This window comes from Lontra canadensis, unplaced genomic scaffold (assembly GCF_010015895.1).
Source record: "Lontra canadensis isolate GAN:19392208 unplaced genomic scaffold, GSC_riverotter_1.0 scaffold42, whole genome shotgun sequence".
In the NCBI taxonomy this organism is placed as follows: Eukaryota; Metazoa; Chordata; class Mammalia; order Carnivora; family Mustelidae; genus Lontra; species Lontra canadensis.
The window spans coordinates 1,745,667-1,991,641 of record NW_022631036.1 but is presented as its reverse complement, the minus strand read 5'-3'; the positions used below and the strand labels follow the sequence as shown (position 1 = coordinate 1,991,641).

The following is a 245,975-nucleotide window of genomic DNA, read 5'->3' as shown; positions in this document are numbered from 1 at the left end:
AACTGGGCCTCAGAGTAGCTAGGGAGTTTGTTCAAGGTCACACAGCTAGTACTTAGCTGAGATTCAAAAGCATGTGTGACAAAACTGCACCAAACTAAATACACAATGAGTACATACAAAAGAGGTGACATTGAATAAGGCCCTAGGACTGTATGAATGTCAGTTTCCTGGTTGTGATATTGTACTACATTATTCAAAATATTACCATCAGATAAAAGGTTTATAAGGGGTCTCTCTATACTATTTCTTAAAACTTAATGTGAATCTACAGTTGTCCCCAAATTAAAAGTTTGTTTTTTAAAGCGTATCAGTCTTATTTTAGAGCCAAGTTCTCTTTCAGCACATACTCACTCCTCCCCCCACCCCCCGCTTTTAATACTCTTATCACACACACACTTATATACTTTATGCGTATATAAACCGTATTTGGCGGTTCCATCCAGTAGTAATTAGACAACACACAGACACACTGTTAAGTGGATAGTTAACTTGTGACCAGAATACTTACGTAGGTGTCATCTTATAAATAGAGAAGATTGTTCACTGGGGAGGGAAACAGCCAATAGTCTTAGAAGGTAAGAATGAAGAGATGTTTCCTTTTTTCACCTAATCTCGGCCATGGGAGCCTCATCCTATGTTCTCTGAGCATCCCTTTTTACCTGCAAGATCCTTAAGGTTGGGATTGCTCATTAATTCAAAATGGTGATTCTTGGGAGTCGGGATTCTGGAGGTGGTATTCACTCCCTATGAAAAAAGGTCAGAATTGGTGGGGGTTGTGTGTTTTGAGAAACAAAAGATACTCTTTCTTGAGGGGGGAGAGTGGGGTGGATTTAATGCTGAGGCTAGAAACCTGGGATGACATCCAACCTCCAGCCTTGAGGCAGAGGAGGGGAGAGCCCGGAGCATGGCTACTTTGCGGTGTAGTTTTGCAAGGACAGTCTTACCAAGACAGATAATTTAATACCATGTGCCTGCAATTTAGGTTGCACTGGGGGGAAAGGTTAATCTTAGTGCACTCTAGAGTCACTGGAAAAAAGCAGGGACTTACCTTAGAACCTATTACTTGTGCTTTTCTGTTAAACAAAAATGAAGATAGCAGAAATAGTAGCCAGGTTCCAAATCTGCATGATACTCAATAGAAGGAAAAAAGAAAAGAGCCAGAAACATTTACCCAGCCTTTACGGACCACATTTCACTTTTATCCATTGCAGTTCATCTGTCTCTGATATTAACTCTTACCTTACAAAGAGCCTTGTTCAGGGACTCAGGATTCTTAAAGTATTAAGATAGGTGACGTTTTTGAGTGGCTTTTGGCAACACTCTTCAGTATTGGATTGGCTTTCTCAGGTGGCTAAAAGCTCTAAAAAGTTAACCAAAGAATAATCGAGGGAATAATCTTTCTTCTTGAAGTAACTTTGTAATGATTAGTTTAAAATCAGGACAACAAAAGTGGATTTTTTTTTTAAGAGAGAGAAAATTCAGGCTTTGTAAATTTCCTGGGATCTACAAAGTTATCTTCAGACTCAGTCTACCCTCCCCCAGAGTCACACTCAAGTATAAGTTATTTCTTTCACAGTACAGTTAAAAACAAAGCAAAACAGGTGGCGCCTGGGTAGCTTGTTGGAGCATCTGTCTTCAGCTCAGGTCATGGTCCCAGGGTTCTGAGATCGAGCCCCACATCAGTCTCCCTGCTCTGCAAGGAGCCTGCTTCTCCCTCTCCCTCTGCAGCTCCCCCTCTGTGTCCAGTCTCTCTCTCTCTCTCTCTCTCTCTCTCTCTGACAAATAAGTAACATCTTTAAAAAACAGAAACAAAAAACAAAACAAAAATGCTTCTGTCCCTCCATGGTAACTCCCAGCCCTTCTACACTTCTTCAATAAATGCCTTTGTTATTTCTCTGACCATGTGAACTGATCAGAAACAATCTTCAGGGTGCCTGGGTGACTCAGTGGGTTAAGCCTCTGCCTTCGGCTCAGGTCATAATCTCGAGGTCCTCAGATGGAGCCCTGCCATAGGGCTCTCAGCTCAGCGGGAAGACTGCTTCCCCCCCTCTCTCTCTGCCTGCCTCTCTGCCTACTTGTGATCTCTGTGTGTGTGTGTGTGTGTGTGTCAAATAAATAAATAAAATCTTAAAAAATAAAGAAACAAACAAACAACCTTCAGGTAAGTTACAGAGCTGCATCAGGGAGGGCTAAATGGTTAAAGCAGATCATAATTTCTAGTCCAAGCCAGGGACTGTCTGGGGGGAAGGGGCACCATACTCTCCCCCCAAGAACCTAAGGAAATGAGTGGTGAAAGGAGGAAGGGGGAAATTTGGGTTCTACCCAGATGCACAAGTCAAAGCCCAGGAGAAAATTTCAGTGACAAAATAATGGTGGTAAGAACCCAGGAAGATGCCGGGAAGAAAGGAGATATATACCGGAAAGGGACAGGAAATAGAAGGCAAATTGATTTACACTTTTGTCCCTGAAGAAACCTCATTAAGAATTAGGATTCCCTATTTTCCCTCATGAAATATATGAAAGAAGAGGACACAGGGATTTAGCACAATTTAATTCATTATTATTATTTTTAAAGTAAGCATTGAATTACCTAGTTTGTGCCTACAACTGTCCTGGAAATCATGAGATACTCAAAAGAAATATCAACCTTGGCTCTTGCCCTTGACTGTGTCATTCTCCCTCAGGGAAGCAAAAAACATACAGAGGAGAGAGTAAGGGAATAACATTAGGTAGCACTGGATGATGATTCTTCTTCTTCTTCTTCTTCTTCTTCTTCTTCTTCTTCTTTAAATTTTATTTATTTGAGAGAGAGAGAGAAAGAAAGCACAAGCAGGGAGAGGGGCAGATGGAGAGGTAGACTCTCTACTGAGCAGGTAGCCTGACCAAGACCTCAATCCCAGGACCTCGGGATCATGACCTGAGCTAGACAATGACCTGAGCCAAAGGCAGATGTTTAACCAACTGAGCCACTGAGGCGCCCCTAGGTAGCACTGGATTCTAATTAGGTCCTCCAGTCGGGGGACACACACATATAGCATGACAGGGAAGAGAGGGATGAGTCCCCTAAAACATGACTTCCATTAGATGATTCAGCCCAGCATCTGTCATGTCACGTCCTAGATCTCCTTCCTGATAGGCAAGGCCCTACTTGATCCCTGCAGATGGATGTTTGCTCAGTGTCCCCCGACAACACACCCTCTTTCCTCTCTGCTCTCATGTGCCTCTGAATCTTCCTTGTGCTGCTCTTTCTGCCCCGATCATCAGTCCAAAGTCATATTGTAATACCCTGTCTCTGTTTCTCTATCTACTGTTCTTTATTTGACCCAGCAGTTAACACACAGCAGGAAGTGGTTATTGAACATGTGCCTTCTGGAGCTCATGAGCTGAGCATTTAGGTGCTTTCCAAATATTTGGCACTCACGTGGGGAAGAGATGTTGCATGAGTGTGCGCGGCAGGGGAGGAGGGTTGCTCTTTACATTGGGTAGTATCTATTTTCATGTCTCTGCAATCTGGAAATGTTCTACTGTTCTAGAAATTAAAGACTGACACTCGAACTTCACTTGAGTGTCATTTCTTCCCCTCACACTCTCTTCAACACTTAGCCAGCATGACATGAAATTTTTACCTCTTGTTCTAAAAAGACCTTTGCATGGAAAAATGATATAACATTATTTCCTAAGCAAGACTACTGCAAGTTTTCTAGAATTTGAGGTGCATCCAGATGAAATGGGAATCCAGAAACATATATTTTTATTTATTTTTTTTTGGTTTTTTTTGTGTTTTTGGTTTTTTTAATAATTTTATTTTATATTTATATATATATATATATATATATATATATATTCCCCCAGGGGCAGAAACATATATTTTTAAATAGTTCAATAAATAAATAAATTTATAAAACTATTCTGTCCCATAGAAATGTAATATAAAACACATGTATAATTCTATAATTTCTAGTAGCCACAATTTAAATAGTAAATTAGTAAAATTTTTATATTCTATTTAACCCAGGATACTTCAAATTGTTATCACTTCCACTTTAAATATAAAAAATTTTAATGATATACCTGACGTTTGCATTTGTACTGAGTCTTAGCAATCTGGTGATTTGGGGCGCCGGCCGCACATCTCAGTTTAGACCAGCCATATGTGGCCAGTGGTTACTGTAGCTCACAGTGCAATGTTAGGACAAGAAGAGGATTCTAATTTCATCTCACCTCATTCCTTCTTGTTACTAGGAACTTGGGTTCTGGATGGTTGGGTGCCTTGCTCCACATAATCTCACAGTGACCACATCAGATGCCCAGGCAAGCTCAGCCCCTCTCACACCCCCTTCTGTGGTTAGTTTGCCTGGGTGATGTGAACAGTTGCCTCAAAAGAAAGCCTGGTGTTTAGAGACTTTTTTTTTTTTTTAAATCACTACCCTCTAAAAGCTTTGGACCCCCCCCAAAGTATCTTAAAAATAAAATTTCAGAAGAAAATAGCCCAATATATATTATTTTAATACTTAGAAATGACAGCCCTGTAGGCCATCTGCTACACCACAACCTACCTGATTTCTGCTCAGCCATATCTGAGTCTGCGAGGCACCCAGCAGAGAGAGAGAGAGCTAGAGGCTCAGAAGGCACTGCTGAGCATGGCCTGTCCCCCAGGGATATGGGAAGTGGTGCTTCTCCATCATCTACCCTTCATCTCCCCCACATTGGCTCCTGCCAGCCTCCCGAGGATCAGGATGTTGTTTTCTATGATTAATCTCAAAGACCTTCAAATAACTGAGTGACCCTTTGTCTTCATTCTGCACATTTCATGGAGCTTTATATTCTGAACCAAGCCAGAGCTGCTTTTGGGGAAAATGACCATTTCAAACACAGAAAATGAGACCCATGGAAAGAGAGCATTGCTTCCAATAATGAGGACATCTGGGAGTAAGCCAAATAATGAGGGCATCTTTGCACCTGGGTTGGTGAGAAAGCAATTAGACACATCATTACAAAAAACAACATAAATCTTTGATTTGTATTTTGTTTTCAATTGGGAGAAAATGGGTACAGTTCTCTAGGGATAGAAATTGGAGCTCTTTACACCAAAATGGTGAGGTCAAAGAGATGATAAATTTTATGGTAGCAAGCTATGTGAGTCACATTTCAGTCTACCAAAATTGCCATCTTAGAGGCTGGGGTTTGGGATCCACTGTTGAAATGATACTATACTCAGACTTTAATAAAAAATGTATTTTGTCTGATTCTTGATTATTGATAGTCTATATGATGAGTAACATCATTCAGCCTTATCTCTGGGTCCTCTGAAGTATAAATAAGATAGAAAGAAACAAGATCAGCAGACAGAAAAATCAGGGTCTATTTATGTGTGTCTAGTCACAAGTCAAAATCAAGAACAGGAAGAACTGTGTGTGTGTATGTGTGTGTGTACGACAGATGAGAGAGAGAGAGAGAGAGAGAAAATAGGTAGGTACACTGGATAGCTTCTGTTTGTCCTTCTGGATGCCCTCTCTGCCCTTCTTCATCTGCCCTATGTCCTTAGAGGCCAGCTTAGATGTGCTGTGTGATGGGGCTGTTTTGCACCTGGCTTCCCATTAGGTTCAGCTGATGGGATCACTGGTAAAAGACAGAAGGAATGAAGAAGCATGAGATCGGGGTATTTGGCCAGCTTGCTCCGTGTAGGGTCCCTTAGGCTGGCGGCATCCCTTAAAATCACAACTTCTGTCCCACAGCCCTCTCCATGCAACTCCATCACCAGTTCTCCACTTTCCAGTGGAGCCTAGGGTTGGTAATGGCACCCCCTGTTATAAGTTTCCAGGCAGGCACTCTCCTTGTTTCTCTCCCACTCCACCCCTTCATAACCTGTCCTTTGATTAACTACTCTCCAAATAACTAATTTGAGTGTATCTACTATTTCCTTCTAAATTTTGATTGATAAAGTAGGTATGCATACATTTCTTGCCCCAGAAACATGGCCCTTCTCTATGTCAGCATGAAATGCCTTGAATTTTCCCATTGCACAGAATTTTAAGCCATTTCCCCAGAAGCAGACCCTGAGATGAGGATTTGGGTGCAAGAATGTTGTTAAAGAAATGTTCATTAGTTCTGTAAGGGAGTTCAGGGGAGGAGAAGGATGGGGAGGGAGGAGCAAGACAGGGAAAGTAGAAGAGAAGGAACCAGCCCAGGGCACACACTTTGAGGCAAAGTCCCAATCTCAGCTAAATCTTGAATGGAGCTCTGGAATCAGGGGAGCTGGGCTTTCAGTCTCCTGGAAGGAAAAAGGGAGTCAGGGACCCAAGAGTGTCCAGGCAGAGCACCATCAACTTATACTTCATGTATATTCCCTGTAATCTGAAATTAGGGAGAGAAAGAAAGAAAGTTAATTAGGGAGGGAAGACATGCTTATTATTAATTGGCTTAATAATGAAGTTATTGGTAGAGAGGAATAAGAACTACCTCCAGATACTAAAAAAAAACTTACAGCAGATGCTAATGAAAGCAGATGCTTTGAAAAACACTACATGTAATCAACTAGGATTTACTTTCAATGGGCTCAGTAAATACACTTTGATATTCGTAAAAATTAAGTCAGGGCTCAGTCTTCTTAAAAAGCAGAGGCATCTTTGTGGGAATCTTAATTACCAGCTGCAGGTAGTAAGTCTGTGGTGTATGCATGTGCTTGAGGGGGGGGGGGGCGGTGTATCAACACTTGCCATCTCCCTCTGAAGCTTCTAACGCTTGGAAATTTGTCATAGAAGCTTTTCTCATCTGCAGTTCAAACACTTTTTTCAGCAGGAATTTAGCTGAAGTTGAAATCACCATCTGGCATCTCATATTGAACCAGGTCTTTTGTGTGCCAAGAACTTCTTCTTTTGGCAATGATGTTGACTGTGATCTTTCGAAAATGTTTCTTGGGTTGGCAGTCTTGACTGAGCAGAGCAAGCAGCCTGTCTTGGAATTTAGGAAGAGATATGCTGAGCAAATTGTTGCCCTGGAGGAAAGTACAAGGTGAAAAGTTGAACCTTAGGTTTTGAAACCCCAGAAGCCCTATCTTTTATTAGTGAGCTAAAACCAGCAAGGGGGGGAAAAATCTCAGCAATATGATTAGTAGCAGCAAAATGTTGTAAAAGACCTACAAAATGAGTATTTAGTTCAGACCAATAAATGCTATTTAAGCACTTTCTGGGTGTGAAGTAATATCTTCCCTGCCGTAGGGACATAAGGACGACTAAGAAGGGGGTCTTCCCTCCCAAGTAACTCACTGTCCCGGGCTGGAGGTGTAGAGGTGGAAACAAGGCAGACTATGCAGAGGAGCATAGCTGACACTATCTGACTCCTCCCAAATGCCTGGGGATCCCTTTTTACCATTCCCATTTTCCTCCATTCAGCTCTGACATACTTTTGCTTCCAATGGCTTGCACCTTTGATGCCTTGAGTGGCTGTCCTTGAGTACTGCGAACATATTCAGGGAGCAGGAAGTGCTTGAGAGTTGAGTTCCTTGCTAGTGACTGCTTGGTTTGGGGGCAGGAAGGCCCAGCCCCCTTGCCATAGAGCAGGACATAAATTAATATCCGGGCTTTCTCTACTGAATGAGGCTGAGCCACTCCCTCTGCGACATTTATCTAAAGTCACCCTTGCTCAATCCCTTTCTCTTGCCTGTCTCCTTTTCTCCTGCACTCGCCAATCTCTTCTGAGAGTATTTCCTTAAGGAAACGTTTTCCTGGGTGGGGCACCTGGGTGGCTCAGTTGGTTAAGCACCTGCCTTGGGCTCAAGTCACGATCCCAGGGTCCTGGGTTGGAGCCCTGAATCAGGTTCCCTGTTCACTGGGGAGCCACATCTCCCTCTGCCTGCTGCTCCCCCTGCTTGTGCTCTCTGTCAAATAAATAAAATCGTAGAAAAGAAGGAAGGAAGGAAGAAAGAAAAGAAAAGAAAAGACTTTCTTACAAATCCTCTCCTCAGGGTCTGCATCCAGGAACCTGACCTAAGATAGGGGCAGAATAAGATTAGAAACAAAAGGATATGAGAGCAGAGAATGACTGACTAACTCTGCCTGGATACCAAGGAGGGTATTTGAACTAGGCCTGGAAGGGTAATTTGGATTTTGCCAGGTAGATAGAACTGAGGAGTATCACATAAATCTGAGGAGTACACATATATGTGCAGGTAATGATGGGAAACGGGACTGCTAAGGCAGGCTGGGAGTAATTGAAGATGAGTCTTGAAATTTTTTTTTTAAGATTTTTTTTTCAAGATTTTATTTATTTATTTGACAGAAGAGAGAGATAGCACAAGCAAGGGAAGTGGAAGGCAGAGGGAGAAGCAGGTTCCCAGCGCAGGGAGCCCAGCGCAGGGCTCAATCCCAGGACTCTGGGATCACAACCTGAGCCAAAGGCAGATGCTTAACTGACGGAGCCACCCAGATGCCCCAAGTCTTGAATGTTATTAAAGAGTTTGTACTTTTTAAAAATTGGCAATAGTGAACCATTGTAGGTTTCTGAGCAGGAAAGAAACATGATGTATCTCTTTGTTAGAAAATAACTGAATGGAAATATAAAAGATGGGTTGGGGGAATAAGAGATACACAGTGGAAGCTAGTTGTTGGGGGTGGGGGGTTGCTGCAATATTCTGGGTGAGGCTGATGAGGAACTGACTTAGGGTGTGGAGTGAAAAGGAAAGTATGGGTCTAGATAGAGGTTGAATGAAAGGACTTATCAACTAACTGGATGTAAGTGGGAAAACAAGAGCCATCAAAAGTGGCTAAATGTTGCTTTGGATCACAGAGTGAATGATGGTGCCATCAACCAAGGGACAGAACCTAGGAGAGAAAGACAGATGGCAGAGGGAAATCAGTGAGTTCATTGATATATTGAAATTGGATGAGACATCTGAAAAAAATCCCTAATAGCTCAAAGAAATTTGAATGAAATCTGAAAATCATCTGAGAATAAAGAACAAAGGGAAAAAAATGGAATATTGGGGGAAGTTGGGATATTCGGGGACTCATGAAGCTCTAGTTCAAGGTTAGATCATAGACACACTTTTTAAAATTAGCTCTCTGGATAAGAATCAGAACAACAGAGTCAACAGTAGAAACTTGGATACCCTTTATGAATAAGAACAGTTAAAATTCACTTGTGACAACAGTGCAATGATTCAGTTTCATCAGGATTTTACTTTGTTGATTGAAACTAGAGTGGGGGTCTATGTGGTCTAAAATTAGGTCTAATGTATTAAATCTGTATGACTGGAACATTCTATGGAAGCAGCCCCCAATGATGCTGGTTTTAAAATAAAGAAGAAACGTGGTGTTTTTAGTGGTCCCAACCTATTATTTATCTCCTGAAATGTGCTGCTGCTAAAAGGGACTGCTAGAGTAATATTTCCATCTACTGACAGTGGCCATTTCTTTAATTATTGCTGTTCATTTGTCTATGGCCTTGCATTGATTAAAAAAAAAAATCAATATGTCCATGCATGGTATTGACATTTCAAGCTGCACACAGTTAGAAGAAAAAGCACAAGTCCAAATTCCTAAAAAATGTTTCCATTTGAGAGAAAAAAATCTACTTTAAATAAGACACTTTGTTTCAAAAGCCAAATAAATTATAGACCTGCAGAGAGGCCTCCCTACTCTGTAACAATGTTGCATTTAAACTCTTCTCTTTGAGAACCCTTGATACTTAGAGAAACTAATACTTCCTTCTACCTTAGGTAAGATACAGATTTTAGACACCAAATTATCCATAGAAATAAACAGGAAAATGTAGAAAATCTAAGGAGCAAGAGAAAGACATTAACTGTGTTTATTCATTTGTTCCCTCTTCCTCCCTCCTTCCCTTTTTTCCTTCCCCCACGGTCCCTCCCATCCTCCCTCCCCCACTCCCAGGAACACATGAGGACCCACCGTGTGCCAGGAAGTATACTAGGAGATAGAGACTCCATACTGAGCAAGAGAAACATACATGCTCTCCACCCTCAGAGAATTTAAGTCTATCATACTTAATTTCAAATTCTACATGTAAATAAAAGACAATGTCACTTGTCCTTCACTCCTGTTCTCTGACACCTTCATATTGTGTATTAAAACATATTGGGTTCATCCATTTTGGGGGCAAACGTGCCACACATAACCCAAGTAGGCTACCTTCATTTGAAATTCAACTCTATCAGTTAATAGTTGTATACATTTGGTCAAATGACTTAACCTTTTTACCCTACAACTCTTTATGTATTAAGCATAGATAATAGCATATGACTCATGGGACAGTTGTATTACAAGAATCAATTCATTTAGAATTTAGAATGGGTTCTGGTACACAGTGGGCAATCAAATGATGTACCCTTTATTCTTTTTAGCATGCACAACAATAAACAAATGGAACAGGCCACATCTTTCAAAGAGCTTATCGTCTTGCAGTTGGAGACAGGTACACAGATAAAGGCAATGAAGTGTGTGGGTGAATGATGAAGAAAGAACATTTAAGCTGTAGTCCAGGGTAGCCACAAAGAAGGGAGTGGTGAATTCTTTTGGTCAACTCTTTTGAGATGGATGTAATATCAATCCAAAGTAGTTTCTTATTTCCCTGTCCCTTAGGTAAATGATCCTTCTCTGTTAGATGCCTGTTTTGCTTGCTTTATTTGCCCATAGTTATTTAACTGTGAATAATTATTATGTAAGCACTAATGTTGGCTTTTCATAAAGGAATTGTCCTTCTTTACTTACACCCTGAATAAAGGAGCTTACCATAATTGGTAAAACTGGGTTACGTTTTCCTGATTTCTTATGTTCAGTGGCATATTCCTTATAGAAATCAGAGTTGTTTGTGCAAAGGGAAAATAGGCCTTTTCTTATCCCAAGAAGTGGTCTTTCCTTTTGCTCATGATGGGATGAGTCATGGTCTTGTGATTTAATTCTGACTGACAGGACCCAAGGTAAGCTGGGGTTTCTGGGAAAGATTTTCTCAATGCTATACAACTAGTGGAAGGAAACACTTCCATTCTTCACTGGATTTAACTTTTCTGCATGTGGTGGCTGGCACTGCTGCAGCCATTTTGTGACCCTGAAGAGATATATTGCTGATTTCCTAAGGATGGGAAAGTAGAAAGATGGCAATAAAGTGGGTCCCTAAAAACATCTTTGAGCTACTGGATTTATCAATTTGAGCCTTGACCTACCTCCAAACTTCTTGTTGTGTAAGAAAATAACCCCTTAATTGTTTAAGCTGTAACTTTTAGAGGGGTTTTTCTGTTAACTTTCAGTTAACTCCTTGTGGTAATTTGTCCCCAAGTATTTGGGGAACTTCCTGTAGAAAAATTATACAAGTTCTCCCTTTTAAGCCCAGGCATGGCCATATGACCAGCTTTGGCAAAAGAAATCTGAGCAATATGATGGATCATATCCAGGTGGAAGCTTCAAGAGCCAACGTGTGGTTTGTCATGCTCCTTCTCCCCCTGCCCCTATGATCAAGTAAGCCCATTGAGATGGGGCCTCTGCCAGTCTGGTTCCTCAGTAAGTAAAACCTACTTGTCCCTTCCATGGGGGACTTGTAGCATGAACACGAAGTAAACTTTATCATCCTAAGCTGCTGAAATGCATTGTGACCACAGATAAATCTGGTTTACTTTGACTGCCAACATCCCCATAACTCCAGTGAAACAGGGAAGGGAAGGCAAGAACTTGAGATGCAGAAGCTCAGCTCTGAGTTACTGCAGAAGACAGCCTGCCCCTGTCCACTCCACACACTTCCTGCTCAGTGAGATGAACCTCGGAATGGTAGGTAACTTAATCTGAAGAATGCTTTAAAAATGTCTTCACATCAATGCATTATTCAAAGTAAATTAATCACAACTTCTTAAGTGTCTCTCTAGTATCTCTGAGCTCACCTCATCACTTTGCCCCACCGAGCTTTTCTCTAATGACCCCACTGTTCTCTCCCCTAACCACATCCACCTGCTGCACACCTTCCTAGGAGGCTGGGTAACGACTCCATAATCATAGTGCTGAATTTCTATTGCACAAATAAGAGAGGAGGGTGACGCCTCGGTGGGTGGGACAAGAGAATGATGAGGGTGAGAGCTAACACTTACAAAGCACTTGTTCTTTGCCAAGGGCACATTCTAAGCACTCTGTGAACAGTAGCTCCCTTACTCCCCACCTCCTGAGGCAAGTATTATCGTGTGTTCTTCATGTATGAACAAACAGAGGTACAGAGAGAGAGGTTAAGTGTCTCATCCAAAGTCAGGCCACTAAAATGTGGTGACACTCAGATTCAATTTTAGGCAATCTGGTTCCAGAGCTGTATTTTTTTTTTTTTTAAGATTTCATTCATTCATTCACGCATTCATTCATTCATTCATTCAGTGAGCAAGCAGAGGGTGAATGACAAGCTGACACCCTGCGGAGCACAGAGGCTGACACAGGCCTAGACCCCATGACCCTGAGATCATGACCTAAACCCAAACCAAGAGTCCAATGCTCAGCTGACTGAGCCACTCAGGAGCCCCTAGAGTCATGTTCTATGATGCTTACCTAAGTTTTTGGGGAGGCAGTTCTTGGAGAAGCAAGAGGTTAAGAGCCCAGTGGAGCTTCACCTGACTGAAAACCTAGCTGGGTATTGTTTCTTGATATGCAAACTTGTCTACATCCCAGTTTTCCCAACTGTGAAATGTCACTTCGTAGGTTTCTGTCCTCTGTGAAATGACTGAGGCTTGTGAAGACCCCAGCATTGAGGGGGATCGTGATAATGTTACTGGGGCTGCTGCAGCTTCTAGGACAACCCCCAGAGTGGGGAGAACTCTTGGGGATGTGAGAAGTCATGCACAAATATGAAATGACTGTGTGAGAATTTCTCTAGGAGTCTGTAGGAGGGTATGAATGGTAAGGGGACAGGAGCTAGGAACAGCTGTCTGGAGAGTCATTTCTGGGATATGCAGACAGAAAAGCAGCTGAAATGCACTTGGTACATTCAAAGGAAAGCTGGATAAGCCAGTTGGACCAACTGTGATTTAAGAGGGTTGGGGGCAGGGAGCACCTGAGTGACTCAGTGGGTTAAGCCTCTGCCTTCAGCTCAGGTCATGATCTCAGGGTCCTGGGATAGAGCCCTGCATTGGGCTCTCTGCTCAGCAGGGAGCCTGCTTCCCCCCCCACCCCAACTTTCTGCCTGCTTGTGATCTCTGTCTAATAAATAAATAAAATCTTAAAAAAAAGGGGGGCTTGGGGGGACATTTTCCTGAGGCCCAAAGGCCTACTTATATGCATATATACACATATGAGTAGGGAGGTGAGGCACAAGGAGCTTGGACCTAAAATTGTTTCAGAAAAGCTTTGGAAATGTAGCTCAAGAGAGAGAACTTAGCTTGGGAAAATGCAGTTAACTACCAGCAAGTCCTTTAGGTTGTATCTCTAAAATATGTTTTGAATTTGAACACTTCTCATCATCCCCACTAAGGCCACTGCCAGCAGCCCACTTGGGGTCACCATCGTGGCTCTCCTAGTGTCCCACATCCGTCCAGCTGGTCTCCCTGTTTCCATTCTTGCCCCGTCCCATCCATTTGCCTTGCAGGAGACAGACTTTAAAAGAATGCAGTCAGTTCCTATGGCTTCTTCTCACTCTTAGAATAAACTCCAAATCTTTACTACAAAAGTTGGCTCTAACACCTGGATCTTATCTCTCACTACTCTCCCCGCCAAGCCCAGCCACACCGGCCACACTTCTGTTGCATGAACACACCACACACCGAGCTCCTCCCTGCACTCACTGTTCCCTTTGCCTCCCCCTCCCCCAACCCCAGGGCTCCCAGCTCTTTGCATTGCTGACTCCTTCCCCTCCAGTGATCTAAACAGCACTGCCTCCAATTTCCCAACCACCCTGCTCCCTGCCCCTCACCCCCTCTCAGCACCCTCTATACCATTAGCAGATTTCCTTTCCTTTACAGTACTCATCACTATCTGAAATGGTCTTATTCATTCATTTGCTTATTTATGGGGCTTTGCCCATACATTACCCGCCCCCCCCCCCCGCACCCCTTTAGCCTGACTGGGCCTTGTTCACTTTGCTCATAGCCAGCACCTAGATAAGTTCCCAGTGCACAGAGGTTCCAGAAACTGAGAAATGAGTAATTTACATTTAATTTCCATCAGTAATACCTTTCAAACAATTTACTTATATGTCCCAGTGGAAAAAAGGAGAAAAAAATTAATTTTATTTACATTTAATTGAATATTGATGTATTCTTTGGATGATGGCAAAGGAATAGTGATATTTGAACACAATTTTGTGAGGTTAATCTACTCTTAGAAAATCTGAAATTACATGCAGTTCAGAATAAATTAGTTTTACATAGAAAATTAAAAACCCAGGAGCCATGATTGATAGGTTCCTACATTTAAATATTACAGAAATATAAAATTTGAATGCTATGAAAATGTAAAATATAAGCTACAGCATGTCCATAATAAAGAGTTTATAGTTAGTAAAAGGGCAAACAATACAATGTCAAAATCTACCTCACCATATTCTCTTTACTGGTTTCTTTGAGTAATATAATGGTACTGAGTGTTTATTTGAAGCCCATTGAAATACTAACATTTTAACCGGGTGTTGATTGCATTTGCCCGTTTGCCTTATTTCTGGATTAGATTCAACATTTTTATATTTAAAGATTCTTAATGGAGAGCTCTCTGGGATATAATCATCTTCAATCCACATATGACTAAATTTGGTCATATTTGCTGATTGTGTATAGAACCCTTTCTGAGAAGTAAATATTAATGCTGACTGGTTTTGAAAAAAAGAACCCTTGGGGCACCTCTTCTTTCCATTTTTAGACACCTCTGTTAGCTGCTTTAGCACTTGGGTAGAAGTGTTTTTAAAGGAGCCTGTGAAGATTTGGAAAAGATTTTATTTTTAATATCCCAGATTGCATTCTCTGCATTTGGTTGGTTTTGTTACATGTGCTCCATCTGTCTTGGAGATATGGAAAACTCAGTAGGGGAAAAATGGAAAGGGCAAAATTGTTTCCCTAGCTCCATAAAATCTCTAAAAATTACTTCACATGCAAGATTTGGCACATGGATTCCTTCACTTCTAACGTCTACATTACCCAGGTGCCTGTCGATCTTTCCTCCAGAGCAGGGAGAGGAGAAATTGCCTAGTTACTCCCTGGTTAGAAAATGTGCAGGGTTGAAAGCCTTTTTGCAAAATCTCCACTTTGAAAGACTTCTGTGAGACTTATCATTTCAGGTGAATTTAATGAACATAGAGATTGGTTCTGTTATTATGAATACCCTTAAAGTAAAATCAATTTCCTGGCTGGCTACGGCTGATCTGGGATTTCTGATACCCAGAAACCTCTTTAAGGTTTCAGGCTAAGTACTGAACGAAAAAAGTCTGCAAAACCAAACAAAACATTTCTTTGCCTATCCCCAGCTGCACCTGACATTGAAACAAGTTGAAATCTTACTCCTCACTGGACATTACATCCAATTTCAAGCTTCTATTATCTATGTTAAAAGCTCCTGGTGAATATCTGGTAAAGTTCTTTGTTTCTCTGAAAATCAGCTGGGTGTATTGGTAATTGGAGCACTTCATGGACAGGATGTCTGGAAGATATAAGTGCTTTTATCCATCCTCCCATTGTTTAGCATCATATTTATGCATTGACTGAGGGGCTTGTCACCTTGGAATATGAACTTCTGGAGACCACAAGTCTTTTATGATGTGTGTAACACCAAATAAAATATGGGTTCTTCAGTATCATCTTAAAAGGGATTTAATCTGGAGCTGTGAAGGAACATTTCTTTCTTGTGTGTTTATCTGCAAGTGAACAGAATTAATCCTTCAATAAACAAAACCGCCCCGACTTTATAAGCCTACTGAATTGAGATGATGCTAGGAGCCTGGTTTGTTAATTTGGGGAGGGTCATTATTTTATAATTATTACAGATAAAGTATTGTCAGTCAAAAGTGGATGCCTGGGTGGCTCAGCGGATTAAAGCCTCTGCTTTTGGCTCAGGTCATGATCCTGGGGTCCTGAGATCGAGCCCCACATCGGGCTCTCTGCTCAGCGGGAGCCTGTTTCCTCCAATCTCTCTCTCTGTCTGCCTCTCTGCCTACTTGTGATCTGTGTCAAATAAATAAATAAAATCTTTTTTTTTTTTTTTAAAGTGGAGTGTTGGAGAAGGTGATATTTAAGGCTGGCTTTACAGTTTACAAATCATGGTTCAAGCCGATGAACTTATACATCCGTGCCTAACCCACATCCTATCAAATTTTCTCCTATCCTATGACTCATCTGAGAGCTGTGCTCACCTGTCATCAATATCTCCTATCCTGTTACAAGACCTTGTCATCACCTAGAACTGTTTCACCTCTGACATCTTGAACTTGGAAATTCCACCCTGACCTCAGCCCTATACCTTCCTCCCCTACACCGCCATTCCTCCCATCTTTAGTCTTTTTTAAAAATTATTTATTTTAGAGAAAGTGAGAAGGGAGAGGGGCAAAGTGAGAGAGAGAGAGAGAATCCTGTAGCAGATTCCCCACTGAGAAAGGAGCCTGATATGGGACTCCATTCCAGGATCCTGAGATCATGACCTGAGCCAAAACCAACAGTTAGATGCTTAACAGGCAACCCCCATCTTCAGTCTTACCAAGGCATCTGGCCTTTGGTCTCCCCAGCTAACGGCCTTCAGCCCTCTTGGTTTTCAGGATATTGTCATCATCAGATACAATCTCTTTCCTCCTTTGACTTAATGGCACAGCCAGTCATCAAAGCCTCAATTTTGGATCCATTTATCCATTTTCTTTGGGCCCTGAATATCAATGGAGAAAATCACATAATACATACTCACGCCATCAGGAGTTAGTACAAATTTTGAATTTCAAACCTCAACTGGGCACTCAAGATCATCTGAGTTTCAAGATGATCTGATCACCCCTGTTGGTTCCCTGTATAACCAACCTGATCTGAGAGACATGGGACAGGAGAACATGAATCACAGACACTTAGAACAGAGCCATAGTGAATGTATTATGTATATTCAAAATACATAATAAATTTCATTTTCTCCTGGATTTCATTTCAGACAAAATCCCCCCCACCCCCTCCTTTTATTGATATGCACTTCCTCTAATTTTCACTTTCTTTTGCAGTTTTCCAAAGATATTACTTATTTATATTCTTCCAACTAGAGTACTTCAACTCAAAGAGTTTAGAAAAATGGGGCATCAGGGTGGCTCAGTCTGTTACATGCGCATCTGACTTCAGCTCAGGTCATGATCCTGGGGTCCTGGGAATGAGCCCCACGTCAGGCTGCCAGCTCAGAGGAGAGTCTGCTTCTCCCTCTCCCTCTGTCCTGCCCCTCCCCCACCATGTTCTCTCTGTCTCAAATAAATACATAAAATCTTAAAAAAAGGCTTAGGAGAATACTAAAGAATTTATTATAAAATAAATAAATAAAATATTTATTATATGCCTACTGTGGGCCAAGCATCATTCCAAGTGCAGGGAGACAGCAGTGAGCAAAATAAACAGTTCTGCTTGCAGAGAGTTTATATTTTAGTAGCAAGGGACAGAAAATAGGCAAATAAGTAAAATATATGCTGTCAGAAAGTTATAGATGGGACTGCAGTGTCCTAAGGGGCCATGGAGGTTGTGAGCTATGCTGTGGAGAGGCTGCTTCCTGTCCTAGGTACAAGTATGAGCCAGACTGCCTGGGTTCAAATCCCAGGTCTGGCACTTACTATATGTGTGACTCCAGGCACGTTGCCTAATGTCTCTATGACTCAGTTTCCCTATCTGTAAAATGAAGATTTTTCATAGTACCAACATCACAGCAACATTAAGAGGATTCAATGACTTAATACACAAGTAACATTTCCCCCAGTAAGCTGTCTCATCATGGCTCCCACCCTCCCCTTCACAGCCTGTGCCCCCCAGGCAGAGATCAAATCACCTGGAAGGGAAAGCTCCTTGTTTGGCACAGTCACTCACTTCCAGGCCCTGAGAGAGGTCCTAATGAGGTGTTCCTGTGGCGTTTTTGTCAAGTTTGCAAACGTAAGATACACACACACACACACACACACACGTCAAGTTTGCAAATGTAAGATACACACACACACATATGTCAAGTTTGCAAATGTAAGATATATACATACACACACACACACACACACACACATATATATATATAAATAAAAGTAAGATAATTTAATCCCACTGGTTAAGATGTCTCTACGTTAGGTAGCATTAGGTGGCTGTGGGCATTTGGGGATTCAGCTAATGGAGTTGAGTTGTAGACACATTTAGTTGGAGTTTAGCGAGGGAACATCTACGTGTTTGGGCCACTTTCGTATCAATGTCGGTTACTGCCGGCCACCCCGGGGTAGAGGCAGCTCCCAGGCCTCCTCCCATGGAGGTAGAGGTAGACATGGTAAAGGGAATGTGTCTTACACAGGCCGACAGCAGGTGCATAGTGTTGAGGAGAAAATGATTTGAAATGAGCAGAGCCAGAAATCGGTCTTCTGAAAAGTTGGTAAGTTCGTATAATTCTCTGATGTATAAAATTATAAGTAAAGGATTTGGTTCTCAGGGCATAGTCAAAACAAGAATTCTTCCTTATTGGGAACATGCCAGATAATGCAATGTTAATAATTATTAATGCATTCTGATGTACTGAACGTTTGTGCCCACCCCTCCCCCCATGTAGGCATTGACACTCTAAAACCCAATGGGATGGTATTTGGATACGGGGCCTTCAGGAGGTAATTTGGTTTAGATGAGGTCATGAGGTCATGAGGATGGGGTCCTTATGATGGAGTTAGTGGCCTTATAAGAAGAGAGCAGAGAGCTTGTTTTTCTCCTTGTCCTGTGAGCACAGAGCGAGAAGACAGCCTCTATAAGCCAGGAAGCAGGCTCTCACCAGAACCTGCCCCAGCTGGCACCCGATCTCAGACTTCTTAGCTTCTGGAGCTGGAAGAAGTAAATGTCTGTTATTTAAGCCACATTGTTTAGGGTATTTTATTATAATGGCCTAAGCTAAGACACACATTGTACCTTTTTTAATGGGAATCACGTTTGAGCAAACTATAATTCCTGCATTTGCAGACCAGAAGCCCATGGCAGTTCTACAAACACCAAGTGGTCTGTGTTGGGGTTTCGAGCTTTATGCATCTCACCCATCAATATTAAAAAATCAATTTCTTGGAGTGCCTGGGTGGCTCGTGGGTTAAGCCTCTGCCTTTGGCTCAGGTCATGGTTTTAGGGTCCTGGGATTGAGCCTGCTTCCCCCTCTCTCTCTGCCTGCCTCTCTGCTTACTTGTGATCTCTCTGTTAAATAAAGAAATAAAATCTTTTTAAAAATTTTAAAAATAAAAAGTAAATTTCCACCAAGCACATGAGAAGTATTGCATTCTTATTCTATGATTTCTTTAGAAAATATTATAAAATTTTCTCCATTTTAGAGATGATCAGAATCTATGGCCATAGATGTAGGGGCAAATAAAGTATTGGAGAGGCATGCCAGTCAATGAATAGAAATCATATTATTTTCTGAATTGTATAGTTTGTGGTGTAATTTGTGTGACTCCTTTTCTCATTCTAAATAATATCCATTTTGTCCCTAATTTTGATTTTGTAAATTGTGTGTTTTTTCTTTTTTTTTTTTTTAAGATTTTATCCATTTATTTATTTATTTGACAGAGATCACAAGCAGGCAGAGAGGCAGGCAGAGAGAGAGGAAGGGAAGCAGGCTCCCTACCAAGCAAAGAGCCCGATGCGGGGCTCGATCCCAGGATCCTGGGATAATGACCTGAGCCGAAAGCAGAGGCTTTAACCCACTGAGCCACCCAGGCACTCCAATTGTGTGTTTTTTCTTAAACAGGACTTCCTCCCAAACTGCGTGCGTTTCAGGCCCATGAGCCCTGGACCCACCTCTCCCAGGAGGAAACCAGAATGAGGGGATGCATTTTCTCTCCTTTCTCACTTCGTCCAGACTGAGCTGTGTGTTCTTTTATACTTAACATCTTCCGTCCTGCAAGAGGAACAGATGGCTCCACTTGTTCCCTCCACGTGTGCCCTGCTGGGCTCCGGCCTCTCACCCGACTAACTCAGCTTGTCCAGCAGCTCTTTCTTCCTGCTGATGTCCCCACCTTTGGATGGCTATTCACTGGCTTTTCCCTGTCACACCACAAGCATGCTCATGCTCTGCCCACCCACTCCCTGCCTTCCTCTGTTTTAGAAGCTTCCTGACTCTTGTCCTCTCTCCATTAAATGGTTTGAAAGAGAAGCTCCTATATATGGCCTCTGCTTCCTCTTTCCTTACTTACTTACTGAGATCTGGTTCCTCACAGCTTTTGAGAACCACCCCCTAGGGTCGCCAGGGCCAGCCTCTGGCCTCTGATTGGTCCTCATCTCATGGGGCGTCTGTGCTGTCTCTGCCAATGTCTTCAACACAGTCCCCTGCATCCTTTCTGTACTGGCCCCATCCTCCTTGCCCTCTGACTGCTTGATCTCCGTTTGTCAACCCCCCTCCTTCCCAGGTTCCCTTAAGTACCTACCAGTGTCCCCCAGGCTCCAACCTCTTGTCTTCCCATCTCACAGGCTCTTCCTGGATATGTCTTTCGATTCCATGACAAGTCTCTGCTGTTGACTCTGCAACGAGATTTCCATTTCCATGGTTGCTCCTGAACTTTGGACCCACGTTTCCAGCTTTCCACTAGGAAGCTCCAACTGCTTCTTGTACCTGCCATTTTCACAAATGAAGATCCTGCTCCCCATCCTCCCCAAACCTCTTCCTCCCTCTGTGTACTCCATGGTGGAAGGTGCAGCCGTCAAGCACCCAGGTACTCTCTTAGGCTCCTTGTTTTCCTCCTTCCCCCTCACTCCTCACCACCAGCCATTAACAAGCATAATTTATCTTACCTTTCAGTAAGGTTTTTTTTTTTTTTTAAGATTTTATTGATTTATTTGACAGAAAGAGAGAGAGAGCACAAGCAAGGGGAGGGGCAGGAAGAGGGAGAGGGAGAAGCAGGCTCCCCAGTAAGCAGGGAGCCTGATGTGGGGCTCAATCCCAGGACCCTGGGATCAAGACATGAGCCAAAGGCAGATGCTTAACTAACTGAGCCACCCAGGTGTCCCTCGGTCAGGTGCTTGTAACTTTTTTTTTTTTTTTTTTGGAATCATTAAACCTGTTGGCAGCATGGTGAAGACTTAGGATAGCTTCAAGAATAATGCTTTTTAGGGGTGCCTGGGTGCCCCTAAATTGTAATAATGCACTAATATAGTATTAAATACTCAGATCCAATGTCAAGTCTAATTACCATCATTTTAAAGTAGTGATGAACACAAATGATACTCACAGATACTCCGTGAAATGTAATGTGAAAAATCTGTGATTTCTATGGGTGACAAAGCCATAAATATTGCTAAAGTTGCTATAGTAGTGTTTCTATATTAATCATCACAGAATAGGATACAATTTTAGTAAGAGAAAGGTAAAAATGAAAATAAATATAAACTATTTCTCCCCTACAAGTTTATAAACCCCTTGAATTCTTTCCAGGCTAAGAATGCCTGCTTTAAAATGATCTCTGGCACTTGTCTCCTCTTCTCCGTTCCTCCTGCCACTGACCTAATTAGGGTCCTTCTGTCCGCATGGAATCTCCACAGACCCCTGACTGGCTCCTCCCCCACCTTCCAAGCCTGATCTTATCATTGCTGTGTCCCCAGCATACCTGAGCAGAGACCCCCCCCCCATCCCATCCCCTAAACTGGGTGCTGAGTATCAGGCCTTGTCTCCTCAGTAGAGCTCAGAAATATCCACCTTCTCCACCTGGCTTGACCCTCCTCAGTCGTCCATTAGATGGCTCACAGCCACCTGGCTGCTGCCCTATTCGCCTCACCAATCCTTCCAGAAGCACAGATGTCTCTAAAACCTAGATCTGATAACAATACTCCATTGTTTCCAAGCCTCTCCCCATCTTCAGTATAAAATGTGGGCTCCTTGGCATCCTGTGGCTTCTGCCTACCTTTCCACCCAGTTCCTGCCACTCTGTTCTAGTCACCTCATACTTCTGGAGTTACCCAAACTGAAAGATAATTGGGGGTTAGAGCAAGGACTCTGGAGCCAGACGGCCTCAGTTCAAATTCTGACTGCCCTGCTCATGACGTGTGTGACCCTGAAGAATCACTCCATCCTCCATGCCTCACGGACCTTGGCTCTGACATGGAGCCATTAGAGCACTTGCCCCACTGTGTTGTGAGAACTAAATGTACGACCTACGCAGTGTTTAGAATGGGGGGAACAGGACATGTAGAGAAGCTCAATGACAGAAGGACCCCCTTTTTATTTCATGTTTCCCTCATGGGGAATGGCCTTTCCCATGTTTTCTGCTTGGCCAACTGGTCCTTTCAGACTTGCCTCAGGCATCTTCTCCTCCTGAGAACCTTCTGGGACCTGGGCTGGCAGGGCTGGCCGAGGCTCTGGGCTCTGTGGCCCCCACCCATCCCTGAACTGTATCCCACACAGGTGGGGTTCTCTGGGTGCGGGATGTGTCTCCCTCCCTTTGTAACCCAGGACGGGCAGAGAGCCAGAGAGCCGAGAGCAGGGTGGGTGTTTGGAGGCTAAATTGATTAAGGAGAGAATGCAAATCAGAGGACAAAGTGTTAAAGAGCAGCCACTTTGCTCCCGCTCTCCTGACAATTTGCTTTTCAGAGTATCATATGCAGCATGGACTTACCTGACCATTTTTCTGAGAGGTCCTGTCTGTAGTGAGCCCTTCCCTGGCCAATTCTTGGGCCTGATAGCATCATGCTTCTGAAAACGAGGAAAAACCACAGCCTGCTAGAGGGAGGAGGGTAGTGGGATGCAGGCCAGTGGGCTGGGCCACTAGGAAGCCCTTCAGCCTGCTCCTCAGGAAACAGGCATCCAAGGACAGGTTAGGCACTTAATACTCTTTTAGCAAAGGAGACTACAATAGTGGGAGCAAGGATTGAAGCCTAGTTTTAAGAACAGAAGAGAAAAACCGGCTGTGTGAGCCCTGCTTTCCAGCGTGGCAATGACCCTGACTTTGGTCAGAGCGGCAGACCTGTCCTCATTCTTTCCTTTTCAGACATGATGAAATAACAATTGGGGAAAGGCGAAACAACGCAGAAGGGTAGAAAGTAAAAACAAACAAAACCCCCCAGCTGCCTGTTCCCCATAGGCAATCTCTGCTTCTGAGCCGATTTAAAGACCCACCGAGGGAGGCTTGCAGCTGTGTTCTGCCAGGCTCAAAAAAAATCAGAAATGTAAAATTACGCCTCGATTTTTCCAGAGAGGCAGAATGGATGGAAATCGCCCAGAAAGGAGAGCAGGCCTTGGAGTTGGACGCTCTGCGCCGCCGTATGGCTGCCCACCCCGGGACTCAGCGGTTGAGTTCCAGAAAGGCCCAAGCTGGAGCCCGCGGGGGGCGGGGGCGGGGGTGGGGGTGGGGGGACGGGGGAAGGCCCGCCGCCTCAGGGCTGGGCGGGGCAGAGCGGGGATCTGGGAGCGCAGGCGGGAGGAGGGACCTCGGCCCAGGTGCCACCTGCCCCAGCACCCCCTTGACAGCTGCATCTCTTTTGCCACTTGTCGGGGCAGACGCGGGCGAGGGGAAGCGCGGCACCTTCGGGCCAGGCCTTGGGCCCGCTGAAGCCACAGCTGTGCGAGGGGAAAGCCCGGAGCCAGGAGGGCAGCACCCGGCGAGCTTAAAAATTAAACCGGGCCTGACCGCCTAACAAAGGCCTCTTGTGAGGTGCAGCAACTGGGACTGCCCTGGGTGCTCCTTGAGGGAGCTTCTGAGGCCACGGGGTTGGGGGAGAGCCCAGACCCTCCCGGGCCAGGGTGTCAGTCCCAATACCTACTCCCGCCCTGGGGCGGACCAGCCTGCCCCCAGCCAACATCCCCCTCCTTTGCTTCCAGGAGTCTCTGCACCCTCGCCCGTGGATGAAGGATGGATTGGGTGTGGTACCTTTGTTCACGGAATGCCCGGCCTGCGGTGCCCAGTCCGTTTCCAGAAAGGCAGGGAGGAGACCAATCTTCCTCTTTGGGGAGGAAGAGGATTTAAAGGAAAGGAGCCCTTGGAAGCCAATTTGCTCCTCAGAGGGTTCTGCCCAAAGGCGGCCCTTGTTACCTTGTGCCTTCCCGCCACCTCCGCCGAGAAGCTTGCTGTCTGCGCTGGTGGGCTGGGAGCAAATTGATCCGCACCCCGGCCTTCACCTTGGACTAGACAGAAAGATGTTGGAGCTTTAAAATGCTCCAACTCCTCCAACTCCTAAATGGATTAAAAAAGAAAATTGTCCGGGCGCCTGGCTGGCTCACTCAGTAGGACAGCAGGCCACGTTCCAGCTCAGGTTTGTGAGTTCGAGCCCCACGCTGGGTGTGGAGATTACTTAAAATCTTAAAAAAAGAAAATCGTCAGTAGGAAAAACAAAGACATCTGGGAAGTAGGGAAAGTAAGTACTAACGGGGAGCAGAAAACATATGCTAGAACAGTAAATTCTTCTACTGTTTAATTTTAAAGTCTTTTAAATAAAGTGTTTCTGTTTGGGTTTAAATGATTTTAAACAGCTAGCGGGTTTCTCAGTGTCTGGAGTCAAACTTTTCCGGCTCCAAGCTGTTACCATTGTTTATGCTCCTCGTTGGCTCACTGCTGCCTCCTTGTGTCTGAGCTAAAAATCACCACACAGTTTATGGCTTCAGGAATAAATGGTGGAACTACCCCCTCACCAGTCTACTGTCCCATGACAATAAAAAACGGAGAATTAAAGAAATGTTTAATTAAGCCTGTTATTGAGAGCTGTATAACCCAAGTGAGATTTTAAAATTTCGTTTTAGGAGATGTGATTATATCACCTTTTTTCTTTTTCTTCCTTTCTTTTTCAATTCACCATGGCTTTGCTGGAAGGATACATTTAAATTTAATCCTTAGAGGGAGGGGTTATGATTATATTATCAGTGTAAGTCTTACTAATGATACCCCCTTGCAGAGAAACCACATGACTTATTCATTAATGTGCATTATATTTTATTTATACCATTCAATAAAAATCTTATATTCAGGATGGCTGAAAGTTTGCACAGAGTCTCTGATGTGAGATAATTTTGGGGAGATAGCTCAAACAAATGCACATCAAAATGCAACCTCCCTTGTGCTCACCTGCTACCTTTGACTTTAGTGAGCCAGTTGGATCCCCATCTTGATGTGAAAGAGCCTGCCTCTGTGGGTTTGTATTAAGCACCAATTCTTCCTGTTTTTTGCTCATCCATGCAGTTTATTTCCATTGCTTCTTGCTTCTTACAAACTGGGAGCCACACAGAATATCATGTTTTCCTGGATGGAATTTGGAAAATGCCTTCCATCCTGAATAGATCAAGGGGTCACTTGCTTTAGCATAAACATCACCTGCCTGGAGGCAAGGGCCACCTACTCCTAACCCTCATCCCAGATTCTTTCTATACTGCAGGGGCAGCCCTAGTGTCACTTCCCAAAATCACCTGCCATCTGCAACCTTCTGTGGTTCCTGAGTGCTTGTCTGTGGATCTCATGGATTTTTCGCTGCTCAATCCAAAAATAGCTCTAAGGTAGAAGACATGAGCTTTACCTCCTCCAAAGTAATCAAACAAATCTAGTCAAATTTTGAGCCCACATAGGATGCTGTAGCCCCCCGAAGGTAGATTGTCTTCCACCCAATCCCATGTCTCCTCCCAAAAGGACACTGTAAAGGGCACAGTGTGAACGGACAGGTAGTATTACCGAACACTTGAAGTTTGTGTTCCCACCTGGGCGACATTGAACTTGCTCTTCCCTCTGGCCTGAACTCTGTTCTCAAGTCTTGTTATTGAGATCTCAGATAAAATAGCTTCTCTGTGACCTGATTTCATGTTAATAGCACTTATCTGAATATGTATTATGTGCTGGTTTGTAAGAATTTTTTTTTGTCTTCACCCTGTAGAATGTCAGCATCATAAGAAAAGGGAAGTTCTTTGCTTTGGTTAACACTGAATCCCCAGCACTTTGAACAGTACTTAGCCCGTTATGCTCAATAAACGCTTGTAGAATAAATAAAGAATAATGCAAAGTTTCCCTTACTATAATCTTGGCTCTTGAGATCAGGGGCCATATCTTATCATTTCTGGTCTCCTCCACAGTGCCTGGCATGGCATAACACGTGCCGTTGGATTTTTTAAAAATGCTTGTTGAGTGGAGTTGCGTGAGAGAAGCAAATCCTCAGATGGGTCCAAGGCAGAGAGGAAAGGGACCTCACCCTTACAGAGAGCACGGGGGCCATACCAAGCTTGCAGCGTGGCGCTGGGTGGGGAAGGTGAAAATAAGGCAGTGGACCGGCAATTGGCATCTAGACCTTCCAGCACTTTGCCTGTCTTGGGTTCTATTTCTCCATCATCACGCAGTTCAGAATTTTACAGGCGTGAATCAGAGGATGCTGGAGGGGCCTCTAGAGAATGTACAGTGATGGGGACATTGGGATTTTGTGGCGCTGGACTGACTGCTGAACAGATTCAAGTTTTCCAGTCTCTTCATCTTGCAAAAGACTTACAGAACACCTGCTTTGTGCCAGGCATTATGCTCGGACCTGGGGATACCCAAGCTGTTTCCAACTTGATAGGGAATGTCAAACATGCCAAGGATTCCTGATTCATACATTGCAAGACTATGGGATTATATGCTAAACCCTATAGCCCCTCTGGTCACCTCACAATGCTATTCAATGCTCTCCTCTCCCAGAACTGGTGTTTGCTAAGTAAGTAGTGATTGCTTCATTGGGAGGGCTCCTTTGGGAGCTGCTACCCTTTTTGACACTTAGTAGGCAGGAGAGGGAAGAGCATCCCCTGCCCCCACCCCCAGGCATTCCTTTGTCTCTCACGCTGCAGGGAAGGAAGAGAGTCTCCTGTGATATCAATTTTTCATTCCTTTTGGTTGGTGATGAAATAGAAGAGATCAGCCCCATGGCCTCCTCTGTATATCTATGTGTGTGTTCGTAGGTATTAGTCACTAAACTTCTACGTTAGTCTATAAGCCATATTGCTAATGGTTGCATTTTTAAATGAATGCATGCAAATCGGACTAGGAGCTGGACAAAGACAGTATCAAATACATTCGTTAATAAATAATATCAATGCCGTGCATTTGCCGGCTGAAAATTTTTTTAACTTCAAAGGAGAGCTTTCATATCTATGATCTCATCTCACACTACATATGATTATTTTAAAAGCCCTCTCTAGGGACAGGTTGTTCCATGCTTGCAAAGCCAGGCCGGCTGAGGATAATGAAGCCCCGCCTCGGGCTACCCAACATCCCTCCTCAGGGCAGTCTCGCGCTGCGCAGGCGCCTATGGTCCCGTGAGGTCTCTCCTGGCTGGTTTAAAAACTAAAGGCAAAGATGAAAAAGTACACTAATTTCAAGCTGCGCTGGGAGCGCACAGACGCTCGGGGCATGAACAGGAGGACTAAGGAAATGAGGCTACTTTGAGGACTGACTTTGGAGACTGTACAAACAATGAGAAATAGATGACTTCAAACTCCTGTCAGGCATCCAGAAAGCCCGGAGTTGGAAATCTCTGCTCTCCTGGGATTGCAAAGCCAGTTCCTGTTTACTCTATCTATAGCTGGGACTTTTTTCCTGTCTTCCACAATTTCTCCAGGAGTGTGCCTTCATTTTCAGGAAGATGAATGTATTTTCACCTAATCATTCAGCTTTTCCTGTTAGGTTTCCTTGGGAATGAAAACCCTATGTCATTGTTTTCCTCAGGCTGGGCCTTGGTTATGGAAGTGCCCTTCTCTGAATCTGTTAGAGGCACATTTAAAAAATAACTCCAGTAGAAGTTAAAAAAAAAAAAAAATCCCTGCCAGTGAGAATCTCCCCCAGTGCTGTTTGTTTGTCCTAATACCAACCCATGGTGTTTCCATTTCACAAAAATTCTGGCCATGTCAGCTTCCGTGGAGTGGACACTGTAAAGATTGCTTCAGAATCGCCCACCTGGCTATCTGATGGGATGACTGGCACTGTGGGTGGCGGTGGATTCTTCCGCCCCCATGACTCACCAAGGAGAAATAACTAACCTGTGATTAACTATTTGGATTCCTGTATTTTCAAGGGCAAGTGGAAGGACTCGTCACCCAGTTTCTAACCACCAGTGGGTCCCACCATGTTGCCAACACAGCCCTGCTCCCTGGGGCCCGCTTTGATACAGGGTATCGGGCTGCTGATAGCATGTGTCCTTTGAGAATTACTCTCACTTTGTCTGCTCTTCTGAATGAGTGTGGCCTCTGCATGCAGTAGGAACTCAATAACTACTGAATGAATGCTGCTGAACATCTATCATTTGGTCTCTGTGGGGAGCGTGGGTGTCTCTGTTTCCTCTATGTAAAATGAGAGAGTTGGCAAGTGATTGCTTATATTTCTTCCAGTTTTAACATCTTCCAAGGCCTTTTGGATAGCCATTTTAAATTACCACCCATTATGAAAGCAGTTTCCAAGCAACAGAACAGTACTTCCCCAACTCCTTGCCTGACCTCTTCAGCCCACAAAGCTGCTGTTCCCTGAGACTGCCCCACGATATGATCTGTAATGCATATTTATTTACTTACCTAGTGATAGAGCTCCAGGTCGTTATTCAGCTCTTCCTCGGTGTGGGTCCTGTGCCTGCAATTAAAGTGTAAGCCTCCTAAGCCAGATAATATCTAAAATGAGCTCAGTAAATGTTTGTTAAGTGAATGAATATTACAATAAAGAATAATCTTTTTATCTAGAGGGAATTCCAGGCTTAAGGGAAGCAGAAGAATCCAGGGTGAATCCCAGATTTGTGGCTTGGGAAGCTGGTGTGTGATGAGCTGTTCTTCAAGATAGGACAGGTTTGGGGGAAGGAGGAGCAGAGATGAAGTTAGAGAGAAGTGACATTCTATACCTCCTTCTTGAGATTCTCATAGAACGTTGGCCAAGTAACGATTATGAGACATGAGATTCTGGCCAAAGGAATATATTTTATTGTGTTGAGCCCAAAGCTTTCCAAATAGTTGCATGTGGTTTTGGAAACACTGGTGTAACACAAGAAGAGAAGCAGGGCTAGGAAGGAAGCCTACAGAACAAGTCACTTTTAAGGAATGGTGGGAAGAATTTGGAGTAGAGCATCTAGAGAGGGAGGAGTTTAAACCGTGGGGCTTACTCCTTCCTGGCTCAGGGATTCCACAGACACAGGGAAAACCAGAGTCCCATCTCATGCCACGGAACACGGGAGCCCGTGTGCCACGTCTGGGAATGTGCAGGGGGTTCTTGGGAAGACAGAAGGCACTCAAGCCCTTCACTTCCTGTTTCAGCTCTCCCATTGCTCGCTCTTCTCAAAGAAATCACCCCTTTGGCTGAAAGGAAGCTCATATTAACACCCTCAAGTTCAACTCGAGAACAACCACCCACTCTTGTAACTAAAATAAATCAGTCCTTAAATTAGATCTGATATAGGCAAAGACAATACAAAGCTTCAACAGCATATAAAAAATAAATGTTCTGAGTGAGTCACCTCACTCACTGTCTGTCATCTAGGAGTGTCCCTAAACTTCCCTCCAATGTTTCATTTCAACCTCACAAGCATCACTTTTTTTTAAACTCCCTATTTGCATATGGAAAGCTGAGGAGGGGTGAAGACGAGCAAGGGGGTATGTGAGGTGCTCATGATGGTGGGCTTGAACAACAGGATAGCCATTTTGGAAAAGAGTTTAGAAGTTCCTCAAAAAATTAAACCCAAAATTACCATATGACCCAGAAAAGAGTAGGGGGCTTCCTTTTGGAGTGAGGAAAACATTCTAGAATTAAATCCTGAGGATAGATACGCAACTCCATGAATATCCTAAAACCATAGCATCATATACTTCAAAGGGTGAATTTTAAGGTATGTGAATTATGTCTCAATAAAGCTGTGATTCTAAAAAAGAAGAAAATGCAAGGGGGATGAAATCTTTGCTTTCAAGATAAAATTTTCTCTAAATCATATAAAATTGGTGATTTGTGGTTTGCTACTGTTTTGCTCCTCAAATGCTTTACTACCAGTAGTTCGCTTTCCTGACTGTGTGGCAGCTGAGAGACAGGCAGTGTTACCTCCCTTTCCTTTTTTCCAGAATAATTATTTTTTCTTAAGTTTTTATTTAAGTAATCTCTACTCCCCACATGGTTTGGGGCGCTGAGATCAAGAGTTGTATGCTCTTCTGACTGAGGCAGTTGTATGCTCTTCTGACTGAGATCAAGAGTTGTATGCTCTTCTGCCCCTTCAGAATAATTTCTGGGTGGTAGAACTAATCTATCTCTGAGATTTCTTTTTCTACTGGAAATACAAATAACACCCAACTACTGGTTTCTGAAGTATTTCTACCCACAGCTTTGTCTTGACATTTCTACAAAATCATGTAAGACATGTTTGTTTATATAATTTATTTGTACATTTCTTAGGTCACTTTTCCAAAAGTCAGGTATGTTGAGGTATAATTCATGTTCAAACTCACCCTTGAAAGATTACCAATTCTATGAATTTTGGTGAAAGATTACAGACCTATAACCACCACCACATGAGATACAGACCATTTCCATCACCCTAAAATGTTCCCTACTATCCCCACATCCAGGCCCTGTGACCCCCTGACCTGATTTCTGCCCTTAGGGTATGCTTCAATTCCTAGTCTGTGTTCTCATGATTTCTCATGAGATAAATCTCTCTACCAGGCAGGATGCTGCTTTGTACCCAACCTGATAGTTGGCACTTAAAAGTTGCTCAGTAAATAGATGCTGAGTAAATGAATGAATCATTTGTGTTTTAGATTCTGCCAAATCAAATCAGAGACGCTGTTTTCTCATTTTCAGGATGTGCCATTTGAAAAAGGGCTATTAATATTGGGGAAAGCTTTCTCCTAGAGTTCCTAATTTATAGTCTTTTATGTTTTTATTATTTTTAAAAAAGATTTTACTTATGCGTTTGAGAGAGAGACAGAGAGAGCATAAACAGGGGGAGAAGCAGAAGGAGACGGAGAAGCAGATGCCTCACTGAGCAGGGAACCCCACATGGGGCTCTATGTGGAGTTTGATCCCAGGACCTGGAGATCATGACCTGAGCTAAAGGCAGAGGGTTAACCACCTGAGCAACCCAGGGTCCCCAAATAGAGTCTTTAAAAAGGGGGGGGGGCATCGTGATTTCCAACTTCAGAGAACTTGCTGAGCATTTCAAACATTTCATTAGACTTGGGGCTCACAACATTTTGGCTTAACCAGCATGTGGACCTCCACCCTTTCAACCTGAATAAACAGGTGAAGATAGAATCTGAGGCCAGATGCTGCTGCTGCTTCGTCCTGCTCTGATCACTCCGTCTCCACATGGCATGGCCCAGGGTCTCCTCTGGAGCTTCCCTAAACAAGTTCTGTGGGATTCCAGACCCAATTCATGAACAACTCCAGGGGAGGAATCTTGTACCTGCTTGAGTGGGGCCTTTAACGTTCCTCATCATGCAGAGTGTGGCCGTCAGAAAATCTACCTGTTGAGGGCTCATCAGTCAGGCTTAGGTCCCTTCTGTCCTTCCAGATGTGATTCCTCTTCTATCTTGATCTGAATCAGACAATTGACATCCCCAGAGCGATTACAAGAGGCGGTGAACAAGATTCAGCCTTGTCTGACTAGTTATAGGAAATGGCCTAGTCCTTGAAGAGAACTGCCCTTTCTTGAAAGGCCTGGGTGCTTTTCTCCAGACTGGCCTACCAGCCCCAAGCAGGTGGGTTCCTGGGCACTTTCCATGGCTTGGCAGTCCCCCATCAGCCTGCTGCCCCATGGCATGGGCACCACAAAAACATTTTCCCTCTGGGGGAGGTTGCACCTTGCTTCCAAGATGAAGTCTTGATGCTGGTATCAAATTTTAGCTGACGGAGACCTCATTCCCTTCCTTCCTCTTTTGCCCTCCTACTTGGCTGTGTGACTTCCCTGGGTGACATGTAAGCATGTATCTGGGCGAAACGTTTCAAGGTGTGAACTCCTTGATACAGGGTGGGGTTCTGTTCGATGTTGGTAAATAAACCAATGCCAAAAAGGTGTCAGTTTTGGTGTTAATTGTGTAGCTCATAACCCTGTGGAGGGATAAACCATTACTCAACGGCAGGGATGGGGGAGCAGAGAGAGAGAAAGAGAGAGAGGGTGCTGGAGATGGGTAAGCTTCAGAAAAAAGAAAAAATAAAAAGGACAACGAAAAACAAAAAAAAGAAGACGGGTCAAAGTAGAGGAAACCTTATTTTCCTCATGCAGATCTTCGGCGGCTGTGATAGCTGGCTTCTGTTCTATGACTAGCACAGTAAGAAATCTATTTCAGCTCAGCACGCGGGGCGCGCGCGCACACGCACACACATGTGTAAAATAAAGTAGAAAGGAAATCGTGCACAGCTAGCCACAAGCCTGGCACACTGGCGTCTCCGGCACAGATCGGGGTGAGGGGGTGGAGGGCGCCGCGAGCCACCGAACCCCGGCCGCAGCCCGCCTGCAGCCGGGCAGCAGGGCCCCGCGCGGAGGAGGAGGGCGGGCCGGGCGTCCGCGGGGGCGGCTCGGGCTCCAGGCCGCGGCTCCCCGGCGGTGGCTCGACACACGGCGCGGGATGGAGACGGACGGGCAGGACTGTGTGGCCTCTTGGTGGGACATGGTGGTGCGGAACCTGCGGTGAGTGCTCGTGGCCCGCCGCCTGGCGCCCCGTCCGTCCTCCAACCCCATCCACCCGCCCCGAACCCGGGGCAGGGATAGGCAGGGTGCATCAGGGGGCCAGCGGTGGTCCGGGGGCTGGGGCTTCGAAGACCCCAAAGCTCTGGGAGCCCTTTGGGCCTCCTTATCTAGCAAGCCTCTGCCTCCGGAGTCTGAGCTTTCAGGAACTTGGCGTCCTTTGGGGGCTTCTGAAATAGAGATTTCCAGAAAGATGGCTCAGGTTCCTACCCCAAGCCTTGACCTTTTCTGCCTTGACCATTTTACTGAAATTCAGGAGGGATTTTAAAGACCAAAAATAGTAACCTATCTTGTACTCTTTCTTAGATGGCATCCTCTTAGATCAAATGTGTTTCTGTGTAGGTGGAAAAGGATCCTAAGGCCAGGTCCCCCAGGGTAAAGTCTCTTGGATGTATTTAAAGAACATCCCTCCATAATGCTAAAAGTGGATGGTGCATTGAAACCATACCTGTGCCAAGTTCTTACATCCTTTAACTCCGAAATGTCTCTATCAGAGGGTTTTTAAATTTTCTTCCTACCTTTTTTTTTTTTTTTTTTTAAGTAGATTCCACACCCAACCCTGGCCTTGAAATCATGACCCTGAGATCAAGATCGGAGCTGAAATCTAGAGTCAGACACCTAACTGACTGAGTCACCCAGGTGCCCCTCTGGCTCCCATTTTAAATCCTTGGCTTAAAGGGTAATGTTAAACTACCTGAGTTGACCCGCAATATATTGCTGGTCTCATTTGTGTTGAAGCCTGGTATTGGTTAGAGACCCTGGACTCAGAAGACTCAGGTATCTTGTTTTGTTGGAGCAGGAAGGTGTTGGACTTTTGTTCACCTTTCTTCTTTATATTCCTTAGTTTTGTTTCTTGCTGATTACAAAATATCCAAGAGTCCCGTCCAGACCAGGAGACTTCACATTGGAATGTCTGAGTGATGAAGACAAAAACTCAAATTCTCTCTTCTATTCCTTCTGTAGCTCGGGGCAGAGAGCAGAGAGCAGCTTTTGCCTGGCCCAGCAGTGTAGACCCATACCCCTCTTCTGTGTTGGATCTCAACATGAGTCAGAACATCCTGACTGACGGCACATTCATAGGCCTTACCACCTTGATATGGCTGTTCTGGGAAAGCTGGCATGTTCTGCCTTTGTCTTCTGTGCTCCCTCCAGAGTTGATGGCTGATACTTAACATTTATTTGGCGGAGAATCAAACCTACAGTTCATGCTCCTAGAGAACAACCTGCTTTGTTGATAATGGAGTGGGACATGGGGAGTTGGGGACCCTTGCTTACTTGCCTTACTAAAGTGGGCAAAAAATACTAAATGACTAAAAAACAGGTCTCAAGAGATGTTTCCTGAAAGAATAAAATATAAGCACATTTCTTCATCTGAACAGAGAATTACTGCTCTAATTTAAGATACACTGAGGCAGAAGCGCAGACGGAGATCCAGGATCCTGAATCCTTTTGGTTCTTGGAACCAAGTTTGCTTAGGTCCTCAAACATTCACAGCTGCCTGTGGGTCTGGGGCTGCTAGAAGCCCAGGATCTACGGTGATGTGCTTTGTGATTCAGGAGAACAATTCACCAAAACATGTTTTCAGTGATTATTTTTTAATGCGTTGGGGATCTATTTATTTATTTTGCAAAAATTTCATCAGCTGTCATTGCTACTTAAGATAGATGGGCCCGGGGGAAGTCAGTCTTCATTCACCACTGGTTTTCTTCAAACAAGAAACATAGAAAATGTGCTCAGGAAAGAAGCTGGGGGAAGCCAGTGGGCTAGTTCCTTCTTCGTTGCTCCCCATTCACCCCCAAGTCTTTACATTTCTGGATAGCGTTAAGGAAACCCCCACGAGCAGGCTGATAATCTAATTCATTCTTTTCATAGTCCTGGTCATCGCTTACCTTTTGGGCACAAGTTTAGGCCAGGGGACAAAGCCCTGCTCTTGTGGAGCTCACAATTAATTTTCAATTATAATTCAAAAAAGAATATGAAGCCTTTCCCTTCTTCCCCAAAGCTACCAATAAGCATTGCTTCCTTCTCCCTCATGAAAGAAATACACTTTTCTTTCAGTGCTCAGTCCTGTGCTAGACATGGTGCGCTAGAGCCTGGGTGATTCTTTTCAGTGGGAAGCCATGACTCATAGCGGGAGAACCCCCAGAGAATAGTTAAGGGTCAGACTGAGGCCTGATTATAATGAGTGGGAAGGGTGAAAAGAGAGGAAAGGTCACCTCAGGAAGATCTGTGCAGAGAGGCTTTAAGCGAGAAGGGACACTTGAATGGATGGGAAGGAAGGGGGAGGATTTGGTGGAATGGAAAGAAGGGAGGAGACCATAGATGTAACCTAGGTGCTCGGGGGTCAGTACATGTTGGCCAAATGAATGGGCATCTGGGATGGATGTGTGGTGAGTCTTACCGTTTGGGATAGCTGTCTTGCCAAATGGGGTTAGAATTGGTCTTCCCAAAGCTGGTGCCTCTGAGTATGAACATGAATGATTTGCCCCATAGCCACTCGGGTTCCAAGGTAGGAATGATCCAGTTAGTTCTGTAGCCCCTGTGGGGTGCTGTGCGGCTGGAGCCACAGCAGATCAAAGGGCAGGGGAAAGAACATCAAGGCATCAAGGTGGCGATGGATGTGCCTGGCCGTTGGCAGGGATTGGGCTGAAATTGCATCCTCTACTCAAATAAGGTCTATTAGCCACTGGTGACTTTTGATCCCCTACTGATCTAGGGGAAGTCAAATTGACAACCCCTAGTTAAAAGAAGCTGTTGTGCATTATTGATGCTCCCAGGAATCTGGTCACTCTGTTCTCTTCCTGCAGTGCTTCTCACAGAAGTGCCTGGAGCTATTTGAGAGAAGGGTCCTACATGAATTATTCTTTAAAAACAGAAAAATATTTCCCTCCACTGTCTCTGCTTCCCAAGCATCCTGCTGCCTTCAAAAGATGACTTAGTAGGAGACTAACAGGAGGGGTAGCATGAGTTCAAGTCAGGAGAAAGAAAGCCTGAGCCAGCCAATGGGAAGGAAGAACTCAGATTGTGTTCAGTTTTGCCCATTTGGGCTTGATCTGGGGCTCAAAGTGGCTTCTCTGGGTTTTTATTTCTTCTCTCTAAAATCAGAGCAACGATGTCCTCTCCTTCCTACCACCTTCATGGAGGCTATTTTAAACTATTATGAAAAGATAATTTTCATTTTTTCCTTGCTAATTTTGTGTGTAAGCAGTTGCCTATGTCTGATGTACTTGGAGAGCCACCCACTACCCTTAGCCCACGTCTCTTTTCCATTCCCTGCAGAATTGCTGGAAATTCATCAGAGATTCATTATCTTCTCCCTTCATGCCTCTTCCAAACATATAAGCACTCTGATTTTTTAGTTATTAACACTTGAGGAAGAATTTTTCTTAGAGGTCTCTCTTTGATGACTTTAGAGTCAGAAGGTTCCCGAGAATATAGGAACAGGAAGGAAGAAGAGGAGGGACCCTAAGGGCCAAGGTTGCAGAAGGGAAGAAGCGGAATCCTGAAACCACTTTCTTGAAGAGCTGAATCTTGCCAGAAGCCAGTCTCGTTCCTGGGGTTTCCTTTTGCCTGCATGAATGGCAAGTTACCCTCACCAGGATGGTGACAGCTCATTGGGGTCACTGGGGTCGGACAGACCTGGGCATGCGTGACTCAGCCACTCATTGGCTCTGTGGCATGGGGCAGGTTACCTTAACTTTTCAGTCTCCTCATTTGCAAAGTACAGATGATAACAGCTATCTTCTAAAATGCTCTGGTCTAGCAGAGAAACCAGGACAGGGGAAACCATTCATCCAACATGCTTTCCAGTCCCACAGACTCATCTGATTTACTGAGCAGTCTTCACACTGACAGCTCAAATCAGAGGGAGGGATTTATTCAGTAGATGAGGTGGACAAAAACCGGAAGCAGGAAGTGGTGTCCCTGACTTCCTGTGTCTGTTCTTTCTCCAAGGTAGGAGACCTTCAACTCTGATAAGAGATGTACCTAGGGACAGACATGGCATTAGTGACCCTTCATGGACAAGTGTAACTTATCTGCTGATGGCTCCTGGTTTGGGTGGTTGGCGTGCCTGGTCTGGCGTGTCCTGTTCCCTGACCAGGCCCCAGCCCTGATGTCGCAGCACCCTCCAGGCACTCCCCTCGCTCCCCATCTTGCTCCTCACAGTCCCTCTTACCAGGGATGTCACATCACAAGTGGGGATTTTTTTTCATTGGCTCATTTCTTCCTAAGACCCAGCCAGAAGAGTAGGGATCTGATGGTTTTTCATTCACTGCTTTAGACTAATAATAGTTAATACGTACAGCTAAACTGTGATGTGATTAAAAACTGTGACAACTGTTAAATAGTCTGAATCCTGTTTCCTGATGACTTTGGGGATCCAGCTTTGGTCTTGCGTTGGGATCCATTTGAGGAAACAGGCTTGACTCCAGTGCACTCATGTTCCCCCACTCCTGTTCTGTCCTACCAAGCTAGTCTCAGCCGCTGGCTGGGGGCTGGCTTTACTGCTTTCCTCTCCCGTTCTCCTTTAGGGCCCAGTCCTGATCTGTACTAATGGCATGCAATTCTGTAAAACATTTTGCTTAAATACCAAGTTACTTGTAATTCCAGTGTTAGTTTCTGAAATTTTATTTGGATGCTAAGAGAAAAAAAAAACGACAAAACTCGGACTGATTTTGAATGCTTTGCTTTTGTTACATCTTGCAGATCTTTTCCACATTCCTGTTCAACACTCGGAAGAAAAATTGCCTCTCTGTACAACAGCTTTACTAGTAAACCATTAAAAGAACACATTTTTCCTCCTCTGATGAACATGTTAATATTTTTTAATTTTTGTAAGTATATATCTGTCATGGATTTGCCTATATATATATTTTCCCAAAGAAAGGACTTACTGTATTTAAAGTTACCCATATGACAATGAAAAAGGCACATCGGCTATAAAATTGTGGTTAGACTCCAATGGTCTGAAACCTATTTCACAGAGGTTTTGGGGTCTAGCGTGAATCTTACAGACTGGTGGGGGGATGGATAGAAAAACACAGTCTTGTGGGTGGTTTCAGTTCAGGATCACTTTGAATTAGCTGTTAACAGGGATGCCTTACTGCTTGGTATATTCTCTACTTTTTTATGTTTTCTTTTTACCTATATCCCTTGAAAGAGAAAATGGCGATCTGGGGCTGGGGATTGGTTGTTGAGAGGAATCTCTTCTCCCACGTTATTTCTGAGTGCTGTTAGTCAGTGTAACACAGTCCTAGCACACAGGTAATGCTCTCAGCGGGTGGTCCCCAGGGGTTTGTTGCTTCAGGCCATTTCATGGTTTGTGGCTAATGACTAGGTTTTATTTAGTGGAAAATGTAATGCTTGACATAGGTAGCAGAATACTCATTACTTTCTTCTAGACCCCCTTATCTTTTTAGGGGAATGGTCTCCTTTGTTTTTAGCTGGAGATGAGGATAAGGATGGCCCGTCACACTGGTGCTATTTCAATATCTAGCTTTAGCTGGATGTTATACGCAACTAATGAATCATTGAACACTACATCGAGAACTAATGATGTACCATATGTTGGCTAATTGAATTTAAATAAAAAAATAAAAAATAAAATCCGGCTTTAGAGGTTTTTGTTGTTTTGTTTTGTTTTGTTTTGGCAACTTTCCTGTGGGCTGTTCCTCATTTATAAAATAGAACACTTTGCTAGGAATTTAACGTGGTAGCTTACAACATAGAAACCATGTTAACCATAAGACTATTTTTTTTTTTAAATTGTGATTAAAAGACATGGAATTTGGCTCTGGGTTTTGATAATGAATTCTACTTTCTAGTCAAAGCACCATTTCTTGTGGATTTAAAGAAACCGGAGTTAAAGATTCCTCACACGGTGAACTTGTATATCAGAGTTGAACCTGGGGTGATTCTGGGAATCTGGTGAGTGCACTAATGGACACTGGGTTGCTTGATGGGCATGGTTTTCATGTTACAAGGGCAAGGGTGAGCAGTGCTGGGCTAGCTGCCTGTGGAGAGGTTGGTGTTTCTTGGAGTCACCAGGAAGCTGTTCCATATACCTTCCCTTTGTATTGATATCTGACCTGCTTGAATTTGCTTTTCAGTAGTTTTAGCTTGGAGTGTGAAATCTTTTTGGCCCTGTGCTTTGGGTCTTTCACCAGGCCTCAGGACCTGGCACTGTCCCACTCTTCTGCTGTGTTCCACGCTGGCCTTCCCACACTGTTCCAGAACAGCTAGCCTCCTGGCTCCCCAAGCCATGCTCTTGCAGAATATGCTCTTGGTGTGCCACATTTCTAGGTCTCTGCTCCCTCCGTTTGCCCAACTACCTCATCTTCAGGGTCTCAGTTCAAATGGTAATGTGATAATTTTCAGAGAAGCCCTTCCTCGTCTCCCATTTCAGGCACAGGTGGCAACCTGTGCTTGTCTTTTACGGCATTTCCCCCACTGTAGTTAAATAAACGTTTGTGCGATTATTCAGTTAATGTTTGTCTTCTTTACAAGACTATAGCTCTTGTAGGTGACTTAGTTGGTGGGTTTTCTTTTTTAAATGTTTAAGAAATATATTATTCATTTATTTGAGAGAGAGAGTGAGAGAGAGAGAACACGAGAAGGGGAAGGGGCAGAGGGAAAAGCAGGCTCCCCACTGAGCAGGAAGCCCGATGTAGGACTCAGTCCCAGGCCCTCAAGATCATGACCTGAACCAAAGGCAGCTGCTTAACCAACGGAGCTACCCAGGTGCCCCATCTTTTTTCTTTTCTTGTCTTTTTCTTTCTTTCTTTTGTTCTTTTTCTTTCTTTCTTTCTCTCTCTCTCTCACTGGTGGGTTTTCATTGCTTGGGACAGCACAAAAAAAAAAAACAAAAAAAAACAAACCACCACTCAGTTGTCAAAATCATGAGCATTCTATTATCTTTTTTGCTATTCTACTGTCAACATTTTTTTCTGTTTGGTTCTACTTCTTGTTCTTGGCTGCCGGTTTCCCAGTGTCCTGTTTTATATTTCCTTTCCCTGAATTTAAATATGTCATCATAGAATGTTGAGGAACCAATATGGGTTCACATAACTTCCTCCTAATCTGCACAGTCCAATGCAGCGAAGAGTGTTGGAATTTGAAAATCTTTTTATTTGCTGTTCTTGCCCTGGCTTACCAAGCTGGCTGGGATGCCAGTCCTCTTAGTCCAAAGGCCCTGGGGTTCGATGTCAGCCTTTTTGCCCCTAAAGGGTGAGAAGCCTGAAGATTTATTATTACATGGCCACTTTTCCAGGTCCCCCTGTGACATGTCATACGGCATTGTTTTATCTTCAGGAGTAACTCACTGGTTTAACAGGTGGAGGGACTGGAGCTCAGGCAGGTGTTTAACCCCACAAGGTCACTGTTTCTTGAATAGAAGAGCTTAGTTTCATATTTGTTTTCTCCCACCTGAACTGGTCTCCCTTCAAATTCTTTCAACTTGTTTCTTTAGCCAAACCAATAGCAGGTGGCAAATACCTATTGTCTTTTACTTGTTTCCACCCAACGGACTGGATTTCCATGGACTACACCTAAGAATTGTAGTCTTGGAAGATTAGTGGATGTAGGAATCAGAAGGACTTAAACAGTAAATGGTTAAAAGGGGTTGTTTCTGTGCATGGGGAATGGGAGATAGAGAAGTAGTGATTGTCACTGTAAGATGTTTGTAGTATTATATTTTAATTTTTATCATGTGCATGCATTACTCAGAAATTTCCATTATGTATATATGTATACTTATATATGTATAAGTATACATATATACATATGTATGTATGTCTTTGATTGACATGAGGAGGGTTTCAGACTTTGGCAAGGAGAGCAAATTCTGTCTGTACATTTGTGAAAATGCTTCTTTGTTCTTCAGGCACACAGTTCCCAGCTGCCGGGGGGAAGATGCTAAGGGGAAGGACCGTGGCTGGTATGAAGCAGCCCTTCAGGATGGCAATCCAATTATTGTTTATCTTCACGGCAGCGCAGAACACAGGTCTGTGTCTTTGCTTGTTTTTTTTTTTTTTTTTCCTTTTCTTTTAAGACAGAGGGAGCATTTTAGTCCGGTGGGGGTAGGAAAGGCAGAACTCCCTTTTTGACCCTGTAAATATGCCTCCACATATATATTTTTTTCCCTTTGTTGAAATTTGAGTGTGTTCTGGCAATAGGCTTCTCTTAAAAAAAAATCTATATATTCTGTATGTAGACTAATGTCGACATTTAACTGAAAGGTAGGCCAACTTCCAAAATTCGGATATTGGTTTCCAAGAAGCCAGTGGTTCCTTTAGTCCCAAAGAGTGCCCAAAATAATGAACTGAGCCCACGGACGACGGGAAAGGGAACAGGCATGGTGGGGGGGGAAGAAGAGCAATTTCCTTATCTATGGTCCCTCACCGAAGGGCCTGGGGATTCCTTGATTTGGCAGGAGTCCTGTTAATCAGATGTGTGTACTCCCTATGAGAGATCATCTGGAATTCTGACTGTTGCTACTGGGAACCATCTGACTGGTTCTAGTCTAGAAGACTGATGCCTCAGCCCACCCTCTGTTGTTCCCACCTTGCTTTGTCACGAAGAATGCCTCCCTGGAGTCTTTATCCCCTCTGATGTGCTGCCAGGCCTCCCAGTGGGCCTGTCATTATGGTGGGTGATGATTATCAGCTGTGACTGCATGGCTTCAGGTTGGGGGAGGGGTGATGTGCCTCAGAGACCCACAGACGGAGCTGCCTGCAAACTAAGCAACGAGCTCTGGAATCTGCCCCTTGGCTCCCTTGCCTATGTCCCTTTTTCTCACTTTTTCTGTCTTGATGGCTTTCTCAAGCTTTGTCTTTGCACTAGGGGCTTTCCAAAGTTGTCCATTTTAGAATGACATTTACAGAGATTTCCCATGAAATTCAACCTTTTTCAGCATTGTTGAACATTGTTCTGATTGTGCAAACTTGGGCATGGTGTTACAGTGTGTGTATTTAAAGGATCATTCGGCTCACCCATTCATGTCTGTCCCTCTGTGTGGATCTGCTGTGATCCCCGATTTACTGGCTTTGGGGTTAGCCCCAACTTCCTCCTGTCCCCTGCCAAAAGTCTCAGCTGGCTATCAGCAGTACTGAACCAAAAGGAGGCCAAATGGGAGGTTACAGGAGCCTTGTTGAGAACAGTGGTTCTAGACTTGGGACCCAGAGAAACCCTACAGGGTCCATGAACCTCCTCCCAAAATTGTACTAAAAATTTCAAGTGTGGATACATTTTTCTGGGTAATGGGTCCATAACTTTAATCTTATGTTCAAAGGGCTTCATGATGCACTGAAGCTTAAGACTTCAGTCTTAAACTTTTTGGCTTTAAGACAAAATTCAAAGGTTTTTTAAAAGAATCCTTTGCCTTTCCAATCTTCCTTGTCTCTCCTTTATTAACATGGTTAATAGAGAGTAGATGATATGGTTATTTTGGGAAAAAGTGTTTCTTGTACCTCTAGCCTTGCGAGTCCCCTTCACTTCCTCTTGTACTTAATGGCAGAGTCAACTACGGGCAGATCTTGGCTTAATGAACATGACTCTATCATCCTTTGTTCTGAAAAGCCACTTTCTGGAACTGATTTTCCTTTAGCTTCTAAAAGTATCCCTAGAAATTAGTCTGGCTGTGTAGCAGTGAGAGGAGGTGAATTATCAGTAATTTCTCACATGCCTCTGTTGAGAAGCACTAGCCATCTGGGCGACCAGCGCTCACAGAGGAACATAGCCATCCTGGGGAGTCATCCGTCACTCCCCCTGACACATCCAAGTGGGCTATGACACCAAAACCCATTTCCCTTTCTTCCAGTTATTTATTTCTCTAACCTCAAAAACAAATGCTTGAGATCAGATTCCAGAAGCAGGAGAGTGACTTTTATTGAATTTGTCGTTGTAATTCCTAATTCTTGCTCTCTATTTTAACCTCCTCCACAGGGCAGCTCCTCACAGACTTGAGCTAGTAAAGGTATGTCTGAAGGGGCTTCAAGGTACCCATTTTACATCTCTGTTTTTTTCTCTTATGGGCTACAGCCATAGATCTTCCTCAGTCCTCAGCGGGGGGATCTACTGAGAGCTCCCAAGGGTGGGACTCAAGGTCCTGCCGTGACCACAGGGCATCAGAACAGAAGTGAACATTCCTGATTCCCCACTTTCATAAATACATTGCTTTCATCACCGGATGGAGTTGAAGACCCTCGTTATCGGCTTTTCCTGAGGGCTGGGGGAGGGTTGTGAGAGTATATTAAATGTGAAAGTTATTCTGTGAGAAACAGCCTTTTTTTGTGTGTGACAGAGGATAAATACACAAAATGTCTGCTGTTAGAGTCATTCAGGCTCTGGCTTCAGCCCCATAGAAGGTTTTGCATGTGGGATGGTGGCCACACTCCTCTTCTCGCTAGCCTGCTACACGATGGCAGCTTGTTGGGGCGGCCCCTGCTTTTCGGAGCATGAGGGAGACGCAGCCATGGCTGACTCACAGCTGGTAGTGCAGCTATCTGTTTATCTACTCCCACACCCCAGTTGGGTAATCTCCCTCAGGTGACCAGGCTGCTGGTGCACTTTTTGATCAGTGCTTGTGCTCTGATATTTCCTCCCACACGCCAGGCCAGCTCCCACCTCAGAGCCCTTCCCTGGTATAACAGCCCGATGAAGCCCCGCATCCTGCCCGGCCCAGTGTGGCCAGCACCTCCTTCATCCTCCCTCCCTGGCTCAGACAGGAGGCTCCTCTCCTGTGGACTCCTCACTTTCTTCACGGCCTTCCCAGAGCTGACGCTGGTGGGTGGTGGACTGGGTGCAGTTCTGCTTGGGATGATAATGTGTATTAATTTTTAGGTTTGCTTTCGACCCTGCACCTCACTCTTTGCACTCTCTACATGGGATGGTGGTGAGGCTGATGTCCATGAGAATGTGTGTGTGTTTGTATTTTTCTCCCCCACTCTTTGCAAAGCTGAATTGTATAGCCCCTGCATGCACAGAAAGGAAGAATCATAGATTTAGGTGTGAAAAGGAGCCAGGGCATCCTTGTGGTAGTTGGGATGGGAAGGGAAGGTATGATAAGACTTCTTCCTCCAGGAAGATTCTGGATACCTTGTGCCGTAGTCATCATCTCCCACTCTGACCAGACTTCTATAGCCCTTCGTTCTCCTCTTTGGATGGGGTGACTTCCTTTAAAAATTAAGTCTTTGCTATCATGTTGTCCTTCCTTCCTTTCTTCTTTCTTCCTCCACTCCCTCTCTGTCTCTCATTCATTTCATTCATCACTTCAGTCACCCAGTACAGCTGTTTTCATTAATTTGCAATCCCACCTAGTTGTCTTTATCGCTTTATATAGTTTTATGTTATTATGATTATATCTATATGTAATTCTACGTTGTTGCTCTTTTACTTAATACTATGTTATGTGCATACTATGTTATAAACATTCTTCCATGGTTTTCTGTAGTTACCATAGCTACCAATTTAAAAGGTGATCCTTCTCTATTATATTTGTAGACAATTGTTTATTTAACGATTCCATTGTTGCTAGATACAAGATCTTCCCCCCTAAAATCATTTCAGTGATGCTGCTAGAGAAAACTTGAAGCATTTAGTTTCTTCTTCTTTTTTTTGGACTTTTTTTCTTAGAGATAAATTTTTAGGAGTCAGATTTGTTCTTGAGTTGTTTCACCAAGTGGTCTTTCCATCTACAAACGATGCTACAAATGATGCATGGACATTCCCACTTCCGGGGTGCTTAACTGCTCTGTGTCCTGGATCACTGTTCTGGAGGCAGGGCCATTTAAATTGATATAAAAGAATTTCCTTTAGTTCCTCAGTATTAGCTGAATTTGCATTGAAAGACTCCTGGGGAAACTCAGCTCCCCACATCTGTGCTGTGGCAGGGGAAGCACGGTGTTGGGACAGAAACAGACCCAGGTGTGAGTCTTGGTTCTGTCTCTAGCCATCTGGGTGACCACGAACGAGTTACTTAAACCCTCAGGACTCCGTTTCTTTATCTCTAAAATGGGGATAATACCTACCTTTAGGGACTATTGTGAGGATTAAATAAAGTTATAGAAGTATCTTCACGGTACATTTTTGTCCCCTCTTCTTTGTCTGTCATTGTAATTCACTTCATTTAAAATGACGTCATATTCTTTCCTCGTTTATCCACATGGAGCATGACCATGGTTTCATCTAATCAAGCAATCTCTTTATTTTTGATTGACATTAACTCTTTATCTGTTCACATTTAATATAAATATCTTCCCATTATTTGACTGCCTCTACTACAACTCTGTAGACCTTCTGTTCTCAAGCGAATTCTTAAAATGGACATTTGCTTTGTACCAACTTCAATACTTTCATCTAACGTCATCTGCCAACAGTCCTGAAGGAGCTACTATTCTTTTCCACTTTTCAGAATACTGTTTACCTCTTCAGATGTTAGGTGGCTCAAGGTCACAGGGCCAGGGCAGAGCCAGGGTGTGTCCAGGCTGTCTGACCTGCTCTGCCGCCTGCCTCCCTTCTTTCCCTTTGAGTCTGACCTTCTCACATTTGAGGTCAAACAGCAGATTTCATCTATTCCATGCCTAGGAAACCAGCGCAATGAGGATTATGGAAGTGTTGAGGAGGTTATACCCCCTTTTCAGTTTACACCTTCTAATCACAATGATAACCTCTCCTTTGTCATCTAGATGCTGAGCGATGGTGGCTTTCACGTCCTATCTGTGGACTACAGAGGTGTGTGTGAAGAACAGTATATAAAGACTTTTCAATAAGCTGGGGGGCTTTTGATAGCCCTCCTTTTGGAGGTAGTGATACTTGTGCTCATTTTTCCTTACCACCAGGGTATGGGGATTCCACGGGTGAGCCCACAGAGGAGGGGCTGACCGTGGATGCCGTTTGTGTTTACGAGTGGACCAAGGCGAGAAGTGGTACCACACCTGTGTGTCTCTGGGGCCACTCTCTGGGTACAGGGTAAGTGGGGTCTGAAGATGGCTTTTTGGGGGGGCGGTCCTTGGGGCTTTGGTGTCATCAGAGGCAGCGATGAGCCGAGGAGGGAACACTGAGCTGGGAGGTGGAGCTCTGGTTTCTCTCACATCCCACATGTGGCTAGAGACATTGCCATCTCAGCATGCCTGTTTGTAATGCAGGGGACGGTGTAGCTCTGTGGTTATCTGGGACACCGAAGCCTGTTCCAGAACTCTCCCTGGGAGTATTAAAGGAAAGGTTTCCTAATTGAGGGCCCGTGGAACCCCCCTGAAGTTGTATGTATGTTCCTACCAGAGGGTCCAGAACTTTGATCAGATGCTCATATCAGATGTTACATTTTGTACTGTTTACCTGACTGTTAAGTCATTGCTTCACATCTGTACTAATTTTCATTGCTTTACAGAGTTGCAACAAATGCTGCAAAAGTACTAGAAGAGAAAGGTACTCTAAAATGCTTCCATGTATCACGTCTTGGCTTGGGGTGGGGAAGAAAAGGTAGCCTACGGACTGTTATGCACACTCGGAACACAGAGATACCTAGAGCACCCTGACCTTAGTCTCTGATTGTGTAATAAACCTTCTTTTTTCTATTTAATATAAAACAATAGTTGCCTTTCAAGGCCGTGAACTACTCAGGAAGAGTTAAAATCCCCCTTGAAAAACACTTCTTGTGAAGTAAATGTTCCTGTGGAGTAATTTGGATTATGGGAGAGGAAAACGCCCTTTATGAAGTCACAAGCAGGACTTGCTTTCTGCAGCTTGTCTTCCATGACATGTATGTCAGCCTTTCCCACAGTGTTCTGAGCTCTGCCTGTCTCAGATTCTCTAGAGGTGCTTGTTGTAAACGCAGGTTTCCTGGACCCTAGCTGTTTCCATGAGTTAGAATCTCTGTGAACAGGACAAGGTGATTTCATCAAAATCAAAAGCTTGTCATCTCTTGCTTTGTTTCTTAGGCTTGTCAATACTGGTCAGGTTGAGTTATGTGAACATTTCAAGCAAGTCACCTGCTATCCACAGTCTTAATTAATTATGGAAATAAAGCAGACATTATTTCCTGCTCCTCTAAGCACTCATAGCTCTCTGTGGACACTTCCTGCACAGTGTTGACAATGCTGTATTATCTGACCTAAATTCCCATATAAATACTTCACTTCTTGGAGGATAATGCAATTCCATTTACATCCCTGACTTTGAACTCTTGCTATTTTACTTTTCTCTATAATACGCACTCCATAAAATGTTATTGCTCTTATATTATAAAGTCAATATCTAGATTTACCCTTTTCTTTGCTTTTTATTACTTCTTGCATTTCTGGGCTTCCACTGGGGATTTTTGTTCTGCCTATCTATCTGTGGTGAAGAATTCCCTCAGCTTTGGTCTGAAAATATCTTTGTTTTGTCTTCATTTTTGAAAGATATTTTCATTGGGCGTAGAATTCTTCATTGGCAGTTACTTTATTTCAACACTTTGAAGACGTTGTCCGTTTGGTTCTGGCTTTCAGTGTTCCATTGGGAAGTCAGCTTCCAATCTTCCTGGTGCTCCTTTGAAGATAATTACTTTTTCTTCTGGCTATTTTTGAGATTTTCTTTTTGCTTTGTTTTTCAGCATTTTTACTTTGATTTTCCTACATGTGGGTTTATCCTGCTTGGGGTTCATAGCACCATAATAACTCTGGCTTGATATTCACCCATCTTGGAAAATTGGTCATTTATCTTCAAATATTGTGCCTACCCCATTCTTCATCTTCTCTCCCCGGGGACTATAATTATATGTATCTTTTTAGATCTGTTCCCATGTCCTGTATGTTTCCAATATTCTTTCTTGGGTTTTCCAGACATTTTTCTCCTTGTGCTCTAGTTTAAAATTTTTCTTTTGACATATTACATTGTTCACTATGTAATATCAAATTTTATTAATTATTAAAATTTTAACAAATACTTTACGATTTTACACTTGGTTATTTACAAGCCAAAGCTCGTATAGGATAATAGCAATATCTAGATCCTTTGATCTATTTCCATTATTTGTTTTTTTGTTTTGTTTTGTTTTTGTAATTGTGGCCTCTTTATTTTATTTTTGTATGTCTAGTTTTTTTTTTTTTAAGATTTTATTTATTTATTTATTTTACAGAGAGAGAGAAAGAGAGAGAGAAAGTACACAAATAAGGGAAGTGACAGGCCGAGAGAGAAGCAGGCTCCCCATGGAGCAAGGTGCCTAACATGGGGCTCAATCCCAGGACCCTGGGATCATGACCTGAGTGGAAGGCAGACAATTGACTGAGCCACCCAGGTGCCCCTGTCTGGTTATTTTTTATTAAATGCTAGATATCGTTTACAGAAATTATAGAGATAATTTGAGGGCTTAGGGATAATATTATCTTTTTTCCAGACAAAATTTACTTTTCTCCTGAAAAGCAGTTAAAATAGGGGGAAGATCACCTTAATCCTATCAGAAATTGAGCTGATTTGAAGCTGGGCTTTGGTCTCTAAGAGGGCTGGTCCAGTTTTAGTTCACCATTACTCTCAGGGTGTAGTCCTTTGAAGTCTCCAAAAGCCTGAGAAATTTATTAGAGTCCTCCTTCTTGTCAGTTTCCAAACTCTAATTTTTTCCTTTTGGTCCTGTGGGACTGCTGAAATTCTGTCTAGTTCTAAGCCTCTAAGAGCAGCCACTACTGTTGCTTTCAAAGTTTCAACTGCTTTGCGGGGAAAAACATCTCAAACTCTCATGGATTTTTTTTTCTTTTGGTGTTGGCTCTCAAAATCTCATTGATTTAGTAGCCTTCAGATGCCTTCAAGCATATACATCTACATACAGTAATCTTCCCTTAGTCCTGGGGGATATGTTCCAAGACCTACAGTGGATGCCTGAAACCACAGATAATACCAAGCCCTATATGTACAGTGTTTTTCCTTTATGTGTATACCTATGATAAAGTTTAATTTATCAAGTAGGCACAGTAAGAGATTAATAACAACATACTAAAATATAATGATTATAAAAATATACTACAAAGGAAGTTATGTGACTGGGGTCTCTCCTAATATAACTTACTGTACTGTACTCATTGTTCTTGTGATGACGTGTGATGATAAAATGCCTCCATGATGAGATGAAGTGAGGTGAATGATGTAGGCATTGAGATGTAGTGTTAGGCTACTACTGATCTTCTGACAATAGGATTATCTGCTTCTGGACTGCTCTTGATTGCAGATAACTGAAACCGTGGATAAAGGGGGACACCTGTGTACATATACGGATACATATCCCCATCTGACACACATTTTCTAATTGTTCTTAGAGGAATGTTGAGCAAATCAACCTAGTCAGCCTCTGCTACATTCCTAACCATGGGCTGCAGAATACTCTTCCTTCCTATAGTACTTTGCTTTCTTAAATTATCCAAGTCATGAAAACCTGGCTGTGTCCTAGAAGGTAGTGATTTTCAACTATCGTGTACATAGAAATCTCTTGGAGGTGGGGATGCCCACTTAAAAACACACATTCTTACTCCCCTTCCTGAGATTCTGACTGATTCAAGTCTAGTGTGGAGTCCAGGAATTTGCATTATTAACAAGCTTCACAAATAACTTTGGTTCAGGTAGTTCATGTATAGGACCTTGAGGACTCCTTGTTTAGAAAAGGTAGTATTTAAATATGATAGGAGAGTTATTTCTTTTTTATTATTTTCAAGGATTCCCAGTTGATGCTCTTATTCTGGAGGCTCCATTTACCAACATATGGGTTGCAAGTATTAATTATCCCTTGTTAAAGGTGAGTCTCTGAACCGTCTTCACAAGATGTGAAAGTGTAGGCGATTTCCGCACACTTATGTTTATTAACCATTTTCCTTTTCTTAACTAGTATTATATGTTTCTAAGTTATTTTTTACCTGAGACAGGTTTTTAGCCAGCTGCTATTGAAGGAGGGCACAATGGCTTTTGGATTTTGTAGTTCTTTTATTTCTTCTAATAGGTTGAGATAATGGCTTATTAAGAGCCAAAGCTTTTTTTTCCCCTCCTCTTCGTTTAACTCTACCTTTTATCATGTAGTTTTTAAATAGACTTGACTTAGGTTAGTTCATTATTTTTCCCTTTTAAAGTGAAAATATGCCTCTCATATATCATTTTTAGCTCTATGATTGTCAGCCATATATTTATCATTATTTTATGATTAAAAAAAAGTCTTTCAAGAATTCAAGGAAGCTGCCAAGTGGTTTTACACAGTAGCCCAGGTAGAGAAGACAATCTTTCCAAGAAGATAAAATTTAAAGAACTGGGCAACAAGATCTAGTTTTTTTTAAATCTGTTGTGCAGATTATCCTAATTTCATCCCATGCCTGACGCTCAACTGCTTATAGACATACCGCCATATAAATGTTAGTCAATGAGCCAGAGAAAGAGAAAGAGAGAGGATTCTCAGAGGGAATACATGACCCCAAATTTTTGAACTTTGATAATGTTAGGAGGCATTTTAAGGGTACTTTAATACAGCTGCCTACTTTTGGAATCTTTTTTTGTAATAAATCAGCATAGAACTTTCTGAATTTGCTTAACTATTTCAGGAGAAGGTAGCTCATTACTTCCTGGGACAGCTAATGCACAGACCACATCATTTTGAAAAATGCCTGTATTAAAATCTCCATCTCGATACAGATATCCCCTCAATAATAAAAAATACTGAATGCAGAGTAATTTGAGATAATGAAACACCTTCAATTGGTTTTAGGCAATTAAGTATACATTTTAAGGTAACCACTAATTGAGCACCTATTATATTATTCTAAGTAATTACTTATAAATTCATTAATTTGTACGGATAAATCAGATACAATCCATGTATTTTGTTTCTTTTTTGAAATTCTAATTTTGAAATGAAACATGATAGGAAAATATATGATTTAGCCAATAATTATGAACTGCACATCCATGTAACTAACATTTAAGTCCAGAAGTTAGCATCACTAGCCCCTCCAGAAGTCTCCTGTAAGTCACTTCCTAATCCAATTAACCTCCCCTTAGATGTAATCCTTAGACTGAGTTTTCTAAAGATTTATTTATCTATTTGACAGACAGAGATCACAAGTAGGCAGAGAGAGAGAGAAAGAGGAGGAGGAAGCAGGCTCCCCGCTGAGCAGAGAGCCCGATGTGAGGCTCGATCCCAGGACCCTGGGATCATGACCTGAGCCGAAGGCAGAGGCTTTAACCCACTGAGCCACCCAGGCGCCCTAGACTGAGTTTAATGGTAAACATATTCATGCTTTCCTTTATAGTGTTACATCTGCATGTACATCTCTAAGCAATATAATTTTGCTTTTGAACTTTATGTAATTAGTAGAATTATATAGGATGTATTCTATGTTTTTCAACCAACATATATTTGTGGGATTTTACCCAAGAGGTATAGTTGTAGTTTGATTGTTTTCATTGCTATATAGTATTTTATTATATAAATATACAATTTATTGACTTATTTTTTATGGACATTTGAGTTGCTTTCTGCTTGAGGTAATTAACAACATTGCTGTTATGAATGTTCTTGAACATGTATCCTGCAAACATGGTACATATTTCACTGGAGTAAACCCTAGGAGTGGAATTGCTGGACAGTAAGATATGCATATGTTTAGCTTTAGTAATTAGAGTGCCAGCCAGTTTTCCAAAGTGACTTGGCCACTCTGTTCTCCCTCCTGTTGTATATGAGAGTTCCAATTGCTTCACATCCTTGTCCTAGTATGGATATCTCATTGATTAATGAAGCTGGGTTTTTTTTTTTTCATGTTTATTAGTCATTTAGGTATCTCTTGTGAGATATTTGTTCATGCTCATTTTTAAATTGTCTTTTTTGTTGTAGTTTTCCATAGGATAAGTCATTAGAAAACTATTTGTATTGCCAGTACATTCTTTTAACTTTGCCTTTTCACTCCCTTAATGATATCTTATGATGAAGAGATATTCCTAAATTTAATGTGGACCAGTTTATCAATTATCAAAATGCGGTTAATATTTTTAAGAAAAGTGTCCTGTTCAATAAAACTCTGGGTACCAAAGATTATGGAGATACCCTTCTATGCTCTCTTATAGAAAGTCTGTTTTACTTTTTATATTTAGAACTATAATCTACAAGTATGGGTTTTTGTATGTAGGAGGTAGAAGTCCACATGGATATCCAGTTTAGTACCATTTACTAAACAAACCTTCTCTACCAATTCTGCAGTGCCAATGTTTGAATATATCAGGGCTTAATATATATGGGTCTGTTAGTAGATTCCTAGTTCTTCCCCTTATCTATCTGTCCATTCTCATATGAATGCTGCATCTCCTAATTAGCATAGTTTTTTTTTTTTTAAAGAGAGAGAGTGAATGGAGGGAGGGGCAGAGAGAGAGAAAGAATCCCAAGCAGTTTCCACACCCAGTGTGGAGCCCAAAGCACTGTTTGATCTCATGACCCAGAGATCAAGACCTGAGCTGAAATCAAGAGTTGGACGCTTAACCAACTGAGCCACCCAGGAGTCCCTGATTACTGTAGCTTTATAATATGTTTTTATTATCTGTCTATTAAGTTCTTCAGCTTTGTTCTTCTTATTCAAGGTTTGTCTTGACTATTCTTGGTCCTTTGCATTTTGATGTATATTTTGGTATACACTCACCAATTTCTATAAAAAGCTTCCCAGGATTTTGATTAGAATTACATTAGGTCTATATATAATTTGGGGGAAAATGATGCCTTCTTAATATTGAGTCTTCTAATTTAGGAACATCATATTTTAAGTTTATTTTGATTGGTTGATTGAGGTTTTCTTAATTTTAGTTTTAGGTCAGGTTCTCCTATAAACAGAGCCCACGACAGGGACTTGATGTTCATGATTTATTGAGAGAGTGGTCTAAAGGCAAAACCTGCAAGATCATTTGAATGACGGTTATAGGATAAGGGATGGAGAAAGAGCAGAAGGGTGCATGGATGGCTCAGTCAGTTAAGCATCTGCCTTTGGCTTAGATCATGATCCCCAGGATGCTGGGATCGAGCCTTGAGTCAGTCTGCTTCTCCCTATCCCTCTGCCTGCTGCTCCCCCTGCTTGTGCTCTCTCTCTGTGTCAAATAATTAAATAAAATCTTGAAAAAAAAAAAAAAAGAAAAGGAAAGAAAAAGAGCAGAACAAGATGTGACTTCAGGTAAAGTGTAGTTTTGGCCTGATCCACCTGGGACTCTAAGCTTTGAGTCAACTGTAGGGGGATGCTGGTTGTTTCTGCCATCTGCAGGGTTATAGAATAGTTTGGGGGGGTGACATAACCTTGGGGGCAATGGCTTCTGTTATCCAAGGCTAAGGAGAAGGTGGACAGCCAACATTTACAGCAAGAATTAGTTTTATTATTCTCTTCAAAGAACCAACTCAGACTTTGTTGATTATCTATATTGAATGCTTTCTGTTTTATTAATTTCTGGTCTTACCTTTTTAATTTCCTTTATTTTCTTAGATTCAATTTATTATTTAAAAAATTTCTAGAGATGGTACTTGGATAATTTATTTTCAGCATTTCCTCTTTTCTAATTTATGCTTGAAGGCATATTCTGCAGAAGCCACTCTTGAGATGGATCCCACAAGTTTTCAAGTGCATTTCAATTATCATTTAGTTCAAAATATTTTATAATATTATGACTTCTTTGACCTATGGGTTATTTAAATATGTATTTTATAATTTTTATACATTTGAGGATTTGATGTTTGCTATTGACTTCTATCTAGCTTAATTCTGCCATGATCTGAGATTTCTCTCTGTATGATTTCAGTTTTTGAAATTTGTTCAGACTTGCTTTATGTCCCAACATATGGTCAATTTTGGCATATGTTCCATATGCTTGGAAAGAATATGTTCTGTTTTTGGTGCAGTGTTCTTTATGTATCAGTTAGGTAAAGATTACTAACCATGTCGTTCAATTCTTCTGTATTTGCCCTGATTTTATTTTATTTTTTAAAAGATTTTATTTATTTATTTGACACAGAGAGATCACAGGCAGGCAGAGAGGCAGGCAAGGAGAGAAGGGGAAGCAGGCTTCCTGCTGAGCAGAGAGCCCAATGCAGGCCTCGAACCCAGGACTCTGAGATCATGACCTGAGCCAAAGACAAAGGCTTAATCCACTGAGCCACCCAGGTGCCCACGCCCTGATTTTTTGACTGGTTGTTTTTATCAGTTACTCAGGGCAGATTATTGAAATATCTTGCCATGATTGAGTTTATTTCTACTCTAGTTCTGTCAATTTTTGCTTTAGCTTTTTTGAGCATATGTTATACATATGTAGAGCATACATTGAGTAAGAATGTAATTTTATTTCTTCCATGTGAATTGATCCTTTTTTATTATGAAATATCCTTTTTGATTAGTAATGCTTCTTGATTTAAAGTCAGCATTGTGTCTAATATATTTTTGTTTAGAATAGTGTTTGCATAATATATAATTTCTATCCTCTGACTTTAAATTTTTCTGAATTCTTGTATTTAATGCATATCTCGTCAGCAGTATGTAGTAGGGTTTTGTTTCCTTTTCCAACAAGCTTTGTCTGTTAATTGTAGTAGTCTATTTAACTTAATGAAATTAGGATATATTTAGGTTTAAATCTACTTTCTTACTATGTTCTTTTCTATTTGTGCCATCTTTTTTCTGTTTGTGTTTTTCGGTCTCTACTTTTTGCTTTTTCCTGACTTGCCAGCTGTGTCTCAAGGAGAAGAGTGGTGTTGACTATCCATTTTACCTCTCTGAGATTCCCTCCTCTCTGGGATGACCCACCACTCAAGATGCCTTGGCAGGTCTCTGACACCTTCACAGAAAGGTTTTTAAAATATTTTTTTTAGCTTTTCTTGTGTCTTGGGCAAAAGGTTTGGTTTGTAATGGTTCTTCTATTATTAGAAACGGGGAATCTTCCAATGTTTTTAAGTTTGAAATTTAAAATGTCATGATATCTCAGTTTAATAGATACGCTTATGGTTTGGAGGTAGAGGAGTTCTATAGTATCATGCTGTCTTTAAGAACCATAGCTCTGGCGTCTGACTCCCTGGGTTGGTTTCCAGGGCTGCCGCTTAACAGCTGTATAGCCTTGGATTAATTGCTTTTAATGTTCTAATCTCATCTATAAAATGGGGGTAATAATAATCTATTCTAGATGACTGTGATAATACATTTGTATATGAAAAGCATCTATAATAATGCCTGGGACAGAGTAAGCACTGAATGGCCATTAACTCTTTTTATGATCGGTGGAATGCCGTAACTCTGAATATTCCTGTTAAATAAGAAAGTGTAGGTGGTGTGAGACTTACAAATACAGTAAAAGGTCCTTACTCTCAAGAAGCTTCCTGTCTAGTTGAGGAAATAGGAAATTAATGGTGGATATAAAGTAATGGCAGAGGTTTCCATAAGTCACTTTGGAATCAATTTCATTACTCAAAATAGGAAGGCAGCATGACACAGTGGGGAAAAAAGCATGAGCTATGGAGCCAGATAGATTTGGGTTCAAATGTTGTTTTTGTCACTAACCAATTATGACCTTGGTAAGTTATTTTCCTTCTCTGAGTTTTCCCATCTTTAAATAATGGGGATGATACTGCCTACTGCCTAGGGTTGTTTAGAAGTTTAAATTAAGTGAGATAATCATTGCAAAGTACCCAGCTCCTAGCGGGGACTCAACAAATGTGTTCCCTTTTCCCACTTTTTCCATTGCTAAGTAGACTAAGGTAGGTGCTAGGGTGGGATGCAGAACAATCATTTCAGGGTAGGAAGAGTTCAGGGAAGAGAAGGGTTTTGTGTGCAGGTATGGTCAGTGAAGACTTACAGAAAGATAGGATCTAAGCTCCTTTCTTGAAAGTAAGGGAGAGCAGTTAGGAAACACAGAGAGGAGGGCAGTGTGTGACCCAAGGCACATGGCCGGAGTGCGGCAGCTATGTGCTGTAAAATACCTGAGTCCTATAAGGCTTCCATGAAAGATTTGCACACTTGTCATCCTTTTCAATCCTCGTAACAACTCTCTGAGTTTGGCATCATTGCCTCCACTTAGAGCTGAGGGAAATGCGGCTCAGAGGCTTGCTCAATTGTTACACACCCTGTAAGAGGAGGAAATGGGACTCAATCCTACATCTTCTAACTCGAGGCGGATGGATTGGAGGTGTGCATCCTTTGGAATGAAAGATTGTGGCCAGATATGGATGGGCTTGCTGCCAGGATGGGAGTTTCTTACTTTGTTTTTAAGTAGCTTATGTGATACTACCAAAGCTTTGTGACAGTACATTTCCCATAACTAGTCTTCTAAGAATATTTACTTAGCAGCATTCCAGAAGAGAGAGGAGGCAGGAAGATCAATTAGGAGCCCATCGATGTGGTCTGGGCTAGAGGGGATGGTATGACCTCTGAGTCTCAAGGGGCACCGCTGGCTGATGAGGAATGGAGGAGGTAGATTGACTTGGGCCTGCTTTCTTCTTATTCCTTTGGAATTTGAGATGAACTGCTGAAGGGCTTCTCTTATTGAATTTTCCTCAGAGAAGTCCTGATTCCAGGGGTGTTAGAATCAGGAGACAAAGACAAAAGAAAACAAAATAAGAAATCTTGCCCTTAGTTATGGATAAGAGAAGGAGAAAGGAAAGGGGGCAGGACAGGCAGTGTTAGGATCTCCAGACCGCACCTGAATGCAAATCATTTGCCATGAGACTGTGCAAAAAATGCAAGCCAGACACACTCCCATGAAAATGTGGAAGCTCCTGGAAACAGCAGGCCTAGGCCAAAACTGGGAGACGGATATTCATCTTTACTGGACCCAGCTTCCCTGTTCTGTGCTAATTTCCTTACAAGGACACCAACTACTTTTTAAAAGCAGGAAAACAAATGTTTTAAGCTCATTATATTTAGAAAGATGCTATTCTCTGTATTACTACAGTTCACAGTAGAAGGCTACAACAGATGATGTATTAGAGCAGCTGACTCTATTTCTCCATATGATAAAGGGCAGTGATTCACATAATCTAAAAATTCCTTCCACAATGAGCAGAATTCTTTTCTTTTTAAACTGGCCCCAGCCTACCTGTGCTGTACCCAATTCCTTTTTTCAGCAATGTCCCATCATAGACGTAGCAGTTTCCTCCCCACGCCCCCTTCAGGCACAACGGAGGAATACATGTAATACTTTTCTGGTCTTTTCTGTTGGCATATCTATTCTAAGGAATACAATCTGAATGAAATTCAAGTCACACTACGGTGAACATGACAGATAATAGCTTACTGTGTATGCCAGGGCTATGGGCCCAGTAGATTCAGTCCATCTGCAACAAGTCTTTATTCAAGTGTCTGTTAGGTTCCGGAAATTTCCTAGGTTCTAGGAATACCACAGGGAATAAAACAAGTTGTGGCCTGACTTCCTGTGAAGTGTATGTACTTACTGTAGGGAAGACAGGTAGGAGACAAATACACAACAAGCTGATTTTCAGGATGAGAAGTGCTGTGACAGGGGGTGACTGGTGGGTGGATGGGGGGTTGGTAGGGAAAGTTTCTCTGAAGAAACTATCATCTGAGCTGAGACTTGCCTGACAAGAGGCTATCATGGGAAAATCTGGGTCTTGAGCTGAGGGAAAGGAAAGGCATGGGCCCTGAGGTAGATTCCAGCCTGATGTGTTCCAGGAGAAGGCAGCATGGCCCAAGGGTGGATAGGAGTGGGCTTAGTGAGAGGACAGACAGGTGACAGCCAGATTCTGTGGGCCTCTGAGCCCAAGGTGGTGCAGAAAGTTAGAAAGAAGAAACAAATCATGCATAATCCCTACCATCCACAAACAATCATTGTTAATATTGTGTCGTTTTTGCTTCCTGTATTTCTTTAAAATACAAATAGCACCATTAACTCTATCTTCACATTTGTAAAAGAGCAGTGATAGATGCATAACCTAAAAATTGCTTCTACAGTGAACATAATTAACTAGTCTAGTTACTGAAGAGAATATTCTGATTAGTCAAAAATTCTCAGGCCAAACTATGGAAAGAGCTCAAATGTCCATCAGCTGATGAGTGGATAAAGAAGTGGTGGTTGTGTGTGTGTGTGTGTGTATCTGAGTAATATTCCACTTATGTATATATATGTGTGTTATACATACATACACATATATATATATACCCCTCTCCTTTCTTCCTTTTTGTATTTTCCAATTTCCCTACAATGACATGAGTTACTTTCAAAATCATGAGGTTTGTTTTTTAAAAAGTTGATTATAAGTAGAAAGTTGCTACTCTCTACATTAGTATAGTTCATGTAGGAAAACATAACAAATGACATAGATATAGGTCATGTTTTAATTTTTTTCTTTTTAAAAAACAGATTTACCGGAAACTTCCAGGATTTGTACGCGCGCTTATGGATGCCCTGAGAAAAGACAAAATAGTCTTCCCTAATGATGAAAAGTAAGCTAATGATGATAAGATGTCCATTTTTACTATATTTAGGGGATTCTGGAGGGTAACTATCATGTGACTTACTGAATGGGTAGGTAAGAATTCTTAGACGGGCACTAAACTTTGAGATAATGTGTCCACAAATTTTTAGTTTTTGATATTTTCCTCATGTTTAACTTGATGACTTAGTAAGTCGATACCTTCTCTGAAGTCATAAAGGGGGTTGTAGATTTAGAGTCTACACCCTTTGAATGTGCTCTGAGAGGGTCTAGTCTAACGTCCCTTGGGGGGTCCCTGACTTCTAGGCCTTATTCCCCATGTAACCAAAACCCACTCACCATTCAGCCTTTTGACCCAACAGCAAGTCCAATGACCAGAATTTGGCAAGTTAGCCCCTCACAGCTGATTTTAAGAGTGCCTCCAAATGAGCAGTTATTATCAGTACTTTATGTCGACACACTTGAAGGATCTAAACTTCTCGGGAGTAACAGTGAGTCACTGTGACAGGATGGATGCGTATCAGAATTTGGGAAGTTTTGTTTGAGAAAGTTAAAATGAGGAACAAGTCTTCGTGCCGTAGCCTTTCTGAATTACCAGACTAGGAGGTTGACGAGGAAGCTGATTAATCCTGTTAATCGTGTGTCCATCTGTACATTTATAGGGAAAAGTAAATGCATTGCTACAAAGAGTTCTCTTTAGTCCTAGGGTAGTTCTTTATTTTTGAGTTTTGAGTTGTTTCATTTCTTCGATCTAACCTTTTAGTTAAAATATCCCAAATATTACGAAATAAGGTAGAATAAGGAAAAAGATGAGGTTCTTTTAACTGTACAAATTGAGTGTTTTTAGTATTTTTCTTATTAAAAAAATCATACAGAAATAAATTAATTAAATACCTAACTAAATTATGTGAGTCAACAAGAGAGAGATAATCTTGCCTAGAAGAAAAAAAACAGTTACTATATGAAGTTTATTATGTATGAAGTTGTCATTCCTGGGGGAAGAAGAAAGAGAGATCTTTTATTTTGAGGCAAATTTCATGTTTTACTAAAGCTTCAACTTAGAAGAAGAGAAATCCCAACCTATAATTCTTTAACTCAATGCTTTTCTTCTGCTTGTGCCTAGTGTTAAATTCCTGTCTTCTCCCCTTCTCATCGTACATGGTGAGGATGACAAGACGGTGCCTTTGGAGTTTGGAAAGAAGGTAAACGAAGAGCTCAGTGTTGCCTGAAACATACTGTATGTGTCGCACCATTTTCTCATTTAGCCAGACTTTAATATTAGATCCCACAGGAGGGTCTCTAACATTGTAAGGGATTTTGTACGCGCCTCAATGGCCACGCTCATGGTGTATATAGTCTGCATCAGTGTGCTATGTTGTGGAGCTTGAAGGAGTGTTTGTGGTGGATCCTGGCTCCTCATCTGAACACATATGTGTGGATCTACAAGGGTAGATAAAATCCCAGGCAGCTGCATCAACCTCCGTGTAGTCTCTCCCATTGTGGCTCAAAAGTGGGATTCAGTTTCTTTTCTTTTAGATGAACAGAGTGGGTCTGTCGCAGTTCCTGTCCGCTTGCAGGGAGGGTGTTGGTAGGAGAAGGATGAAGTTTTGTCAGTGTTCCTTAGCTGTGCAGCTTTTAGTTCCTTAGCTGTAGAGGCAGCCAACACCGGCAGTTGGGGAAGGGTGGTAGAGAGTCCATTATCTCCGATTTAATGGGACTAAGTCCCCAAGTTGGCTGTTTCTTTACCCTTTGAGGAAAATTAAACTAGAAAAACACCACCTTTGATGGTCAGCCTTTGAGTCTCTATCTTTTCTGTCCCATGCAGCTCTATGAAATTGCACACAACGAGTATAGGAACAAAGAGAGGGTCAAGATGGTGGTCTTTCCCCCTGGTTTCCAACACAACTTCCTCTGTAGAAGCCCCACACTACTAAACACTGTGAGGTAAGAGCTGATTTGCTAAATGCTAAATGATTTGCTAAATCCTTCTCTTAAAGGCAATTAGGGCTGCTCTGGCTTTACTTAGACCAGGAAGTGGAGAAAGCATGTGAGCTGATCTAGGTCCTTTTTTTGCAGAGAGTTCCTGAGTGAGCAGTGGGCATGAGGTCTGAGAGTACCAGAAATCTGCAGTGAAGACTTGGTCCAGACACCACCCACGATGCACATTTTTGATGTAAAGTTGTACTGGGCTTCTTGGATGAGCTGAAGTCACTGACATTTCTACAAGTCACTTGCCATTTTAGGGAAAGCGTGGATGTTGGGCGTTATTGAAAGTTCTCATTTAGATTGTAGTCTACTTTGAGGAACAAACTGAAATCTCATTGTAGAGTATCAGAATTTGGTAAAATTTGGATCCCTTCTAAAAATGTGTGGTTACCAAACATCCTGGGGCTGTGAACAAGGTGGTCTTTAGCTGGGATTTAACAGGGTAAGAATGGTGCTCTAATGTAGTTAAGTAATTTGTGTTTTAGTTAATTTAAATGGCATTAAAAAGTTACAAGTATCTTCTAGCTTTTTGAATAGCCCTGGAGAAAGTCCTAGCATGCTACTCAATCTGCCATCAAATAACAAGTTTTGGCACTCATGTAGCCCTTGTAAATTGATACTTTATTTTTAGCCCTAATACAGTCATACACTTGCCCTCCCAATTCCCAGAAATTCCTAACCAGATTATTAGCTAACAAAATAAAACAAAAATCAAAGAATGTTGTAAAAGGGTTTAAATCCAGTAAGAAGTTTTTTTTTTTTTTCCTTGAGACATTTTACAACTTACTTTCCATTGTCTTTGTTCACCCCACTGCTAGATTCATTGGATAGGGAAATCTTGAGATCTGAAGGCTCCATGTTCCAGATGTCCCTGGCATATTCCTTAATTGTTCGATCACTAGAGAATTTCCCTGCAGCAGCTATATTTTTGAGTACCATTGTGTTCCAGGCCTTTGGATTCTGTAAAGAACACATACATATGGCCTATGGCCTGAGCGCACGTCCAACTTTATGACGAACGCTAGGCCAAGCATATCCAAGCACATTTCATGGGGAACAATGACAGGATAAAGTTGTAGTGAGTCATAAATACACTTGTTTCACAGCTGAGAGCTAGAGAGGGTAGATCATGCTTTTTCTCCTGCTTAGAGTTTATTTCTCTTAAGAAGGAAAAAGAGTATTTTTCATTTTAAGAGAAACCATGGATGTATATTCCCTAATTGGTAATTGTTGCTATGGTTACAATGCTTTGGCATGCAAGCCATATTTCCCATGCTTTATTTTTTTAAATTTCACCTCCCTTTAAACTAGAGGGGAAGGAAGGGACTAATGTTCATTGTCTGCTAGATGCTGTGTCAAGAGATTTAATCTGTGGCTTATATCATCGTGTGAAAAACACGACTCTAGAATGTTAGTTGTTGTTCAGGGGAACAATGTAATGGGACAGTTTATTGACCTACTTCTCCTTTCTTGTTCTTTCTGAAGATAGACACCCCAGCTGATTTACACTGAATTCCAAATACTATCCTGGGGTTTCAAAACAGATCAATTAAGACCTTATCCTTGAAAAAATATATTCTATCCAAATTTTATAATTTTTATGTAAAGTAATATAAAAAGCTATTTATTTCATACCCTCATGATTTTTAAAAGAACTCTAAAGTTTGTTAAAAATGATCAGAACATGGGTGCCTGGATGGTGCAGTCAGTTAAGCACCCAACTCTTGGTTTTGGCTCAGTCATGATCTCAGGGTTGTAAGATCAAGTCCTGCATCTGGCTCTGTGCTCAGCTCGGAGTCTGCTTCAGCTTCTTTCCCCCTATCCCTCTGCCCCACCCCTCTCGCCCCCACTCTCTCTCACTTAAAAAATTAAATAAATCTTAAAAAAAGAAAAAGACCAGAACATCACTCAAAGCCATTAGCAACGTATTATAAAAATTTGAAAGAAAAACTGAAACTATGATTATGCCATAAGGTACTGTAACACAGAGTCTAAAATTCGTTTATTCAAACTTTGAAAACCTACTAAATAAGAAAATAAACCATTTAAATGGATAATGAATAGACTTCTCAACATGTTTCTAAGCTTAACAATATGATAATTGTTATGAGTAAAAACTGCAATTAGCACTAACAGGAAAGATTGAACCAAATCCTGGGCTTTGAGATGGGCATCTTTGGATTTGGGCCATAGATTTAGCAAAAGAGATCATTGTACAAAACTGGCATTCACACTTGTCCTTGCCCTTGGTCATATTTTCCTTTCCTGCTTCCTTTATATGTCTTTTCCTCTGTAGCCATTCTACACACAAATACAAGTGGAGATCAAGAGGAAAGAGCTAGAGTTGACCATTTTCTTTCCGTCTTTGAGTTCTTGGATGCAGGTAGTGAGCCACTCAGCTTAACTCGAGTACTGCCCCTTCTGGCTGATGGCCACTAACTTTAATTCACTCTGGTCTTGTGCATTTTGGGGGGACTAGATATGATTCTACCAGAACATAAGGTCTGAATATCCTGGACAGTTGTCTCACTTCTCTTTTTGGATTGGTTAATGGGCCTTGTTATTTAGATTTAATAAAAGAAACAAAATTTTTAATTAATCGTAGTAAACTGGTTTCGTTTATGCTCTTGGCAGTGTACTCACCATGTACAGCTGGCTGACTTTTTCTTGACACTTGACATAGGATTCATAGTCTGCAAAGACTTTAAACCTGTATTTTTGTGATTAGAAGGGAAAAACAAAACAACAAAAAGCTTCATTAAAATACGTGTGCTAAGATTCCACCTAGAATTATCTTTTGCTTTTTTGTTTTAAGATTTATCTATTTGAGAGAGAGAGAGAGAGAAAGAGAAAGCATGCAAACATGATCAGGGGAAGGGGATAAGGGGGAGGGAGGAGAAAGGGAGAGAATACCAAGCAGACTCCGGGTTGAGCACAGAGCCTGATGTGAGGCTTGATCTCAGACCCTGAGACTATGACTTGAACCAAAACCAAGAGTTGGATGCTTAACTGACTGAGCCATCCAGGTGCACCCTCCCCTTGACAAATTCTCTTTTGTGTAATGTCTGGCATGGCTGGTTTACCAAACTTACATTTCTATTCATTAGAGTTTTAACCAGGCTTCAACATTTATATGGTTCTTCCCACATGTAAGAATGTCAACATATGGATATACTTGAAAGCTGGGTGTACCAGTGGAAAGAGAAAAAGAATCCCAGATTTGTGGGTCTTATTCTTAAACCTTCCTAGCATAGTTAGTAAAGACTATCTGATTTTTCAAGTGTAGATTAGCTTCTCAGATCACAGACCTATGCTAATTACACAGAGGCATTGTAGTTGGTTTAGACGTTCTTGTCCCCTTTTCATGGCCCAAATAGCACAATCTTCTTGTGGGAACTCACCTGTCATAATAAAATAGCATGTTGATTACATCTTTGAAGAGGTCAGGCTGATGGGGAGAGAAGAAGCCATTGTCAATTTGGTCAATGGCCAGCTTCAGCTCTGGAAGTGCCTCGTAATATTCTTTTGCCTCATACCTGTGGGATGAGAGAGTGGGTGATAAGAAAAATGTTCTATTAGTGGGTGTGATTAACAATATACTAGACAGGTGACTTACAGGGAAAACAGCAGAGTAGGAAGACCCTAACCTCACTTTGTGCCACAGATCCAGCTAGATAACACCCACATCAATGTACATTACTGAGAAAACCATCTGTCCACAGCTAAATCTGGAGAAGTCGTCACATCAAAGAAGGTGGGAAGGAGAGAGATGTAGCTGGGAGTTAAATGAACCCCTGGGACTGTGCATGGGAAGGAAGGATGCTGCAGGCATAGAGAGGGTAGAAAAACACCCTTACACTGGAGCCCACATGGGGCAGGTGACTCCTCCTAACATCTGGCTTTGAAAACCAGAGGGATTGAATTTTGTGAGTTCTTATAATCAGTGAGGCTTACCACCTGGACTTTAAAAATCAGCAGGCTTGGCTCTGAGAGAGCGGGGAGAGCAACAGGAAACCGAGTCCCTGGCCTTAAAGGGACAGGACAGCAAGCAACCCAGGCAGTTACAGTATAGAAGCCATAGTTTGAAATACACCCGGGGTATACTGGAGGGAGATTTGTTTACTCATCTCAGAGCATATGCTGGAGGGGCAGGGAACTTTAGGAGACTTCTTCAGGAACAAGGAGCTGCGGGCCACTATTTCCCTGCCCTGTCCCCCAGCTTAGCCATGTGGACACCTGTGGGAACAAATGCTATGCCAACACTTGCTACTTAACTTGCTAACAGTGTGCCTGGGCCCCTAGGTCATCTGCAGATATGTCCCACCAGTCAGGCCTCTGCTCCAGGTCCCCTCCCACAGCAGACCTGTGCAAACCTGGCTGACACTGCCCACCCTGCCCCTGTGTTCTCGTATGGTCCTGCCCCCTACAATGTGCTCTTGGCGGGAGCCCATCCAAAGTGGGGCCAGGAACCTAGCAGTGTGCAAGCAGCCGCAAAAGGGGCCACCACCACTCCAAAGTGACTCCTGCTCCATGGAGGGAGAGGGGAAGATAACTACATGCAACAATCAGACTGCAGCCCCAGCAATGGGCCAGGGGGCAGACAGCTGGTCTGTCTACAAGCACTGCCCACCAATAAAAGCTTCTCAGGGCTTGACATAGGGAGAGCGCCCTGCACTTTGGTGGGACTGCAGCTCTGGCAAATGCCTGTTCTGATTCCACTCAAGCCCGAGGCAGCCCCAGCCTGGGCTCCTGCACAACACAAGAACCAAACTGTGCCCACAACAGGCAAAGAGAACCACTGCAGACAACTGGATTGAAGGGGAAAAAGGAGATCAGCTACAATAGCAGAGTGCATGTGATATGCATAGAAGACACCCTGAAGCACCAGGTTCTGGTGAACAGGGGACTCTGCACTACAGGGCACTGCTGGACTCTTCTTCATAAGACCACTACTTTTAAGAGCAGCAAATATAGCTGACTTTCCCAACACACAGAAACAGACACAGAAAGTTAGGCAAAACGGGGGACAGAGGAAATGTCCCAAATGAAGGGACAGGACAAAATCAGAGCACGAGACCTAAACAAAATGGAATAAGTAATGTAGTATGTCTGATAGAGTTTTTACAGTAATGGTCTTAAGATACTCACAGGAACTGAGAAGAGTGCAGGACCTCAATGAGATCCTTAACAAAGGGAGAGAAAATATAAAAATGAACCAGAGATGGAGAACTTAATAGCTGAAATTAAAAATATATTAGATAGAATAAATAGTAGACGAGAAGAAGTAGAAGATGGGATTAGCTATCTGGAGGACAGAGTACTGTAAAGTAATTGTGTTGAACATGAGAGGGGAAAAAAAAATAAATGAAAATAGACATGGAATTCAGCGACACCATCAAGTGTAGTAACATTCATATTATAAGGATTCCAGAAGAAGACTAAGAAAAGGGGGCAGAAATTTTATTTGAAGAAATAACAGCTGAAAACTTTCCAAATCTGGTCAAGGAAACAGAAATCCAGATCTAGGATTCACAGAGATCCCCCAACAAAATCAATCCAAGGAGGTCCACCCTAAAACACACAGTAATTAAAATGACAAAAAGTAGTGATAAAGAGAGAATTTTAAAAGCAGCAAGAGAAAAGAAAATAGTTATATACAAGGGAAACCCCATAAGGCTGTGAGCTGATTTTTCAGCAGAAACTCTGCAGTCTGGAAGAGACTGGCATGATATATTCAAAGTGCTGAAAGAAAAAAACATGCAGCCAAGGATACTCTGTTATTCAGAAAAGAAGGAGAGAGAAAGAGTTTTCCAGACAAACAAAAGTTAAAGGAATTCGTGACCACTAAACCAGCCCTATGGGAAATGTTAAAAAGGATTATTTGAGTGGAAAGGAATGATCATAAGTAGGAGTAAGAAAAGTAGGAAGCACAAAAGCAGTAAAAATAAGTATATCTATAAAAATCAGTCAAGGGGCACACCCGGGTGGCTCAGTTGGTTAAGCATCTGCCTTTAGCTCAGATCATGATCCCAGGGTCCTGGGATTGAGCCCTATGTTGGGCTCCCTACTCAGTGGGGAGCCTGTTTCTCCCCCACCACCCGCTCTCTCTGCCCCTTTCCTCTGCTCATGCTCTTTCTCTCTCAAATAAATGAAATATTTTAAAAAAATCAGTCAAGGGATCTACAAAATCAAAGTGACTTATGGAAACCTCTGCCATTACTTTATATCCACCATTAATTTCCTATTTTCTCAACTAGACAGGAAGCTTCTTGAGAGTAAGGACCTATGCCTTTTACTGTATGATAATATGATACCACATACCTAAAATGTTGGTGGGGGGAGTAAAGAATGGGTTCAAACTTAAGCAGCTATCAACTTAATAGACACTGCTATATACATAAGATGTTAAATACAAACCTAATGATAATCACAAATCAAAAACCAGTAATAGATATACAAAAACAAACATAAGAAGAAAACAAGAAAGGAACAGAGAAGAATTACAGAAACAACCACAAAACAAGTAGCAAAATGGCAATATGTACATACCTATCAATAATTATTCTGAATGTAAATGGACTAAGCATTCAAATCAAAAGACACAGGGTGATGGAATGGATTAAAAAAATAAGATATAAATAAATATATATAAATAAACAATAATCTATATGCTCTCTACAAAATGCGTACTTTGGACATAAAGACACACACAGATTGAAAGTGAAGAGATGGAGGGGTGTCTGGGTGGTTAAGTTAATTAAGTGCTTGCCTTGGGCTTAGCTCATGATCTCAGGGTTCTGGCATCAACCCCAGCATCCAGCTCTCTGCTCAGTGGGGAATTGCTCCCTCTCCCTCACCCCTCTCCCCGCTGCCCCCTGCCCATGTTCTCTCTCTTGAAGAAATAAATAAAATCTTAAAAAAAAAAATCAAGAGATGGAAAAAGATTTGTCATGCAAATGGAAGTAAAAAGAAAAGCAGGGTGGCAATACTGATATTGAACAACATGGACTTTAACACAAAGTCTGTAAGAAGAGAAAAAGGAAGACCATATAATCAAGGGAACAAACCAAAGAAGACATAATATTTATGCACTCAACATGGGAGTACCCAAATACATAAAGCAGCTATTAACAAACAAAGGAAGTAATCAATAGCAATCCAATACCGGTAGAGGACTATAACTCCCCACTTACATCAATCAAGAGGTCATCCACACAGAAAATCAACAAGGAAATAGTAGAGGCTTTGAATGACACATTGGACCAGATGAACCTAACAGATACATTCAGAACACTCCCTCCTAAAACAACAGAATACACATTTTGTTCAAGTACACATGGAACATTCTCTAGATCACATGTTAGGCCACAAACTAAGTCTCAATAAATAAAAAAAGATTAAAGTCATAGCATGCATATTTTCCAACCAAAATGTTTTGAAACTAGAAATCAACCACAAGAAAAAAATCTAGAAAGATCTCCAATACATGGAGGTTAAATAACATGCTACTTAACAATGAAAAGGCCAACCAAGAAATCAAAGAGAAAATAAAAAAAAAAATACATAGAGGCAAATGAAAATGAAAACAGAGTGGTCCAAAATCTTTGGGATGTAGCAAAAGCTGTTCTAAGAGGGAATTTTTTTATTTATTATTTATTTGTCAGATAGCAGAAGCACAGAGAGCTGCAGGCAGAACAGGTGGAGCAGGCAGGGGGAGAAGCAGGCTCCATGCTGAGCAAGGACCCTGATGTGGGACTCAATCCCAGGGGATCATGACCTAAGCCGAAGGCAGATGCTTAACCAACTGAGCCACCCAGGGGTCCCCTGAGATGGAAGTTTAAAGCAACACAGGCTTATCTCAAGAAGCAAGAAACATCTCAAATAAACAAACTAATCTTACACCTAAAGAACTAGAAGAAGACGACGACAAACCTAAAAGCAGTAGAAAAGGACATAATCAAGATTAGAGCAGAAATAAACAATATAGAAACTAAAAAGCCCCAGTAGAACAGATCAATGAAACCAGGATTTGGTTCTTTGAAAACAATGGAATCGATAAACCTTGATTTAGACTCATAAAAAAAAAAAGAGAGAGACACTCAAATAAACAAAATCAGAAATGAGTGAAAGAAGCGAAGTAACAACAGACATCACAGAAATACAAAGGGATTATAAGAGAGTATTATGAAAAATTATATGGTAACAAATTGGACAACCTAGAAGAAATGGATAAATTCCTAGTAAGATATAACCTCCCAAAACTGAACCAAAAAGAAATAGAAAGTTTGAAAAGACCAATTACCAGCAAAAATTGAATCAGTAACCAAAAGACTCCCAAAACACAAAAGTCCAGGACAAGATGACTTCACAAGTGAATTCTACCAAACATTTAAAGAAGAGTTAATACCTATTCTCAAACCATTCCAAAAGTAGAAGAGGAAGGAAAGCCTCCAAATTAATTTTAGGATACCAGCATTACCCTGATACCAAAACCAGATGAAGATACTACAAAAAAAGAGAACTATAGGGCAATATCTCTAATGAACATAGATGCAAAAATCCTCAACAAAATATTAGCAAAATGAGTCTAACACTACATTAAAAAAAAAATCATTCACATGATCGAGTGGGATTTATTCCTGGGATGCAAGGGTGGCTGAATATTCATAAATTAATCAACGTGATACCTCACATTAACAAGAGAAAGGATAAGAACCAAATGGTCACTTCAATAGATGTGGAAAATCATGTGACAAAGTACACCATCCATTCATGATAAAAACACTCAACAAAGTAGGTTTAGAGGGAACTTGCCTCTACATAATGGGAGCCATATATGAAAAACTAATAGCTAACATCATACTCAATGCTGAAAACCTAAGAGCTCTTCCCCTAAAGTCAGGAACAAGATAAGAATGCCCACTCTCATCACTTTTATTCAACATAATACTGGAAGTCCTAGTCACAGCAATCAGACAACAACAACAACAAAAGGCATCCAAACTGGTAAGGAAGAAGTAAAACCTTCACTATTTCCAGAAGACATCATATTACATATAGAAAACCCTAGACTCCGCAGAAAAACTACTAGAACTGACAAATCCAGTAAAATCATGGGATGGAAAAATAAGTATACATAAGTCTTGCATTTTTATACTAATAATGAAGTGACAGAAGAAGAAATTAAGAATTCCAGGAGGAGAAGCAACATGGCGGAGGAGTAGCGGATTGAAATGACATCAGGTCGCAGGAGTTCAGCTAGATAGTTATCAAACCATTCTGAACACCTACAAACTCAACAAGAGATGGAAGAGAAGAAGAGCAGCAATTCTAGGAACAGAAAATCAACACTTTCTGAAAGGTAGGACGTGCGGAGAAGTGAATCTGAGGAGATGGGAAGATAGACCACAGGAGGGAGGGGCCAGCTCCCAGCAAACGTGGGAGGAGTGGAGCACAAAATTGGAACTTTTGGAAGTCTGCTCCACTGAGGCACATCACTCTAGAGGCTAAGCAGGGGTAGAGGCCTCATGGGGACAGTGTGGTCTCAAGACCCTCAGGGTCACAGGAAGACTGGGGGTGTCTGAGTGTGGTATCAGAGTGGGGAAGCCGACTACAGAAACAGAGCCAAAGAGTGAGCTCTCAGCTTAGGGTTACCTTAAACCATGATCCATGACACAGTGGACCACTGTTCTTTGAGCAGGGATCCCACAAGTGGCAGATCCAGGGAGACTCACCAGAGGCAAGAATCTGCTGGGTTTGGAGACTCCAAATGGGGCCATGTGCCAGAGACAGAAACACTCGGTCACAGGCCAAGTGAGCCCAGAGTGCAGCCAGAGACCAGAGAGACCAGACTGATTGACCCCTTTTTTTCCGAGGGCACACCGAAGAGTGGGGACCCAAGCTCTCGGCTCCTCTGGGCCAGAGACTGGGAGGCCGCCATTTTCATTTCCGTCCTCCAGAGCTCTACGGAAAGCATTCAGGGAACAAAAGCTCCTGAGAGCGAGCCCAAGCAGATTACTTAGCCTGGCCCCTGGCAAGAGTGGTGCAATTCCGCCTGGAGCAAAGACATTTGAGAATCACTACAACAGGCCCCTCCCCCAGAAGATCAGCAAGAACAAGACCAAGGTCACTGATCAAGGAGAACAGTGGCACTCCAAAGTTAGGGGAAAGCAATGCATGGAATTCATGGCTTCCTCCCCATGATTCTTTAGTCTTGCAAAGTTAAATTAAATTTTTTAAATTTTATTTTTCTTATTCTAATTTTTTAAACTTTTCCTCTTTCCTCTTTTAACGTTTTTTTAACTAGTTTATCTTAAAAAGATTTTTTTGGAAGGTATTGTTAAGTCATCATTATTATAGTCATATTTTATCTTTCATTGTATTTAACCTTATTTTTTGTATACATATAGGGCTTTTTTTTCCTAAAAAACTTTGGGATACAATTTATTCTAATAGATCAAAATATACCCTAAATCTAGCACAGGGCTTTGTTCTAGTCTCCAGCCTGAGCACATTCTCTCCCTTGCCCTTTTTTTCTTCTTTCTTTCTCCAACCAACATATCTTACAATTCCTTTTTTAGAATTTTTAAAAAATTTTCATCTTTACAGTCATATTCTATCCCTTCATTGTGTTTACCCTTATTTTTGTATATATGTAAGTTTTTCTTTCTTTAAAATTTTGGGAGGTAGTTTCTTCTAAGAGACCAAAATATACCCAAAATCAAGTAGGTGGCTCTGTTCTATTCACCAGTCTAATCTTATCTATCTATCTATAGGTATGTGTGTGTGTGTGTGTGTGTGTGTGTGTGTGTATTTTATTTCTTTTTACCCCCTTACTTCTCCCCCCTGGTTTAGGTTCTCTTCTTATTTGATTAGCATACATTTTTCTGGGGTCTTTGCCACCCTTTTAGTACCTTATTCTCTCTTTCATATATTCTTATCTGGATAAAATGACAAGGTGGAAAAACTCACCACAAAAAAAAAAAAAAAAAAGAACAAGAGGCAGTACTGATGGCTAGGAACTTAATACAGACATTGGTAATATGTCAGAACTAGAGTTAAGAATGACAATTCTCAAGGAGCTAGCTGGGCTTGAAAAAAGCATGGAGGATATTAGAGAAACCCTGTCTGGAGAAATAAAATCCCTTTCTGGAGAAATAAAAGAACTAAAATCTAACCAAGCTGAAATTTAAAAAAGGTGTTAATAAAAAAAGGTATTGAAATCAAAAGAGGTGCAATCAAGTGTGGAGGTTCTTACTGCTAGGATAAATGAGGCAGAAGAGAGAATTAGTGATACAGAAGACCAAATGACAGAGAATAAAGAAGCTGAGCAAACAACTACTAGACCACATGGGGAGAATTCGAGAGATAAGTGATACCATAAGACAAAACAATATTAGAATAATTGGGATTCCAGAAGAAGAAGAAGAGAGAGAGGGACAGAAGGTATACTGGAGCGAATTAGTAGAGAATTTAGTAGAGAATTTCCCCAATGTGGCAAAAAGAGCAAGCATCAAAATCCAGGAGGCACAGAGAACCCCCCCTCAAAATCAATTAGAATAGGTCCACACCCCGTCATCTAATAGTAAAACTTACTAGTCTTAGTGACAAAGAAAATCCTGAAAGCAGCCCAGGACAAGAAGTCTGAAACATATAATGTTAAAAATATTAGATTGGCAGCAGACTTATCCATAGAGACCTGGCAGACCAGAAAGAACTGGCATGATATATTCAGAGCACTAAATGAGAAAAACATGCAGCCAAGAATACTATATCCACCTAGGCTATCATTGAAAATAGGAGGAGAGATAAAAAGCTTCCAGGACAAACAAAAATTAAAAGAATTTGCAAACACCAAACCAGCCCTACAGGAAATATTAAAAGGGGTCCTCTAAGCAAAGAGAGAGCCCAAAAGTAGTAAGCCAGAAAGGAACAGAGACAATATACAGTAACAGTCACCTTACAGGCAATACAATGGCACTAAATTCCTACCTTTCTATAGTCACCCTGAATGTAAATAGGCTAAATGCCCAATCAAAAGACACAGGGTATCAGGATGGATTAAAAAAATCGATATGCTCTCTACAAGAAACTCATTTTAGACCCAAAGACACCCCAGATTTAAAGTGAGGGGGTGTCCTTATATCAGATAAATTAGATTTTAAGCCAAAGACTATAATAAGAGATGAGGAAGGACACTATATCATACTCAAAGGGTCTGTCCAACAAGAAGATCTAACAATTTTAAATATCTATACCACTTTCTTACACCATACACAAAAAAGGACTCAAAATAGATTAGAGATCTAAATGTGAGACCCGAAACCATAAAAGTCCTAGAAGAGAGCACAGGCAGTAATTTCTCTGACATGTGCCACAGCAACATTCTTCTGTTTGTGTCTCCTGAGGGAAGGGCAACACAAGCGAAAATAAACTTTTTGTTTTATTTTTGTTTATTTGACTACATCAAAATAAAAAGCTTCTGTAAAGCAAAGGAAACAATCAACAGAACTAAAAGACAACAGACTGGATGGGAGAGGATACATGCAAATGACTTACCTGAGAAAGAGTTAGTATTGAAAATATACAAAGACCTATACAACTCAACACCAAAAAGAAAAATGATCCAGTTAAATATGGGAAGAAGACACAAAGAGATATTTTTCCAAAGACATCCAGGTGGCTGACAGACACATGAAAAGATGCTCAACATCACTCATCATCAGGGAAATGCAAATTAAAACCACAATGAGGTATTGCCTCACACCTATCAAAATGGCTAAAATCAAAAATGTAAGAAACAAGTGTTGGTGAGCATGTAGAGAAAAGGAACCCTGGTGCACTGCTGGTGGGAATGCAAACGGGTGCAGCCACCATGGAAAACAGTAGGGAGGTGTCTCAAAAAATTAAAAATAGAACTACCACATGTTCCAATTCTACCACTGGGTATTTACCCAAGAATACAAAAACCCTAACTCAAAGGGATATATACATCTCTATGTTTATTGCAGCATTATTTACAACAGCCAAATTATGGAAGCAACCCAAGTGTCCACTGAAAGATGAATGGATAAAGAAGTGGTATACATATATAATGGAATATTATTCGGTCACAAAAAGAATGAAATCTTGCCCTTTGCAACAAGGATGGATCTAGAGAATGTAATGCTAAGTGAAATAAGTGAGTCAGAGAAAGACAAATACCATATGATTTCACTTATATATAAAACTTAAAGAAACAAAACAAATGAATGAAGAAAAAAAGAAAAACCAAAAAAACAGACCCTTAGACTCTTAAGTATAGGGGACAAACTAACAGTTACCAGAGGGGAGATGGGCTGGGGGTGGGGCAATGGGTTAAACAGGTGATGCGGATTAAGGCGTGCACTTGCCACGATGAGCACAGGTGACGTAATGGATTGCTGAAATACTATATTGTACACCTGAAACTAATGTAACCAACTACACCCACCAATAACAAATAGCAAGAACCTGATGCACCTGTGCCCAAGCTCCTTTCACGTTCACTTGCAGGGCTTAATAAAACTCAGCTGTGAGGAGGCTGCCCAGGTACGTGGGAGAGGTTCTCTGGCCGTGTTTCCTGTGACTCCATCTCAAAGGGATACCTGGGTAGGCAGGAACCCTCCTAGGGGTGGCGGGCACTTGCCCAATAAGAAGGAGCTGCTCCCTTACCCTTTCTTGTCCAAAGCGGCCACATCATCTACTCTCATGCCAAAGATGAACAGGTTCTCTTCCCCAGCTTCCTCTGCCATTTCCACGTTGGCCCCATCCATGGTCCCGATGGTCAGGGCCCCGTTCAGCATGAATTTCATATTGCCTGTCCCTGAGGCTTCAGTGCCTGCAGTGGAGATCTGCTCCGACAGGTCTGTGGCTGGGATGACTGCAAGGAAGGCATAAGTGATCCTGTTTCTCTAGACCTGCTTGCACTGGATCTGAGTATTTATCCAGCTGGCCTGTTTTGATCATTAAAATAGTCCATGTACATCAAGATAAACGTTCATATGGCATGGAAGGATGGATCTTACTCTTCCCCTTAACTGAGGCGACTGCTTTTGTCCATTTTTGATGTGCTACCTGGGTGGTGATGGCTGCAGTGCGAAATAATTACGTGCTTCTACTATTCTGTCTTGGTCTGTAAACTCTAGAGAGCACCTATTACTCTCCCCTATAAAAGCTGACACTTCGTTTCTCTTCTTCCCTCTCTTCCTTCCAGTTTTTTTTTTCTTCTGCTTGATAACTTTGTAAAATATATTGAAACTTCTCTTTCTTGATCTTTAAAATTCAGTCTCTCCTGACCCTTCTGTTATGTTCTGAGCAAAATGGACTGTCTGCATTCTTTCCACTTCCCACCTCCTCTCTCCCTCCCTCTTTCAAGGCAGGGAAATGTGCATGGTAATGTGCTGGGTGCACCTGAGGCGCGCCTGGGGCGAGACACCAAGCCTCTGACCTTTCAGCCTAATTTACACACAAATTAGTGCTGCCAGAAGGCCCCCTTCCCCCTCTTTGACTTCAAAGGTCAGAACCAATTCTGTTTTACTTTGAAGCCTTATTTGTAGATTAGATATATTTTCATTTACATCAGTAGGAACCTGGCTCTTTTCTCTTTCTGCATACAGTCTTAAACAGTAACATCAGAGGACCCAAAAATACCTCAAAAAGAGAAAGGCCTGTTTTCAATTTGGGACTTGGGTGAATGCACAGTTGGCATCTGCCTGTGGACCGTGCTTCGTAAGCACATGATGCAAATAAGCAAAGAGAGCAGTAGAGAAAGGGATGTTGGCTTTCTGCCAGTCTAACTCTCCCCACGTTGGAACTCCATGCATGCTCAGTGCCCATCTGAGCACATCTAAGCCTCATGCTTGGCAGCCTGACATCTGTCCTCATTCCCTGTTGCCACGTGAACAAATGACAGCCCTTCTTCCTTCCATGAAGTGACCAGAGGAATATCGGGGGCTGGGGAATTGGTGTTCTGTCGCAAAACTGGAGCTGGGAATGGAAGCCCTTTCCTTTCCTTTCCCTCGTAGAGCACCGTCTGCACTTTGCCCAGACATCAGGGCCCCCTCCTCCAGCACCCAGCTCTGGCTAGCTAGCTGGCAGAAAAATGCACTTGCAAAGGTAATGGGTGATACTGACTTCGGAGACTACAATCTCATTGTCAGTCAAATCAACTTAAAGACTCTTAGCCTAGGCCCTTATGGTGCCCAAGAGTGATGCTTTTGATCTTAAGTTACTGACCCCCTGAACCCAGATACGTCATTTTTCCCTACCATGTATTTCCCGAGAATTTGCCCTGCCCTTGCAGGATTTGGGAAGGGGATACTACCTTTTTCAGCAAGAGAAACTCTGTAGTTCTCCAAGAAGATGACTTTCAGCTTGCTTCCAACCACAGGGTCATTGTTCACCACATCTGCCACGGAGGTGATGAGCTTTATGATCATTTTGGCCATGTGATATCCTGGGGCAGCCTTGGGGAAGGACGTCAAACACACGGTCGGGAGGCAGCCGTGACGAAGTGGACAAATGGTATGAGATCAAGGCCCCCGCAGCCCCAGTGAAGAAAATCAACTTACTTTGCCGCCGATTATGACTGTTCTGGGCACGAATAACTTCCTGGGGTCCTTCTTAATGCCTGGAAAAGATTTAGGAGTTGGTGGGCGGGAGGCAGGCGCGGGCCGGGGCGGCGAGGCTCCCGCCTGCAGGGGGCGCTGCGGCCGCTCGCCGACTCACGGTTGTACATGGTGACCACGTGCAGGCAGTTCAGGAGCTGCCGCTTGTACTCGTGGATCCGCTTCACGTGTACGTCGAACATGGACGAGGGGTTGATCTTCACTTTGTACTCCTTCTCCAGGAACTGGGAAAACTTCAGCTTGTTCTCCTGTGGAAACAGAGTGCAGCGCGGGAGCCCGTTTGCCTCGGGCGCATCAGCCGGTCGGAGGGGGGCGCTCACGCACCCCAGGACTTGTGCCCCCACCCCCCCCCCCCCAGGAATCCGCGCGCCGGGAAGCCTCACCTGCTTCGCGTTGGCGAGTTCTCGGAGGAAAACGTCATCACCCAGGAAGCCTCGCAGCTTCGTCAGCTGGCTCAAGTCTTTCACGTAGTCTTCCCCGATTTTCTTTCAGTTTAGAGAGGAGGGGATCTGAGTCAGGGACGGCAGCCTGCCCACACGAGCAGTCTGTGTCCGTCTGCGGCGGGTGCCTACAACAGGGTGGCCGACCTACCACACCGTGTGGGAAACACCCTTTGCTAGTCTCCGAAATGCAGTTTCAGTGGCAGCGAGCATTAAAAACAGGAGCCCTACCTAAAAGGGGTAACGCAGAACCCAGGTTCCACCAGCTTTTATTATGACCTTCGCTTACTAAATAGGGTCACCGTCTTCCATCTGTTGTGTCACAGGTGTTCTGTTAGCCAACCACGTAATTTGTGAACCCCCTGGTTAAAAATTAAGAATTTCGGGGCACCTGGGTGGCTCAGTTAAGCATCTGCCTTCAGCTCAGGTCATGATCCCAGAGTCCTGGGATCGAGCCCCACATGGGGCTCTGCGTGAAGCCTGCTTCTTCCTCTCCTACTCCCCCTGCTTGTGCTCCCTCTCTCACTGTGTGTCTTTCTGTGACATAAATAATAAATGAAATCTTTAAAAAAATAATAAAAATAAAAATTAAGACTTTCAACAGGTCTACAGCAGAGAATTGGATCAAACAGGGAGCCCTATGGGACAGCACCCTTCACCTGCTGAGGGCTGGCCCCGCTGTCTGCTGCAGATCAGACTCACAAGTCAAAAGGGCCCTCGACCACCTCTCACCCTGCAGTCAGGCCTCCCCTGCCTTCCTCCTTACCTCTGCTATTAACTCTGCGAGCCCCGGGTTGCAGAGTAAGAGCCAGCGCCTTGGAGTGATCCCATTGGTTTTATTCTGAAATTTGTCTGGTTCTAACTCACTGAAGTCCTTGAATCTGGAGTTGGAAGAGACACGTCACTGAATTTGTCTGAAAGAGCAGGCTCCTGTTACATTCAAGAAGCCAAGTGTAGGCTTAGAGAGATTAAAGGTGGAGGGAGAGGCTGGCAGCAGCAAGTGCTGTCATTCTAAACAGAGACTCATTTGCAATTCAACATTATAAGAAAAATTCCAAATCAAGTCACCTCTATACGATTTCCTGGCACTGACATATATACCATATATACTTTTCAGCAGAATAGGTTTTTTCTCCGCCTTCGCTCCTACATCTAGAATTAGCATGGTTCAGAGCGGAAGGCATTTTCTTTTTAAAAAGAAGGTTACTTTGTATAGGAGAAAATAATTCTGCGCATTTTGACAGGGCCTTTCTTCCCCAAACGCAACCCTGCCTTTACTAGCATCAGTACATTCATGGAGCAATGTTCGACCCACCACCTCAGGAATGGAGACTCACACTTGGGTCTTCACAATGTCTGAGTGGATTTTAGCTACGCCATTCACAGCATGGGAGCCCACAATGCAGAGATGGGCCATGTTGATCCTTTTGCCTCCTTCCTCTTCTATCAGAGACATCCTTCTCAGACGGTCGACATCTTTAGGAAACAAGGCCGCAATTCTCTGGCCAAGGGAAGAGAAAGGCCTTGCTGGCCACTCAGGTTTAAAGCAGTGCTGAGATAACGTCATTCACTTCCCCAGCAAAATCTTTGATGGAGCAAATATGGAATTTCACTCCCACAGAGAGGGCGTGGGTTCACTCTGGGGAGATGCCATCCTCTAATTTTAGTGTTTTCTAAAAGGTGTCTTTAACAGTGCCCCACCAAGTCTTGAATACTTTTAATGTATCTATGTCTGAAAGATGTTTGGGCCTCCAGTTTGGTGAGAGGAAACACGGTAGCCGCCCTTAACATCTCCAGACTTCATTCTCAAAAGGGATACGAATTTCTCAAAATGACTTACATCTAAATGCTTCTGATTTATCTCGTAAATGATCTGCAAATGTCGAGGAAGCAACTTTTCCACCAGCTCAACAGGCCAGCGCTCCAGGGCCTCTGGGAGCACCGTGTGGTTGGTGTATGCAAAGGTCTTCTTGGTGATCTCCCAGGCCTGAGGGAAGGGAGAGGAGTTAGCTGCTTCCCTGTGCAAGAAGCCTGCCTAGCAGGTGACACCCCATCACACAGGACCACACACTCCCTCAGCTCCTGCCAGTCTTCAACAGCACAGCTCATCCACACAGTCGGACACACTCAATTCAACCAGGGTCCGAATCATCCAGATACTGGGAATATGGTTTTCTCTTTTGGGTGGGGGGGAAGCAGCCATGTGTAAAACTGTTTGATAAAACCGAAGACAACATACTGATAAGTCTTCTCTACAGTCCTAACTTGCCATTTATTAAAAGCAAAATCTGAGCGGGTGCCTGGGCTCAGCGGGTTAAGCCTCTGCCTTTGGCTCAGGTCATGGTCTCAGGGTCCTGGGATCAAGCCCTGCATCAGGCTCTCTGCTCAGCAGGGAGCCTGCTTCCCCCTCTCTCTCTGCCTACTTGTGATCTCTCTCTCTCTCTGTCAAATAAATAAATAAAATCTTAAAAAAAAAAAACCCAGAAATCTGAGCAACACAAACAAGCAATGTTCTGAGAAAGTATGGAGTATGTTTAAAATTTTGATTTGCAAACTGGTGGGGACATTTATTATTAGCTGTGTTCTGAGGTTGGAGAATTTAATTTAGAATCCTTTAAGATTCACACAAAAAAATCCTTTTAGACCCAGTCCATCTGAGCTGGGTACCATTAGCAATGTATTTACTTTCTTAGTCTTCCTCCCCGTAAAGCAGTAAGGACAGAGAAAATGTTAGCACTGGGCAGACTTTAACTTTGCTCAAGTTACGCAAAGTTAGCAACAGTAACTTATTTTGAAAAACTGTAAAGGGAGCTTTTGGGAAAATCTCTGAACCATAGATATACTATTTAATTAAAGGAAAAGGAAGCCAAACTATCCAGACCTTGGACCAGGGCAGTTTTTCAATATCCACAAAAATCCTCATCAGCTCAGGGATGGCGAGTGCAGGGTGCGTATCATTCAGCTGAATGGCAACCTGTATGAGGAAAAGGCATCAGCAAGCAGGGGACGGATGGCCTGGGATAAGGTCTTTCTTACCCTCATGCGCGCCTGCACAAAGCACCAAACAGAATGCCCACCCTGGGTGAGGCGCTTTAAGCATACCGCACCTACTCAACTTTTTTTTAGCCCTGAGAAAGAGGAGTACATCTGATAGGAAGTCCTGCTCCCTCACTGTCTCTTTCTGTGTTTGCAGACTGAATACTCGCCTGCTCTGGAAAGGTATCGAACGCAGTTTTGGCGCTGTCCGTGGAGCCAAACTTGGAGGCTTTGAAACGTCGGATGACATCTTGCAAGGTCGCAGCCACCACAAAGTACTCCTGCTTCAACCTCAGTTCCTTCCCTTCGAAAAACTTCAAGCCAGAGAGACAGAGTGAGAGTGGTTCACACTGCGGCGTGGCCAAAATATGCCAGGGATCTCCTGCCCAGAGAACTTCAAGACGAAAGCTCACAGAACATCTGGCGGAAGAGGACAGGTTGAAGGCCAAGCATCAGACTTTGCTCTTTCCTGACGTGTAAAGGACTTTAAAGAAGGCGCACAGATACAGGGTAAAGGGAATGGAGACAAGACAACAGCAACAACCTTTCTGAAGCTGAAAAATAGATGCATGAGTGTTAATTGGGCCAGAAGACCCAGAAAAACCGGATCCTGACCTGCTAGAAAAGAAGGGCCAAAGAGCAACTAAATTTATGCTCCAAAGCCCTAAAGGATCAGGACTTAGCAGAACTGGTGCCTTTGGAAGTAGGGGAAAAGACGTGGTGAAAGGTTAGTTGTGAGCCTAACTAAGCAGGAGTTGGCCTCAGACTTCACCCCTCAAATCCCCCCAGCTGAGCAATCTTTTCCCCGAACGCAGGCAGAAGCCTGATGTGTATTCTCTGGAGATGGTAACACAGGGGTCTCTGGGCTGGAGGGAGACAGGAAGCCAAAAGCAGGGGTACCACTCTGTATTGAAAATGGGGGGAAGGGATTTATAGGGAAGTTTATGTGCTGAATTGTTGAGACTCTGAGCCTCCTTCTCCCAACCAAATTTCAGAACTCAGGCAGTGGTTATCACTTCTGCCAGGAAGGAAGCTTCGAGAGGCTTCTCTCGGAGGTGAGAAAGGTTACAGCAAACAGTCCTGCACGGTGGGGACTTCAGGCGAGACCATGGAGGGTGCGTCCGAGAACGCATGACCACATCTTTGAGGAACTTGGGGAGAACATCTAAGATTCTGCACTTTTCTTATAGGTGATCAGAAGACTTTAAGGAGCTTTAAGCAAGGCAAAAATAACTAGCTGCAGAGGGCTAACAGTTGCAAGATTCCTGAAAGAGGGACTCATGCCTGGAGGAGGGCTATGGCCAAGTTGGGGAGAGTGAACGAGTTTGTTTTTGTAATTACGGTACAAAACTGATTTATCAACTTGTACTTAGAAACAGGCATGCCCCTGACAGCTACCTTTTACTCAAAGAATTCAGTTAACTTTGTACCCCATGCTAACCTTGTGTCCCCTGTGAATTGCTGTAGATAGTTATTTCCACGAAAAGTTAGGTTTGGTCCTTACTGAGAACAGGAGGATGAATTTCAAGCCCCTTCCAGTTAAATAATTTTGCAGGCTGGGTTAGGCTAGGCAGTGCTTGGAAGGATTTTTACTTTAACTGACCACTAAACAAAAAGACTTTTTGCTTTTGGGTCAGAGACTTTCATGACCTGTACTGAAGTCACCATGTCCCTCTCAAAGGGCAAAATAACATAGAGCATTAAGTTTCTGAAAATGCTGCAACAAACTTCATCCACTATTGAGACAACGGTTTACAACTAAGTGGACACCCAGTCTTAGGACCATTTATGTCCTCATCTCCCAATCCTTGCTTGGTGCCATCTTTGCAGAGCAGATTACTAATTTGGTTGTTTTTGAGACTTATTATTAAAAGAACAATCATTACAGCATCAAGAAGGTAATTTTACCCACATATAAGATAGAGCTAAGTATATTTAAACCAACTTAGAATCCCTGGCGTTCATCTGTGATACAGTTCCAAGTTAAATTATTATTATTTTTTAATTTTAGCTAAGCTATTTTTAGTGTAAAATCAGGAATAATCACTCATGAGAAAAAGTTTCAAGAGATGAATAAGTGGCATAAGAAACAAGTGTTTGCTCCTGGGTCTGCTCTGAGGTCCAGACCCCAACTCGCCTAAAGGCAGAAGGCTGGGAAGAGCCTGTCAGCGAGGGGAAGAGGCCAGGCAGGAAACCTCCAGAGGTTTCTGACTCTGTGGAAGAAACTTCTGTTTGGAAATAGCAACTCATCAGTGCTCCACTTAATCTTTTATATTTCGGTTTTGTTTTGAAATTTGTGAGGTCACTGGTGAAAGGCAAAATACCAATTCTGACTTCATGTCTTTTACAAGTATGTTTTCCTTACTTGGGGGCAGGGGAAATCAAGACAACTCAGGAAGAGATATGGAGATTATAGTACACTGAATACCAAAAAATCAGTACTGAAGATGTGCTTTATGGGCTATAAAAAAGTGCCTCTGAAATAGGCTGCTTCTGTTTCCGCTGCGAGAGCAAGCTTCACCACTCACATTATCATTGGGATAGAGGACCCGGGAGATGTTCTCGGCCAGATTTCGGTCCAGCACAGCCTGAATGTAGTCTCCAACATTAACTGAGGGGAAGGTTAGAAAAATGAATAAGTAGACAAGCCAGCCACTGTTATCAAAGCCCCATTGACCTCACCTGATGCTTGCTGCTTGCCAGGTGAATGTGGGGATTCCTACAACTCCTGAAAATCCAAAAGGATTTCCACAACCGTCCATGCTGTGATCCTCATGAGAGTCTGGGAGTGCCAGACAGAAGGACTGCTTTTGAAATGACCTCTATGCACGCTCCGTAAAATGTCTGCTCACTGGAAAGTTCTGATCAGAAACTCAAGGCTTTTCTCTCAAGCTCAATTTGATACTAACTAGCGATCAGAAAGATTACACACACACACACACACACACACACACACACACACACACACACAGAGACCATTTATGTCCCAGTCCCCAAGATCCTTGTTGTGTGTCCTCTTTCAGAGCTGGTACTGATCTGGTTGCCTCCGAGATCAAAAAGATTAAACACACACACACCTCCATGAGAGCCCAGGCTGTACTCACAGTCTCTGAGGTTAAAGTCATTGGGCGCCCGAGCGGACCAGAGTCGCATGGTGTTGACGGTGTTATTCATATACCCAGGCACTGGGGTGTCATATGGCAGAGCCAGGACCACCTGTGGGGTTAAACCGAAGCAGCTGCTCAGTTTCTCATGTGTGGTGACGCAGGCTGAACAGTGGGCTGGGACACAGCAAGGGATTCTGTTCTTGACTCCATTATAGACTCAGACTGTGGGACGCCTAAACCAAGATGGAAGGTCCTAGGTCTGGGGGCGGGGAGGTTCTGATGGGCCATGTGGAGCCTGTCCCTTGTCCTGAACTGGATGCCACTCTTTCATGTTTCATTTAAGCCACTGTTCTGAGAATAATAAAATATGACGTGCCAAGTGACACGTCTTTCCCCTCTTCTCTTCATAGGTGCCACGCCTCCTCCCCTTCCCCTCCGCTCTGTCATTCACAGGCCTTGCCCCGATATCACACCTACACTTCTAATTCTCTCTGGTATCTGGTTCCCAGAGGACCGGAGCAGACACACGAATGAAACGGATTGCTCGGTTTATTGGAATCTGCCCCCAGTGTGTGCACACCGTGCCGGTCCTCATGCCCTCTGACCTCACCAGCTACAGACCTGAGGCTGACTTGGGCGACAGCTTCCAGAAATCCGTAAGGTGCTGCCTGCCTTGGGGCAGCTCACCTTATATTCCATCTGCCACGTAACATTGCCTTTGTGGGCACAGAAAAATATACGCTCTCTAACTGAATTTCTGGATGTATTATGAAAATGTGTAGAGGTGCTCTGTAAATACGAGGTAGCTCAACAGTGGGACCTCATGTAAACAGAGTATTTCCAGGACTGATTGTGTAAACTGCGTATGGTTAAAAAGATCAACAAAAGTCACTGGAAGTTTTAGACACCAAAACCTATACCAAATACTAGTTTAATGCCAAATACACATGTGAATTCTTCAGGCATATTAACAATTGATTTGTTTGCAGCTCTCTTGACTGTCTTTGTAACCAACTTCAACTCAGATTGTGTTCCGTTGTTTAACCAAATTTAGAGAAAGAGAAACTTACCTTGAAATTACAGTCTTCGTTTATGCCTTTTACTATTATACCATAATGACCTATTTTAGCTTCTGATCTGCTACTTCCTATGTTAAATAAATTCATCCTCAGATAGAAAAATCATTTTTAAATAGTCTTATTTTTCTGAACTGTGAAGCGCTCTATGTGAATTAGCGGAATAAATTATCAGTTTAAAAAGTCAACTATAAAATGGGTCTTGGTTCTTCTAAAATAAAATAAAGGATCTATTCATGGTTCATAATCCACAAACCAACTGAATTTAGCACTGCAGTACTGAATTTCACTCACAGCTTTGCCAGCTAAAAATATTAACTTGCTCTTTACCATTTACTTTAAGCTTTTAAAGAATGGCTGGTGACATGTCCCTCCTGGCCCAAGATCATATTCATTAAGCAAGTATCTCAACTGGAGCCTCCAAAAGATTGGACAAGGCAGTCTAGTAATGAATAGGGGTTATTTGTCAGCAAGTAAGAAGACAGCAGAGCACACAGCATCACTGAGGTGCTGAGAAGTGAACTGGTCAGCAACAAGGTAACACTCACATCTGGTGGCAAGATAAATACCCAGCCATGAAGTAAGCCCACTTGGACTGACACCAGCATGATTTCTCTAGAAGTGATTCTGCATGGAACAAAACATTTTGCAACATTTTGTACTATTTTTCTTGACTTTGCAACAAATAAAATTTTTCTCAATCCTTTCAATAAATACTTTGGTTTTAAAATATTTACCCCTGAGAACTCCCAAGTAAAGGTATCTATGGCAGCAAGGTAAGGAAGAACATTTACATTTATTTAATCTTGGTATCAAAAACTTTATATAAAACTGGAGAGCTAAGCCTACTAGGATTACAGAATTGATTAATCTCTGATAAAGCTGTTTGCAGAATGACCCTGATAAGTCACTTGACCTTGGGGAAGTCACTTGTCTCTTGGTCTCAGCTCCTTTGTTTTGCAAGAGTGGGTTCACTAGGAGAAGGAACAGAGCTATGGACAAAAACAGACTCTGTCCTTCACTACACAATATACTACCCTCCATATCATATGCATATCATCCTCAGTGCTGTGGATTCCCCGTGCTCTACTGTACAAAATGCTCAGCATGAGAAAACTTCCAATACCTGGGTGTCGACCCATTTGGTCCCAGTGTTGGTGTGCTCTACTTTTCCATAGAAGTGCACGGGCAGCATGAACTCGGGTCGGGCCTTCTCCCAGGGGTTTCCATGTCGGAGCCAATCATCTGCCTCTTCCACCTACAAAATGGACACCGCTGAGAATTTATTTTTCGGGAGATATGGACCTTCCATTATCTCAAGTCAAAAGTCCAATCATATTGAATCAAAATATCTTTGACTAACTCAATGCAAAAATACTGTTTTGGTAAGAGAGGTCATTGATTCTGTAGACCTCAGTTCACCTATGTTAGGGTATTGCAACCTGAATCAACAACAATCACACCTGTCAATACACAGTACTGCACTTAATTCTCACAGCATAACCCTGTAGGATGCAACTATGATTTTTCCCTTTTTAAAGAAGTGGAAATTGGAACTTGCTCAAAGTCACACAGATAGTAAATGGCACTGCTGCTTAGGCGTGTGGGTTCTCGGCCTGTGTCTTAACATCTGTGAATACAATTGTCCAGCTCTGGGGACCGAGAGAGGCCATCTAGGAATGTTTATAGTTGGATACCTGGACCTGAAGGTTTCTACATGATGGTTTCTGTCAAGATTGTCTTGCCTAGAATGCACAGACCAGTTAAGAAATACCACTCATAGAAAACTCTCTCTTAAAATTTTATTCATTTATTTGACAGAGAGAGACATAGAGAGAGAGAGAGACTGAGAGCACAAGCAGGGGGAGCAGGAGAGGAAGACGCAGGCTCCCCTCACTGACCAGGGAGCCTGACGTGGGGCTCAATCCCAGGACCCTGACTGAACTGTATAGATACAAGACACTATTACATTTTATGGTCTTTGTTTAATTTAATCCCTTAAGTAATTTTGATCTGATAATGAACTATTAATTATGGTTCATTTTGAAAATAATATATACTAATATGTAAGGAATTTATTTTATTGACAATTTCAACATTTTCCCATATGTTTATGTTAATTTATAACCACATATTTCTCATAAAAATTTTAAAATCATAATTTGTATTTAGGTTATTCTGTACATCCAATGAATTTTGGTTTGCAATAAACAAACATGCCAAAACAAAACCAACAAAAAAACACAATGGAGAGGAGAATGTACTTTTAAAGTAAAGACATTATCAGTGAAAGCTTTAAAATATTACATATATTAAAAAAATGCAATTGTGTTTGGACAAGAAAGGAGAGGTGAGGGCTTCTGGGACAAAGTACTCTTGTGAAAGAGATTACCCCAAATCTTGTTATTTTACTTACCTGATTTCTCACTTTCCCCTCTTAGAAAAGATAGCTTTAGTTTAAGAAAATTTTGTTTATGAATTCTTAGGTGGTTTTATGACCACCACATACGAATGCAATGCCTGCCCTGGGCATAGAGTGGAGACAAAGAAACACAGCTACTGTGTTTCGAGATATCAGAGAAAACTCTGAAGTCGACAGACAGACAAGGAAATATACATGCATTTATTTCAACATTGATCATGACTTTTTGTCCAGAAAGCCAGGGAGCTACCCATTAACATTAAGTTCCAGCATAGTGGTGAATGAAAAGGGGACTCATAGAAACGACATCTGTAAACAGTAGATCCGGGAGTGAGACTCGGGAGGCAGAAGGCTGACTCACGGGGGCGGGGGGGGGGGGGGGGTTAAGCCTAGCGAAGGTTGGAGTGAGGTTTGAGCTAATCAGCTGATCCAATCTTGTTAAAATGCAGGGGCACATGGGTGGCTCAGTGGGTTAAGGCCTCTGCCTTCAGCTCAGGTCATGGTCCCAGGGTCCTGGGATGGAGCCCCGCATCGCATCAGGCTCTCTGCTCAGCAGGGTGCCTGCTTCCTCTTCTCTCTCTGCCTGCCTCTCTGCCTACTTGTGATCTCTGTCTGTCGAATAAATAAAAATAAAATCTTAAAAAAATGCAGATTCTCAGTCAGTCTGGGGAGCAGTCTGAAATTCTGCATTTTTAACAAGTCCCCAGGGCGAGGTACACACGGTGATAAAGTCAGTAACGGCAACTCACAATTTAAACTTCTGCTAATCTAACCAGAAAGAGAACAACAAAAAATAAAACAAAAACTTAACATGGAAATGGTGGAATTTCATCAGCTGGCTGTTAAGCTTTGGTGAAGTCAGAGTCCACTAGCTTGTGTTAATAACTAGAAACTCCACACAAATAAATGAGAATATCCACAGATGATCAAAACATCCTGACACAAAAGAACTTTCTACTGCTCTTAGGCAAGGGCGGGTGCGGGGTTTTCAAATGCTGGTTGGTGTGAACACTGCTTCCTGTAACAGGAAGACACTTCATTTCAGCACTCGGGATTGCTGTAAAACACGCCTGAAGATATGGCACGAAACGGGACAAGGAGGCAGCAAAAGCTTTCCTCTCAGAAACCATGTGAGCTGACAACACATTTTCTGCTGCCCTCTGGGCTTGCCACCACCGGCCCCCTCCTATGCCGGTCAGAGGCTGCATTTGCCCTTTTGAGGGTACACAAAGCAACAAGACACTTGTCAGCAGATCACTCTTAATGCCATTGAATGCTGCTCTGGCTGATTACGACCTGACTGGGGTAGCAAGTTCTGTAGAAAGACAGAACTCCTAGCTTGCTGTTATTTTGAGTCTCTTCCTGATTTGGCAAGGAACCAGATAATAATTCCCCTGATTTCACAAAGCTTGTTTATCAGGTAAACTGAAAAACCTTGTTCACTACCACAAGCTGGTCTGAGCAGATCAGAGGAGAAAAGAGAACTGCCCCCCACCCCCACCCCGCCACCCTTAGTAAATCCACGGAAGCTGCAGGATGATGATAAACGTCTTCTCTACCTTGCTTTCTTCCGATGAATCAACAAACCACTCTGTAAATTTAGATTTTCATGCAGCCAGTGATTCCTGAATGTACTAACACACGGGGCCATGTGAATGGCGGGGGCAAGATGGGAGAAGAGCTTTCATTTCCATCCAAGTGGGCTGCTGGATCTGAACATCCCGGATGAAAGAACACGGAGACAAAGAGAATGTGGGTCTGCGAAGAGGGGAGCAGGGTGCCAGTCAGGGGAGGGAGGACCACCAGCACTCAGCACCTCCCTAGAGGAATTACTCAACGGCATCTGTCCTCCAGCCAGCACAGAAGCAGAGGTCAGCTCAGGGAGCTCTCTTACGGACCGAATTCTAAGAAATGCTGTTCCCCTCACTGTGGAATACACAGGACATGAAGAACTCACGAGCAAACAAACATTGCTTTCTGATGGTACAAATAACTGAAAACCCGTGGTTTCCTGGAGAAGCCCACAAATTGAACAGTGGTAACTAGAAGCTTGCTGGGGAACGTGAATTGTGCATGACTAGTTACAGCAGGCTCTGCCAGGTTCCGAGAGAGAGACGGGTTCTAGTAGATACTCTTTGATTCAGCTCTGAGACACATATGACTGTTAAACTTTAATGCGAGGCTGTCGCAATTGTCTTTTTGTCCTTCTTTCAGTGCACAATTATTTTCATAGAACACTGTTACTGATAAAGTTTCAACGATCCCCATTAGAGTTCAAGAATTTTGTTAAGTCAAGAATTTTTGCAATGAAATTATTTTCCTTAGGGGGAAAGTGAACAGTTTAGTTCTGTAAATCTTTGTTGAAGAGAGACTTCAAAAACTAGAAGTTCATTAACCTTTAAGAATCTTCCCAGCTTGGGGGTACATGGCTGGCTTAGTCAGTGGAGTAGGCAACTCTTGACTTTGGGTTCAGGAGTTCAAGCCCCATGTTGGCTGTGGAGCCTACTTGAAAAAAAAAAAAGTCCTCAGCTTGTGCCATTTTCTTCAGCAATGATGTATCTGATGAGGGGGCGTGCCCTTCCTTCAACAGGCATGCTGCTTTCCTGGAAAATACTTTTTTTTTAATGGAAATTGTTTCTTTTTTAATGGTATGATGTTAAAATCCCATCTCAGTGAACAATGGATATGGTAAAGAAAATGAGTTTTTCTGACTCAGTTTTAAGTCATAGTGAGAGTAGTGATGATGGCCAGTGAGGTCAGCTTTGGAGATAAGCAAAAGTCATGCAGTTCCTCTTTTTTACGGCCTGGGTCTGATAGGAGAGAAAAGGACAGTTTCCTGGGTTAAAGGTCACTGAACAGTAGCAAAGGTAGTAGGTATGATTTTAAAAGAGTGAACTCGCATTAAATTCTGGGGAAAATGCACTTGAACAGAAATTTTTTGAGATGGGCTTGCTGAGTTTCTTTTAAAATTTTCACAGAACAGTAAAGGGATAAGAAAGGACATCCTTAAATAGTGGGGGGTATAATGAATACTGCACAGGACATGCTCAAAGACTGAAAATGGAAATCATGTACGGCTTGGTCAGATGGTGTCAGAATGTTGGTGATCCTGGAAATGCCCTCTAACCTGGGTTTCTCACACTGAAACTCTAGGTTACTGCACTGAGGAAGGGAACCCATTACTTTGTTTTCATAACTTTTATGACTGTAACATACACATTTCTTATGGAATATGAGTCATGTGGAGGAGGAAATATAAGATAGTAAAAGTCACCTGTTATCCTATCTCCCAGAGATAATGACTGTTGAAGCTTCGATGTATTTTTTTCCTAGTATTTTATCTTTTTGGCTTCTTTTGGATAGGTCATATCACCCATATGATTCCAAATCCTGTCTTCTCGACTAACATAAACAACTTCTCATTTCATCAAAATTAATAAAATATATTATAACTATATCAATATTATATAATACCACTATTTATTAAATCATCCTCCTTTCTTAGGCAAAGTTAATGTTTTACTGAGTGCCTATCTGTGTGCCAGACATTTTACATATATTCATAATGGTTTCGTGCAGCTGGTGTCTCCATTGTGCAGACGGGAAAGCTGAGGGTCAGAGAGGTCAGATAGCCTAATTAAAGCAACACGCTGCATGGGGTAATGAGTTGCAGTTAGGCCTCAAATTAGAAAACAGATCTCAGTTACGGGTTACATGTTTTTTCCTCTGCAATGCTGCCTTCTAATTTATTTAGGGTTACCTAAGATCCACTGGTCCTTAACAAAATTTGGAAGTTTGTCTTTCAAAATGTTTGCCTTTTGGTATGTATTCAGTATTCTCCTTCTGAGACTCTTTCCTTGGTGCATTCTTTGACTACCTCAAACCTTTTAGTTCCTTCTTCCCTGGCTCAGAGGGTGTCAAAATACTGAGGGAGGGAAGGAGAATGGTGTTGACACTCAGCTTATTCTCATCCTTCCTCTTCCCTGCGATTAGCTCCAGCCTAGGCCGCCCAATCCAGTCCTGAGCACTCTGCCCTCTCAGACTGACTCAGGGAAGTGTGGGAGGGGCCCAGAGAATGTGGGCTTTTTGGAAATCAAATTCAGCATCTTTTTGTCAATGAGGTGTGTGTAGGGGAAAAAGACAGGGAGAGAGAAAGTCTAAATCACACTTAGCATCAGGGAAGACTATCCCCACTAGGGCTGACCGTAAGCTCAAAGAATGACCAAAGATAAAAGAAACAAATACCTAAGAATCCAATTTGGTTACATAAAAATCATATGAGAGTTATTTGTCTGGTCTGATTACAATTATAACAGGTGGTCCACAGTCAGGGGTCAGTGACGAGCATTTTCAGAGCATTCTCAGGAGTCAGACTAGGTGAGGTGCTTCTGGATCTGGAGCTGAATGATACTGGCAGGCTCTCTGCTCTTAGGGAACTCACATCCCTCCCATCCCAAAGGGGTAGGACTGATGGTTTTCAGTGATTGCGATTAAATGCCAGAGATATTAGAAAAGCTCTACATTAAATGTCTGTAAATTATAAATCACCCAGCATACTATGAAGGAGAAGTATTTTAATAACAAACTTTTGAAAGACGGCTCACATACCTGCCATCCATCTCGGATCTTCTGATTGAAGATTCCATATTCATATCGGATGCCATATCCATAGGCTGCAAGTCCCAGGGTAGCCATGGAATCCAGGAAGCAGGCTGAATCACAGAAAACATGGGCAAAGGCAGAGTTATCAGGGTTAGTCCAAATTCCATCTTCCTTTAAAAGACACGGTAGCCACAAAACATTTTTTCTCTGAAAACCCACATTTGTATTTTAAAGCACAGAGACAGCTGTGCGGTGGGTATTGTTTTAAAATAACATTTTAAAATTATAAAACGAATATTCTATAGAGAAGTTAGAAAATACCAAAATGAATACAGAAGAAAATAAACAGCACTATCTCGCCATTTAGAAATAACACTGTGTACGTGTTGGCATCTCATTTGAGAACAGAGAAGGAAGCTGGCCTGCCTGAGACACATCCATTATTGTGTCTGTCACTCACACTGCCCTTTCTAAGGGAAGCTCTCTCTGTGGCCCCTGCTTGAAAAGATAGCCCCAGGAGAGTGTAATAATTTACATGGGCCCACCCAACCAACTAGCTAGACATCTGTGGCAGACTCTTTCTGGCCAGTGGAATTCCAGTGTTGTTCAGGTATCAAGGGGCAATATGCTTCAGGGAGGCTGGGCCAGGAAATGAATCTTGCTTTGGTCTAAGCCAATCATAGTAATTCTATTTCCCTCACCAGTGATTGGTTTTGGCATGGGCATGTGATGACCTATGATCTAATGAGAGGTGCTAGGAAGTCTGCTAGGTGCACTGAAAGATTTCCTTGCTCCTGCCACCTTTTTTTTCCATGGGGGGAAAGCCAGAAGAACCACAAAGACCCAGAGTCCTGACAGAATCATGCTGTTGAATAAACTCATCTTGGAGCAGCCTGAATTCTGGAGTCTTTGTTTAGTCAGTGATAACACACATCTTGTCAGTTGAACCAATTTTTGCTAGATTCTCTGTTACTTGTAGCCAAGAGCATTAATGATAAAGCCCCGATCTAGAGCAGCCAATCCAAAGGCTGAACAGGGGTGCCTGGGTGGCTCAGTCGGTTGAGTGTCTGCCTTTGGCTCAGGTCATGATCTCAGGGTCCTGGGATGGAGCCCCTCATTGGGCTCCCTGCTCAGTGGAGAGCCTGCTTCTCTAGTGGTTCTGCTCCTCCCTCTGTTCCTTCTCTCTCACTCTTGCTCACTATTTCTCTCCCTCAAATAAATAGATAAAATCTTAAAAAAAAAACAAAAGCTAGGCAGTGATCTATGTTGTGGCCAAATTCTACGTGAGGGGTTATACCACTCTGATTGTCCTTCTCAGGAATTGGAACTGAGAAATATACAGAGAATGAGGGAACACACAATAAGATCTAAAACGGAAAAGAACATTTGCAGATCACACAGAAATGGGCTGAGTTAGATTCATGGTGGGCTCTAAAACAGAACCCACAAAGGCCAATGGCCAATGCCGTCAGAACCTCACAGTGGTCTTCTGGTCCCTGTGCTCACGTGGCCTGACTCTGCTCCAGTTCCTGCTCTCTCAGATCTGTGGCCATTTGTCTTTCCTGGGTCCTGGTCAAATTATTCTTAGAGCCTGACCAGAACGGGGTCTCAACCTTTTCAGTCAGTCAGAGATGAGGCCATAGAATAAGAATCACTCAGCCTGGCTCACCACTTAACTCTTTGACCTTATCAGCCAACTGAAGGAGCAAGGTCATTCATATCAGGCACAGAATGGGGTTAACCCAGCCAACAAATAGGTCTAGGGCTTTACATAAATGAAAGGCAGGCCGGTTGTCATTCTTAGGATGTGTATGCCACTGGTTCTGCTGGTCTTCCTACAGCCTCACGGAAAGCCTACTGAACTGTCCAACGGCTGACGTTACGAGGTAGTAAGTATCTCTAATATGGATAGCAATGTTAATGCACACTGCCACTAACCTAAGGATTAAATACCATGAAACACACACAAATGGATTTCCAGCAACTCGAAAGTGTGCGTAAATTTAGAGATATTAAAATCATTCTTGAAAAAGAAGAAATAGATTATTTTTCAGAGTGAAATCTGATAAAGAAATGTACGGTGGTACATTTTTATTATTTATCTTCAGTGTAAATATCAGGAAGTAGAATGGCTGGTCACAGGGAAGCATATTTTTTATTTAATGCAGTTGGTATTAGCTTTTTAACGTTTTCCTTTACCTTTACATTTGCAGAAAAATCATTTCCTGGATAAAGCACTCGAATTGCATCCATATAAAAAAAGGTATTAACAAACTAAATCATACCACTAATACAGTAAGTGTACCATTGCCTACCAGTCAATCAGAAAGCAGACTGTCAAGGGCACAAGACAACAGCGCAATGGTGAAACAACTCAGGTCACCCCTCACAGGTTCGTAAAGTGAGCCGCTATGGACAAACAGCAGTGAAGGGAAGGGGCCACTTGGGAAACCCTGAAGAGCACAGGAAGGAGCTGGTTAACTGTGGGCTTTTAAGCAATGTCTCCAAGGGTTTTAAGCAACGTCTCTTTGGTTCAAGTTCCCTTCTCTGCTCTTTGTGTAGAACTGATCAAACCACAGTGCAAACTCAAAGACAAAAATACCTGTAAGCCAGGTCATACTTTGCACTCTTCCTAGAGAGCCTGTCTGGTTCTTCCAAGCACAGTCACGCTGGGCATGTGAGGAGCCGTCAACCAGCCAGACAGCACATAACACCCTCATGATGTAACTTACCGGCAAGCCTCCCAAGACCACCATTGCCAAGCCCGGCATCTTCCTCAATTTCTTCCAGCTCCTCCATATCCAACCCAAGCTGGAGACGAAAGGAAAGCAACATTGGATGCAGGCACAAATGCAGGCTGTTTCAGGAAGCACAGTCATTTCTTCAGTCTCTGGGTCGGGCCTCCAGGGTCCTGTGGGGACTCAGTTCTGTCAGCTCCCTCACAGTGTTCTGAAATAAGAGGCCCCCAGCAGACGCTGGAGACTGCACTGCAAACCGTACCAGATGGCCAGCAGCAGCGTGGGGAGGAGTGTGTGCTGCAAAGGGCCATCCCGGTTCTGTTAGTTAGCTCTCTGACTCTGGGCCACGTAAATCTCTCTGTGCTTCTCCTCTCTCTTTTTTTTTTTTTTTTACTAAAGATTTTATTTATTTATCTGACAGAGAGAGAGAGATCACAAGTAGGCGGAGAGGCAGGCAGAGAGAGGAGGAAGCAGGCTCCCCACCGAGCAGAGAGCCTGATGCGGGGCTCGATCCCAGGACCCTGGGATCATGACCTGAGCCGAAGGTAGAGGCTTAACCCACTGAGCCACCCAGGCGCCCCTCCTCTCTTGTTTAAGAAAGTGAGGAAAACAGCATCTGCCTGATTTAGGGCTATTATGAACTAAATGAGTGTATACAAATAAAGCATTTATAATTACCCTGAACAGATATTCCTCAATAAATATTAGCTATTACTATTTCTTAAAATTATTATTTTTTTGTGTGCAGTAGGGGTAAAACCTCAGGAATGGTCTAGCGCCAAGCTGACACTAATTGGGCTGAAGGATTTTGAAAACTATCAAAGAGTATGAGGTCAGACTTCTGGGATGGAGTAAAGTTCATCTTTTCATGACCACAACATATTTACTCAGTAGGGTCAATGGTTGTTAACCCAAAATTGGTTACTGAGTCACTGCCCATGAGGCCTGGAACCAGAGAGCACCCCGGGAAACAGCCCTGAGGGCCAGCTGGATGAGGGTGAAAATCCTCTACTTCTTTCTGAAGTGGGAAAGAGACTATGGGAGGCCAATGGACATCTATGACCTTGCTGATGGACAGAATGGGTTGCCAGCCAGCTCCCTGCCCCTGAGTGTTTGGCTCGCACAACCAGAGGCTGGTTGGCACCAGTGTGGACTCATGTCAGGGCTGAGAGGTCCTGGAGACCCCTTTGGGCTGCTCATCTTACAAAGAGGAAACTGATGGCTAGAGAGATTAAATGGCCTCCCCTATGTTGACTAGATAGTAATCTAGCCCATGCTTGGCTAACAGTGGTTTGTTGTGAAAATGACTGTATTCTTATCTGAAAGTGAGACAAGCCGTTAAATTAGACATTATTTTAAAAAATGGGAACATAACTGACAGATTTACAGACACATAAGTTAGAACCATGCTTGAAGCTGATGCCCGGGTTTCCTTAGAGTCACCTACTTGGATCCCCACCCTTCCACCAAAGGTGACTTTCTCACACAAGTCTTAATAACTAAACCTCCTGAGAGTTCAAAAATGGCCTCGCCTCTGTTTATTTCTGAAGGGGCTTTCAAATGCGCTTCCCGGTGACCAGGGTTTACTGGGGTCCTTGTGCAAGCCTACAACACAATGTGGAAGCAGCTTAAGTAATAAGTATCACACCACGGTGTAAATCGAGTAGCTGTGAACAAACAACAGTAAGGTAAAGACGAGGCCCCTCTGGAAACCCTTCAGGGCTAATGCTAACACTCAGGAACTTTTCAGTTCTAAACATGGAAGTCTACAGTAGGCTGTAAACCTCGAGGAGGCTGATGTAGGTTACTTCATCCACCTGGTTAGATGCCAGGCCAGGCGAGGTGTTTTTATTTTCACATGCTATCAGGGGAAGCAAAGAACAGGGACATGGAGGGGAGCTGCAATGATTCTTTCATAGAAAATACCTAACCGCCATGAAAGAAACCAGCCCTTCGTGACAGCGGCTGGCCACATGAGACAATCCCATGGCAAGGACAAGGAGCCATTTGGACTGGACGGTCTCTCATTTAGAATGTGTCTTTGCAAATACACATTCCTCCTTTCAGTCACATGAAAAGGATTAAGAACTATTTGGTTTTTGGCAGGGAGATCCCTGAAGCTCGGGGGAGGAACAGTTAAATACTTTCCATAAAAACAAATTAGCATAATAAGTTTAAGACCCCGAGCTCCTCATTTAAGGAGGCAGTGTATTTTACAGCTCAGTAATCAGTAAAGAAAGTATGTCAATGTAATTTTAAAAACTTATTATTTATACATGTTGCCTTGATACATGAATAACAGTCAAAGTTTGATCATTTTTAAAACTAGATAGGAGGGGGGGCTTGGCTGGCCCAGTTGGTGGAGTGTGTGACTCGATCTCAGGGTTGCAAGTTCCAGCCCCACACTGGATATAGAGATTATTTAAAAATAAGTTATTTAAGGGACACCTGGGTGGCTCAATCGTTAAGCATCTGCCTTTGGCTCAGGTCGTGATCCCAGAGTCCTGGGATTGAGCCCCAGATGGGGCTCCCTGCTCAGCAGGTGCTTCTCCTTCTCTCACTCCCCCTGCTTGAGTTCCCTCTCTCAAGGTGTCTTTCTCTGTCAAATAAATAAATAAAATCTTTAAAAATTCTTTAAAAATAACGAAAGTACATAAGAGCCCAAAGGCTTGTTCAGATGCTAATTCCGAAGATGTAATTTTCTGGGGAGTGCTGTCAAAAACTGACAGCAGAAGAAAATTCTCATGAGGCAAAACCAGTTCTCTAACTTTGTTTCTCTTAAACCAGAGATCTCCACTAGTTTATATTTCTAATTGTAACAGCCGTAGCTAAGGAGCAATTTTTCACCATTTTTTTTTTTTTTTTTTTTGGTGTTACATTCCCAAGGTTCATGAATTGAACTTGAAATTTAAGGGGAGAGAATGAAAGAAATATGCAGACAACGTACCTGGTAAATGGCCTCATCACAGGCATTTTGCAGACCAAGGTTGATCATGGTATTCTGTAATGTTCGGCCCATGTAAAATTCCAAAGAGAGGTAATAAACCCTCTGAAACAAAGAGAGCTCAGGTGAATGCTGTAAGGCCAACACTATTTGTCATACAAACACAAAAGGTCACCGATAAGACACAAACAGGCCAGACCAAGACAGGTTCAAATGAGACTCCAAACGATGGATGAAAGACTAAACACAAGCAAGACTGACAGCTGGCTGTGAGAAAAACCATTTTATACCCTTCTTTTGGCAAAGTAGTTTTTTTCCCCGGGGAGAGAAAACCAAACTCCTCCAACTAATTAGATTCACTGTTTTTTGTGTGTGTGTTTTCCTTCCTGTTCACGAGCCTCATGAATAAAGCATATGTTTGGGACAAACAGAAATCAGACTGTCACAGCTCATCACTCATTTTGTAACATATTTATATGATGATATTCAGGTGAGGTTGACTGTGATCATCTCAACTCATCCAGGAAACGTAAAGATTAACTCCTTCGAAATGCACACAATGGCTAGAACATAGCCAGTGTGTCTGATTACTGCAAGTAATACTACAATTAATTATTTTAGAATAAAATGATTCTAGAAAGGCCGTAGTCTGGCAAAAACAAAAGACTACCTCAGGTTTTCTGGTGTTTGTCCTTAATGAAGTGGGAAATTTCTCTAACAACTTAGCAACTGTTTGCCTTTGACCTAAAGCCAGGTAAACACTTTTTGAGATGAAAGTGAAAGGTGCCAAGGTCAGAGTTGCCTAAAACCTTTCAAAATACAATCTAAGTTTAACTAATGAAAGGTTTTATTTATTTATTTATTTATTTATTTACTTACTTACTTATTAGACAGAGATCACAAGTAGGCAGAGAGGAAGGGAAGCAGGCTCCCTGCTGAGCAGAGACACCCCCCGGCCCCCATGCAGGGCTCTATCACAGGACCCTGGGATCATGACCTGAGCCGAAGGCAGAGGCTTTAACCCACTGAGCCACCCAGGCGCCCCTAAGTTTAACTAATTAAAAAAAAAAAAAAAAAAAAAGGAAGATCAGTGAGTAACTTCATCATCCCCTTTTACAATACTTTACTTTCCATATCACTTCCCCTTTCCTTTTCTGCCAAACATGAAACAAACATCTAGAAATGCATCTATATAAAGTCACTTCAAAGTTTAGGGACTCCTTCATTACCCAACAGGAAGAACCCAAAAGAAAAGTATTTGGTCAACCCAAAAATATAAAAAGAATATATCTCAATATCACAAATGCTTATTCTAATATTTAACTATCTAATATTTAGCTACCTAATATTTAATGCATTACTTACACATTTATATTTAAAATAAAAAATATTACGGGCGCCTGGGTGGCTCAGTGGGTTAAAACCTCTGCCTTAGGCTCAGGGCATGATCTCAGGGTCCTGGGATTGAGCCCCGCATGGGGCTCTCTGCTCAGCAGGGGGCCTGCTTCCCCCCTCACCCCCACCTGTGTCTCTGCCTATGATCTCTGTCTGTCAAATAAATAAATAAAATCTTTAAAAAATAATAAAAAATAAAAAAATTATATAAAAATGTCAACATAGAAATTTCACTTTTTCCCATGTTCATCTTATGAAACAATTGAATTCTAAGTGTTCCCATGGATTGTCAACATCCATATCTTAATGGGTCTTATCACATGATTTTCCATAGCATATCTCTATTATTTTTATCCAAGGTGTCTGAATATCTATAATGCTGCCATTAGGGACCTCATCAGCTTATTAGCTGCTTCTGAGTCAGGAAAAGGTATCTTTTCTGAGGCAGAAACAGGCCAGGAAAGTGCATGGCCCCACTCCTCTCCCCCTCCAAGGATACAGCCCATATAGGAGGCTACCGTATCACAGGAAAGAATACGTCAAGCCACAAGCCACATTTGCATAACATTAGGGCAGTTTTTTTTCTGTTCTTCTCTGTGTATTCATGATCTTGATAATAAAATCACTATATATTGCTTTTTATGTTTTATGATCTATAATAAGCTTGTTTGTAAATATAGTACATATATATATCCAACACTTCCAATTGTGAGTTCACACCCCCAGATGACTACACCTGTGTTAAATTCCTTTGGTTACCCTCCACCCCATTAAAAATATTTTAATTATTTATTTAGAGCAGGAGAGAGAGAGATCCAACAGGGGGAGGGGAGAGAGGTAGAGGTGGGGAGAGGGACAAGCAGACACCCCGCTGAGCACGGAGCCCCATGCATCAAGGTTACGGGAGAGGCTTGACCTCAGGACCCTGAGATCATGACCTGAGCAGAAATCAAGAGTGGGACACTTAACCAACTGAGCCATCCAGGGGCCTCTCTTTGCTTCCTTTTTCATGATTCTAAATTAGCACAGACTTCAGACATTTTAAGATCTTCCTAAAAAATGTTGTTGCTTAAAATAAAGTTATTGAAAAAGCACCTCATTACACAACAGACTTCATAAGCACATGAATTTAAGGTGATTTCCTATTTTCCCTTAAGTAATTTTCTGGGGGGGAACCTCACCTCACATTTGGGGATAAAACTTGAAAATCTTGAAAAACTGATCCTCTTAGTCAGAAGTCTCTGAACACTTAAAACATATTCCTGGTAGCAAAATATTTGAACATCTCCAATACACTTTATAAATTATATGCATCTACTACTATTACTACTGATATTTTATGTAAATTTTCTGTAAAGTGGACATTTTTGAAAGGCTTATAAAGACGGCCTAACAATAACCAATATTTTAAAAAATGTTATTTTTAGTCCTAGCATCAACCAGAAGACCCAGATACTTCTGGGAAGATCTATGAACAGGTGACGACACAACTGTAACTTGCAGGACAGTCAAGAGTTGAGCATGAAGACACATGGTGCGGGGGGTGGCATCTCAAGTGACAGGTGCATTGTGGGCAGAGGCCCAGATGTGGGGAGTACAGGGCATGGACAGGGACAGCAGATCGTTTTGGTGGGAGAGCAAGGTGAGCCCAGGAGGGTAATGGGAGGTAGGATAGGAGGGATCGGTTCACCTGAACTCCATGACTGTGACAGGCAGTGGGTGCCATATTTGAACAGAGGGCAAGATGTGTTGCTTTAGGAAGTTTAACTGTCTACAGCACACAGAATGAGATGGGATTGCATACCCAAATGCCTTCAGGAGCCAGGCAGAGAAAATAAATGTGTAATGAGAGTCACATGAAACAACAAGTCACGGGCAAGAACTGGGGTGTATGTGTCCTGCTCGAAGGCACTGAAAATTTAGCTGCTTAAAGGCGTGTTCCTGGCCAAATGAAGCACAAGAGCTAGCCATATCCAGCCACACGCTGCCAGCTGCCAGAGGTCTACTTCATACACCAGTAGCCTAGGCCTCCAGCGCAGAGAAGGGAGAATGCAGGAGTGGGTAATTTCAAGAGAACCCACAGGAACCGACGGACTTTGGCAATGTGCTGAATGGGAGATACAGGAGGAAATCAAAGGTGAGACCAAAGTTTTGTGTCTGGGTGACAGGATGGCAATACCGTTAGAATTACATACAGAAGATAGCCAGGATTCAGATGGATGATGATCTGAGTTTGAGGAAATAGGGAGAGGTCTAAGTATGTTCACTGAGCACTAAGAAATGCAGGAACGGAGTCTGAAAAGGAATCCAGGCCAGAGGTCCAGATTTGGCTCATCTGTATGGAGAGCAGGGGAGATGGGAGGAAAGCGTGGACACACTTACTGGCTCTGCTCTGTGTTCTAATGAGGGCAGGAACCTTCTGCTTAGGGGAATAACTGCCACAGCGGAGATATTTTATTAACGTGTGGAATGAATCTCGTTCACTGTGGTATCCCCAGCCTATCCCCATCAGAATATTTGGTTTATACTTGCACTGAGGCAGGAAAGTGCTGTCCAGTGGAAAACTGGCCAGAGGACTGGAGAACAGTAAAGTACCAGACAAGCCAATGGAGGAGAAACACACAAGGTGAATGTATTCTGTGGTGCTAAAGGCTATGGAGGTGTGTGTGTGTGTGTGTGTGTGTGTGTGTTGGGGGAGGCTAGGTTCTAAAATATGCTCATCAACTCACTCTCCAGTTTAAAAACTTAAAACAGGGGTACCTAGCTGGCTCAGTCCTTAAGCATCTGCCTTCCGCTCAGGTCACGATCCCAGGGTTCTGGGATGGAGCCCCCCATCAGGGATCGAGCCCCCCATCTGGCTCCCTGATCAGCGGGAAGCCTGCTTCTCCCTCTCCCGCTCCCCTGCTTGTGTTCCCTCTCTTGCTGTGTCTCTGTCAAATAAATAAAAAAAATATTTTTAAAAAATAAAAAACTTAAAAAATTTTATTTAATGGGAGGTGCAGCCCCTTCTATGCAAATAAAAAAAGTACAGTACACATAAGTACACACCAAGTGATTTCTAAGATTATATTTTAGCAGCTGCCACCTTTGGGTAGAGATCTAGGCCTCTAGGGTGTGGAAGCATTTGAAAGCTTTGTAACAGCTGCAGTTTCTTATTACAAGTATTTACTTTCTTTTGTTCATGGGTTCTTTGAACTAGTCTTCTTTTTCCCCATGTTTTTACATATTAAAAATATTCCTAATAGATGTTTATATGCATTCCCCACTGCCTCCTTCACCCTTTTCAGTATGCCCCCAGCCAGTCTGACCAGTTTTCTCTCCCAATACATACTCACACCCCTCTCTCTCTGCACAACACAATGCTTCTCCCTGCCAGATCCTTTCCAACCTCCCCCTAACCTTCCAACATTGGCCAGGTGGAAATAGTGCCCCTCTGTGCGCCCAAAAGCTCTCTAAGGAACCTTGCGTCCCAGCCCCTGCGCCGTGGATAACGGTGGTCAGGCAGTCTTCCCCAGCAGCTTCTGGGGTAGGGCTTAGAGTCAGAGCACCGCCTTCCCCTCCGCCTCCATCCCCGCAGGAAACGAGGAAGTTCAGGAGCTCCACACCCCACTCCTCGGAACTGGTGGGCGTGACTGGGCGGAGTTCTGACAGTGGGGCGGGACCTCTGCTCCTCCCTCTTCACCTCTCTCAGACCCCGGAGAACCCAGGTCATCCACGGATCCCCCAGGCCAGACCCTCCAAAGGATCCAGGGGCAGTGAGGCACGCTCCTTCGACTCTTCTGCCTCCTCGCCACTCCGCCCACCCCATCCCGAGTCCCCGCTCTTATGACCATTTGACGGGCGTCTATGTTTGTTTCCCTTCCCTAAACATTAAACTTAGCCGGAGCACGGCTTTCGTCGGTTTTGCTCGGGGCCTAGAACCGTGCCTGGCTTTCACCCAGGAGGCGCCCTATGTCTCCCATTAAATGCTGATGTGGATGCTCCCAAGTTCGGGAAATCAGCGGACAGACGAGGGAGGCCCGGGCGCCCGCTCCCCGGCTGCCGCGGGAGCCCAGGGCGCGGCGACTCGGGTGGGTCTGGGGCTGGCGGAGCAGTGCAGCGCCGTCCCCTGGGCGCCCCCCACCCCACCCGTCCAGCCGGACTCCGGGGGCACTACCCCGCGGGGAGCGCGGTGCGGGCAAGGGCGCGGCGAGGAGGGCCACTCCGGGGCCACCTCCCGGCCGGCCGTACCTTGGGGCACTTCTCGTAGTAGTACTGCTGCGTGCGGATCCAGCGCCCCACCAGGTGGTCGCGCACCGTGTGCGCCAGCGCGAAGAAGTAGTCGCGGGGGGTGGCCACGTTGCGGTCCTTGACCAGCGTGAAGTGCAGGTGCCGGTTGAAGCCCTTCTTCAGCTCGGCCACGTTCTCCACGCCCACGATGCCGCGGATGCTGATCTGCCGCCGCTTCTCCTGGTCGGTCAGGGGCTTGGCCATGGCGGCGGCGGCGGCGGGCAGCGCGGCGAGCGGGTCGAGCAGCCCAAGAGCAGAGGCAGGGCGAGGGCGGAGCGGGCTGCGGGCCGCGCGCAGCCGCTTTTGAGTGGGAGGAAAGTTTGGGGTCCGCCCCTGGGCGCGGCGCCGCCCGGGGCTCCAGCTCTCTGGCCCGCGGGGCGGAGGGAGGGCCTGGCCCGCCCGGGACTCTGCGGCCGCCGGGGTGGGGCCTGCGGGGGGTGCGGGGCGCACGCGTGGGACCCCGGGCGGCCGGAGTCTGCGCGCCCGCCGCGCGGGGCTGGGGCGGAGAGTGGGGCCGGGAACCCCTTCCCCGGCGACCGTCCCCGCCGGGGGCTGGGCTGAGTCCCCTGGGCCGTCCGAGGTGGCACCTACGGCCCGTCACGTAGCCGCTCGGCGACCAGCTTCCGGATCCGCGAGCCCCGGAGGGCGGCGCTGGTCCTGGCAACCCGCTCGAGATGCTCCCACACTCGAGGATGCGTGTGTGTGGCGAGAGGATGTGTGTGTGTGTCCGGGCAAACCTTTGTCTGACGCACGTCTACTTGCTGTGCCCCTGGCGTTATTACTTCTCACCTGGAATGGGGTCCACCATAAGCCTCTGAAGGGAGCCGCCCGCTTTTACTTCAAGTCCTCCTTGAATGGCCCCATCCTGGATCCCAGGCCTCAGAAAGAGATCCCAGGGGCCTCTTCTGCTTTCAGTTATTTTTCGAAGACTCAGGGCCGCGGATTGCTTGACCCCTCAGACCCATCCCCAGTTTGACCCGTCAAAAGCTCCCTACTGCTCATCTGTAGAGAAGGGCGGGTAAGAGTCAGAAAGTCCTGCGTTGGATCTTGAGGCTGACTAGGAGTCGGGAGCTTTTCCATCAGGCCTGTTGTTTGAATTACCTTTTTAAAGGAAGGCGGCGGGGTGGAGTACGGAGAAAAGAGAAGGGTATGTGTGTGGAAAATGAAGGAAAACTCACGGAGCCAGTTGTCTTGTTGACATAAAACAAAGTAGCCTGTGTTAATCTGCAGTACAGGCTGATCTTTGCACGGGTCACCCCAGCTTTGGTGGTGGTGGTGGTGGGGTGTGTGTGTGCGTGTGTGTGTTTAAGCCTGGGCAAAGGCAAACACACGGTATTTTAGGATGTCAGAGGCTTTTTCTTCTTCAATAAAGGGTAGTATTAATCTATTAGATTCTATTAGGAACAGTCCATTGCCTGAATTGCCAGCCTTGCCAACAAAGGCTTATGTGATTCCTGGTTCCCAACTACTGCTACCCGGTGGACGTGATGATGAAACGGGGCTTGGGGAATTGCTGAATAAACTGTCCAGACCTCCCAGGACAAGTCTAAGTTGCCCATTGTCAACAGAGAACTTTGGGAAAGTGTGTTAGTGCGGTCGACTGAGAAGCAGATGCTGAGACATGATTAAACATGCAAAGATTTTTATCAGGGCAAATGCTTGAGGGAGAGAAAATAGAGAACGAGCCAAGTTAGCCTGGGAAAGCATCAGGCCGTGAGGCAAGCCTGAGCCCCAGCCAGGGAGAGAGGGAGGGGAGAATGGGAAGGGGGCATCCCAGGCTGCCCTGCAGTCCTAGGAAGAACCAGCAAGGCCACCAGGCTGTTCTGGAGCCAAAGCCAACTGTCAGAAGTGTCCCCATGCTCTCTGGGTCATGGTGGGAGGGCGGGGGATGCCCTGGAGGTGTGGCCTCTGCAGGTGGACAGCAAGGATATCTAGGGCCCTTGGCCACTTATGCTCCCTGCACTTCGAGTTCTCTCAGCCCCATTCTGGTGGCCACCACAGAAAGATAAACATAGGTCATCATAGATAAACATAGGTTAAACATAGGTCAACAAAGGTTAAACATAGGTTAACGTAGGTTAACATAGATAAACATAGGTTAACAGTCACTGTGTTTTAAGGTAGAGTTTATTGGGTTGACAAACCATCTTCAGATTAATCAGAACCACAGCAAGCATTTCCTGAGGGCTCTGGCTAGGCACTTGCCATGTGTTCCTTCATTTAATCCTGGGCAAGTTGTAATTTTCTTCCCATTTGGCAGATGAGGAAACCGAGGCTTAGAGAAGGTACGTAGCTTGCTCAAGATTCCACAGGGAAGGGGCTGCAGAGGTTTTCAGATCTCTGCATGTTGTTTTCCCTCTTCTGAAACAGGGTTTGGTATCTGTTTTGTAAACCTGAATTCTGACCGCACCTCCCCTGACCTTTTTACCCTATCCGCTTGGTTTGTTCCATACTGTCCCCTGGCCTTTTGACCTACTTCTAATCAGTTTTGAAATCCAGGGAAGTGTCAGAAGTCCAGAGTGGCCCCACGTCAGGTCACTTGGGCTCCGGAGATTGGCAGTGTGAAAGGGGAGCTTTATGTTCAATGAGCGTGTTTCACTACATTCCGCTCAGTATATTTAATGTATGAGTCTGTCAACCAAGGGGACTACCCAGGCTCTGCTGTTTTAAATATTTAGCATATTTATTATAGATTTATTATACTATCAAATGCTATTAGAATCTGTAGACAGCATGGCTGACGACATTGCCATCTCTGTAATTGGCCGTGACCGTGACCATTCACTTGTTACCTGAATATATCTGACTTATCTTGAAGCAAGTGAGTGTTCCTGGCACTTTCAGGTCCTGTCATATTTGATTTGCTCATTAATATGGTAGTTTGGCTCATTAGGTGTGGTCCAGTGGGAGTTCCTGAAAAGCCAGAAATATTTAACAACCCATCTCTTCCCGTCCATCAAATCACTGATGGTTTTAATATGCCTGCCGGGGAATTGGCTGAGACTGGAGAATCACGTAATGCCTCCATTTCGACTTCTGCAAAATAACACTGAAGCTCTTTGTCCTATTTACTCCACAAGGGGGGTACGCTCAAAAAAGGTATGCCTGGAGAAGTACTAGGGTATGTTAGAAAGCATGTCAACTTTGGGCTGGAGATTATGTTTTGAAATGTTAGTCAATATATGTTAGTGTTCTCCTGGGAGTTTACTTTTTCCCCATCTCCCTTGAGAAGCCCCTCTAGCCCTTGGGCTTAGAATCTCTGAGGAAAGACTCGAGCCTTCCTGGTTTGGGACTGCTGGCCCTTGGGAGCATTTCGGAGATGCAGGAAGAGTGAGGGCCAAGGGTCTAGGAGACTGGGGTAGGAGCGAGAAGGTTACATAACAGTTGTGGGGGGGATGGTGATGTCGCTGGTCTTGAAGTGAGGATCCTGGAGCCTGCTTTTCTGGGGAGGCAGCAGAAACCCTGGAACCCTGAGTCCGTGAAAGCAGCCTGGAATGTTGCTCTCCCTCGTTGGAAGATCCAGGGAGGTGGCAGGACCCCAGGGAAGGTGTGGCTGCTTGGAGGCTTCCAGAAGTCAGGGCTTAGACCTGTTCAGAAAGACTCCCCACCCCCAAGGAGCCATTGGCCCAGAAGACCCAGTATGAGACTGACTCAGCAAATCCCCAGGGGTAGAGATGTCAAGGCCTGAGCCTTCCATCCCCCGCCACTTCCATGGTGCTTTGGTCTCCAAATGAATGGACCATTTTCCCCTTTCCTGGAGAAATGAATGCTCAAATTAGCAATTAAGCTGATATATGAAAAACAAAGTTGCATTTTTTGCACAACTGAGTTTATATGCTGTTTGTGTTTGCTTTACCCTCTGCTATCATTGCTAATGCAACAACACATGTTTCAGAAAAAGCTTTAACTTTTTATGGGAACAAATGAGAAGATTGATTCTGAGGACATTTTGCAAAGAGATATAAACAAATCCTGACAAATGAAGGGAAGTGAGAAATGGGCTAAGCACAGGGTTTCAGCAGATAATCATGATGGGACATGCCCTAGAGACAGCATCCCAGTAACCTTGTCTTGGGCCCTTGGTCATGCAGACACCTACGTGAGCACATTTTGACTTCCCCTTTGTGGGCGATTAATTGTAAGCATTAACCATATAAAGGATAAACCATGAAAAACAAACTGCCGTTCCCTGAAAAGCTGCGGTTCTCCTATACAAATACTGGTTTTTAGAATTTTGTTTCTTTAGAAAGTCAATCTAAGGAAATCACCAACATAGGTTCTTAAATGCCAGATACTTTCTTTAACATTTCTGAGCTGTTTAATTACCAACCTTTAAAGCTCTAATCAGTAAGGTGTTTAGATACTGAGAGCTTCAAACATATAACACAGAGAAATATAGCTTCTTTTTCACTTAATATTTGCAAGGATGGAGCCTGGGAGTTGGGATGAGGCATTAAAAGCCATTCTCAAACACAAATGCAGGGCTCTTCTTTTTGCATTTATTGTTGTCTTAGGTGTATTATAGTTCATAATGCATAGTTTTGCATAGCATAATCTATCTCTGTTTCTCATTTTCAATATTTCTAATTTGTCAATTTATTCGAAAAATATGTATGCAGTGACTACTATGTATCTAGCATGGGCAGGGCACTTGAGATACATCAGTGAACCAAACTGACTAGAGAGTAGCCAGTTACATTGTTTCCCCATTACTCTGTTTTTTTGGGGACTACCTCCCTCCTTTTATCTCCCTCCCACCCCTTTATTTTTAATAATAAGTCTATATACTTATTGGGTATATAGTATATATTGGGTATATATATGACAGGGGAGTGGGTCATTTGACAACCTGACCTGGTTTTATAGCCATGACTATAGGACTCCCCTGTGGTCATGTCCCAGGTGAAAGAAGGACCTGAAAGTATTGGCCAACTTGGAAAATCAACAAAGTAACGATTGAATGAGCACCCACTGTATAAATCCATAGTGTTCACTGCTAATGGTATAAAAAATACAGGCCATGGTCTCTGCCTTACCAAGAAGTTTTAAACTATGTTAAGGTACCACACTCACATGAAAATACGAGGCAGGGGGTGCCTGGGTGGCTCAGTTGGTTAAGTGTCTGACTCTCGATTTCTGCTCAGGTCATGATCTTAGGTTCGTGAGATTGAGCCCCGGGTGGGGCTCTGTGCTGGGTGTGGAGGCTGCTTAAGATTCTCTCTCCCTCTACCTTTGCCCCTCTCCCTCCTTGCTCTCTCCTTCTAAAAAAAAAAAAGAAAAGAAAAATAAATACATAAATAAATGAATAAATAAAATGAAATGAAATAAAATAAAATGAAATACAAGGCAGACCACACTAAAGTAAAAAAATAATTAGCCCAGACCTTGAGTGATATCTAAGTTCACAGGAAGGAAAGAGTGACTTGTCTTTGTCTTAAAGGCAAATGACAACAGCTGTTTCTCCTGTTTTTCTTTCTGGAAGTTCTAGGTCCTCCTCCACCCTCTTGAATGATAGTATCTTAGTCATGGGATCATAATACACTTCCAGTTTAAGATGAAAACATGAAGCTTCACTTCACTCATAATTTTCATTACGAATCATCTTTCATGTTTTTGAGGATAACATTTAGTGTGAGAACTGCAGAGACAGACTCACACCAGCAGGTGGAGGAATTTGCCATTTGAACTTGACATCTCAGGTTATTCAGTGGTTTGGCAAAGTGGTGATTGCAATTTTAATTAGTTTTATTTCTCCTTCTTTGTTCCAGATATCCATGCAACAAAACACCCTGAAAAAGATACCCATAATCCAAGACGGTAAATCAAAATTGATTATTTTCATCACTCCAGCCAGAGCATAAAGTAGACGGCACTTTCTCCCTTTCAGAATCTTTGATGTAAAATATTGGAATCTAAAGGAATAATTTATGCTGAGACAGAATATTGGAGCGTCTTAAAAATTTTTTTTAAGATTTTATTTATTTATTTGACAGACAGAGATCACAAGTAGGCAGAGAGGCAGGCGGGGAGAGAGAGAGATAGAGCGAGAGGAGGAAGCAGGCTCCCCACTGAGCAGAGAGCCCGATGCAGGGCTCGATCCCAGAACCCTGAGATCATGACCTGAGCCGAAGGCAGAGGTTTTAATCCACTGAGCCACCCAGGCTCCCCCAGTCTTAAAATTTAAAAGAAAAAAAAAAAAGCATGGGATCTCAACATTTTAAAAAAATTATTTATTTGATAGAGAGTACGAGCAGTCAGGGGAGCGGTAGTCAGGAGAGCATCAGGCAGAGGGAGAGGGAGAAGCAGATTCCCTGCTGAGCAGGGAGCCTGAGATGTGGGGCTCCATCCCAGGACCCTGGGATCATGAGCTGAGCCGAAGGCAGACGCTTAACCGACTGAGCCACCCAAGCACCCCCGAGATCTTAACATTCTTATGCTAGGTTTAGAACACCCTCAAAGCTGGGTGTGCTAGTGGGATCCCCAGTCACCTGTAAGAGTTTACAGGATTAGACTAGCAGAGTGGAGGGGTCTCCACTAGAGTCTGTCACGTGCTTTCAAGCCCATCACGTGTTTTCAAGCATGTTGGAACTGATGAAACAGGCCTGAGTGAAGCCAATGTGCCCAGGGCAGGTTGAAGTCATCTGGGAGGAAGTCAAGTCATGTCCATTGTGGGGTTTAGGTGTATATGAGTCTGTCTAGCAAGCTGTGGGTGGCTGGTGAGGTCTGAGGAACTTCCTGGGTGACAGCTCACCCTAAGGGCAGAAGGAATCTGCTAATTCGATTGAGCCGGGAGGAAGCCTTTGTTGTCTGAGGGGCGTGGTAGGTCTGACTGGGACAGTGTGGCCCTTTCTTGATTGTGTTCTGTAGTCTAGCCACTACTAGACGCATGTGCTTCACGGGGACATGGAGGGCTGTCGGTAAAAACTGAATGAATTTTCACACCCAGTTTTATAAAAAATGCTTAAATCCCAGAAACACTCTTTTCCCTTCCGACGTGAACAGGTGAGTCATTCTCTTGCACAGCTTGGAGGAGGGTCGGTATGAGCAGTTAGCTCTAGCGGCAGGGGGGTTGCCTGCAGAACTGGGAGCACGTGGCGACACCTTCTGGACACTCCCAGAAATACAGGATTTGCCATGCAGGGGTTGGAGGTTTGGTAGCAAGAACCAGTGACATTGTGTTGGAGTTAATGGAATGTCCTCTGACACAGAAGCTTGTAAGAACTGGAGAAATAGGCATTATGGATATACTATTAACCAGGTTCTTAGAATTATAAAGCATTTACTAAAAGAATCTTCATTACCATGTCTCTCATTTGATGTGTAAGCTCTTTTACAAAACTCTATTAATCTTGGGTATTATTTTTATAGCAGTAAAATACACGCTGGTGAATAAATCTAAAGTGTGTATCACAATGAAGTTTATAAATGAATAACTCATGCAGACTCACCTAGATTGGTCTACAGAACGTTATGAGCAGCCTAGCAGCCTCTCTTAGACTACTTCCACTCTCCCTCCCTAAGGGTAATCACCACCCTGTTTTCCAATATTACAAATTACTCTTGCCTCTTTTGAACTTTGCATAAATAGAATTATACAGAGCATCTATATTCTGTCTGACTTGTTTTACTCAATATTAGGTCTACAAGTTTCATTTATGTTCTTGCCAAACCTCATGTTTCCATTGCCATATAGTATTCCATTATATGAATGTAGCACAATTGCATTTATGTTTTACTGTTGGTGGACATTTGGATTGTGTCCAATTTTTGGTTATTATGAACAATGCTGTCATAAAGATATTGGTACATGTTTTTTTCCTGAACACATGCTTTCATTTCTGTTGGGAATGTAATAGCTGGATCTCATACATAAGATTTAATGGCATCTTTTTTTCTTCCTGACATCGAAAATGTAGTTTGGGTATAGATATACATTTCTCTTGAAGTAAAGGGATTGAAGAAGTGATGGAAATAATTTGACCAGAAGGTTAGGAAGAAAGCATTGGGATTGCTTAGACTAGCTGGGTACCAATACTTTTGAATCATCATTTGTTAACATAAGTTATAATAAATGATAACAATGCAAACTATGTCATTGCTCATGACAAATTTAGAAACAATTAGGTTAGTTTTCCACTGCTACCTAGAATATTTTAGCATTTCTCCTCCTTGAAGCTAATTTTGATATTAACCTTAGGAAGATAAGCTTAGGAAAGTAATAAAAATTTTTAAAAAATTATTTCTGTCCATCAGCGGAGATGGTTAAAATTTGTTGTGTTTACAACTGGATGCTGAAAACATCAGTGGGTTTTCTAATTTTTTTTATTTTCAATTTATCTGTTTTATGTGCTGACCATTGTATTTCAGGAATTTCAGCTATGAAGACTGAATGGAAGGGAATAGCACTAAGTTTGGGTCCCAAAGAACAAACGTGTTATGCTCTTGGCCTTCCCCAGAATCTCTGTGGCCAAAAATAACCCTAGGGTTAAAGTTACCTAGTAGTTCTTGGCACCACACTGCAAATTCTGCATCTAATCTACTAGATTTTCACTTGGATTTGTTGAAAATAACATTATTTCTACGTGTTTCTTAATTATAAAACTAGCATGTGTTTATTCTAGAAAATTAGGATGGCATATAAAAATATAACAAATAAAAATCTCATGTAATAGCATCATCCTTTGTTAATATTTTAGAATATTTTCTTTTAGTTTTTAGATTATCCATTTTTTACAAAGCTCTTTTATTCAATGCATTTTTTGGAGAACTTCTGATGTACTGATGTCCCAAATGAATAGAACCAGACATCCTGCAATCTCTTACAGGATCTCTAAGACTTGAGGTTACCTAGCAGAATCCAGAACAACTCCAAGATCAGAGATGGCATGGTGCTGGGAAGAGTGACCTCCAGGAGACCGTGCAGGAAAGAGATAACATAGGGACCCTGAGACTGCTGTCATTAGAAAGACTTGCTTGCAAGTTTGGCCTTTGTCCAGCATCTGGAAACTTAGAATTTAGGAGTTTTCTCACCATTCCCTAACTGATACGGATAGTCTACTGTTTGTGCAAACAATATGTTTATGCTGAACACCTGCTCTTCTTCTGGGAATCTGGAATTTTGACACACGGTAGTTTCCTAAATGAGGGGCCTCCAATAAAAGCCTTGAACTCTAAGTCTAATGAGCTTCTCCAGTAGATAACACTTTGCATGTGTCACCACATGTGGTTGTTGGAAGAATTAAGTACCTCTTGTGACTCCACTCATAGTTTCTGGAAGCTGGTTCTAGGTCCAGCAGGACTTTGCCTCATATATACATTTTGGGGGAGGGCTGATTTTGCTTTGTATCCTTTTTTTTTTTTTTTTTTTTTTTTTGCAGTAAACTGTGCCTGTGAAGATAACTATATCCTGTGAGTCCTTCTTGAACATCACTGAACATAAATTTCGTCTTGGGGACCCTTGATATGGTGACCCACTGGGAAATTAAGTTACTAAATGAGTCCTTACCTCCAATTTCACAGTGACCCTTAGGATAAAGCTGAGAATACAGCTCCCTGAGTGGGTCTCCTCAAATGCCATGCTCCAAGAGTAGAGATTTGGGCAAGATAAAGGGTTTAATGTCCCAGGTAACTTATAGCCACAGGAGAGATGGGGAGACTGTTCAATCCACATCCTCCTCTGCCCTGATCAGTCCTGTTGTTAGAGAACAGTCTCACTGGTTTGAAAAAAAAAAAAAAATCAAAACTACCAATATTGTTCTATATACCTTCAACACAAATATAGCCAAACATTTAAGGCAGACCAAAAGCATGATAGGCATGGCTTCAATAGACAGAACTGACCCACAGAAGAGAAAGAATAATACAGCAAAGAAAGGAAATCTAAAAAATAAGGACAAATAAGTAAAAAAATTGAGAAATTTTTATTTTTAGAGTTCTTCTGACTGAGAGCATGGTATGTGTTAGAATAAATGTGTTGCTTGGGTGCTGGCTTATTCTCAGTCAATCCTGGGCATTTTCGTTTACTCTCTAATCCCCAAATCACTTGGTCTCAAGCACTGAGACACTTCTCACTTAAAACTGGCACTGGTTTATATGAGTTAAGAAGCATCTTTAACACCTTGGCAGGGAGGGTGGTCATAGAAGAGAAGTATGTTACAACACAGGAAATATCTTGAAATCAATGATCAGATATCACTGAGCCCAAAGACCATCTGACACACTTTGAGAGGGAGTTCCTTTCTGGCTGATTCTTCCCTTGGATCCTATTTGGCTTCCCTGTTCTTAGAAACCACACTTTTAGATGGGCGTGGCTTTCCCCATCTCCTCTTTCCCTTGACATCCCCCAACTGCAATCTCTGGCTGCCAGGAGGAAAAAGAAGTCTTCTTAAAATGAAATAAACAAGCAAACCCCCACCTATTTGCTCAAAGATGAAACACTCACATTACTGCAGCTTAGGTCCGCATTCTCCCCGTCATCCATCCTTGCTGGGTGGGGCTGGGGCTTTCCTTTCGTGTGATCAGAGTTTCCCTTAAAGCATTTTAACAAAAAAGTGTGGAAGGGAAGCAGTGTCCCCCTGCCCCCACAGCCGTTGTCTACAGTGTCCTCCATGTTGCAATGGCTGCAGCTTAAAAAATTGTAGTCCTAACACCTTCCCTTTTGTTCTGCTTCACTAAGAAAGTTACTTTTTGTCATCAAGAATATTATTAGCAGGACATCCTGAGTGTGGCTGGCCTCTGAAGCTCTTCCTGCCTTAGCCTCCGTGAGCCAGCATCACCTCTACCGCTCTGTGTCCAACTGTGGGTGTTCTGAGAGGCAAGTCCAGAGTGGATAAAAAAAGAGGCAGTACCCAGTTGGCAGCACCAGGACAGAGCTCCCTGGGTATTATTTTGTGCAGGCCCTGGATTTCTGACCTGTTGCTGATAGTGGGGTGACTTATGCTCCTTCTCGGTCCTTCCGAGGTGTTTATGCGGCTCTGTCCCCAAGGGTGCATTCTGTTTATTTCAAGAAGTTCTCTTAGCATCTTGGCCACAGTGATGTTCCACAGTCCAGCCCCTTCTGTGCTGACATGGGGCTAGATGCTTTTTAGGTCCTGTCAAATGGCTGACAGGATTTCTAATGCTGTTGAAACATCTATGTTTTAAGCAGCTTCTGTGAATATCTTCGTGGGAGTTTGTAAGAAGCTTGTACTGGAGATTATTACCCTGATAGAGCAATAACCTGGACATTGAAGGCTAGGAGATTTGATTAACGAGGGAAATGGAGGAGAGACTGAGCAGAGTATGGTTTCTGAGGCAGGAATGGGGTACAGTACAGCTGTTGAAATCTTTCTGTACTTAGGATACTGTATCCTGGTGAGAGGGGATGAACTGAAAGGAAAGTGAGTGGATACCAAAGAGATATCTGGTTTACTTTGGAATTCTGTCGGGTCTTAATCCTGCAGGACACTAGCTGGGTAATAGAGCCTAAAGAAGAAATCCTTTTCATACCAGCCTGGCGATCCTTTGAGAGGGTCAAAGCCAAAGGCGAGGGTTCAGGGAAACAGGCCTCTACCAGAATTTCTCCAAATCCTTTAAAAGAATGAATGTGGGAGGCTGCAATAAGGCTTGAGAAGAGGACCAAACCAGGCCCTGACTTGTGCCTCCTTTAAAGTCCGAATAACCTAACAAAAGGTTTAGGACGAGAAAAGTTGAGCAGCACTGAGAAAGGGTCTGTGCTATGTGTTGTGCGCTCGCCTATGCGACTTCCCACACGCTTGCTAAACAAATGAGAACAATTCGGTTGGGGTCATAAGTTCATGGCTGGTCCTTGCTGCCCCAGTACAGCCCATAAATTACTTTCAGGTTTGCTGTAACAATACAGAACACTTGTATTGGCATCAGCCATTTGGCGTCACAAGGTCTGCTTATAGTTACTTGTGAAACTTATTATGGGAACTCGTGGTTGTTTAACTAGACACAGATGTATTGCTTCTCCTATTGTAATATCACTATATATATAGCCGTAATGCTTTGAATAAACTTAGCACTGTTGGACATCCTCCTCAGTGCTCCTCCTGCCCCCATCTCTCTGCTTCTTGAGTTCTTTTCTTCATCCTCTTACCCTCACGTTCCTGGTCGATTTGTCGCGCCGGCCGCGACAAATTAAATTTTATTTTGTGGTGGTGAGAACATTTAACATGAGATCTATTCTCTTGGCAAATTTTTAAGTGTACAACACAATATCATTAACTCTAAGTACAACATTGTATAGCAGATCTCTAGAACTCATTCATGTAGCTTAACTGAAACTTTGTGTTCCCCATTCCTCCTTCCCCCAGTCTCTGGCAACCACCATTCTACTCCTTGACTGTGTATATTTTATTTTTTATTTATTTATTTTTAAAGATTTTATTTACTTATTTGACAGAGAGAGAGAGAGAGAGAGAAAGCGTGCACAAGCAAGAGGAGTGGCTGGCAGAGGAAGAGGGAGAAGCAGACTCCCCGCTGAGCAGAGAGCCTGATGTGGAGCCTGATCCCAGGACCCTGGGATCATGACCTGAGCTGAAGGCCGACTCTTAACCGACTGAGCCACCCAGGTGCCTGACTTCATGTATTTTAGCACTCACATTGTTCAGTGCACATTATTCATAATAGCCAAGATATGGAAACAACCTGAGTGTCCATCTATAAATAAATGGATAAAGAAAATATAATATATACATACAATGGAATAGTCTTCAGCCTTAAAAAAGAAGTGAATTCTGTAACATGAAACAACATGGATGAACCATGGGAACATTAGGCTGAGTGAAATGTGCCAACTGCAGAAGAGAGAACACTACATGATTCCACTTATAAGAGGTATCTAAAATAGTCAAATACTTGGAGATAAACCATTTTAATCGATTCTAGGAAAAGAAGACTTGTGTCCCTCTGATCCCATACCAGTTGATGACACCTTCATGCCATGTGTTTCACTCACAAGACCAGAGGGAGCTGAGAAGCTTGACCAATATCAAGAGTTAAAGGAATGTGCACAGGTAGTTGTGGCTGGTTTGTTCACATGTACAAAGAACAGCATATAGGCAATAGTTGTTCCTATTGAAATAATGCTAAAAAAGGTCCCTGTCCTCCAAGAATTTATTCACATAAAGTATTTGTCTAAAGAAACTTAAAACTTGAAAACTCTTTAAATCTATTCTTGAGGATCCACAAAACCCATGTAATTTTAAAACTGGAGTTGTCATTTGTTATTCCACGCCCCAAGTCAAACAGCTTTGCATGCAAGGGAGGAAGCTGAGCAGCCCCCCGGGGTATGTGTGGATTAGTGCTTCTTTCCTGTTTGGAAAGTAGAGCAGAATGGTTGGGAGTGAAGCCTCCAGAACCGCAATGTGGGGTTTCCAATTCTAATTCTGTCACTCACCAGGTGTGTGACCTTGGGCAAATTACACTAACTTTTTTGCTTTAGTTTCCTCATTTTTAAATTGGAGGACAACAATAATGCCAACCTCATAGGGATATTGTGTAGATTAAGTGAGTTAATAAAGGGGAAGTGTTTGGAATAGTGCTTGGTACATTGTGAGCACAGTAACAATTACTATTATTACTTGCCCTAAGAAACATCAGTGTGGATGATACTCACGGAATGAAAATCTTGTAAAGTTATTCAAGGCCAAATCCTTCGCAAACTTCTTCCCCTTCCCCATCCACATTGTAAATATTATATTTAATGATATACTGACCGTTCTGCATTGCCGGGATCCTGATGAGATGCTACATTAGACATGCCACTTACTTTTTCACTTAATCCTTACAATCAGCCTATCATGTAGGTACTATTATTTCCAGTTTATGACAAACAAAGTCTTATTGAGGTTAATTACCTTCTCTAAGCTCATATCAAATGTGGTTCATATAAGTAGGGAACCCAGTTTTTATGACTCCATGTTTTAAGAGTCCATGTTGACACAGAGTTTCAGATTTTCAGATCAGCAAGACCTGAAGAATGATTTAAAAAAATTTTTTTTTCATATTGAGTGATTGTTTTTATCAACTTGAAAAGTAAACAGCATATAAATAAATACTGGACAAGGGTAACTTTGTTATAGAATAACAGCAAGTTCCAAGTGAGCCTTCAAAACAATTGAACCAAAATACAAACTAAACAACAATGATCACATAATCCACTTTCAAAACTGTATACGAACTCAAACATTTTGTTTTGTTTTGTTTTTACATTTTATTTAAATTCTAGTTACTTCACATACAGTGTAATATTGGTTTCAGGAGTAGAATTTAGGGGTGCCTGGATGGCTTAGTGGGTTAAGCCTCTGCCTTCAGCTCAGACCATGATCTCAGGGTCCTGGGATCGAGCTCTGCATTGGGTTCTCTGCTGAGTGGGGAGCCTGCTTCCCCCTTTCTCTCTGCCTGCCTCTCTGCCTGCTTGTGATCTCTCTCTCTCTGTGTCAAATAAATAAATAAAATCTTTTTTTTTTAAAAAGGAGTAGAATTTAGTGATTCATCACTTACATATAACACCCAGTGTCCTCCCTAATGCCCATCAACCAAGGGGAGAGTTTGCAGTTCAGATTCCAAATATTTTTTGGTAAAGTAACCTGAGACTGATTCTTGAGTATAGAGTAATTCTTTTCTTTTCTTTCTTTTTTTTTTTAAAGATTTTATTTATTTATTTGACAGAGAGAGAGAGATCGAGAGAGAGAGCGAGAGAGAGAGCGAGTGCACACAGCAGGGGCATAGCAGGCAGAGGGAGAGGGAGAGGGAGAGCAGAGAGCTCAATGTGGGATTTGATCCCAGGACCCTGGGATCATGATCTGAGCTGAAGGCAGATGCTCAATGACTGAGCCACCCAGGCATCCCAAGTGTAGTGTAATTCTGATTAAGATATCTGGGCATCCCTTCAAATAATATCATGAGATAAGTAAACAGAAAATCTTGTCCCTTCTTGCCTTTCAATATACCAAGAACAAACCATATTCATGAACATAGGACTCTTTCTAGTGACTCAGAAGACAAAGGAACTGATCAGTATTTAAGGTGGTGTGGTACTTCTATTTCCTTTATGTATGTTTTGGCTCAGTCAAAAAGCCTACAATTAATGACATAAAGAATTCCTCATGTTACATGCTGGAGGCCATATACCATAAATAGTGAATCTATAAACATGACTTTCAAAACCTAGAGTTATCTGTTAGCAATGCACTTTATCAAGAGGCTTTCTAAAAGATTTTATTTTATTCTAAAGTGTTAACCACGACTTAGACATGAATGATATGTGTTAAGTCCAGAATACTGATAAAAATCAACCAGCATGTCACTCACTCAACTCTAATTTTATTTTTTTGAGGTGGTGAGGAGAGAGAACACAAGTAGAGGGAGGGGCAGAGGGAGGGAGAAAGAGAGAGAGAATCCTGGGCAGGCTCCATGCTCAACACAGAGCCTAACACGGGACTCGATCCCAGAACCCTATGATCTTGACCTGAGGCGATATCATGAGTCAGATGCTTAACCCACTGAGCCACCCAGGTGCCCACAGTTCTCATTTTAAATAGGCCCTGTGAGAACGGGAATGCTGAATAGTGTATACTGAAATTAGTGTTTTCTAATCAGTACCTGTACTGCATTAATTCCCTTCAGTTAAAGAGGCACATGAAATAGAAAAAAGTCTTACCAGTCTATACAAGGAGTTAGTGTTTAGAAATGACGATGAAGTGCTTGCACCTTCATTTTTCAAAACTTCACAAAGGTGAAAACAATGTACCACTTTCCGGGCTCCCATGGGCAGGTCAGTACTATTATGTCTGGTCTTCCTAGATGGACCAGCACCTCCGGCTGTGCTTTCTGCAAATCTGACAGAGCGGCAGCTCTCGAGATGTCTGTCACAGCCTACAGTTCTGAGCGCCTGGTAGGAAGCTTGCAGAAGGGGTGTGGTTGGCGTGTTTGGAGTCCCAGGGTTGTTAGAGTTGCTGCCGCTTTCCTGTGCATAACCGAGATGCCTGTATTCTAAACCTGGGCCCCTGATATCAAAGTTAGAGACTGTCTGCGCACAGTCCCAATGCCTGGAATATTCTATTTTGGGAGCACTGGGCAGCACCACTCCTTACATTCTCTGTATTTACACTGGATCTAGATTATTATGGTGGCCACTTAGAGATAGGGTCTTTGGTCCTAAATTATCATCTTCCTCCCTACTTAGCTTGCAGGCTTCCCGTTTGGGATAAAGGAGGCAAAGATGGTAAAGTTTGTAATTTAATAATGCAGCTCTTCTCTAAGTTGTTGATATTCTGGGTATTTGAGGTGCTACCGGATGTCAGACGACCTCTCCTGAGCCCCGAGGCCCTCGGCATAGATCACCCACTTATAGTTTCACCACCAGCTGGTTAGCAGAAGGCACATCTCAGCTTGTCACCATCACATCCAGTGTCCCGTTCTTCTGCTGACTTGGTCTCTTTCAAGTTGTTTCACTTTCTCTTTTTCCATTAACTGCTTCTGAACAGGGGTCGGTAGGACAAATTTGACAAATTTGTTTCCTTCAGGTTCAAGAAGAATCTGAAGGTCTCTTCCTCCACGCAACTTGGTTCTTCTTTGGGTGGGCTGCTCTCAGCCCTAGAAATCCTCATCTTCGATGGGACGTGCCCGCTTGGGCGCACTTTTTTTCCTGCACTTCTTGTGCTCCTGCAGTGTTGACAAAGGTATGTATTCACTCCTTGGATCTTTAAAAAAAAATTTTTTTTTTTTATCAGCTATGTTGATGTTTAAACTGTGAGAAGAAAATTCCTTGTTCAGTTTTGAGTAGCTTAGAGGCAGTGATATCTTGTGTTCATTTCTTAGAAAAGATGTATTAGGTAAAGTTGGCTCTGGCCCCAGTTTCAACTGAGCTGTGGAAGTTCTGTCGTTTTTCAGGCTCCATCATTTGTGAGCACCTAGCATTCTGAGACATAACGTCAATACTGAAGAGAATATCCCCCTTCACTGTGTATTCTCTGCAGAGATCGAAATGGAGCCTCCTTGCTTCCAGTTATTTCCAAAATACTTGCTTTTGTAAAAACAAACAAACAAACAAACAAAAAACCCCCCACACATCCCAGTAATGAAAGTCACAGACCTAAACAGCCCTCATTCACTCAAATCACTGCATTGATATAACTGTCACTTTCCTTTGCTCATTTGGCTGCCAGCACCCATCCCCACTTTTCTGGAAACAGCCCTTGGGTTGGATGCTGTGGTTTGGGTTCTATGTCACGATGTCCTGCCCTCTATCAGCTAGGAGTCAGACAGAAAACCCAAGCAAAAATCACATCCGTCTTTTTGGGATCAAATCTTGAGCAGAGAGAAAAAGTTGGGAAAGACTAGGAGCATTTGAGCAGGCTTTGTGTGGCCCAGAGAAGGCCAATTGCTCATCAGTTCCTGCTCCTTGATACCCACAGCTGTTCTGGTCCTCATCTTTCTGAGCTACCATTCTAGTAACTTTTCTCTGTGCCTTTATGTCACCCAGAGTCAAATTCCTTTTTTTTTTTTGGAACCAGACTCCTCCCTGGTGTCCCCCCTGTGGGAGACTCCCCAGTGTGGCCCCGCCCACATCCTGACCTCACCTGGCACTGCTCTCTCCCTCTCACCACAGGTCAGCTGCAGGGCATCACTGTCTAGCTCCCCAAACACACGGAGCTTGCTCCCACCTCAAGGCCCTCTGCCATCACTCATGGCTCTGCTGCCCAAATGCCACCTTCTCAAAGAGGCAATTGCTGACACACCAGAACTTTCTATCTCATTAGCCCATTCCATTTCTGGTTAGTATTTTAAATTATGCTGAGTTTCATTTATCTAATTATTTGTTATTTGCATTTCCCGATTAGAATATCAGGTCTAAGGAGGTGGAGACCTTCTCTATTTTGTTCACTGATATTTCTAGTGTTTCCCCATATTTAGCGCTTAATCGGTGCTCAGTGAATATGTATTGCGTGAGTAAGTATGTTGTACGCAGTATGTGGAGGGATCACGGTGTCCTATAATCAAGAGGTTAATGAAGAGTGTGGGCTCTGGAGTTAGGCTGCATTCAAATCTTTGCTCTACCACTTACCTGCTATGTGACCTTAGGCAAGTTACTTAAGCTCTCTATACTTTAGTTTTATCATTTCTAAAATGCTAATAATTAAAGTGTGTAAGTAAGATGAAGATTAAGTAAGAGTTTTGTACATTGCATGGAAAATAACGAGGTTCAATATATGACTATCAATATTATTAGAGTATTTCTCAATTTTAGGAAGCCTTTGTCAGAGACTGTAAAATGAACCATGGACTTCATATTAGCTCTTTTGGAGAAAATCAAAACCAAATACAACATTAAATGACACAACTCTAAAAAACCTAAGTTACAAGATCATACATTTTTCTCCAAATACATGCTGTTTTCTTTTTCAGAATGATAGTCACACCTGGGGATGGAAATGCCTGTAGAATATGGCCATTGGCAGCTACAAGTAACGTTAATGGTAACCGCTGGTGATGATCTGGACCTTGGTATCATCTTTGTGATGCTGCAGAATCATTTAAACACATGTCAGAGAATATTGTGGGTTATGTGGGGTTTTGTTAGTTTGTTTGCTTTTCCCTTTTGGCTACATTGTGTTGCTGCTGCTGCTAACTGAATTGTAAGTAAAGAGCTTTTCTGGGAAGTAGCTGGAAGCTTTTGACAGATTTGGACATCTGAGTGATAGTTTTTAACGCATCAATTGCTCCCAACAATTGAAAATCTTGTAATCTCTCAAAATTTTGGCGATTTTTACTGTTTTCAGTCACCGCATACAGTGTATGTTTATTAATTTTGTACATTTTTTTTCTATATTGCATTCTAGTGGAATTTTCTAAAAGACCTATAAACTGATCACTGTGATGTGAATTTAAGTTTTCCAGCTGTCTGAAACTGATGTAACACTGCAGGCTAACTGTACTAGAAATAAAATTTAAAAATATAAAAATAAATAAATAAATTTAACACCTACCAGTGCAAATGACTTCCCAGAAGTAACAGACCAATGAATTGATCCAGTCCCACGTCTTATTAATTTCTCAAATGCACCAGCAGTGCAAACTCTGAGTCTGTGCCATCCTCACATTCTCTTCCTCTGCCTTCTCAAGCCCGGCTGGCCATGAGAATCATGTGGGCAATTTATTTTTTTTTAAGAGTTTATTTATTCATTTGACAGAGATCACAAGCAGGCAGAGAGAGAGAGAGGAGAGCAGCCTCCCCGCTGAGCAGAGAGCCTAACTCGGGGCTCGATCCCAGGACCCCGAGATCATGACCTGAGCCGAAGGCAAAGGCCTTAACCTACTGAGCCACCCAGGCACTCCCATGTGGGCAATTAAAAAAAAAAAAAAAATCCCACGTTCTTAGGTCGGATTCCAAGCCAATTAACTGAGTAGCCTGGTATCACTATTTCTAAAGCTCTCCAGATGATTTCCCTGTGCAGTTGGAGGCTGAGAAGCACCTGCCGTAACAGCGGCTGGTGAGTTTCTTTTGACGCAAGTGAAATGTGTCTTCATTGCAGAGATGTTAAGGTTTGGGGAAAAAAAAAAAAAAAACAACACAACAAAACCTTTGCATTGGAGAAAGAAGAAAACAGGGTATTATTTTATTATTAATAGCCTAGCCCCAGGTAGCTTCAGACCATGAAAAATATCATATTGGGTCAGACCCATTTTGTGGAATAATGGACATTCCTTTGTTGTCCTTAAGAACACCTTTGATAGTTCCTTCTAGGAAGGTGTCTCAGGGATTATGTTTCCTTAGTTACTGCCAAAGACCTGACAAGAGGCTTAAGGTGAAACCTGATACCTGAGACCTCTAAACAGAAAGAAAGCACATGTGGGATGCATCTGCCGCCCCTTTTCAATGAGCCTGCATCTGTGTCTCGTTCTTTCTTGTCCCCTGGGAGTCCCTGATTTGGCAGCCTAAATGCTCCAGGACTGGTCTTCCATGCTTCATCTGATCCAGTGGGATCCTCTCTCTACCCCTTCCCAGGGCATGGAGAACAGATCTCAGATTCTCTTAACTTCAAGGAAAAGTCCCTTCCACTTGGATGGTAGACAAACAGCTTACACACAGTATGTGTATTGCAGGAGGTAACTGCACTACGTTTCAATACTTGAAATCTTGAAGACATGGAATTTAATAGTGGCATGGAGTTCTGGGTGATCCTCATAATTCTCTAAGATTGCTTTCTCTCTGATAGATATGTATGATTTTTTCCCTGCAGGTCTATCAGTTCTGAGCAAGCCCATCCCTATACCTAAGTATTAAATTTCGCATATTTGCAAAGTTATTGTATTGCCAACAATGAAACCGACCTCATGAGAAGCTACGATTAACCTTCACCTGCTCATCCTTCTCAGCCTGCCAACTGATAAGACTGGAGACTGACTTCTTCATATCTGACAGCCACACTGCCCACCAGGCAATTGGGAAAAATTGAGTGGAGTGTTCTTTTCACAGATCCTATGTGGGAATCAGCATTAAAGAAGGAAACATTAGGATCCTCGTTTACTTGAGAAAACTTGCTCATTATAACTCATTAACTACTAGGTTGAAAATACAGTTCAGAAACAGAGTGCAGAGTAGTTCATATTCAATACCTTAATCTTTCCTTAAAAGTAGTTTGTTAAATGATGGCATGACAAAAAAAATCAATACAGACAATAAATCTATGATACTAAAAGTAGGTTTAGACAGGATAAAGAGGGGCCCAGTTAATTAAAGAAGAAAACAGATAAGCATGATATATAGAGATAACAAAGGAGGGATTTAAATGTAAAATATAAGTTGGAAAGTTTAGAAAATTGATAAGCCTATTGCATAAAGTAATTTACAGTGATTCAGGCCTGTTTGAGAAAGATCAGATGAATATTTGTAATCTCTCCTGGTTTATTAAAGTTTTAAATATTTTACATTACCACCTTAATATCTGGAACATAGATTTGATTAAGAATATAGTTTTGCTTTCCAAATAGCTAACCACTTTTCAAATATTTTTCAACATTTTTGAATAAGCTTCATTTCCCCCTTTGTGATTTTCTGTTCAATATCTATTGAAATCTCTATTTCTGAGTTGTGGTTGATTTAGTAATAGTATGCCATTTTGATTATTGTGACTTTAAAAGAGATTTCAGCATGTCTTATGAATCAAGTTACTGCTTTTGCTCAGAATGTTCTTGCCTACAGTCTTCTATTAATTTAACAAAGGAATTTAACATTTTGTCAAGTTCCATAGATAGGCATTGTCTCCCGAGAAGTTGATTATATGATTCATTATTGACACTCAGTTGGGATCTTGGTAATTAATAAAGGAGGGGATTTGATGGTGGCATCATGAACAGACTGCACACAAATGAATAATCCCTAACACTTCATAGCACTCATCATGGGCTGGGTCCTGTTCAGAATATTTTACACATATTATTTGATCTAACCTTCAAAACCATTCTATTGTTACCTCTACTTTAGAGTGTGGAAAATGTGGATGAGTTTTTAATCCCATGCACTTGGGCACACAGCTGACAAAACCTGGAGCCAAGACCAGAATTCAGACAGTTACTGCCAGATGCTGCCCTCAGTCACTACACTTTAGACCTCTCAGGGTTGTCTGATAATGCGGAGTGTAGATTACTTAATAATGAATACTTACATTTAACGTGTCTTTCATCTCTATTGCACAAAGTGCTTTTGTATGCATGATCTCAGGTCGTGTCCCTTTCTTTGTGTGGAATATATAGAAATTCATGATTGAACATACTGTCCTTACCAAGGATTTTAGCCAGGGTGGAAAACCACTATTTTATATCTCCATGAAGTTTCTCCCATCACGGTCGTTTCTTTAGCTTTATGCTTTCCTTTATTATACACATTACAAATTGTGGCTATGCCTCAAAAGATGGTTTGCAAGTTGTTAACAGGTAATTAAACTTTAATATCCAGCCATCCTCATTAGTGGAGTTGTAATTTGTTATATTTATTATTAGGGAATTTTAGAAAAAAAAATTGAGGGAAAAAGGGCAAGAACAATGAACCAAAATATTAATTCTTTCAGATTTCATGGTGAATGTTTATTTTTCCCTGGAAGGAGAAGGAAGAAAGATGTGAGCAAGATACATAACCACTGGGGGTTTGTAAGAGCTATTTTTAATTGCTTCCTTAATGGGAGAAAGGTGTTCTATTCTCTCCACCACTCTGAATTTCAGGAAACGGGCAAGTTAAAGGCCATGTTAGAGAGGCTCAGAACAAAATGGAGAGGCAGTCTTCACCAGAAGAGGAAGCAAATCAAAGCCCTTCCACCAACCAAGGGAATATGGGAAGGGAAGGAAAAAGTAGGGTTAGGAGATCTGCTCCTAGGTCCCTGACACCCTTCCTTGGCTTTAGGCTTTATCTCAGGGGACAGCTTGGAGAAAATAGGAACAGACTTGGGTGTAGTTGGAGGGAGGCTGTAAGAAGAGTTGTGGTCATGTCCAACATGGTTCCTCACCGTTTCAAGGTGTATGATTCAGTGATTTTTAGTGCTACCACAAGGTTATGCAACCATCACTATTAATTCTGTGATATCTAGTTCTGTACCTGAAGCTTTTCTTCACATAGTTGTAGTAGAGTGGTAGAAATAATATATCCAAAAGCTAGACTGATTTTTCTGTGCATTGAATTAGATGCCTCCCCTGTTAAGTCTTTTTCAGTGCCTCAAATTCTATATGTATCCAGAATGCTGGTTCTTTGGATAAAGACAAGACTGAAGAAGTCTCAGTTACCTGTGATATATTATGTCAGACTCAGGTTCCCCTAAATGCCAATGTCAGTGCAAGTAGCTGTCCCATACATTTGAATATATATGCAGGTGTCTTTAGCATGTTACTATAAATTAGAAGGTAGTGTGGTCTGAGAACTTCTTTAATAACTATAGTTCCTTTGATTCATGATTAAAAAAATCCTGATTTAACAGAAAGTCTTCCTTTCTTATCAGTGAGTTGAAGAGATAAGTAAAAGATTAATGCACACATTAGGAGTAGAAAAAAAGGACCTCACTTCCAGGAAATACGATGATATCTTGCAAATCAGTCCATCATTCCTGTGAGGCAATGCCAGGAATCATAAGTTCCATTAACCTCAGTGCCACGAGAAGAGTAGAAAGTGGCTAATGTGTTGCCTTAGGTAGAGAACAGAAGGGAAGAAAACCACCAGAGCAGACCCATGGAGGAGGAAGAAGGAAGTATCAGGGTACCAGGTGAGGAAACAGAGATGTGGGGAAACCTGGTGTACACAGAGCAAGGGCAGCTGCCAGCTCCCTAGTGTGCTGCTCTGAGGTCATAACCTGGATCAGGTGCTTGCAGGGGATGTTTTCCTTAAACACACACACACACACACACACACACACACACACACACACACACAGCCCCCAGTTCACTTTAAAAGGGTAATGACGAGGGTGCCTGGGTAGCTCAGTCAGTTGAGCATTGGAGCATTGGACTCTTGGTTTTGGCTCAGGTCATGATCTTGTGGTCATGAGATTAAGCCCCAAGTCAGGTTCCATGCTCAGCAGGCAGTCTTCTTGAGGATTCTCTTTCCCTCCCTCTCTGCCGCCTACCTGCTTGTGTGTCCTCTCTCTCTCTAAAATAAATAAACAATTTATTTTTTTTAAGGCATAATGGATTCTCTCCCTAGAAGCCCAAGATGGCAGAGGAGTAGAAGATTTTAGTTTTGTCTGGTCCCAGGAATTCAGTTAGATAGCTATTAAACTATTCTGAAAACCTGCAAACTCAACCGGAGATCTAAGAAAAGAATAGTTGCAACTCTGCAAATAGAAAAACTACGACCTTCTGCAAGATAGGAGGTGGGGAGAAGTGAATCTGAGGTGATATATGAGAAGCTAAACTGCTGAAGGAGGGACCCTCTGTTAGCCAGCTACTGGAAAGTGATATTATAGCAGAGTGCAAAATTGGAACTTTTAGAAGTCTGCTCCAGTGGGGGGTGTCCCTGCCTGAGAGGCACTCAGGTGGTGAAGTGGGGAGGAACACTAGGTGGGACAATGTGGTCTCAGGCTCCCTGGGGTCATAGGAAGACCAGGGGTACCTGAGTGTGGCAGAGCTCTCAGGCATTTGAGTGGGGAAGCTGGCTGCCATCAGTGATCCCAGGAGTGGGCTCTCAGCTCAGGGTAGCCATAAACCATGAACCATAGCTCAGTTGGGCAACTGCTCTCAGAGCAGGGGCCCAGCAAGGGCAGAACTGATTGAAAATGAGGGGGTGGAAAGCCATTTATCAGGCAATGAACATCAAAAGAAAGCTGGAGTGGCAATCCTTATATCAGACAAATTAGATTTTAAACCAAAGACTGTAATAAAAGATGAGGAAGGACACTATATCATAATTAAAGGGTGTATCCAATAAGAAGATCTAACTATTATAAATATTTATGCCCTAACTTGGGAGCAGCCAATTATATAAACCAATTAATAACAAAATTAAAGAAACACATTGGTAATACTACAATAATAGTGGGGACTTTAACACCCCACTCACTACAATGGACAGAATCTAAGCAGAAGATCAATAAGGAAATAAAGGCTTTGAATAACACACTCGCAGATGGACTTAATAGGTATATTCAGAGCATTCTGTCCTAAAGCAACAGAATACACATTCTTCTTGAGTGCACATGGAACATTCTCCAGAATAGATCATATCCTGGGTCTCAACTAGTAACAAATTAGGTTTCAACTAGTAGCAAAAGATTGGGATAATTCCCTGAATGTTTTCAGACCACAATGCTTTGAAGCTAGAACTCAATCACAAGAGGAAATTTGGAAAGAACCCAAATATATGGAGGCTAAAGAACATCCTACCAGGGGCGCCTGGGTGGCTCAGAGGCTTAAGCCTCTGCCTTGGGCTCAGGTCATGATCTCAGGGTCCTGGGATCGAGCCCCACATCAGGCTCTCTGCTCAGCGGTGAGCCTGCTTCCCTCTCTCTCTGCCTCTCTGCCTACTTGTGATCTTTGTCAAGTAAATAATTAACATCTTAAAAAAAAAAAAAGAACATCCTACTAAAGAATGAATGGGTCAACCAGGAAATTAAAGAAGACTTGAAAAAATTCATGGAAACAAATGATAATGAAAACACAACTGTTCAAAATCTGTGGGACACAGCAAAGACAGTCCTGAGAGGAAAATATATAGTGATACAAGCCTTTCTCAAGAAATAAGAAAGTTCTCAAATACACAACCTAACTCTAGACCTAAAGGAGCTGGAGAAAGAACAACAAAGAAAGCCTAAACCCAGCAGGAGAAGAGAAATAATAAAGATCAGAGTAGAAATCAATGAAATAGAAACCAAAAAAAAAAAAAAAAAATAGAACAAATCAATGAAACTAGGAGCTTATTCATTGAAAGAATTAATAACATTGATAACCCCCTGGCCAGACTTATCAAAAAGAAAAGAGAAAGGACCCAAATAAATAAAATCATGAATGAAAAAGGAGAGATCACAACCAACACCAAAGAAATACAAACAATTATAAGAACATATTAAGAGCAACTATATGCCAGCAAATTTGACAATCTGGATGAAATGGATGCATTCCTAGAGACCTATAAACTAAAAAAACTGAACCAGGAAGAAATAGAAAACCTGAACAGACCCATAACCAGCAAGGAAATAGAAGCAGTAATCAAAAATCTCCCAACAAACTGAAGTCCAGGGCCAGATGGCTTTCCAGGGGAATTCTACCAAACATTTAAAGAAGAACTAATACTTATTCTTCTGAAGCTGTTTCAGAAAATAGAAATGGAGGGAAACTTCCAAGCTCTTTCTATGAGGCCAGCATTACCTTGATTCCAAAACCAAACAAAGACCCCACCAAAAAAGGAGAATTATAGACCAATATTCCTGATGAACACAGATGCCAAAATTCTCATGAAGATACTAGCCAATAGGATCCAACAGTACATTAGAAGGATTATTCATCATAACCAAGTGGGATTTATTCCTGGGATGCAAGGTTGGTTCAACATCCACAAATCAATCAATGTGATAAACTTCATTAATAAATAAAAAGACAGAACCACATGATCCTCTCAACAGATGTAGAAAAAGCTTTGACAAAATCACATGATCCTCTCAATAGATGCAGAAAAAGCATTTGACAAAGTACAACATTCTTTCTTTACAGTGTAGGGCTAGAGGGATAGGGATAGAGGGAACATACCTCAATATCATAAAAACCCTATATGAAAAACCCACAGTGAATATCATTCTCAAAGGGGTAAAACTGAGAGTTTTCCCTCAGGCCAGGAACATAGTAGGGATGTCCACTCTCACCACTGCTGTTCAACATAGTACTAGAAGTCCTAGCCTCAACAATCAGACAACAAAATGAAATAAAAGTCATCTGAATCAGCAAAAAAGAAGTCAATCTCTCACTCTTTGCAGATGATCTGATATTTTATGTGGAAAACCCAAAAAACTCCACCCCAAAATTGCTAGAAGTCATACAGGAATTCAGCCAAGGGGCAAGATATAAAATCAATGCATAGAAACTAGTTGTATTTCTATACACTAACAAAGAGACAGAAGAAAGAGAAATAAAGGAGTCGGTTTGACTTATAATTGTGCCAAAAACCATAACATGCCTAGGAATAAACCTAACCAAAGAGGCAAAGGATTTGTTCTCAGAAAACTATAGGACACTCATGAAAGAAATTGAAGAAGACACAAAGAAATGGAAAATTATTCTATGCCTCACGGATTGGAAGAACAAATATTGTTAAAAAGTCTATGTTACCTAGAGCAATCTATACATTCAGTGCATCCCTATCAAAATACCATCAACTTTTTTCACAGAGATGGAACAAAGAATCCTAAAATTTGTATGGAACCAGAAAAGACCCTGAATAGCCAAAGGAATGTTGAAAAAGAAAACCAAAGCTGGTGGCATCACAATCCTGGACTTCAAACTCTATTACAAAACTGTAATCATCAAGACAGTATGGTACAGGCACAAAAACAGACACATAGGTCAATGGAACCGAATAGAGAACCCAGAAATGGACCCTCAACTCTGTGGTCAGCTAATCTTTGACAAAGCAGGAAAGAATATCTAATGGAAAAAAGACCGTCTTTTCAACAAATGCTGTTGGGAAAACTGAATAGCAACATACAGAAGAATGAAACTGGACCATTTTCTTACACCATACACAAAAATAGACTCAAAATGGATGAAAGACCAACATAGGCAGCAACCTCTGTGACCTCGGCCATAGCAGCTTCTTGATGGACACGTCTCCAAAGGAAGGAAAACAAAGGCAAAACCGAACTATTGGGGCATCATAAAGATAAAAAGCTTCTGCACAGCAAAGAAAACAGTCAACAAAACCAAAAGACAACCGAAGAATGGGAGAAGATATTTGCAAATGTCTTAACAGATAAAGGGTTAGTGTCCAAAATCTATAAAGAACTTATCAAACTCAACACCCAAAGCACAAATAATGCAATCAAGAAATGGGCAGAAGGGGCACCTGGGTGGCTCAGTGGGTTAAAGCCTTTGCCTTCGGCTCAGGTCATGATCCCAGGGTCCTGGGATCGAGCCCTGCATCGGACTTTCTGCTCATCAGGGAGCCTGCTTCCTCCTCTCTCTCTGCCTGCCTCTCTGCCTCCTTGTGATTTCTGTCTGTCAAATAAATAAATAAATCTTAAAAAAAAAAAAAAGAAATGGGCAGAAGACATGAACAGATATTTCTCCAAGGAAGACATCCAAATGGCCAACAGATACAACAACAACAAAAAATGCTCAACATCACTCATCATCAGGGAAATACAAATCAATACCAACTCATAAGTTAGAATGGCTAAAATTAACAAGTCAGGAAATGACAAATGTTGGTGAGGATGTAGAGAAAGGGGAACCTTCTTATACTGTTGATGGGAATACAAGTTGGTGCAGTTACTCTGGAAAACAGTATAGAGGTTCCTCAAAAAGCTGAAATAGAGCTACTCTGTGATGCAGCAATTACACTACTAGGTATTTTTCTGAACTATACAAACATAGTGATTCAAAGGGGCACCTGCACCCCAAAGTTTATAGCAGCAATGTCCACAATAACCAAACTATGGAAAGAGCCCATTGACAGATGAATGAACAAAGAAGATGTGGCGTATATATTTACAGTGGAATATTACTCAGCCATCAAAAATGAAATCTCGCCATTTGCAATGACTTGGAGGGAACTAGAGGATATTATGTTAAGAAAAATAAATGAATCAGAGAGAGGCATTTATCATATGATCTCATTCCTATGTGGAATTTAAGAAACAAAACAGAGGATCATACAAGAAAAAATAAAATAAGATGAAATCAGAGGGGGAGACAAACCATAAGAGACTCTTAATCATAGGAAACAATCTGAAGGTAGCTGGAGGGGACGGAGTAAGGGAATTGGGTAATTGGATGATGGGCATTAAGGAAGACACATAATGTCATATGCCCTGGGTATTATATAAGACTGATGAATCACTGACCTCTACCTCTGAAACCAATAATACATTACATGGTAGTTAATTGAATTTAAATAAAAAAATAAAATAAAGAAAACAGAGGATCATAGAGGAAATAGGGAAAAATAAAAGAAGATCAAATCAGAGAGGGAGACAAACCATAAGAGACTCTTAATCATAGGAAACAAACTGAGGGTTGCTGGGCGGGAGGGGTGTGGGGGATGTGGTAACTGGTGATGGACATTAAGGAGGGCACATGATGTAATGAGCACTGGGTAATATATAAGACTGATGAATCACTGAACTCTACATCTGAAACTAATAATATATTATATGTTAATTAATTGAATTTAAATAAGAAGGAAATAATAAAAATTTACAGACAAAAATAAATAAATAAATGTCAGCCAAAAAAAAATAGATAAGGGGTAATGATAATATAAAGGTGATCAGTACTATTGTGATTATTTACTTACTTATTTTTTAGAGATTTTATTTATTTATCGGAGAGAGAGACAGAATACATAAACAAGTGGGAAGGGCAGTGTGAAAAGCAGCCTCCCTGCTAAGTAGGCAGCAGGGTCCTAGGACCTTGGGATCATGACCTAAGCCAAAGGCAGATGCTTAACCAACTGAGCCACCCAGACATCCCCGGTGCGATTACTTAAAAACAAGTACATTGTTCAGCCATTCAAAGGAATGTCGAAGGAACCAGGTTTGAAAAAGGCAGTGACATTATACTTTGTAGTATAAGTTTACGGGTTTTTCAGGAGCAGGTTTGTGAAAGTAAGTTCCCAAGATTTGGAAAAATACCCAAACAGCATCTAAACTACAGATGTTTCACACTTAGCCAAGATTCAGGAGGTAGGTACCACAGGAGTGTCTGTGCTCCCAGGGAAATCAGGTGAGGACCAAGAACTTTCGTGAACTCTAGGGGACTTTCCAATCACACTTGCCTGAGAACCTGTCACTTGGACAAAGGTGAATCATCATCCCAAACAGGCAAAACCCAAGAATTTTAAAGAGACATATGATGTTCTCTCATAAAAATCTTTTATTGGCACACCAGAAATATCCATTTTTCTAGTACAATAGCTGTATGCATCTACAATGGTAATTCTGTGTAAAGTAGGTGTTACAAGTCACTAGAAATCTACTCAGCAGGATGAATTTAATAAAGAACAAGAGGAACTATGAGTCTACAGAGGCCCAGCCATCGAGTCTCATTGGAGAGTAAATCAAATATCAAACTAGTGTTGTCCTGCAACAGAGTTTTTCTGTAGCCAAGAAACCAAGATGGACATATACAGGATAGCACCCATCCAATAAATTAGGTACATGTAACCAGAGAAACACTGTAACTGATAGAGATGAGCTAAATAAAGCACAAAAGGAAAAAATTAGCTATTTACATATCTTACTTTATGCCAAAACTTTAGTTTGTTAGCTTTCCCATCCTACCACTTCTCTTTTATCTGTTATTCTTGTTTTTTCATGCGGAATTTCTTGGCTCACTGGCAAATATTTAGACAACTAATCATAACCTCTTTCCATGTTCTACGTTTTCTAAAACTGCACGTCAAAACTAAAGAATCAGAAGGGTAACTGTGTAAGTCTGTCTCTATAGAGAAGTAATAAGAATTATCATTCTGCTATCAGTCAGAGCAATGACATACAATTTCATTTTCTTCCACACATTACTGGAACTACTCCAGAAAGTTAGGTTGTGAATGGCAGCAGAGTGGATGGATTTGTCATTTGTAACAGGCACAGATATACATGGAGACACGTGAGTTTATCCTGAGAATGGGGATGCCATGGATTGCAAATTAAGATCCCCCATTACTGAAAAATGGGTTCTCTCTCTGGTTGCTATTTTTTTTCACATTCATTTTTAAGGCTTAGTGTCATTGCAGCATTAACAAATAAGAATGCTGACATCATTTCTGCCATAATTATGATGAATGGCAGCAGGTACCATAATTAAAATAATGTAGCAGAAAAGGCATTGAGTTGGTATGTTTCTGGTGCCATGGCCAGAATGGGTAGATTTTTAGCATCGTTCTTGGGAAACTGAGAGATCTTGCCAATGAGCCTCGTTGCTCCTTATTTCCTTTCTAGTACTTGTAAAATAATTTGTAATTGTCATATTTTTGGTTTGCTCTCCTATGAGAATTTAAGCTCCAGAAGGGCAGTAATCACACCTGTGTGTTCACCACTGTGTCTCCAGTGTCTAGAACAGTGCCTGGTCCATAGTAGGTTCTCAGTTAAAACCTTATATTAAATAAATGAACCAAATCATAAACCCCCTGGTCTGCCCCAGTCTAGAGACTTCTTAGTTTGATTCAATGACCAGGGTTTCTGGCCTCTCCCAGTAACCCAGCTATCCTAAGGATCCTGCGGGCTGTGAACCTTTGTGTAGCCATATAGCTATTATTTTTGTGCTTCAATGGATAGTCAAACTTCTCAATGCTGCATTCACTCTGCCCACCTCTCAAAGATTAGCTATGCAGGTCTAGCACTGCACGAGAGGTAACAGCAAGAACCTTCTAGGAGGCAAACTGCAAGCTCCAAATTCAAAGCATTCTTCCCACGCCTCTCTACAACCTCTTTGTCAGAAAGCTTAAGAAAACGGTTATCAGGAGAATATTCTCTTGGCAGTAACAGTTCAGTAAGTCACCAAGAACATGATCAGAAAAGAAACAAAATATAACTCACCTACATTAAAAAAAAATATGTAAAGTAAGAGCAAAACCTGGGATTGGAAACTAAGTGATATGGTGGGCAGCCTAGGTCCTTCATTGGTTAGAGTTGCGGGAGGAGGAAGTGAACGCAGGCATCAGAGCGGGAGAGAGGTCGGAAAGGTAGGGGCGGAGCGGAGCTGTGGAGTGTGAACTCGTGGGGACCAGCTTTTCTCTCCTCCTCCCCCTCTGCTTCCAGCTCTCCGACATCCCACCAGGTGCTGTCGCTCTCCCAGGCGGAGGTAAGGACGGAGGGTAGGACCGGCAGCTGGCGCCTCCACGGCCCATCCTTAGGCTATTGATGCTCTGCTGGAGTAGAAGTCAGGGACTGGGAGCCCGGTGTGAAGCGTGACCTGGGGGACGAGACTGTGAGTCCTGGAAGCACCGCAGGAACCCTCCCTGCATCAGCTCCTCCCCGGGGCACAGCGGCTGTGTTCCTAGTTCAATGGGGGACCTGTTCCCTTTCTTTAACGTCTATTCTAGTAGACGTTAAAGAAGAATTCTAGTAGAATTCTGCCTGCGCTAAGAGCCTGGCCACGGTTGGGGGCTCCCAAGTCTTGGAGACACTTGATAATGTGGTTTTTGTCCACCTGCCTCTTTTAAGGATCCTGGGAAGGCTGTGTTCCTTCTGACTGAAGACACAGGCATTGATCTGCAGGTAGCAAAGCCTGTTGGTGAGGGCTCAATGAAAAGGCCGAATCCACGGATAGAGAACCGGTGAGCGGAGAACCCTTCTCTTATCCCGTGTCCACTAGTAACTCCGATTAGGATGAGCCTTTCATTTGGGGAACGAGTAGGTGATTGCCAGTTCTAAGAAACAGGGGCAGGGGTACGGTTTCCCTGGATCCCGAGCAGCCTCGCATCTCGATGGACAGCGGCATGGACGAGGCCAGAAGCATCTCAGGCTCTACTGCTCTCCTTCCCCTTCTCGTCCCTGTCTCCTGAGCCCCCGAGTCTTTCTTTAAAGATACTCAGAACACCCTGGAAAACACTGAAAACCACTGAGTACAACATCCGTTGGAAGGGGAAACAGCTGCAATGTGTGGAAATCTTTGAAGGAGGTTTTTCTAAGACTCACGTCTAGGGCAATTTATGGTTTCCTTTCTTCCAATGTAGAGGCTGAACTCTGAGAGATTAGATTTCAGCCTCCCAGAAAATCCCATCTAGTCGCAGGAAGAGAGAAGGGCAAAGGTCACTGGGTTGCAATCACTTTTACTGCACACACTGATAAACAACAATCGTTTTCTTTTCTTATCTTTTTTTTTTTTAAGCTCCCAAGACTATGGTTTTGAACAGAGCAAAAATCACCCGGAGGGTTTTGATTCCCACGGCCTAGCCATCTTACAGCAGCTGATAATGAGAGCTCCAGCTGAGAGGGGCAGGGAAAGCCCAGCCTAGCAACAGAGCACCCCATGACTCTGATCTTCACCCCAGCCCTGGCCCCTTGGCCCTGCCTTGCTCCCATGAGGCCCCTCATGCCTCAGGAACTTTGTGCCCGTTGTTCCCTCTGCCTGGGAAGCTCTACACAGCTCACTCCCTCCAGGGCACAGCTCACGTGGGGGCTGTAATAAGGCCCACCCCACAGTGAGCACCCTGGCTGAGATGGCAGCTGGCCTTTCCTCCTTACCACCCCCAACCCTCCTCGCCCTGCCCTTGGCCTCATCTCCCTTGCACTTACTGTCTTCTAGCTCATATATCGTTAACATGGTCATTGTGCTTATTATTCTATTACCCATAACTCAGATGTGAGCTCTACGAGGGCAAGATTTTTGTTTTGTTCTCACTGATAAACAACAATACTTCTAGTAATTACAGTGCCTGACATATTAAAGGCACTCAGGAGTTATTTGCTGAATGCATGTATGAGAAGAACCTGTTGGCCATTTGCAGTAAATCGTAAGTAAGTAACCCGCAGGCAGGGACTGTTTTCTAATCCCCGTGGCACCTAACCGAGCAGAGGAACAGTGCAGAGAGAAGATGCTCAGGATTTCTGATAACGGTGCTAATACTTCCGTCTCATACCTTCACCTCTCGGGCACTCATGGAGCTTTGCATAAGTCATTCCATCTGTTTTCAAACCAGCTGGTTCAAGAGTTTCTTTCCTACTAGGGATGAAACTAGGCCTCAGGGCCGGTCAAGAGCAAACCGTGAACTGAGTTCCAATCGCCCACTTGCTGTGAATTAGACTGTGTCCAAGCTTAACGAAGGGGCTGATGCTGATCTGGAATCATCTCTGTTGTCAACGTTGATCCCTTTCCCCTCTCCTTTCCTCCGGGTCTCGGTCTGGGCCTTACACGGTTGGCTTCCCTCTCTCAGGGGCTAACGTACCACCCGCGGGCAGCCTTTGAAGCAGAGCGGGCAGAAGCTGCTGGGAGGCGCGGGGGCACGGCGCTTACCTGCACGTTCCTGTTCAGGCTGACCGCCGGGAAGAACAGGCCTTCCACATTCTCGAAGGCTATGGGACCCTGCTGTTCGTCGTTGATAAAAAAGGTCAAGGTTTTCCTGTTCAAGTCGAGGAGGACCCCGATTGTGGCCCCCTTGGTGATCCCTCCCTCCGTTCTGGAGGAAAAGAAAACAACTGGGTTTCACTTGTCATCATTCTAGAAGCTCCCCTCTTTGTACTAACTATATAAACCCTTTTGTACTAACTAGTATTTCTCAACCTGTTTAAAAATGTTGTTCCCCACACCCCAGGAGCGTTTTTAAAATTTTTTTTTTCCCTCGTTACCTTCCTCACATATTGTTTTAATGCCAGAAATACACTGGGTATTTGTTTATGTGTTGTGTGTATATCTGTGCTTTGTAAATAAATAGTAAGATTTTTTGCTTAACTCCCTCCTCCCCACACACCAAGTTTCTCTCCCTTGGGGGAGATAGCGCCCCCTGCAGAGAATATAGTTTCAACAATGCTGCTCTGCGGTGGCTGAGAGTGAACTCATTCCCAGAGGGCCTCTACCTCTGAGCCTCTTCAGCAGAAAACAAATCGATCAAGTCTAAGAGAAAAAAGCCGGCTTTGGGCTATCAGAGCTCCGTCTGCAGTGATGTCGTGCACTTGGCACAAATGGTGTGAATTAAACATCAACTCCAAAATGCCTTAATTTGAAAGTCAAAATAAAGAAGCACTTAAGCTGAATCGAAAGCATATGCATGAAAAATGGGATGTGGGGCCGTATGCTACTGATTTAACAGAAAAAACTCATTCCAGAAAGATGTTAGCTCTGGGCATGTTGAGTTTAAATTGAGAAGGCTCTCTAAAAAATGACAACATCGGAGAGGGTTCTCCCCTGCAAAGTGAAACAATTATATTGTGGAAAATGGAGGAATGATTTTAAAGAACCTTCATTGAAATGTCATTTTAAAGCAAATTATGTCTAATGTTTAAACAGATGCTTTCACAAAAGTCATCAACGTGGATGGTCAGATTTGCCTTACACCCTGATCTTTGAGGTCTGCCAGTACTGAACTTCATCCTCATCTCAGCAAAGCACAGAAACTGGTTAAGTGTTGTTCTTTCCCCCCAGCGTGTACAATACAGACTGTACATAATCATCAAAGGACAGGTTTATAAATCGCATCTTGTTAATTCACAACTTCAACAATGAGAGCACAGTATGCACGCAAGCAGACACGTTCAACTTTAAGAATGGCATAGTGTGACCCTTGTGTTATTATTTACTCCTTCACTCCAAAATAAAGAAGCTAGAAGGGAAAAGTAAGTGGGTACAGGGGGGAATGGTATGATGACTCTAGTGACTGAGGACTCCACCAAATGTAAGTCACCAAAGATGCCCACTTATCGACACCCAGATGGATTTGATATCAGGCTGAAGTGGTATGTGTGTTCGCTGTAAGGGATTATGAGCAAATAATAGACACCCAGATGGGTGTGTATAGAAAATGTCCAAGAGAATGGGAATTGGAGGTCCTAGGAATCCTACTGACTAGAGAAGGAGCAGTGATGACCTTCCAGAAAAAACTGAGACAGTGGAATCCACCAGGGTACTACTGCCAGACTTTGCTTTCCTCTATCTCTCTACTTACACAAACCAAATGATAAAGGAAGTGTAGGGAAAAAAATAGAGTTTGGGTTAAATGATAATTGTCTATATTTTGGTGTTAGAGGCAAACCTAAGGAGATGACTACATTCTCCTTCCCCAGAAAACTGGGCGTTCTGAATTTATACGGTAATAGGAGAGTCCTACAAATTCTAAAGCTATCTAAACTGGTATCCGTAAGATTTAAGTTTAATGCATGGTTTCTATTCTGGGCAGTGGTATTGATAATAATCCTAACAAGAAGAACAATGGCTTCTGTTTTCAGCTGCCTCTGATGTGAGGCATTCTTACATATCTCATTTAATCTGGAGAACACTCCCATCTGGAAAAATATAATTAGCCTAATTTGATGGATTTGGAGACAAAGGTTCAGAAAAACTAAAAGGCTCTCCTGGTAAGTTGTAGGTCTGGATTTTATGATCCTAGGATATTTTCCTGGAATAGATATGCATGGGGAGTCTTAGTTACCAGCCATGGTGAAGGACCTAGGAAAGGGCTCATATCTTTGGCATTATGAAAACGTAAAATCAATCAATCCATCAATCCACCAATTAACCCCTGAGAAGGACTCAGTTAAGAGTAGTAGAACTCCTGTGTCACTTACTGGAGACCACCTGCCTGGCTGCCTGAATGTTGTCAATTTAATAGGACTCTGAACTTGGGCTCTCATTTTGTACCAGAAGCCAGCATGAAGAAGGCTCAGCCTGGGGGCTGCTGGGTACCTGTTGGTGTGCGAGTTGTTGTGCATGAACCAGCTCCGGTGATTGTCCACATACATTGCCCAAGCTTTGTCATCCTTCCCTAACATCACATCCTTCATCACGTCCATGCGAGCCACACCGAAGGCAGGGTCAGGGTGATTGTCATAGCGATCCACGGTTAGCTCCCAGTAGTGGACGCCCTTGGAGAAGCCGGTCTTCCCCAGCACCACCCGGTCATCATAGCTGCTGCAGGTCACTGTCAGGTTGTCATTGGAGAAGATGATGTCAGGGTGTGCCGAGCCAGGGTCGAAAGCAAACCAGGCCACTGGGAACAAGAGAAGGGAGTGGGGTTACCGAGGCTGACCCGAAGAGCTCTGTGCAGTGCAACATGCCCCTGCACGGGGGAGGAGTGTCGTGTCCCATTTTCATGCTGCCATGCAGGAAGGAGGTGTCCGGGGCCACGGGGGGCTGTGAGTGAGCAGACAGGGGCCACATCCTGGGAGGTGGTACTCTCTGCACCCAGAAGCAGACGGAGGACACAAGACCGATTCAGCAGGGGTTACCTGACTCAGACTGCACTCCCAACCAGGTGATCCGGGAGTGAAGTGGCATCGATTTTGGAAGGTGCAAGTCCCTTCACCCGGTGACTGGGACAACAGTACACCGGAGACATAAAGGGAGAGGGTACGCTAAGATGCCTGTGTTACCCTGAGGCGGGGAGGCTAGGATCTACAGTCCTAGATGGAGGAGGGATAAAACACACTGAGTGAAACCAGGAAATGTCCCTTCGGCAGAAGTGCTGACATCTAATCGTTTTGAAAACGTCCTCAGCGCTAGTGGAAGCTCAAAGGCTGCAAAGCTATCGGCAACATGAAATAATTTTCATGAGTGTGACTTTGGACATGAGACGGGTCGCTTCTTTCGTACCTTAAAAATAACAGTTTGCATGTTACTCCTAACACTAACATGTAAACTATTTTGCTGGAGCAGTAGGTATTTTGGACATTAGGTGAAGAGAGAATGACATCTTTGCACGCATCGTTCTGACCCAAGTTCTAAATGCCGCCTACCAATAACACACTCTGGAGAGATGTCATTGCTGATTTATTGAACCTGTGAGCCATCTCACATGCACTTTGGTCTTTGCTATTTGTAACAGAATAAGGTTATTCCATACCTGCCAACAGCTTTTTAATGTCAACTGTTGTCATTCCAAGTGAAAGGCATGGGAGAGAGAAACAGGAAGCAAAATTGACATTGATAAGAAAACACGTCTCTTTTGATAGACTCATACCAAAAAAGGGCTTGATTTCAAACACTACTAACACTACAACTGTCGGTCTGATTTGTACCTTAACCCACATTAGCACTCATAAAGAGTGCTCTGCATTGATGTATAAGAAAACTGGGGGGGAATGCAATCCTCTGCTAGGTATAAGATTTAAAAATACACTTTTCTAAGTATAGGGGAAGTGTTCTAATGGGGGATTTTCATGACAATCAGACAATTTTATTGACATACAATAAGCTGCCGCCATTTATTTGGTGGAGGAAATTGAGCATGCCAACCACACAAGTCAAAGATGACAATCACGATATAGGTGTACTTGCCTAACTGAGAGTAAGGTGCCGACTGAGGCTCAAAGCTGCATCCTATAAAGAGATACTACACATCAAAGCTATGAAGCAGCAACCAGGAGGATAAACAATATTTGTACACACTTAAAAAACACCAGCTGAAATGAGTCACCAGAGGCCTGATTCATGAAAAACCAAAGCCCATTTTATATTAGTTAACTTTGCTGGGTATAAAAAGGCTTTTCTCTGGCCCTTTTCCAAATGAAAAGTACACCCCCCCCCCATTTAATAAATCCTCTTTCAGTTGATTCTGAACTAGGCAGCTTAAATTTTTCTCAGCCCCCAAGCTCAATCTTTTCCACAAAAGTTTCCGTACTAAACGGAAGGCTTACTGTTTAGAAAGGGGAAATATTCGGGGCTAGAGGGAAGCAAAATAAATAAAGAAGAAAAATGTGAGAAGTGAGGAGATATTACTGGATCTTGATAAAAACTCTGTTCTCTAACACTACTTCATGCACCTCTAACTCTGGTGGTAACTAGAAGGCGTTTGTTGTGACTTGGGCCTAAGTTAAATGATACACATATATGGGACTGAACCTAGGATGTAACCTGTATGTTAATAAAACATCTGATAATTTTTAATAATGGCATGAACTAAATGTAGTGAAACAAATGACTACATCTTCTTAGATCATTTTACTAAATTGATTCTTCTCACCTAAGTGGGGGTGGGTACTAGAATCACCTGTGGAAATTTCCCAACCCTCCTTCCTCAAGATTTGGATCCCATGAGAAGCTGGGTGGAGGAAGAAGTGTGGTCTTAAAATATTCCAAGGTGTATGACCTCTAGTTTCAAGCGGTGTTGGAACAGATCTGGCAAATGTATTTTTGATGAGCACTCGGGTATCCCCTAGAGAGAATCATTTAATTTTTTTTAACTCAGAAAGGTTTATACACTAACTTCTAAAACAATCAAAGGATAATACACTGAATTAAAAGAATTTTAGAAGGAATACAGCAACTTACTATAAAAAAAAAGGACTAATGATTGAGTCAAAAACAAAACTGTAAAGTATGTCCTTACTTTTGGTTACTTTATTTTACTCTGGGATGAATTCACATACAAAAGAATCATTTTCTTCCAACTCATGGCTGAATTTTATGCCTAGCTTCTACCAATGATCACTTTAAAATTCCTATTCACAGGTTAGAGCATAGTGAGGACTGGAAAACAAGGAGTTTTAAGGCTGAATCTCATATCCCACTTTGGAAATGAATTTATAGAATCTGAACAGGGCTTTAAAAATTTTAAATGAATCATGCCTTCTGCAAGTCTTTTTCAAAACACGTGTTCCAAAATCTTGTTACACTATTGAAAACATACCACCATACATTTAAGAGTCAATGATACAACTAGAACAATGCTGTTAAACACAGCCATCTTGCATCCCCAGACCCACATTTCATTTTATTCTTGAGACAATATACATTACAAAGACTATAACAGTATTTTAGTACATTGGACACAAAGTGAAAAGAGTTCCATAACAAAGCATGTTTGAAAGCCAGTAGTGCACAGAAAAACAATAAGAAACATAAAAGCACAAAGAAAAATGTCATTTTAAAGAGAGCTTGAAGTCCCTGCATCCTTTTTGCACTGTCATGCTGTGGCCTTCTTCATTCCGGGATGTGGGATGAGCAAAAAGAATAAAATAAAAAACAAAAGAAACCTTTGGAAATGTGAAATGTGCATCACGTGTATTCACGATTACAATATAGTCCTGAAGAGATCAAATAGGTCTGCATCATAGATGTTTTAGGATTCTGTTGGCTAGACAGAGTTGATTGCACAATAATGCATGTCTAGCTTCCCTGAAATCAATCTAAAGCCCTCTCCCAACCTGCTTGGCTATGGGAAACTTGGGGGAAGCCAGCTTTGGCCATGACTTGGATCCCTGGGCCTTAGGCCAGTTAAGGGTTTCTAATTTGGCTAGTGATGTTCCCTCCGCATTGCTAGGAAAAATCCACCATGAGTGGGACTGTCCTACCAGCAAGCCCAGGCTTTTGCAGAAAATACTTTCATGTTCTGCTCTCTGCTTTGGCTGCTTTGTGGGATGCTGTCTGCTGTTGGTGTGTTTTTACTTTATTTTTCGATAAAGATCTCTTGAGTCTATGTTTAATCAGACCACTACGGGCTGGATGCACTGATCCAGTCTCCCAGACACAGCTGGTTTCCTGGATACAGCGGGGTTGCAACTCCCAGACTAAGGCCACAGCCTCCACTCAGCCAGCGCCTATGCCGTGCTATGTCACTGCATGTGATGACAGAGCAGGTCATCCATGGCGGTACTAGCTGGTGCAAAAAGAACAACTTCACTCGCCACTTTCCAATGCCATTATACATTGACCACAGCTAGATGATTGGGCCTTACACCACACAAACAAGAACGCCACACAGCTCCAGCATTCAAACCCTCCTCATACCAGAAGCAGGCCACAGACATAGAGATCAGCTCATTGCCCTCTCCATGCACATGAATGGCAAGAACAAAACAAGTATTTCGGAGATGCCATCGAGGCACAGAGAAATCAAGGGGAAAGGTCAGACGAGCTCGGCTCACCCGGTGCATTGAGAGACTGCAAAGAGGAATGCAAGCTCAGCTGGTGGGGTGAGGATCGGATATCAAAGTAGGATCTCCCGGGAAAGCTGGGTTGTAGATTAAGGGTGGAGGAGAAAGGACTCATTCTACGGAGCGGCAATCTTTCCGAAGGCACTGGAAAAGGGAGTGTCTGTTCTTCTGAATCGGTGTCTAGATGTAAGATCAATGCAAACTAGAGATCAGAAATCTGCTACCTGCCCAAGCACGGTTCCCCAAGACCTGCCTTACCAATGCATTTGCACAAAGCCTCATCCCTCCCGCAGGTGCCACAAGACATTAACAAAACCAAAGTGGCTTGAGGCTGGGAGGGAATTCTCAGCAGGCCAGGACTCAAGACCAGAGGACACCTCAAACATCACAGACAGTTGCTTTCATTTCCCCCAATTTTTAGTGATAGAGAAGGTATTTTAGAAGGTTTCCTTTTCATTCAATTTTTTAGAGTCGAATTTAGAAACTTTAGGGTAGATTTTACCCAGTGAGGACCAAGAGTGATACTTCAACCCCTTCGGCTACCTTGGAAGTTATTACCTGTATGACTTACAGCTTCTTAAAGAGTTTCTATTTAGGAGATGATCATCTTTTTTTTTTTTTTTTAACCAATTCTTTGCTTTTTTCCATACTTTTCCCTTTTCTCTCCTATATACATTTTTCCATTTCCGAATGGACGAGATGATTTTTCTATCCTAATACACTCAACACTTGCTCTTTGGATAGGAGAGGAAGATAGGGCTGAAAACGGAATCAGGGAAGGAGCCTTACCTTTGTTTCTGAATTAGGATCAGACCCCAGGGATGCCACTTGAGCAGCTTTGGTTTTCTAATAATAACAGTCTGTGGGGCCATGATGAGGTGTGTGGATGGCACAAATGTCTTTATTTTCAGATACTTGGGTCTGGCGTAAACATCACTAAATGACTAAAATCACTCCTTTCTCTTTTGTCAAACAATAGGTGGTTCTAGGCAGTAGGGTGGTCTGGTCAGAGGTAGATGTTTCACCAGTCAGGACCTTCTTAGAACACAGTGTGACAATAATACTTTAAGAAAGACAGATGGCATGATGGTAATATTCTATGTCCAAAACTAAAGAATGATCTTTTCACTGAAAAAAATAATTCTGTCTTGGTGGCCAGAGGATGTTCCTGGGAATATTTGTCTGGTTTGAGTCTGTCAGCATGCTGTTAAACATATCCTTGTCCTATCAAAATGCTATTTTGGGCATGTTCAAGCCACTGGAGTGTGTGTATGTTACATAATACTATTTGAAAAGCTCCGAAAAAGGCCATTGGCTAGTTTTAATTGAATACTGCAGAGAGTCAGCCCCATTTTAGTTTCTGCATTTACAATATTAAAGTTAGCTCTTTAGGCTTTACTCTTATCCTTGGGGATTTTTTTTTTTTTTAAAGAAAATTATACAAAGATCTCAGAGAAAAGGAACTGCTACTCATGGAGTTAAGGTGTGGTATTCCCAATAATAATATATTCAAAGTTTCTTCTACCTAAACTTCATATAATTTGGATGACATGACATATATGGCCATTTCTTTGTTCAAAAATAGTAAATCAGAATTGATTCCTATTATAATTCTCTCAAGGGGGAATTAATCTTTTAGTTTAATGGGGAAATTGAAATCCAGCAGAGCATCACAAACTGACGTGGGCTTCATTTAGGGAGAGGAGGCCATATTTATGTCAGTAAAAGATTTTTAAATTATTTTTTATTTTATTTTATTTTTAAAAGATTTTATTTATTTATTTGACAGACAGAGATCATAAGTAGGCAGAGAGGCAGGTAGAGAGAGAGAGGGGAAGCAGGCTCCCTGCTGAGCAAAGAGCCCAATGTGGGGCTTGATCCCAGGACCCTGGGACCATGACCTGAGCTGAAGGCAGAGGCTTTAACCCACTGAGCCACCCAGGCACCCCTAAAAGATTTTTTATTAACAAGAATTTGCTTGGAAGTGTATTTTTTCCAGGCGGTAGCAATCAATTCATTATATTGAAAATAATTGTTGCTTTAAAAATGAAGGGAAAGGACGTACATAGTTTATTGAATTCTAGAGTTTATTGAACCTCCAAGTCATCATCTGAAAACCAATGAAGAGATGTATACTGAATCCAGACCCTGGGGAGCATATCTGAGCCATCATGAAACATACTCACCTTTCCTACTCTGAGTACCGAGTTGGTAATGGCACCATTCTGTGGGACGGGGCCTAAGAGTAGCTGTGGTTATTCATGGGATTAATAACTTGACACTAAAATAGTTATTGTTTTTCTAGCCTTTTATGTGGATCCATTATTTATTGATGACCCAATATTCCTTGACTCCTCTCATTTTGAATTATGCCCTCTTTTCAGGCAAGCTTATTTAATACCCACTTTATCCAACCATCTCCATTTTCCTCTTTTTTTTCCCCCACCTATGGCCTCCCATACCCTTCAGCTGGGCTCTTACCCCATTTTCTTTAATGAGTTCCTAAAAAGTTTTCTTAACTCCTCATGAAAACTTCCTGAATGAATTACAAGAGGGAGACTCTTTTCCACCCGATCCCAGCCACACTAAACAAGCAGTGTCTCTTTATGCCCTCCCAGTGGGCACACAGTGCAAATATTTGGTCAGTTGCCTGTAAGTCATCTACGTCACTTGATACTATCTTAGATTACAGGAGTCTCAGCAGAGGAAGACCCTGGGTAACATCTGAGGAGCAATCATCAAACTTCCCCTTGAAATATCCTGTGTTGAGGAACTCAAAGCCTCTGGGCAGTCCCCTACAGGTTATAGTTATTGCTTGTATTTGTCTGGATATGCCTCTCTGAGAGCCCCACTCATCAAATGTAGCATTACTCTCTGGGGCCAAGACTACTATTCTTCAAGTATTGGATGGCAGTCACCAATCCCCTTTAAATCTTCCCTTTTCTGGGCTAAAAAGAATCTATTTCCTGCCCTTTTTCTATGCTCTGAATTTAAAATCTTAACTCTCCTTGTCTCCTTGTCTTGCCCCACTCGACATATTCAAAAACATGAACCAAAGACACTAAGACAATATTGGGTATAGTATTACCACTCCCTGGTTTAGTTAAATCACACAGCAATGTGTGATTGCTGTGTGATTTAACTAATGAACATACACAGAGCCACCCAAGAGTATAATATATTATACCCATGGGATGCAGGAAGAATACATCCCACTTTGTCACCTCCTCTTGAAAGCACCACTATTGAGATCTGGAGATCTGGACTATTGAGTCTTCTAGAGAAGACTTCTCAGCCATTAATGTTCTTAGCCAAGACAAATAGGAGTGGGGTTTATCTCTCACACCTCCACATTCCCTCCCCTCCCCCCATCAAATACATGATACAAAAGCTATGTTCCAGGTCATAGCTAATATCCAGGATCACTGTTATTAATTTTTAATGTACAGATCACTAGAGAAAGACAAGTTGTACTTTAAAAGATTCTAAATGTCTTGTTTGATGTTATGCAGTGATCCTGTCTGCTGAATAGTTTTGTTGAGGAAAAGCAGCTGATCAGGGAAGACCAACGGGAAGAGCAGTAAAATGCTGGCTGGACACTGGCATGGTGACTGTAGACACAGCTGTAACTGCATGGTGGGAACAGTCCTCATAATGGAAATATGTCAAGACATACTTTCCATCAACTCTGTTAATGGCCACCATTTTCCTCTTGTCCTTGACTAGACTGTTTTCCCTTCCCACCTAGGACTGGCTGGATTCTGGAGTCGAGGCCTATGCTTAAAAAAAGCCATCAAGAATTATCAAAGTGAAGACCCGCTGGGCATCACACGTATTATTTACTGACTTTGGGTTCAAAGTGAAAAAAGAACGTCTAGGTGGTATACTCCTGTTTGGCTAATGGTACATACTTCTTTCACTTGTTTATTAGTTAACGTTTATTAAACACTTACCATGTGCCAGACATTGTATTAAAACTGAGCAGCGGGGAAACATGAACTTGGAAGGAGAGCTGACCACAAGAAAGAGAGTAATTTAGACAAAATCTTCTAGGGGCAGAATTTCTTGGCTGATTCCAACATATACTGAATATGAAAGATTTCTGTAGTGTGGTAGAATATTTTGGAAATATTCCTCACCAGTCTGTGAGGTGGTATTTTTGGAATTCAAAGAGGAAAAACAAACCAACAGGGCTTCCTTCTGACAGTGTATGCTAATGCAGCTTTCTTTGTGACTGGTAGAATTCTTGGTTATCTCTTTGTCTGGTCGGGTACAGCTTCATATCTCAGGCAGCCCGTGAGTGCTGGTCCAGCAAGACAGTTGTATTTCAAAGCCCAGTAAGACAAGATATGTCAGTAAGAACTGCACAAGCAGCAGTAAAGTTGAGTTTCAGTTCAATTATAAACCAGCTGTAAAATAATTTGCTTTTTTGGGGAAGATTTTAAAGAGACAAATGAATGAAGGAGGCTGAGTCTCCTTAAATGATCTAATAAGCATCTCAAGGTATAATTATGTCCAACTGGTACATGAGTTACAATGAAACGTGGTATTTTAAGCTCTCTTCAGTGTGGCATTTACTGCAGTTGAGAAGTAAGAAACAAATTTGTTTTGAAAAAGATTCCTTTTAAGAGAAGAAATAGTCTCTTAAACACCCCTGGGACAGCTGCATGCTCTGTCACCAAATCCTCCACTCCAGTTTGGAATACCATAGCATTATTTCTAAGTAACTGCCATCAGAAGAACTAAAAATTCCTGCATTTCAAATAGATACAACAGATTCCAAAGGACTCATCTGCTCCCCAGAGTGTCAACTGCAAAGCATATTGCCCAGAACCAAAGATAGGGGCTGGATCCAATTTAGTTCTATGGAAAAATTGAGGAAATTCCCTGGGATGTCATGCATGTTGTCAAAATTAAAAGGAACAGAGTATTTCTCTTCTCTGGGCTCTGAAAACTAGCATGCCTCTCAATTTGGATTTTGTAAAACCTACCCAAATTTGTTCAGGTATGATTTACCTACCTTGAGGATTTTGTTTTGGAAATGCACATTCTTCTAACTAATGTTTTGGGAGCTCTGAGGTTCTGAACCGGGAAAAATAAAGCAGAGGCATAGGAAAGATGATCTCTGGTGGACAATATACTCTCCCCTATATGATCCTTTATCAACTGTTTTCTATTAGTGTTGAATTCTCAGTATCACAGGCAGATCTTTAAGACCTATTAAGATCCTTGCAGGAGGCAGGAGGTGTCTATGCCTGTTCATCACATTTTCATAAGCAGTTGACAGATTTCAGCAGTAGTTTTGAAGAAATAAACCATACAAGAAAGCCAGAGGTACAAATTATAAAGAACTTGGAGGTTATATGTTCTAAGTCCATAGTTTTAGAGACAAAAACAAAACAAATCCCCCTCCAAACCAAGAAACCCCTCCCAACACTCCCCTCCCCAAGCACAACAACAAAACAAAAACTTTTGAAATCCAGAGAGGTTAAGGGACACATCCCAAGTCACACTGCCCGCTGTGATAGGACAGGATAGGGACCCAGGCAGGATCAATTCCAGGGGGATAAAATTTTGGGAGTGACAAGGCCATTGCTTCTCTTTTGTGCCTTGGAAATGTACAAAAGGTAAACTTTAGGCCATGGGCCATGGACACATTCCAATGGTCTCGGGGTGACCAAGATTTGTGCATATGAACCCAATATCATTCTTTCAATACTGTACCATATCGAGTGAGGGTGAATCTTTCTTCTCTAAATGGAGCAGTTCTATGGACTGGGGTGGTTAGGGATTGCAAGGCAAAGGATCGTCTTCCCCACCCCAAGGTTACAACTTCCCTGGGGGTGGGGCAGGTTTAGTACACCAGGGTTTAAGAATACAGTACTTACATTTCTCCAAAATCACTATAAAATATCTGCTAAGAGATTTTGGATAGATGCATCTGGGGCTATTCTGGGGCCATATTCTGCTTATACCACGGAATATTCTTTTGGTTATTTCTTTCAATGTGTGGGAGAAGGAGCTATCACATTGGAAGGGGTAATATGCCAGTAATAGTCTAATAGGGGAAAATAGGCATTTTCATTTTATGAACATCTTCTATGCCCCCTTTTAGAAAGCAACTTCTAAGACATAATTTCAAGAATTCTAACCCGTTTATTGTCATTAGAGAAGACAATCCTGAAAAGTGTTAGGGAGAGGATTCCTGTGGACGTTCAACTAAGAAGATGCTTGAGAGCATCTTGTCTAAAGCCTGATTCTATATTTATCACTGTTTACCTTCTCTCTAGTTTCCTCATTGTTGAGATCTGGAGGGCTGAGAGCTTTTGCCAATAAATGGCTCTGTGGTTTCAACCAGAGCAGAGCTTCAAGACCCAGACCTCATTTGGTAGGGTCTTTTAAGGACCTTACAGATCTGGCTCCAACATTCCTTTTCTTTCCCAAGCAGCCACCTGTCACTGCCAGCCAAAAGCAATTTCTGATCCCAGCAGGGGAGAAGGGCCTCTCTACATGAACACTTATCCTGGGAAGGGAGGGTGGGTGGGTGAGAAAGTGGAGATGCACAGACAGAAGAAAAGGACAGGACCTGAGTGGGAGTTTGGATTTGATCCTGGAAAGGACAGCCTCTTCTCACCTCCTTCTTAAAGGAAGAATGTTATTTTTTTCACCCAAATTCTAACATGACTCTTGGAAAGTGTTAGAGTCCATTTCTTGCTGGGATTTCTGGATGCTCACATGAGGCAGCTACATAATGCTGCTTCATTTGGACAAGATGTTTTCACACACTTAGCAAACAGACTTAAGATAGATTTCCCTATTTCCTTCCTTTTAGTTGAGTGCAAATAGCGCTCTTCTAATGTCAGCACTGAAGTGCACTGTGCTGGGCTGTGCAGGCTGGAAGGCCAGGGTCTGACATGTCACTTAACCTCTCAAAGGCTCAGTCTTCCCATATGGAGGATGAGGTAATAATTATAATACTTCCTCCTGGAGTGTGGGAGGTGGAATAATGGCTTGTCCAAAAATGTCCATGTCATATAATCCTTGCAATCTCTTACCTTACATGACAAAAGGTACTTTGCAAATGTAATTAGGGTAAGGATTTTGAGATGGAGAGATTATCCAGATGGCTCCAAGGTGATCACAAGGGTCCTTATAAAAGGGAAACAGGAGGTGCAGAGTCAGAAAGAGATTGGAAGCTGCTACACTTCTAGCATTGCAGATGGAGGAAGGGGCTGTGAGCCAAGGAACACAGGTGGCTTTTAGAAGCTGGAGAAGGAAAGAGAACAGATTCTCCTCTAGAACTAACTGAAGGAATGCAGCCCCATCAACACCACACTGTTTGCCTAGTGAAATCCATCTAGGAGTCTGAACTAAAGAACTATAAGGTAAAAAATTTGCATTATTTTAAGCTACTGAGTTTGTAGTAATTTGTTACAGCAGCAATAGGAAATTAATACACAGGGTAAATCTGGAATATTGCGATATTTGAACAGGAGAGGGGTTTGCATTTGTGGGCACAGAGGTGTAGTCTAGAGTCTTTATAGCTGTTTTAGGGTGAATAGAAAAAACTCCTAATTTTCCCTTAGGATCTTATAGTGAAACACAGAATGGATTTTTTTTTATATAGTTCTTCTACTGGATTTCAGTATCCTTAAAAATACTTGCTGGCTGTCACTTTTTTATGGACTCTTTTAGTGGGCAGTGAAGAAAGTTCTTAGAAGATTGACACAAAATGAGATAGAGTTTATTGCAATAGTTTTCTCACGGTATTTTGTATTGTGATTCTATAAAGCCTTCTGAGATATACCTAATATCCATTACCAAGGGTTCCAGGGAATATACTGACTTTTAAACGTTAAATGGAAATATTTTTACAATTCATAATATACTTTCTAACTTTCTTAATAAGAACACAAGCCACAGAATGCTGTCTTTTGACTTTTTTGGGGCGGGGAGGGGTCGTTCTCGGTTTTTCCAGTTACCTTCCCTCCTCACTAGTCCCTCTTCTCTCTTCTAATGTGATGTTCCTAGACTGCTGTGGTCTTCCCGAGTGGGTCATGAGCTCAGTGGACTCGTGCATAAAGTAAGAATAGCAAGAACCGAGGAGATCGGGGCCCTGCTGTAAGGATAGCACAGGAGTGTCTACACCTAACTTTGACTTTTTTTCTTCTTTTATTTGACCAATCAGAGGTTATTGTCACTTCCTGATTGTAAGATGACTATCTAGATTGCCGGGTGGATACCTTAGCTCTAGAGAGGTGAGGTAGCATAGTTTTTAGGCGTTCTGAGTCAGATGCCATGGAGTTCAGGGAGAAGGAAGAATGAAGCCCATGAGCTCTGGTGGCAGGGGCCATGCCTCATGCATCTTTGTGATCCTGGGCCCAGCACAGTGCCTGACACAACTGAGATGCTCCATTAATGTTTTTTGAATGAATGAGATTTTGTTATCATAGCTCAAGGCAGATTTTGAAGCTTTTGCCTTGTATACAGTTATTCCTTGTGTTGGGATTTCTGTCTGTCTGTCTCTCTATACTCTGGGAAGTCTTCCCTCCTTTTTGGATCATATTCACTTTCTTTGCAATATGTTGCAACTTACTTCAGGTGTTCTTGGGTGTTAAACAATCAGAATATTATTTCTATGAAAACATAAATTTAAAAAGTCCTGTTTTAGGTACACTTCCACTTTTAGGGGGCTGCTTCTTAGGCAAAATTAAACTAATAGCAGAATTGAGGTGATTTTTAAAAATGGAACGGTTCAAACATTTCTGGTGTAAAATCTATCTGGAAAGCAACTGAGAAACACAGATCAAGGGCCTCAAAAGTCTTCATGCTCCTTGGTCTGTAATTCCAACTCTAAGAATTTGTCCAAGGAACATACCAAGATTTGTGTGAGAGAGTATTGACAGACTCAAGGGTGACACCCTTCCTGTTCTCACTCCCCTAAAAGATTCCCTCCTCCACTAAGTCTGAGTGAAGCCATTCCCTGGCAATTCTCCCCACTGAAAGGGGGTCAGAGAGAAACCCTCTCTTTTCAGTCAGCTAATAGTCTTGAGTTATTTGAACCCCAGGAATGTTACCTGTGGTCTATTTTATTTTCTTTCCAGATTAAAGAAAAAGAAAAAGGTTAGTCTGTTTAGATAGGCAGAAGGAAAATAGGGAAAAATAAATGGGAAAATTACCGATTCTGTTTTCAACCTCATCTAAAAAAAAAAAAAATCTCTTTCAGGAGTAGAGTCTCCCAGAAAGAATAAGCCCCAGAACTATGTGGGAAGACGGCCTTGTTACATAACAGGTATTCTTTTGCCAATGGTTTCAAAGACCATTGACAAAAGGACACAGCCATGATGGCTATTAAGTGGATTACTTAAAAAATATTTACAGCTGGGTTCGTGGGCCTCATTTTAAAATTTCATCAAGATTCTTAATTGCTGACAGTTCTATTTCTTCTTAAGTCAGGGTAATTGGGTTGAGATCTGCAGCTGGCTTTATGTGCGTGGCTGTCTTAGGTGCACTCCGAGAACTCTGCTTTCAGGGAACAAATCACACTTGAACTCACCCAATGATGCATTTTCCTTTCCTTTTCCCTTTTAATAACACTTTCTTTATAATTTCCATTGAATTAAATTATTTTTCATTGTTTTCCTGACTGATTCCCAGATACGAATTATGTCTTCCTGCTAGTCCCCTTTCCTTCCTTCTCAGTGATAATAATAACTTGCAAGTATGTAACTAGTCACGTGTCTTTTAAGGCCTGTCTCTCTTCCTAGACTGTGAGCTCATACAAGCAGGACACCTCCTCATCCGTCTACACCCACAGTGTAGCACACACTGAGCCTTTACCAAGCACGGCCCAATAAATAGATAAATAAGCAGAACTGCTTCTGGAGAAAATGATCAGCATTTATAAAAACGTAGACCTCTGATCTCCCCTGCATAATGTTACCTGTAAGTCAGCAGATGGTTTTATGATCATTCAAAGAATATAAGTGACAAGTGGTTTAAACCTTGGACTAAATGCAGGTACATACAAATGAGACTTGCTATCATATATGAATTGGACCCTTCTGTAATACAGACTTTTGTTTTGAACTTGGGGAAAGGCTTAGCTGTTGCTAAGAAGACCGCAAAACATCTTGTTACAGTAGAAAGCCGAAACAAACCGCCACGCCATTCCCAAGAGCAGCAAAGAAAATAAACTTCCAAAGCAAACCTTTCCAGGAACTGTAGGAAGGAAGATTAATAGAGTACAATATAAGTTCAGTTAATATATTGAACCCTGTCAATGGCATTTTTCTCACTGATTTCTAAAAACAAAACAAAACAAAAAATATATACATAGTTCTTTAATTCTATAGGCTTTCTCTATTGTTACAAATCTTTTTGATCTTTTTAATCAAATCTTTTTTAAATTAGCTATCATTATTATTTTTTTTTGCTTTCTAAACCTTGTCTCACCATGTGAATGAGTTAGAATGAGGGAGAAACAAATAGAACAAACCAAAGTTATGGAGAAAGTATGTGTGTGAACTTTATTTCATCATGAGAAAATCACTTCTGTGCAGTAACAGAGAATACTGATATATCTACACGATGATAAGGTTTTCTTTGTATTTAGATACATACCTTATATTTTGTACACAATATATAAAATTCATGGAGGAAATTAATTTCTACAGTACAGTTTCTTTGTTGGAAGAGGACTTGTTCCGTTAGTTTCGTTTAGAAAATGACCCCCAGTTCTGTGACTGTGGTACGAGGGATCGCAGTTCCAATCCTGTAATTTATTAGACACCATAATCTTATGAACAGTAAGAGAAACTGAGAAACTACATCCTCCTGCAGGATGAAAAGAGAAACATGAATGCTCAAGCTGCTATGCTAGTAACTGATTTTAGCGGAAGAATATGATTTCCATGATGTATTATGAATAGAAGTAGTAGGTCTCATGATACATATTAGCAACATTGCTGCAAACTGTCTCCCTGCTCTGATGACATGCACTTCACTCTTCAATCAAACCGCCTTGTACGCACGTGGGAAACGAGGCCATCATCACGAAGGGCCTTCTGCATTGCATGTAGGCAACTCTTGGAGGGCTTTAGCATTTAGCAGGGTACTTGGGGAAAGAGACAACTGCTCTCAAGCAGAGAGGTCATCCCAGAGAGAAGTTGCTAAAATGGTCATTCGGGGGGCTGTAGCTATCCCATCCCTAGAACCCGATGGGAATGGGCCGTGCGGGCATGTTTCCTTCAGCGAATCCTTCTCCTTGAAGAGCAACCCTCACAGACTTACCACTGCTCCCCAGGCCCAGTCTTTACGGCTAGGGGCCTGTCAACCTTGCTGTGGGATTTGAAGTTGTGCTTGTTTTTAACCATGTGAACCATTTTAAGTGTGATTGGCGCATGCCAAGGTTTGTGGGAAGTGGGAAAAAAACACCACCACAGTTCTTTGAGCTAACATCTTGAATTTGAACAAAATCAACACAATTAGTTCTGCAGAGGGAGGTTATGGGGAATGTCAGCGGGGGTGACTTTTGTGATTAAAATGACACCCAGAAGGTCTGAAAATGCTTTGGCACTGACCACAAATACCTCTTCACAGGTTTAATTTCATGTGCTGTGATTGCTTTTAGAATGAAAATGTTAAAAGCCTCAGAGGTTATACCTGGTCATCAAACACAAGCAAGCCCCTCTTCCGAGAGGAATGGCTTGACTCTGATGACCAACATATTTACAATATGGCCAAGAAGCCAAAGTTCTCTGGGGCATGACATTGTAGAGTGGCCCTGGATGGCCTAACCCAGCCTAGAGGGATGGGCAAAGGTGAAAATGGCGAGGTAATGCGGAGCTGCTGGTCATTTCCTGTTTGGTGCCCACAGGAAGCCTCAGTCCTGGTGCCGCCGGCCTCGGCTTTGGGCGTGAGATGGAAGGCGGTCCGCGCTGGCCGACAGGCCCTCTCTGAACAGCTCTAGCATCCCACACCCATTGGAAACATGTTCAGTCACACATATCCACAGCTGGAAAGAACCTCGGCCCCACCCTCAGAAACAGGTAAGGACTACAAAGCAATTTAGAATCATCTGGATAAAATTGGCAAGTGACGTGTGTCATGGAGAATGGGAGCCTGCCCTAGAACCTAGATACATTTGTTTCACACACCGGGGGGACATTCAGGCCTTCATTTTTTCAGCTTCTTCAACTGCAGCTTATTTAGAGTGTTATCAAAGGAAGCCGACGCCCCAGGCCATTTGAACTGCCGCTGTGGACTCTTTGGTTTGATCACATCCACATACCATGGGCTCTCTAACGGCAGGAGAGGAACAGCGGCTTTGTGCCAGAATGCAGAGCAAGTCATGGAAACACTTCAGAATGTGGGCAGTGGTGGGGTTACCTCCGGGCTTGCCAGCCACTTTAGATGCCTCGCAGTTCTCGCTCTGAGGGATACTGCTGAAGGGCCTTACCCTCAGACGTTTGGAGGACCAGGGTCTTGCTGTACTGGCTGACTCCTGTTTTGTTGAAGGCCTTGATGCGAGCGTTGTATGTGCTGTTAAAGTGAAGACCATCCACGGTGCACATCGTCTCCTTCCCAACATACACTTCCTGAGGGTCAACAAAGAACAGGCCACAATTTAATGCCAACCCTTGTGAGGGGTGAGGGAGGCAGTGTCGCTCAGTGGTCAGGAGCAAGCATTTTGGTGGCAGCCTGATCTGGATTCAAGTTCTGTGAGATACTAAGCCATTTAATTGACCTTATTTACTTATTTAAGATTTTATTACTTATTGTTTGAGAAAGAGAGAGAGAGCATGCGTGAGTGTGAGTAGGGGAAGGGGAGGAGTGGAGGGAGAGGGAGAGAGAGAATCTCAAGCAAACTCCCTAATGAGCATGGGGCCTGACACAGGGTTGATCTCAGGACCCTGAGATTATGACCTGAGCCAAAACCAAGAGCTGGACACTCAATCAACTGAGCCACCAAGGTGCCCCTAATTGGCCTTTTCAAGTCTCAGTTTTGACATCTGTAAAATGGGAACAATAATACCCAGTTCATGAGGCTGTTAAGACGATCCGGTAAGGAGGTCATGTGTGCAAACTGACAAATGTAGTGCCTTATATTTAGCGTGGGCTTGGCACCTTAATGAGTGGTAATTACTAGCAGTTAGGGCTTAAAAAATTAAAATTGGGTGCTTATAGTTTATGTTATGCTTATTATTATTAACTTGGCATTTACCCACATAATATACCTACCAAGCTCTCTATCCGTCAGTGTGATTTGTCAAAATTGGTTTGAAAACATGAGGGTGTTCTCGGTGTTCTGTCTGTAACTCCACTGGTAACTTGAGGAACTGTCACCAAGATTATACTCAAAGGCACAGAAGTATAGGTTTTATCATGGTGCAGAGGGAAGGGGGAGGAAACAGGGGCGGGAGGAAGAATGACATTTCAAAGGCTTAAAATAAATCGTAACATAATGCATCTTTAGCATAGGTTAGGCATGTGCTATTTAGCTGTATGCTTCTGCAACACTATGCTGATGTAATGAGTAAAAATAATTTGTATTCAGAGTACAGCCTTAAAATGATAACTCTCTGGTGGGATACTAAGCAGATTGGGGTCTGGGATCCTGCCATGCTAAGAATTTTATATGATGGATTATCTAACAGACTCTTAACCACAATACGTGAGGTATGTGTTAATATTATCACCTCCCATTTTACAAGTGAGTTCATGAAGGCTCAAAGAAGCGAGAAGTGGGCACAATCCCACGGCTAAATGGTGGAGTCCAGATCCGAGAGCAAGCAGTTGGACTCCAGAGCTTGTTGCCTACAAGGGCTTTCTCTTCAGAAGGGGAGGGCAGTTTCTCTTCAGAGACTCCTTTGTCCATCTTTGATGGTTCAAGGTGAATGCAGGTCTCCGTTGAAGGGCCGGCAGACCCTGCCAGGATGGTCTGGTCTCAGGAGAGGTGGGGAAGCTTGGCCTGAGACCCCACAATGGGTCCTCTGAGGTGGTCCCTGGCTTTGGTTAACAAGTAGCAGATGCTCTACTTACCCGGAACTGACCACCATTGCCATCATCCAGCTCCAGAATGTAGCCTTCAGCAGGCACCGTGGACAGAGGTGGCTGTTTCCAGGACAGCGTGGCGCTGTTGTTGTGGGTACAACACTCCTCCAGCTGCAGGATGGGGGTTGCTGGGACTGGAGAGGAAGCTAAACAGAAATTAATGTAACCCTGGCTTCTGTTGAGGTACAAACATTTCAGGATCTTGGAATGGGAAACATCCCCCTGATCAACATGGGGCTTGACTCAGTACTAGCCCATGGGGGACCTGAACTGGATCTCTCCCAGAGTCTCTAGGACTGGGACTGGGTCCTGAGCTGCTGTGATGCCCTTTTGCAAACTTGTGGTGGTACTTCTTACCTTAACCGTGGGGAGACAATTGCTCTGTTCTCACCCCCTTGAGCACTGAAGACCTCATCCCTAAGGGAACTATTTTAATGGGAGATGGGTTTCCAGCCCAGCCCACTAAAGTCCATGTAACCCATAATATGGGTGAAAAACATATCATAAAATTTATCCTGAGCCTTGACCCCCAGTGTATAAACTTGGAACTGCCTATTCTGAGCAGTTTGTTTGTTTTACCAGTGATTCTACTCAAGGTGTTGTACACGTAAGTAGCTGCAACAGTGGATTTTTGAAAACTTAGTTGTAAGTGACATAAAAACAGTGATTTCTCCATTTCTAGACTTTTGAGGAACTTGACCCCATTTTTCCATGGTAGCTAGGTTAGCTCAGGTCCATTCTCTGAGGTGCAGAACAGCCAACTGTGAGCCTGGAGAGTAGCATGGCAGCAGAAGGGGCCTGGCAGGGGAGGGTCAAGTTGTCCTTGTGACTTTGTGAGAATCTGCCACAGTACTATGAGTCACAACATACCCCTGTCCCCATTTTGTGCCGGGAGTCTTTTCTATTACTTCAAACTGCAGAAGGGTTGAGCCTTCAGACACACAGACATAGAACTGTTAGGTAACAAACAATCCCAGTTCCTAACATATGAACTCAATGCATATATTTGGGAATAATGTTTTTGCCAACTGTTTAAAAAATTTTTGTTTAGCACCAAACCATTAATTTATTTTTGTAGCACTTTAACAATTGGAGAGAACAGTTTGGACGGCATCCAGGGACATTTAAACGAACAAATGTTAATTATGGAACACCTGGTATGCTGTACCAAAATTGGACTCCGTGTCATGCATCAAATTATCTGCTCCCTGCCATCACCTCAACCCCAAAGATGGTTTTTTTAACAGCCATTTAGGAAACGGGTTCTATGGTGGATAACCTAGGAAATAATAGCAGTGCTCATAACACAAGAGATATGGAGGTGAGGCAGGTCAATTATACTTAAGAAAAGACTTTGATACAAGAAAAACATGCCTGAGTTACTAGAACAAACATAATGAAATCAAAATTATGACTAGTTGATTGGAGGTAGTGAGTTTAGGAAGAGAAATCATGTTTCAGATTTCAATGGCATAGAGTTCAGTTGGTCTTATGAGAAAAGGGTGGTTTCTACAGCCTCAGAGATCCTCAAACATCTGGAATTGGAGGAAAGGAGATGGATTCATTGCCTTGTTCAAGAAATAGACTACAGGACTGGATGGGAAGGGGAGGAGAGAGAAGATGTAACACCTAATGATACTCTGCCCATAAACAGGCATCACCTAACAGTTGTAATTGGAGGGTTAACTTCAGGTAATCATGTGTTAGGAAACCACCTGGTCATTAAACACTTTTCCCTTATAAAAATATTAAATTTTAACATATTAACTGTGGAGTAAATTATGATAAGTTTAAGCAAACTGTTCTTCAAATGACTTCTAGAGACATGGAATGATTCTCCTTAGGAATATCTGCTCTGAGCTGTCCTTACAAATCAGAGCCTATCATAAAACAACCTATTTCTTGGACTCTCTTTATTTCATTAGTTCCCCTATCAGTCTTCATTTTCCCTTTGTTCATGTTACAGGCAAGTCTACATTTTAAAATCAAGTCTACAATTTTAAAATCAAAGAATAAGCTCACAAGATGGTTTCAACTTGAATCATGCAAATGCTTGCAATGTCTCCAATAAGAAACTCAAATTTCCTTGTATAGACATAGGTATAATTAATAAATTAATTGAAATACATGATGTCATGTGTAATTAAAGCATGAGAGCTTCATTTGTAAGTCCTCAATGGATACGCTTTAAAAGACTAAAAAGATAATAAAAAGTCTAACCACTCACTAATCTTCAGATTTTAATATTGTCCAGACCTTAAACAAATGAATTAAAAAAAAAAAAAAAGCAAAATGAGGGAGGGAGAGTGAGATAAAGGGAGGAAAAGAGGGAGAGAAAGAGAGAAATGATAATGAAGGAACATAGAGACATTTGCATGTCTAAATCTATTTCTCGATGTGCTCAGAATTATTTTTTCTATGTCCTTATTTACCCCAAGTGATGTTGCATATAAAAGGCAAATGTGACAAAATTACAGCCTCATTAGCAAAGACTAAGGCTGACATTTTAGAAAAACAGATTTTATAGTGGGTATTTTATTACCCTATTTCACTTTATTAGGTATAAAATAAATGGTGTATAAGAATCCAAAGTATTTTCAAATTATTATTTGTGTTTTGGAAATGAATAGCATCACAGTTCCTGGGCTGAACTCTAAGAAATTTTTATTTTACTGAAACTTCTGTCATTGGGCTGCTGCAGCTGTCTTAATCTTAATGCTTTCACCATCATTCTTGGATGTTTTTGTTTTTCCAGTTTCAGGAGAAACTGACTGATCAGAAGTCTATTGCTTGTATTCTTTTGGCCCATAATATCAAGCTTCAGGCTAAAAATTCTCTTCTTAGTTGCAAGAGGCAACCATTCTTACTCTCTTCCTACTGACTTCCTTGGAGCTTTGGCTCAAAATTAAATTCTGCAACGGTGTCTTCACGAGTGTCACCCAAGTGATTTTCACAGTACCCCCACAAGAACAGGTGTTGTTATTATCTCTAGTTGATAGATGAGGAAAAAGAAACACAATTTTCATGGCTACTAAGTGGCAGAGCTGGGGTCCGAGTCCCAGCAGGCTGGCCCCAAGGGCTGTATGCTTAATTACACCACACTGCCTCTGTGTGTAGTAATAGTGTACTAGAGGGAAGTCCCCACACCTGATTCCAAGAGGAATATTTCCTTTTGCTTCTGTAATGTGAGTGACAAAGTTCCCCGAGAATTGTTGGCATAGATTAATGAAATATTTCACCATACATAGCATAATGTATCAATTTATCGAATCACTGTGTTGTCCACCTGAAATGAGTGTGACATTTGGTGTCAACCATACTTTAAAAATTGCAAAAAGAAAATAAAGAAATATTTCACCATAAGAGCTATGGTAGCTGGGAATGCAATTCTCCTGAGTCATCCTGTCTGAATGTTCCTTGGGGGACTGTCTCTCCTTTATAGTGGCTGAACAACACAAGTGGCATCTCAGGAAAGTTTCTACTTTAGAGGAACAACAAGCCATTTCTGCAAAGCTCTCATTACTACACTGGTACAGAGAAATGTGAACGTGGGTTTTGAGGACATGCATTGCAGGACTCCAAACCATGAATGGGTCACATGCATGAACAGAGGATATGTGAGTCCGTGTGTGTGCTCATCCGCATCCCAGCCAAACCTCTGGGTGCTCTTTCTCCATGATTTATAAGAAGGTCTGTTCACATCACACTGACCTTGCCCATGACCTTGGTGCATACTCAGGGCTCTTAGATGTGACATGAGTTCATAAAGATAAATGTGTTCTTAGGTTGAGTAGAGGCACTTAAGGGATTAACAGCCATTGGTACTAAAAAGGCTTAGGGGGAGCATTAGGTCACTGTTTCATATCCTGGTTCAGAATGAACATGTTGGCATTTCTTTCCAGCACTGACTCATGAGTCTTGGGACACTTTCTATACTTAAAACAATTCTGGGATAATATTTTTCTGAGGATGTTTGAATAAAGAAGGTATCAGCATTCTCCACTTAGATTTCAGATGCAGAATCAGGAAGAGCAGATGAGTTAAATCCTTGGCTCATAGGAGAATAATTTTCTTGCTGATTAGTAGCTGCCCTAACTGAAACAAAAAACCAGCAACAGATCTATCTTTTTTGATATCAAGGGAAAAAAAGACATCTGAGATGAAATTCCAAAACCAGAGAGAGGCTAGAATTTCCAGTTAAGAAATGAACCGATATTTTTGTTGTTAGTTTGAGTCAAACTTTAAATGCATACTTTAAGTAGCTTTGAAAACATTTTAACTTTCTACTGTAATCTGCTTAGCATAATTAGAAAACATATATTGAAGTACACATATTGTATTAATGGTCAGATTACTTTAGCACTGTTCTCAATGCTATTTAAATTTTGGTCCTTCTTACTCAGATTTGGGGGTACAGTTTCTTGAGATATTTTTACTGACAAGCTGGGAACGTGCAGTGTATTAAACTGACCAAGCTATCTTACCAAAAAACACTAATACGACACCTAGCACAGCTGTGTATGTTAACAGCTATCAAAGAGGCCAGTAGGAGTAGTCTTAACCACAGCCAGTCAAATTCTATTGCATCATGCCCTTTTGGCTTCTCCTTTCCATCGAAAACATCTGACAGATAAAAATTATTTCGAGTCTAACAAGGACTTGGCTCTCACTGAATTAATTAAACTTCACAAGCACAAAGCAAAGCATATAAATTAACTCTGCAGAAGAATACTAATCAGCAGTAAATTAAATTAATGTGAAGTATGAAAAAGAAAAGGAAAATGGAATAATCCAGTCTCATCCCAAATGGCCTGTTGGAGGAACCTTGTAAATAACTGATTGAGATCATTTGTGTCCCGGGTGAATTTTTGTGAGTGTGTTCTGCATTTTGGCCTTGAGAGTGTGTAGCACTCTCTGCCGCGTGTGCAGACTTTGGTGGAGTGGACACACAGCCATTTTTCATGCATATGTCTGCAGGCAGCCTTAAGGGTCCAAGTGCCTTGTGCTTTAGGGATGGGGTCTGTGAGGCACAGCACATGAGGCTACAGTTCCCATACCAGATGAAGGGCCTGTTCATTCCAACACAATTGTTACCATCCTGCCAACTGGCCTGGACTTCACTCTGGGCAGATGGACATAATTCAGAAGGACAGCAAATAAGGGAGGGGAGGGCTCTGTCAGCTGCTGAAAGCAGTTCAAAGCCCTGAGGCTCTCCCCCTCTACCTGCTCCATCACCAAGTCTAATTGGGTTGGCTCCTTTTTTCCTTCCACTGAAAGCCCTTCCACTGCCTTTCTGTGACATATTTTCTCCTCTGAGCTATTTGTGACATAACTTCCGATGATTTGATCTCATTGAGAGGACGGGATCCAGAGAGAGGCTGATTGAGGGAGATTTACCTGGGGATCCATATATTACTCAAATGGCTGTATTCTACAGACCACATGGGGGTGTTTAAGAAAACATTCTAAATAGCAAGAAAGTTGTGCTGCAACAAAAAGTTAAATTTCTTAAGTTTAAGAGAGGAATTTGGTTATTGCTTGAAGAAGCCAGTTTATAAGGCACTAATGTTAAAACAAACTGGAAGTTGTAGGTGCAGGGTCTGGAACATATCTCTCTGGCTTTGAACGCTTGCCTGACATTCACTAGCTGTGTGAATTCAGGCAAGCTACCCAGTCTTCCTGTGCCTCAGTTTCCTTGGATGCCTACTAGGGCTGTGAGAATAAATAGAATTAATCCACATGAAGCACTTAGGAGAGTTTCTGGTTTGGTAAATAGTCAGGAAATGCTAAACATTTTTGTTATGGCAACAAAGTACTTTTATTAACAATCTATATGCTATTTACTCCAAAAATCAATTAAGGCATCATCCCAAAGCAATATATAATAAACAAAAAATGAGAAAACTGAAAATAAAAGAGCAAAAATCCATTAAAAGAATGAGAGTTACCTGTACCAGGTACATGGATGAGTTTAGCTGTGTGATGTGAGTTACAAGTGCAGAGCCCTAAGACTTGCTGGGTTAGGTCTTTCTCTCTGATAAAAGGAAGCATGTAGATTTTTCTTAAAAAATGAAAATCTTAAAGCCCTAACTTCTAAGTTCTTTATTATGTGGCTGCTCAAATTGGGAGAAGCAAAGAGCAAATCAATTTCTTCAGTTTTAGGAAAAAGACTAGAAAGTGACACAATTACAGAGATGAAGAACAGATAGGTGATTGCCAGGGATTGATGACAGCAGAGGGGAGGGTTGTGGGTATAACTATATGACCATAATGGAGTAGCATAAGGGAAGTCTTTATGGTGGTAGCTTAATTGCAGGAGCAGTTAGATGACTCGAAACACCTGACAAATGACCCAGAGTGATACATATTCATTGTACCAATGTTAATTCCTATGGGTTTTTTTTTTTTTTTTTAAGTGGACTCCACGCAGGGTATAGAGCCCAATGCGGGGCTTGAACTCACACCCCTGAGATCAAGACCTGAGCTGAGATCAAGAGGTGGATGCTTAAGCAACTGGGCCGGGCCTCCCAGGTGCCCCTAATTTCCTGGTTTTGATATAAGATGATAGTTCTGCAAGATGCAACCATTGATCGAAACTAGGCTAACGGTACACAGGACCTCTCCTTACTATTTTTGCAACTTCCTGTGAATGTATAAATATTTCAAAATGAAAGTTAAAAAAAGAATCTTTTTCCAGTGGATATTACTTATACTGCCATAAAAATATCATTGCATGGTTGGCTTTTTATTTTCCTTAAGATAATTTTAGGTACTTGCACTTCCCCCCAGCCACCCAAAAAAATCTCAAAGACATCTTGCAAACCCCTAAATCATATAAGCCAAAAGTTTGAAAAGTTAAAATTTATTTCAGAACTTCATTTTCCTTCTGTAACCAGGCTGGCATTTTCCTGACCAGTATTGGCAAGTCAACGCTGATCCTCTCAAATTCCCACTAATTTATGCTCAACCATTTGCTCACCACCGACCCATGTGGTAGTAGTCATTTCAATTCTCAACTGCCTTGATTTATACCAATATTTCTGGGTTACTTTCTGTAACAAGATTTTATTTATGTACAGTGATGCAGTCTCTATCTCCTTATCATTTTTTATGTCAGCTATTCCCTGATGCTGGGCTTGTGACAGCTCTAAGACTCTTAAGGAGGCAAGCATTGAGTTTATCTGAATGTATCTGGCTTTCTGAAAGGTAGGTCACAGGGCTACAATGGTACATTTCCCGTATGTGGTAAGCTGGGAGCCACTCCAGACTTTTGTACTGTTACCCAGAGGTATGTGTGTATGTTCACTTCCCCACCTCTTAGGTGATTTATAAACCTGCCAGCTGCATTTTGTTTGCTACAGTCTGGCACAAAGCCTCAATCCTGCTTCAAGTATCAGTATCCACTTGGGATGTTGCTCTATTTCAGGGGTTGCAGATACACACCTTTCATCTGCACAAAGTCGAGCTGGTGAATGGATTGCAGCAGAGGGCTGTTGTCCAGACTCAGGTCGAAGTCCGTGGTCATCCTGGGAGTGAGCGTGCCTTTCCCCCACTGGTCCTCAGTCAGGTGCACCCTCCTTATGAGGGCGTCGGAAATCTAATCACATCAAAGACCACAGCCTAAGAAATATAACACCACACTGGACACAGAACACTGCTCCTCCACTCTCCAGGAGCATACCGAACCACTCTGGGACTCACACCTTTCCTGTCTCCATGTAGGCAATGAGAAGCCTATTATGACCAGGGTCACCCATGCAAACCTGGGTGCTTTCATGAGTTGGAGGGAGCCACTATAAATAATTAGCAGCTGTAAATTGCTTTGTAGACAAACCTGGATATATGCTATTGCTATTTATGACTGATCAACTAAATGCCAACAACATTTGATAACATGTTGGTGATCTGTTAATCCTAGTAGAACTAACAACCCTAAGTTTCTAATAGGATGTGTGGATATTGTGTAAACGCTTGGAATGAGTTTTATAAAATAGTTTGAGAGGCTGCAGATGGTAATCTGTAATGTGGAATTTCTTACACTTTAAGCCTGTCATCTTCTCTATCACTTTATTCTTTGATAGAGAACTCTTCCATTTCTTATATTTAATCTCCCATTGTCACTCTTGGCCAGTTTGATAAAATGTGAATTGGAAGGAATCTATGTGTTCCTTAATAAAAGCTCCCTTAATCATTGAGCTCAAAACCTAAGCAAAATTCAGCTGACATCATGACATCTCATTAAAACAATCAACTTCGAAAAAAATTACGAGAAATCCAAGGAATGAAAAAACTCCTGGAAAATCACTGATTTAACTAGCCAGTAGAAACTGTCAAGAAGGTAGAAGCCTTTCATGTTTAAACATTTCTAGCTGACAATGCTGTCCAAGGTATTAGTGGAAAGGGACCCAATTCTTAGGCAAAGCAGTAGCCCTGCTTTGGAGGAAATTGCAGGGACTTACATTTTCATGATTAACCATGAACAGAAACAAATTTTAAGAAGCCCATGTACATCTCAATCTTGGAGCACATGGTGGCAGAGACTTTCAGGAAGTCAGTGGCGTTCTGCTGGCACCCACATGTGTGTGGCTGTCTGAAGGTGGGTTCCACTGTGGAGGGAACATGGTCAGCAAGGGCTGCCAAGAGTCTGGCTGCGACGTTGGTGGACTGTGTTTCACGGGACACTGAGAATCTGAAGTGGAAACTAGTTGACACTTACCTGCAAAAAGCCACTGGGATCATTTTCCTTAATGACCTCCAGGCAGTACTCCATGAGACCTGTGGTCTGGCGCAATTTCACTGTGCAGTGAGAGATCTGATCTCGAACCACCTAGGATTGATGTGAGAACAGAATGGTCCAAAGTGGCAAAGGCTGAAAAAGAAGCAAACTGCGGTGCTTGAAGGGACATCTTCCTCAGGTTCCCCTTGCTCCCCAATCTTCCAGGAAGCTGATACTGTGAGCTGCTCTAAGTGGGAGGTCGTGGAGAGTTTATGAAGGAGCTGAGTAACCCGAGGTGTGGTTGCAGCTTCTGTTCTGTGAAACGTCACCCACCCGCTCCCACCCTGTGCCTCTCTTGTAAAGAGCAAACGTCCTCGTCTGAACCCAATTCCTTCTCATTCTGATTCTTCTTCCTAAGTGGGTGGTGGGATGGGGTTAGAGGTGAAACTTGCTGAAAGACAGTGAGCTAATGACAATAAGGAAGCCAGACAAAGATGGATGCAGAGTTAAGTCTGGAGTATAGCCCACTTAGAAGCAGTCACTGCCTCATTAGGAGAGCAGTTGTTTTATTTATTTAGACAATGAGAGAGAAAGAGACAGAATGAACAGAGGAGTGGCATAAGGAGAGGGAGAAGCAGACTCCCCCGCCCCTGAGCAGAGAGTCTGATGTGGGGTTTGATCCCAGGACCCTGGGATCATGACTTGAGCCCAAGTAGGATGCTTAACTGACCGAGCCCCTGAGCCGCCCCTGGGAGAGCAGTTTTAAAGTCTCTCTCTGTTTACCATGCTGTGAGTCTGCTTTAACCTAGAAAGGTATTTCTCCGAACACGCAGTTTCTGCCTCTGGGAAGTTGTCTTTGCCCAGTGTCAAACACATGACAGTCCTTGAAAAGTTTCTTTCTTCAAAGATGCATTTTCCATGTCCTCTGCACAGTGACCTAAATCTGAAGTGGTTTCTGAAGCTAGAGTTGAACAAGAGTTTTCTAGGAAACTCAATTACTTACATTTATACTACTTTACAAAATCCTCAAAAATATCCAGCTTTCTTGATTTTATAAATAATAACTAAAGGGAATTTTAATAATAATTATTAAAAAGCTTTTTCTTCATTCCTTCTTTTCAGTTTTGATTATACATTTTTCATCAAAGATTATTATATCTAGTTTTGAAAACAATTGGAAACTAGACCCAAAAACAGCAGTTATCTCATCACTCTCATGCAAATTTTTAAAGCATTTTAATTTTTTTTTTTAGGTTTTATCCTTGAGCTAGATATTTTTATAGTCGCAATCATAATATGTGACAATTTTACCTCCTTCCCACTTAACACTATACCATATACCATTTCACATGTTGCCACCATCAATAAATGTTACTGGCTCCATAAATATCCCACTGAGTGGGTTATCATAATTAATTAAACATTCCTGTTCCTCTATTTTTGGACATTTAAGTTCCTCCTAATTTTTTTTGGCAGTTCATCCATTTATTATTGCTGATGTCTTTCTAATTTTTTTTCTTGTGGTAAAATGTACATACAAAATTTATAATTTTAGCTATTTTTTAAAAACGATTTTATTCATTTATTTGAGAGAGAGACAGCGATAGTGACAGAGATAGTGAGAGAGAACAAGCAGGGAGGAGAGGGAGAAGCACACTCCCCGATGAGCAGGAAGTCTAACATGGGACTCGATCCAGGACCCCGGGACTACGACCTGAGCTGAAGGCAGACGCTTAACTGACTGAGCCCCTCAGGTGTTCCAACCTTAGCTATTTTTAATCAGATAATTCTGTGGCATTAAATACATTCATATTGTTGTGCAACTGTCATCACCATCCATTTCCAGAATTGTTTTTATCTTTCCGAACTAAAACTTTGTACCTATTAAAGAGTAACTCTCTATTCTCCCCTCCCCACTGGCCCCTGGCAACACCACCATTCTATTTTCTGTCATTATGGATTAGACTACTCCAGGACTCTCATGTAAGCGGAATCATACAATGTTTGTCCTTTTGTGACTGGCTCATTTCATTTAGCATCATGTCTTCAAGGTGTTTATCCACACTGTAGCTGATGTCAAAATTTCCTTCCTTTTTTTTTTTTCTTAAGATTTATTTATTTTAGTGAGTGAGCACAAGGGGGAAGGGCATAGGAGGATGGTGAGTGAAACTCAAGCAGACTCCATGCTCAGCACAGAGCCCAATGCAGGGCCTGTGATCACAACCCGAGCTGAAACCAAGAGTTGGACGCTTAAACTGACTGAGCCACCCAGACATCCTGAATTTCCTGAATAATATTTCATTGTAGGTACATACCACATTTTGTTTATCCATTCAATCATTGAGGGATGCTTGCGTTGCTTCTACCTTTGGCTCTTGTGAATAAAACTGTTATGACCATGGGTATACAAATATCTGAAAGTCCCTGTTTCACTTCTTTTGGGTATATACCCTGAAGTAGAATTGCTGGATCATATGCTAATTCTATTTTAGTTTTTTGAAAATCATCATACTGTTTTCCATAGCAGCTGCACCATTTTATATTCACATTAGCAATGCACAAGGGTTCCAATTTCTCCATATTCTCACCAACATTTATTACTATCTTTTAAAAAAAATAATAATAGCCACCCTAATGGATGTGAAGTAGTATCTCATTGTGGTTTTGATTTGCATTTCCCGAATTACTAGTGATGATGAGCATCTTTTCATATGCTTATTGGCCATTTGTATATCTCCTGTGGAGAAATGTCTATTCAAGACTTTTGCCTATTTTTTAACTGGGTTGTTTTTTTGCTTTTGATGCACAAAATTTATAAATATGCACGAAGTCCAATTTATCTACCTTTTCCTTTGTTGCCTGTGCCTCTGGTGCAATATCCAAGAAACCACTGCTAAATCCAGTGTTGGGAAGAATTTGCCCTCGTGTTTTCATCTAAGAGTTTTATAGTTTCAGTTCTTACATTTAGGTCTTTGGTCCATTTTGAGTTAATTTTTGTATACGGTGTTAGATAATGGTCCAACTTCTTTCTTTGGCATGTGGATAGCCAGTTTTTCTGGTGTCATTTGTTGTAAAACTGCCTTTCCCCATTGCCTAGTCTTGCCACCCTTGTCAAAATCATACTGTTTTCATTATTGTAGATTTGCAGTAAGTTATATAATCAGGAAGTATGAGAACTCTAGTTTTGTCCTTTTACATGATTGTTTTTGCTCTATGGAGATTTCTAATCTTTTGACAGATGATTTGTTCCCACTTTTTCACTTTTAATAAAATTAAAATAAAAAATAAAGTATAGGATTTGAAATCTGCATATCAGAACTGGTGAAAGAAATCAACTTTGATGTGAAGATCATTTTTGTGATTTTGGCGGGGAGAGGTGAGACCAAATTTAAAATTCAGTGATAGACTTATTTTCTTCTGGCATCTAGTATTCTGTCAAACCATCACCCCTATCTGTTGGTCTGGGCTCATGGAATGCAAATTATTTTATTTTATTTTTTTAATAAAAAACAAACAGAAAGATTAAGTTTTTGCTTCTTACAGGGAGAAAAAACACAAAACACCCAAAAGTATTTAAAAAAAAAAATCCAGGACAGGTGACCTACTGCTAATATGCTACTCCTGTCTGCCATTTTAGGTGTAACTAAATTGTTCCCAGAAAATGTGTTGATATTTTGGTAGCCAGTGCATGAATGCTTCTAGACAGCAGAAGCCTCAGCAGTGGCCAATCACTATCCAATGGGCATCTGTCCTAGGACTGTGCATACCTTAGTGGTGTGCAAGTCTGCACCAGGCATTGTAACCCAAAGTGAGTCTGCTGAGGCCAAATAGATTTGAATTGTTGTATTTATTTTCCAGAGCATACAGATCAATGATAATTTTATGACCTAAATATACTGAAATAAATATGATAATCAGGCCTCATAAAATTCTACATCTGCCTCTATAAATTTCCTTCTCAAGCAAGATTTATTTGATGCTGAAGGAGCTATCTTGAATGTCAGGGCTCTCCAGCTAATCTTAAGAAGTTTCACTGTAGTGAAGAGTTGGTACGTTTCAGTGGGGGGTTGCCATTGGCTCCTGTATTCCATGGTTCAAGCTTCTTGGGATGACTCAATATCCCTGAGTTCCTGGCTCTCAACTCCCACTGTTGCAACAATGCATTTGGCCCATCTTTTTACATTTTAATCAACCATTTCACAATGATCCCATTAGCCTGTGATAAAAATCACTACTAAAAATTAAACTACAGGGTTCCCAGAAGCAGCACTTTTGGGTATATTGTAATTGACATCTAGTTTCTGAATAAATTTGGCAAGATTTCCCATCCTATGAAATCAGCCAAATAATTAGATCTTTTAAGAGTATAATATATTTTCTCTAGTTGAATGTTTGCATCAGCTCTCTTACTTGTTCCCTTCTTCATTCTGTGTTATTTCTACTACTATTATTATTTATCTCACGTTATATTTTCTGTGGAAAACAATTCCTAGGAAGCTAGGCCAGGTCACTTTTCCTTTGAGGTCTACATTTCTCTGCAGTTGCTCTGATGCTCTGGAGAAACGGTTGGCGCCATGTTTGCAGCTGGCTAGTGATGACTTCCTTTTCTTAGGAAGGAAATGTGCAAGTTGCAAGAGTGACACAAATAGGGACTGGGGAAAAAAAATCTCCCTGCTTTCATCTGCATTATGGCCTGAACCAACTCTCTGGGGACAGTGAATTAATCTTTAGTTCATAGTTTCAGAGAAGGCTTTCACAATCTTATTAGCAGTCCCCATCTGTTCAGGATGGCAAGTCCTATTGATCACTTGAATGTTTTTATTTTGTTAAGTGGCAAATTTATTAAGGTTATTCTTTGGGTCAAGATGTGTCACGGACACCTATTTGGAAAAAATGAATTTCAGAATAGACTGGCGTGTTCCTCTGAGTGCTCAAATTTTTTCAGTAGCATAGAGTAATCCATGATAGCTTATGTGTAAAATTTTGTTCTTCCTGTCCACAACTACATTTTCCATCCCATCTCTAGTAGGCCAATCTCTTCCCTCCAGCACAGCTCATGTAACACAACCAGCAGCAAGATCTGAAGTTAATTAAAGTGAATTTCATTATTTTATCCAATTTGACCTTGACACCCTTTCTCTGCCTCCATTCACCTCTCTATCTTACGTGTGTGTGGCTCTTTAAAATATTTTCTTTATTTATTCTTTTTAATAAATACTTTCACTCATACTATTTTTTCTCTCATCATGGGGTCTACAGGGATATCACTAATGAATTTTTAGTCTAAGTAAACACTTCTCTTTCTTCTATTCTGAGAAATTCTTTCCTAAATATAATATACAACTTCCCATCACATCTTAAAACAGTTTCTCCTAAGTATAAGGTAATCCTTTTTTTATATGTAAGGTACAAGTAATCTCAAGATGCAAGCCTGAAGATTTATTCTTCACAGGTTCTTTTGATTAGTGGGAGGAGTTTCTGCATGTAGCATCATTCCTAAAGCAAGATGACCAACTAATGCTTGGAATGAACTCATTTGTGAGTTACAAGTGAAGTGCTTTGTCCATGAGATTTGTCCAGTAAAATAACAAATTTTCTTTTTTCCCCCCTAGATTAGGATATTATCTCCTATATTATCATTATATTCACTGAAACTTAGAGGCATTTAAATTAAGGAAGAGCATCTTTAATTTCTCACATGCCACCATTCTCCCACATGATTATAGGAAATATTTCCCCCTTCTCTTGATACCACTCTCTGTACTAATGTCATTAATTTACCCACATAACAACTACTCATTTCAAAGACCAGTTTTGAGGCTTTGAGTTTTTAATCAAGAAAAGGATAATTTAGCCCTATTAAATAAATAAAATATGTACCTGTTTTGAAGAAGGCTTGAGTTTTTAACAGAAAAACTGAACTTTCTATTTCAAAAGTGTGAATACCACCCATAGCCTTATCAATAAACTTTGAGTGGAATATGCAAAACCCACTCTTAGTATGTAGAATACTACATCCCTGTACAAAGAAGTTAATGAAGGAATACAAGTCGCTTGGAGAGATACACATATTGGTGTGGTCCCACCCACACAGGAGAACATTTACTGTTTATGGTGGGCTGCGGTTAAAGTGATGCATACAGTATGGTATTTTGTAGGCTCTGGGGTGCAGGGAGACACAGTAGATGACTCGCCCATATTCAAAGTGTGTGTTTAGTGCCCTCTGGAGGTAAGGAATGTCACTCCTGTCTGAGTTAAGATGTTAAAGGTCTGTGACTGCCCTCCATTGACATTGCCAAAGTGGGTACTGAGTGTTCAGTGTAAGGACCTATTTAGCAAGAGGCTTTCATTTAAAGTTAAACTGTCCCTGCTTCCCTTCCCCCAGGGGATTCACTTTAAAACAAGTCCTGGGAACCAGCTTCAAGTAACAAAGTCCAGACACAAGGGTGGGTCAGGCCAAGCGGAGTCATCTGATCAGTAGGAGGTTGCATACTGTCTCCCTAGCTACCAAGGAGTAAGGGCTCCCACCCTTTGGGAACCCTTTTTGGCACCAATCCTAATCAAGGTGTAATAGGTTGGGTCAAATGTCTACTAGGGTAAATTGTAACTCAATTGGTCACCTAGCATCACTATGGAGTTTCCTGTGTGTGTTACAATCTCATTGGCCACCTGTGCGTGGCCAGGCCTGACCGCATGGCCTTTGCCCTTAAAAGCTAGACTGTAAAACAGAGAAGGGTCGCCCTCTCTTGTAAGAGGTGCGGCCCCGAACGTTCGGATAGATTCTTGATGCTTGGCATGAAATAAAGCTTTGCTTGACCTTCGCTTTGTATCAGTCTCGCTCCTTTAATCATGGACCCATTATTGGGGCATAACATTCAGAAGAGTGTCCCCTAACTTTGGTGAGCTCCAGCTGTGTGTGGTGGCATCCTGGTGATCCCATAGGGACTCTGCGTACAGTCCCTCTGTGACTTTTGCTCCTATGTGGTATGTAGCAGGGAATCACAGCATTTGTGAAATGAATTCCCCATTAATGATATAGCCTTATAATCAATAATAATTGTGGTTAAAATTTTAGAGTTGGTCCCCCCAAGGGCAGTCAAAGTTTCAAGTGTTCCAGTGTGCTTAATATTTCCAAATGTCTTCATTGTAATGGACTTACAGAACTTATTGCCAGTAGTTTTATTGGGATTGAGCTGATTATTGGCATAAATTTGTTGCTTTTTCTTTCTAGTAAGGGCTGTAGCCTGTCAAATCCTATCTAATTACTAAAAGTTTTGTGAGCTTGGGTAGGTCTGTCTTCCACCCTTTCTCCCTCCATCTTTCTTCCTTCCTTTCCTTTCCTTTCCTTTCCTTTCCTTTCCTTTCCTTTCCTTTCCTTTCCTTTCTTTTCCTTTCCTTTCCTTTCCTTTCCATTTCCTTTCCCTTTCTTTGCCTTCCTTCTTCCCTTCCTCTTTTCTCCTTCCTTCTTTCCTCCCTCCTTTCCCACTTTTCTTTCTTCCTCCTTCCCCCTTTCTTTCTCTCTCTCTTTCTTTGTTCCTTCCTTTCTTTTCTTTCTTTCCTTTCTCTCTCCCTCTCTTTCACTCTTTCTCTTTTTCTTTCCTTTCTCTCTTCCTTCCTTCCTTTCTTTCTTTCTTTCTTTCTTTCTTTCTTTCTTTCCCATCTCCTAGCCCAATCTAAGTCAAAGGATTACTAGCCTGTTTTGAAGCAATGGCAAAATAGCCTAAGGAAGCAATTTGACAAGCCAATAATGTCCCTAGTGTAAATCTGTACTCTGAATGAAATGACCATATAATTCATTTTTCTAAATAAATGTAATGGAAACATGACAAGCAATACATGGTAAATAATAATAAAGACAATGATGCTAATAATAATAATAATTATAACAAAACCCAACAATATACTTGGATCCAAAGTCAAACATTTTATATATGGTTACAATTGGATGTGGAGGTCATCTGTAAAAATAAAATGTTAAGAAACAGCAAACTTTATCATTTTCTTTTAGCATTCTCACTGGATAATTTTGTTGGTACATTCATTGGCCACCCACATGTGGAAATTAAAGATTAAACTTTTTCAGAATTTTTTTAATAACTATAACTTTTTCTTCCAGAAAATCTTAGAATTGAAAGGTAACCAAGAAGACACCTGTCACCTTGTACTATTCAACATATGAATTTACTCTAAAATATTGGAACAAATATACATTTAAGATGATTGTAGAATTATTTCAAATTCTGAGTGTTACATAAATAAAAATCATTCTCAGAAATGACATTTGTAAGTTTCATGAGAAAAACACATATCTCATTAATGGCACATTTAAGTATTGTCACAAATTCCCTGTGAGGATATTTTAAGGCCTTACTCAGGTCAGGAAGGCCCAGGAAGAATGGTCACAAAACATACAGTTCAAACAAGACACCAGGGGATTGGGTTTACGGTGCTTATTGTGGGGATTTTGCCCATGTTGTCCCAAACGCGAATCAGTAGTATTTCTTGAAAGCTCGAAAACATTTTTTCCCCTTCAGTAGCTTTCTGACATTTGATTAGTTTACCACATCCCAAAACTAGATATTTGTCTCCCAGTGTTTTTTTTTTCAAACCACAGAATAATATTAAACAAAATTTATATTTCAAATATTCCTAAAATATGGTCACAGCTGCATACATATGTCTCCAAGCCTTTTTTTTTTTTTACTAATTTTAAAAATAGCTCACCAAACTTCATGAACTATTTCATAGGATGATCAATTAAAAACACAAGCCACTTTCCTAGGTTCAGAGACAATCACACCTGTGTATAGACGATTTCTACATGACATACTCTGGTATTATGGACCGTAAGTCCCTAGGAGCACTTCTTCAATATGCTGGGTGCCAGCACATTTCTAGGCATCCTTTCAGGGCTAACAACATTTCCCAAGGACTGCCGGAAGTGCTGGGCAATGCTCTGTGAGGTGACCACTGCTCCTGGCCTGATTTTACCCGCAGGTGAAAGTAACTGAGCCAGAGACTTGCCCACAGTTGGAGACCTAGTAAGTGAGGAAGTGTGTCCTCCCACCCCACTCTCTGTGACACAGAAGCTGGGCTCTTCACCTCTCAGCTGCAGCTTGTCTCAGAACCAGAACCATCCAATCTGCTCCAGCAATCAATGCTTTCAGAGAGGGGCCTGAGGAGATCATAAAGACTCTTTATACACACTCCCTTTCCAGCATCCCAGGCCTTTTGGATTGCTCAAGAAGAGAAAGTTGCCAGAAAAGTACACACACAACTCTCCTCTTTGTCAGTGAAAAGCAGGCCCCTAGAGAACTCTGCCAAAGGGGAGCGGAAGACCATAAGATTATCCCTGCCCAACTGTGAGTGATGGGTCGGCCAACAAAGACAGAAAGAAGTACTGTGCTTGGCGAGGGCTGTCTATAAAAGGCCAGTCTTTTCTCACAGATTTGAGTAGCAACAGAAATGACAAGAAAGGGGAACGGCAGGAAGAGAAAAGCAGAGGGAGGGAGATTCAGAGGCTGGCGTCCACAGTCCGGGTGTCGGTGCTGCTGGCGGTTTTTAGCAGTGACATACAATCTGCTGAAAATGGCGGAGAAACAAATCGCTCACGACAGAAGACAGAACAGCTTTGCTGCCGTGGGGGACAACCAGCCACCTGCCTCTTGTTTCCTCGGCCCTTCGGGATCTGGGGCAGGGCACTCCACGCGGGGCAGGGCGACATGAGAGCAAGCAGCTGCCTCTGCTCAGAGGCCCCGGGCGCATCGGTGTGTCCTGCTGGGGCAGGTCACCTGGACGGACAGACTGTCACCCCACATGGAGCCTGGGCAATGAGCAGCAGCTGTTCCTGAGGGTTCTCTCTCTCTGTGTCCCCGGCACAACCCTCAATGGATTTTCACACAGTCCCATCCCACAGGGGCAGCAGGGGCTCAGGGGGCTCTTGTGCCCCTCTGCTGCTGTTTGATATGCATAAATGATGCTTTCTCAATATGTGATTCCCTTTTCAGTCCAGATCACTGCCCTTCTGGCTCTCCCAGGTAGAAAACCTGCAGTGGCCACCATAGGCCCTGTACGATTTATCACAAATGGTTTAAAGATACCAAGAAAGTGCCTGCAACAACTTAAAAAAGAGATTTCTACTGAGGAAAAGTTAACACTTGGTGACTACATACAAAAATGGTGGGTCTACTATTTAGAGGGAAAATCCAGCCGTCCAGCTCATTTCCTGCAGACAGCTGGGGTTTTCCTTTAGAGAGCTCTATGGGATTCAAGTGATATTTGAGCTCCACCATGACAAAAAAGGTTCTAGGTTTCTGAAGGGTGTGAAATGAAGGGCTTAGTAATGTTAGAGCAGGTGACGGAAACAGGTTTGAGTTTGTTCTAACATGAGCCTAAGAGGATCTTCCAATTAGAGGCACCACTAAGAAACAGTAATGGTATCGCTGGAAGGAGTGTTACCATCGCCAGCCTTGGCTTCCTGTCCAAACCAACAGGCTGATGTTCTAGGAACGTTAGAGCCCTGTGCACTTTCCTTTCCCAACTCCTGCTTCAGATTCAACTTCAAGCCATGCAATTTTCTTTATCAAGTCATCTGCTGTGCCTCTCCTTGATAAAAGGGCACCACAGCTGCCTTGTCAGGACCGTTCAGAGAGCCGTGGCCCTGATCGATCCCCAGAGGGTGTCAGGCCAACAAGCTTCATCACGAGGCATAGCCCCCAGGAGCTCTTCCAGGCTTGGACCTTGTTATCCCAGCTCTGCCTCCTGCCTGGTGCAGTTCCACAGGTCCTCTCAGAGGGACACCTGAGGCAGGGGAGAAAGGTTTCTATTCCAGCCACATGCTCTGTATTTTGCAGCAGGTGGGCTGTGGAAGAGGGAGCCTCATAGAAGAGGAAGCTAGATTGGGGTTTTCTAACTGTTGGAGAAAACTGTTAAGCTTCCCTGGGGAGCAGTTGTGTATCTGGCCATTCGGCCCCCTGCCTTCTGGCAGCGACCTCCCCCAACCCCCACCCCAGAGCTTGCGGTCCTGGTGTGTGTCTGGGGCACAGAGTAAAGTTGGAAGGTTGGTGATTCTGCCGCTCAGGGCCCAGCATTGCCAGTCTTACCATGGGTCTTGCCCAGGACTCATGCCCTAGTTAGCAACTAGTTTATTGCCTTGTTTCTGGTCACCACAAGATGGGTACTGGCCCAGCCTGAAGCTTCCCCACCACCAACCTTGAACCCCAAATCTTGTAAGCTGTGTTCTCTTATTTCTTCATTTTGAAACTCTTCTTTGGTCCTCTTACTGGAATCCCATTCGTTTAGAAATGGGGCCTTTCCCTGTTCTTCAGCAACTACAGCCTGTTCCAAATCTCCTGGGGTATCTGATGCTTATGGGGACTTTCACAAGCTCCCCTGAGGTTGTATACATTCTCTGCTGCCCACTATCGAAGCTCCCTGATGTTGACTGCCTAACTGCACTAGAGAGGCTGTAGTCAGACCTCACCTCTCCCTTTGCCCTCATCAGGCCAGCACTGCATACCCCTTATCCTCCTCCCACTGGTAGCTACCCTGGGGCTTATGGCAGAGCATGTGGACCTCTCTGACTGCTTGCTTCTGAGCTCCCTCCTGCTGGGTCCTTCCCATCTCTTCAGCCTGCTCTCACATCTTGTTGCCCTGCTCTAAAGGGGCAATGGATGGGGTATCAGATGTCTCTAAGAGGACCAATGTTTTTGCCAGTGGGGGCCTAGACTTGTAATCAATTGATTTCACAGTGTGATGACAAAAATCCGAGCAGTTGTCCAGTTGCACTTTCCCATTCTCTATTCCTTATTACTTTTCTCAGTGCCTGTTACTAAATACTGCATATTTTACTTTCTTGCTTACTGTTTATCCCTTCTGGTGGAACATAAGTCTCATGAGGGCAGTAATTTTTATTTACCTAATTATGTCTATACCCAGAGCAATTATTGGGGAGTCACTCAATAAACATCAGTGAGGTAAATGAGGGTGTGCATGGTGAATAAAGGGATGCTGGCTCCCTGCCCTCTGGGCCACTGGCCACCCAAGACTGTGGGCATCTGGCCTACTCATCTAGCCTGTCCAGCCTGGCCCTGGGAGCCTGGGCTCCTCAGCTTTCTGCCCTCCCCACAGCACAGCACTTACCTTCAGCTTGTGCTCATGCTCCTTGTTGACACGTGCAAGCAGCTGGGCTTTCCTTCTGTTGAGGGCGTCGATGAGGGCATCACATTGGGCCACCAGGCAAGCCTCAAACTCCACACTGTTCTCCTGTGTGAGAGAGCACATGTCTTAGCCCCAGTGTACCTGGGCTCCTTGGGCTGCCAGAAAAAAACAGAGCTCCCCTGTCCATTTGTGCGATGGAAATCCCTGCCAAAGGAGACGGAAAGGAACTCTATCTACAATGCACATTTGGCATTTTTTTAAGTAACTGGATAAATTTCACTCCACAGTGGTAGTGTTCCCTTGAATTTTACATTGAAAAGTATAAATAGTACTTAATAAATTTATTTTTATCAAAAGGAAATAATCTCCACGGTTCACATTATATTGTGTAAAATAAAGCTTAGTTTGTTGAACATAAAGTTAGAGTTGACCATAAATCCTTCTGAGGGCTGGCATATGTCCACTTATGGATGGTGGAAGGTGGCATTTGGAGAGGTTGGCTGCCTCAACGTGTTGGGTATGGTGGAGGCATGAGAGTTAAAGAATTATTAAATTCAAGAGGAGAGAGAAGAAAGAGGACAGCAGTGGTCCTCAATATTAAACAATAATCCAATGACAATAGAAGTTTAAAGAATAATCATGGGCAAAAGTACTTGCTCCTTTCATTAAAGAAGGCAAATAGTTAATGCACATAGGGCGTCAAGAACAATGAGTATATGTAACAGGCATCACCCAGATGTAAAAGTCAAGCCATGAACCAACCGCTTGTTGGAGAAAGTAAACCATATTCTAAATGAATTATAGCTTCTTCATGATGTTTAAATTGAATGCCAGATCTAACTATTTACTTGATTTAAACCTATACAAGCTGTAGACATTTTTTTCAAGCAGTTCTCTCCCAATTCATAAGCATTCATGAACAATAATCCTTTCAATAAGTTACATATGTAATTTTGAGAGTCAAACCATAATCTGCAAAACAATTGTAATTTATAGCAAATGAAAGATGAATACTCACATATACACAAATAGCACTGAAAAAATAGCATCCAACTGGGTCAATTGTAAACTTTTGGGGGCTGGCAAGGAAAGAACAGCTTAGCCTATCAAATTTTAATTTATTCCCAAAGTCAAAAAGAACTGTGTCTCTCTTTTTTTTTTTTAAGATTATTTATTTATTTATTTGACAGACAGATCACAAGTAGGCAGAGAGGCAGGCAGAGAGAGAGGAAGGGAAGCAGGCTCCCTGCCAAGCAGAGAGCCCAACGCGGGGCTTGATCCCAGGACCCTGGGATCATGACTTGAGCCGAAGGCAGAGGCTTTAACCCACTGAGCCACCCAGGCGCCCCAAGAACTGTGTCTCTTAATGTGAGGACATACTGATAGGTATCTGATAACTTCTCAAATGCAAGTCATTTTTCATTTAAGGTGTGCATTAGTAATTCTAGAGCAATGACATCTACATATGAAATTTCAGCTTTCATGACAATTGCTTTTGAGTACTCAGAGAAGTCCTATAGAAAACATCATTTAAGAGCTCTCCATGTCCCATGCAGGATAACATTGGGAGGATAAGTGCAGCCTTCTTGCAGGTTCTGATGTAGAGCAGAAAGAAAGCTTTGCTCTGAGGAAGAGGTGGGGTGCAGAGGCAAAAGCAAAGGAGAGACTGACTGATAACCTCTGTTGCTCTGGAAAACAGAAGGAAGTGTATGGGTATTAGGTTGTTAGGCAATCAAAAGTTTTAACATGAGCATGCATGCAAAAAAGGGTGAGGAAATCAGTGTGAGATGCTTTGAAAGATTGGCCTACATTTAAAAAGATATTTCTACCTCGACATGGGTTAAATATTAACTCAGAAAGCAATTTACTAGAGGCCAGAGCGAAGGTTATTTCTGTGAGGCAACCTCAAAACATAAGAACAGTAAACAGAGCAGAAGGTCATTATTTAAGCATCTCATGTAGTTTATGGCTTCTTTCCTTTAGCAATAGTGGAGAATTCACGAACTCTCAAATGCCAGCTGATCTGTGGGTCATGTCCAAATAGAGCAATCTGAATTTATAGTTACCGGGGGGGGATCTTGTTTGGAAAATATTTAAGCATCTAAGTGGAGAAGAAGCATTACTACATGCAGGAAGGAAAGACAGAGAGAAGGAGGAAGGGAGGAAGGGGTGAAGGGAAGGAAGGAAAGGGAAACCATTGGATACAGTTATGGCAAGATGTTCTGGGAGCCTGGAGAGTTTAAAAAACTAAACAATTATGACTCCAACTTCAAAAAAAGGTCTCTTTCTAAATACAGAGTAGTAGAGAATTAGGACCTCAGTGCCAAGGACAGGAACTATTTGGAAAACCAGGTTGTGTAGCTGGCTTGTTGGCAAAATATAACCACCTTGAGAGGCGGGTACATTTGAAATTGGTCTGAACATTTGCTTGTTTTCGAAGAGACAGAGCAGAAAAATAATTGGAATTTCCCCCACAACACAGAAAAGTAGAAGAAGCAGACAAACTTCCCCACGATGCAGCAATATCTGAACTCATGGGGTTTGCTTTCTGTCTCAGATGCTGCCAATACCTGGATCTGCTGGACCATGTTGCGGAGCTGCACCAGAAACTCCTTGGCTTCCTTGGCCCTGTCTGACAGCCCGTTCAGCGCCTGGGAGAGCTGGCTCTGCAAAGATAAAGAAGGAAACCATGGAGCTGTAATCACAGGAAGTAGCAGCGAGGTTGTACAGAGTCATTTCAATCCAAGACCCAAGAGTCCTCAACCTCCTCAGATTCTTTTTGTCAGAGCCTGGGACAGTTAGCCAACATTTGTACATGAGGATTCTGGTATTAACAGCATCCAGACCCCTTCCACAGGCTCCTGAGAACTTTCTCCTCTGAAGCAGGGTCAACTCCTGACCATTGCAGAGGCCCTCACCAGCTGTATCTGCCTGGAATTTCCTCATCTCATTAATTTGTTGATTAATTCAGCAACAATTTATTTAACTTGAAATTAAGAGAAAACTGTGAGTTAGATGATTTGGTAATTGTCAAAATGATTTAGGCTGAAGTGTTCTTGGTTTGGGCCTGGGGCCGGAAGAATAGAGAGTCAAGAACAGGAGGAGGGAAGGAAGGGTTAGAGCACTGGTGTGATGCTCTGGGGCCACTTCAGTGTAATGACAGATACAAAAGCCACGATCACATTCTTCCTCATCAAGGTCACCTTTTGGCTTCTAATTACAGCCCTGTTGCCTTAACTCCTCTCCACTCCCAAACCAAGGCAGACTCTCTTCCCAATTTCACACACTGTCCTGTCCACATGGGATGCAATTCTGCTGGGGGGGCCAAGGGTGCAAGTAAGACCTTGCTTTTTCTCCAGCCTCCCTGCCTGTCGGGGTGGCAAAGAGACACATTGCTAATTGATGAGACTGGAGTGGAGCTTGGCTGGGGGTGGAGAGTAGTCTGAGGAAGCTCTTGGTTTTCTGCTCACTTGAGACCAGTGTGGCTGGTGCAGCCTCTGCCCTTGTGTTCCCAACTTTATGGCAAATGTCTTATGATTCTCCTTGAGAAGACCAACATAGTAAGGGAGGAAGGGTAGAAGAAGAAACAGCCTGGGTTCCAGGGGCAGCTTTGAGCAGCCAAACAACACTTGAAGTCTCCTACCACTAGGCTTCTTGTCTATGGGCAATATTAACTTAAATTAAGTAGTTAATTCAATTAATTAACTAATTATCAATTAATCAATTAATTAGTTAATTAACCTAGTTAAGTTCCCATACTGGGGTTTCCATTACTTGCAGCCACTGCCATTGTACTTGGTGCAAAAGTTCTTCTCCTAAAAGCCTGGGCATAACCGCCCATCTCTCCAGGAAATTACAAAGACAAACTCCTTACCCCTATCACCTTCTTTGAAGACTAAAACCTACTCCCCTCCTTGCCAAGACAACACCGCAACCACTCTCCTCTTTCAAGTAAAAGGGCAGAATCTTAAGATTATATCTCTTGGTCTAATGAATGTTTCTCTGCCTCTTTTTTAAAAAATGTAAATCCAGTATAGTTAACATACAGTGCTTTATTTGTTTCAGGTGTACAAGAGAGCAATTCAAAAATTCTATACATTATTCAGTGCTCATGAAGTTAAGGGTACTTTTAATCCCCTTCACCTTACTATATGATCCAGTAATTCCACTACTGGGTATTCACCCAAAGAATAAAAAACTCTAATTTGAAAAGATATACAAACACCTATGTTAATTGTAGCATTATTTACAATATCCAAGGTATGGAAGCAGCCCAACTGTCCATTAATAGATGAATGGATAAAGAAAATGTGGGGAGTGTGTATGTGTGTGTGTACAATGGAATATTACTCAGCTATAGAAAAGAACGAAATCTTGCCATTTGCAACCACATGGAGCTAGAGTGTATAAGGCTAAGTGAATGTTTTTCTTCTTATATTTGCCTTATTAAATATAAAGTTGGGCACTGGATCTCTTTAAAAATATGCACACCAAATGCTTGATAGAAGCAATGTAGGGTAGTAGAAAGAACACAGGCCTTAGAAATGTTCAAATTCTGTCTTTGTCCTTTACTAAATGTGACCTTGAGAAAGTTACCTGTGCCTGGGTTACGCCAATGTAAAAAATGGGAAGCATAATAATATTTTATAGTTGGGTCATTGTGAGGGTTTAGTGCATTCACTAATGGAAAAGCTCCTGCTAGCTATGTATAATGGATAAGGGAACTACTCTGAATTCATAAATGCTACCAGTTACTGGTAGTACCAACTTTTATATACAGTTTTACCTCCTCCATAAAATGAGAAGAATATTACTATTCTTGGGTGTCCTGGGCATTGCATGAGATGAAATTTAAAGGGCAGAACCCCCCTGTTGTATATGTATATGTATATGTTGTATATGCTTAATAAATGTTAGTTATTACTAATTAAAAAAAAGATTTTATTTATTTGACAGGGAGATACAAAGAGTGAGCATGAATGAGGTATGGGGGGTAGAGGAGCAGAGGGAGAGGGAGAAGCAGACTCCCCGCTGAACAGAGAGCCCCATGCTAGACTTGATCCTGAGACTCCAAGATCATGACCTGAGCCACCCAGATGCCCTGGTTATTATTAACTCTTTTCACCTTCCTTCCTGCTCACAAACAACCTACAGACTGATTGGGGAGATTTGCAGAGCAGATTCCTAGAAGAGGATCTGTTGGAGAATATCCTTCATCACTTTTACTCTGATCTATGTACTTAGACTCAGGGAGGCTAAACCAACACAGCTACATAAGATAAAGCACAAAGTGAGCCTACGATGCTGGAAGGGCTACTCAATTCTTTATTACCAGGTCCCAGCTGACCTATTATTTGGAATAAAAGTTTTCTCCTTAAGAACTTTTTCTAAGAGCCCAGGGAACGAAAAAGGGTAGGAGGATCTAATTTAGAGAAGCAGACAATACAATGACAGACATATTCTAAAGGAGACATTTTTCATTGTTACCTTAGAATTCATATCTCTTCTTTTTTAGAATGAGCAAAAGTTTGCTGGCTACTACAGTTGTCATCCCCCTTTTATTATAACATCTGCCTTAGTAACCACACTTGTATGTTGGAATATAGAAGTCAAGTTCATTCAGCTATAGAGAACTGAAGCTACCTGATTTCTTGTGTCCCCACCTGGTACTTAATATATAATGTAAGTTAATTAGACCTGACACCCATAAAGAATTTTTGACAAGATACCGCTAGCTCCTCAGAAAAGAAACTATTTCGTAGGATACAAAGAGTACTGGCCTCATCCATTCCCAGGTTTTCATGTGGCAAAGCAGTAAGCAAACTGAAAAAATCAATTTATTCGCAGATTACCTCCCTTTGTGTCTATTTTCAATCCCAAGAATACCTTCTACCTGGCTAATGGTTCTGGTATTTGATAAACAACTGTATTATAAGATAAAGATCTAAAAACCTTTCTCTTAAGCTTTGCCAGCTTGTGGAAACTGAGCAGGAGACAATTAAAAATCTTGGAAACCATTTATTACTAGAAAATGCCCTTATTATAAGGATTTATGTGCTTTTATAGAATAGTCTTTTGATCACATTTATAAGCTACATCTGACATAGAAGAACATTATTATTGATTGATTGTTTCCCAGGAGCATTTAAATTCCTGCTGTGAGCTAACAGAAATGTTCTGTCTGCATTCAGGACCATGGAGCAGCCCTGTGAATGTATAGCAGATCACCAAAGAAGCAAATACTTAGTGCGTGTTTTCCTTACAGTACCTTTGGCTGTACCAGTAGCCATCAGAAGCGGTTTATAATGCCTAAGCAATGCTGTTCTGATTTCCTGAATAGTTGTCTTCCAATTTTCTGAAAAGGTGTCATGACCAGAAAGTGAATGAGAGTGGGGAATTAATGTAGCCGAAGAGGCCAGAGCTCAGAGCATGCTCTGAATCACCAAGATGGCCCAGAAAGGCAGCAAGTTGCTCAGAGCTGTAAGGAGGGAAACAAAACACCCTCCTCCATCCTCCATGTGCTGCTTTTTCCCTCCAATTTCCACCCAGATTCCCCTCACCTTCCAAAGGAGTGAAGGTTATAAGGGATCAGGAGCTCAACCTGGAAGCCGTGGGAGGGTGGTTTGCAACCCATAATGACGTAGGCTCAGTAGATGGGTGTGGGATTCAGTCCCTCTCAACTAGCTCCTCCCTTGGCCGAGCATCTGCCTAGCTGCGGAGGATGCCCAGACGGAGGATGGTGTCTCCTCTCCTCGCTCTGCCGTGAACATGATCTGTGTGTCATTTTCTCCCTTAGTTTACTATGAATATTGGATGGAGGCAATTGGGACAAAGGAAGGAGAGCTTCTTGCCTGTCTGTGATCTTAAGTTACAGCTATGGGACAGGTCCAAAAGGGTCAACCCTAAAGAATTAGTACAAAATAGATGAAGCAACACTGGCTTAATGGCCCCTGTGACTCTGTCACAGCACACTCCACTTGGGGACCATGCCCAGGCCCCATCCTTCCCAAGTACCAGGGTCAACACAAAATGCAGGAGCAAAGTGACAATTGATGTGATGTAATTGTGAAGTAAGACCCTTAGAAGAAGAACAATTTTTTTCTGGAAGGAGTGCTGGTTTTTAAGTCTTACTACATTACTGTCATTCTATAATTAAAAAGTAAAGGCAAGAAATTCTAATTGTTACGAGATATTGGTTATTTCTTATTAGCAAGGGACTGCTGGGTGCTTTTAATGGGACTCCCATTTAATCCCAATCACCACCCTGCCATTTTGCAGAGGCTCAGAGAGGATACACCAGAGTTTAGGTTTTACAACTCACATATAAAAGAGCAGGAACACAAACCCTCGTCTAACTCCAAAGTTGTGCTCTTTGCTTCCACCGTCCAAAGAAGAGAAGTCTTCTCTCACTCATGCAGGAAGAAATAAAAACCACCCATGGTGAGAGCATGCAAAACCAAGGAAGGTGAGTTGGCGAGGGGGTTATGATTGATTATGAGGAAACCTGATTATGCTCAACAGGCAGATAATATATAATCCATAGCATAGCTAGTCAACCTAGATTTTTCCTGCATAAAGTTTTTTGGTGAATTTGAAAAGGACCTGTCAATGAGATCCATGGGTCTCATGGGAGAGAGCCAAAAGGTTTGGACTGAGGTCCACCATTGGCTTTATCACCCACTGACCTGAGACCTTGGGAGGGACTGGGCTGAGGGTGGAAACAGGTAAAGGAATGAGAAGTCACTGAATAACTAGAACTTGGAGAACCTTTGAGCTGAACTCCCAGGGGGACTGATTCTCTTTCTGGCTAAACTTCTGTTTCTGGTCTGTACCTTTCCTTGCACCTTTCCTTTCCTCCACAAAGGGATCTCTCCTCTGGTTTCTCTGATGGTGGAAGACCCTGGATCTAGCCAGCCCCAGCTCACAAGTTAGATGGGCAGGAAGCCGCACAGGCTGGCCTGCCTGGAGATGAGGGCCAGCAGCAGAGCAGGGGTAGTAAACAGGTTGTGATCTGTGAACAGTAATCTAGGCATGTGTGTGTGTGTGTGTGTGTGTGTGTGTGTGTGTAAGTGAATGTATATGTGTGAGCAAGCATGAGCACAGAGAACGTGAGTGTATAAGAATGTGTGCGAGAGGGGCGCCTGGGTGGCTCAGTGGGTTAAAGAATGTGTGCGAGAGTACATGTGTGTATGAGACATCAGTGGAGCATCAGGAAGCTCTTGGCTTTGGATAAGGCTGGTATCAGAGGGGTCTTAAGGGCAGCTGATTTGGGCCCACTCAGCTGCTGCTTACTGCTAATTGGTTCTGACCAAGATCCTCTCTGTGGCCAAACGTAGTCAGGTTCCTCTGAGCCCTCTTCTCAACTTTGGCCCATAAAGGCTTGAACAAAATTCTAACATAGTTTCTGATGGGTCATGGCCACATCCCTGGGATGACCCTAGCCCCCTTGAAGTGTCAGTCTGAGGAAATTCAAGGCTGCCAAAAGAATTTACTGGTTGTTTCAGCCAACACGTGAAGATAGAGCCCTTGTCTCCTAGTCTCTGTAGGAGGTTAGGAGTCTAAACTCAATAAACACCAGTTAGCAAACCCAGATGCATTCCACATGGGCCAACCCCTTCTTACTTTCTGTACTTTCTCACTTCCCTGACTCTCCTGAGCCTCAGCTCATCCCCTCCCCATTCTTCCATTCTCCCTTTAAAAAGCCCAGTCACAAAGGCAAGCAGAAGACAAAGCATAAGCTGACCCCCTGTAGCCTCCCCCCAACCCCCACGCCCACAGGGTGGGACGTGTGTGACCACCTTCCAGGAATCTCCCAACTATCTTAATGTTAATGACTTGCTAGAGGGGAAAAACAACCTTAACTTGATTGCCAAGGCCTTTGAAATCTCCCTTTTTCTCTACCTCCCCCAGCCCCATAGTATATAATCAGCTGCCCGTCACAACCCCAGTGCAGCAGCTCTTTTTGCCCCCTCCCCGGTTTTGTCCACGTGTTTTAATAAACTACCATTTTGTACCCCAAAAACCCCCAAAACAACCCCTCCAAAACACCCAATCGCTTCCGTACAAATTGAAGGCGAGTTCAGTTACGCTGGACTCCTTTCCCTATTGCAATAATGTACTACTGATTGAAATCTGTCCTTACCACTGTAACTGGTGTCCACTCTGTTTATCTTTGACAGTGGCTACCCTGGCTCTGGCCTAGGGAAAGCTGTGGTAATCTCGGGCAATGAGCTGACCCTTCAGCCGGCCCAGGTTAACTTTAAGGGTAGGGAAGGAACCACGTCCAAATTCCCCTGCCTGAACAGGCACATCTCTCATATACTAAACCAATCTTACCATTTTGACTGTGAATGTGAGCTATAAGCTGTGCAGAAGAAGAAAGGAAGAAGACATTTTGCCCCTAACACACTGTTCCATATAATTTCTTTTCCCATTCTGCAGGGCTAGATCTGCACAGACAAGTACACAAACATCCACACTAAAAGCTAATGCGTAATGCCGCTGACCTTCTTTTTAATAACAATTCAAATCCAATACTGTTTCAGTCATTCTTGAAACCGTAAACATGGGCCAACAATGCTATTTTTTTCACCAGGTAGTAGCAACTGACTGAGATAGACAGGGCAAAGGGCAGTAACTTGATATTGGGGTTAAGAAGACAGGCTTTCCAGTCAGACGGACTTGGGTTTAACTCCAGCCTTTCACTCTCTGTGGAACCATGGGCATATTACCTAATGTAGGGGATACTGTGGTGCTCTGTCCAAGTTTTCTTTTAAAGGCTGCTGTGTTGGGGCACCTGGGTGACTCAGTGGGTTGAGCCTCTGCCTTCAGCTCAGGTCATGGTCTCATGGTCCTGGGATCAAGGCCCACGTCAAGCTCTCTGCTCGGTGGGGAGTCTGCTTCCCCCTCTCCCTCTGCCTCCCTCTCTGCCTACTTGTAATCTCTCTCTGTGTGTCAAATAAGTTAATAAAATCTTAAAAAAAAAAAAAAAGGCTGTTGCGTCCTTCTAGCTGCTGGGAATACCACTGTTGATAAATTGATTACACTAGGAGTCTTTCTTGTCTATGGGGGCAGGGTGTCCCATGAGTGACTGGCTAGGGCCTCCTTGCCAGGACTTGAGAACAACCCGAAGGACTATCCCAGCTCCAGAACTCCCAGCAGACGGGACTGGAGCCAGTCAGGTCAGGTTCCCCCTCTGCTCATTCCTGGCCTTCTCACTTCTTCTAAGAGAACTCAGCAGCTAACCATCCCTTCACAACTCTCTGAGTCTGTGTCCAGGAGCCCCAGTCTAAAACACTAAACTTCCTGGGTCTGCAGCATGGAGATAACAATAGTACCTGTGTCAGAGGACTGTAGTGAGGATTATTTGAAATCATATATATAAAGTTCGTCTATGCAACATCTGGCATATTGTAAGCATTTAGTAAATATTGTAAGCATTTATAATAAGAATTATGTTAAAAAAATACATAAATCACTAAAACATTTTGTCACACCACAGGTCCCAATTTGGGGTTTGACCACTGATGATTATTCAGATACTGTTTGCCAATTTCCAAGGTTGGTTTTAGGCTACCAACATACATCACTGAATGTGGAGTTAGAAAAGATGTATACTATTAGCTCTTCACAGTGAGTGGGTATGAGCTGATCAGCATACTTGCATATCACTGGGCATATCCCACATAGTGGTTATGGGCTTTCAGAAAGAACACATGTGGAATGGAACTTCAGACTACCTCCTGTGATAGAACATGAGCAAGAAATACATCTTTGCGGGCATCTGGGTGGCTCAGTGGGTTAAGCCTCTGCCTTCAGCACAGGTAGTGATCTCAGGTCCTGGGATCCAGCCCCGCATTGAGCTCTCTGCTCAGCAGGGAGTCTGCTTCCCCCCTCTCTCTACCTGCCTCTCTGACTACTTGTGATCTCTGTCAAATAAATAAATAAAATCTTAAAAAAAAAAAAATACATCTTTGTCACCAAGATTTTAGGGACTGTTTGTTACTCTAGCAAAATTGACGAATACAGATAGCAATTATAATATTTTCTTTCATGATTTAATTTAATCAATATTCATAGTTTAATCATGGACCAGGCACAGTGATTCACACTAGGAAAATAATGATAAAGAAAGTAAACACAATCCCTTCCCTCAAGGAACCATCACTGTTCTGAAACCACCACCATTCTGAGCTTTATAACGTCCATTTGAAAGTTATCTCTTATGGACTCTCTAATGAAGAGGAAGCAGACTAGACTATTCCAACAACTAACAACAGAAATGTAGCTTCTCCACCTCTCAGGGCAAATGAGAAATATCTGCTTCCTCACCAGACACAGCCAATTCTGGCTAGAGTTTGAATTCTAGATATACTCTGCATGGCTTTTATCTAACTAAACTTAAAGTAGTTCTCTGCCATAGATAGGAAACTTTCAAGCTGGAGATGCAAATCAACATGGAGTTTTTTTCCTGGAGATAGAAGTCACTTTTTGCCTCAAGGCACAGGAAAAAAAAAAAAAAAGAATAGAAAAAAGAAAAACTGTTGCCTCACCCAATGTTCATAGTTTCTTGGGGGGAAATCAATTTGCCATGTCTCTATGGCTTTTGCAGGGTGCTGGAAGCCGTGAAAGAATTCATGCAGCAATTGTTGTGATGGAAGGCATGAAACTTTAATAACGCGGCAAGCATATAGGCTGCAAGGTCAACACCACTCGGCCCACGGCTCTGTCAGAGAGCATGCCTTTCTATGGATATTCAAAACCACTACACGTGTGTTGTTAGGCAGTTACTAAGCATTTACAGCTGACGATCAAAAATATGCTTTCCTTGGGCTAACTAAGCCTTTGTGTAAATATTGGATTTTAGATCCCAGAGATGGACTACAGGATACATCTCCTTTGTGTGTGTGCTGCCTTTTCTCTATGGAGAATTCTAAGGCCCTAGTCAGCAGACTCTGAATCCTTTCCCAGAAAGCTGTCTTCTCTGCAGATCCCTTTGACTTCCTTTAGGTCCTCATTGGTCTGCCATGTCCTTCCAGGTGGTATAACATTCCATATTGTCTGATACTGCCCGGGCACAGTTTTAAGATAAGCAGAACAGATTTGAGATGAATATATTTTTAGTTCTCTATAATATTTAAGTGTCCCGGATAGAAACTTTCATTTTTCAAACGAGGACTTTTCTCTAAATAATTAAAAACATGCTCTAAGAAATATATAGGATGAAGTGAAAGAAATCACCTAACTATTTTTCATACAGAAATGCTTTTCCTGTGCTCTTTCAAAGACTCAAGTGTTAAGTGCTAAAGCTGGAATGACAAAATAATTAGTGGGAGCAAGATGTTTTAAGAAATAACTTTCCCCCTATATTTCAAAAACAGAACATGCTTCTTTCAGGAAAATCAGAAAATAAAAGACTTACTAGTTGAAAAAATAAAATAATCTCTTTTCACTTAATATGCTATAAATATTTTCCCATCTGACTAAAAATACGCTACTTCCTCCTTTTGTGTAATAGCAATATAATATTTGATAACATTTACTCTGTGGCAAGCACTGCCTGTAATGCTTTATACATAGTAACTCATTTTTTTTCACACAACAACCCAGCAAGGTGGGTACTATTAATATTCAAAATTTTTTAAAAGTGGTAGAATTAAGCAAGAGATGTTATATGGTCCAAAGTCTTAAAACTGTCAGGCAGAGCAGAATCCAAATCCATAAAGTGTGTGACCAGAATCTATTCTGGTAACCACTAAGCGGAAGGGTAATCCACTATGTTGATGCAGCATCATTTATTTAACTAATTTCCTATTTTAGGACATTCAATTTGCTTCCATTTTTTGCAAAGAACTGACATGAATTTCATGTCAACACATTTCATTTCAACACATTCTTGATTATTCTCATTTTCAGAAATGAAATTTCATATTTACTCACATTAAATGTTATCATCTTATCAGAATGTCCCTGAGTGGTCATTTAATTTATATTCCTGATAAAGGTGATGTAAGTAATACCTGCAAATATAATCATTTGTATTATTTTTTAAGATCAGAGAGGCAAAGAATGGAATCTCATTTCTAAAATTTGCATTTTTAAATTACCAAGGTGGGGAGGGAGACTTTTTTTGAAAGCTTATTATTGATATTTTCCTAGTTAAGGTGGAAATTCCCACTGGTATTATTTATAAAGCACTTAGGAGACGTCCTAGCCGACAGAGTGCTACTTGGACTACTTAAGTGTTTGTCAAGGAAATTATTTTCTTCTCATTGTTGATGAGTACCTGTGAATACGGCTGGCCTGAGGACACTTGTTTGCTTATCAAGAAAGCCTTAGGGACCAAAAACTGAAAAACAACATGGAAAATTTAGGTGGCCTGCCTGAGAATTGAAAAGTTATGGCTTAACAGTTTTAGTAGAATTTGGTCAGCACGTCTGGTTCACAAAATCTCTAATCTTTAGAACTTATAATTATTATTTTGTGGACACATAATAATGTGTCTGGTAAACATTCAATGGGCATAAGAGAAGAATATTTTCTAGGAGAGAATATATATACATTTATATAATATAAATGTATAATATAAAGATAATATAAAGATATAAAGATAATGTACATAATATAAATTTTTATAACTCACATGTAAACATAATTAAACTTGTTAACGGGGTTGTTCAGATACCCTACATTTTTTCTTATTGTCTCTTTTGTCTATAATATTCTAAAATTAAAAGGTGATTAAATTTCTCACAAAGAAGGTGCCTCATTAGCACAGTAGGTAGTGTATCAGTCTCATAAATTTCCCACAAAGATAATGCTTTGATCATGTTCTTTACTTCTACGAATTTTTGTCTTATGTAATCTGTGGCTTTGCTGTTTGTTCTATCTTCTTGTGCATTCATTATACCTTTTAACAATAGATCATATCCTTAGATGTTTCACTTAATTCTTTTGGCCTTTGAACTTCATTTTATCTGATACTACTATATACACCCTCTCCTCATTCTCCTTCTCAAATAACTTTGCCTATGCTTTTTTTTTTAATTTTAACTTAGAATTATTTATTTGAGACAGAAAGTTTGAGGGAGACAAATAGTGGGGAGAAGGGCAGAGGGAAAGAATCTAGGCAGATTTCCTACAGCATGGAGCCCAATGCAGGGCTTGATCTTATGACCCATGAGATTGTGACCTGAGCCAAAACCAAGATAGTGAGATGGTTAACCAACTGAGCCACCCAGGCACCCCACTTTGCTCATCTTTTTTTTAAAACTACATTTGTTTTAACTCAACCTGATTTTTTTTTACCTTATCATAGGGAAATTTAGGCTATTTACATGTGTTAATTGATATAGTTGGCTTTATTCCGTCTTTATTGTACATATTTCTATTATAATCCATTTTCCTTTAAAAATTTTTGTGGCATTATCACATTTCTTTTAATATCTTAAACTGCTCACCAATTAATCTGGATATTTTGCTATGTTTTTCTATTTTGCAAGCTGTTAACATCATATCTTTCATCTTAGGTAAACCTTCATTTTTCTATTGCTAAGTCAAAATTAACTAGTAACTTTGATCGTCCTAACTCTCAACATTTCCCCAAATGCTTCGCTTAATGTTTACTAATCTCTTGCAAATTAAGAAATACTATTTTAAACAATTCCTGGATCAAACAGGAAATTAAAACTGCATTTACAAATTTTCTATATATTAATGAGGAGAATCAGTTTATGAAAATATATTGCTTTTTTAATATGATTTTTTGGGGCTAGCTAGGCAACTCAAACACTATAACACTGTTCCCTCTAGAAATACTGTTCTTAGATAGCACATAGAAGAAATGGATCAGGGGTGCCTGGGTGACTCAGTTGGTTAAGTGTCCGACTCTTGATTTTTGCTCATGTCATGATCTCAAGGTTGTGAGATCAGGCTCTGGATAGAGGTCCATGCTGGGTTTGGAGCCTACTTAAGGTTCTCCGTTGTCTCCCTTTGTCCCTTTCCCTATCTAAAAAAGAAAAAAAAAAAAAAAAAGAATGGATCATAAAAGACAGAGGTGGCTTTTTTGCACTTAAGTGCTTATATCCAGGATGGCTCTGACAAATGTTCTTAAGCTCTAAGCATTCAATAATTTCAGAATATTTTTTAATGAAATCTCAGCTTACTTGAACTTATCTTAAAAAGCTAGATTTTTCGGGATGCCTGGGTGGTTCAGTTGGTTAAGCAGCTGCCTTCGGCTCAGGTCATGATCCCAGCGTCCTGGGATCGAGTCCCACATCGGGCTCCTTGCTCTGCAGGGAGCCTGCTTCTCCCTCTGCCTCTGCCTGCCATTCTGTCTGCCTGTGCTCTCTCTCTCTCATAAATAAATAAAATCTTTAAAAAAAAAAAGCTAGATTTTTCAAAAGCATGGGGGTCATTAGCAGCCTGGGAAACATTAATCGCAATATCTGAATTTTAATTCTGACCTCCAAACCCCACTACACCATCGATGCAGATATTAGCACAGATTCTTTTTCTTTTTTTTAAAGATTTTTAAATTTATTTAAGCAAACTCCACACTCAACATGGGGTTCGAACTCACAACTCAGAGATCAAGCATTGGAGTTGCATATTCTATCAACTGAGCCAGGCAAGTACCTCCACAGAGTCTTTAAAAACAAAGGGCACACAAGGAGAGACCACTACACACCCACCAGACTGACCACACTGAGTGCTGGTGAGAATGGGGAGACTCACACAATGATAGCAGGAGTTAAAATGGTACAACCACTTGGGGAAAATGGCTCTTTCTAATAAAGTTCAATGTATACCTACCCTACATGATAGTCTATGTCCCAAAAGACTTGGATAAAATGTTCATAGCAGCTTTATTTATAATAGCCCCAAAGCTGGAAACATTGCATATGACTCTCAATGGTAATATAAATAGATTTTGTATATTCATACAATGGAACACTATTAAGCAATTAAAAAATGCAAGCTAATGATATATGCAAAACATACATGAAATTTAAAAAATCATATTGAGTAAAAGAAGTCAGGCACAAGAAAGTACATACTGTTTTTATGTAAATTTCAAGAAGAGGCGATTTTAAGAACTAATCTACAATGAGAGAAGTCAGGAAAATGGGGAGATTAACTGGAAGGTATTGTAAAAAAAGTCTCTGAGATAGGGGTATGTTCTATATCTTGATTTGGGTGGTAATTATATATATGTATATATATGTATGTATGTATACATATATATACAAATATATACATATTTCTTCTGTTGCAGATACCTAGCAGTCCCTGGAATCCAGTTACCTGGCCACTGCTAACTGGTCTGCATGCCCTCTCACAATGACATGATTTTAATATTAAAGATGAATCCGTTATGGAGGGCACATATTACACGGAGCACTGGGTGTGGTGCATAAACAATGAATTTTGGAACACTGGAAAAAAAAATAAATTAAATTTAAAAAAAAAAGATGAATCTGGTAAAGGTCATTTAGGTGGAAATACATGCCTAATTTGAAAAGTGGCAATTCCTCAGAGGGAGCAGGAATGATGGGCGCTATTCAGTAAGAAATGGGAGGACACTCACCACCTCTGCCAGGATCTTTGCCCACCCTCAGAAATGTCCTATCCTTTGGGAAGGCACAGATGCCATAAGGCTCACGATGCAAATGTGCCCTTTTTGGTCAACTTATGATGCCATAAGTTGTAGGAAGAACTTGTGTTCAGATGTTCTTGGTTCCTTTAGTTTGACTACGAGTTTGAGAGGCATGAATCCTCTCATTTTGCTGATAAATCCACATTGCCCCTCTCTGAGAGTCCTAACATTTCATTTATAAAGTCCAAACATAAGGAAATTAAATTAGCCTTAATATTACTCTCCTTTTCACTACCATTGCTTCTGTTACTCTGAGAACAAAGTAAAACACAATCTTAGTCTAATAAATGATCCTCTTTGCCAAAAGAGAAACTCTTGGGGATATCTTAAATGGGTTCTAAAACATATTTTGTTTTTTCTCCCCGCAATACTGAAAGATTTGTTAAGATCCAGTACCTATAAGTCAATTTCCATTCAACATAAAATTAATAGTGATCATCAATATCGTTCAGGAAAATGGATCTAAGCCATGTCTGATTTCGTTTCACCCTTTCCCTCTGCGTCTCTGTCAATCCATCTCTATGCAAGTTAATTGCAGTGCCAGCCTAGTGAAAAGGGAATGGTTTCCATGACAACAGATTTTCGCTCTGCTAGTTAGAATCTACAATTTGACTCCCACAGAAATAAATCTCATCATGGGAATTGGTTGATTTTGTAAACGACTAAATAACTGTGCAATCATTTCCAAAGAAAAGCCTGTTAGAAGCTTGCCTGAGCAAGGGTAGGTTATGCGAGGCGACTACTGAATCTGCCGCTAACCTCACACAGATGGGGCGATGTGCAGGGAAGTGCCTGTTTTGAGCCGCAGCTTGCTCGGTTCTGCATCCATCACATGTGGGCTGCATAGCTTGGCCTCTTATGAATTTCAACGATGCTTTAATTCCAGGTGGAGGGAATAGATTCTAGAGCACCTCATAGCAAATGACATAGTAAGTGTTCATCCCTGAAAGTCTTTCGTCTTATTTCCAGAAACTGTTAGTTCCTTGAAAGGACACAGTTCCCAGAGCTGTGCTTCAGGCATCCAGTATGGTATGAATTTAATTGCTTATTGTCTATTTCTCTGTTAAATTAGGTGCTGCTATCGTATAAGAATACTCTTGTCTCTTCACTATCATTTCCCCTTATTTTAATAATCTGTCCTATTTATTAATTAAAAATATATAGAAACACTTGCAGATTTTTAATTTTCTTTTTTTTTAAAGATTTTATTAATTTATTTGACAGAGAGAGAGAGATCACAAGAAGGCAGAGGCAGGCAGAAAGAGGGTGAAGTATGCTCCCCACTGAGCAGAGAGCCCAATGTGGGGCTGGATCCCAGGACCCTGAGACCATGACCTGAGCGGAAGGCAGAGGCTTAAGCCACTGAGCCACCCAGGTGCCCCTAATTTTCATTTGAAAACGTAACATGATGCTAAGTGTTTCAAATAATGGTTTACAAACATATTTTCCTAATAACATTTTATAGAAATTATAACAGTTAATTCTGATCCATAAGAAAATAATTGCTATCAATCTCGTGGTATATAATTAAAGTGATTTCAATTAATTCCATTCCTGGATCCAGTAAGCCAGGTTTCCTTCTGAACAGCGGGACTCACTGCTGAAGTAGGAATTTGTGTTGCAGCGAGTTGGTATCCTCAGCAGAGAAGAATGTGGGGCTTTGAATAAGGATGCAAATATTCAGAACTGTGATGAGACCGCTCGCAAAGTGCAAACTCAGTAGCTAAATCAACTCCCTCCCACCCCAGCTCATTGATGCATTATGCTCAGTGAGCTGGTTTTTAAAAGCCATTTCAAACATGCAACAGAAATCCCTTAGTACCCAGCCTGTCGCTATCCCCACTCTGCAGAAGATAATTATGGCTAAGTCTGGTAAAATCTGCATTTCCATGTTGTACACCTTCCTTGTTTCCTCAGGCTGTCCCCTGATGCTAACTCTCCTTTTTCTTCCTCCGCTCAAAGCTTAGGAAGGATCTAATACCACTCACTTAAGAATGATGGGCCAAGTAGCCCATTAGCCTTTCATTGAAATTCATGCATATTAAATTTTTATCTAAACCAAGATTTCCCTTTTACATTTTTCATTTCTAGTTGTCAAATGAAAGACTTTGCAGTTAAGGAAATTTTTAGTAATTTTTAGAAAAGTGGGAACAATTTTGCTTAGGAAAGGGGACCTTGAAATTACATTAATTTTACCTTGCTGGCCACAAAGGCAATCCTGATATCATCTTTTTAGAATGAAGTCTCTGTCCTCCCACCCTTCCTCTTGGGCATCTTCTCCCTAGGGTAAGAGCAACCCTTTGAGTCATTGGAAGCCTAGTCCTATCAGTAGGTATGAGTGGAGGAACTGATCCCTTCCTTAGGAGCTTTTCCCAGGAGCCCAGCCTAACCTGGTACAGACAGATCTCTCCTCAACCTTCCCTGGTTAAACAACGGGGTGGCCTCCTCTGCTATGGGAGTTGGCATAAAACATGATCTAAGCTGATAGTTAATAATGGCAATGGCATAACTTACTTACAGGAGGTCTGAAAATGCATACATTTTGTTTCCTCTTGTGTTTCTATGTCTGAATTTCTAATAAAGAATGTTGTTACTGGAGGGCATCAATTTTATTTAATTTTATAGACTGCATCTTCCTGAATGTCTTATATTTAGACTATCACCTTTGTCTATTTCTACTTATATATTTAAAATGAGAGAACTCAGATATGCAAGCGGCTAATCAATGAGAGTTAGGTGTGACAAGAGGTGAAGGATTGGGGAAGGTAAAATGAGAGTGTGTAGAATATGTGGTTTCATGAGCAGAATACAACTGATACGTCAAGCTGGGGGAAGGAATATTAGCCAAAGGAAGGAAACAGGGAATGGTAGGAACAATGGAAAGAAGAGAAAGATAAAGAGATAGACAGAGGGAAGATGGGGAACAGGTTAGGATCAAATATCAGACCATCTGGGATGGCAGGGAAATGCCTGTGATCTCCAGAGCACTCTTGATCAATTCCATGGATAACCCAGAAAGCTAGGTATAGTGATGTCAACTGGGTCTAACCTTGAGGGACCAGCAGTGCCACAGAAGTTATATGAAATCTGGACAGAAAACCAAATATTAGGACTTCAACTTAGCGATTATTTTTTCTCCCACCATATAACTTACAGATTCTTCATCTGTTTCTATATGATGAGCAACCAGAGTTAGCAGAAGTAGGCAGCTCACTAATTATAGGCATGTTTTTTAGCTCATGGTCGTACAGTGAAACCAGAGAGGTGGTAGCTTCCTAATCTGTCAAGGTAGGTGGAAGTACATCCCCCAGAATTCCCTTTCCTGCATGTATAGGGTGGGCCACAGGAGAGATTCCTGTGGGAGAATTTGAGGGGGAAGTGAATTATCAGTCATTTTGTAGCCCACACGCATTGTCACATCTGCCGACTCAGCTGGTTGGCATGAGGCAGCAGCTGAACCAGCAACTGCTCCACCTTCTCTGGGGTCCTCCTTTGGCTTCTCTAATTCTTGGGCCAGGTGTGTGTGTGTGTGTTTAGGTCAAGGACAAAAGGCCCCAGATTCTACAGGACACTTGCATCACATCTCCAAGGACAGAAACAAGAACCAACATGGGTTTCAGTCAACCTCATGGGCTCCAGCTCGTGCTTGTGCACTTTAGCTTTCTCTAGTGCTGCCCTGTGAACTTCAAGCTCCATGATCGGATGTGAAGACAACAGCCTTACAGAGACTGCTTAATCCATTCCTCCCACAATTGTGCAAATGCAAATCCTCATAACAAGCCACCTAACTAACGAACTAACTAACCAGATATATTGCCTAGTGGTACTGCTTCTTTGATTGGACCCTGACTGATACAGAAAGGTAAGAAGGATTCTGAAGACATTTAATTCTAGAATAAATAAATTAAGTCTTTTTTCATGACCAAGAACACTATGCATATAAAGATCAAACCAGGAATACCTGGATGGCTCAGTCGATTAAGCCTCTGACTTTGGCTAAGGTCATGATCTCAGGGTCCTGGGATCAAGCCCTGAGTTAGGCTCCATGCTCAGTGGGGAGTCTGCTTGGCTCTCTCCCTCTCCCATTGACCCTCCCCCCATTCTTGCTTGCTCACACACAGGTTCTCCCTCTCTCAAATAAATAAATAAAATCTTAAAAAATAGATCAAACCAAAATGTGAGTTGAAACCCATTGATTCACAGCCACCAGGATGAGGATAATAAAAATGACAATAACAAGTGTTAGAGGATGTGGAGAGATTAGAACCACATTGTTGGTGGGCATGTAAATTGGTGCAGCCACTTTGGAAAACAAGTTCCTCAAAAAGTTAAATATAGAGTTACAAAAAGACCTAGAAATTCCACTTTAATCCCAAGAGAACTGAAAACATAGGTCTACACAAGAATTTATACAGAAATATTCATAGCAGCATTATTCATAAAAGTCCAGAAGTAGAAACAAACCAAATGTCTATCAACCAATGACTGTATAAATGAGATGTAGCATAGCCATACAATGGAATACTACTCAGCAATGAAAAGAAATAAAGTACTGACATATGCTATAATATGGATGATGTAGTAATTTGGATGTTCATTTGAAAGAGGGTAGCAGTCCTGATAAAGGATGATGAGCAAGATTATAGCAATTAGGTCCATCTAGTGAGCATGATTGTAGCAATAGGTCCATCATCGGTAATAAACTTTTCTCATTCATCTTTCTTTGATCATCAAAGGCAGACCCCAATTCAAGTGTAATTCATGTACAAAGAGATATGTTCATGAATTGTTTGTAATGGTGGGAAAAAATCTTGAACCAACCTCAATGTCCATCAACAGAAGAAAAGATAAAGAAGTCAGGGAATACCCACATAGCAATTAGAATGAATAGAGTGATATACATCAACATAAAGTATCGATTTTGGAAATATAATTCTTATTGGAAAAGAAGCAAATTGCAATATAATGGGTGGGTTAAAAATTCAGGTTTTGCAATGATTACATTTTAGAAATGGATTACAGTTTAGTGGTTGTCAGGGGTTAGGGATGGGGTTGGGGGAGGGGGTTGGAGCAGGTTGAGGGGGTGAAAGAGAAGGTGTGGTTTTAAAAGGGCAACGCAAGGAATCCTAGTGGGGTTGGAACTATTGATCATTTTGACTATGGTGGTATCTACATAAACTAATCCAAGTGCTCAAGTTGTATAAAACTTAACGTACACACATTTGTAAGTAAAAAGTGAAATTGGTAAATCTGAAAAAAAATTGGTGGGCCATTTCAATGTCAATACCCAGTGATATTGTGATATTATACTATAGTTTTGTAAAATATTACCACTGAGGGAAACTGGGAAAAGTATAAAAGGGATTTCTCTATATTATTTCCCACAATTGCATATGAATTCACTGTTTTCTCAATTTTTTTTTTTTAAGATTTTTTTATTTATTTGACAGAGAGAGACACAGCAAGAAAGGGAACAGAAGCAGGGGGAGTGGGAGAGGGAGAAGCAGGCTTCCTGTTGAGCAGGGAGCCCAATGTGGGGCTCAATCACAGGACCCTGGCATCATGACCTGAGCCAAAGGCAGACACCTAACAACTGAGCCAACCAGGCACCCCAGTTTTCTCAATTTAAAAAGGAAGAAAGAAACATTGCTCCAAATGTGACAAACCTAGAAAATAGTTTTGATCTCCTGTTCAAGGATAGAAAATTTTAAAATTCACCCCCACAGAAAAACAGTGTGATTCTCACTAATAATATTACTTTTAAAGTCAAGGGGAAAAGAACTCAGGCTTTGGAACCAGATTGCTCTCCCACTTATCATTGTGAAACTTTGGACAAATTAAACTCTGAACCTTAGTCTCTTTCTTAGTAAAATGGGATAAGAATAGTATCCACATTACTGAGTTATTGTGAGAATAAACTGGCTTGAGATATGTACAATGTTCACAACAGTGCTTGGCACATCTTAAGTGCCCAGTAAGTTGTTGAACACTATGATACCACTGATATAAAGCTTGAAAATAGGTGATACTAGAATAGGAATCCACATGTATACAGTGAGACTATAAAGAAACACATGGAAGTGATAAATATAAATTCAGGACAGAAATACCTCTGGCAATGGGGAAGGGGATTCCCTGGGGAAGAACACACAGGGATCGCCATTTGTCTGCATAGAGTGCTATTTCTCAAGTCCTGTAGCTCAAACACACCTCCTGTGAGATGCTGTCCTTGATTACTCTGCCCCAGATGAGACCATCAGTCAGCACTCTGACAGAACTTTCATCCGTCCATCCACTCATGCCTCTGTGACTGTGTATTTCACTGGAGCTCCCTGACAGCAAGAACAGGTGCACTATGCAATGGTTGACTATTGAGAAATAAACATAATGCTTAGAAAACCATTTTGTAGGATAATGAAATGATGGGACTGATTTATCTTCAGAGATGTTGCGAAGTCAGAAAGCAAGAGAGGACAACAGATACTCTGCAGCAAGTTATTTGATGGGTAATTAATTAAAATATTTATGATGCACCTAACATGTGTAAGGCACTGGTCTAGGCCCTGCTGTACAAAGACAGACAGGATAAGGCACATACCCAAGGGATGAATGGTCTAGTAAAGGAAAGACTTGCACATATGATCTGTGTCTGATAAGGAAAATGGCAAATAAGGGTAACAATCAGGGGCGCCTGCGTGGCTCAGTGGTTAAAGCCTCTGTCTTCAGCTCAGGTCATGACCTCAGGGTCCTGGGATGGAGCCCCGCATTGGGCTCCCTGCTCGGCAGAGAGCCTGCTTCTCTCTCTCCCTCTGCCTGCCACTCTGCTACTTGTGCTCTCTGTCAGATAAATAAATAAAATCTTAAAAAAAAAAAGAAAGGGTAACAATCAAATACTATGGGTGAATCTGAGAGAGCCTTTTTTTCCCCAAGTGAGACTAACACAACACATCTTAGAGAACAAGAACACCACTTTCAATGGAAATATATAGCTTTTAACAATATTTTATATAAAAAATATTTTAATGGAAATATATAGTCTTCAACAAAAAGTTATATTTTATTCTAATTAAAAACACCTAACATAAAAGAATACTCTATTTTGAGTATATATATTCTTATGTAATCTATTACTCTAAAAAAGTCCCCTTAGCAAATGTTATAACCATGCAGTATATGTCTTCACTTGGGCACCAAAAGGTAACATTTTTCCTTCCTTATTAATAGTTGATCCAAGATGCTATTTTCTGAATTTTACTCCCACAAGATGCTGTTGTTAAGTTTAGAGCAATGAATATCTAGCAAATTAAATTCCCGAATGGTTGTGCAGTGCCGAGGTTTTCAGAATTAAAATGGTTGTTTGGCAGCGTACAGAAGAACCACTGCTCAGGTAAAATTTGCCTTGTGACTTTTTGGCTGTGATGTAGAGGGCGTACTGAATACCATGCAGCTCTGGCCCTGAAGGCCAGTCCTGAGAATTCTCATCTCACAGCTCTTCTAAACAGGAGCTGTATTCATTACGACAGTCTAGGAATAGAGCCTCCAGGGAGTAGGATATCAGGATGAGTAAGTCTTCTCTCATACTTTCAAGACCCTTCTTAGTAGAGCACTGTTAAGAAAGTTCACACATTTGTCTGTATGTCTATCTATCTATCTATCTATCTAACTATGCATCAAATCTTCCTGTTGAAAATGTCCTATGCAAAAATCAATGTCTTCTTGGTGGAGATACAGTAAGACGAATAAGACCCAGACTCTGCCTTCGAGATCCCGGTGATCCAGGAAAGGGCAGGCATGCAAGATGTTAAATGTAAAAAACTGTTACACTTCTGTGAGAAGTGTGCATACTGGATACCATGGAATCAAGAGAAAGAAGTATCCAGTTCCACTCTGAAGTGGGTGTGGGTTAAGAGAGACTTCAGAGAGGAGGTAAGCTCAATAGTCGTAATATTTCCCAAACAGGGAGCCCAGTCAATAAAGGCATGGTGGTGTGAGATGGCCTGGGTTGGCAGGAATGGTGAGCAGTTCAGCAGGGCTGTTGCAGGGCAGTGAGGAGACACGGTCAAGAGATGCCTTGATGTTTTTTCTGCCACCATAGGAAGCACAGACATTGCTGATCAAGTTGTTGCTAAATTTCTCAAATTAGCAAGCATGGGCATTAATCTTGATTTTATGCTGCTGGCTTTCAGAAAAGTTCTGACCTATCATCTCACCAGCAGTACAATTTACTTTGTACCCAGGGATGTGCAAGGCAAGCCTGCCTTTAAAATCTATTATAGAATCCTATTTACCCTGAAGTTTCAATCCTTTGATATAGTATCATTAAGATAGCACTCCACTATTTCAAAAAGCCTCAAAGACTATTGATTTTGGCATGAATGATGAACACATTCAAAAACAAATTGCTGGGTTAGATTCTGAATCCACGGATTAAAAGTCATCCCATCTCAGTCTTATTATTTCCACTAACATAGTTCATGTGAGTGCCATTATGGGCCTTTCTTATTCATTCATCAGGATTGAAAAGAGGATACCAGGTCTCACTATGACTTGCAATAATGTCAATGCTTCTTGGCAGGTAGGATCTGTGCTCCCATTGGAGTCCTGCCCTGCCTAATCCTCCCAGACACATTCACTGCAGTGCTGCCACCCCTGGTCAGAGCTACCTGGGAATGGCCTTCAGAAAGAGTTATCATCAATTTGCACATTGAGCACTTACTCTGGGGTGGACACTGTTCCATGCACTGAACAAAATGAGTTCCTTCCTTTAGTGACAGGTGCCTTGAAGAAAAATAGAGCAGGGTAAGGGGAAAGGGAGGAAGAGAGAAAGAAAGTGTGTACATGAGCACACTAGGTAGTGTGGGGTCACTGGGAAAGCTTTTCTCAAAAGGCACCTTTTAATAAGAGAACTGAATAAAGCAAGAAAACAAATCATGTGAATATCTGGGAGGAAAACTAATCCAGGCAGAGGGAATGAGCTTGATATGTTTGAGAAGTGGTGAAAAGAGAGTGGTTGGAAGGGCTGGGGGTGTGGTAAGAAAGGGGTTCAATGTGAAGGACTAGGCCATGTAAGACTTTATAGGTAGAAATTTTGGAAGTAATTGATAAGAACTCACTGAACAGATTGATACGTTCTGATTTACCAGTTATATAAAAGAGTTAAAAAAATATATATGTTTATAAAAAATAAAATTAAAAAAAATCTTAAAAAAAAGTTATAACCACTTAACCATAGGAAATTCTCCCTTTGGAAGACTGTATTTTCTGAAGTTGGCCATATCTGTATATTTATCTCTTCCTAGATGTACTTCTAACAATATGATCTTCCAAGAGAAAGAATCTGTGGAGTCTGGAGAGGCTCTTGGAGTATGACAGGGGTGATCTTACGTACCTTCCAAGGGTAGGTCATAAAAAGGATAAAACTTCTGCCTGGCTTCCAATCTTAATCTCTCTCTCTCTCTCTTCCTCCTGTTCTCTCTCTTCCTCTCCATCTTCCCCTCCCCCCTTCTCTCCCTTCTCCCTCCCTTTTTTCCCTCCTTCTTTCTTTCCCTGCATGCTCACCATTGGAACCCAGCTGCCAGCTTGTAAGGGAGACTGGCCTACCTGGAGAGACCTATGTAGAGAGGAACAGAAGCTTCCTGCAAACAGCCAGCACTGACTTGCTGGCCTATGCACGAGCCTCCTTGGAAATGGATTCTCCAACCCTCCTCAAATCATACAATGCCTTTGGCACTAGATAACTGACTGCAATCTCAGGAGAGACTCTCAGCCAGAATAACCAGCCACTCCTGATTCCTGATCCACAGAAACTATGAGAGATAATGAACTGTTTTTAGTTACTAAATGGTACCTAAGAGCTAGATCATTTAAGGCTTTGTAGATTATGGTAAGGATCTTGAATTTAATTCTAAGTTTGATGGAAGTCATTGGAGTATTTTTAGTAAGGAACTGATATGCTCTGATTTACCAGTTACAAAAAAATAAAACCATCACAACCAGATAACAAAGGAAACTCTCTTTGTCCCTTAAAATTGTATATATTTCTTCTTTTTCTTCCTATATCTTTATTTCATCTCTTCCAACCTTGCTCTCTCTTTAATGGCCTTTCTCTCTAGCTCTATCTCTTCCCTCACTCCTCTTGGCTCCCTGCCCTTCTCTTGGTTATTCTTATCTCAACCCATCCCTTAGCGCCCTGCCCAAGGCCACTCAGAGGGACAGGATTCTCTTAGCCCAACCACCACTGTGGAGAAAAGATCAAAGAGGAATTTGGGTTGGGTGGGGTTCAGGCAAGCTGACTCTTACCTGGCAGGCCTGTTGCACATAGGGATTAGGAGATCAGAGATTTTTACACAAAGCACCCAGGAAGAGATGAATTCACACAATTTGCTAGTATGGGTATACTTGGCAGAGAAGTATAATGCAAATAGCTAAATCGCCCTAAACTTGGATTGTTAGTGAGGTATAAACATGGATTCCCTGAAGAAAAAGATGGCAGTCAGACAATCCATACTGAGTCTTTTATATGATAATCACAATGATCCAGCTATTGAATTCTATTAATATCCTTATCTGGCTGGGCATTAAATTCGTTCGTTCAACATATATTTTTCCAAAATCATTAATATGGTGAAAAAAAAAGGCCTATTAATGCTGTAAAGCAAACTGTCAACTCCCTAACACTTGAAGAGACCCTTGAAAAATCACAAAAGAGCCAAGGTCTGTAAATAAGATTAGAAATCACTTTTTAGTTAATAATGACTCCTCAAAACCTTTTTACCTCTTTTTGTGTGCCTGCTGGAATTCCTTTTCTTCTGGGAATTAAATGTGGTCATCAACAGCCTCATTCCTCAGTATTTTGGCTACTGTTGCTATTAGCAACAGCTAATTTATATTTAATCCCTATAAATTTGATTCTGAATGGGAAGGAGACAATGATTTGGATTGCCTGAAGCACACCATTGAACTGACATATCATCACTCTTCAATGATATGAGTCCTTCATTTCAAAGTAGGAGTTCTGATGTAGGCAGAGAGGTTGCCAAGATTATGACACTCCGTTTAGCTGCAACCGCTATGCACTCAGATTCTATTACATAAGCAGATATCTTCTGCCCTCCTTTCAGACTCCAGATACAGATATTGTTGCCTATAAACTCTACGTGTAGAGGGTTAGGGTTGGACAGGTCACACCACTTTACTGATGCACTGTACAAGCCTCATACCTCATTCCTGACACTGACAGAGGGAACATGTCATTTTAGTATCTTTAGAGCAAAAAAAGAAAACAAAACTCAGAATCAAAAAAAGAATCTTGAAAAATGCCTTGCACAAAGCAGTGTTACTTCTTATTTATGAAATGTTTAATGAATGATAAGATAAGCTTATTTTAGGCACTCTCTTAGTATTTATCAGGCTCTTAAGAGTCCCAGGATGAGTTAAGTCAATAAATAAATACTCATCTGCTCCCAAGGTCCTGAGGGTAATCCTCTGCTTCTCTTAGAACTTTCTTTTAAAGGCTTGAGTCTTTGTGGAGGGGTGTGTGTGTGTGTGTGTGTGTGTGTGTCTGATGATGGGGAAGTGATACAGAGCACACTGACAACAGGGAATGCTTCAATTCAAATGTGGAAGAGTTCACTCAACACTCAGTTTGTAGTGCACACTTAATGCTCTTTGGGAGTGCCTCAGACAAACAAGTTCAACTGTAGAATTGATCAGAATAGGTATTCTTATGGGTGGGAGGGGTTACATTATTATCCAAAGATAGACTATAAAATGTAAAGGAAATATTTATAGGCAAGGATAAGCCTATAAGGTTCAGCTATCTTACAATCTTTAAACAAAGGAAACTGTCAATTTAATCAGCTACTATCTCTAAAGATAGATGAATGGCCAATCTGAATTTTAAAGATTCATTATTTTAAAATTCGGTAATTGAAATCCAGAGACGATCATGGAATTTATTAATCATTTTCTAGAAATCATTTTGACATCATTCTGAGTGTATGATTTATGACTCACACAGAAGAGAAAGAACTGAATCTTACTTATACTCATTTGGTTTATTACTGTGAAACCACCGTAAATTATTTCATTAAGTCTAAAAGCCATCAATTGTAAAAAGCACCATTATTTTATGTTCTGATAAGAAAGAAAAAATTGCCAATTACACTAAGAAACAATATTTTCTTATCACATTGATTGTTAGGTGTATTCTGTTCATAGGCATGATAAAAGGTGAAAAATAAGATGGGGGAGGCAGAATAATGGCCCTAAACACATCCATATCTGGATCCCTAGAATGCATGAATATGTTAGGTTACATGGCAAAAGGAAATTAAGGTTGCAGATGGATTTAAGGTAGCTAATCAGCAGATAGAGAGATTATCCTGGATCATAATCACCATGTAATCATAAGGGTCCTTAAAATGGAAGATGGGCAGAAATGTGAGAGGGAGCTGTGATTACAGAAGAATGGTTAGAAAGAAGCAGTGTTGCTAGCTTTGAAGACGGAGAAAGGGGCTATGAATCAAGAAATACAACTTGCCTTTAGAAGCTAGAAAAGACGAGGAAATGGATTTTTCCCTATAGCCTTTAGAAAGGAATGTAGCCCTGCTGCCACCTCGATTTCTGCCCAGAGAGACCTGTATCAGACTTCTAACCTAGAGAACTATAAAAGGTAATACATTTGTGTTGGTTCAAGCCACTAAGTTTGTATGATTTGTTATAGCAGGGCTAGGAAGCTAGTATAATGTACATCTTAGGATCAATGAATACAATATAACTTGTAGAAATTTGAAATTGTAATATTTAACTTTCACTAGATAGATAAAATTTATGAGAATTCAACTATTATTCATAAATAAATAGTTTTAGACAATCCTGAAAAGCTTAATTATGGCACTCCTCTGGTTTAGGGGATAACTTTCATTAGTATGCATAAATCATACATTAGGATTTATAAATTATAAATTGTATGTTCAAAATCCAACTTCATTACTCAATACTCTTTTCATGTCTCTGATGTTTTGTTCACTTCTACTTATTGCATACATTAAAAGCAAATCTTTACAATGGGACAAAAATTATGTTTATGCATTCAGAGTCCTTGATCTAGCTAAGAAGTTAGAAGATTCCAGAAGTATTAAAACCTCTCTAATCAGGGGTGCCTGGGTGGCTCAGTCTGTTAAGTGTCTGCCTTCGGCTCAGGTCATGATCTCAGAGTCCTGGGATTGAGCCCCCCATCAGGCTCCCTGCTAGGTGGGAAGCCTGCTTCTCCCTCTCCCACTCCCCTTGCTTGTGTTCCCTTTCTTGCTGTGTGTCTCTCTGTCAAATAATAAACAACAAACAAACAAATAAACAAACCTCTCTAATCAGAAATTAGTTTTATAGTTAGTGAATATCATGCAATGGACTGAAAAACATTAATTGTCATTTTTTAGGTTTTAAATATCTTAAAAATACCAAATTCTTATTAGCCTTCAGTCCAGCACATAGTACATTAATTCTATACAAATGCATAGTTTTCAACCATACTGCCCAAATCCAAGGCTGAATCTCTAACAACAAAACAATAAACAAACTCATCGTGAAATAATTCCCAACACCAGACATGCCACACTCTAGACACCAGATCTCATAATCTCACATATAAAACTTTGACATTAAACAAATGAGTCCAGCATTTTTCAGGCAGTTTGGAAATGTCACCTCACATGTGCACAGCAAGCTATCCATCAGACAGCAAAGCACTCTGAATACAAAACAGATGACCCGGGCAGTTTGTTTGGATCAACAGCTCAGCAAACCATCAAAAAAGGCTATTTTGTATTTTGCCTTCTTATGCTATTATCCTTTCCAGTTTCACAATTCTAGGATCTTAATTGCAACTGGTCCAAGATCTTGATTTTTCTGCAACCAGTAATTTTCTTTTCATTTCTTTGTTTCCACTATCATTGCTGTCTTGTCATATGGAATATAATTTGCCTAAGCTTTTCCCTTACCTCCTTCAAATCAAAGGTCAGTATGTCCAGCTTCTGGGATCAAGAAGCAAACATTTATTAAGGTGAAATAGAGATTCAAGGCAATGTCTTATACCTGTTAATATTCATCTGGCATGGCATGGCTTAACTTCTGCCTAGCAGATAGGAGAATGAATAATGAACCCATCTCCTATTCATTAACACAACCATTCTGGAGCCTTTTACTTTCTGAAGCATATCGGTAGCCAGCATAAGGTCTCAGACATATTCTATCTGCATCACCACTGATGCCATACTCTAAAAACCCCATCACCCTTCAGTAGAAAATGCTGCTCACACTTTCAATGGGAAGCAAATTACTTGGGTGGCCATGACAGCAATTACTTAGCTAATGAATTGTTCTAATACTGCCTAATTATCAGGAGTGCTCTTCTTTTTACAGAATTAAAATGTTTCTGTCTTCTAAAATAACCCAAAGAAATTTACAAATGTTTACAAATTAAATATTCCTTTAGTTATCTTGAATGATGATGATTATAATGAAAGTCATATTATTTCCTCTTATGGATGAAAAGATTTGTTTTCTGGAAGTCATCACAATTAAGATTATTAAAAAGAGCCCCCTTGTATAGTAATACTGTATCTGCTAAAATAAAACACTCCATTTAAAAGACTGCTTTGTTATTTCGAAATTTTTTCTTAGATTTTTTTTCACCTTTAAAATCTGCTTATTTATGTTTGAGACACTACAAATATAACATCCACAGGAAGAGTAGCATTGTACCTCAGCAATTTTCAGAAGGTATGAAAATCATGTTTTATTTTTGTTATAAAATCAAAATCATGATCTTTTCATCTGATTTATTCATCTTTCTTCTAGGAATGTATTCTATTGACTTAAAAAATAGGCCAAGCTTACAAAATCTATCAGTTAAAAAATTCTTTTGATACCTAAACATTTGTATAAGACTAAACCTTCTCTTTGGAATTCAGGTAAGGAAGAAGTGAGTGGAAATGATGCCTGTGGAGCCAGGTTGATATCCAAGCTCATCCACTAACGATTGATTAAATATAATACACTCGAAGGACAGAACTTTGGGCTCTCATGCCAAGCCTATTTACTATAATTTTAAATTAAATTCTAACAACCATATTTATTTATTTTCTAAGTCTACAACTTATTGAAAATAACACTTCTATAAAAAGATTACAGAAGAAACAACTGCTGAGAGTCTGTCAATAAAGAGACTGAAAAACAAGTGAAAATGAAAAAAAAAATAGAAAGAAAAGTCTCTAGGGAATCCAGGGGCCTTGGTTAGCACAGTAGCCTGAGGATGTCCCAAGATTACAGCACAACACAATCGTGCACGGGAACTCAGAGTTCAAACCAGAGTCTAGGCTAGACATAACTACTTAATACGTGAGTGCTCCCTAAGTGAATATGTAGGTGCTGGGGGGCGCCTGGCACCCACAGAAAGGAAAGAGTTATTTCTGCCTTGCCTACTCCTTCAGCGCTATTGGTTGGGAAGACCAACTGAGAGTATGTATATATTAGTTTGGTTATTGATTCAGCTGTATATAAACCCTCTATAATAAAGACTGTATTTCTTAGCCTCTCTTGCTGCTGAGTGTGGTGGTAGAAAAATTCTGGCCACTGGTTGTAAGGGGAAGGCATCCTCCAGAACATGCCCTCCCTTTGCCTTTTCCCACTGCGGTGGTAAGAATGCAGGTAGGGTGGTGAGCCAACCTGAGCCACAAGAATGATGGCAACAAGACCAAAGCCACCTGCATTCCCAATAACTGCTTCAGCGTAACAGATACACTCAGCTCAGACGCTCACCTGAAAGAAAGAAATTTCTATCTTGTGGAAGCCCCTTCAATTCAGTTCCATGTGGTGTGTCTCTATCATACCAAGTCAGAATGACAAAGGTCCTGAGGACTCTCGATGGGATTTGTTGTAAGATGTTTGAATAATAAGAAAAATGTTGGTGATTCAGAAGCTGAAATAGGTTATATTCTTAGCTTTCCACATATAAGGAAAAATTTTCATGTGATCATTTGCACTTTTCTTCAGAGACTGTAGTAATAAACAAAGATTCAGGAACCCTTGGGTTGACTACACAGTTCTCCGAGTTCTCTAGGGCAGGTCAGAACACGTCCATGAAGGGAGAACTGATGAACGGGAGGTTTAGTAGGCCAGGCCTAGGACCAGCCCGATATCAGCACAAATCCCCGCCTCGACCCCATGGTGGTTCTTGGGAAATCAACTCCTTCCTCCAAGGAGAAAAACAGCGGAGCATAGAAGATCAGAGGGCAGGGGAAGGGCAGAGATTTTTCATTTTTCCTAAACACCACTTCCACAACTTTGCCTCACGTTACCATGGTTACCACAGGACTTTTGAATTAATTTCTACAGAAACAGCAGTTGTGGCATAGCAGTTACCCAGGTGCCTGCATTATTAATAGAAAATAGGGGCTATCTGTTAAAAATACACATGATGTATTTTTCTTTAAGATTTATGTATTTATCCGAGAGAGAGAAAGAGAGAGAGAAAGAATAAAAGAGACAGAGCATGAGTGGGGGGAGGGGAAGTGGGAAAGTTTTCAAGCAGACTCCCTGCTGAGTACAGAGCCTGCAAGTGGGCTGAGATCCTGACCCATGAGTTCAAGACCCGGGCCAAAACCAAGAGTCAGACGCTTAACTGACTGAGCCACTCAGGTGCCCTACAGGATGTATTTTTCAACATTTACTTTTAATTTTATTCATCAATACTCAAATTAAAATTCACAAGAACAGAATGGGAAAAATAATACAGCCCTATTCTTTACTTTGGTTTTAAACATCTAAACCTTCAATGTAGCTTCTGTAAATTATAAGTTACTAGCAAGGACATTAAACTGGTTCCAAAAAACACATTAGTGGAAAATACAAAATAAATTTTTTAAAAGAAATGTTTTATCATAACTTGAATATTTTTATAGGCCTTTCATTCAAAAAGAATTCCATCAAAGCAGAATACACAGAAAAATCACCTCCTCTTAGCTAGAACACATCAGAATTTGGTATGGGTTTTCTACTTTTCTGTTTCTTCCTTCTATAAGTCAAATTGCACACAGCTGTGAAGATATTTCAGAAACATTTTCATCATATTATTTATCTATCAAGAATCTAAATATTATTATTTTGTTCAGTCAATTCTCACTCCCTACCCTTCGAAGTCCTTCACCGGCCCATCTTCCTGTAATGGTCTAGTTCACCTCTTTACGCCCTCAGTACTCCGAGATCAACATCATAGCATTCTCTGCCCATATCATCATCCTTTTCCTATCCTTATGGAACCATACAGTATGCGTTCTTTTGTGTCAACTGCTTTTACTCAACATAAAGTTTTTGAGATTCGTTCATATGTATCACAGGTTCATTCCTTTAATTGCTGAGTAGTATTCCATTATGTAGATTTTCCACAATTTGTCTATCCATGATCTTATTTATAGACATTTGGGTTGTTTACAGTTTTAAGCTAATATAAGTATGACTACCATGAACATTCTTATACAAGACTTTTGTGGACATATGTTTCTCTTGGGTAGTACTGTTGACTCATAGTACAGATAAATGTTTAACTTTATAAGAAATTGCCAGTTTTCCAAAAGTCATTTTATTTCTCCACCAGCAGTGGATGAAAGTTCTAGCTGCTTCACATTGTTGCTAATATTTGGTATTGTCAGTATTTTTAATAAAAAAATACATAAATATGATATAAAATTTGATGTATAATATGAAATAGTATCTTATTGTGGTTTTAATTCACACTTATTTGATAATTAATGATGTTGAACAACTTTTCATGTGTTTAATTGCCATTCCTATTTCTTTTGTAAAGTGTCTGCTCGAGTATTATCGTTCTTATTTGGGTATAGTTGACACATAATATTACATTAGTTTCAGGTGTACAACTTTGTGATTTAACAAGTTTGTACATTATGTATGTTCACCACAAGTATACCTAACATCTGTTCCCTTACAACGCTATTACAGTGTCATTGGCTGTATTCGTTATGCCATGCTTTTTAGTACTATGACTTATTCCTTCCATAACTGGAAATCTATATCTCCCTCAAGTCTTATCATTTTTAAAATTGGATTGTTTGTTTTTTATTACAGTTATATATATGCGAAGTTCAAGTTCTTTGGCACATATTTTATTTTTTTTCCTAGTCTGTGTCTTAGTGAATTTTGATTTGTAAGAATTTCAAAATTTTTTAAAAAATTATTTTTATTAACATATAATATATTATTTGCCCCAGGGATACAGGTCTGTGAATCATCACGCTTACACATTTCATAGCACTCACCATAGCCCATACCCTCCCCAGTGTCCATAACCCAACCACCCTACCCCTACCCGCCCATCACCCAGCAACCCTGTTTGTTTTGTGAGATTAAGAGTCTCTTATGGTTTGCCTCCCTCCTGATCCCATCTTGTTTCATTTTTTCCTTCCCTACACCCCCACAACCCCAAGTTCTCAAATTCCTCATATCAGAGAGATCATATGATAATTGTCTTTCTCTGATTGACTTATTTTACTCAACATAACACCCTCTAGTTCCTTCCACACTGTTGCAAATGGCAAGATTTCATTTCTTTTGATGGCTGCATAGTATTCTATAGTATATATATACCACATCTTCTTTATCCAAGGAATTTCAAAATTTTGATGAAGTTTATTTATATATATTTTTATGGTTAACACTTCTTATGTTCTCTTTAAGAAATTTTTGCTCTTTCCAAATATACATTCTCTTATGTTTTCTAGCAGTTTTATGATTCTAATGTATACTGTTAGGCCTATGATTCAATTCAAACTGTTGTTTGTATATAGACGGATATAAGACTTGAGGTTTGCATTGTTTTTATCTATCAATCTATGTATCTATCTATCTATCATCTATCTAATTTATTTTTGCATAGAGTGGCCAGTTGTTTTAGCATCATTTATCAACTTAGGTTTGTGTTAGCTTTTTTGAATCCATGGGGTGAAACAACTCTTCAAATTTGGGAAATTCACAGGCATCATCTCTCCAAATATCTCTTCTGTGCCGTTCCCCCTTCTCCACTATTCTGGAGCTTAGTAATATGTATGTTAAGCCATATGGTATTACCTCACAAATTTCAGATCCTCTGTTCTGGATTTTTGTTTGTTTGTCTGCTTTCCCCTATTTTTCCTCTTAGTGTTACAGTTCAGGTGATTAGTTCTTCAGGTTCACTAATCCTTTCTTCTACTATGTCCAGTCTGTTATTAAGCCCAATTAATAAATCCTTCATTATGACAATAGTACCATATATATATATATATATATATACACACATATATATATATATTTTATGGTTTCCCTCTCTCTGCTGAAATTACTCATTTGTTTGTGTATGTTATTCAACTTTTCTACCAAATCTTGTAATATACTTATCATACTTATTTTGAAATCCCTGATAATATAAGTATCTGTGTCATCTTTGTGTCTGCTATGTTGATTGCTTCCTGTCTTGACCATGGTCATGTTTTCTTGATTCTTCATATGTCTCACAATTTTTGTTCATATGCCAGCGATTGTATTAAAAAACAAACAAACAAACAAACAAACAAAACAAGAGAAGTGCCAGCTTTGCTAATGGTGGAATAGTTTTTATGAAATAACCCTTACACAAGTATCAGTTATAAACCATAGGAAAAATATGTATTTAAAAAGTATTTTAGGGGCACCTGGGTAGCTCAGTCAGTTGAGCACCCAGTTCTGGATTTTGGCTCAGGTCATGCTCTCAAGGTACTGAGATCAAGCCCTGCTTCAGGCTCCATGCTCAGCACAGAGGCTGCCTGAGATTCTCCTTCCTCTGTTCTTCTCCCCACTCATTCACATGCGCACACACACACACACACACACTTTCTCTCTCCCTCTCTAAATAAATAAATAAATAAATAAAATCTTAAAAAGAAAGAAAGAAAAGAAAAAGTATTTGAAGGTATTGGAGAGCAACCAAAACCAGGCACAAACCATTCCTTATTCACTACCTCTTTCCAATTGCTCTCCATCTCATTTTACTATTTTATTTTATTCTTATTTTATTTATACTATTTTATTTTTTTTATTCTTAGACCTGCCCTTATACAAAAATACATTATTTATTTGAGTTTGTGTTATGTCTCTTTCTTCCAACAGAATGTAAGTCTCATGACAGCAGAGATACTCTTATTTATTGCTGTGGCCCTAGTTCCTAAAAGTTACTGACAATAGTACATGTTCAATACTTGCTGAATAAATGAATTAAAGTTTATGTGGTAATAAAAATTTATTGTACATCAAAATCACCCAGAGGGCTTGTTAAAACAGTTTGCTAGGTCCCACTCCCAGAATTTCTCAAGCATAAGTCTGGAGTGACACCCAAGAATTTGCATTTTTAACAAGTTCCCAGCAGATGGTCTAAAGACAACACCTTGAGAGCTGGACTAATATTTACTGACTGTCAGCTATCTTTTTAGCATCATGAGGATTAAGAAGTAAACACAGGGTCTGGCCCCCCAATAAGCACAACTCCAGTTAAACGAAAAATTAAATACAGTTTAAGGGCACCTGGGTGGATCAATCAGTGAAGCATCCAACACTTGATCTCAGATCAGGTCTTGATCTCAGGTCATGAGTTCAAGCCCTGCATTGGGCTCCACTCTGGATGTGGAGCCTACTTAAAAAAAAATAAATCAAATAAAGAGCGTTTATGTGTATATGTGTGTGTGCACATGCATGCATGCACACATGTACATAAAATAAAGTCAATATATGTGAGATGTCAAATAGGCAGTGTAGGTGGTAAGATCAATAAGATCTCACAAGAGGAAGGTTCAATAGGAATAAATACCATATGACATTTATTAAGAGCTTCTTGTGTACCTATAATGGGCCTCGTATTTTACATGGAAAATATCAGTTAAGTCTCACAACAACCTTGTATGTATTATGTTTAATCTTCATTTTACAGATGACAAAAATGAGGCTCAGAAATGTTAAGGAACTGCTTGAGAATTTTAACCTTAGTTTGCATATCTTGAAACCCAAGCACCTACCCAGTCACTGTTCTACCACCATGGGTGAGTTGTGAGGTGAGAAGAAAAGGAAGGATGGGAAGTTGGGTAGAACTAGAAGGGTAGAAATTATGAGAAGCTAGCCTGTGATGGAGCCAAGGCATAGTCCAGGGTTCCTGGCATTCTAGAACACCTGTTAATTATATTGTCATGCTTCCATGCCTCTTCTGATACGCTCTTACAGGAATTGTTGGGTATTTATTTAGCAATGGTTTCTGTTAAAAGAAGCACTGTTTAACATTTTCGAGTGAGGGCTGGAATAGTATGAAGTTAACAACATGATAACTTAAAAAAAAACAGTGTCTTGGAATATTAATTCGGAATGATGATCTGATGGAATAAAGAAAGGATAAACTAGTAATCGGTGCCCCATTAGGAGACTATTTCAGCAGTCTAGATGGGAGGATATAGGGGACTGGGGTAATGATTTTAGTAATAAAGGGAGAGTTGAATGTAAGATTTGATAAGTTTAGAAATGGAATCCATATGAGGAAGGGAAATATTCAAGTATCTGGAGGATTTAGGTCTAGATAATCAGGAAAGTGGCAGTCTAAGGAATAGAGAAATTTTGAGTCAGAAGTGCCTTTATCTGTCTCAGTCTAGACCAGTGGTTCTCAACTGGGGGTGATTTTGGCTCTCATGGGCCCATATGGCAATACCTAAAGTCATTTTTGGTTGTCACAGCTTGGAGGTAGGTGGTGAGCCAGATTCATTACTGGTATCTAAATAGTGGAGGCCAGGGATGCTGTCAATGTCCTACAATGCACAGGACATCTACCTCCCAACAAAGAATTACCCAGTCCAAATGTCAATATACCCAGTCCAAAATGTCAATAGTGCTGAGATTGAGAAACTCTCCTCAGACTACAGGGATACATTGTAAACCAGAGGCCCTCAGGCAAGTCAGACAAGGTAAGGAGATGTGTTTAGTTTGTTCTATGGTGCTGTTGTTTTTAATTTAGATCAACATCTAAAACCAGGAGAGTTCACATTAAAATGATCCAGATGGCAGGCTTCTCTTGGAAGATCTGCCAACTCTGGCTCCAAATTTCTCCTGGGTGATATCTGACTATAACTGACTGTGCCTTCCTTGGTTTGCCAGCCTCATGGCTCCCATTTTCTCTCTTCTCATTGAGACCAAACTCATACATCATTTGTCTTTGTGCTCGCACTATTATTTTCCTCATGGTGCAATGATACAATCGATCCTTATTATTTGCCGATTCCACATTGGTAAATTTGCCTACTTCCTAAAATTAACTTGTAACCTGAAAATCAATACTTACAGTACTTTCACGGTCATACATGGACAGAACAGTGAAAAAATCTGAGTTGTCCAATGCACACATACTAGCTGAGTTAGGTACTCAGCCTTCTTCTGTCAACTCATGCTATAAATAACTATCCTTTTCATGTATATTTAGTGCTATGGTTTTTGCATTTCTATGCTTTGTTGGTGATCTTGCTATTTCAAATGACCCCAAAGTGTAGTGTTTAAATGCTGTCTGATGTTCTTAAGTACAAGAAAGCTGTGATGGGCCTTATGGAGAAAACCTATGAGTTAGATAAGCTTCATTCATATATGAGTTGTAGTGCTCTTGGCATTGAGTTCAATGATAATCAATTAACAATATGTATTAAACAAGGGACCTGTAAATAGAAAAGCACATAAGACAAGGTTATGTATTGATCACTTGTCAAAAATGTGACCAAAACTCACAGGAACCTAACCCTTAATTTCCATAGGAGCAATGGTTCAATATTCACTAATTCAATGTTCTTGGTAACTTTGTACAACATAAATATCTTGAATAATGAGAATAAATTGTATACCTTTTTCAAATGTGGATAAACCAAAGGTAGACAAGGGTCACATGTTACTTGAAAAATTGGACAGTGTATTTCTTTCTGAAAGTGAAGGCTATCGCTGTCCTGGACTAAATAAATATGAAAACCTTGCCTGTATCATCTGGTCCCTGTAGACATTTGACTCCTAATCCTAGGTTTTTGTGTTTTTTTTGGTTGAGATAGAAGATGTCCAGAACCAGGATAGAAAATGATGGGTCAGAGATTCAGACCATAAGAACCATCTTACAAGGTAATGTAAATAATCTTGGGAAAATTAAAACATTTACATTTTTGGGCTGCTGCAGAAGATAGAATAAGTGATGGCAAGTAGATACCATCTTCTAAAAATTTTTTGAAAATTTTATTTATTTATTTATTTAAGAGAGAGAGAGAGTGTGTGCTCATACAAGTTGGGGAGGAGCAAAGGGGAAGGGAGAGGGAGAGAACCTTAAACTTAAGCAGACACCATACTCAGAGCAGAGCCCCACATGGGGCTTAATCTCAGGACCCTGAGATTATGACCTGAGCCAAAACCAAGAGTTGTTTGCTTAACTGACTGAGCCACACAGATGTCCCGAGTAGAAACCATCTTAAATGCCAACTCTGATAGATTGGTATTGGTCTCACTCTCAGTGTGCTGTGTTAAGGATTCTGAGCTGCATTTGTGTTACATCTGGACTCACTGGGAAAAGTGCCATGATTGACGATGATAGTTGTCATAGGTCCAGAACAGAAGAGTGGCAAGGTGCTTTGTATTTGCCAATTCTGGTCTCAGCAATGTGAGGAAGCACCACGAAGGGACAGCATAGGGACAAGAGAAGCAGAATGCACAAAAGGGAAATTTTCCCTTCTTCCCAGTTTTGCTCTGGGCTACCCATGCTATGCGCAGTGAAAAGGCACATGGCTGGACCAGTCAGGCCTAGCCTATGGGGCAATCTGCCTAGGCCTTGAGGTGGTTCTGAAGATATCCCCAGTTCTTTCTGGAACATCTCAGAAGATTTCTTTTCCCTTCTTCATGGGGAGACTTAACTCTTCTGAAATAGTAATCTTAATACTTTATTCTATTTCATTATATGAGAAAGAAAAATAAAGGTGGTAAAGCAATTAGACTTCTATGAAGAAACTATTTGGTATGTTTGACCCATATTCAAGTCATCCAAGGAAAGTTCCTTAATTTCCGAAATCGTAAACTATTCTTTAACATTTTCTATATTCTTGCCATAGAACCAGTTTAGGGTGAATAGATTGCACTTCCATATCTAAATAAGGATTTAAAAAATAAGATAGCTCACACAATACATAGGAAGAATTCAATTTTTAGTGAACAGGGTTTTTTAAAAAAGGACATAGATAAGTAACAAGGTTTATCTATTGAGATAAGAGAAAGGAAAATGAAGCCTTACCTCTGGAAACTTTTAAAAATTCATATTCAATATGAAATTACTTTTTAGAATTACTTTTTAGAGGTAATTAAGACTTCAATTTATTTTTTTCTTACAAACTATTTGAACAGCTCTTATTTTCATTTAAGAAAGAATTGTTCGCTTTTGAAAATGCATTTGCATTTGCACTGTTTGTTCTTAAAAACCGTTTCCCCCCAACTTGCTTTATAATATTCTAAGTGGAGCTATGAAATAAGCATAAAATCTGATAGATACTGATAAAGAGTGATATAAAGAGCAGGAGAAACTCTACATTGAGAAAAAAATGACAAGAAAACAGATGGGGCAAATCTCTTCTAAGTAGTACCTTTGGTCCATAGGGAAAAGCAGCTTATTTAATTTCAGAATTAAACTGTTTTTTTTTTTTAAGTATTTGTGGGTAAAAAAAGAGATCTTAAACACAAGTAAGTAAGAAAAATGCAGACAACTCAATGAAAAAGTGGGCAAATTACTTAGCCTCCACATGAAAGAGGAAATCCAAAAGGATCAGAAAACATATGAAAACGTGCTCACTACCACTGGTTACCACAACACCGTGGTGCTGCCATATACCCACCAGGACAGCTAACATGAAAACAATTCATAGCAAATGCTGGGAACAATGAGGAGCACTGCTGGGGGAATGTATTATGACACCACCATTGGGTAACACTGTTAGGTGGCACATTCTAAGGTGGACCTTGTAGTACTCCATGACCCACCCATCTCCCTCCTTGAGGTATAACCCAGAGAACTGCTTACATTTGTGCACCCAAAGATATCTTCTATAGTGTATACAGCTGCCCCACTCATCATAGCCCAAACCTGGAAATTGCCCAAATGCCTGCCAATGGTAGAATGGATTAGTTGTGGTATATCCCTTAAATAAAATACTATAAAACCATGAGAAGGAATGATTTAAAACTACATACAACAATGTGAATGAATCTAATGAACATAAAGGTGAGCAAAAGATGCCATGCTGTAGTGTATGCTGTCTGAGTAGATTCATGTGAAACACAAAACCAGACAAAATTAACGTGCTGTTCCAAGGCAGGGTACTGGTTACCCGGGGAAGGGATGAGTGGGGCTGTTGGCAGAAAGGGAGCACAGGGAGGGCTTCTGCAAGGGGAGGGGGAGTCTCATAATAGTGTTTCTTGATTTTTGCTAATTACACAGGTGTGATCAATTTGTGAAAATTCACTGAGCTGTACATTAATGATTTCTACACTAAAAATTTCTGTAACTTTTTTTCTTTCTTCTTCTTCTTCTTCTTTTTTTTTTTTTTTTGCAGCTGCAGGCTTAAATAATTTTAGAAAACTTGCAATCTGGCACTTCCTCCAGTCTGACATAAAGCAAAAGAACTAACAATAAGTGGTGGTGTGCCAGAGCTGGCTTGTTCTGACTCCCTTCTCAACTTCAAGGTCAGCGCCCTCATGTCAGGGTAGCTGGAAGTCAGCCATGGCAAATGCTGCAAATCAAGGGTTTGCATATTTACCAGCACCACTGAATCACAGCAATGATAACAACAAGAAACCAACTATCTACTTCTTCTACATAAATAATAATCACTTGAAATAGAAGGAATTTGGAGCATATCTTACTCCCCCTAAAAGTCTGGCACCAAACTAGCTCTTCCCCTGAGATAAGGAACTCTAGGCCAGGTTCATATCTTCAAAATCCCCATGATAGTGAGTATCATCTGTGGACAAAGGTCATTACAGGTCCACCAGTGGGTTGTTCCATCTGAAATGGAGAAGCAAAGGCCAAAGCTGGGCAGCATGTGCTTGCCTCTGCCCATTCCACCTGTGCCATCAGCCCCTTCCATGTGGCTCTGGCACCCCACAGCACTGCCAAGGCCCGGGTAAAATGAAGGGGATGGAAAATGCTGCTGCTATCTTGTCCATCTTCCTTTGATTTCCAAATGTTGAAACCCCAACTGAGAAACTTGAAACAGGAGGAAAATTAAAGTATCTCTTCACAAAGGCACAAACAGCATGTAGCAGACAGTTTTATCCAAGAAACTCTTCTCAGGAACTGAGCCAGAGAAACATCAATAAATGCAGATCCCAATTAAATTCACCCCTGACAGGGACCTTAGCACTCATCTGATTCTATACCCTTGTCCTATACATGAGAAGCTGGAGGCCCAGGGGAGTCCAGTGGGTTGCCCAAGAGGTATATGTAGGATCAAAACAGAGAGACCCCTAGCTCCCTGTCTCCTGTTTTTTCTGTTCTATGTAGCCACAAGCATTCTCAGTTTCTTGATGGACTCCTATGCCACTCTTACTCCCTGTTAATGCTTCTGAAATTGGGATATACATTCCAATTCTTTAAAAAATTTTTTTTCTTTTCTTTTTTTTTTTTTTCTAGAAAACAATTTAAGAAGCTATTACTAACTTGCTGATGTCCTGGAATCTAGGCATCATGGCTTTATAATAGATATTTATGTTTGAAAAATATATACCAGACTTCCTTCTATTGAAAATGTCTTGGTACATTCAAAATACAGATTGACTTACTCAAGTTTTTAGGAGGACATGCCCATTTGGGGCTGTGTTTTGGGAGCAACTTGTTGCCTGTCAATCTTTTTTTCCATGCTTGCTGCCTTGCTGGAAATCACTGCCCAAATTCTTTGCAAATACCCAGAGGTGACTGAGAGTGAGGAAGCCTCAGAGGAGGCCCTGGGCAAGAACAAATGGCAGTGTAGATGGCTGAGCTGCCTTAGCTCTCAAGACTTTGGAGGGAGGAATCCAATCTATCTCAATTTCTCATTGCTCTTGGCCAACTTCTGACTAAACTAATATGACAGTTAATTTTGTGTGTTGATTTGATTGGACCATGGGTTGCCCAGATATTTGGCTACACATTATTTTTTAGTGTGTCTATGAGGATGTTTCTGGATGACACTAGCATCTGAATTCATAGACTGAGTAAAGCAGACTGCTCTTCCCAGTGTGCCTGGCATCATCTAATGTGTTGAGGGCCTGAAAAGAACAAAAAGTGGAAGAAGGGAGAATTTGTTCTCTATAACTGATTGTTGACCTGGGACATTGGTCTTCTCCTCCCTTGAGTTTGGGAATTACACCATCATCTTCCCTGGTTCTCAGGCCGTCAGATTCAGACTGAACAACACCACAAACTTGCTTCTGTCCAGGTTCAGCCTCCAACTACATGAGCCAATTTCGTATAATAAACCATATATCTAATATAAATAACACAAATTATATTTTATAATTATAAATTGAATATAAGTTTTATCTATATCTATAATTTCAAGTCCTATTTCATAAGTAATAATAGCTCACATTAATCATGCACTTGTTTTGTCCAGGCTGTGTTCCAGTGACTTTGTATCTACCATACCTGTCATCTACACAACAATCCTTGGGGTTTGGTCTGATTTAAGAAAAATTATTTTTAAATTCCAGCATCATTAACATACAGTGTTACATTAGTTTCAGGTATACAGTGATTCAACAACTCTATATGGTCTGATTATCATCTCCATTACACAGATGAGAAAACTGAGGCACAGACACAACTAAGCAGTGGAAAAGCCAGGGGTTAAACATAGGTCATAGGTAAGGCCTGTGTTCTCAGCCCTTCCTTGTGTTGTCTGGATAATAGTGCACCCAGGAACAGACCCCAGCTCTTTGGGCCCCTATACCAGTGAGCTGCACAATACCACACTACACACACTATAGCTTTATCACAAAAAGGCCTTTTCAGCAAGACTCTAGTCCTTTGGCTAATTCTTATTTTAGAACTTGCTATAAAAGGGCTTACCCAGAGACTAGTTTTTGCATTTCTGCCATGCACATTCTATTTCCTGTTTCTCTTGACTATTTTATCTGTTACCTGAATTCTTGCTGTGCATCTTCGATTCTCTTAGCTTAAAGTCAAAATGCTTGTCACCATTTGCCTTCAGCCAGCCAGGCACTGATGTGGCACTCTCACCGTGGCAGGTATGATCGAGTACTTGTAGGAGCAGGGAGGAAGGAGTCCACGTTTCATGTAGGAGACTTGAGAGCCTTGACAGGGTGTTTTAAGCTTGGAGGGAAGGTGTTCATGAGCTGTCAGACTTAAGTTTCGGCCCTTGGTCTCAGCTTCAATATGCACAAAGCCCTCCTAACCCAGTTCTAATGATCCTTGATATTAAATCAAAGAGATAGTTCATGGTGGAAAGGACACTGATACAAAATCACATCTCACAGCATGGTTCAAACAGCAAATCCTGTTCTAGCACCAGCTGTTCCATGACCTTGGTTTTAACACATTACGAGAACAAGTTCTTCTTAGAGGTGCTTGGGAATTGACATGGTCACATGCTATTATCTGTGTAACCATTATCCACTCCTCTTTCTGGGCATATAAAAGTGCTTTGTCTACGTGGTCAAACTGGAAATCTCCCTGACTGTGTGAATTTCCCCAGTTGAGCAGCTGAATAAAGCTGGAGCTCAGGGCCAGCTAAACGGCCAGTGTTCTATGCTATACCACCAGTATCCTGAACTTGAATCAGCAAAAGGAAGGGCCTCATGCAGCCCACACTGGGCCTCGTGGTAGTTACGTGAGGATGGAGCTCTGAATACAGATCATCTAAATCCCTTAACATGACTGGGAAGATTAAAGAAGAGCAGGACAGGAAGGAACAGAGTGAGTTTAGTACCCTACTGATAAATATGATTTAATCCCTGAAGAAAATCACGAGATACGAACAAATACCAAATGAAGTTAATTTTCAAACCTAATATTTATGTAATTTTTATATCAATCTCCTTAGATATATATGCTAGTTAAAGAATTTCTCTAAAAACACTAGGTTAATTTTTTAGCCTATAGCTCACAATAATAACATTTTGTACATATAATCTTAGAACATGTAATAATTGATCATTGCCTAAAAGCCATCATAACATGCAAATTAAATAATATACAAATGGTAAATTGATGACATTGTTTTCATGTAAGTAAACAGAAGATCTATGGAGGTAAGACTGCAATATAATTGAACCATTTGGCTCTACTCAGAAGACAGTAATCAACCAGTCTCTGGCTAGCCTCCAAATTGGGTAATAATCTTCTACTAACTAATTGATTCCTTCCCTGTTTTGCAGATGAAATTTGAAAATTATTTTTTACTTTCTGCCTTCAACATAAGTAGAACTTCCAGGTCCAACTAAATATCTGTCGTATTTCATTTCAGTGGTGGCTATATGTCAGTGGATTCTGTGTTTGTATTTAGCTAAATCATTTTATGGCATGTTTCAAATGAAAAGAGTTATGTGAGTGCATTTTTATACAACCCAGATGTATATGTTATAATCTTATTTTAACATTACAGGTGATGGGCCAAGTACATGACAGTAATCTCTTGCTGGGATCAGCGCCAGCTCTGGGGCTGCTACCCAGGAGGTATGATTTGAGGAGCTGTCAGCACTGGGTCCTTCACTAGGAAGGAAGCCAGTGTGGGGAAAGCCAGTGTCAGGATGGAGGGAGAGGGTGCACAATCCAGATGGGCTGGGCAGAGAGACTCCCTGGAAGTGGCTGGTCAAGGGTATGGAGCTAGATGTACAGACTGGACACACAGTGGCCAAAGCAAAGCATGGAGGTGACCAGACAAAGGCACATACATCAGAAGGAAAGCTGGGCTTGCTGAGAAGTAGGCAGAAACCAAAAGATTCAGAGGAGACCACTGTAGGAGGGGAGGAGTAGAGAGTGCTGGTGGTCAGCCAGGTGCCAACAGAGTTGGCAAGCAGTGTACCAGAAGGGGAAGAGGAGCAACTGGAGACTATCTTTTGCTTCATCCTATAAACTTCTTTTGTGCTTTTGGCTAGGGCAGGATCCAATCAGACAACCAATCCAAGGGGACAGCCATGCTGCAATGCAGCAGTTCTCCCTGTGCGAGGGAAAAAGCTAAGCCTATTTTCTACAAATGCTTCCCTTTCCAGCCTTTATGCTGAAACTCCCACATGAGATTGATTTATCCTTTGAGTAAAGGCACTGTCTACTGAGGGCCAGTGTTAAAAAAAAATACATATAATAAAGGAACATTAATTCAAGAGTATAGACATATATAATTTCCCCCTAAAGAGAGAACAACAAGGTTCAAGTAAACTTTGATAGCTGTGGTCATGGAGTATAGAAAAAAGCTGTGATTATGGTTGTTTGGGGGCATGGGAGAGCCTCCAAAAGAGAATAGGTGTTTTAATTGAGCTTCACTGAATTCACACACACACACACACACACACACACACACACACACACACAGAAGCAACTGAAAAATGGGTCCTTGGATATTGCCTTCTTAATATAAGTTCTAAGAAATCAATGTGTTTTTATGGTGATACATCCCTATGTAATTTTCACGATTTACTAAAGTATTCTGGGATTTATTCCTTTGATTTTGGACAGGGTTGGCAAGTGGTCTCAAATATCCAGTATTTCAATTCTATCGATTTATAACTCTCAACTATAGGGGAAGAATCTACCATTTTGATACCTGGAAGTGATTTTTTTAAATACCATGGTAACCTGTAACAGAAACCAAGCACCACTGGAACTTTATTATAATTGAAGTTTATAATATATAAAATATATAAATGCACTCTATCACCAAAGTTGGCAGAAGTGTAACTCAAGTTATACATGGTAACACAGCCACCATATCCAGGTACCTTGATAACCAGATTATTTCCTCCTCCTACTTTTGGACTTTCCCATGTTTCCTAGTCATCAGGAGCCACTTCTGTTAGAACTTATCTGAGCTCTGCCTCAGAACTGGCTGATAGAGGTGACTGGGCAAGAAATAAGCAGTAGGTTGTGGTGGGCCAGTCTTAACTTCTTCCTCACCCTCAGCTATGTGTGTGCTTTTTATTTTCTGTCTTTCTGAGAGAAGAGAGGTTTACATCTCTGTCCCTTCCATTTTAAATGAGTGAATAAGTGTCCAGAATATATAAAAGATCTGAAATTCAACAATAAAGGAGAAATAACCCAACTAAAAATGGCAAAGCCTTTGAATAGACATTTCTCTAAAAAAGATACAAAAATAGCCATTAAGCACATAAAGATGTTTAATATCACCAGTCATGAGAGAATTGCTAATCAAAACCATATGAGACATCCCTTTGCAACCATTAGGATGGCTCTAGACAAAAAGACAGACAATAACAAGTGTTGGTAAAAATATGGAGAAATTAGAACCTTCATATATTGCTGGTAGGAATGTAAGATGATGCAGCCTCTTTGGAAATCAAGAATCAAGGATGTCATCAATGTCAGCAGGATGAATTTTCTTCTTGGTTTGATGGTTTTTTAAAATTAATATAAAACATTTATGTGTTGATTTGCCAATGAACACCAATATTTACTATTATGTTTTATATGTACATAATAGGACCTCACTATCAATTCAGATTTTTCCACAACACTTTTATATGCAGTGACCAGAGAAATCAGAAATCCACATCCTAAGTCTAGCTGCAAAGGTGCCATTTTTGAACACTAACAGTATGGTAGTTACACTCGGTACCCTTGCTTATCATGTTTGTTGAGGCCAGCCTGGAAATTGAGTGCTTATCCAAATTTCCATATTTCCAAATTTATTTTTTCTCAAAGTAGAAAGTAGAGACTATTTTACTTAATACAGAACAATGTTTTAGCTCCACTAATGGCAGATTTGCTTCCATAAGTCAGAAGACAGCCAGATAACATCAGTTGAATATAAACATCAAGCTTCTTCACACTGTATTGATTGTGTGCTGAGAGCTCTTTATCATATTTCCTTGCTAAGTCTGGGCCAGATGATTGATGGTCAATGAAATCAATAATAACTACTTGCAAAAAGCACCACAGATTTATCTGCACCATGTAAGATTTATTAGATTGTTTAGGAGTCTGACTTCACGTTTGATTCTATGTGACTATGCTCTTAGGATCCCATTTCATAGATGCAGGAGTGGGAATGGCAGAGGCAACACCATTTTATCATGTTATCCATTTTATCGTGAACTTGTGTGTCTGGGTGATGGCATAAACAGCCCCAGCAGCACTCTGTCGTGTATTACCCATATCCAGAGTAAAATCAGCTGTTGGTTGTTTGTAGTAATGAAAAGAAATTACAGTACAGACAACAAAAAATGGTAGATTCTATTATAGAGTTATTTCCCTCTGGCTTTAGGTGAGTTGTAATTGTAGTTGAGCCTGTGTATATATGACCTTCCAAGCATTTGCTCCCTACAAAACCAAAAAGCCTGTGAAGAAGAGCTGCCTTAGGTAGAAACTGTTTGATCCCCCCATTCACATTTACTTCCCTCTGAGGCCTACTTTTTCAGAGATTCAATAATGTCTTAGACTGATGTACAGCATGGGTCAGAGCAACATGGCCCTCTCCCCGGCTTTTCCTGGAGCAGTGGAGAGAGAAGTAAGTATTTGGTGTCAAACAGTTGCTTCTTAAAATGCAAGCTGCAAGCAAAGTAAGAGTAAAGAGAGGATGAACAAAAATCTCAATAAAGCGGAATTGATGCTATCTGGCTGGAAAGTCAGCTTCACATGAATAAATCAGCAGTAGATGAGAATTAACCATCTATGTGTACTGGCTAATGACAGAAGGTGGCTATTCCCACACCAAAGAACAACGTTTAGCATTCTACTTCCAAAGCTAATTCTTTAAGGAACAGTTTCTTCTTTGAGCAGAGCTCTGAGTATAAAACACACAGTTCTGGTTCTATGCGAGGCTTATGAAAAACAAACTTCATTTGGCAGTGCTTAAACCCATTCTTAAACAATAGGCTTTTCCGATTCATATATTCCTTTTTGTATTTATGGAAAAGGCAGGCCACGCACATATTCTTGAAAAGGAATGTACGTATTTTCTTTAACCACCTCAGCAAAAGGTCCAAGAAAAAGTGGAAAAGAAACAGAACAGATACTTGCTTACAGGTTTCAACATATTTTTGTGTTTTCTAAGATAGACTTATAAATGTTTCAGATCTGCAGAAATAAAGATGCTGAAAATGCCAAAAACAAAACAAAACCCTCCATCTAAACTTTTACGTAATTTCTTTCTATAAATCTTAAGATGGTGATTTTGTTACATGAGGACAATGAATCAGTGGCTGAGCTGATAGAACCCCACTGTCTATCTTCTGCTCCTTGACTGGTTCTGACAGACCCCTCCCAAGGGAATCTGCCTACCCCGTATGGTCTGGTCTAGGGAATACTCAATATACTTGTCTTTCTCTTCCCCCTGCCCTGTATTTTCCTCTTTAAATTTATTTTGTCACAAGGAAACATAGGGGACAAATGACTTAATTTTTCAGTAATTTGCATGCATGAGAACTAACGGAACTCAGTTTATTTGTTATACTACTATAATTTATAGGACCATAAAACAGCACTTTCTAGGTCATGCATTTCCTGTGATTAGCAGATGGTAGGACAGAATGGCAGTTTAGTATATGAGCTCTGGAGTCAGGCAGCCTGGATTCAAACCCTGGCTCTGCCACTTAAAACTGGTATGACTCTATGATCTCTCTGTACCCCAGTTTTCTCGTAGGAAGAATGTGTGAATTCTGAAGATTAAACGAGAAGGTGCCTAGAAACAGCTTAGAATAGTTCCTGGCATGAATAAGTGCTCAGTAAGTTATAAACTTGAAGGCTCCAAATTTCACTATTATTACCAGGCTAATATGAGAAATTTAGAATATTAGAATATTTGCTAATCATTAATCTTCTTACTGACTCTTTTCTTTATTAAACCTTTTCAAACATCTACTAAAAGCATTATGGAGGAAACAAAGATATATAAGAAATAATCTATGACTGTCTTTGTAGGGTCCAGTGGGAGATTCTAACATGCAATTATAATATGGGGGCTCTCAGTGTTGGAACTCAGAGATGGGAGCTGAGGAGGTGGTTGGACAGAAGATATAAGAGTTTGAGAGCACATTGTGAAAGGGAATGGGACTGAGATGACTGGATCTGTTTCAGACATTCAGGTGCAAAGAGTTGAGATGATGGGTAAGTGAGTCTTTAGGGACAGGCATGCTGAGGAAGACAGAAGTCAGTGATGCTTATTTATTCAAGACGAGAAACTCAAGACAAGTGTTCTTGCTTCATCAGCGTAAAATGAGTGAGTCAAAATGAAAAAAACTCTCTTTCTACAGTTAAGGAAAAAAAGTATCTCTAATTCGACCCAGCTGGGGTGGGAGTGTTGCTGGTGCAGGAGTAACTCTGGGGAACAGGGAGCAGCACTTAGCTTCCCAACAGCAGGCTAGTCTGCTGCAAGGCTGGTGAGGCTGGCTCAGTTGATCTGAAGGTCTAGTTTAAGAAAATGCTGGAGGACAGGGCTGGCAGACAGGCTAGGATTTCTCAGCAGTATGTATAATATATCCTAAGGTGAAGTGAAATTGTGATGACTTCCCTGATGATGTGTCAAGTGCATTCTGGGCATTCTGCTTGGGTTTTTCTGAATATTGTCACTCTGAGAGAGAGTTCTCAGTTTAAGACAAGGGCCCAGTTTACGGTTGTGATGAAACTGCTTGCGAGAACACCCCCAGTAAGTGTTTTTGGCTTTGAAATATCTTTTGGGATACATTAGACATGCTGCTGACAAAACCTAGATAGTCTCTAATAATCTAGGTACACTGCTGGGGGCCATTTTATCACTAACTCTTCTTCCAAGGTTACAAACTGACTCCAAATGTCATTTTGAAAATATTAACAAAGCCTGGAATGTAACAAGCAAAACACTGCTCTTTTAACTTTCATAAGTTGTTGTGATATGTTGTCCCAGGAGCACCTTTAGAGTTTTAACCTTCAAGCCAAATCATCTTTTTTGTTTTACTAAGTACTTTAAAAACAATCTATTTCTATCTACCACAATTTAACAGCAAACTCAATCAAATAAGTCACTTGGCATCATATACACAATGCCTAAAAATAGGCAAAAACAGACCAAAGCAGATAATTCTAATTATATTACCTTGGTATCACTGATGCCTAAACTAATTTTTTCAGTTATTTACAATAAAAAGGGAAGCAACATATATTGAGTATATGTATATAAACACTAAAAAATTTATATTAATTGCTTTTACCTCTATCTTTGGTTTTAATATTCAAAGTAACATAAATTTAACTTTTAATACTTATTTTAAAGATTAACATAAGATTTAAAGATAGTCTTATTTGGGACATTTATCCACAGGCTGGAGTTTTAGAGTAGTCTATTCTGCATATAGCAGAAATTAAGAATGCTTACTTTCTTACTGGCTTATTAGCTAATCAGTGTCTAGAATAGTATTTCCCTAACTCATTTAGCACCAACAAAGGGTTTCTACAGCTGAAGTGACCATCAGCAGATGAATGGATCAATGGATCAAGAAAATGTGGTATACACACACACACACACACACACACAGAGGAATATTATGCAGCCATAAATTTTAAAGAATTTAAAGAATTTCCTTTAAATTCTGCCTTTTGCAACATCAAAGATGCACCTGGAGGCCATTATGCTAAGTGCAATAAGTCAGAGAAAGACCAATACTATATGTTCTCACTTACATGTGGAAACTAAAAAAAAGCTGAATCCAAAGAAATAGAGAATAGAATGGTGGTTGTTAGGGGCTGAGGACTGAAGAAATGGAAGATGTTGGTCAAAGGGTACAAATTTCCAGCTATAAGATGAATAAGTTCTAGGGATCTAATATGCAGTATGGTGACTATAATTTACAACACAGTATTATATACTTGAAAGTTAAGAGTATAATTCTTAAAAGTTATCTCTACACACTTACAAAAAAGGTAATTATGTGAGGGGATAGAGATGCTAACAAACCTTATTGTGGCAATTATTTCATATATATACACATCAAATCATCACTTTGTATATCTTTAACTTACCTATGTTATATATATGTTATATACATATACATACATATAACGTATATATATTATACATATGAGTGAGATCTCAGTAAAGCTGGGGAAAAAATGAGAAAATAAATAAAAAATAGTTTCCAAAGTCAAATAAGTTTAGAAAATTCTAGATTAGGGGTGCCTGGGTGGCTCAGTGGGTTAAAGCCTCTGCCTTCGGCTCGGGTCATGATCCCAGAGTCCTGGAATCGAGCCCTGCATCAGGCTCTCTGCTCAGCAGGGAGCCTGCTTCCTCCTCTCTCCCTGCCTGCTTCTCTGCCTACTTGTGATCTCTGTCTGTCAAATAAATAAATAAAATCTTTAAAAAAAGATTCTAGCAGTTTTCTTTGCTGCAGAATGGATCAGTACACTGATGTAATAATGTACAACATGAACCACCAGGAGCATGTTTGAGCAGAGAGTCTCAAAATTATTTAAGTATGGAAACTTTGCGGGAACACAATTTGAGAAATTCTGACCTAAAGAACAGGTCAAAGCAAGATGTATATCTTCAGAGGTTTCCTGCCTTTGGAAACAAATAAAACTGATTATTAGCAGAAGTCTCATTTCAGAAGCTCTCTGTCCAGCCTATTGCCCAAAAAGCTAGTACAGACTATGTAGTTAGTGAATGGGTAAATAGCATTAGATTAAATATCATATAATTTCTGCTTCATTGAATCGAAACTGCTTTCCATTTTTGTTTTTGTTTTTGTTTTTGGCATCAGAATGCAGCCTTCTAAGTATAGTATTTTAGAGACAATATCTAGAAGGAATAAGGATATCTTCAAATATAAATGTTCACATGTGTTAATTCATATGCTTTTGTAAGTGAGGACTTCTCAGTTGAAAGTAGCTGAAATAAACTAGCTAAAGCTAAAAAAGGTGGGGAGGTTTACTGACTTGGGTAACTCAGAAGGCAGGAGGGGGTAGCTGGCTGCACTCATGATACAACACCTCGCTCCTAGTTTACTGTACATCCAGAGAGAAGCTCCAAGGGCTTAATTACTGTTAATTACTGTTCTCAGAATTCTCTCTCCATTTCTCAGCTCTGTATTTCTGTGGGTTGCCTTATTTTCTTCTACTGATGTAGTGGTAGGAGGAAGAGGCATGGACACAGACAGCTCCTGGCTTTTTTTATTCCAGCTACAACACGTCCAGAGGAAAGCAAGACTCCTCTGTCCCTGACTCAGTATATATAAACCTCAGAAAAGGACTCTGATTGAACGAGCTTGAGTACATGTTAATCTTTTAAATTAATCACTTTGACCAGGTGGATAGGGAATGATGACTGGTCAGGCCTATGTCCCATGCCCTTCCACATGGCCAGGTAAGGCAGGGCCCTGGACTGCAGCCCACCACAGGGACTAGGCAGAGGTAGGAATAAGGTGGTGAGGGGAAGCATTTAACTAGAGCAAGAAGAGTACTGCTGTTAGGAAGCCAAAAGACAAACACAAAACACTGAACTCCATGGTTACTAACACTCTTCTTTCCTTCTAATAAATAGACAAAATTACTGACAGGAAACTGTGGTTTTATTTTTCTCCCACTCCCAGTCCAACCACAGACTTTAAAAGAGGTACCCATAGTGAGTACAAGATCATGTTATGGCATCTTCTGTCCTCCTTCCTCTACTCAAACATAAGCGAAGTGAGGGACTGCTTTGCTCTGATATGACCATGTTCACCAGAGTACAGGACAGTGATAACACAAATCACTTGGTGGTGGAGCATTGCTGTGGAGAGCAAGCACTGAGCTCCAGTTCTCAGTGCTCTCTCTACACTTTCCTGTCCTTTCTTTTATCATCATCAACTCTACTGCATCACTGTCAAAGCAGCTCAAGAGATCAGTGCTGTAGCTGAAATGTGGAAGATCCAAGTAGAGCAAAATGCTTTCTTCTGCACCCAGCATGGCTTCTTCTGAGATTGTACCAGAATGCTGGTCAATGCCTCCCTACCCCTGCTGCTCTCTGAGGCATTCTGCGTGGAGCTTCTCTCTGGGTGTACAGTAAACTAGGAGCCAGGTGTTGTATCATGTGACTCTGTCCCTCAGGGCCAGGGCTGGAGGAGGGGAGTGAGGCACTCTCCTCAGATGTGGAATTTAAGGGAGTGCCAAAAACCTCAGGAATCAACATCAATACTATTTTAATGTGGCATTTTTAAAAAATAAAAATTAATGTAAGGATTCTTTGATGAACAAAAGTCAAAATAGGAAACAAAGACAGGACTGATCTTGGTTTTTCCTTTTGACTCAGGGTCTAGTATGGCTCAGCATGGCCATACTGTTATTGATCTTGCCTTTATTTAAAATGTTGACATTTTGTTGATCATGGATTTCTTGCATTTATTTTTATTTTTTAAGATATGGCATTACACTGTTTTTTTATCTTGATTTCTGAGTTTTGGTGCCCTGTTAAGTTATGTTGCTGAGGTGAGTATCTCACTTGTCTCAGTCTAGGCTTCTACATCTACCTCCCCAAAGGGGTTGGGTCATGGCCTGGAGAGTCATCAGTCATTACCTAATGCAAGCTGAGCCAATCAGATTCTTTCTCTAAAGTTGAAAATGTGAAGAGACACTCTAGCTAGATGACAGTGGAAACTTGTACTAAAATGCCATGCTGCCTTGGGGCTGGAGGAGTCCTGTCAGGGCTTGTGCAGGACAGAGAGGCCCATTGCAAGAGAAAGCAGCAGAGATGAGAGAGTTAAATATGTGGCATATTATATTATTTGTTCTAAATATTCTCCAGCCCCCATTATAGGGTCCTTTTCTGCTGTCCTTCTGTGGGAAGAGTGTATTTGCTACAGTATGGCCTTCAGGTGTGGCCACATGACTTGTTTTAGCCAATCAATATAAGCAGAAGTGATGTGCCACATCTGAGTAGAAAATTGAAGTGCTATTGAGTAGCTGTGTTTTGTTCTCCTCCCTCTGTTATAAGGTTGACATGTTCCAAACATGCTCTTTCAGCTTAAGTTCAAGAATAGGAAGATGTGGAGAAGGGCCACAGCTGATTCACAGTGGGCATTGAGGGGAGTGAGAAATTATATACTATTGTTGTAATTCACTGAGATTAGGAAATTGTTACTGTAGCATAACTTAGTCCAACCTGGCTGATACAGAAAATAAACTTAGTTTCTACCTTTCTAGTTCTGCTTTCCTTGAGAGTTGACTTGTTTCATTCCCCAGGAAATCCTCTGAGATCACCTAAGTGGGTTTTCTGTTCCTTATAACTAAGAGTCCCTGGTAAAATAGATAACAATGATATTATTTAGACCTATTTTGTTCTTAATTTTTACCATGTAATGCGTCTGTCCTCCTCCCTGCCAAGGTTGAGTTGTATGCGTACACACACTTTGAGAAATACTTAGATGAGAGAATATACTGTACTGAAAGTAAGGATAATTTTTGTGCATTATTCTTATTAGTCAATAACAGGTAGCTATGATAATTTTCTCTTTATGTAAACTGTGACTTGCCTGAAATTTCAGTTAATAACACTGTTTTATGGGATATATGGGAAGAACAAGTTCTGTTACTTCAGAGTGAGAACACTGTCTTCTTTGGAGAATCTGACATAACAGTGATACCAACTATCATTTTAGCATCGTTATTGAAAAACAAAATGCCTTTGTTTAATATATAAATAAAATTTTCTGTAGTGTTTTTATTCTTTGTGCTTACTTCAACTGAGTATTCTCTGGACCCATGAAGATGTGTAGTTCACCCTTTTGCACCACCTTCAACAATAGCTTTTTACTGCTTCCTGTACTCTGAAAGGAACAAGCAAAGTATCCCAAACTGGGGAATGAGGTTTTTAGGAAATAATTACTGACTAGTGAGACAACCACTTTTGCTTTACATAAAACTCTTCTCTTGTGCCAAACTGAAATGATAAGTTATCAACATTTAAATTATTTTTTTCAAAATATTTCCACAAATATAGATTTGTGTGTAGGAAGCATGGAAGTTATGAGATTTGCTTCAAGTTATTAGCAAGTTAAGTGGCAGTATCAGGTCTGGAATGGGATCCCCTGTCATCTTGCTCTTACTATTATGTCTCAGTACAAAGAGGAACAACCAACTTGTCTGATTCATTCTCCTTAATATTTGTACACTGTGCACAGAGTGTTCTGATTGTACTAGATGTAAATTTTAAAAATATAAAAAACATGAATATCTGCTACCTGTTATATGTATCATAGGAACATCTAGATTATATTGTGTTTACTGCTGATAGTTAACTACCATTTTAGTTACATTAAATAACACACTTTGCTACATAAATATTTGATGAAATGCCAACATACCACAAAGCAGATATTTTTTCCAGAATACTTTGAAAATTAAAGCATAACTGATTAAAATTTTAAATTGTTGCTGGGGTACCTGGATGCCTCAGTCAGTTGAGCATGTGACTCTGGTTTCAGCTCAGGTCATGATCTCAGGGTTGTGGGACTGGGTCCCGCCAGGGGTTCTGCACTCAGGGCAGGAGTTTCTTGTCCTTCTCCTTCCCCCTCTAAACCATCCCCGCCCCCCACATACTGGCTCTTACTCTACGATAAATAAATAAAGTCTTTTTAAAAATTAAAAAAAAGATTTGCTTAAATTGCAAATCTTCACTTAAAAAAAGTAAAAGAAAAATAACTTTTGAGACAAGATTCAGAGTGCTTAATACAGAAAAGAAAATCTTTGCTCAATGGCACAAATACAACAGAATAGTCTCAAATGTACTGATTCAGTGATTGATAAAAAACCACCAAGAATTTAAGGATAAAGTTAGATTTAGAAATGTGAGTTGCTAAAATTACAAAGTAGTAATAATGGTTCCAATTGCCTGTTTGAAAGTATCTACAAAATTATTTTTTGTGTAGCAATTCTTTATACCAACCTAAGTTGTATAAAGGAATATAGCAAGTGCTGGTACTAAATGAAAACTGTTATCAGATATTTGTCCTTTTTTTTTTTTTAAGATTTTATTTATTTATTTCACAGACAGAGATCACAAGTAGGCAGAGAGGCAGGCAGAGAGAGAGGGGGAAGCAGGCTCCCCGCTAAGCAGAGAGCCCGCTGTGGGGCTCGATCCTAGGACTCTGGGATCATGACCTGAGCCAAAGGCAGAGGCTCTAACCCACTGAGCCACCCAGGCACCCCAGATATTTGTCTTATACGGCTACTTCATGCAGTATCACTTTTCATGGATTTTGAAAGTCATATATGTGCGAGAAGTATTTTAATTTGGTCAATTGACAACTAATGAATTTCAACCAGCTGCTTTTATAACCTCTTTAAAAATAAATTTCAGCCATTTTGTCTTGAATGTGTAAGATAAGGACTTTGTGCTCGAGGGAAATACTTATTCACAGAATTTTTTATCAGTAGAAATGACTAATTAATATGGTAGAACATTAATGGAAACTTTCAGGTCTAGTAATAACATGTGTTGACAAACTAATTGCCCAACTTTGGGAAAACTACTTAATGTAATTCTTTGCTCTCTTATGTTTTGAAAGACATATAAATTCTGGCCCACAGTAATTCTGGCCCATGAGATTTTGTGGAAACAGAACATAAATGACTATATGAGAAAATCCAGGGTTGACACATTAACAACCTTATTAAGAAGATAAGATGGGGAAAAATGTTCGTTGTTCTCCTAAGACGGTAAGCAAATGTTAAAATCTGTCATCATTCTGTCATTTTTTTTTGGCAGTTTAATAATTCTGATATTGACTGAACAAAAATTATACCTATCCACTATTTTGGAAAAAGTGTGCAAAAGATCAAAGAAGAAATGGTTTTTTTTTTTCTTCAACAAACCAAACTTCCTTTTCTAAAAGGTTACTTATGTCATGTCTCAAGGGCTTTGACATTATTGTTTTTTTTAACAGACATCCAAATTTCAACCCAGTCCACACCAGTGTACACTCACAATTTCCACTACCCATAAAACAAATGATTTAACATTTTCAAATCTATACAGGGCTTGACAAAGACTAAAGGGTTGCTTTTGGTTTTAATGGATAAAGTACAGACTCTTCATGGAAAAACCATGCTGTGGCTTGACCATCCTAATTAGTGTGTGACTCTTCCATTCTTTTTTGATACAGGGTGATTAGTTTCTTAGTTCCAAGGATAGTTTTGGAAGGCAACTTATCATGGGCTATAGTTAGCAGTTTAAGAGTGAAATCATAACATGAAGAAAAAGATTGGCTGTGAACTCAAGTTTTGAAAACTTTCAAAATTAAACATCATTTTAAAAAAGTTAAGTTGAAATGTCTTTTTAAGATTTTTTTTTTTTTTTTTGGCAGACAGATCACAAGTAGGCAGAGAGGCAGGCAGAGAGAGAGAGAGAGGAGGAGGAGGCAGGCTCCCTGCTGAGCACAGAGCCGGATGTGAGGCTTGATCCCAGGATCCCAGGATCCCAGGACCCTAGGATCATGACCTGACCCGAAGGCAGAGGCTTTAACCACTGAGCCACCCAGGTGCCCCATAAGTTGAAATGTCTTAAAAATAGATGCATGCGCCTAGCAGGGCTCAAATTTGTGCTGACTTAAATTTCCATCAGTACAAATAAGATTTAATAGATTATATGTGAGAACACAAAAAATTGTAAACATGGATCACATTCAATTAATACTGAATTGAGAAAACCTCCCTGATTGCTGAAAATGCTAATATCTTATTTCTTTTCTTGCTGTAAATAAAATACCAATGTTCCAGCCTTAACTCCATGGACTCTCTCAGAGCCTAGCCTTTCTAGTTTCCAAGAAATGCTGGGAAACCCTTAGTGGGGCATAGCTGAGGCCTGAACACCATCTTTACTGCCCTACCTGAACCTTGGGCTTGAAACTCAATGATGTGAAGAAAATCTCCCTACAATAATCCTGAATCCCTGCCCTACCCTTTGCCTTCCAATCAAGCAAATTATTTAAAAATTAAAACTGAAATTTATACACATCTCCTCAAGAGTGGTTCCCTTCCTTCTAGGCAGGGTGGGCATAACATTATAAAATCTTTTTCCTCATGAATCTTATTTTCTAGTATATGTGGAGGGGAGCAATAGATAAAAACAAAAATAACATGATAATTAAAATATATAGCATGCCAATTAGGGGTGTCTGAGACTAATGGCAGCAACTGTGTTCGGAAGGGTCTCACTGCAAAGGTGATATCTGAGCAACAATCCGAAGGAGGCAAGAGAATGAGCCAGCGAATGAATACAGGGTATTGGGTAAGAATGTCCCAGGCGTAAGGAACATCGAATGCAAAGGCCCGGGGGCGGGGGGGGGGGCTGTAAGGCGTCTGCTATTGGTTGAGGGACAGTGCAGCTGGAGCAAACGGAATGAGTGGGAGGAAATGAGGTCAGGTCGAGGAGGCCAAAAGTGTACATGTCAAGCAGGTCCTGGTGGACCATTCTAGGGTCTGTCTAAGAAATGCGGAGACAATTGGAGGATTCCCAGCAGAGGAGTGGCTTACCTAAACATTGGTAAAGGCACATCAAAAGAGACCAGAAAGATAAATCTGGTGGTAACAGGTGCCTCAAAGCTGTCAAAGACAACTACTGAAAGGGACAAAGGGTTGAATCCTGGACAAATGCGTTTGTGGTGGTTGGGAGGATGGGGTCACCCTGGGAGAGGCATCTGCCTAGGTTTCAGACCTAGACCACACAGAAACCTTGGTCCTGCTACTTCAGCCTCAGGTCCCTAGCCCCTGGGAGGGTCAGGACCCGCCGCCATCAAGCCTTGTTGCCTTGGCAACCACAGTATTCTTCCCCCCTCTTCACCCCCACGCAACACACTCCCCACTCCTCCGCCACCCGGGAGCAAAGCACCGGGTCCCGCAACCGCTCCAGCGCCGACCCCGGGTCTGGGCCGGCGCGGACTCATCAGTATTCCACCCGCGGAGTTCTCCCCGCCCCCGCCGCGAAGCACAGCGCGAGTCTATCCCGCAGCTCCAGCCTTCGGCGTTTCGCGCCGCCCCACCGCCCCCTCCCCGTCCCTGGGGACCGCAGCCGGATCTGCCTTGGAGCATTTCTGGCAGCCCCGGGCGCTGGCGTTCCTCTGCCCAGTTACGCAGCGCTTTCCAGTACGCTGGCGGGCACCTCAGGGTGCGCCTCCGCGGCGGAGAGGGGACGCCCCGGGTTAGGCAGGGCCCCCCGGGAGACCTGTTCTCAGGCATCCCCGCAACAACTCTGGGGATATTCAACTCCCCTGCGCTAGCTGTAAGGTCCCCCTGCGCTTCTGCAGTGCACCAGACGGGGGAAGCAGATACAGGAGAACCTGCATTGCGCCCCCCCTGGGATGCACTGTGCGCAAAAGGGAGACGGTTGACTGCAAAACCCGAGGACTGGAGGCGAGGGGAGTTAGGGGTGGGTTTTCTTAGGACTCACCTTGTGCAGTTTCCACATGGCCCCCAGAGCTTTGACTTCATGGCTGGAGTGTTTGCCCTCCTCCAAGCACTGGTAGCACACAGGCATCTTGCACTGCACGCAGTACATGCTGTGGTTCTCCAGCTCGTGGTCTGTGCAGGTGGAGACCTTGCGCGGGCTCAACCGCCGGCTCACGCGGCCCTGGGCCGGGGGTACCAGGCGGTGCTTGGCTAGGGGCCCTCGGGGCGGGTGGCAGCGCAGGCGGCACGGATCGCAGTAGAAGACATCGCACTGTTCGCACATGACGGTGGCCTCCTTAGGCGCCTTCTCGCAGAGCTGGCACTTGAGGGCTGCGGCTTTGCTCTGCTGGTAGCGGTCAATTACCCCTTCCAGGACGCGGTTCTTGGGGAAGCCGCGGAGCCCCCGGTCATCCAGGATGAGGCTGCGGTGGCACTGGGGGCAGGTGATACAGGAGTTGCGGGGCACCGGGGCCAAGGCCGGTGACAGGTGGGTGGCCGGTGGCGGCATAGCCGGGGGGAAAACGCGGACGCCATTGGGGGACTTCTGGCACGGGGTAGTGGGGGCACTGGCGAAACCCCCGTAGGAACCGTAGCCGCTGTCCGCTTCGCTGTACAGGCTCATCTTGTCCAGGTCCAGATAGTCATAGTCGGAGACCCCGGAGCCTGAGGCCCGACGGCTCTGGGGGGATTCAGACTCCGGGGTCTGTACCAGGATGTTGCGGGCGCACGCTTGACATAAATTGTGAGAGCAGGGCAGGATGATGGGCTCCCGATAGAAGGAGCCGCACACAGGGCATTTTAACTCTTCTTCCATCTCTTCCATGAGGACGGAGCTGGAGCGAAGCAGCAGCAGCTGCAACGGGTGCTTGAGCTGGCGAAGCGGCCGACCGGCCTGTCGTTTCCAGCACCTTGGCCAGCGGCGGCGGCGGTGGCGCCTTCCCGCGTCGCTTAGGCGCCGACTCCCTGTGAGGCGCTCTCTCGAGGAGCCGCTCTCTCAGTGAGCCACGGGACCGCGACGCCGCGCGCCAGCCCCGGACCGCCCCCTCCTAGTCCCGCCCTACCCTGTAAACAGCGGCCCATTGGCCGGCGGCGAGAGGGCGAAGCTCTCATTGGCCACACGCCCCGTCCTTTCCCCTCTCTTCTGCAGGCCACAGGGGGTTTGGTAGCGGACTCTGAGGAAGAGCGAGTCTTCGCTCCTGGCTGCTCCATCTCTGGAGGGGGCCGGCGTGCGGAGGCGAGGGACCGGGAAGGAGGAATTAGGCGGGATGACTCATCCCTCGCCCCGCTTCCTTCCGACCTCCGGTGCAGTCACCCAGGAGCAGGGGGCGTGAGAAACCCCTCCCCGCAGCGAGTAGGCGGGCGGAGGGGGCTGGTGCTTCTCGCCTACTGTCTGCCTTTGGCTTCCAGCTCTGGTCTCGGTGCCGACCTACCACCCGCTAGGGCCGCGCGCCTGCGAGACCCCCCCTTCTCCTTCCGGGGCTGGCAGCTTGGGCTGGCGCCTCACCCAGGCCTAGGTTTTTGTGCCGCAGCCCCGCTTTTCTCCCTTCCAGAAAAGCGGTGCAGCGCGGCCCGGGCGCTCCCGCCTCCTGGGAGTCGGGCGCGCGGGGCGTAAGCCCCAGGAAGAGCCTCTTTGCTTCTTTCAGCCTCAGCCCCTAGGGTCTAAGAGGGGATTAATAATAATACCAATTTCTTAGTGTTGCCGTGAGATTGAAACTAGGCGACCGATGTGAAGGCTCAGTATATTAGTTAGAATATCTGTCAGCCCCTTCATTTCCCGCTTTAAATTCAGGCTCGGCCCAGAGGCTTCTCAGAGTGCGGTGTGAACCTTATGGTGTGAACGTGCCTCTCTCCCCTCCTCACTCTCCCTGCCTCCCAAAGCTGTGCTGTCACCCTCCTCTCAGCATCTGGCTGAGCTTTCGCGAGGCCAGCAGTACCTTTGGCTCAGTACGGGTTGCCTATTTCTCAGTGCCCACAGTTTAGTAACTAGCTGCAGATGAATTACGGTGTCACTGCGGAGTCTCAGTGTTTGAATGCAAACAGCATTATTCAGTGTCACGTGGCCTGAGCGTTTACCACAGCTTCAGAATGGTGGCTTGTTTCTGTTTGCTCCAGTGAAGTGCATTGGGTGATGGTGCTGGTGGAGGGGTGCAGGTAGGGGTATAGGGGCGAGATCTAGTGTTAGTCCTCATATATTAAGCACCCTTCTTCTCCCTCTTACCAAATATTGATGGAGATATCTGGCCCCGTCCCTTGCCCACAGAACTGTTGATTTGATGTTGCAGGAGGAGGAGGACCTCCTCCCCCGACCCGCCAAAAAAAAAAAACAAAAACAAAAACAAAAAAAACAAAAAAAAAAACAGAAAGAAAGAAAAATCTTCGAGTCAAGTGACGGTGACATTCTGAGATAGCATCTTATTTGAAATAGTGCATGGCTGCCTTTTGCTGAGTGATTCATAAATAAATGGCAAAAACTCTTCCCAAGGTCTAAGAAATCTTCCATTTTTCATCTTCCAAAAAAGAGATAACTTGATTATATGCAGCAACATTTAGAATTTAAAAGCATTTTATTGCCTAGTAAAAAGTGGCCCATAATCCTGCCCTTGGAGAAATAGTCCACTAAACTACATTATCTTTCCAAAATCTTCCTCAGTCATAATGAAAACAGCACTAGATTATTGTTGGGGGGATGGTTCTTCTCATTTTTATTTAAAATTATGCTAACCATAAATGCTATATGATTTCTTTTTAATCTGGTTTTTAACTAGCTAAATCCAGAGCGTCCAAAGGCATAGGTACTCTGTTTATAGCCATACAGTTTCTTCACGGGGAATTGGAACATTATCTGTTTCTGAAGGATGTATCCAATTTATGGGTCCCAAGAGAATTTGCTAATACTAAATAGTTAATTGTTGAGAAATTTAGGAGTCAGTACCACGCATAATTTAATATATAAAAATCCTTTCCAGGATTTTTGTATGCATTTGGCTGAGAGTCACAGTAGCCTTGGGTCAGGGCTATGTACATTTCAAAGTGAGCAGCAAATATTCCCTTTATGAGTTTGAACTTGCTTTTCATAGAATTCTATCTGCTATAGATTCAATGTGTCTCCCCAAAATTCTCATCTTGAAATCCTAATCCCCAAGGTGATGGTATTAGGAGGTGGGGCCTTTGGGAGGTGATTGGGCCATGAGGTAGAGCCTTCATGAATGGGGTTAATGCACTTATAAAAATGGCCCAAGAAGGCTCCTTTGCCCCCTTCCACCCTGTGAGGTTACCATGAGAAGACCACTGTCCATGACAAAGCAAACCCTCACCACAGGGCAAATCTGTGGACACCTCGATCTTGTAATCCCCAGCCTCTAGGATGTGAAAAATAAATTTCTATTGTTTATAAGCTACCCAGTCTGTGACATTTTGTTTTAGCAGCCTAAAAAGCCAAAACCGCCATCTAAGAGGTCTGCTAATTAGCAGAAAACGGATCTTAAGTTAAAAATAAAGGATGATTTTAGGGAATGTCTGTGGTGTAATACGCTGTTGGTTTCACAGAGACTCAATAGAATATAGATTTATGATATAATCAATACATGAAGAATTGACCTATTATGAAATATATTGAGGTGATTTAATAGTTAGAGCTATTTGGCTAGGAATTAGCTAAATCAATCCCAGGAGAACTCTTAAAATGACTGTTATTTGTTAAGTGCTCATTCTGTTTTAGGCAGTGGGTTTTTTTATTTACATGGATTACCTAGTTTAGTCCCCGTGATAACAAAAAGAGGTGGGCATAATTATCCTAATATTAAAGATGAGTAATCTGAGGGTAAATGAAGTACACAAGGTCAAATACTGGTGAAGCTGGGATTTGAATCCAGGCATATGTAATTTTGTTTCCCTGTTCTTTCGTTCCTTCGTTCCTTCGTTCATTCGTTCCTTCATTCATTCAACAAATGCCTAGTTTTCTGTCAAGCTCTGTGTATAAGAAATACTCAAGATGATCTTTGATAATTTTTATATTATTCTGTTTACCTTCCCTGAGAGTTTATGGTTTTTCTGGAATTCATTTCTCTAAAAAATTTTTGTAAACTTTGGGAGATTTCCCCTCATGTAGCACTACATGGCCATAATGTACATTTAAGTCCTCCAAGGAGTTGTATTTAAAGGGAAATAAAAAATCTGAATGTAATTGATGGTATTATATAAATACTGTAGGGAATATATCTTCCTTCTTCCAGCTGGTGATCAGCCCATGCCCAGAAGCATGAGCATTGATAGCCCTGTAATTTTATCATTCCTGGGGTGACTGCAGATGTTCTCATTTGTGTAAAGTGTCTTATCATTCTCTAAAACTTACTCAGCTATGCACCCAAATGATGTTTTTGTAGAAAAGATTTTATTTATTTATTTGAGAGAATAGGTACGCAGGAAGGTGGGTGTTACAGAGGAAGAGGGAGAAGCAGACTTCCTGCTGAGCAGGGAGCCAGACACACCCTATTCCAGGACCTATTCTTTTCTTTTTCATTCAATAGCAAATAAATATGTGCATTATGAGACCTGCAAAAGGAAATATAACTATTGATATAATAGAAAGCACAAGAGAACTCACAATTAACAAACACTGGGAAAATACTATGTGAAACACTATGACAACAAAATTTAAAGCCTAAAGGAAATGAATGTTTTCATTCAAAAATAGATTAACTTAATTAATCCTTCAAATCTAGCATCAATACAGCATTAGCTTCCTTTGCTGGTATCCAACTAGGTATTCTCAGAATTGGATACCTTTAATATTTTTATGGAAATTGAACTTTTGGTTCTTTGTCAGCATGTTAAGGTGGATTTTTTTTCCTTACAGAGCACTGAATAGTCAAGGATATTAAATTGAGCTCTTAAATGAATGGATTCCATATAAGTTATAGTATTAATTTTGTACTTGTAAATAGCACTACGTAGGCTCTCTACCTATAATACTCCAAGAAGTAAGATAGCACAGGTATTTAAAAGGAACATTTTTAAACAATTGGTTAATTTACTATGTAAAATTGCTGTAAAGAACAATGTATACAGAATTTTTATTCAAATATTCTATTGTAAACTTGTTAAGACTCTTATGTTTTTATTGCTTTTGTATGGGATGACGTTGCAAAAATAAAAAGAACCTTCAAAACAAGATGTTCAAATGCTCTCAAAGTAGAAAGCTTGAGTAGACCAACTTCCAGAAAAAAAATTTGAAAGGTAATTTCAGATTAATCATTGTAAAGGGTAGGATGGTTGCATGGCTGAATTACAGTTAACTTTTAAAAAACAAGTAATTTTAGGGATGCCTGGGTGGCTCAGTCAGTTAAGCATCTGTCTTTGGCTGAGATCATGATTCTGGAGTCCCTGGATGGAGCCCTGGGGCCCTGAGTCAGGCTCCCTGCACTGGGTGGGGGTGGGGGGGATTGGAAGGGGTGGGAGAGTCTGCTTCTTCCTCTCCCTCTGCTTCTCCTGCAAACTAACCCCCCCCCCCGGCTCTCTCTCACTCGCTCTCGCTCTCTCTCTCTCTCTCAAATAAATAAAAACTTTTAAAAAACAAGTAATTTTAATGTTATTGAAATAATCTGAATTAAAGATAAATATAGAATGTTCCCCAGTCTGCTTTATAAAGCCATCATAACTTAAATAATATTTTTTTTAAAGTAGTCTCTACACCCAGCATGGAGCCCAATATGGGGCTTGAACTCACCACCCTGAGGGTAAGACTTGAGCTGAGATCAAGAGCTGGAGGCTTAACCAACGGAGTCTCCCAAGTGACCCAATAAAATCTGATAATATAGTTAACAGAAAATGCAATAATGAAAAAACTATAGGTCAAAATCACCACAGTAATAGATGCAAAAGTGTTAAACACTTTTGTGTTTATTTTATTTATTTTTTTGTGGGTTTTTATTGTGTTTATTTTATTTATTTGTGTTGGTATTAGCCAACAGATTTCAGCATTGGAGCAAAAGATTAATGAAAATGCCCAAGTAGGGATTTTCACAGGAATATAAGGTCAGTAAAACTATCACACCATTTATTACATGAAAAATCAAAAGAACACAATTCTCTCTTTGGACCATATGGGAATAATCCTCCTTCCATAAAAAACAGGATTAACTATTGGAAACAACTATTGTCAGACACTGGATAATAGGCAGTGTAGCCTTGTCATTCCCAAGAGAAGGCAAAGAGGTGAGTCCTACCTTCAGCCAGGCTTTCCCCAGATGGTAATTGCTAGATGGTACAGGGAAGAGGAACCCACACAAACCCCACCAATCTCTCTGAGTTGAGACAGACTGGATTTGGGGAAGGTCAAGGAAGCTAGAATTTGCAAAGAGGAAAGAGCGAGATACAGTTTCAGCATAGGGATTTGTTTGGGTCTCTGATTGAATACAATGTGGGTATGTATAGGGTGAACGTCCACTACCAGGTTGGGCAATAACAACTTCCAAGGAAAGAGCGATTACTGGAATTGTAATACAAACAATTTTCAGAGTACACACAGGACCAGAAGTCATTCATATTCCCATCAGCCAGAGTGAAGAGCACTCATTGGATATACAAAAATCATTTGTATTGGGGCGCCTGGGTGGCTTAGTGAGTTAAGCCTCTGCCTTTGGCTCAGGTCATGATCTCAGGGTCCTGGGATGGAGTGCCACATCGGGCTCTCTGCTCAGCAGGGAGCCTGCTTCCCCCTCTCTCTCTGCCTGCCTCTCTGCCTACTTGTGATCTCTGTCTGTCAAATAAATAAATAAAATCTTTTAAAAAATCCATTGTATCTATAAATACTAGCTGTACATGATAAGCAATTTATATTAAAAACTGTACCATTTACAACATCATCAAAAAACATGAAATTGAATTAACAAAATATGTGCAGGATCTATACATTGAGAATTATGAAACATTCCAGAGAGAAATTAAAGGCAAAAGAGCTGAACTGGTTAGCATTTACTTGATTTACAGGGATTTCCAATAAGTATTGCTGCTTCAGAAAAGGGAGATACATAGGAGTGTACACAAGATGATTTTGTTTTTGGTAGGTTGACAATGACCGCTGTTCCAAATACCTATGTAAATATGTTTGCATATGATTATATAAACACCTAGAAACTCATTAAAGCATGTACACCAGTTGTAAACTATGGTTACCAGGGGAGGCCAGGAGATGGATTGTAGGTGGAGCTGCAGGGAGAGTATGGAAGTCATTAAAAATGTACCAATTCTACTCCCCTAGCACAGAGGATATTCCACTTATGTAAACAAAATTTATGAGTGTCTTATGTATTTTATATGCACACATGTACATTTTTAAAGAAAAATTACCTAGATGTATAGATACTGACATATATGGTTATCCCAATATCCTGTCAAATGAAAAAGAGCTAATTATAGGCTATTGTGCACATTAGAATTCTCCTTTGTAAAAAACCCAACCAACCAACCAACCCACAGACCACTAGGTATAAATGCGTTCTCTCAAATGTATATGTATGAACAGGTGAAAGGGTCAGAATACCTTATCGTTAGGACTGCTACTGAGTTGGGGCTGGGAAAGAAGCTAAGAGAGAAATGATTGGCTTAGACTTTATACACCCATGTACTGGGTTATTTCAATTTTTATAACAAGTGTATG

The 245,975-nt window shown here is 41.6% G+C and overlaps 3 protein-coding genes, 1 long non-coding RNA gene and 1 pseudogene across 14 annotated transcripts; 1 reads left to right on the top strand and 4 right to left on the bottom strand.

Moving 5' to 3' along the window:
- Positions 1 to 6,562: 6,562 nt before the first annotated feature.
- LOC116875563 lies at positions 6,563 to 20,613 on the bottom strand. Its single transcript, XR_004384225.1, has 3 exons — positions 20,563 to 20,613; positions 16,656 to 16,817; positions 6,563 to 6,994 (listed from the first exon to the last, which is right to left on the bottom strand). It is a non-coding gene; the product is annotated as an uncharacterized LOC116875563 (long non-coding RNA).
- On the top strand, positions 15,433 to 82,924 carry ABHD12B (abhydrolase domain containing 12B). Of its 3 annotated transcripts, none has more exons than XM_032871139.1 (13): positions 15,433 to 15,524; positions 37,481 to 37,608; positions 38,599 to 38,701; positions 40,656 to 40,775; positions 42,716 to 42,746; positions 45,457 to 45,502; positions 45,610 to 45,739; positions 46,158 to 46,195; positions 49,447 to 49,526; positions 58,097 to 58,179; positions 59,293 to 59,371; positions 59,995 to 60,113; positions 82,796 to 82,924. In XM_032871139.1, exons 2-13 carry the CDS (start codon positions 37,581 to 37,583, stop codon positions 82,917 to 82,919), a joined length of 981 nt encoding a protein of 326 aa, XP_032727030.1. In that variant the 5' UTR covers positions 15,433 to 15,524; positions 37,481 to 37,580; the 3' UTR covers positions 82,920 to 82,924. The 3 variants fall into 3 exon arrangements, with proteins under 3 accessions (XP_032727030.1, XP_032727027.1, XP_032727029.1); XM_032871136.1 differs by lacking the exon at positions 15,433 to 15,524 and adding an exon at positions 32,617 to 32,716; XM_032871138.1 differs by lacking the exons at positions 15,433 to 15,524; positions 82,796 to 82,924 and adding exons at positions 32,617 to 32,716; positions 60,246 to 60,874.
- On the bottom strand, positions 60,758 to 102,035 carry PYGL (glycogen phosphorylase L). The gene is made up of 20 exons (XM_032871135.1): positions 101,793 to 102,035; positions 96,171 to 96,272; positions 93,218 to 93,296; positions 90,492 to 90,595; positions 84,588 to 84,719; positions 82,383 to 82,494; positions 81,807 to 81,889; positions 79,449 to 79,592; positions 79,124 to 79,216; positions 78,083 to 78,229; positions 77,580 to 77,743; positions 77,009 to 77,123; positions 76,186 to 76,287; positions 75,903 to 76,050; positions 75,746 to 75,804; positions 75,499 to 75,640; positions 73,848 to 74,055; positions 63,557 to 63,691; positions 62,799 to 62,865; positions 60,758 to 61,115 (listed from the first exon to the last, which is right to left on the bottom strand). The coding sequence occupies exons 1-20, from the start codon at positions 102,033 to 102,035 to the stop codon at positions 60,939 to 60,941; spliced, it is 2,556 nt and encodes an 851-aa protein (XP_032727026.1). The 3' UTR covers positions 60,758 to 60,938.
- A 383-nt stretch (positions 102,036 to 102,418) lies between these two features.
- LOC116875644 lies at positions 102,419 to 119,286 on the bottom strand (annotated as a pseudogene).
- Positions 119,287 to 131,381: 12,095 nt separating this feature from the next.
- On the bottom strand, positions 131,382 to 239,291 carry TRIM9 (tripartite motif containing 9). Of its 9 annotated transcripts, XM_032871126.1 has the most exons (14): positions 238,320 to 239,254; positions 179,552 to 179,647; positions 176,964 to 177,086; positions 164,823 to 164,933; positions 163,550 to 163,703; positions 156,095 to 156,252; positions 154,512 to 154,650; positions 142,043 to 142,231; positions 139,455 to 139,496; positions 139,021 to 139,044; positions 137,865 to 138,168; positions 135,483 to 135,645; positions 133,681 to 133,738; positions 131,382 to 133,439 (listed from the first exon to the last, which is right to left on the bottom strand). In XM_032871126.1, exons 1-14 carry the CDS (start codon positions 239,139 to 239,141, stop codon positions 133,408 to 133,410), a joined length of 2,415 nt encoding a protein of 804 aa, XP_032727017.1. In that variant the 5' UTR covers positions 239,142 to 239,254; the 3' UTR covers positions 131,382 to 133,407. The 9 variants fall into 9 exon arrangements, with proteins under 9 accessions (XP_032727017.1, XP_032727023.1, XP_032727019.1 ...); XM_032871132.1 differs by having other exon boundaries at positions 131,382 to 133,738; positions 238,320 to 239,291; XM_032871128.1 differs by lacking the exon at positions 133,681 to 133,738.
- Positions 239,292 to 245,975: the final 6,684 nt, after the last annotated feature.

What these genes read in the sequence shown, in the direction of transcription:
- ABHD12B (XM_032871136.1), top strand. Translation starts at nt 32,655, where the DNA reads ATGGAGACGGACGGGCAGGACTGTGTGGCCTCTTGGTGGGACATGGTG. An exon ending in ACAGACTTGAGCTAGTAAAG is followed by an intron (nt 42,747 to 45,456) that starts GTATGTCTGAAG and finishes TTTGTCATCTAG; the next exon opens with ATGCTGAGCGATGGTGGCTT. An exon ending in GGCCACTCTCTGGGTACAGG is followed by an intron (nt 45,740 to 46,157) that starts GTAAGTGGGGTC and finishes ATTGCTTTACAG; the next exon opens with AGTTGCAACAAATGCTGCAA.
- PYGL (XM_032871135.1), bottom strand. Translation starts at nt 102,035, where the DNA reads ATGGCCAAGCCCCTGACCGACCAGGAGAAGCGGCGGCAGATCAGCATC. An exon ending in AAAAACTGCCCTGGTCCAAG is followed by an intron (nt 78,230 to 79,123) that starts GTCTGGATAGTT and finishes CCCTTCCCTCAG; the next exon opens with GCCTGGGAGATCACCAAGAA. An exon ending in TCGCAGAGTTAATAGCAGAG is followed by an intron (nt 76,288 to 77,008) that starts GTAAGGAGGAAG and finishes CTAAACTGAAAG; the next exon opens with AAAATCGGGGAAGACTACGT.
- TRIM9 (XM_032871132.1), bottom strand. Translation starts at nt 239,141, where the DNA reads ATGGAAGAGATGGAAGAAGAGTTAAAATGCCCTGTGTGCGGCTCCTTC. An exon ending in CGACTTTGTGCAGATGAAAG is followed by an intron (nt 156,253 to 163,549) that starts GTGTGTATCTGC and finishes ATTTCTGTTTAG; the next exon opens with CTTCCTCTCCAGTCCCAGCA. An exon ending in GGCACCTTACTCTCAGTTAG is followed by an intron (nt 139,045 to 139,454) that starts GCAAGTACACCT and finishes GAATGACAACAG; the next exon opens with TTGACATTAAAAAGCTGTTG.